Below are 283,574 nucleotides of genomic sequence, written 5' to 3' on the forward strand. Positions count from 1 at the left end.
GCGGCGCCCCTGTGGGTTCCCGGCCGTGTCTGAGAACACAGAGCACCGTGGACAGAGCACAGAGCAGTTATCCAGTGTCCAGGGAGGGCCTCGCTGGTGGCGCAAGGGGTTGAGCACCGCACTGTGTAGGAATCCGTGGCCTCTGCTGCACGAGTTTGATCCCGGCAGCCAGGGAGCAGCCCACATGGCGCAGCAGACTCTCCTGTCTCCCCATGGCTCCCTCAGCAGTGCCTTTCACTCATTCTGCCTGTTCTGCTCCCTACTCTGTGTCTGTTGGATCCTCTCACCCTCCGCATCTCTGGCCTGTGCCCCAGGTCTTGTGTGCATAAATAAATACATCTTTAGAAGAGGAACATGGATCCACAAAGGCCATGAGAAGACAAAACATTCTCGAGAGGCGAGAAGACACTAAAGGCCTCACCCGGGAGAAAAAGAGCTGGACATTCCACACTGAGGCCAGAGGTGGGAGATTTGCTCCTGGACCCGTTGCTGGAAGATTCACAGACTTACTGCGTCCCCATAAAACACACCAGAACCTCACAGACATGGAGCAAAGTTTGAATAAATTTTATCCAAAACAGACAAGACACTGAGCAGCAACAGTCCTGGGAACCCGGGAGACTCTGAAGAGAAGGGTCCACCCGAGAGCTCTCGTGGCGGGTGCCCCCGTCACAGACGCCAGAGGTCAGGCTGGGAGACCCGGGACCCCCAGTGCTGACCAGGGGCCTTTCAGACAGGGAGTCGGGTCCGGCCAGGACAGAGACACACGCAGAGTCCTCAGACCCCCGTCCCGGCCACCTGTCAGAGTCTCTCCAAACACGGGGTCAGGGTCAGCTCCCGGGGCCTGGATCCAGGACTCTCAGGCAGGAGTCAACACCGGCCTTCCTGGGGGCACCTCGGACCCTGTGACAGGGGTGTCGACACCATGGTGATCTGATCCAGAGCAGAACAGACAATCAGCTGTTCTGACACAATTTCAAGGTCACAGATGTTATCAACAGATGGCACTGGGGGTGTGACCCCAGGCTAGACCCAGGACAGTGGGGATGGACACACACTAGGAGAGGGCAGAGGTCAGACTGGACAGCAGGTCAATCCTGGAGGTCACTCCCTGTCCATGTCCTCCCACAGCCATGAGCTGACCCAGGGCTGTGAGCTCGGAGCGCCCCCTGGTGGCGGGCCTGGGTGCTGCCCTGTCCCCCTTTTGCTCATCATGTCTTATGACTCTAAAGTCCCAGGACCCTCCCCAGACTCTCTGTCCCCAGACCAGCCAGAGCTGCTAAATAGCAGGTCACAGGCCAATAGGGCCGTACCCTGGGTTTTCTTGTTGGACAAAAAGCACTAGAATCTGTGGGGCCCATGTCAGCAACTGGACAGACCATGTCAGTGACACATCTGCTTCTCAGGAGACCTCAGGAATTCACCCCTGAGATCCTGTCACCTGCAGACTGATGGAGCATCCCCTGGGTGAGAACAGGTGAGGGGTCTAAACTCTGGGGAGGTCTCATCTGTGCACAGACAGAGTCACCTCCTCCTTGGGGCTCCCCAGGAGTGTGGGGAGCGGGAGCCTCTCAGAGGAGAGCAATGGTGCCCTGGGGAGCTGGGGTCTTGCAGAGGGAGCCTCAGACAGGAAGCCCCTGCCCCCCACCCCTGCACCTGCTCCCGGGCTGTGCTCTGAGCTCTGAGCCTCCTGGGCCTCCCGGTGTCCCTGGGCCCCTGGGGTCCTGACTCGCCCCAGTGGACCCCCATCCCCGCCCCCCGTCCTGCAGGGTTTGTGTCTGGGCTCACACCTGCTCCCCTCACTGTGTCTCTCGCACAGAAATACACGGCCGTGTCCTCGGGCCTCAGGCTGCTCATTTGCAGATGCAGCGAGTTCTTGGCGTTGTCTCTGGAGACGGTGAATCGGCCCTTCACGGAGTCTGCGTAGTTTGCTCCACCATTAGGATAAATCACTCCAACCCATTGCAGCCCCTTCCCCGGAGCCTGGCAGACCCAGTGCATCCAGTAGTCGCTAGAGGTGAATCCGGAGGCTGCACAGGAGAGTCTGAGGGACCCCCCCAGGCGGCACCAAGTCTCCCCCAGACTCCACCAGCTGCGCCTCACCCTGGACACCTGCAAACACAGACACAGCCCGTCAGGACATGGCTCTCGCCCACTGCGTCCCCCTCCTGCCCCCCCCCTCAGGGATCCCGCCCCAGGAATCACCCCCTAGAAGAGCCACGAGCAGCAGCCAGCTCAGCCCACGCTCCATGGCGAGTGTCCGCGTCCGTGCTGACCCGAGTGGACCCTGGGTGCGGGCTGGGCTCCTGTGCGGGCTGCAGGGCGGGCCGGGCTGGTTTTCAGCAGCAGGGGACGCCCTATTTGCATGTGTCCTGCTATATAGCAGCTCTGGCTGGGTCTGGGCAGAGGAGCCGGGGAGGGTCCTGGGACGTGGGGTCATGACACACGATGAGCAGGTCCCTTATTAGGGGCCAGAGCTGGTGACCCTGAGCCCCTGTTACTTGCTGTGACACAGGCCCAGATGTTGGTGCTCACGTGCTCTGTGGGGTCTTCTGTGGAAACGGGACCCGTTGTACTGTGCGGTGCGTGGGTGATGCTCAGCCAGTGCTGAGAACAGCATGAGGTCCCTGAACACAAGAGGATGGAAGTCTGTGTGGTCAGCATCTCACCCGTGGGCAGGTGTGCACAGGGAACAGCGACAGGACGGGTGACAGCAGGGAGGTGTGTGGTTAATGCCTATTTCATTCCCTCTGCCCAGTGTGGCTGCCCTGAGGGGGTGTGGTCCAGCATTCCGGCCTCTGAGGTGGTATGGCCCAGGGTGTTTGGACTCCCCTGTCCATCACAACGGGGTGTCCTCCACCCCCTACCTTTCGGCTCTTTCATTACCCATGACCTTTAAGGTCCCCCCGTATCTCCATGATGGAAGCTCATGTCCTGGCAGCTCAGGTGTGCAGGGCCTGGTGCACAGGGCACCGTGAGTGGACATTGAGGAAATAGTGTCATAGATGGACACAGAGAAGTTACTGTCCCGACAGCCTCTGAGCATCTGCGTGGTGACAGCTGTGAGGCCTCAGCCCTCGTGGGGGACGGAGACTCAGGTGTGTGTGGGGGAGGGACCCTCACCTGGGCCCATCTTCCTGGGGGTCACTCAGATGTGAACTAAGGAGAAGGAGAACAGAGAATAAGGGGTTTATACTGAGAGGAGGGAGTGGGGTTCGTGCATCTTTTGTCATGGACTTTAAAATAGGGAGAAAACTGTGCTCAGAGTCGCGCCTGCTGCGGCCTGTGGGGACGTGGGTGTCGGGACGCCTGAGGGTGCCCAGGGCAGGATGCAGACGGGGCTGCCCAGACCCAGCCCTGGCGCTGATCGTGTCCTTCACTCCTGGGCTTTCGGGCTGGCTGGGCCGGGAGAGGCGGAGGAGGAGAGAGACCCAATCTCCGCTCTGTGGCGGGAGGGCTGCGCCTCACGACGCCTGTTTCCTGGCCGGTCCGTGTGAAGGTGAACGTCAGAGAGAGGGTCGGACCCAACCTGGGGTGTCCAGGCCCCGCACGTCCTCCCCCCGGGGGGGAGTCTGCGGGGGACGCGGGAGAAGAGAAAGGAGTCTCAGGGGAAACAGGCACTAAGAACTAGAGAGTGAGGGGCCTCCCCGGTGGCGCAGCGGTTGAGCGCTGGGTTGCGAAGCTGCCCGCGGCCTCTGCGGCGCCGGTTCGATCCCCGGCTGCTCCCCGGCCACGGGAGGAGGGTCCCACATGGCGCGCAGACCTCTCCTGCCACCCGCTGCTCCCCTCAGCAGTGTCCTTCGGGCCTTCTGCCTGCTCTGCTCCCCGCTCTGGCTCTGGGGGATCCTCGCGCCCTCCCGCGCTTCTGACTGTACCCAGTGCTTGTATAAACAAAAACAACAAACAAACAAACAAATAAATAAAAACATGCCTCTAAAAAAAAAAAAAAAAAAGAACTAGAGAGTGAAAAGGAGGAGGAGAGGCCGCAGCAGACACCTGGAAAGAGGCTCCCCTGGGCCGCTCCCCTGGTCTGGGCAGCACGTGGGAGAAGCTGGAATAAACGGAGCCCGTGTGAGAAGCATAAATCCTGCCCAGACGGAATCAGGAGAAACAGGACCAGGACAGACCAATGACAAGGGGGAGAATTGAACAGTCATCCAAGTCCCCCCAAAAATAAAGGCACAGGGCCTGCTGGTTCCCCGGTGAGTCCACCAAGCCCTCAAGGGGAACCAGTGTCCGTCCTGCGCTGGCCGTTCCCGAAACTCAGGCGGAGGCTGCGCTGCCAAGTGCCCAGCGTGAGGCCCCGGGATCCCGACACGAGAGCAGACGAGGACGTCAGCACAGAAGAGACACTGCAGACCCGCGTCCTGAGAGGCACAGAGGAAAAAGCCTCAGCAGTGGAGTGAACAGCAGGTGCCGAGGAGCCTTCACAGCACCCAGGGGTGTTCACTCCAGGACACGGGAGGGATGGACGTGGACGGTCCGTCCAGGTCATTCTCCATCTCAGCAGATAGAGATAAAAATCACGGCCCAGATCAGCCGCTGCAGAGAAGGCAGCTGACGAGACTCACCCCGTTCATGGTCACGTCTCCCAGGGAGACGCGCGGAGGTGACGCACCCACAGGAGGGAGACCGTGTGCCCAGCCCACCCGGCAGCACCTCAGTTCCTACCTGAGCTGTGGAGTTTCTGTTGCGCCACCCCAGGGTCCTGTCCACGCTCCATGTCATGAATGTTTCCTCCTGTGTTAACTGTCAGGGCTTAACCTTTTACACTTTATGTCTGTGATTAATTTTTTTCACTTTCTTTAAATTTTATTTTTATATTCCCCATACAGTTGCAACCCCCTCATTTTGACCCCAATTCCTCCTTTCCCCGCAACCCCCCCTGCCGGGGACCAGCCTCCAGCAAAATGTCGTGTCAGGGGTTCCTGAAAGGATGAGACGGCGTCGGCGAAAACGAAAGGGCTGAGGGGAAGGGGCTGAGGTGGAATGAGGAGACACGACACTTGGTGAGGTGCTGGTATCTCCTGCCGAGAGACTCAGCAGGTCTTTATTCATTCATTTTTAGTAAGCAGAGAAAAAATACACTGTCACGTGTAAAGCAGAAACAATGAGTGTATTTTATTCCCAGGGACTCCCGGCTCCTGCGGGTCCCAGCTAGACGGTAGCCTTCAAGGTTAATAGATGAAACACCAGACCTAACACTCAAGCTTGTTATTTCCGCTAGACAATGACCTGAGACCGTGGGGAGCCCCAGTGCATCCCCATCAGCTGAAGCCTCAGCATCAAGAGACTCTTCTACTCACATGGCCTCAGCCGGGGACCAGCTGCTGCTCGGCTCTCAGAACTTTTTCTACCTACAAACTTAACACAGTTAACTTCATTTAAATACTTTCCTAAGAAACTTCTAAATAAAAAGAAAACTTCTAAAAAATAAAACAAAAATATACTATAATTGTTATGCTAAATTACTTGTCAAATATATACAATAAATTGTCTCCCATTGTTAATTGGGCCAAATTGTGTAGTAACTAATTTCTAAACAGGTAATTTTCCGTGCCAAATGCTTGCAGCCTGCTCATACATATAATTTGTACCCTAATGTACTTTTTGGAAAATTTTATTTCTCTTTATGACCAAAAACAAAAAATAAAAAAATATTAAGTCTTCAGCCCCATGGTGTGAGGCACAAGGAATCTTCAGCCCCGCAGTATGAGGCCCTTTACCTTCGGCCCCATGGTGTGACGCCCTTTGAGCTTCCCTGCTTGCCAGTGTCTTATCTGGCTGGGGCATCAAGGACTCCTGCAACGCCCGGCGCCTCCCCGAGTCTCCCCAGTAATAGTAAGAAACAGACACCTGGACAGGTGAGGGTCTCGTCTTTGGGGAAGTCTCCTCCTTGGCGCTCCCCAGATATGTCGGGGATGGGAGCCTCTCAGTGGAGAGCAGTGGTGCCCTGGGGAGCTGGATATTGTAGAGGGAGCCCCAGACAGGAAGCCCCTGCCCCCCCCCAGCACCTGCTCCCGGGCTGTGCTCTGAGCTCTGAGCCTCCTGGGCCTCCCGGTGTCCCTGGGCCCCTGGGGTCCTGACACGCCCCAGTGGACCCCTAGCCCCGCCCCCCGTCCTGCAGGGTTTGTGTCTGGGCTCACACCCGCTCCCCTCACTGTGTCTCTCGTACAGTAATACACGGCCGTGTCCTCGGGCCTCAGGCTGCTCATTTGCAGATACAGCGAGTTCTTGGCGTTGTCTCTGGAGATGGTGAATCGGCCCTTCACGGAGTCTGCGTAGTATTGCTTACTCCCATCATACCATATAGCTGCAACCCACTCAAGCCCCTTCCCTGGAGCCTGGCGGACCCAGTCCATTCCATAACCACTGAAGGTGAATCCGGAGGCTGCACAGGAGAGTCTGAGGGACCCCCAGGGGGCACCAAGTCTCCTCCAGACTCCACCAGCTGCTCCTCACCCTGGACACATGCAAACACAGACTCAGCCCGTCAGGACATGGCTCGCGCCCACTGCTTCCCCTCCTGCCCCCTCCTCAGGGATCCTGCCCCAGGAATCACCCCCTAGAAGCGCCACGAGCAGCAGCCAGCTCAGCCCACGCTCCATGGCGAGTGTCCGCGTCCGTGCTGACCCGAGGGGACCCTGGGAGCGGGCTGGGCTCCTGTGCGGGCTGCAGGGCGGGCCGGGCTGGTTTTCAGCAGCAGGGGACGCCCTATTTGCATGTGTCCTGCTATATAGCAGCTCTGGCTGGGTCTGGGCAGAGGAGCCGGGGAGGGTCCTGGGACGTGGGGTCATGACACACGATGAGCAGGTCCCTTATTAGGGGCCAGAGCTGGTGACACTGACCCCTTGTTACTTGCTGTGACGCAGGCCCAGGTGTTGGTGCCCCCACATGCATGTGTGTGATCAGTTGATGTCTTTCTGCTTCTTGAATTTCAGAGCAGTGATGATTATTGAGGATTAAATTTTCCAATATATCCTGTATTCTTTTATCCTCTCTAATTGTTGCTTGTGTTCTTATTTTTATGACATTTTGTTTTGGCAGTTTTCATTGAAAGAGTCTACAAAATATTTCTTGATCTGTGCTTTTTGTTGCACACATTCAGGACATGTCTGCGCTCAGGGAAAACATGTTCTGTTCTCGGTCACCTCCCTGCGTTGCATCTTCTGTGTTTACATTTGTGTCTATGGCCATTGTATGTACCTGGAGAGGCTGTCGTCCTGCCAGGATGAGCTTCTCCGCAGGGGCAAATCCAGGTGTCCTGTCCCCTTTCTGTCCAATCTCAGCCCATGGTCCATTGTGTTGTGTTTGCTCCTGAGAAGCACAAGCTGGTGGCCGCGGACGGGACGGCCCATGGAGTTCCCTGCCATGAGCGGGGACTCGGGGTGTAAGTGAATTTGCAGTGGGGGCGGCTGGGGAGCGCATCGAGAGCAGCTCTGCCCCACACTCTCCCAGCCCAGGCTTTTATGGAGGACAGGACCAAAGGGAAGAACATGGCGCACGATTGTGTCTTTGCTGACACAGATGAACACGTGTCTGCTGAGGACAAGTTGCCCTGCTGAGCGGGGACATGCGCAGGAGCAGCACGTCCTCAGGGAGCAGGAGTCGGTTCTGGGAAGAAGTTCTGTTTGCAGAACCTCTGCTGTCCTGGACTCCCTGTCCAGAGTCAACAGGGGCTCCAACCACTCCAGCTCCCTGCAGGGCAGCAGCTCCCGACAGCTGATGGCGTGTCCGTGGGTCTGTCCTGGGCTTGTCTCTGTCCCTGGTCCTCGCGGCCTGCTCTGTCCTCGGCCCCTGGGGTCCTCCTCCCGGAGCTGTGCAGAGGCTGAGCGGGGCAGGGCCAGGCTCCAGCCTCGTCCCTCAGGGTGTGCTGACCTGGGCCTGGTCTGTCCACGGGGCTCTGGAGTGAGTCTGTCTCCACCCCAGAGGAGAAGCTGCGGGTGTGGTTGTCTGAGCATTAAATCATCCCCCGGGGAGCATCCCAGGGTCACATCCTTCAGTCCTTGCACCCTTGCGTGTGGGCATCACTCCACATAGTCAGTTTTATTCCATCTGTTACTGTCACTTGCGCTGCTGCTGTCAGAGGCGGTTGCTGGCATCTCTCAGGCGCTGAGGTTCATCCTAGAAACAGCTTGTGACCCTGGGGACCCCGAGTCTGCACCTGAATGACCGAGTCAGTGACCGGCAGCTCTAGGGAGACCTCAGGGTGCTCACCCTGAGACCTGGTCATCGGCAGCTGATGCGCGTCCCTGTCATGGGGACGCCTGTTGGTTGCTTCACCCCTAATTTCCTGGGCAGGTCCCCGGTTCCCTGTGGGTGACATGGAGCCAGCCCCTCGCTGCCCTCAGGTCACAGGACGGGATGGTGCTTTCTCCTGCGACGAGGCCAGGACTGGACACGCCCAGGTGCCCTGACTCCAGGGAGGGGACGTCCTTCTGCTCGGAGGTGCTGAGTGTCTTCACCGTGAAATGCACTGACCCCACCCCATGCTGTTTGCCCAGTGACAGGAGGTGCCCGTCCTGCCCCTGCCCCTGCCTGGGGTCTCCCATGGCTGGAGGAGCTGCCCCTCGTGGCCTCCAAGCGAGGTCGCTCTTGAGTGCAGAGCTGCCGGGAGCTGCTGTGCAGGCGGCTGGGTCAGGACACTGTGCTGCTGCGGGAGGCGGGTCAGAGGGGCGACCAGGATGCTGACTGGAGGAGGAAGGTCTCGGGGGCTCAGGCTGCCATCCAGGAGCATGAGGCTCAGGAAGGACTGGGGAGCAGGAAGGACAGAGCCGCATGCAGTGGGGATCCCATGGTCAGCTGTGATGTGGGCGGGTAAAGAAGGGGGAGGGGTCAGGGACTGTCGGGGGCAGAGGTGCTTCCCCTGGACATGGGGTGATGCCTCCTTTGGCCTTGTTGGGGCATCTCTGGAGGAGCCTGGGGTTGGGAGATTAGGATTATGATGAGCACATCTGGGGTCTCTCAGGCGAGGCTCCTCCTTCCTCTCTGGGTTGGGGCTGGTTTTCGTGCATCACAGTGACATCCTCGTGGGCAGGTGAAGGAGGAACACACAGAACACGGGGGAATTCTGCTTGCTGGCACCTGTCAGGAGACAGGGAAGGCGGAGAACACCCCACCTGCCGTCACCCCAGAACAAGGAGACCCCCATGGTGACATGGAGGAGCAGGACCCCCACCAGGAAACGATGAGACTTCTGTCGTGCGGACGTAAGAGACGAGGCCTGGGGAGTCCTGGGCCCTGCGACGAGCACTGACCGCGTGGACAGGGCCCCGGCCCCCGTGCGCTCCGGGGACCACTGCAGTCTCTGTGAGGGCACAGTGGCCCCTTGGCAGGACACAGAAAGACAATTGTCACCTCACAGGGGCAGAGGAGGCTTGGAAGAGGCCAAACCCTCTTGAGAGAAAGAGAAAATAAAGGCCTCCCCGGGAGACACAGAGCTGGGAACATCCTGAGTCAGCATGGAAGAGGGAACAGCGTCCGTGGGCACAGGACCCCAAAGTCTGCACTGTCCCCCGTTCCTGAAACACAGTGTCCTTCTTCACGGGACAGGAGCAAAGTTTCGTGAGGTTCAGCGAGAAACACACAAGACACTGAGCAGCAACAGTCCTGGGAACCCGGGAGACTCTGCAGAGAAGGGTCCACCCGAGAGCTCTCGTGGCGGGTGCCCCCGTCACAGACACCAGAGGCCAGGCCGGGAGACCCGGGACCCCAGAGCTGACCAGGGCCCTTCAGACAAGGAGTGGGGTCCGCCCAGGACAGAGACACATGCAGAGTCCTCAGACTCCCAGTCCTCACCAGCTGCCAGGGGACCATCCCCACATGCGGTCAGGGCTCAGCTCTCGGGGCCATGATCCAGGACCCTTGTTCAGGAGTGCCTACTGGACTTCCTGTGGCCCCTTCGTCCTGGTGACAGGGGTGTGGACACCAGGGTGATCTGATGCCACTGGGTCTTGGGACCAGAACAGGCAATCAGTTGTTCTGACACATTTCAAAGGCACAGATGTTATCAACACATTGCTCTGGGGGAGTGAGCCCAGGAAAGACCAGAGGTGGACAGAGGGATGGACACCCACTAGGAGAGGGCAGGGTCTGCCTGGACGGCAGGTAAATGGTAAAGGTCACATCCCTGCCCATGTCCCCCCACAGCCATGAGCTGAGTCCAGGCTGTGAGCTCGGAGCGCCCCCTGGTGGTGGGCCTGGGTGCTGCCCCCTCCTGTCCTGCAGGGTCTGTGTCTGGGCCACACCCGCCCCCTCCCCGGGTCCCCCCAGTAATAGTAAGTAACAGACACCTGAACAGGTGAGGTTCATCCCTGGGGAGGTCTCACCTGTGCACAGACAGAGTCACCTCCTCCTTGGGGCTCCCCAGGAATGTGGGGAGCGGGAGCCTCTCAGAGGACAGCAATGGTGCCCTGGGGAGCTGGGGTCTTGCAGAGGGAGCCCCAGACAGGAAGCCCCTGCCCCCCAAACTGCACCTGCTCCCGGGCTGTGCTCTGAGCTCTGAGCCTCCTGGGCCTCCCGGTGTCCCTGGGCCCCTGGAGTCCTGACACGCCCCAGTGGACCCCCAGCCCCGCCCCCCGTCCTGCAGGGTTTGTGTCTGGGCTCACACCCGCTCCCCTCACTGTGTCTCTCGCACAGAAATACACGGCCGTGTCCTCGGGCCTCAGGCTGCTCATTTGCAGATACAGCGAGTTCTTGGCGTTGTCGCTGGAGACGGTGAATCGGCCCTTCACGGAGTCTGCGTAGTATGTGCTGCCACCTTTAGGATAAATGTTTGCAACCCACTCAAGCCCCTTCCCTGGAGCCTGGCGGACCCAGTTGATCCAGTAGTCACTGAAGGTGAATCCGGAGGCTACACAGGACAGTCTGAGAGACCCCCCAGGCGGCACCAAGTCTCCCCCAGACTCCACCAGCTGCGCCTCACCCTGGACACCTGCAAACACAGACACAGCCCGTCAGGACATGGCTCTCGCCCACTGCTTCCCCCTCCTGCCCCCCTCCTCAGGGATCCTGCCCCAGGAATCACCCCCTAGAAGCGCCACGAGCAGCAGCCAGCTCAGCCCACGCTCCATGGCGAGTGTCCGCGTCTGTGCTGACCCGAGGGGACCCTGGGTGCGGGCTGGGCTCCTGTGCGGGCTGCAGGGCGGGCCGGGCTGGTTTTCAGCAGCAGGGGACGCCCTATTTGCATGTGTCCTGCTATATAGCAGCTCTGGCTGGGTCTGGGCAGAGGAGCCGGGGAGGGTCCTGGGACGTGGGGTCATGACACGATGAGCAGGTCCCTTATTAGGGCCAGAGCTGGTGACCCTGAGCCCCTGTTACTTGCTGGGACGCAGGCCCAGGGGCTGGTGCCCACACGTGCTCTGTGGGGTCTTCTCTCCTGAGATGTCTGTATGTTTGGATCAGCCCTTTGAGACGCTATGTGCTAATATTTTATCCCTTTCCTTGTGGAGTCCTGTTGTTTTGGTCATACTTTCTCTCAGTGTGTTGGAGCCTTTCAGTGCAGGGAACCCCATTTATGATATTTGTTTTACTTTTCTGCCCAGCGGAGCCTGGTCCACCAAGGTCGCGGGAGCAATGCCGGGTGTTGTCTATTTTCTCCCCTTTGCTGATTGGACCCGCGTTTACATCTTGTCTGGGAAACCACCTGCGTGTCCCTCCCAGGGTCAGAGAGCCATTCCGGATAATGGGGTGTCTTCCCCCCACGCAGACTGCTCGGCAGGAAGGCGTGACCTCTGCCGTTCCCAGCACGGGGGTCGGGGCGGGTCAGGGTCAGGCTGAGTGAGGTGAGTCAGGAGGAGCAAGACAAATGCTGGACGGTCTCGCTCATGTGTGAATACGCAGAAACAGCAAAGGGTCGGGTGGAGCCGGGAATGAACTCCCACCCACGCCTGCAGAGCTGGGGTAACATGAGGGGGAGGGAGGGCGCCCTGGAGTGGGGTGGGGGCCCTGGGGCCCTGGGGTCCTGGTCGTGCGCAGGGTGCGAGCGTCACATTGTGGCATCTGATCCCGTCACCTGCCCCAGAGCCCAGGGGCGCACACGTGTCCCCCTCACGCGCAGTGAGCACCCGCGTGTCAGCTCAGTCACGTTATGACCTTGTCGGTCCAGAATCGCCTCAAACGGAAATTCACTGTGGACGGAAAGCCTGAGAAATCTTCGCTCTGTCGGCCGCACAAACAACACTTCCAGGCCTCCCTGGCGGCCCGAGGGCTCCGCACAGCGCCGGGCAGCGTCCGCAGCCTCTGCAGCCCGAGCCCGACCCCCGGCCAGGGAGCTGCCCACGGGGCCCGGCAGACCCTCCCGTCCCCCTGCGGCTCCCCTCAGCCGTGGGCTTCCGTCCGTCTGCCTGTCCCGGTCCCGCTCGGTCTCTGGGGGATCCTCTCACCTCCGCGCGTCTGGCCTGTGTCCTGGTCCTGTCAGGGGGAAAAGGCTGTCCTCAAGCTGATTCCATGCAGGCTTCGTGGACGCCACCCCCACCCCAGGCCAAAGCCAAAGACACTGGGAACCCCAAATCCCATCCCCACCCAAGGGCAGGTGGCTGGGACCTGAGGGTGGGGTTCAGCAGCCAGGTTGGTATAAAGCCAGACACATGGGCTTGGGGGGGTCCCCCATTTTGGCTCCCTACCAGCGCGCAGCGTCCGGCCAGCTCGGAGAGGGCCTTTGGGGTTCCGGGTTGGCGGATCGGGTAGGACGCATGAAAGACTTTATTTCCCTATTTTCTCCCTGAGTTGTCCATTTTCCTTATTTCCTTTTCCCTTGTGAATAAACCTTTTATGAACCTGTTGTGTGTCCTGCAGTGGAGTATTCATAAGTCCCTTGTAAGCGCGCGGGGGAGGACCCACAGCCAGGAACCCGCTCAATATCGGGGCTGCCCTATAACAGTTCTTGTGTGTGTGAATAAATTAAAAACTTTAAAAAAAAGCTCAAAACAAAAAGAAAACCATGGAACCCGCTGGTCTTCTCACCCCAACAAAGGGAAGGTGGCTGGGACCTGAGGGTGGGGTTCAGCAGCCAGGTTGGGATAAAGCCAGACACGTGGGCTTTGGGGGGGTCCCCCATGTTGGCTCCCCACCAGCTCGCAGCGTCCGGCCAGCTCGGAGAGGGCCTTTGGGGTTCCGGGTTGGCGGATCGGGTAGGACGCATTAAAGACTTTATTTCCCTATTTTCTCCCTGAGTTGTCCATTTTCCTTCTTTTCTTTTCCCTTGTCAATAAACCTTTTATGAACCTGTTGTGTGTCCTGCAGTGGAGTATTCATAAGTCCCTTGTAGCGCGCGGGGGAGGACCCACAGCCAGGAACCCGCTCAATATCGGGGCTGCCCTACAACAGTTCTTGTGTGTGTGAATAAATAAAAAACTTTAAAAAAAAAGCTCAAAACAAAAAGGAAACCACGGAACCCGCTGGTCTTCCCAGTAAGTCCACCGAACCTCCCAGGACAACTCATCCCCGGGCATCTCTGTCTCTCCAGAAGCCACGGAAGGGATCGTGCCGCCAAGTACATGTATGACGCCAACACGGTTCTGACACTGAGCGCAGACGAGGTCGTCACACCCAGAAGAGACACTGCAGACCCGCGTCCTGAGAAGCACAGAGGAAAAAGCCTCAGCAGTGGAGTGAACAGCAGGTGCCGAGGAGCCTCCACAGCACCCAGGGGTGTTCACTCCAGGCCACGGGAGGGATGGACGTGGACGGTCCGTCCAGGTCATTCTCCATCTCAGCAGATAGAGATGAAATCACGGCCCAGATCAGCCGCTGCAGAGAAGGCAGCTGACGAGACTCACCCCGTTCATGGTCACGTCTCCCAGGGAGACGCGCGGAGGTGACGCCCCCACAGGAGGGAGACCGTGTGCCCAGCCCACACAGCAGCACCTCAAGGGGGGAGACTGAGGCTTCTCCCCAAGGCCAGGCCCCGGCAGGGACATCAGCGGACCCCACATGGCTCAGCGTCCTGCGGGGAGACGGGAAGTATTCTCGTGTGAGAAGCGAGGGTGACGCTGCCCCTGTGGGCAGCAGACGTGGGGAGGGACACGGAGACCCCGACAGGCCCACGGAGACGGGGAGAAGCCGCGTCAGGGCCGTGACGTGCAGGCTCCAGACCCCGCGTGTCTGTGGGGGGAGAGGGTTGAGGCACTTGGGGCATTTTCAGTCCCAATGGCTGCTTTTTTGTTGTGAGTGTTCGTTTGCTTCGTGCTTCATGACGGACATGGCTCACCTGCATCCCACGCGGGCATCACCCCTGCATCTGTGCCTAGTGTTCTCGTTTCATGCCTCTGCTTTTGCAGCATTCGCGGTTTCCATCTAACTCGTCCGGAAAACAAGCACCTTGAACTGGGCCTTTGTGTTGCCCACACCAAGGTCCTGTCCACACCAAGGAGATCAGTTTTCTTCCCCTTTCGCTGTCCGTGTTCCTTCCTCTACGCTTTACATTCGTGTCCGTGATCCATTGTGATTGAGTGTGACAGACGCTGGTCAGCCCTAGGAGCTTGGCTGCGGGCACAAACCCAGTGACCCTATCACCTTTCCGTGAGGTGACCGTGACGCATCCTCTTGTGTCACACATTAAAAACATAAGTGGAGGCGTGTGCGTGGGTCTGTCCTGGACTTCCTCTGTGTCCCTTGGTCCTCGTGGCCTGCTCTGTCCGCAGCCCCTGGGGTCCTCCTCCCGGAGCTGTGCAGAGGCTGAGCGGGGCAGGGCCAGGTCCAGCCCGGTCCCTCAGTGTGTGCTGACAAGGGGCGTCTCCTCAGGCCCTGCGGTTCCGAGTGTGGAGAGTCTCCGGGGGGACCCGTTTCGAGCACGAGGCGCAGAGATGGGCCCAGAGACGAGCATCTTGATCAGGGAACACACGATGAAGTATTAGGGCGGGAGATCCCACAAAATGCAGACAAATGCAATGTAGGGAAACACGATGGACACCGCGTGTCCACCCATCAGCCCACAGGACACTCGGGTGAGACGCTGACACGATCCCACCATGGCCCGGAGCAGGAAGGAGCCACGGCCCCCAATGTTGCTCGTCCCCGCCCGACGTCCAGCCGAGGCGGTCAGGGAGGGAGAAGCCCAGCACGACCCAGAGGAAGAGGACACGTGCCTCTCCCCGTCTGAAGAGGACCCGAGGACACTGAGGGACACCAGAGACTCCAGGAACGTAACTGTCTCAAGATAACAAATGGGCCCGTCGGGGCAGCAGAGGATCCAACAAACTCTCAGGGGTGACTCTGGCGTCACCACGGCAGGAGAAGGGCCTGGGGCCAGTCCCGGTCACGCCCTCACAGACGGGTCCTGGATGACGTCAGAGGGAGGAGGACGGTCCGGGGACGATGTGGGGCTCGGTCCGTGGACATGAAAGAGGCCCCGGAAGAGGGAGGACCCTGCGCGCCTGGGGGAGGGTGCCGTCCACCAGGGCCTGTCCCCAGAGCCACGCGTGGACGTGAGGCAAGACCCACAAATGCAGATGAGCGGGTGCGGGAAAGAGAAACACAGTTATCACGTTTACACGGATCCCCAAGGCCTTGGAGAGAGAAACAGCCTTGAGAGAAAGGCGGAGACGTGACGCGTCACGCAGAGGAGACGAGAGCTGGACACCTCCTGACTCCCACCGGGAGCGAGCTCTGGGCGGAGGCCACGGCCCCGAACAGCCACAGACCCGCCGCGTCCCTGGAAACACACGGCCTGTGTCACAGAAAGGCCCCATTTCAATGAGGTTCAGCGAGAAACACACAAGACACTGAGCAGCAACAGTCCTGGGAACCCGGGAGACTCAGCAGAGAAGGGTCCGCCCGAGAGCTCTCGTGGCGGGTGCCCCCGTCACAGACACCAGAGGTCAGGCCAGGAGACCCGGGACCCCAGTGCTGACCAGGGGCCTTTCAGACAGGCAGTCGGGTCCGGCCAGGACAGAGACACATGCAGAGTCCTCAGACCCCCGTCTCCCCAGCTGCCAGGGCACGTCCCCACATGTGGCCACAGCTCAGCTCCCAGGGTCTGGATCAGGACCATCAGTCAGGAGTCCCCACCGGCCTTCCTGGGGGACCCTGGCTTCTGTGACAGGGGTGTGGACTGCATGGTGATCCGATCCAACTGGGTGTCGGAACCAGAACAGCAAATCAGTTGTTCTGACACATTTCAAAGGCACAGACGTTATTCAAGAGATTACACTGGGGGGAGTGACCCCAGGCTGGACCCGAGGAGGACACAGGGATGGACACACACTAGGAGAGGGCAGGGGTCGGCCTGGAGGGCAGGTCCAGGCTGGAGGTCCCGTCCCTGTCCATGTCCCCCCCCATAGCTATGAGCTGAGTCCAGGGCTGTGAGCTCGGAGCGCCCCCTGGTGGTGGGCCTGGGTGCTGCCCCCTCCTGTCCTGGGGTGTCTGTGTCTGGGCCACACCCGCGCTCCCCGCCTCCCCCCAGTAATAGTAAGTAACAGACACCTGGACAGGTGAGGGTCTCGTCCCTGGGGGGTCTCATCTGTGCACAGACAGAGTCACCTCCTCCTCTGGTGACAGTAGCAGCTACTGGAAATTAACTATGAAGGTAAAGTCCAAAATCCTGTAACATGTGGGACCATCCCAGCTCCACTGACCGGCTACTGGGTTAGTGACAAGAAGAGTAAATTATATTCTACCCAGAGACTGAGGACCTGGAGTCATGATCAGAGGATCCTGTGGACCCACCAGCACCGAGCACAGGGGAATTTGACAGGGTCAGAACCTCGCATGAACATGAAAGAGCCAAATAAATAATCGGACATTATTCCTGGGAGCGGGGCTGCAGGAGGGGAAGCAGTGGGCGAGAGCCATGTCCTGACGGGCTGTGTCTGTGTTTGCAGGTGTCCAGGGTGAGGCGCAGCTGGTGGAGTCTGGGGGAGACTTGGTGCCACCTGGGGGTTCCCTCAGACTCTCCTGTGCAGCCTCCGGATTCACCATCAACAGCTATTCATGAACTGGGTCCGCCAGGCTCCAGGGAAGGGGTTTGAGTGGGTTGCAGAAATGTATCCTTATAGTGGTGGCACATACTACGCAGACTCCGTGAAGGGCCGATTCACCGTCTCCAGAGACAACGCCAAGAACTCGCTGTATCTGCAAATGAGCAGCCTGAGGCCCGAGGACACGGCCGTGTATTTCTGTGCGAGACACACAGTGAGGGGAGCGGGTGTGAGCCCAGACACAAACCCTGCAGGACGGGGGGCGGGGCTGGGGGCCCCCTGGGGCGTGTCAGGACCCCAGGGGCCCAGGGACACCAGGAGGCTCAGAGCTAAGAGCACAGCCTGGGAGCAGGTGCAGGGGTAGGGGGCAGGGGCTTCCTGTCTGGGGCTCCCTCTGCAAGACCTCAGCTCCCCAGGGCACCATTGCTCTCCTCTGAGAGGCTCCTGTTCCCCACAATCCTGGTGAGCCCCAAGGAGGAGGTGACTCTGTGCACAGGTGAGACCCCCCAGGGATGAAACCCTCACCTGTTCTCACACAGGGGATGCTCCAGAGTCTGCAGATGGCGGGGTCTCAGGGGTGAACCCCGGGTCCCTGAGAAGCTGCTGTGTCACTGACACAGTCTGTCCCTTGCAGACATGGACCCCACAGGCTCGAGTGCTGTGCGTCCAACAAGACAACCCAACAGCCAGGGAAGAAATAATCAAAACTTAGCCGACATAATGAGGCAGAAAGAAAAGCAGCTGTGAATACTCCACACACCCCAACGCTGGCTCTTTGAAAACAAACACGATGAACAAACTCCACCCGGCTCCCCCCGAGAGGGAGAAAACGCTGACACGCGGACCCTCAGGGAGGAGGAGAAGCTCGACCAGGCGCAGCCGCCGGCAGAGGACCCCGGGACTCCCTCGACGGTCCTGAGCAGATGGCGTGGCCCGAGGGCGGACTCGCTCTCAGCCCCTCACGAGCAGCCGCGGCCGACAAAGAGGCGCAGAGACGCGCACACGGCAGCCGCGGGCGGGACCCGAAGCGCTGTCGGGACACCCTGGCCCAGAGCCGGGCCGGAGGCTTCCAGCGACTCCACCAGGCCCCAGGGAGCTCCCGCCGTCTCGGGAAACTCTTCCAGTCAAGAGTGAAGGAGCCCCCCGAATTCGTGGGTGAGTCCCCGTCACACTCACCCCCAACCCAGACACACAGCCCAGAGAAGAGGCCGCAGACCAGATCGCGGGGAGCGCGGTGGGAACCCCTGGAGTCGCAGATGCCCGAACCCCACACGGATGTGGGGGTCACGCCCCACCCAGAGCCTTTGTGCAGGGACCCTGGCGGCTCCGAGTCCGGGAACCAGCCCCGCCCGTCACCATGGCAACCGAGAACATCAGAAGCCGGGACCCTGGCCATGGATGCCAAGCGGAGGGCAAAGTTGTCGCCGCCGGGAGGAGCCCTGAGCTCGTGCGCAGGAGCAGCGTCTGGGACGACCCCGACACGCCAGCCCAGGTCCCGTGGGGGCAGCTGGGCCCATCCATCTGCGTGGACACCCCCGGGCGCACCTCCCACTCTCGTGCGGTACTGGATGCCTGGCCGGGCAGAGGCGAGGACATGGGGGACAGTGGACAGCAGTGAGCGCGTCGCCCTCTGCGATGACACGAGGACGGGCGGCAAGAAGCTGTGGCTCCTGGGACGGAGGCCCACGTGCCCGTTTGGACACGGGGGGCCAAAGCCCAGCACAGCGCCTGCTCCGTGCGGACCATGCGAGGGCCCAGGAGCAGACCCTGACCCTGCACCTCGCTGCCCGGGGGCTGGTGCTGTGGCGGGGGACAGGGCCCTGCAGGGTGCTCGGGAGCCTGTGTGCATGGGGGTCACTTTACACCCGGAGCTGACCCTGAGCAGAGAGGCCCGCGTGGCTCCAGCCCCTTCCCGTCCTGGCGATGGGCCGAGCGGCCGGGACAGTCCGTCTAGGGGGACACTCGCAGGCAGGGGCTAGCGACATGCGGGGAGCTGGCCACAGGGTTCACGTCCGACTCTCCCAGGGCGGGTGGACGGCGGAGACTAGGTGACCAGGTTCCCGTCGCCTCTTAGCTCGCCCTCCAGGACACCCACCTGTGCCGTCCCGGGCTCTGTCTCCTCCGGGGATGGTGGTCTGGATCCCGTGACCTGTCAGGGTTACCCCTTTGCCTTTGGCCTTTGTGTCTCTGATGCATTTGGATGGAGTCAGTGGCCCTTGCTGGTGCCCACACGATCTTCTGTAACGCGTGCAAATCCAGGGTCCATGGAGGGCCTGGAATCAGGTGGGCCACATCCCCCGGGAGAGGCCTGTATGTATTCTTGGCTATGCATTAAATCTCTGGCCCGGCTCTGGGCCAGGGTGTCACGACAGCGCTTCGGGTCCCGCCCACGGCTGCCTTGTGCAAGTCTCTGCGCCTCTTTGTCACCACTGCTGCTCCTGAGGGGCTGAGAGCGAGTCTGCCCTCGGGCCGCGCCGTCTGCTCAGGTCTTCGAGGGAGTCCCGGGGTCCTCTGCCCACGGCTGCGCCTGGTCGAGCTTCTCCTCCTCCCTGAGGGTCCGCGTGTCAGCGTTTTCTTCCTCTTGGGGGGAGCCGGGTGGAGTTTGTTCATCGTGTTTGTTTGTTCAAAGAGCCAGCGTTGGGGTGTGTGGAGTATTCATAGCTGTTTTTGTTTGTGCTTCATTACGTCGGCTAAGTTTTGACTATTTCTTCCCCTGGCTTTTGGGTTGTCTTTTGGACGCACAGCACTCGAGCCTGTGAGGTCCATGTCTGCAAGGGACAGACCGTGTCAGTGACGCAGCAGCTTCTCAGGGACCCGGGGTTCACCCCTGAGACCCCGCCATCTGCAGACTCTGGAGCATCCCCTGTGTGAGAACAGGTGAGGGTCTCGTCCCTGGGGAGGTCTCACCTGTGCACAGACAGAGTCACCTCCTCCTTGGGGCTCCCCAGGAATGTGGGGAGCGGGAGCCTCTCAGAGGAGAGCAGTGGTGCCCTGGGGAGCTGGGGTCTTGCAGAGGGAGCCCCAGACAGGAAGCCCCTGCCCCCCACCCCTGCACCTGCTCCAGGGTGTGCTCTGAGCTCTGAGCCTCCTGGGTCTGCCGGTGTCCCTGGGCCCCTGGGGTCCTGACACGCCCCAGTGGACCCCCAGCCCCGCCCCCCGTCCTGCAGGGTTTGTGTCTGGGCTCACACCCGCTCCCCTCACTGTGTCTCCTGCACAGAAATACACGGCCGTGTCCTCGGGCCTCAGGCTGCTCATTTGCAGATACAGCGAGTTCTTGGCGTTGTCTCTGGAGACGGTGAATCGGCCCTTCACGGAGTCTGCGTACCATGTGCTACCACCATTACTATTAATGGTTGCAACCCACTGTAGCCCCTTCCCCGGAGCCTGGCGGACCCAGTGCATGCCATAACTACTGAAGGTGAATCCGGAGGCTGCACAGGAGAGTCTGAGAGACCCCCCAGGCGGCACCAAGTCTCCCCCAGACTCCACCAGCTGCGCCTCACCCTGGACACCTGCAAACACAGACACAGCCCGTCAGGACATGGCTCTCGCCCACTGCTTCCCCTCCTGCCCCCCCCTCAGGGATCCTGCCCCCAGGAATCACCCCCTAGAAGCCCCACGAGCAGCAGCCAGCTCAGCCCACGCTCCATGGCGAGTGTCCGCGTCCGTGCTGACCCGAGTGGACCCTGGGTGCGGGCTGGGCTCCTGTGCGGGCTGCAGGGCGGGCCGGGCTGGTTTTCAGCAGCAGGGGACGCCCTATTTGCATGTGTCCTGCTATATAGCAGCTCTGGCTGGGTCTGGGCAGAGGAGCCGGGGAGGGTCCTGGGACGTGGGGTCATGACGCACGATGAGCAGGTCCCTTGTTAGGGGCCAGAGCTGGTGACCCTGAGCCCCTGTTACTTGCTGGGACGCAGGCCCATGGGCTGGTGCTCACACGTGCTCTGTGGGGTCTTTATATGTCTTAGTATCACTCACTCCTTTTTCAGTTGTGTCATTTGCCAACATTTTCTCCCGCCTGTGAGCAGCCTCTTAGTTTTACTGATATTTTCTTCATTGAGAAGAATCTTTTATTGGACGGAAGCCATTTGTGTACATTTATTTTCTTCTCTTCCCATTGGATCTGGGCCCACCCATATCACAGCAGCCGATGTCAGGGTGTGGGGTGACTTTTCTTTCTCCTGCACTGACCGCGGCGTGTCTACACAGGCTCCTTGTGGAAACCGTCTTCCTGTGGGGACAGAGGATGGTTCAGAAAACGAGAGATTTACACAGTGGCTTGTGCTCAGTTGTGGAATGCATGAAATTTCACTTGGAATCACACGGAAGGAACAGGACAGGACGGCGCTGAGTGAAGAAAGTCAGAAGGAGCAAGACACGCTCAGGATGGTCTGACTCTCGTGTGGACACAGGAAACACAACACAGAGTCTGAACCCACCGACAACAAACTCTTGACCTCTGAGAGCAGAACTGAGGCCAGGGCTGGGGTGGGGAGAGGCGTCCCGGGGCCCGAGGTGGGGGTTGCTTGGCCCTCGGGCCCGGCAGGGTGTAAAGGACACGTTTGTAGAGATTTATTCCTACAAGCACTGAGCAGACTCAGAGACATAAACATAATTTTCTGTCTTAGTTACTATAAAACCAGAGTATGAAGTCATGAGGATCAAAATTATATCAATTTGCCTCCTCTGGTGACAGTAGCACCTACTGGATATTAACTATGAAGGTAAAGTCCAAAAATCGTGTAACATGTGGGACCATCCCATTGTATGTACCTGGAGAGGCTGTCGTCCTGCCAGGATGAGCTTCTCCTCAGGGGCAAATCCAGGTGTCCCGTCCCCTTTCTGTCCAATCTCAGCCCGTGGTCCATTGTGTTGTGGTTGTTCCTGAGAAGCATAAGCTGGAGGCCGCGGACGGGACGGCCCATGGAGTTCCCTGCCATGAGCGGAGACTCGGGGTGTAAGTGAATCTGCAGTGGGGGGCGGCTGGGGGGCGCATCGAGAGCAGCTCTGCCCCGCACTCTCCCAGCCCAGGCTTTTATGGAGGACAGGACCAAAGGGAAGAACATGGCGCACGATTGTGTCTTTGCTGACACAGATGAGCACGTTTCTGCTGAGGACAAGTTGCCCTGCTGAGCGGGGACATGCGCAGGAGCAGCACGTCCTCAGGGGGCAGGAGTCGGTTCTGGGAAGAAGTTCTGTTTGCAGAACCTCTGCTGTCCTGGACTCCCTGTGCAGAGTCAACAGGGGCTCCAACCACTCCAGCTCCCTGCAGGGCAGCAGCTCCCGACAGCTGACGGCGTGTCCGTGGGTCTGTCCTGGGCTTGTCTCTGTCCCTGGTCCTCGTGGCCTGCTCTGTCCTCAGCCCCTGGGGTCCTCCTCCCGGAGCTGTGCAGAGGCTGAGCGGGGCAGGGCCAGGCTCCCACCTCGTCCATCAGGGTGTGCTGACCTGGGCCTGGTCTATCCACGGGGCTCTGGAGTGAGTCTGTCTCCATCCCAGAGGAGAAGCTGCGGGTGTCCTTCTCTGAGCATTAAATCATTCCCCCGGGAATGCATCCCGTGGTCACATCCTTCAGTCCTTCCACCCTTGAGTGTGGCATCACTCCACATGGTCAGTTTTATTCCATCTGTTACTATCACTTGTGCTGCTGCTGTCAGAGGCGGTTGCTGGCGTCTCTCAGGCGCTGAGGTTGGTCATAGAAAACAATCCCATGTGCTCCGGGGACCACTGCAGTCTCTGTGAGGGCACAGTGGCCCCTTGACAGGACACAGAAAGACAATTGTCACTTCACAGGGGCAGAGGAGGCTTGGAAGAGGCCAAACCCTCCTGAGAGAAAGAGAAAATAAAGGCCTCCCCGGGAGACACAGAGCTGGGAACACCCAGAGTCAGCATGGAAGAGGGAACAGCGTCCGTGGGCACAGGACCCCAAAGTCTGCACTGTCCCCCGTTCCTGAAACACAGTGTCCTTCTTCACGGGACAGGAGCAAAGTTTCGTGAGGTTCAGCGAGAAACACACAAGACACTGAGCAGCAACAGTCCTGGGAACCCGGGAGACTCTGCAGAGAAGGGTCCACCCGAGAGCTCTCGTGGCGGGTGCCCCCGTCACAGACACCAGAGGTCAGGCCAGGAGACCCGGGACCCCCAGTGTTGACCGGGGGCCTTTCAGACAAGGAGTCAGGTCCGGCCAAGACAGAGACACATGCAGAGTCCTCAGACCCCCGTCCCAGCCAGCTGCCACTAGACGTCACCACACGCGGTCAGGGTCAGCACCCAGGGCCTGGATCCAGGGCACTTGGTCAGGAGTCCCCACCAGCCTTCCTGGAGGCCCTGGGACCTGGTGACAGGGGTGTGGACACCACAGTGATCTGATCCCACTGGGTCTCGGGACCAGAACAGCGAATCAGTTGTTCTGACACATTTCAGAGGCACAGACGTTATTCAGGAGAGGCACAGGGGGAGTGACCCAGGGCTGGACCCGAGGAGGACAGAGGGATGGACACCCACCAGGAGAGGGCAGGGGTTGGCCTGGAGGGCAGGTCCAGGCTGGAGGTCCCGTCCCTGTCCATGTCCCCCCACAGCCATGAGCTGAGTCCAGGGCTGTGAGCTCGGAGCGCCCCCTGGTGGTGGGCCTGGGTGCTGCCCCCTCCTGTCCTGCAGGGTCTGTGTCTGGGCCACACCCGCCCCTCCCCGTGTCTCCCCAGTCATAGTAAGTAACAGACACCTGGACAGGTGAGGGTCTCGTCCCTGGGGGGTCTCACCTGTGCACAGACAGAGTCACCTCCCCCTTGGGGCTCCCCAGGTATATGGGGAGCGGGAACCTCTCAGAGGAGAGCAATGGTGCCCTGGGGAGCTGGAGTCTTGCAGGGGAGCCCCAGACAGGAAGCCCCTGCCCCCAACCCCTGCACCTGCTCCCAGGCTGTGCTCTTAGCTCTGAGCCTCCTGGTGTCCCTGGGCCCCTGGGGTCCTGACACGCCCCAGTGGAGCTCCAGCCCCGTCCTCCCATCCTTCAGAGTTTGTGTCTGGGCTCACACCCGCTCCCCTCACTGTGTGTCTCGCACAGAAATACACGGCCGTGTCCTCGGGCCTCAGGCTGCTCATTTGCAGATACAGCGAGTTCTTGGCGTTGTCTCTGGAGACGGTGAATCGGCCCTTCACGGAGTCTGCGTAGTTTGTGCTGCCACCAGTATAAATGATTCCAACCCACTCCAGCCCCTTCCCTGGAGCCTGGCGGACCCAGTGCATGTGCTAGCTGCTGAAGGTGAATCCTGAGGCTGCACAGGAGAGTCTTGAGGGACCCCCCAGGCGGCACCAAGTCTCCCCAAGACTCCATCAGCTTCTCCTCAGCCTGGACACCTGCAAACACAGACACAGCCCGTCAGGACATGGCTCTCACCCACTGCTTCCCCCTCTTGTGCCCCCTCCTCAGGGATCCTGCCCCCAGCAATCACCCCCTAGAAGAGCCACGAGGAGCAGCCTGCTCAGCCCACGCTCCATGGTGAGTGTCCGCGTCTGTGGTGACCCGAGTGGACCCTGGGTGTGGGCTGGGCTCCTGTGCGGGCTGCAGGGTGGGCCGGGCTGGTTTTCAGCAGCAGGGGACGCCCTATTGCATGTGTCCTGCTATATAGCAGCTCTGGCTGGGTCTGGGCAGAGGAGCCGGGGTGGGTCCTGGGACGTGGGGTCATGACACACGATGAGCAGGTCCCTTATTAGGGCCAGAGCTGGTGACCCTGAGCCCCTGTTACTTGCTGGGATGCAGGCCCAGGTGCTGGTGCTCACACGTGGTCTGTGGTGTCTTCTCTCCTGAAATCTTTATATGTTTAGGGTCAACCCTTTGTTATTTATATTTTTGCAACAATTTTCTCCCATCAGTAGGCATCTGTTATGTTCCTGATAGTGTCTTTCCTGTTCAGATGTGTTCATATTTGTTGTAGGCCAGATGATTGCAGTAATTTGTTTTCTTGTCACTGGAGCCCGGTCATTGAAGATGTCAGCGATGCCAGTGCTGGGGTGTTCACAGCACAGGCATGGAGACAGCTCCGTGCTCAGGACAGAGCAGTGGTTCAGGACGATGAGGTGTATTGAGTCAAGTGCTTTTCACTCAGCCAGAAGCAAGGATGCTCCTGCCTCAGCAGAGCCCAGAGAGACACAGAGAGGAGGCTGCCACGAGAGCAGGGGGAGGAGGAAGACAAACGCTGGGGGACCTGACGCTGTGCGGGTGCAGGGAACTTAGCACAGGGTCAGTCAGAACAACCAACAATACACTGTTGACATCTGGCTGCAGACCTGGGGCCAGCAGAGGGAGGTAGGTGGGGTGCAGAGGGAGATGGAGCATAGATTGGGGTGGGTGTTGCTGGTGTCTGGAGGTGGACAGGGTTGAGAGGACACGGAGTAGAGATTTGAACATATGACCTGGGACAGGTGCAAATATGGGAACAAGTTGTCCTCCTGAGCAGGGACATGCGCAGAAACAGCACCTCCTCAGGGAGCAGGAGTCAGTTCTGGGAAGAAGTTCTGTTTGCAGAACCTCTGCTGTCCTGGAGCTCCCTGTGCAGAGTAATCCGGGGCTCCAACAACTCCAGCTCCCTGCAGGGCAGCAGCTCCCAACATATCCCGCTTTTTGTTTTTAAAGCAAAGTATAATTCGTTTTGGCAAAACCTATAGGAATCTTTGGGTGCGGTGTTTTACGTAATGCAGCGACTCCTGCAGGATGCAATGAAGGTGTCTCTTGCCATGGATCCTGGAGTTCAACTGGAACCCGAGTGGCGACCAGTCCTTTTGGTGTTAAGAATGTGCTATTTGGATAGATTCCCAATATGTCCAGTCACTACATCTTTGCCGGTAATAGTCACTACAGGTGACATGATACATGGAATAGGATGCGCTACAACTAGCATGAACATTTCATGACAACAAAACATGTGGATTAAGTACACAGGCAGAATCAAAAATGTTCTTTTAGAAGGTAATGGTCATAGAGTGACTTTCTTTCCCCAAGTGTGACATAAGCCATCCCACACATGCAGCAGACCCAGCTTTAGAGGGAGTTTTGCTACGGCCTGTGGTTCAGCTTTATGGTTCCCCAAGTCCAGTTTCAGATTTTCTCAGTCCCCCCAGAAAGAGCAATACACTGAATGCTGCAGGGGGCGTTACTGCCCCAGCCAGGCAAGGCACTGGCAAGCAGCTAAGAAAAGGGCCTCATGCTGTGGGGCCGAATTTTGAAGAGCCTCAATCGTGGGGCTGAAGATTAAACATCCCTTTGTTTTTTGTTCCTGGTCATAATAGAAATAATTTCTCGGAATATACATTGGGCAATAAACTATACATATAAGACTATGGTACGGACATGGCATGAAAATTACGTGCTCAAAAGTTAAACACTGAATAATGTGGCCCACGTGACAGTGGGAAATGATTGTTGTGCAAGGGCGTGTCTGATAAGCCCCCCAGAGCTGGTCATAACAACATCCCTCGTGTGGAAGTTCCGTAGAGAAGCCTGGCGGTGAACCATGCGGTGATCACGCGAGGAGTTTCTAGTGAAAAAAGTTCTAATGACTGATCCTGGGGAACACCTGGTCTCTGGCTGCGGGCCCTGTAGACAGAGGAGTCTCCTGGCGGTGTAGCCTTGGTAACAGGGCGGCGCCAAGGACTGTTGGCTGCCCCAGGGTGTTGTTTAGGCTGAAACAATGAGTCTAAATTTTAATTATCTGTTAACTTTTCAGGTCGTTTCTTTTCTCAGAATCATGTAGGCACCAAAATGTCTATGGGAAAGGAAAGGGCTGATTGTTGGGTTTTGCTTCTGTGCAGAGGATGATGTCATCCCATCGCGTGCCTTAAGGTGTAAATAAAGATCCCTGAGACCCTCAGCAGGAGGCGCTTGCACCCATGTGAGAGTGTTTTGTGTCGGCCTCACCGCCCCTTCCTTCAGCCCTTAGGAAAGTTTCCCCGAGGCCGCCTCATCCTTTCAGGGACATGTGACCCCACATTTTGCCAAAAGCTGGTCTTGGACAACCGAGCAGCCGCGAGGGTAGGGGGCGTCAGGTCTCTCTGGCTACTCCTGCTGGCAGGGGCCGCAGTCCTGCAGGGCAGCCGCGTCTGAGCGGGTCTGTCCAGGGGGCCCGGTGCACAGTCAGGGGCTGGAGACACCTGCAAGCTGAAGGCTCGGAGCTTTGAACCCGCGGGAGACAAAACCAACCCAGGGGTGTGGCGTGCACAGACCAGGAGACGGCGGCAGGACGGTGGCAGGCCCGGCAGGCTGGGAGGGAGTTTGGAGAGTCCTCACAGGCGAAAAGAAACCGAGGATCTGGACGGAGGGAAAACACAGTGAACCGCGGTTTCCAGGTCCAAGACGGAGAAGAACTTTAATCTCCTGGCGCCTGGGACGGCAACGTGACTGGGTGTTAGTGGGGTGCTGGAGACTGTCCCCCCCGCCTGCGGCCCGTCAGACCAGGCTGCGGGGTCAGTGTTCACCAGCACAGGCACAGTGAGGGCGCACAGGGGGCAGCTCGCTGTTCTGGGGGCGAACATGAAGTGCCGCGCCCGCCTTGGCCAAGGGATGTTGCCCAGATGAGGGGTTGGCGCTCCGGGCCGCCAGGGAGGCGGGCGAAGAACCAAGGAGTCCTCGAGGCTCCTTGTCACCCCAAAGGGGGATCAAATATCTAGTCATGGTTTACTTGGCGACCCCTAACTGCCACCCCATTCGATGTTAACGGTCAGGGACAGATGGGAGGACAGAGCGCCTGGCCCCCGTGTCCAGCAGCACATCCACTGGACGGCCCTTCACCTCCAGGAGGACCCCAGGCGCCGGTGACGACATCCATAGGGCAGGGGAGATCGGCGCCTCTGGCCCCGTCCGAGTGCGGAGCGGACGGCCCGGAGTCGGCAGCTGAGGACAGGCCCTTCCCCCGCGGCTGCCCCGACACGCGCGGCCGGGCCCAGAGGCTGCCGCCGGCTGCCTGGAGGCCGATCCCTGGGCGGGGCACGCTCTGTGTTCACGCCCTGAGGCCCCGCGGGCTCCTCGCGGGAGGCCACCCCTGAGGCTCCGAGCGCGGCCACCAGAGCCTCCGCCTTGGCCCGGCCTTCGGGGCCTTCCCTTTGCCGCCTCCTCTGACCCGTTGTGAGGACGTGGGTGGCCACAGTCAGGCTCTCGGGCGGCCACAGCGACCCGGGGCTGCGCCTGTGGTCAGCTCGCCCTCCCTGTCCTTCGTGTTTCACACCGGAGACGTCGTCGGCCAGAGGCCGTGTCTGGGTCCTCCGCAAACACTGTCTTTGGTTCTGTCACCGCTTTGGCTGAGGGCGTCACCCCAGCCACTGGCTCCTTCTGCAGAGGATGATTCTGGGACACTCGTCTCTCGGGCTTCGCTGTCAGAGCCACTCTCCCCGCGCTGAGCGGCACGGAAGGAATCGGAGGCCGAGAAGAGCCGGGAACCTCCTGGTTATGGTTCATTTCCGTTTTTCAACTTTCCTGAGAAGGTCCCAGAGCCGCTCGTGCCAAAGCCCGACTGAGGAAACCCCGGCAGGGACCTTCACGCCTTGTGCAGGATGCCTTTCCCCAGTCGCCCCGACTCGCCCCCGTGTCTGCACCCAAACACCGTCATCCGGGCACCGCGGCGAGGCCTGAAGGGCCCAATGGAGCAGCTCCTGTAAGCTGTGGTGGAGACGGGGCTCCGCTCTACTCTCACGGGCATTTTCAAAGGGTCATAAACGCTGACGAGCCGCATTCCGCCCCTGCTGTCCCCAACCTTGGATCATCCGTCCAGTCAGCCGCGGCCCAGGACCATCGAGTGAGCCAGAGAACGCACTCGCCACCCGCTCCTTCCCTGAGGTTCCAGGGTCCCTGAACCCGATCGGACGCCACTGCCGCGACGGGACGGCCCATGGAGTTCCCTGCCATGAGCGGAGACTCGGGGTGTCAATGAATCTGCAGTGGGGGCGGCTGGGGGCGCATCGAGAGCAGCTCTGCCCCGCACTCTCCCAGCCCAGGCTTTTATGGAGGACAGGACCAAAGGGAAGAACATGGCGCACGGTTGTGTCTTTGCTGACACAGATGGACACGTGTCTGCTGAGGACAAGTTGCCCTGCTGAGCGGGGACATGCGCAGAAGCAGCACGTCCTCAGGGAGCAGGAGTCGGTTCTGGGAAGAAGTTCTGCTGTCCTGGACTCCCTGTGCAGAGTAAACAGGGGCTCCAACCACTCCAGCTCCCTGCAGGGCAGCAGCTCCCGACAGCTGACGGCGTGTCCGTGGTCTGTCCTGGGCTTGTCTCTGTCCCTGGTCCTTGTGGCCTGCTCTGTCCGCAGCCCCTGGGGTCCTCCTCCCGGAGCTGTGCAGAGGCTGAGCGGGGCAGGGCCAGGTTCCAGCCTCGTCCCTCAGGGTGTGCTGACCCGGCCCTGGTCTGTCCATGGGGCTCTGGAGTGAGTCTGTCTCCACCCCAGAGGAGAAACTGCGGGTGTCGTTGTCTGAGCATTACATCATCTCCAGGGGAAGCATCCTGGGGTACATCATTCAGTCCTTCCACCCTTGCGTGTGGACATCACTCCACATGGTCAGTTTTGTTCTATCTGTTACTGTCACTTGTGCTGCTGCTGTCAGAGGCGGTTGCTGGCGTCTCTCAGGTGCTGAGGTTCATCCTAGAAACAGCTCTTGACCTCGGGGACACCGAGTCTGCACCTGATTGACCGAGTCAGTGACCAGCAGCTACAGGGAGACCTCGGGGTGCTCACCCCGAGAGCTGGTCATCGGCAGCTGATGCGTGTCCCTGTCTTGGGGACGCCTGTTGCTCCTTTTCACCCCTAATTTCCTGGGCAGGTCCCCGGTTCCCTGTGGGTGACATGGAGCCAGCCCCTTGCTGCCCTGAGGTCACAGGACAGGACGGCGCTTTCTCCTGAGACGAGGCCAGGACTGGACCCGCCCAGGTGCCCTGACTCCAGGGAGGGGACGTCCTTCTGCTCGGAGGTGCTGAGTGTCTTCACCGTGAAATGCGCTGACCCCACCCCATGCTGTTTGCCCAGTGACAGGAGGTGCCCGTCCTGACCCTGCCCCTGCCCTGGGGTCTCGCATCGCTGGGGGAGCTGCCCCTCCTGGCCTCCAGGGGAGGTCGCTCCTGGATACAGACCTGCCGGGAGCTAATGTGCAGAGAGCTGGGTCAGGACGCTGTGCTGCTGCGGGAGGCGGGTCAGAGGGGTCCAGGCTGCTGACAGGACAGGGAAGGTCTTTGAGGTTCAGGTTGCCGTCCAGGGGGATGAGACTCAGGACGGGCTGGGGAGCAGGACGGACAGAACCGCATGCAGTGGGGATCCCATGGTCAGCTGTGATGTGGAGGGGAAAAAAAGGGGGAGGGGTCAGGGACTGTCAGGCGGCAGAGGTTCATTCCCGGATTTGGGGTGCTGCTCCCCTGGGTCTTGTTGGGGAGTCTCTGGAGGAGTCTGGGGTTGGGTGATTAGGATTATGATGAGCACATCTGGGGTCTCTCAGGTGAGGCTCCTCCTTCCTCTCTGGGTTTGGGGCTGGTTTCCTCAGGGCTAACTTCTATGTGGGGTGCGGTTGGAGAATTCTCTGCTGTGCTGCAGTGCCCTGATCACACCTCACCTGCGGCAGGTCACAGGGACGTGGCCCCGACCATGTGAAGAAACTGCACAAACACCTGGGACAGGTGAGGGTCTCGTCCCTGGCGGGTCTCACCTGTGCACAGAGTTACCTCCTCCTTGGGGCTCCCCAGGAATGTGGGGAGCGGGGGCCTCTCAGAGGAGAGCAATGGTGCCCTGGGGAGCTGGGGTCTTGCAGAGGGAGCCCCAGACAGGAAGCCCCTGCCCCCCACCCCTGCACCTGCTCCCGGGCTGTGCTCTGAGCTCTGAGCCTCCTGGGCCTCCCGGTGTCCCTGGGCCCCTGGGGTCCTGACACTGCCCAGTGGACCCCCAGCCCCGCCCTCCGTCCTGCAGGGTTTGTGTCTGGGCTCACACCCGCTCCCCTCACTGTGTGTTTCGCACAGAAATACACGGCCGTGTCCTCGGGCCTCAGGCTGCTCATTTGCAGATACAGCGAGTTCTTGGCGTTGTCTCTGGAGATGGTGAATCGGCCCTTCACGGAGTCTGCATAAGCTGTGCTACCACCAGTATCACTGATGGCTGCGACCCACTGTAGCCCCTTCCCTGGAGCCTGGCGTACCCAGTGCATTGCATAACTACTGAAGGTGAATCCGGAGGCTGCACAGGAGAGTCTGAGGGACCCCCCAGGCGGCACCAAGTCTCCCCCAGACTCCACCAGCTGCGCCTCACCCTGGACACCTGCAAACACAGACACAGCCCGTCAGGACATGGCTCTCGCCCACTGCTTCCCCCTCCTGCCCCCTCCTCAGGGATCCTGCCCCCAGCAATCACCCCCTAGAAGAGCCACGAGCAGCAGCCAGCTCAGCCCACGCTCCATGGCGAGTGTCCGCGTCCGTGCTGACCCGAGGGGACCCTGGGTGCGGGCTGGGCTCCTGTGCGGGCTGCAGGGCGGGCCGGGCTGGTTTTCAGCAGCAGGGGACGCCCTATTTGCATGTGTCCTGCTATATAGCAGCTCTGGCTGGGTCTGGGCAGAGTTCCCGGGAGGGTCCTGGGACGTTGGGGTCATGACACACGATGAGCAGGTCTCTTATTAAGGATCAGAGCTGGTGACACTGATCTCCCGTTAGTTGCTGTGACACAGGCCCAGGTGCTAGTGCTCACATGTGCTCTGTGGGGTCTTCTAAGGCAATCAGGACCCATGTGCACTGTGGGGTGAATGGGAGTTGCTCAGCCAGTGCTGAGAATAGTGTGATGTCACCAAACACAAGAGGATGCCTTGTGAGTGGACATTGAGGAAATAGTGTCATACATGGTCACAGAGATGTTTAATGTCACAACAGCTTCTGAGCATCTCTGTGATGACAGCTGTGAGGCCTCAGCCCTCCTGGGAGCCAGAGACTCAGGTGTGCATATGGGGGAGGGACCCTCCCCTGGGCCCATCTTCCTAGGGGATCATTTAGACGTAAACTAAGTAGAATTGAGGACACACAATATGGGGATATGTAATGTTTTAGGCACTTGACAAGGGTAACTTGCATGTATGGTATTTATTTGTTGCCCCGACTTTTCACATGTGGATGAATACACGAGTCACAACTCACTTCCTGCTGAGGCCTCTGTTCAGGGCCTGGGAGGGACTCGGTGAGGCTGAGAAGGATTTAGAGGGTGTGACCGGGGATGAGCTCTGCTTGGGGTCCTGTCCCTGGGTGTCCGGTCAGGCTGGCCTTGGGGCGAGGGAGAGAGATGAAGGGAATGAACGGCTCTGCACGTGGCGGGGGGGGCTGTGCTCCTGGAACCTGGTCTCCCCGTCAGGGTCGTCTGAGTGGGGATCCGGGAGGGATTAGACACCCCTGAGCCTCTCGTCCCTGCACGTGTCTCTCCAGCAGGAGAGCGAGTGTGGGCTGCGTGTGGACAGAGAAACCTCGTCCCCGGAGGAACGGGACCTGGTGACACCATCCGTGTGTCCTGACCCGGAAGCCGCGTCTCCACCGTCCTCCTGATTCCAGCTCCCCAGACCCTCCCGGGGCAGGTTCAAGCGCGAGGGCAGAGACGAAGCTCAGAGACAACCAGAAAGTCTCGGTGATGGTCACAAAGATCAGAGCATTTTCCTCCAAAGTGGGAATGAATGACGTGCAGAGGTGGAGTGAGCTCCGCACCCGCCACCCCACAGCCACCGTCACAGCAAGAGGGAAAAGCTGAGACAGTCACGCGAAGCTCAGGAATAAGACATGGAGGTCACAGTCACGGGGGTCACTCAGCTCCGTCCCGGACGCCCCACCTGAAGATACTCGGAAAGAAAAGGCCATGGGGGTCGACACTGGACAAAGACAACACAAAAGAGAACATCACAGGCCCAGAGCCCTCGTGATCACTGATGGGAACATCCTCCCAACGTCCTCGCCAGCAGGACCCGACCTGCGTCCCAGGGACCGTCCCCAGGATCACGGGGACTCCTCCTGGGCACGGGGCTGGTTCCACAGCCGAGAGAGCATCAGTGTATCCAACACGGCCACAAAGAGGAACACGGAACCCCAGGATCACATCAACAGACGCTGGAAAGCGCTCGACACAGTCCAACCCCCATGGGTGGTGCAGGCCCTGGACGCCCTCGGGGGAGGAACAGACCTTCACATGGTGAGAGCATCCGTGACCAGCCACCGCCTGTGGGATGCTCAGGGCGACACGCCGAGGCCCTTCCTGGGAGGTCGGGAGCGAGACAGGGACGTCCTCTCTCCCCTGCCCTTCAGGAAACTGGGCAGAAGACCTGGGTCTGTGGGCGTCCAGTGGACACGATCCTCTGCGCAGGGAGAACAAAAGCTCCCCGAGGGGCGATGGTCAGATCCTGAAGGGCCCCGCGGGGGCGGGATGCAGGGTGAGCGCAGCCCCCAGAGGCGCCACCCCGGGGCGCGCGTGAGTGGGAGGGGAGGGTCCAGCTCCGGTCACGGTCTCGCCCGAGGAGGAGATTCCCGGGAGCCAGCGGGGCGGGCGGGGAGGACAGTGGCGTGACCACGTCAGCCTGTCACGCACAGACACGCACAGGACAGAGAGACATGGACGCGCTCGTGGGCTGGTGCGGGGGCAGATTCGTGTTATTGTTATGGCCACGCGGCGCCCCCGTGGGTTCCCGGCCGTGTCTGAGAACACAGAGCACCGTGGACAGGGGACAGAGCAGTTATCCAGTGTCCAGGGAGGGCCGCGCTGGTGGCGCAAGGGCCTGAGCACAGCACTATGAAGCTGGCACAGCCTCTGCCGCATGAGTTGTGTTCCCGGCCATCCAGGGAGTTACCCACATGGTGCAGCAGACCTCTCCTGTCTCCCCACGGCTCCCCTCAGCAGTGTCTTTAATTCAGGTTGCCTGTTCTGCTCCCCACTCTGTCTCTGGTGGATCCTCTCACCCCCCGCATCTCTGGCCTGTGCCCCAGATCTTGTGTGCATAAATACATAAATCTTTAAAAGAAAAGTACAAGGATCCATAAAGGCCGTGAGGAGACAAAACAATCTCGAGAGGAGAGAAGACACTAAAGGCCTCACCCGGGGGAGAAAAAGAGCTGGACATTCCACACTTAAGCCAGAGGTGGGAGCTTTGCTCCTGGACCCGTTGCTGGAAGATCCACAGACTTACTGCGTCCCCATAAAACACACCAGAACCTCACAGAAATGGAGCAAAGTTTGAATAAATTTTATCCAAAACAGACAAGACACTGAGCAGCAACAGTCCTGGGAACCCGGGAGACTCTGCAGAGAAGGGTCCACCCGAGAGCTCTCGTGGCGGGTGCCCCCGTCACAGACACCAGAGGTCAGGCCAGGAGACCCGGGACCCCAGTGCTGACCAGGGCCCTTCAGACCAGGAGTACAGGTCTGGCCAGGAAAGACACATGCAGGGTCTTCAGATCCACCATCTGCCAAGGGACTGTCCCCACATGGGGTCCAGGCCTCAGCTCCCAGGGCCTGCATCCAGGATTCTCGGTCAGGAGTCAACACCGCCCTTGCTGGGGGCGCCTCAGACCCTGTGACGGGGGTGTGGACACCGTGGTCATCTAATCCAGAGCAGAACAGACAATCAGCTGTTCTGACACAATTTCAAAGGCACAGATGTTATCAAGAGATTGCACTGGGGTTGTGACCCCCAGGCTGGACCCAGTACAGTAGGGATGGACACCCACTAGGAGAGGGCAGAGGTCAGACTGGACAGCAGGTCAAACCTGGAGGTCACTCCCTGTCCATGTCCTCCCACAGCCATGAGCTGAGCCCAGGGCTGTGAGCTCGGAGCGCCCCTTGGTGGTGGGCCTGGGTGCTGCCCTGCCCCCCTTTTGCTCATCATGTGTTATGACCCCAAAGTCCCCAGGACCCTCCCAGTCTCTCTGTCCCCAGACTCCAGCGAGAGCTGCTAAATAGCAGGACAGAGCTAAATAGGGCCGTCCCCTGGGTTTTCTTGTTGGACACAAAGCACTAGAATCTGTGGGGTCCATGTCAGCAACTGGACAGACCATGTCAGTGACGCAACAGCTTCTCAGGAGACATCAGGGATTCACCCCTGAGACCCCCGTCACCTGTAGACTGATGGAGCATCCCCTGTGTGAGAACAGGTGAGGGGTCTAAACTCTGGGGAGGTCTCACCTGTGCACAGAGTCACCTCCTCCTTGGGGCTCCTAGGAATGTGGTGAGTGGGAGCCTCTCAGAGAAGAGCAATGGTGCCCTGGTGTCTTGCAGAGGGATCCCCACAGGAAACCCCTGTCCCCCCACCCCCGCACCTGCTCCCGGGCTGTGCTCTGAGCTCTGAGCCTCCAGGGCCTCCCGGTGTCCCTGGGCCCCTGGGGTCCTGACACGCCCCAGTGGACCCCCAGCCCCGCCCCCCGTCCTGCAGGGTTTGTGTCTGGGCTCACACCCGCTCCCCTCACTGTGTCTCTCGCACAGAAATACACGGCCGTGTCCTCGGGCCTCAGGCTGCTCATTTGCAGATACAGCGAGTTCTTGGCGTCGTCTCTGGAGATGGTGAATCGGCCCTTCACGGAGTCTGCGCAGTATGCGCTGCCACCACCATAAATTCCTGCGACCCACTCAAGCCCCTTCCCTGGAGCCTGGCGGACCCAGCTCATGTAGTAGCTGCTGAAGGTGAATCCGGAGGCTGCACAGGAGAGTCTGAGGGTCCCCCCAGGCGGCACCAAGTCTCCCCCAGACTCCACCAGCTGCGCCTCACCCTGGACACCTGCAAACACAGACACAGCCCGTCAGGACATGGCTCTCGCCCACTGCTTCCCCCTCCTGCCCCCCTCCTCAGGTATCCTGCCCCAGGAATCACCCCCTAGAATAGCCACGAGCAGGAGCCAGCTCAGCCCACGCTCCATGGCGAGTGTCCGCGTCCGTGCTGACCCGAGGGGACCCTGGGTGTGGGCTGGGCTCCTGTGCGGGCTGCAGGGCGGGCCGGGCTGGTTTTCAGCAGCAGGGGACGCCCTATTTGCATGTGTCCTGCTATATAGCAGCTCTGGCTGGGTCTGGGCAGAGGAGCCGGGAGGGTCCTGGGACGTGGGGTCATGACACACGATGAGCAGGTCCCTTATTAGGGCCAGAGCTGGTGACCCTGAGCCCCTGTTACTTGCTGGGACGCAAGCCCAGGTGGTGGTGCCCCCACGTGCTCTGTGGTGTCTTCTCATTGAGATCTTTATGTTTTGTTTCTGCCCTTTGCCTGAAGTGTCATTTTAGTTGCAATGGTTGCTTTTTTGTTGTGACTTTTCGTTTGTGTTCATGCTTCACAATGGACATGTCTCACGTGCATCCCACGCGAGCATCACCCCTGAGTCTGTGGCTAGTATTCGCATTTTCGTGCCTCTGCTTTTGCAGAATTCATGGTTTCCATCTAACTAGTCTGGAAAACAAGTATCTTGAAGTGTGCCTTTGTGTCTCATTAATTGGTGTCTTCTGTGTATTTGTAAAGATTCATTTATTGATGCATTCAAGACCTGGGGTGCAGGGCAAAGGTCCAGGGGCGCGAGAACTCCCCAGAGACAGAGCGGGTAGCAGAACAGTCAGCTCTACTGAAATCCACTGCTGAGGGGAGCAGCGGGGAGACAGGAGGGGTCTGCGGCCCCTGCGGGTAGCTCCCTGTGTGGGGATCGCACTGGGACTGCAGTGTCTGTGGAGAGCTGCATCGTGCAGAGACTGAGCCACTCGAGCCAGGACCCCCCGGTGTCTTTGTGTTTCTGATCGTTTCTTTCCTTCCCGGAACCATTTTAATTCGTTGTCGCCCCATGTGTTGACATCGTTTGGCTTCCCCGGTCTCGGGCGCCCAGGCCACGCGGACGTCCCCTGGGCCGTGCCGAGGGCGCTGGCCTGGCCTTCCCCTGTGCTGACGCGGCCCTGCGGGCACAGCCGGGGGGAACCGCCTGTGAGGAGGACACGGACGGCTCTGCAGCACGAGGCGCTTCTTCACGGCGCAGCCCGCGGCTGTAGCGCAGGACGGACGCCCGCGTTGGCAGCAGCGTGGGGGACCCGCGAGGCGGCGCTGAGAGCAGCGAGTGCAGGAGAAAGACACACGCTGTCGGCACCTCCGTGTGCAGACAGAGAAACAGGCGAAGGTGCCGCAGGAACCAAAGCGGAAATACACCTGGACGTCTGAGTGCAGAACTGGGGCCACCGAGGGGAGGGGGGGGACGGGTGTGGGGCAGGAGCAGCCCATGGAATGTGTGGGGGCCCTGGGGAGCCCAGGGCATGGAGGGTGTGAGGGCGCCTGTGTGAGTGTGGACCCGGGACCCGAGGAGCAGACGCGAGGATGTGAACCCGCTTTTCCCCAGAGGACAGTGAACAGCAGGTGCCACACGTTGTGACCGTGGGGATCGTGTCTGTGTCGTCCCCGGGCCCAGGGGCCCCAAACTGGGACTTGTCCGCACGGGGAGAGCCTGAGAAACGTTCCTGGGGGAGACCGTGACGACCCCGCGGCCCGACGGTGGCTCGTGGGGGATGGAATGAGACACGTCCCCGCAGAGACAGAGCAGGTGGAGTCACGACCCGTGGCCAGAGCCTGTGACTCGGCCAACACCCCCCAGGGAGGGACAGAGCAGGCCTGACCCACGGGGACACCGGGGAGGCTCGGTGATTAGACGGACATTGTCCCTGACGCAATTATCCAGAAACTGCTGGAAACTGTTGCAGAAATTGGTTTCAAATACTCAAAGAATCCATAATTCTAAACCAGAATTCAATGCCAGTAGAAGGAGGAAATACTGTTTAGAGCAGAAGAAAATGGAAAAAGAATTGAAGAGACAGCTCAGTGACACAGTGATGAGCAAGGGTGGTGCTTGCAAAATAAACAGTGTAGACCAATTCTGAGCCCCGATTAGAAAAATGAGACAAAACACCAATGACAAGAAGGGGAAATGGAGGAGGAGACGCTGCCAGACCCTGCAAAGGGAGGATCCTGCAAACTGGGTTCACACCCTGCGGAGAGACCCCGCGTCACACATCGGGGAGACGGGAAGGATCCTCGTGTGAGAAGCGAGGGTGACGCTGCCCCTGTGGGCAGCAGACGTGGGGAGGGACACGGAGACCCCGACAGGCCCACGGAGACGGGGAGAAGCCGCGTCAGGGCCGTGACGTGCAGGTCCAGACCCCGCGTGTCTGTGGGGGGTGACGACCCGGGCCCAGTTCTCACGGGGTTGGCTGCTCTCGGCTGATCTCAGACTGTGTGTGTGTTTGTGGTCACGGCCTCACTCACGTGCCCCCACTGGCTCCTCATCTCTGCGTCTCTGTGTTGGGTTCTCCGTTTTACGACATTTGCTTGAGCAGAATCACTGTTTCCTCTCGGGAGCGGGACAGCAAGTATTTCCTGGACGGGCCTCTCGGCCGCACCCCCAGGTCAGGTCCCCACGCACGGAAATGGACGTTCTCTCCCGGGCGGCCTGTCAGGGGGACTCCTCTGCCTTGGGCGTTTGTGTCTCTGAGGCATTTGGATGGAGTCGGTGGCCCTGGCTGGTGCCCACACGACCTTTTGTCACGCGTGCAAATCCAGGGTCCACGGGGGGCCTGGATCAGGTGGCCACGTCCCCCGCAGAGGCCTGTCGGGTTTCCTGGCTGTGCATTAAATCTCCAGGTCTCTCGGGGTGACCCCCACGTGCGCAACATGCAGGCTCCTCCCCGCGCGTGGGGGCCCCTCCCCGGGACTTAGGGTCACGTTTTCTGTCTCCAGTTCCCCAGTTTTCTCTTGAAGATCCTACGAATGCCGCGAGACGTGCCCTGAGCGTGTGGTTTCGAGCTGGTGTGTCAGCAACATTATTTCACTCTATGTCCTGTCAGCCTCGTGTGACCTTCTCCACAGAACGAGGACGAGACGAGCAGCTGCGTCGTGACGGTGGACCCTGCAGACGAGCCTGCGCGTCAGCCGTGCTCCCCGCTGCTGCTGACCGCGAGGCGCCGGGGGACCGTCCTGCATGTCCCACGGAGACTTCGTGTCCGCTGTGGACGGACGGTTTTGTGTCGCGTCCCCTCTGTCTGCTTTCCTGTCTGCTTCACTGCCTGGGCTCCGACCTCAGCACCATTTGACGGGGAGGGACAAAGCGGACCAGGCTCCTTCCCGCCCTGGGGAAGAGGCCTCTAGTGGGTCCCATCCCGGGAGGTCCTGCTCGTTGGGGTCTGGAGGTTCATCCACAAGGTGAAGACTCACCTGTGTTCTCCGTGTCCGGGGAGGATTTCATGAGAGCAGGTGCTGGGTCTCCTCGAACTATCCCGCCTCTGCTGACGTGGTCCCTGCGCTGCTGCTTGGGCTGTTTCTGTGGAAACCACAGTTCAGACTCACACAGTCATTGACCCCTCAGATCCGCTCGCACACGCGTGTTCCCTTCTCATATAGTAACTGGTAAAGTTTCAACACAGAAATCCCGGCTCCCTGGAGTCTCCTGAGCCCCTGGAGTCCTGATCTCACCCCGGGGTCCCTGCGCCCCGCCGGTCCCGGCGCCCCCAGCCGCCCTCCTGTCCTGGAGGGGGTGTGTCTGGGCCACCCCGGCTCCCCACTGTGTGTCCCCACAGTCACACGCGGCGTGTCCTCAGTCTCGAGTGCTCGCTGCTGAGTGAACTCGCTCCTGGAGTTGTCCAGGGTGAGCGTGAGCCGCGAGCTCAGAGCTGGTTGTAGCTCGTGCCTCGTCACCCCTGTCACCCCCGCCCACGGCAGCCCCTTTCCCTGCGCCTGGGGGGCTGCTCACCCCACAGCTGACAGAGCCCTGGAGCCAGCACAGGGAGGTGCCGCCCGCAGCTCCCAGGGGCCGCCCGCCCAGGCGTGTCTGGACTCGCGTCTCCGGACGCGCCCCTCGGCCCTGGTGTCTGCTGCCCCCCTTTCCCGGGGAGATCTCACCGCCCACCTGGGACAGCGTCTCCCGCCCAGGCTTCTGGCCCCGCCATTGCCCAACTCCTGTGCCAGTGCGTGACTGTCCACCATGGGCCGTCAGCAGGAGCCGGGCTGCCAAGGCTCCCCTGGTTCTGACGGACAGTGGATCCGAGTCCTGCATTTCCCGGCGTGTGAGCAACATGACTAAAGACCACATCCCTGCAGCCCAGCAACCCGAGCCCCACCGACCCGTGGCGCCCCGGAGCAGGGTCAGCCTGCTGCCCCCGGAGGACAGGTATAGAGACTCGAAAGCCGGTCATGTCCCTGGACCTCCAGTGCTGACCAGGGGCCTTTCAGACAAGGAGTCGGGTCCAGCCAGGACAGGGACACATGCAGAGACCTCAGACCACCCCGTGCCTGCCAGCTGCCAGGGGACGTCCCCACACGGGGTCAGGGTCACCTCCCGGGGTTGGATCCAGGATCCTCACTCTGGAGTCAACACCGTCCTTCCTGGGGCCCTGGGACCTGGTGACAGGGGTGTGGACGCCACGGTGATCTGATACCACTGGGTCTCGGCACCAGAACAGACAATCAGTTGTTCTGACACATTTCAAAGGCACAGACGATGTCAGCAGATGGCACTGGGGGAGTGACCCCAGGCTGGACCCGAGGAGGACAGAGGGATGGACACCCATCAGGAGAGGGCAGGGGTCGGCCTTGAGGGCAGGTCCACTCTGGAAGTCACGTCCCTGTCCATGTCCTCCCACAGCCATGAGCTGAGTCCAGGGCTGTGAGCTCGGAGCGCCCCCTGGTGGTGGGCCTGGGTGCTGCCCCCTCCTGTCCTGCAGGGCCTGTGTCTGGCCACACCCGCCCCTCCCAGTATCACCCCAATAATAGTAAGTAACAGACACCTGGACAGGTGAGTGTCTCGACCCTGGGGAGGTCTCATCTGTGCACAGACAGAGTCACTTCTTCCTTGGGGCTCCCCAGGAATGTGGGGAGCAGGAGCCTCTCAGAGGAGAGCAATGGTTTCCTGGGGAGCTGGGGTCTTGCAGAGGGAGCCCCACACAGGAAGCCCCTGCCCCCCACCCCTGCACCTGCTCCCAGGCTGTGCTCTGAGCTCTGAGCCTCCTGGGCCTCCCGGTGTCCCTGGGGCCCTGGGGTCCTGACACGTCCCAGTGGACCCCCAGCCCCGCCCCCTGTCCTGCAGGGTTTGTGTCTGGGCTCACACCCGCTCCCCTCACTGTGTCTCTCGCACAGAAATACACGGCCGTGTCCTCGGGCCTCAGGCTGCTCATTTGCAGATACAGCGAGTTCTTGGCGTTGTCTCTGGAGATGGTGAATCGGCCCTTCACGGAGTCTGCGTAGTATGTGCTACCACCACCATCACTGATACGTGCAACCCACTCAAGCCCCTTCCCTGGAGCCTGGCGGACCCAGTTCATGTAGTAGCTGCTGAAGGTGAATCCGGAGGCTGCACAGGAGAGTCTGAGGGTCCCCCCAGGTGGCACCAAGTCTCCCCCAGACTCCACCAGCTGCGCCTCACCCTGGACACCTGCAAACACAGACACAGCCCGTCAGGACATGGCTCTCACCCACTGCTTCCCCTCCTGCCCCCTCCTCAGGGATCCTGCCCCCAGGAATCACCCCCTAGAAGAGCCACGAGCAGCAGCCAGCTCAGCCCACGCTCCATGGCGAGTGTCCGCGTCCGTGCTGACCCGAGGGGACCCTGGGTGCGGGCTGGGCTCCTGTGCGGGCTGAGGGCGGGCCGGGCTGGTTTTCAGCAGCAGGGGACGCCCTATTTGCATGTGTCCTGCTATATAGCAGCTCTGGCTGGGTCTGGGCAGAGGAGCCGGGGAGGGTCCTGGGACGTGGGGTCATGACACACGATGAGCAGGTCCCTTATTAGGGCCAGAGCTGGTGACCCTGAGCCCCTGTTACTTGCTGTGATGCAGGCCCAGGTGCTGGTGCTCACACGTGCCCTGTGGGGTCATCTGTGGAAATGGGACCCCTGTGCCTGGGGTGAGTGGAGGTTGTTCAGCCAGTCCTGATGACAGTGTGAGGACCTTGAACATCAGAGGACGGATGTCTGTGTGGTCAGTGTCTCACCTGTGAGCAGGTGTGCGCAGGGAACAGAGTCAGGACACGTGACAGCAGGGATGTGCATGGTTCATTCTCACTTCATTCCTTCTGCCCTTTGTGGATGCCCCGAGGGGGTGGAATCCAAGTTTGGGTCTCTGAGGCAGGACGGCCATTGAATAGATGGACCCTCACTCTCCATCAACCCACGGTGTCCTCTGCCTCCTACAAGCCAATCATGTCTGTTCTCTCATTGCCCATCAATTTTAAGTTTCCCCTGCATCTCTCCATGACAGAAGCGCATGTCCTGGTAGCTCAGGTGTGCAGGGCCTGGTACACAGGGCACCGTGAGTGGACATTGAGGAAATAGTGTCATAGACGGATACAGAGAAGTTACTGTCCCGACAGCCTCTGAGCATCTGCGTGGTGACAGCTGTGAGGCCTCAGCCCTCCTGGGAGCCAGAGAATCAGGTGTGCATGTGGGGAGGGACCCTCACCTGGGCCCATCTTCCTGGGGGGTCACTCAGGGTAAAGTAAGGAGAACTGAGGACACACAACATGGGGAAATGAAATGTTTTAGGCACTTGACAAGGGTAAATTGCATTTATGGTATTTATTTGTTGCCCCGACTTTTCACATGTGGAGGAAAACACGAGTCACAACTCACTTCCTGCTGAGGCCTCTGTTCAGGGCCTGGGAGGGACTCGGTGAGGGTGAGAAGGATTTGGAGGGTGTGACCGGGGATGAGCTCTGCTTGGGGTCCTGTCCCTGGTGTCCAGTCAGGCTGGCCTTGGGGCGAGGGAGAGAGATGAAGGGAATGAACTGCTCTGCACGTGGCGGGGGGGGCTGTGCTCCTGGAACCTGGTCTCCCCGTCAGGGTCGTCTGAGTGGGGATCCGGGAGGGATGAGACACCCCTGAGCCTCTCGTCCCTGCACGTGTCTCTCCAGCAGGAGAGCGAGTCTGGGCTGCGTCGTGGAGAGAGAAACCTCGTCCCCGGAGGAACGGGACCTGGTGACACCATCCGTGTGTCCTGACCCGGAAGCCGCGTCTCCACCGTCCTCCTGATTCCAGCTCCCCAGACCCTCCCGGGGCAGGTTCAAGCGCGAGGGCAGAGACGAGGCTCAGAGACAACCAGAAAGTCTCGGTGATGGTCACAAAGATCAGAGCATTTTCCTCCAAAGTGGGAATGAATGACGTGCAGAGGTGGAGTGAGCTCCGCACCTGCCCCCCCACAGCCCCCGTCACAGCAAGAGGGAAAAGCTGAGACAGTCACGCGAAGCTCAGGAATAAGACACAGACGTCACGGTCACGGGGGTCACTCAGCTCGCCCTGGACGCCCCCCAACCCGAAGCTATTTGGAAAGAAAAGGCTGCGGGGGTCGACACTGGACACAGACAACACAAAAAAGGGAATCACAGGCCCAGAGCCCTCGTGATCACTGATGGGAACATCCTCCCAACGTCCTCGCCAGCAGGGCCTGAGCTGCATCCCAGGGACCGTCCCCAGGATCACGGGGACTCCTCCTGGGCACCGGGCTGGTTCCACATCCGACAGAGCATCAGTGTATCCAACACGGCCACAAAGAGGAACACGGAACCCCAGGATCACATCAACAGACGCTGGAAAGCGCTCGACACAGTCCAAGCCCCATGGGTGGTGCAGGCCCTGGACGCCCTCGGGGGAGGAACAGACCTTCACATGGTGAGAGCATCCGTGACCAGCCACCGCCTGTGGGATGCTCAGGGCGACACGCCGAGGCCCTTCCTGGGAGGTCGGGAGCGAGACAGGGACGTCCTCTCTCCCCTGCCCTTCAGGAAACTGGGCAGAAGACACGGGTCTGTGGGCGTCCAGCGGACATGATCCTCCGCGCAGGGAGAGCAAAAGCTCCCCGAGAGGCGATGGTCAGATCCTGAATCGCCCCATGGAGGCGGGATGCAGGGTGAGCACAGCCCCCAGAGGCGCCACCCCGGGGCGCGCGTGAGTGGGAGGGGAGGGTCCAGCTCCGGTCACGGTCTCGCCCGAGGAGGAGATTCCCGGGAGCCAGCGGGGCCAGGCGGGGAGGACAGGGCCGTGACCACATCAGCCCGTCATGCACGGACACGCACAGGACAGAGAGACATGGACACGATCCTGTGGTCATGCGGGGGAAGATTCGTATTACTACAATGGCCATGGCGGCGTGTCTGTGCGTGGACTGCCCATCTGAGAACACAATCACCTTTCACAGAGAACAGATCCACAAAGGCTGTGAGGAGACAATCCATGCTCGAGAAGAAAAGAAGACACTGAAGGCCTCACCCAAGGGAGAAGGAGCTGGACATTCCACATTCACGCCGGAGGAGGGAGCTTGTCCCTGGACACATAACTGAAAATCCACAGACTCATGCGTCCCCGTGAAATACACCAGAACCTCACAGAAATGCAGCAAAGTTTGAATAAAGTTTATCCAAAACAAACAAGACACTGAGCAGCAACAGTCCTGGGAACCCGGGAGACTCTGAAGAGAAGGGTCCACCCGAGAGCTCTCGTGGCGGGTGCCCCCGTCACAGACACCAGAGGTCAGGCCAGGAGACCCGGGACCCCAGTGCTGACCAGGGGCCTTCAGACAAGGAGTTCAGGTCTGGCCTCCCACAGCCATGAGCTGAGTCCAGGCTGTGAGCTCGGAGCGCCCCCTGCTGGTGGGCCTGGGTGCCGCCCCCTCCTGTCCTGCAGGGTCTGTGTCTGGGACACACCCGCCCCTCCCCGGGTCCCCCCAGTAATAGGAAGTAACAGACACCTGGACAGGTGAGGGTCTCGTCCCTGGGGTGTCTCACCTGTGCACAGACAGAGTCACCGCCTCCTTAGGGCTCCCCAGGAATGTGGGGAGCGGGAGCCTCTCAGAGGAGAGCAATGGTGCCCTGGGGAGCTGGGGTCTTGCAGAGGGAACCCCAGACAGGAAGCCCCTGCCCCCCACCCCTGCACCTGCTCCCGGGCTGTGCTCTGAGCTCTGAGCCTTCTGGGCCTCCAGGTGTCCCTGGGCCCCTGGGGTCCTGACACGCCCCTGTGGACCCCCAGCCCCGCCCCCCGTCCTGCAGGGTTTGTGTCTGGGCTCACACCCGCTCCCCTCACTGTGTCTCTCGCACAGAAATACACGGCCGTGTCCTCGGGCCTCAGGCTGCTCATTTGCAGATACAGCGAGTTCTTGGCGTTGTCTCTGGAGATGGTGAATCGGCCCTTCACGGAGTCTGCGTACCATGTGTTACCACCACCATTACTGATTTGTGCAACCCACTCAAGCCCCTTCCCTGGAGCCTGGCGGACCCAGTTCATGTAGTAGTCGCTGAAGGTGAATCCGGAGGCTGCACAGGAGAGTCTGAGGGACCCCCCAGGCGGCACCAAGTCTCCCCCAGACTCCACCAGCTGCGCCTCACCCTGGACACCTGCAAACACAGACACAGCCCGTCAGGACATGGCTCTCGCCCACTGCTTCCCCTCCTGCCCCCCCCCTCAGGGATCCTGCCCCAGGAATCACCCCCTAGAAGCGCCACGAGCAGCAGCCAGCTCAGCCCACGCTCCATGGCAAGTGTCCGCGTCCGTGCTGACCCGATTGGACCCTGGGTGCGGGCTGGGCTCCTGTGCGGGCTGCAGGGCGGGCCGGGCTGGTTTTCAGCAGCAGGGGACGCCCTATTTGCATGTGTCCTGCTATATAGCAGCTCTGGCTGGGTCTGGGCAGAGGAGCCGGGGAGGGTCCTGGGACGTGGGGTCACGACACATGATGAGCAGTTCCCTTATTAGGGGCCAGAGCTGGTGACCCTGAGCCCCTGTTACTTGTGGGACACAGGCCCAGGTGCTGGTGCCCACACGTGCTCTGTGGGGTCCTTTTCTTACTTAAAATCTTTGTAAGTTGTGGATCAGCCCTGTGTTTGATATATTTTTCGCCACACTTTCTCCCCTCCATCGAGAGTCTGTTTCTTTTCCATATAGTGTCTTTCTGTTTAGATGTATTGGTATTTGAGTATTCCCAGTTGATGCTTTTATTTTTCTTCTCTTGTCCCTGGAACCAGGTCCTCAAAGATATCAGCGATGCCCCTGCTGGCGTGTCCCTAGCACAGTCACTGAAACCACCTCCATGCTCAGGACAGTGCAGGTTTCGGTAAAATGTGTTGTATTGAGACAAGTGCCTGTAACTGCGCTATGACTAAGGAAGCCCCTGCAGGCAGCAGAGCACAGACAGAGCCTGGATGGCGCCAAGGGAAGTGAGTCAGAAGGAAAAAGACAAATGCTGGATGGTCTGACTTACATGTGGGTACAGGGAACGTGTCCCAGGGTCAGTCAGACCAACCTAGTCGTCAACTCTTGACATCTGGCTGCAGAGCTGGGGCCAGCAGAGGGAGGATGGTGGTGGGTGGGGGCGGGAGGCAGCCCACGAAATGGGGTGGGGGTTTTGGGTCCCTGACTGGACGGTGTGAGAGGACACATTAGTAGAGACTTGAGCATATGACCTGGGACAGGTACAAATATGGAAACATGCACGTTCTCCATAAACACAATAAAAACAGGTTCAGCAGGTCAAGAGGTTTGAAATCCTGTCAATTATCTTCTCTGGTCACAATGGAAATTCACCAGGAATGGAAAACATGTGACTCTGGAGACTGAATGAAATGCAACAGACCCACTAGAGGGTGTGTGAGAAGGTGGAACAAGGAATTATCTTGTCTCCAGAGAGTGGATTGTGGAGTCAGGACCCCCAGAGCCTGTGGACACCCCAACACCAATCAGGGGGTCTGGATCCCCAGTGTCAGGACCTCATCACCAGCAAGAAGGGGCTCCATTAAATAACCTGTCATTGTAGCTGCAGCAATGACCAAGGCGGAGCACGTGACTCCGTGTGGCAGGAGCAGGAAGGAGACAAGGACACTTGGAGCCACGTCCGTGAGACACACGTGAAGGGACAGTTCACACGCGCCATCGTGGCAGAGGGGGGTGCTGAGAAAGCAAACATGGTTGACAACATCTGGGCCCCGCTGGAAAAACAGAAGGAAGCCCCAATAACTAGAGGGAGACAAGGAGGAGGAGAGGCCGCAGCAGATACCTGGAAAGAGGCTCCCCTGGGCCGCTCCCCTGGTCTGGGCAGCACGTTGGAGAAGCTGGAATAAACGGAGCCCGTGTGAGAAGCATAAATCCTGCCCAGACGGAATCAGGAGAAACAGGACCAGGACAGACCAATGACAAGGGAGACAATTGAACAGTCATCCAAGTCCCCCCAAAATAAAGGCACAGGGCCTGCTGGTTCCCCGGTGAGTCCACCAAGCCCTCAAGGGGAACCAGTGTCCGTCCTGCTCTGGCCGTTCCCGAAACTCAGGCGGAGGCTGCGCTGCCAAGTGCCCAGCGTGAGGCCCCGGGATCCCGACACGAGAGCAGACGAGGACGTCAGCACAGAAGAGACACTGCAGACCCGCGTCCTGAGAAGCACAGAGGGAAAAGCCTCAGCAGTGGAGTGAACAGCAGGTGCCGAGGAGCCTCCACAGCACCCAGGGGTGTTCACTCCAGGACACGGGAGGGATGGACGTGGACGGTCCGTCCAGGTCATTCTCCATCTCAGCAGATAGAGATGAAATCACGGCCCAGATCAGCCGCTGCAGAGAAGGCAGCTGACGAGACTCACCCCGTTCATGGTCACGTCTCCCAGGGAGACGCGCGGAGGTGACGCGCCCCACAGGAGGGAGACCGTGTGCCCAGCCCACCCAGCAGCACCTCAGTTCCTACGTGAGCTGTGGAGTTTCTGTTGCGCCACCCCAGGGTCCTGAATGTTTCCTCCTGTGTTACCTGTCAGGGTTTAACCTTTTACACTTCATGTCTGTGATTAATTTTTTTTCACTTTTTTAAATGTTATTTTCATATTCCCCATACAGTTGCAACCCCCTCATTTTGACCCCAAGCCCTGCTTTCCCCGCAGCCCCCCATAGTGTGTCTCTGGTTCACAGTTGTGTGTTGATTTTGGTTTTTTCTCTCTCATTGCTCTTCTTTTTCCTGGTCCCTTATTTAGGTTTTCTAGATTCCTCTATGAGTGAGCCCCTGAGTCCTGATCTCACCCCGGGGTCCCTGCGCCCCGCCAGTCCCGGCGCCCCCAGCCGCCCTCCTGTCCTGGAGGGGGTGTGTCTGGGCCACCCCGGCTCCCCACTGTGTGTCCCCCACAGTCCCACGCGGCGTGTCCTCAGTCTCGAGTGCTCGCTGCTGAGAAACTCGCTCCTGGAGTTGTCCAGGGTGATCGTGAGCCGCGAGCTCAGAGCTGGTTGTAGCTCGTGCCTCGTCACCCCTGTCACCCCCTCCCACGGCAGCCCCTTTCCCTGCGCCTGGGGGGCTGCTCACCCCACAGCTGGACAGAGCCCCGGAGCCAGCACAGGGAGGCGCCGCCCGCCAGCTCCCAGGGGCCGCCCGCCCAGGCATGTGTGGACTCGCGTCTCCGGACGCGTCCCTCGGCCCTGGCGTCTGCTGCCCCCCATCCCTGGGGAGATCTCGCCGCCCACCCGGGACAGCGTCTCCTGCCCAGGCCTCCGGCCCCGCCGCCGCCCACCCCCTGTGCCAGCGAGTGACCGTTCTCCATGGACCGTCAGCAGGAGCCGGGCCACCAAGTCTCCCCTGGTTCTGACGGACAGTGGACCCGAGTCCAGCAGTTCCTGGCACGTGAGCAACACGACGGAAGGCCACGTCCCTGCAGCCCAGCAGCCCGAGCCCCACCAACCTAAGGCGTCCCGGAGCAGGGTCAGCCTGCGGCCCCCGCAGGACAGTTATAGAGACTTGAAGGCCGGTCATGTCCCTGGACCTCCAGTGCTGACCAGGGGCCTTTCAGACAAGGAGTCGGGTCCATCCAGGACAGAGACACACGCAAAGTCCTCAGACCCCCCCATGCCCGCCAGCTGCCAGGGGACGTCCCCACACGGGGTCAGGGTCAGCTCCCGGGCCTGGATCCAGGATCGTCACTCAGGAGTCAACACTGGCTTTCCTGGGGGCCCTGGGACCTGGTGACAGGGGGGTGGACACCACGGTGAGCTGATCCCACTGGGTCTCGGGACCAGAACAAATAATCAGTTGTTCTGACACATTTCAAAGGCACAGACGTTATTCAGCAGATTGCAGTAGGGAGTTACCCGAGGGAGAGAGAGGGATGGACACCCACCAGGAGAGGGCAGGGGTCGGCCTTGAGGGCAGGTCCAGGCAGGAGGTCACGTCCCTGTCCATGTCCCCCCACAGCCATGAGCTGAGTCCAGGGCTGTGACTCGGAGCGCCCCCTGGTGGTGGGCCTGGGTGCTGCCCCCTCCTGTCCTGCAGGGTCTGGGTGTGGGCCACACCCGCCCCTCCCGGGTCCCCCCAGTAATAGTAAGTAACAGACACCTGGACAGGTGAGGGTCTCGTCCCTGGGGAGGTCTCATCTGTGCACAGAAAGTGTCACCTCCTCCTTGGGGCTCCCCAGGAATGTGGGGAGCGGGAGCCTCTCAGAGGAGAGCAATGGTGCCCTGGGGAGCTGGGGTCTTGCAGAGGGAGCCCCAGACAGGAAGCCCCTGCCCCCCACCCCTGCACCTGCTCCCGGGCTGTGCTCTGAGCTCTGAGCCTCCTGGGCCTCCCGGTGTCCCTGGGCCCCTGGGGTCCTGACACGCCCCAGTGGACCCCCAGCCCCGTCCCCCGTCCTGCAGGGTTTGTGTCTGGGCTCACACCCGCTCCCCTCACTGTGTCTCTCGCACAGAAATACACGGCCGTGTCCTCGGGCCTCAGGCTGCTCATTTGCAGATACAGCGAGTTCTTGGCGTTGTCTCTGGAGACGGTGAATCGGCCCTTCACGGAGTCTATGTAGTTTGTGTCACCACCACCATCACTGATAACTTCAACCCACTCAAGCCCCTTCCCCGGAGCCTGGTGGACCCAGCTCATGCCATATTGCTGAAGGTGAATCCGGAGGCTGCCCAGGAGAGTGTGAGGGACCCCCCAGGCGGCACCAAGTCTCCCCCAGACTCCACCAGCTGCGCCTCACCCTGGACACCTGCAAACACAGACACAGCCCATCAGGACAGGGCTCTCGCCCACTGCTTCCCCCTCCTGCCCCCCTCCTCAGGGATCCTGCCCCCAGGAATCACCCCCTAAAAGAGCCACGAGCAGCAGCCAGCTCAGCCCACGCTCCATGGCGAGTGTCCGCGTCCGTGCTGACCCGAGTGGACCCTGGGTGCGGGCTGGGCTCCTGTGCGGGCTGCAGGGCGGGCCGGGCTGGTTTTCAGCAGCAGGGGACGCCCTATTTGCATGTGTCCTGCTATATAGCAGCTCTGGCTGGGTCTGGGCAGAGGAGCCGGGGAGGGTCCTGGACGTGGGGTCATGACACACGATGAGCAGGTCCCTTATTAGGGGCCAGAGCTGGTGACATTGAACCCCTGTTACTTGTGTGATGCAGGCCCTGGTGCTGGTGCTCACACGTGCTTTGTGGGGTCCTTTCCTTACCTAAAATCTTTGTAAGTTGTGGATCAGCCCTTTGTTTCATATATTTTTCGCCCCCATTTTCTCCCCTCCGCAGGGAGTCTGTCTGTTTTCCATCTTTCTGTTTAGATGTGTTCGTCTTGAGTAGTCCCAGTTGATACTTTTATTTTTCTTCTCTTGTCCCTGGCACCCAGTCCTCAAAGATATCAGTAATGTCCATTGCTGGGGTGTCCCTAGCACAGTCATTGAAACCACCTCCATGCTCAGGACAGTGCAGGTTGTTGTGAAATGTGTTGTATTATAGACAAGTGCCTATAACTGCTCTATGACTAAGGAAGCCCCTGCAGCCAGCAGAGCACAGACAGAGCCTGGTGCTGGTGCTCACACGTGCCCTGTGGGGTCTTCCTGAGTGAGTTTCGTGTATTTAGGTCCGTCCTTTGTCAGATGTGTTACCTGCAAATACTTTCTCCCATTCAGTAGGGAGACTTTTATTGTGCTGATAGTGTTTTTAATTGTATGGAAGCTTATTCATTGAATGGAACCCCTTTTGTTTTCATTTATTTTTCTTCTCCTGCCACTGGAGACCAGTCAACAATATATCACGGAAGCCCATGGCTGGTTGTTGGTAAATTCACTTGTTCTATTTCGCTGGCAGCCCGTGCACACGCTTAGCCAGGACAAACACCCACGTGCCCAAGGGCAGGAGTGGATCAGGCAAATGAGCCGCACGGATGCCTTAGCGCAGTGCCCAGCTATGAGGTGGGGCGATGCTCAGTGACCAGGTCTGACGAGAGGGACAAAGGCTGGACGGTCTCACTGACCTGTGGGTGAAGGTCCTACAGAACAGGGTCAGGCAAAGCCCAGCGACAGTCAGCTCTGCCCTCTGACTGCGGCACTGAGGAGCAGAGGGGGGTGGTGGGAGTGGGGAGGGGGGCCCCATGGACGTGCTGGGGCGGCCGGGCCGGGGCCGGGCTGGTGTGAAAGGCGCGTCTGTGTAGACTTGACCTGTGGCCTGAGCAGATTCTCAGGTGCAAACTTGCCCTGAGGCAGGACAGGTTACTCTTTGCCAGATGCCAATGGGGGGCTTGAATGGACACGGGCGCCCTGTGGGGTTGCAGGGTCCCCTTCAGCACGCGGACCCCTGAATGGGAGCCGCTCTGTCCCCTCATGCCGGCAGGCTCCTCAGAGGACGGCACACTGTTTGCCTCTGTCTTCCTCTCCCGCCGCCCTACATGGGCAGAGGCACCGTCCATGCGGCAAACTCTGCTGACTCTCGATGAGCAGAGAGTGGTTTTCAGGAAAGCCAGGGCGGAGGCTGACGGTCTCCACCACCAGGATGGAGACTCCCCGGGGCCTGAGATGGTTGTCCCTGGGGCAGATCCCGAGTGGGACCCCAGCAATGGGGGATGGTGATGTTAGAGCTGCGTGAAATATGTTTATTGGGTGGATGCAGCAAGGAAAAATTTAACAAAATGTGACAACTCGAACAGGGAGCTCATGAGGATCCATCAGCGTACTTGAGAGAATCATCCAGGCGTGTACCTGCCACACGGACACCACCCAGGTGCCCCAGAAGTGCTCGTCTGACCACTGTGGCGCTCATCACACACAGGGCCCCGACACGAGGAGAAACCGCCAAGGTGGACGGCGTCACAGATGAGTCTGTTCCAGGGGGTGGACCTGGCATCCGGGTTTATGATAACAGAGAGGACAGGAGACCGACACCTGCTACAGTTTCCATACACAGGGAGCCCAGGAGAGGGGTTCAGGGAGAGAGTAAGGGACCGAGACATGAACCCGACGTGAACCCAGGAGAAGGGAACCCCTGGGGAGAACCCGTCGCCTCCTGCAGGGAAGAGGGACATTGGAAGTGCAGCTGTCCCAGATCACAGGCGAGCAGCAGACACAGGATGACAGAAGACAGGACAGAAGACAGAGGACGCCAGGACGGGACGGTCCCCGCAGGGGTCACGACAGATGTGAACGGGGGACAGGGACCCGGGACAAGGAGCGAGGACAGGAGACGCGCGGTAGCCCCGAGCAGAGGCTCAGACCGAGTCAGGAGGGAAGACGGACCCAATAGGAGGAACCAGGAGCCCAGGACAGAGGAAGGGAGACAGATGATGCCACAGAGAAGGTTCAGGTGAACAGTGGGAGGCCAGGGGCTCCCCTAGATCCAAGTAAGCCCCGAAGGAAGCGACCCAGAGACGAGATCCCACTGGTCTTGTGGGCCCACTGAGGACGTGAGATATTTATCTGAGAAAAAGACCAAAACTGAGTGTCACTGACTTCTGGCTGCTGTCGCAGGAGGCCCAAGAATTCCCTTTTCTGAAGGACGCTGAGGTGACGGACCCGCTCTGACCCACCTTCCCCTCAGCGCAGGACGCGGGAAGCGACGCCTGGAGTCGCACACGCCGGCAGGACTGTTCGCAGAAAGGCTTTCCATCCTGGCTCTGGTCTTTCCTTCAAGCTGCATTTTGGCCTGGAGTGAAGCTGCAGCTGTGCAAGCCCCACGCGTGACCCGTGGCGACCGAAGGGCTCTTGGTGTCTGGATGCTGCGTGTCTGTGTGTCCTGGTGTCCCTGTCTTGGCCTCCAGTGGCTGACAAATTGGCCTACGTGGTGCCCGGAGACGTGAAAATGAAGTGAGATGAAAGGTTCTGTTTTCGTGTCAACATGGTGCTTCTGGACGAAGCCGCTGCCGCCACAGAGACTGAACATTGATGATTCTGCTGTTTTCTGGTCTTTGTGGCAAAGCTTCCCAGAAATCTAAATTTAAGAAAAAATGGGGTGGCCTGTCATTGGCGTGAGGGAAGGAAATGTTGGGAACCTCAGCGAGCTCCTGAGACTCTCCCCAGAGTCGCTCCCTCTGCTCCCGGGACGGGCAGTGAATGTGTCCTACTCGGCTTCCCCAGTGCAGGGAAACTAGACGGGAGGCGTCGTCCCTTGGGAAAAGGGGGACCCTTGGACACGACCGGAAATGTCCGCGCTGGCTTCCCAACACGTGCGTAAAACCTCTCAGCCCTGACACGCAGGTGAATTGTCAGTGGGGATCGTCCCCTTGCAATACCGTGGGCGTCCGTGGCCTGATATCTGCAGAGATTGTTTCTGGAGAAAACAGGGGCAAGAGGCCTCGACTGATTCCTGTGGCTGGAATGGCTGAGAGTAAAAATTCCCTACAAAGGACTGACTAGACCTGGACATTCACCTCATTTTTCCACTGAGTTTTGTTGGACATAATCCTGGTAAGTTTTTTTTTTTTTTTTTTTTTTTGTATTTTGTTCTGAATCCACAAAGTTTTCTTGTTTCGGTGACCGGGATCTGCAGCAAGGTTGCAGTTTTTCCCAGCAAAGCTAACTTGTGTTTGCGTTTTCTCTCCCCTGGATGCCAACACAGCGTGAAAATAGTGGTGGTGATCTTTCACGACTCACCTCAGAGTCTGCTTTTGCTTAACCTGCATAGGGATTTCATCTGCTTAAACTAGAAAAATGGGACATGAGTTTCGTTGTGTGGCTTGGCGTGGCGTCTTCCAGGAAGCCGAGACAGCGGAACCGAGAGGCGGAGAGCCTGTGGCTTTGTTCGTAGTGTCCAGAGACCTGCAGGGGAGGTGAGGAAGCCGCCTCCACGGGCAGGACTGGGCAGCCCGGCCAACGGAAAGCCCTGGTGCCCTCGAGAAGAGCAAGCCCAGGTGGCGTCTGAGGAGACCCACTTTGTCCTCGAGCCCATGTGGCCTGTGTCAGGAGTGTCAAGAGTTCGCTCTGCTCCTGCATGGAGTGTCCCACGAAGCCACTGAAACTGCTGCTGCGTCACTCTGCCCTGGGATTTTATGCAAAAAATAGGAGAAAGGGTTCACCAGCAGATCTTGCTGTGCTGTTGAAACGGGTTGGGATCAAGGTGGAGAGAACTTGTTTTTACCTAAGTTGAGCCACTTTTAAGGGATTTTTCCCTGTGATTTGCTGTCTTTGCTGTTTTGTTCCGGCTAATGCCTCCGGATTTTGTTTTTTTTCTTGTCTGATAAACTGTTTTCCAGGAATGGAGACTTTTGCCTTCCACGATGAACAACACCTGCAGAGACGGGTTTGCTTTCCAGTGGGGACCCTGAGAAAACTTTTCTTCGGAGGCCGCACCCCAGCATCGCACATTTGCTCTTCATCTCCACGGAAATGGCAGCAGAAGTGGAAGGGGGTGGTTAGGGGCAAAGGATGTCTGAGCGAATCCACGCGGGCTTTGCGGATGCCGCCCCTACTCCGTCAAGACAGTGGGAACCCCCAGCCCCAGGATCCCCAAAGGGAAGCTGAGCGGACCTGAGGGCGGAGTGAAGCAGCCGTTTTCTCTGTTTGTAAATGAAACCGGCCACGTGGGTGGGGTCCGGGGCACTTGGCTCCTGCTCCCGTCCAGGCAGGTTGGGTCTCAGCGGGTCCCTTGGGATTCCGGCTTGGCGGGGCGGGTGGGATGCATGAAAGAATTTACCTCCCTCTTGTCTCCCTGAGTTACACGTTCCCTCATCCCTTCCCTTGTCAATAAACCTGTGTGAACTTTGATGTGAGCCCGCAGGGTGCGCCCCTTTAAGCCCGGTGAGGACCCCCAGTCAGGCACCCGTTTTAGAGCGGGGTTGCCTGTAACAGTAACACACCCCCCAGGAGGGAGACCGTGGGCCCAGCCCACCCAGCAGCACCTCAAGGGGGGAGACGGAGGCTTCTCCCCAAGGCCAGGCCCCGGCAGGGACGTCCGCGGGCCCCACACGGCTCAGCGTCCTGCGGGGAGACGGGAAGGATCCTCGTGTGAGAAGCGAACGTGACGCTGCCCCTGTGGGCAGCAGACGTGGGGAGGGACACGGAGACCCCGACAGGCCCACGGAGACGGGGAGAAGCCGCGTCAGGGCCGTGACGTGCAGGCTCCAGACCCCGCGTGTCTGTGGGGGGAGAGGGTTGAGGGTTTGGCGTGTGTGTGATCAGGTGATGTCTTTCTAGCTCTTGAGTTTTCAGAGCAGTGATGATTATTGAGGATTAAATTTTGCAGCACGTCCTGCTCAGCTGATGCTGCTTTTGTCCTTATTTTTATGACATTTGCTTTTGTAGAACTGACAGTTTTCATTCAAAGACTCTACGAAACGATATTTTTTTGAACTGTGCTTTTTGGTGGCCCCGCGTCGCGGGCATGTCCGGCTCAAGGAAGAATGTTTCGTCCTCGTCACCTCTCTGCGTTTACATCATTTACATTTTACATTTATGTCTATGATGCATTTTTATTTACTGAGGGAGAATTGTGGGTCTGCCAGGATTAAGTTTCCTGCAGATGCAAATCCAGGTGTCCCGTCACCTTTTTTTCAAAATTCAGTTTGTGGCCCATCGTGCTGTGTTTACTCTGATAGCCTCAGTCCACTGCAGTTCCTGGGTCTGTCCTGAGCTTGTCTCTGTCCCTGGTCCTCGTGGCCTGCTCTGTCCTCGGCCCCTGGGGTCCTCCTCCCGGAGCTGTGCAGAGGCTGAGCGGGGCAGGGCCAGGCTCCAGCCTCGTCCCTCAGGGTGTGCTGACCTGGGCCTGGTCTCTCCACGGGGCTCTGGAGTGAGTCTGTCTCCACCCCAGAGGAGAAGCTGCGGGTGTCGTTGTCTGAGCATGAAATCATCCCCCGGGGGAACATCCTGGGGTCACAATCTTCATCTTCCATCCCTGACTGCAGGATGTTGCTCCACACGTGTGGTTTGATTCCGTGACCATCACGCCTGCTGCGGCTGAGAGAGGGTGTGTTTTGTGCGTTACTTTCAGGCGCTGAGGTTGGTCCTAGAAACAGCTCTTGACCCCGGGGACCCTCAGTCTGCACCTGAGTGACCAAGTCAGTGACCAGCAGCTCCAGGGACACGTCGGGGTGCTCACCCCGAGAACTTGTCATCGGCAGCTGATGCGCGTCCCTGTCATGGGGACGCCTGTTGCTCCTCTTCACCCCTAATTTCCTGGGCAGGTCCCCGGTTCCCTGTGGGTGACATGGAGCCAGCCCCTCGCTGCCCTGAGGTCACAGGACGGGACGGCGCTTTCTCCTGAGACGAGGCCAGGACTGGACCCGCCCAGGTGCCCTGACTCCAGGGAGGGGACGTCCTTCTGCTCGGAGGTGCTGAGTGTCTTCACCGTGAAATGCGCTCACCCCACCCCGTGCTGTTCGCCCAGTGACAGGAGATGCCCGTCCTGCCCCAGCCCCTGCCCCTGCCCTGGGGTCTCCCATCGCAGGGGGTGCTGCCCCTCCTGGCCCCCAGGGGAGGTCGCTCCTGGCCTGCGACCTGCCGGGAGCTGCTGTGCAGAGAGCTGGGTCAGGACGCTGTGCTGCTGCGGGAGGCGGGTCAGAGGGGTCCAGGCTGGTGACAGGACAGGGAAAGTCTTGGGGTCTCAGGCTGCCATCCAGGGGGATGAGGCTCAGGAAGGGCTGGGGAGCAGGAAGGACAGAGCCGCATGCAGTGGGGATCCCATGGTCAGCTGTGATGTGGGTAGGTAATGAAGGGGGAGGGGTCAGGGACTGTCAGGGGGCAGAGCTGCTTCCCCTGGACTCAGGGTGCTGATCCCCTGGGCCTTGTTTGGGCATCTCTGGAGGAGCCTGGGGTTGGGTGATTAGGATTATGATGAGCACATCTGGGGTCTCTCAGGTGAGGCTCCTCCTTCCTCTCTGGGTTGGGACTGGTTTCCTCAGGGTTAACTGATCCATGGGGTGTGGTTAGAGAATTCTCAGCTGTGCCGCGGCGCCCTGATCACACCTCACCTGCAGCAGGTCACAGGGACTTGGCCCCGACCATGGGAAGACGAGCTCCAGGGGGATCTGGGTGTGAAGAAACTGCACAGTCACCTAGGACAGGTGAGGGTCTCGTCCCTGGGGAGGTCTCACCTGTGCACAGATAGATTCACCTCCTCATTGGGGCTCCCCAGGAATGTTGGGAGCAGCAGCCTCTCAGAGGAAAGCAATGGTGCCCTGGGGAGCTGGGGTCTTGCAGAGGGAGCCCCAGACAGGAAGCCCCGCCCCCCACCCCTGCACCTGCTCCCGGGCTGTGCTCTGAGCTCTGAGCCTCCTGGGCCTCCCGGTGTCCCTGGGCCCCTGGGGTCCTGACATGCCCCAGTGGACCCCCAGCCCCGCCCCCCGTCCTGCAGGGTTTGTGTCTGGGCTCACACCCGCTCCCCTCACTGTGTCTCTCGCACAGAAATACACGGCCGTGTCCTCGGGCCTCAGGCTGCTCATTTGCAGATACAGCGAGTTCTTGGCGTTGTCTCTGGAGATGGTGAATCGGCCCTTCACGGAGTCTGCGTAGTTTATGCTACCACTATTAGCATTAATTTCTCCAACCCACTCAAGCCCCTTCCCCGGAGCCTGGCGGACCCAGCTCATCCAGGAGTTGCTGAAGGTGAATCCGGAGGCTGCACAGGAGAGTCTGAGGGACCCCCCAGGCGGCACCAAGTCTCCCCCAGACTCCACCAGCTGCGCCTCACCCTGGACACCTGCAAACACAGACACAGCCCATCAGGACACGGCTCTCGCCCACTGCTTCCCCCTTCTGCCCCCCCTCCAGGGATCCTGCCCCAGGAATCACCCCCTAGAAGCGCCACGAGCAGCAGCCAGCTCAGCCCACGCTCCATGGCGAGTGTCCGCGTCCGTGCTGACCCGAGGGGACCCTGGGTGCGGGCTGGGCTCCTGTGCGGGCTGCAGGGCGGGCCGGGCTGGTTTTCAGCAGCAGGGGACGCCCTATTTGCATGTGTCCTGCTATATAGCAGCTCTGGCTGGGTCTGGGCAGAGGAGCCAGGGAGGGTCCTGGGACGTGGGGTCATGACACACGATGAGCAGGTCCCTTATTAGGGGCCAGAGCTGGTGACCCTGAGCCCCTGTTACTTGCTGGGGCGCAGGCCCAGGTGCTGGTGCTCACACGTGCTCTGTTGGGTCCTTTCCTTACCTAAAATTTTGTAAGTTGTGGATAACCATTTGTTTGATATATTTATCGCCACCAATTTCTCCCCTCCATCGAGAGTCTGTTTGTTTTCCATATAGTGTCTTTCTGTTTAGATGTGTTGGTATTTGATTAGTCCCAGTTGATGCTTTTATTTTTCTTCTCTTGTTACCTGCACCTGGTCCTCAAATATATCAGTGATGCCCCTGCTGGGGTGTCCCTAGCACAGTCACTGAAACCACCTCCATGCTCAGGACAGTGCAGGTTGTTGTGAAATGTGTTGTGTTGAGACAAGTGCCTGTAACTGCGCTATGACTAAGGAAGCCCCTGCAGGCAGCAGAGCACAGACAGAGCCTGGATGGCGCCAAGGGAAGTGAGTCAGAAGGAAAAAGACAAATGCTGGATGGTCTGACTTACGTGTGGGTACAGGGAACGTGTCCCAGGGTCAGTCAGATCAACCTAGTCGTCAACTCTTGACATCTGGCTGCAGACCTGGGGCCAGCAAGGGAGGATGGTGGTGGGTGGGGGCGGGAGGCGGCCCACGAAATGGGGTGGGGGGTTTGGGTCCCTGACTGGACGGTGTGAGAGGACACATTAGTAGAGACTTGAACAAATAACCTGTGACGGGTGCAAATGTGGAAACATACACGTTCTCCATAAACACAATAAAAACAGGTTCAGCAGGTCATGAGGATTGAAATCCTGTCAATTATCTTCTCTGGTCACAATGGAAATTCACCAGGAATGGAAAACCTGTGACTGTGGAGACTGCACGAAACACGACGGACCCACCACAGGGTGAGTGAGAAGGTGGAACAAGTAATTATCTTGTCTCCAGAGAGTGGATTATGGAGTCAAGACGCCCAGAGCCCGTGGACACCCCAACACCACACAGGGGGTCTGGATCCCCAGGGCCAGGACCACATCACCAGCAAGAAGGGGCTCCATTAAATAACCTGTCATTGTAGCTGCAGCAATGACCAAGGCGGAGCACGTGACAATGACACTTGGAGCCACGTCAGTGAGACACACGTGAAGGGACAGTTCACACACGCCATCGTGGCAGAGGGTGGGACTGAGAAAGCAAACATGGTTGACAACATCTGGGCCCCAGCTGGAAAAACAGAAGGAAACCCCATTAACTAGAAGGAGACTAAGAGGAGGATAGGCCGCAGCAGACACCTGGAAAGAGGCTTCCCTGGGCCGCTCACCTGGTCTGGGCAGCACGTTGGAGAAGCTGGAATAAACGGAGCCCGTGTGAGAAGCATAAATCCTGCCCAGACGGAATCAGCAGAAACAGGACCAGGAACAGACCAATGACAAGGCAGAGAATTGAACAGTCGTCCAAGTTCCCCCAAAATAAAGGCACAGGGCCTGCTGGTTCCCCAGTGAGTCCACCAAGCCTCAAGGGGAACCAGTGTCCGTCCTGCTCTGGCCGTTCCCGAAACTCAGGCGGAGGCTGCGCTGCCAAGTGCCCACCGTGAGGCCCCTGGGATCCCGACACGAGAGCAGACGAGGTCGTCAGCACAGAAGAGACACTGCAGACCCGCGTCCTGAGAGGCACAGAGGAAAAAGCCTCAGCGTGGAGTGAACAGCAGGTACAGAGGAGCCTTCAGAGCACCCAGGGGTGTTCACTCCAGGACACGGGAGGGATGGACGTGGACGGTCCGTCCAGGTCATTCTCCATCTCAGCAGATAGAGATGAAATCACGGCCCAGATCAGCCGCTGCAGAGAAGGCAGCTGACGAGACTCACCCCGTTCATGGTCACGTCTCCCAGGGAGACGCGCGGAGGTGACGCTCCCCACAGGAGGGAGACCGTGTGCCCAGCCCACCCAGCAGCACCTCAAGGGGAGAGACAGAGGCTTCTCCCCAAGGCCAGGCCCGGCAGGGACGTCCGCGGGCCCCACACGGCTCAGCGTCCTGCGGGGAGACGGGAAGGATCCTCGTGTGAGAAGCGAGAGGGACGCTGCCCCAGTGGGCAGCAGACGTGGGGAGGGACACGGAGACCCCGACAGGCCCACGGAGACGGGGAGAAGCCGTGTCAGGGCAGTGACGTGCAGGTCCAGACCTTGCGTGTCTGTGGGGAGGAGAGTGTTGAGGTGTTTGGCACATTTTTAATTTGGTTGTTTGCTGTCTTGTAATTTTTCTCCTTGTGGCCTTTTCTGGAATGGACACATCTCCCACGATCACACCCCGTCATCACCCCAGGTCTGCTGCTCGCATCCTCTTGTTAAGTCATTTGCTTCTGCAGAGTTTACAGTTTTGATGTGACGCGTCTAGAAAACAATTCCTGCTGGAACTGGGTCATTTCTGTGGTGCCACCCCAGGGCCCCGTCCACACCCCACGACATAAAAGTCTTCTCCTTGTTCACCGTCAGGGTTTGATTCTTTCACATTTTACATCATGTCCGTGACTAATTTTGATTTGATGGTTGTATTTGCTCGTCTCCTGTGCTGACTCTCCAGGGTGTGCAAATCCACCGTCCACGCAGGGTTTGGCGTCTGCAGCCACCAAGGAACTACCTGAAAGTCTCAGGATCGTCGCATGGAGTCCACCGTGACTGGGGAAGCTCTGACATGACCCCGTGTTTAGTGTCTCCTCCTGGCGTCGGGGCTCCCGTCCTCAGCACAGTTCCCTGCATCTCAGTGTCAGGGTTTCCTGCGTCTCCCCAGAGATCTCACACGGTGTCGTCAGGGGGATGTGACGTCGTTCCTCATGCGCCGGCGAACGTGATTGTGTCACTTCACTTTATTCACACAAACCTCGTGTCAGCTCGTCACTGAGTGTGTAAAGACAGGGGCCTGCCCTTGAGTCACCCCCTCGTGAACTGCCCTTGCTCGAGGAGCTTGTCATGACCGTGAGGCGTGTTGGGATCTTCTGGCCTTTTCTGTGGAGACGCTCGTGTCCGCGGGATGAGAGTGAGTTTGTTTTTACTGTGGTTTCCAGCAGTTATTTTCTCATGAGGGGGTGTGGAACATCCCTGATGTTTTCCCATATCCACTGATATTCTCACTGTACTGTTGTTTCAGCATATTCCTTTGAAAACCAGATTTCAGACTATCACTAGTCATTGTCTGCCCCACTCAGATCTGCTCAGACACCCCTTTCCATCTTCCTACTAACAGGAAGCCCCTGCCCCCCACCCCTGCACCTGCTCCCGGGCTGTGCTCTGAGCTCTGAGCCTCCTGGGCCTCCCGGTGTCCCTGGGCCCCTGGGGTCCTGACACGCCCCAGTGGACCCGCAGCCCCGCCCCCCGTCCTGCAGGGTTTGTGTCTGGGCTCACACCCGCTCCCCTCACTGTGTCTCTCGCACAGTAATACACGGCCGTGTCCTCGGGCCTCAGGCTGCTCATTTGCAGATACAGCGAGTTCTTGGCGTTGTCGCTGGAGATGGTGAATCGGCCCTTCACGGAGTCTGCGTAGTCTGTGCTACCACTACCAGGATAAATTCGTGCAACCCACTCAAGCCCCTTCCCCGGAGCCTGGCGGACCCAGTGCATCCAGTAGCTGCTGAAGGTGAATCCGGAGGCTGCACAGGAGAGTCTGAGGGACCCCCCAGGCGGCACCAAGTCTCCCCCAGACTCCTCCAGCTGCGCCTCACCCTGGACACCTGCAAACACAGACACAGCCCGTCAGGACATGGCTCTCGCCCACTGCTTCCCCTCCTGCCCCCTCCTCAGGGATCCTGCCCCCAGGAATCACCCCCTAGAAGAGCCACGAGCAGCAGCCAGCTCAGCCCACGCTCCATGGCGAGTGTCCGCGTCCGTGCTGACCCGAGTGGACCCTGGGTGCGGGCTGGGCTCCTGTGCGGGCTGCAGGGCGGGCCGGGCTGGTTTTCAGCAGCAGGGGACGCCCTATTTGCATGTGTCCTGCTATATAGCAGCTCTGGCTGGGTCTGGGCAGAGGAGCCGGGAGGGTCCTGGGACGTGGGGTCATGACACACGATGAGCAGCTCCATATTAGGGGCCAAAGCTGGTGACCCTGAGCCCCTGTTTCTTGCTGTGACGCAGGCCCAGGTGCTGGTGCTCACATGTGCTCTGTGGGGTCTCCTGTGGGAATGAGACCCGTGTGCACTGTGGGGTGAGTGGGGGATCCTCAGCCAGTGCTGAGAACAGTGTGAGGTCCCATTAAACGTGAGGACAGTTGTGTGGTCAGCATCTCAGCTGTGGGCAGGTGTGCACAGGGAGCGTGTCAGGACCTGTGACAGCAGGGATGTGTGTGGTTAAATCCCATTTCAGTCCCTCTGCCCTGTGTGTCTGCCCAGAGTTGTCCAGAGTTAGGGCCCCTGAGGCAGGACGGCCACTGGGTGGATGGACCCTTCTGTCCGTCACCCTGGGGTGTCCTCTGCCTCTACCTGGCCGTCTAGGTCATTGTTTCAGTTGCCCATTGTCGTGGCAGGAGGGCACAGGGCAGTTTCTCTGATCCGGGCAGACGAGGAAGGAGAGTCCTGAGCCCTCGGGGCCTTGGTCAGGCCTTATTGAGCTTGTTCCCATCGCGTGTGGGGTGGCCCCAGGTGCGAGCACAGGAGAGCCGGGCCCGGGAGGCTGCAGGGTAGATACTTGTCCGGCTGTCCTGCCCTCCCGCCATGAGGAGGGATGTGGGTCCTGGGGTCCTGGATCACGCCTGATGGCGGCACCTGCAGCGGGGCGGGCACAGGTCGAGGAGGCTCCTGGGCCGGAATCGGGCTTCCAAGGGCGGCCCCAAGAAAGAGCCGCGTGAAGGAGAGACCCCAGGGAGCAGAACAGACGAGAGACCCAGCAGAGCGAGCTGCGTTCCCGGCTCCGCCGTCACCCCGGGAGGAGCCGAGTCTGTGCTGAGACGCGGAGAAGCGGGTTCGGGGCCGCAGCTCGCGGCCCTGCAGCGGGTGTCCCGGGACGAGGGCGTCTACTCGGGCCCTGCGGTTCAGAGTGTAGAGAGTCTCGGGGGGACCCGTTTCGAGCACGAGGGGCAGAGATGGGCCCGGAGACGAGCAGCTTGATCAGGGACCACACGGTGAAGAGTTAGGGCGGGTGATCCCACAAAATGCGGACAAATGCAACAGAGGGAAACACGATGGACACCGCGTGTCCACCCCTCAGCCCACAGGACACTCGGGTGAGACGCTGACACGATCCCGCCACGGCCCGGAGCAGGGAGGAGCCACGACCCCCTCTGTGGCTCGTCCCCGCCCGACGTCCAGCCCAGGCGGTCAGGGAGGGAGAAGCCCAGCAGGACCCGGAGGAAGAGGACACGTGAATCTCCCCGTCTGAAGAGGACCCGAGGACACTGAGGGACACCAGAGACTCCAGGAACGAAACTGTCTCAAGATAACAACTGGGCCCGTCGGGGCAGGAGAGGATCCAACACACACTCTCAGGGGTGACTCTGGCGTCACCACGGCAGGAGAAGGGCCTGGGGCCAGTCCCGGTCACGCCCTCACAGACGGGTCCTGGATGACGTCAGAGGGAGCAGGACGGTCCGGGACGATGTGGGGCTCGGTCCGTGGGCATGAAAGAGGCCCCGGAAGAGGGAGGACCCGGCCCGCCTGGGGGAGGGTGCCGTCCACCAGGGCCTGTCCCCAGAGCCACGCGTGGACGTGAGGCAAGACCCACAAATGCAGATGAGGGGGTGCAGGAAAGAGAAACCACAGTTACCATGTTTACACGGATCCCCAAGGCCTTGGAGAGGGAAACAGCCTTGAGAGAAAGGAGGAGACGTGACGCGTCACGCAGAGGAGACGAGAGCTGGACACCTCCTGACTCCCGCCGGGAGCGAGCTCTGGGCAGTGGCCACGGCCCCGAACAGCCACAGACCCGCCGCGTCCCTGGAAACACACGGCCTGTGTCACAGTAAGGCCCCAATTTCAATGAGGCTCAGCGAGAAACACACAAGACACTGAGCAGCAATAGTCCTGGGAACCCGGGAGACTCTGCAGAGAAGGGTCCACCCGAGAGCTCTCGTGGCGGGTGCCCCCGTCACAGACACCAGAGGCCAGGCCAGGAGACCCGGGACCCCCAGTGCTGACCAGGGGCCTTTCAGACAGGGAGTCGGGTCCGGCCAGGACAGAGACACACGCAGAGTCCTCAGACCCCCGTCCCCGCCAGCTGCCAGGTTCCATCCAAATACGGTTCAGGGCTCAGCTCCTAGGGCCTAGATCCAGGAGCCTTGATCAGGAGTCCCCAGTGGCCGTCTTAGGGGCCGTGGGACTGGTGACAGGGGTGTGGACATCACGGTGATCTGATCCCACTGGGTCTTGGAATAGAACAATCAGTGGTTCTGACTCAATACAAAGGCACAGACGTTATCAACAAATTGCACTGGGGGAGTGACCCCAGGCTGGACCCGAGGAGGACAGAGGGATGGACACCCACTAGGAGAGGGCAGGGGTTGGCCTGGAGGGCAGGTCCAGGCTGGAGGTCCCGTCCCTGTCCATGTCCCCCCACAGCCATGAGCTGAGTCCAGGCTGTGAGCTCGGAGCGTCCCCTGGTGGTGGGCCTGGGTGCTGCCCCCTCCTGTCCTGCAGGGTCTGTGTCTGGGCCACACCCGCCCCCTCCCCGGGTCCCCCAGTAATAGTAAGTACCAGACACCTGGACAGGTGAGGGTCTCGTCCCTGGGGAGGTCTCACCTGTGCACAGACAGTCACCTCCTCTTTGGGGCTCCCCAGGAATGTGGGGAGCAGGAGCCTCTCAGAGGAGAGCAATGGTGCCCTGGGGAGCTGGGGTCTTGCAGAGGGAGCCCCAGACAGGAAGCCCCTGCCCCCCACCCCTGCACCTGCTCCCGGGCTGTGGTCTGAGCTCTGAGCCTCCTGGGCCTCCCGGAGTCCCTGGGCCCCTGGGGTCCTGACATGACCCACTGGACCCCCAGCCCTGCCCCCGTCCTGCAGGGTTTGTGTCTGGGCTCACACCCGCTCCCCTCACTGTGTCTCTCGCACAGAAATACACGGCCGTGTCCTCGGGCCTCAGGCTGCTCTTTTGCAGATACAGCGAGTTCTTGGCGTTGTCTCTGGAGACGGTGAATCGGCCCTTCACGGAGTCTGCGTAGTTTGTGCTACCACCAGTATAAATTATTCCAACCCACTCAAGCCCCTTCCCTGGAGCCTGGCGGACCCAGTGCATGTGGTAGTCGCTGAAGGTGAATCCAGATGCTGCACAGGAGAGTCTGAGGGCCCCCCCAGGAGGCACCAAATCTCCCCCAGACTCCACCAGCTTCTCCTCACACTGGACACCTGCAAACACAGACACAGCCCGTCAGGACACTGGCATCTGCCACTACTTCCCCCTCCTGCCTCCCCCTCTGGGATCCTGCCCCAGGAATCACCCCCTAGAAGAGCCACGAGCAGCAGCCAGCTCAGCCCACGCTCCATGGCGAGTGTCCGCGTCCGAGCTGACCCGAGGGGACCCTGGGTGAGGGCTGGACTCCTGTGCGGGCTGCAGGGCGGGCCGGGCTGGTTTTCAGCAGCAGGGGACGCCCTATTTGCATGTGTCCTGCTATATAGCAGCTCTGGCTGGGTCTGGGCAGAGGAGCCGGGAGGGTCCTGGGACGTGGGGTCATGACACAAGATGAGCAGGTCCCTTATTAAGGGACAGAGCTGGTGACCCTGAGCCTCTGTTACCTTCTGGGACACAGGCCCAGGTGCTGGTGCTCACACATGTTCTGTGGGGTCTTCTCACCTGGGATCTTTGTATGTTCAGGATCTGCCCTTTGTCAAACTTGTCCTGTCACATAATTTCTCCCATTCAGTTCCCGTCTCTTGTTTTTCTGACAGTTTCTTTCATTTTCAGAAGCATATTAGTTTGATGTAGCCCGTCTGTTAATGTTCATTTTCCTTCTCTTGTCCTGGGAGCCTCAATATATCCACTAGGGCAATACCATGTGTTGTTGCCTTTTCCCTCCTGTGCTGATGCTGCCCTGTTGGCACAGCTGGGATGTGGAACCGAGGGCAGGGGATGGATCTGGACTGAGGTGTGTGTGGACAAGTGCTGACAGCTCAGGTGTAGCCAAGGACGGATCCTGCACGTGCAGCAACATGGAGGACCCTGTGGGGGATGTCACGGAAATGAAGAGACAGACGTCGTCGGTCTCAGTTCACGCGGGTGCAGAGAAGCGGAGCAGAGATTTTTCAGAACCGGGGACAGGACACCTGGGACAAGGGGCATCACCTGTCAGGCCCCTGCTTCACTCCCAACCCCGGGTCAGCCCTGACCCTCCCCGGGGAGCCCCGTGGGCAGAGGCCCAGACCCACCAGCTCCTCCTCTCTGGACGCGGCTCCGCCCGAGACCTGACCTGAGTGACCAGAGCCCAGGCCCAGCCCAGGGAGTGACCAGGGAGGGTTCGCAGCGGGCGCCCGTCCCTGCGTGTGGGGAGTCTGCGGGCCCCTTGGCCTCGGTCTGGCCCTCACGGCCCTTCTCAGGGACAGGCCCCGCCTGGTATGGGGACGGGGTGGGCGGTGGCCCTGCCCTCTGTCCTCCGGGCCAGCACGGACGGACAGCCTGTGGTCACCCCTCCGGCCCCGCCTGTTCCTGTGACTTCGCCCACAGTTGTCCAGAGCGTGATTCACTTTCAAAAACCCGAGGATCCGTCAGCTCTTCTCCTGTTGATACTCACAGTTCACGCAGCCCGTGCCCAGGCCCTGCGGCTGGAGGGGAGCCCCCAACACAGAACAGCCCCCTGGCCCGTGTCCTCGCGGGGCGCCCATGACCTCACTGCGGCCAGGAGACCCCGCCGCGCAGGGGACGAGCGTGTCTGCAGCTGTGGCCCCGGGTGCGGCCCTGGCTCTCCTGCTCTCTGATGGACACTCTCAGCCGTGTTTAAGGACGAGCCCGGGTGTGGACTTCTAGTGAGTCCGAACCTGAACTGCAACAGTGAGGGAAATCAGACATGGGGGACTGTCATGTCCCGCCTGCAGCAAATCTTTATTGTCTTAGTGCTCATTATATACTATTTTAATTGCAGCAGGTGTAACATCAAAGCATACCACATAATGAGAACATGCATGAGTGATGAGTCTGTTTTCTTAGTAGTATCTATTCACTTCAGACAGCAGGGTACCGGGCGGTTCGTTCTCACACACATGATCTCATCGCCTCCTAGCCTGAGCCTGGGAAGTTCGCTCATTACTTTGTTGTTGTCAGTCTGTGGAGATGTACGCAGGTCACTTCCAGGCTCTCAACACCAAGTCCTGTCACTCAGAGGTTTTCCTCCGAGACGCATGTGTTTTCACATGCCTTAGAGACTCGGGTCAAGGCCCTTCTGCTCACTACGCAGGGTGGCCGCCTCCAACATCTCCCCCTTTTGTCTTTAATAATTCAAGCATCATTTTAGCTGAGTCGAACCGGAGGCTTGTCGGTCGTCGGAGGCAGTAGTACCCTATTCCAAACAACAAAGCCCATATTAGTCTCGCTATAATTCCACTGCCAATACTATGAGTCAGACTTTGAGCCAATGAACGAGGGTCCATGCCCTGTAGAGCATTGGCAATACCCTCAGCCAATCCATCAATAGAATTTGTAGGCAATTCTTTAGAAAAGTATTGAAGTACTTGATTTTGCAAAGACTTTACATCCAAAGACAAATTACCATGAACACAGTTAAGGTGATGCTGAATCTGAGACCATGAAGTAGAAACATTATTAAATTGCACAGGAGTTACCCAATAAGTACTAACATTCCAATCACAATGTAAGATAATTTGTTGTTGCACAGCTACAAATTGATCACCCAGCCATTGAACAGTCTGTTGTAACTCCCCACCCGCGCTTGTAAATCTTCATCAATGCGGACTTGTTGTCGCCAGAGGAGTGGAGAGTCATGGGACCAGGTAGCAACAAAGTCATGAGCCTGTACTGCAGTGTGAAGTGCGGCTCCTGCAGCCGCTGCCGTGGCTGTGACCGCAGTCAGTCCAAGTGTGGCAGGCACAAGCCATCCCACAAAACGTCCAGCGCGGCGGAGGAGTTTCCCAATCACCCTAAGTAATGTCCCAGTCACTGGAGACTCCTCCCAGGGCCGGGTCGGGTTCACAGGCAGCCACAAATGTGTTCTAGCCTTTAACACAAGGAGAGAGTGTCGGCTAATATTAAACTTAGCCGATGAGTTAACACAGGAGTATAAAGAGCAGTCATTACATGTTACAGCTTTAACCTTTTCATCAAAGGAAACAGTGCCAATGGCTATTACATAGGGGAATCGAACACAGGCTCGTATATAGAAACTGGTGTTATGTACAAAGTGATAATGAGACCCAGAACGTGATGTTCCCGAGAAGCTGCCTTTCCAAAATTGCATAGGGGTGGTGGCGACTATTAGCTTCCAAAAGTCCCATTGTTCAGGTCCCCACCGTCCGGAAGCAAGCGACAAGCGAGGTCTCGGGGGTGCCATGCCTCCATCATGCCAAGCCATGAGTCCATATTGGTTCCTATCTTTCACAGTCCCATTCTTTGACACGTTCCAAACTGCATTTGTAACATAATCACAGACTGCAGGACTGTAGTCCTCAGAACAGTTAGTCAAAAACTTCCCATGTGGTCCCCAATCAACAAAAACATACTTTCCTGATCTTAACACTATTCCTTTTAATCCACGGCACTGACTCCAAAAAGTAGGGGAATGTGTGTAATTCTTATATGAAATTTGCTGACAAACTGGCTTATTGCTGCGTGCCTTAGACGTTGTATTTATTTCAGTAAAATTAAAAGAAAGAGCAACATACATATCCATAAGTGTACGAATTTGTGAGCCAAATTGATTATTGATTTTAATGGGAGGAGCACTATTAACCCAGGTCTGAGGGACAATGGGTATACAAGGTGTCATACCAGAACACAAGGGAAGATATTCATATCCTCAGGTAAAATTAAAACTCTGTCCTTCCTCATCAGGATGAGAAGATCCCTCTTTTGACCATGGACCAGGCATGTGTTGAGTGTCACTGGTGAAGACGACAGGCCCAATGTGTCCCCATTCCACCACCTGTAGCAATGGGGGGTGTGGAATGTATGCCCAATATACATATGTATAGTTGGCACCTACCGCAGAGGCGCACGTGATAACTGCCACCATAGCAAGGAACATATTTTCCGGGTTAATTGGAGCTCCCTGGTTGCGGAGAACTTGTTCACCGTGATTGCTCAGTGCCTTGACACTACCCCATGTAATGGGTGCAACGGGACTATTGGTGGCCTTCCTTTTTCTTTTCATTGACAGACGGGCCATGCCTTGGATCAATGGCTTCTGTGTCTCCCATTGTAGTGGCTGAGAAGTGGCCGGAGGGTCCCTCATGGTATTGTCGTCCAGAGTCTGAGGTGGTCTCTTGAATGGCCGGGATCCGGGGCCGGACAAGCTGAAGAGGTGTCCAACTTGTTTCACAGGATCCATCTAAAATGACAGAAGCATAGCCTTTTCCTTTTAAAATCATCACCCCCGCCTCCCACTCATTTATTCCTGGGGTTTTCACCCATACTGGTTCTTGCGCACTGCGTGCTGATTGAGTAGCAAAATGCTTACTGCTGCGTGTTACGGGGTCCCCCTGTGGTCTGTTCTGAGTTCCGTGGGAAGGCCCATAACAGCAAAGCAAGAAAATAAATGAGTTTGAACATGAACAAAGACTTCCCCTGACTGGGCTGTTGCCCACAAAAACCCTGAAAAGGTATCAATAGTAACATGTAAATACGATAAAGGGCGAAAAGCAGGGAAATGGGTGACATCCATCTGCCAGATCTGATTAGGGCAAGAACCGCGTGGGTTACTGCCAGCTGGAGAGGTCCGGCATAGATATGGTGCGCAGGCAGAACATCTCTGGAGGATACAACGAGCTTGATGTAAAGGAATATGATAGGCAGAATGTAACTGAAAAGCACTGGAGTGTAGAACAGCATGCTCTTCTTCTGGGGAAGAAAACACCGGAAAAATTTGTGTGGTTAATGCATTAGCTGTTTCGTTGCCTCGAGACAGAGGTCCAGGGAGGCCAGAATGTGCACGAATATGTGCAATATGGAGAGGATAATCATAAGATTGCAGCGCTGATCGAAGCTGCTGTAACAAGGAGGCAAGAACAGGGTGTTTAGAATGTAAAGTACCTGTAACAAGACGAGGAACCAATTGGGCAACATATAAAGAGTCAGTAATAATGTTAGCTGGGCCAGGAGGCAGTTGCTGCAAAAGATGAAATATAGCAATTAATTCAACTTGTTGAGCCGATGAATAAGGGGTGTGGACTGAAAATTGAATTTGTGGTCCCACAGCAGCTGCAATACCGGAAGAAGAGCCATCTACAAAATAAACAGGAGCTCCAGGTATAGGCTCAAGAACAACAGTATCAGAAATTATCCATTTTGTAGACTTGAGAAAATCCCATAACTTTCCAGCAGGGTAGTGACATCCAATGTCATTAGGATAATCGGCCAAGGCAAGCTGCAGTGTATCTGACAAGGGAAAAATGTGTTGAAACCAAGAGGAAGAAAATGGCAAAATAATAACAGAGGGGTCAAAGCCCCATATAGATTTAACACGGAGCCTTCCTTTAACAATAATTTCAGCAATGAGTTCATATATGGAGTTACAGTTTGAGAATTTGAATTTTTAATATATATCCATTCTAGTGGCTTGTCCTGTTGTGCAATTATTGCTGTAGGACTTTGAGGAGTGCCAAAGATCAGTAAATTAAGTGGCAAATCAGGCTGGTATCGATAAACAAACTGTTTTTTAATTTGTTGCTCCACAAAAGAGAGTTGTGCTTGGGCCTCAGGGGTTAAATGCCTAGGGCTTTGTAAATCCGAATCACCCTCTAGCGCTTGAAAAAGATGGGTTAAAGCATAATTAGGAATGCCCAATGTAGGGCGTAACCAGTTAATGTCTCCAAGTAACTTTTGAAAATCATTTAAGGTCTTTAAATGCTTTTGTTGCAGTTTCATGCATTGAGGTCGCACGGTGTGCCGGCCAACAAGGCTACTGAGATATTTGAAAGGTGATAAGGTTTGAATTTTCTCGGGAGCTATTAAAAGACCAAACTTTGGAAGTTCCATTAATAAAAACTGTACAACTTGAGAAAGGACAGAGTTGCTGTCAGCAGCTATTAAAATATCATCCATATAATGTAAAATGTGAGCATCTGGAAATCGCTGCCGTGAACTAAGTAGAGCCTTGTCAGCATAAAACTGACACATAGTAGGAGAATTTGCCTTGCCCTGAGGCAGCACCTTCCATTGATATCGCTGGGCAGGCTGTTCATTATTTAAAGAGGGCACCTTAAAGGCACATCGAACAGTGTCCTGTAGAAAAATACAAGCATAGCCTCTTCCACAAGTTAAATGAATTAAAAATTTTTTGAAGGCAAAGGAGGTGTAAGCAGGTGCATTATTTGTCTTAATAGTTTAGGCTTTTCTGCACAAGCAAAGCAAAACATAAAATGTTGAGACACATTTTTAAAGGCTTTTCCGGTTCTAGCTATAGCCATAACCAAATGAGAAAAGGTGTCTGCAGAGACATGTACATAACTTAATTTTTTAAAGCTGGGAACATAAGGTTTTAGGAGGAGCTGCAGCATTAGAATTAGTTTCTCTAGAAGCAATTTCTAATTTCCGAGGGGAATTTACTGAAATGGCCTGTGTGGCCACATGAAAGCAGGCTTCAGTAATACTTAGTCTTTTTTCCATCCAATGAATACATTGATCAAATAATGCAATACAGTTAAATTTTCAACACATATCATTGTTTCTCTTCAACCCATTATTTGGGTTTTATAAACCAAGGCAAATAAAATTCACTTCCCCTCAAACCTTCTACCACTCACTACATACCCTCAATTTTAGCTTTTTCTGTTTTTCCACATTCAACAAATTATGATGGTGGTTTCTTTTCAGTAGTTCAGAACACAAGAAGGTGCTTTGTGTGTTCCTGACCCCAAAATGCTGCTTTAAACATTGCAGATTTTTAAAATTGGCTTAAAAACAGTATAGCTGAGTTTCACTTGGCAAAGTTAATATGACAAAAAAATTATAAGTATATATATATATATATTTAGTCAAGAAAAGAAAAATACTTTAAAGATACATTTAAAAAGAGTAGATTATTATTAATATTTAACATTATAACTTTAAGGCATATATGACTTGTATTATATTATAAAATTTGAACTAATTTTGTACATTAAAAATTTGGATCATGATTTTCAAATTTGTTTTTATGAGAACTTATATAGGCGCCGTTTATGATTAGTCCTCCGGAGGTAAAGAACAAAACAAAACAAAAACACGAAGACAGACACAAACAGACACAGAGATCTCTTGATATGCATATAAAATTTTGGCCATATGTATATATTTTAAAACATAGTTATTTTACCAATATGTGTGAAGATATTGAGGTTTTTAATGAGTTAAAAGCTAAAATTTGCACACAGAATAAATGTCTAATCTTAATTATTACCAAAGACCTTGGGCTCGAGACCACAGCAGTCATGGCAGTTTTTACTAACTTTTTTGATAAGAAAATATTTTGGGAGTTCATATTTTTAAGAAATGATTTTTTTGGCTTTAGGTTGTTAACACATTATCTCACTGGGAACGGGCATATTTTAAAACATGAAAGAACACTGTTATCTTGAGAACAGGAGAAGAGGTAAATTTTTAGAGTCTGCCTGTTTGTAGGCTTTTATCAAAATTTGAGGTTTAGAATTTAGCTCAAAAATGTCTGTATTAATACTGTATATTTTACCAGGTTAATTAGTTTTAACAAGAAACTTAACCTTTTATAGGTCTAACAAGTAAATTTAAAAGCTTTTATTTCACCAGTAAACATTTTGTATAGTTTGTTTGCAAGTCCAAAGTTACTCCACAGTTTTTACCTTAAACAATGTAGACTTTGAAATGAGAAACACCCAGGGAAATAGAACTTTTTTCCTAGAATGAACCAAAATAGTTTGTTAAGGTGGACAAAAGGAGAGTCCAGTCCCCCACAACGGGAAGGCAGTAGAGACCTGCCAGTGATCCCAACCCTGGAAAAAAAAAAATCCAGGCAGCTGCTTGCTGAGCAGGGGCCGCCCCCACCTGTCCCCTGCAGTGGGTTTGTACTATTTTAACAAAAACCTTTTAGTCATAGTATAGTCATATAGTCTCATATAGTCAAATTTAACCATTTTCTTTCCCTTTAACAATTGTGAATGGACTTTGAATACTGTTATTTAGAAATACCTTTTTTCTTTTTATTTTTTCTTAAAAGGAACAAATGGCAAAACTCTAGTGGGGGGAACCTAGCCTCCTCCCCAGTGTCAGGTAAAGACACATCCTCAGGCCGAATTTCATGAGATCTTGTTGTTTTCATTTCCTTCTCCTCATGAAGAGGGACGGGAGACCTGATTTGAAGTCCATGAGAAGTTGAACCCCCTAAAGTAAACTCTCCTAACTTCTCTGCAGCTGGTTTAAGTCTTGAGCTCTGTCTACGCCCCTGTTTAAAGGGAGACTGCAACATGGCACAGCGCTCCTCTGGCGTCACATTCGAGAAAGGTTTGGCAAAATTATTAACACGAGCCACAACAAAAGGCTGAGCCCCTTGGTCACCCTTATTGGAGTCTTGCAAAGGAACATCGTCATCACAGTCTTCTAGAGATTGCTGAACAGCTTGAGCTGCCTTAGCCAGTGTCATCATCCAGTTCATGCTTGTGTAAAGATTGCTGCGCCGTTTGAACCAAAACGGCTGCGTCAGGACGGATGTTTCCGTCGACAGCTAACATAGCTACTCTAAGTATAGCCCCCGTGGACCGAAACTTTACAGGGATCTGCTCCCCCTGCTTATGTTTCCGGACCATTGTCTCTTGGACCTGGTCCCTTGTTTCAATATCAAAAGTACCAGTATCAGGAAACCAAAGATTAAATTCAGTCACAACATTCAAACATTCAAGAATTTGAGAGAGCGGGACTTTTGCCCATGTTCAGGCAATAGATGTTTCAACAGAGAAGCAAAAGTAGGAAGACGAGAAGAAGAATACCCCATTCTGTTAGTTTCCCCTTGTTTACGCACCACCTTCTGCAAACTGTCACCCGCCGCTGCCGTCACCTCGTCCCTCTGGGTGGGAGGTATCAGCTTCAGGTCCGTGTATTCGGGCGCCGCTTGTGGACTTCTAGTGAGTCCAACCTGGAACGCGACGGTGAGGGAAATCAGACATGGGGGACTGTCATGTCCCGCCTGCAGCAAATCTTTATTGTCTTAGTGCTCGTTATATACTATTTTAATTGCAGCAGGTGTAACATCAAAGCATACCACATAATGAGAACATGCACGAGTGATGAGTCTGTTCTCTTACTAGTATCTATTCACTTCAGACAGCAGGGTACCGGGCGGTTCGTTCTCACACACATGATCTTATCGCCTCCTAGCCTGAGCCTGGGAAGTTCGCTCATTACTTTGTTGTTGTCAGTCTGTGGAGATGTACGCAGGTCCCTTCCAGGCTCTCAACAGCAAGTCCTGTCACCCAGAGGTTTTCCTCCGAGACGCATGTGTTTTCACATGCCTTAGGGACTCAGATCAAGGCCCTTCTGCTCACTGCGCAGCATCTCTCCATTTTGTTATTCTCAGACTGTGGAGATGTAGAAGCCCGACTCCACGCAGGTCACTTTCCAGGCTCTCAACACCAAGTCCTGTCACCCAGAGGTTTCCTCCGAGACGCATGTGTTTCACATGCCTTAGGGACTCGGGTCAAGACCCTTCTGCTCACTGCGCAGGGTGGCCGTCCCCAACAGGCCGCCCCAAGAAAGAGCCGCGGGAAGGAGGGACCCAGGGAGGAGACAGACGAGAGACCCAGCAGGGCGCCGAGGCCAGGACAACACGGGGAGCCCAGAGAGCGTGAAGACGCCCGGGGCTGGGGCCCTGTCAGCCCCCCGGCCCCGCACCCTCCTCCCTGAACCCCGTAAATGGCAAGAAAGGGGTGAAGAGGCCCCGAGGGCCCAAGACGTGCCTTCACCCCGAGCCCGGGCCCGGAGGTGCTGCCTGCGCCCTCCTGGCTCTCCTCAGCGTGAGGACCCCGCGCGGCAGGCAGGCCGGGACCCCGGGGCGCTGCGGGCACCAGCTCTGCCGCTGACCCCGTCCCCCGGCGTCGTGGGGTCCGCTCGGGCTGGTCTCGGAGACGGCAGAGGAGGAAGCAAACTCTCTGCGGGCGGGAGAGGCCGAGCCTGGCGGACGCCGGGTCCCCCGTTCGTCCTTATGCACCGTGAGGCCTCGGGGGGCGGGGGGGACACGAGCTGCGTTCCCGGCTCTGCCGTCACCCCGGGAGGAGCCGAGTCTGTGCTGAGACGCGGAGAAGCGGGTTCGGGGCCGCAGCTCGCGGCCCCGCAGCGGGTGTCCCGGGACGGGGGCGTCTCCTCGGGCCCTGCGGTTCCAAGTGTGGAGAGTCTCGGGGGGACCCGTTTCGAGCACGAGGGGCAGAGATGGGCCCGGAGACGAGCAGCTCGATCAGGGACCACACGATGAAGAGTTGGGGCGGGTGATCCCACAAAATGCGGACAAATGCAACGTAGGGAAACACGATGGACACCGCGTGTCCACCCCTCAGCCCACAGGACACTCGGGTGAGACGCTGACACGGTCCCGCCACGGCCCGGAGCAGGAAGGAGCCACGACCCCCTCTGTGGCTCGTCCCCGCCCGACGTCCAGCCCAGGCGGTCAGGGAGGGAGAAGCCCAGCAGGACCCGGAGGAAGAGGACACGTGCCTCTCCCCGTCTGAAGAGGACACGAGGACACTGAGGGACACCAGAGACTCCAGGAACGAAACTGTCTCAAGATAACAACTGGGCCCGTCGGGGCAGCAGAGGATCCAACACACACTCTCAGGGGTGACTCTGGCGTCACCACGGCAGGAGAAGGGCCTGGGGCCAGTCCCGGTCACGCCCTCACAGACGGGTCCTGGATGACGTCAGAGGGAGGAGGACGGTCCGGGGACCATGTGGGGCTCGGTCCGTGGACATGAAAGAGGCCCCGGAAGAGGGAGGACCCTGCGCGCCTGGGGGAGGGTGCCGTCCAGCAGGGCCTGTCCCAAAGCCACGCGTGGACGTGAGGCAAGACCCACAAATGCAGATGAGGGGGTGCAGGAAAGAGAAACCACAGTTACCATGTTTACACGGATCCCCAAGGCCTTGGAGAGGGAAACAGCCTTGAGAGAAAGGAGGAGACGTGACGCGTCACGCAGAGGAGACGATAGCTGGACACCTCCTGACTTCCGCCGGGAGCGAGCTCTGGGCGGTGGCCACGGCCCCGAACAGCCACAGACCCGCCGCGTCCCTGGAAACACACGGCCTGTGTCACAGAAAGGCCCCAATTTCAATGAGGTTCAGCGAGAAACACACAAGACACTGAGCAGCAACAGTCCTGGAACCCGGGAGACTCTGCAGAGAAGGGTCCACCCGAGAGCCTTCGTGGCGGGTGCCCCCGTCACAGACACCAGAGGTCAGTCCAGGAGACCCGGGACCCCCAGAGCTGACCAGGGGCCTTTCAGACAAGGAGTCGGGTCCGGCAAGGACAGAGACACACGCAGAGTCCTTAGCACCCTGTCCCGGCCCGCTGCCAGGTTCCATCCAAACACGGTTCAGGGCTCAGCTCCTAGGGCCTGGATCCAGGAGCCTTGATCAGGAGTCCCCAATGGCCGTCTTAGGGGCCGTGGGACTGGTGACAGGGGTGTGGACATCACGGTGATCTGATCCTACTGGGTCTTGGATCAGAACAATCAGTGGTTCTGACTCAATACAAAGGCACAGAGGTTATCAACAAATTGCACTGGGGGAGTGACCCCAGGCTGGACCCGAAGAGGACAGAGGGATGGACACCCACTAGGAGAGGGCAGGGGTTGGCCTGGAGGGCAGGTCCAGGATGGAGGTCACGTCCCTGTCCATGTCCCCCCACAGCCATGAGCTGAGTCCAGGGCTGTGAGCTCGGAGCGCCCCCTGGTGGTGGGCCTGGGTGCTGCCCCCTCCTGTCCTGCAGGGTCTGTGTCTGGGCAACACCCGCCCTCCCCGGGTCCCCCCAGTAATAGTAAGTAACAGACACCTGCACAGGTGAGGGTCTCGTCCCTGGGGAGGTCTCACCTGTGCACAGACAGAGTCACCTCCTCCTTGGGGCTCCCCAGGAATATTGGGTTCGGGAGCCACTCAGAGGAGAGCAATGGTGCCCTGGGGAGCTGGGGTCTCGCAGAGGGAGCCCCAGACAGGAAGCCCCTGCCCCCACCCCTGCACCTGCTCCCGGGCTGTGCTCTGAGCTCTGAGCCTCCTGGGCCTTCCGGTGTCCCTGGGCCCCTGGGGTCCTGACACGCCCCAGTGGACCCCCAGCCCGCCCCCCGTCCTGCAGGGTTTGTGTCTGGGCTCACACCCGCTCCCCTCACTGTGTCTCTTGCACAGAAATACACGGCCGTGTCCTCGGGCCTCAGGCTGCTCATTTGCAGATACAGCGAGTTCTTGGCGTTGTCGCTGGAGACGGTGAATCGGCCCTTCACGGAGTCAGCGTAGTCTGTGCTACCAGTAGGAATAATTGCTGCAACCCATTCAAGCCCCTTCCTGGAGCCTGGCAGACCCAGTCCATTGCATAACTATTTAAGGTGAATCCGGAGGCTGCACAGGAGAGTCTGAGGGACCCCCCTGGTGGCACCAAGTCTCCCCCAGACTCCACCAGCTGCGCCTCACCCTGGACACCTGCAAACACAGACACAGCCCGTCAGGACATGGCTCTCGCCCACTGCTTCCCCCTCCTGCAGCCCCCTCAGGGATCCTGCCCCCAGGAATCACCCCCTAGAAGCGCCACGAGCAGCAGCCAGCTCAGCCCACGCTCCATGGCGAGTGTCCGCGTCCGTGCTGACCCGCGTGGACCCTGGGTGCAGGCTGGGCTCCTGTGTGGCTGCAGGGCCAGCCGGGCTGGTTTTCAGCAGCAGGGGACGCCCTATTTGCATGTGTCCTGCTATATAGCAGCTCTGGCTGGGTCTGGGCAGAGGAGCCGGGAGGGTCCTGGGACGTGGGGTCATGACACACGAGGAGCAGGTCCCTTATTAGGGGACAGAGCGGGTCACACTGAGCCTCTGTTACTTGCTGGGACCCAGGCCCAGGTGCTGAGTAATGAGGAAAGCCAGGGAGGAGGTTGACCGTCTCCGCCAACAGGACAGCCAATCCCCAGAGCCAGAGATGGCTGTCCCTGAGGAAGATCCTGGATGGGACCCCAACAATGGAGGAATGGCGCAGTTGAAGCTGTATAAAAAATGTTTATTGGTAGGACTGGAGCAGGGAATCCCCAAACAAAAAAATTTTAACAAAATATTGGAACTTACACAAGGGGCTGATGAGGATCCATCAGAGTTCCTTGAGAGGATTATTCAGACGTATACAGACCACACGGATATAAATCCAGATGCCCCAGAAAATGCTCGTCTGATCACTATGGCGTTCATCACAAATAGTGCTCCAGACAGAAGGAGAAAGTTAGCAAAGGTAGACGGCGTCACAGAGATGAGTCCGTCCCAGGTAGTGGACTTAGCATTTAAGGTTTATAATAATAGAGAGGACAGGAGAGAGGACAGGAGACCGAAACCTGCGACTGTTTTTGTACACAGAGAGCACAGAACAGGGTTTCAGGACAACAGTAATGGACAGAGACGTGAACCCCTAGGAAGAGACCAGTGTGCTTTCTGTAGGGAAGAGGGACATGGGAAGGACAGTTGTCCCAGGTTACAGGGCAGCGGCAGATGCAGTAATTACAGAAGGCAGCAGAGAAGACAGAGGACTCCACGACGGGATGATTCACACAGGGGTTACAGGAGGGGATACAGGAGGAGCACACGGGACCAGGAGCCAAGGAGATAGGAAGGAAGACAGATGTTAGCACAGAGTGGAGGCTCAGATGACGACAGGGAATATGGACGGAGAAGGAATCGAGAGCCCAGCACAGAGGACAGGAGACCAGTGATAGCACAGAGTAGGGTCTCAGGTGAAGATAGGAGGGAATATAGACAGAGTAGAAGGAATCTGGAGCCAAGTGTGGAGGGAAGGAGACAAATGATAGTTCATGGAGAAGGTTCAGATGCAGAATAGGGGTGCCCGGGGGCTCCACTAGATCTAGACAGCCCATTAGAATAACCCCCTCAGAGCCCCGGGTAACCCTCGCTGTGGGGGATCGTCTCATTGATTTCTTGGTGGACACTGGAGCGACATACTCAGGTTTGAATTCAAAATTAAGTAAAATGAGCAAAGAGACGGCAGCAGTCACTGGGATTACGGGGAGGCCACAACAGACACCCTTCCTGCAACCTCTGGAGTGCCGGCCGGGCACCACACAGCTCCAGCACAGCTTCCTGTACATGGAAGAGTGTCCAATCCCTCTCCTTGGTCGCGACCTTTTAAGTAAGCTCAACGCACGAATTATGTTCTCACCAAAACATCAGAGGCTTCACCAACAGGTGCCTCCAGAGCATGCTCTGCGGTTCCAGATGTTTCTTACTCAAGATGTTCCACCAAAAGGTGAAATTTTACCTCCTGAAATTGTTGAAAGAGTAAGTAGATGGGTATGGGCTGTTGGAACCCCAGGACGTGCGAAAATGCAGAGCCTGTAAAGACAGAAGTGATAGAGGGGAGCAGAACCCCGAGGAGGAAGCAATACCCCTTAAAGGAGGAGGCCTTGAGGGGAATGGAGCCAGTATTGAAAAGGTTCCTTCAATCTGGACTCACTCGGCCCTGCCGCTCACCGTACAACACTCCGATGCTGCCAGTGAGGAAACCCCATACAGGCGAGGACCGTTTTGTCCAAGATTTAAGGGCCATGAATGACATTGTTCAGGATTTACATCCCACTGTGCCTAATCCCTACACCCTATTAACCGCCATACCTGGTGACTTTGGGTGGTTTTCGGTATTAGACCTGAAGGATGCCTTTTTCTGTATCCCAATAGATGTCCAGGATCAACCGTATTTTGCCTTCAAGTGGCAAGACCCTAAGTCCAGAGCACTCTCCAGTGTTGCTGGACTGTGCTTCCACAGGGGTGTAAGAACTCCCCAGCTATTTTTGGGGAAATACTGGCCAGGGATCTCAGGAAGGTTCAACTAAACCGGGGTGTCTTATTGCAATATGTCGATGATTTATTGATTGCAAGTCCAGACTACGAACCTTGTCTAGAAAATACCGTAGTGGTACTGAACCACCTGGCAGAATGTGGCTACAAGGTGTCACCTAACAAGGCACAGATACGCCAACAAACTGCGACATATTTGGGGTTTGAAATCAAGAAAGGCAGACGGAGCCTGATGACGGAAAGAAAACAGGTAATTTCAGCCCTTAGAATCCCCAGTAACCAGCGACAGTTGCGCGGATGTTTGGGCATGGCTGGGTTTTGCAGGATTTGGATTCCTAATTTTGGACTCATAGCAAAACCCTTATATGATGCTCTCAAAGGCCTGGACTCTGCACCTTTGTCTTGGACTCCGGAATGTCAAAAGGACTTTGATGAAATAAAAGTAAAGTTGATCTCAGCACCAGCATTGGGGCTTCCGGATCTTAGGAAGCCATTCACACTTTATGTATATGAGAGACAGGGGGTTGGCCTAGGAGTGCTCATCCAATTTTTGGGGCCAGAGATGCAGCCCGTTGCGTATCTATCCAAACAATTGGACGACACATCCAAGGGTTGGCCTCCATGCTTGCGTGCTGTGGCTGCCACTTGTGACCTCCTACACGAGGCAGAGAAGTTTACCTTGGGTCAGCCCATCACTGTGTGTGTGCCACATCAGGGCTTGACATTGCTGGAGCAGAAGGGTGGACTTTGGTTGACCGCCGGGCGAAGGGGAAAATATCAAGCAGCTCTGTTGGACAATCCTCATGTGAAGCTGCAGGTTTCTAACTCCCTGAATCCCGCCACACTGCTTCCAAGCAATGCAGACGGACCTGAGGACGACACTTTAATCCACAACTGTTTAGAAACCACAGACACAGTGTATGCCAGCCGACCAGATCTGACTGACCAGCCTCTGCCGGATCCAGAGTGGGAGCTATTTGCAGATGGCAGCAGCTTCATGGACCAAGGCCGTCGATGTGCCGGATATGCAGTGGTGACGCTCAGAACACCGTGGAGGCCAAGGCTCTTCCGGCAGGTACATCAGCACAGAAAGCCGAATTAATAGCCCTGACCCGTGCCTTGGAGCTCTCAAAAGGTAAAAGAGTCAATATATTTACTGACCCAAAGTACTCTTTTATGATTCTCCACATGCCTGGGGCCATCTGGAAGGAGCGGGGACTTCTTACCGCTAGTAACAAGGATGTCAAACACCCATTGGAAATCCTGGCCTTGTTAAAGGCAGTAGCTTTACCATCAGCTGTGGCCGTGATGCACTGTCCTGACCACCAAAAGGGTGGGTCTGACATGGCAAAGGGCAACAGGGCAGCTGATCGGGTGGCCAAGGCCGCTGCCCGCTCTGCCCTCCAAGGTGCACTCATCCCTCTTATGGACCTGACCCAGTATGCCCTGAGTACACTGAGCGGGATGAGAGAGCTCGTGCGTGGGGATTTACTGAGTTTGACCCCAGCTCTACCTGGAGAGTAAACTCCCATGGGGTGATCCTCCTCCCGGAGGCCCTGGTGTATCCGGTGCTAAAACATCTTCACGAAGGATCCCACTATGGGAGAGATGCCTTGTTAGAAACGGTGCGCCCATATTTGAAGGGACCATATTTGCGTAGAATAGCACAACGGATCACCCGAGGTTGTCAACTATGTGCCAGGAATAACCCCGAGACTGACTCCCACCCTAAAGCCATTGGGTGCAATATCAAGGCAAGTGCCCTTTTGAGGACCGGCAGGTGGACTTTACACAAATGCCTAGAACAACAGGCAACTTCAAATACCTCTTGGTTTTTGTGGACACGTTCTCAGGGTGGGTGGAAGCATTTCCCACAAAGACAGAAAAAGCTTCCGAGGTTGCAAAACAGCTGCTGAAGGAGATAATCCCTCGCTTTGGGCTGCCGGACTCCATCCAGAGTGATAATGGGCCGGCATGTGTCTCTGACGTCACTCACGCAGTGAGCAGGGCGTTACAGATCAGCTGGAAATTGCATGCTGCGTGGAGACCGCAGTCTTCTGGGCAAACGGAGAAAATGAACCACACCTTGAAGAAAACCTGGCAAAACTGTGCCAAGAAACACAACTTCGTTGGGACCAGGTACTATCCCTTGCCCTCCTCCGCATAAGAGTGGCACCTAGAAGTGGGCTACAAGGAAGCCCCTTTGAGATTGTGTTCGGAAGACCCTTCCAGGCCTCCGTTCCGAAAGCCAGTCCGGACATAGCACAAGATTGCCGGATCCCACCATATGTGAAACACATCCAGGAGGTTCTGGCAGTAATTCACAACTCTGCAGCCTCGAGGATCTCTGTGCCTCCTGATCAGCCATTGCATCCCTCAGACCTGGAGATCTGGTCTTACTGAAGACCTGGCAGAGCGGGGACGCCCAAAACCAGCTGTCAGAAAAATGGACTGGTCCCTAGGACGTTCTGCTGAGCACACATACTCCTCTGAAACTTGCAGGCATAAAACCCTGGGCACATCATTCCAGAGTTAAGAAAGCCCCAGGAGGAACTGACCCAGAGACGAAGTCCCACTGGTCTTGTGAACCCATTGAGGACTAGAGATATTTGTTTAAGAAACAGACAAAAACTTGAATGTTACTGACTTCTTTTCCAGTTATTGTTGCAGGATGGCCAAGGACTCATTTTTTCTGAAGAAACCCTGAGGGGGGAAAAAAAAAAAAAACCAACATGCTCTCACCAATCTTCTTGCTTTCAAAATCTAGGAGACGTGAAATAACATCTAGGATCATGCAGGTGCTGCAGCTTGGACAGGGCCGGGCCTCACGGGGCCTGTCTCTGGGGCACAGTCGGCGTTTCCCTGAGAGTCCGCAGGGGGATGGACACAAGCTGAGGGACCCGTCGCTGAGCATCCTTCCCCGGACGACAGGAGTTTGTTCGGAAAAGTGGAGAAAGACGAACCCCTCCCAGGAGGCAGCTTGTCCCGACGCACCTCGTGACCCGTGTGAGGAATGATGCGTCTCCCTCCCGCAGCCCCGGTCTCTGCACTCCCCGGGGCCAGAGTCAAGCCTGGGGGCAGAGAGGATCCCAGAGACAACCAGGAGGTTCTGGAGACGATGTTGGTCACAGTCCAGGGTGGTTATTCTGCAAAACTGGAATTAGAGGAACTAGATGAATATTTTGAAAGTTGAGGTTGAGAAACCCTCGGCCACCGCCACATTCAAGGTGAAAAGCTGAAATGTCCCCACTAAGACCAGGGACAAGACGGGTGTCCACGTCACCTCGGTCACTCACCGTCGTCCTGCACGTCCACAGGGAAGCATCTGGGCAGGAAAAGACCCAAAGGATCTGACCTGGGAGAGGAAGTCAAGGGTCACCACTCCCAGCTGAGAGGCTCGTGTGCTCAGAGAATCCAGAAGATTCTACACAGAGAACGTCTGGAATCATCAGTGGGCACAGCCGGGGACAGGGTCCAGAGTGGACACACAGAACCCCACGGCGTTCCTGCCTGGGAGCAGCACGTCAGGGGAAGTGAGCGTCCGGGTCCAGTGACACTCTCGCCCTCAGGAAGGAACCCCGGGGAGTGACCTGAGCAGGGGGGACGGAGGTGCAGTGCAGACTCGACACTGTGCAGTGGACACGAAAGACCACACAGGACATGCTGAGGCGTCCCGGCTCTGGGGGGAGGTGACATCATTGAAATGACGCATCACCCAAAGCCATTCACAGATTTAATGCATCACCTAGGACAGCACATGTGACCTTGGAAAGGAAACAAGAAGCAGTTGTGGACCCTAAAGGGTCTTGAAGAGCAGAAACAACCTTGAGAGAAAAGGAGGAAAATGAGGGAATCACACGGGGAGACAAGTGGCTGGACACTTTCCTGTCCCCCCGCTCGGAAGAGTGAGCACTGACCCCACAGTCCACAGACCCACTGCACCCCGATGCCACAGCGTCATTCACAGCAGGTCACAGTTTCGTGAGGTTCAGCGAGAAACACACAAGACACTGAGCAGCAACAGTCCTGGGAACCCGGGAGACTCTGCAGAGAAGGGTCCACCCGAGAGCTCTCGTGGCGGTGCCCCCGTCACAGACACCAGAGGTCAGGCCAGGAGACCCGGGACCCCCAGACTGACCAGGGGCCTTTCAGACAAGGAGTCCAGATCTGTCCTCCCACAGCCATGAGCTGAGTCCAGGGCTGTGAGCTCGGAGCGCCCCCTGGTGGTGGGCCTGGGTGCTGCCCCCTCGTGTCCTGTAGGGTCTGTGTCTGGGCCACACCAGCCCCTCCCCGGGTCCCCCCAGTAATAGTAAGTGACAGACACCTGGACAGGTGAGGGTCTCGTCCCTGGGGGGTCTCACTTGTGCACAGACTGAGTCACCTCCTCCTTGGGGTTCCCTAAGATTTTGGGGAACATGAGCCTCTCAGAGGAGAGCAATGGTGCCCTGGGGAGCTGGGGTCTTGCAGAGGGAGCCCCAGACAGGAAGCCCCTGCCCCCCACCCCTGCACCTGCTCCCGGGCTGTGCTCTGAGCTCTGAGCCTCCTGGGCCTCCCGGTGTCCCTGGGCCCCTGGGGTCTTGGTACACCCCAGTGGACCCCAGCCCCGACCCCCCGTCCTGCAGGGTTTGTGTCTGGGCTCACACCCGCTCCCCTCACTGTGCATCTCACACAGAAATACGCAGCCGAGTCCTCAGGCCTCAGGCTGCTCATTTGCAGATACAGCGAGTTCTTGGCGTTGTCTCTGGAGACGGTGAATCGGCCCTTCACGGAGTCTGTGTAGTTTGTGTCACCATCATTAGGATTAATTCGTGCAACCCACTGAAGTCCCTTCCCTGGAGCCTGGCGGAACCAGTACATCCAGTAGTTGCTGAAGGTGAATCCGGAGGCTGCACAGGAGAGTCTGAGGGACCCCCCAGGCGGCACCAAGTCTCCCCCAGACTCCACCAGCTGCGCCTCACCCTGGACACCTGCAAACACAGACACAGCCCGTCAGGACATGGCTCTCGCCCACTGCTCCCCCCTCCTGCCCCCCCCTCAGGGATCCTGCCCCCAGGAATCACCCCCGAGAAGCGCCACGAGCAGCAGCCAGCTCAGCCCACGCTCCATGGCGAGTGTCCGCGTCCGTGCTGACCCGAGGGGACCCTGGGAGCGGGCTGGGCTCCTGTGAGGGCTGCAGGGCGGGCCGGGCTGGTTTTCAGCAGCAGGGGACGCCCTATTTGCATGTGTCCTGCTATATAGCAGCTCTGGCTGGGTCTGGGCAGAGGAGCCGGGGAGGGTCCTGGGACGTGGGGTCATGACACACGATGAGCAGGTCCCTTATTAGGGCCCAGAGCTGGTGACACTGAGCCCCTGTTACTTGCTATGACGCAGGCCCAGGTGCTGGTGCTCACACGTGCTCTGTGGGGTCTCCTGTGGAAATGAGACCCGTGTACACGGTGGGGTGAGTGGGGGTTGCTCAGCCAGTGCTGAGAACAGTGTGAGGTCCCATTAAACGAGAGGACAGTTGTGTGGTCAGCATCTCACCTGTGGGCAGGTGTGCACAGGGAGCGTGTCAGGACCCGTAACAGCAGGAGGTTGTGGTTAAGGACCATTTCAGTTCCTCTGCCCTGTGTGGCTGCCCTGAGGGGTGTTGTCCAGAGTTAGGGCCCTTGAGGCAGGACGGCCACTGGGTGGATGGACCCTCCTGTCTGTCACCCTGGGGTGTCTCTGCCTCTACCTGGCGGTCTAAGTCATTGTTTCGGTTGCCCATTGTCGCGGCAGGAGGGCACAGGGCAGTTTCTCTGAGGAAGGGAGCGTCCTGAGCCCTCGGGGGCTTGGTCAGGCCTCATTGAGCTTGTTCCCATCGCGTGTGGGGTGGCCCCAGGTGCGAGCACAGGAGAGCCGGGCCTGGGAGGCTGCAGGGTAGATACTTGTCCTTCTGTCCTGCCCTCCCGCCATGAGGAGGGATGTGGGTCCTTCGCTCCTGGATCACGCCTGATGGTGGCACCTGCAGCGGGGCGGGCACAGGTCGAGGAGGCTCCTGGGCCGGGATGGGGCTTCCAAGGGCGGCCCCAAGAAAGAACAGCGTGAAGGAGAGACCCGGAGAGGAGAACAGACGAGAGACCCAGCAGAGCGCCGAGGCTGTGAGACAACACAGGAGCCCAGAGAGCGGGAAGACGCCCGGGGCTGGGGCCCTGCCAGCCCCCCGGCCCCGCACCCTCCCTCCGTGAACCCGTAAATGGCAAGAAAGGGGCGAAGAGGCCACGAGGGCCCAGGACGTGCCTTTCCCCTGAGCCCGGGCCCGGGAGGTGCTGCCTGCGCCCTCCTGGCTCTCCTCAGGCATCAGGACCCCGCGCGGCAGGAAGGCCGGGACCCCGGGGCGCTGCGGGCACCAGCTCTGCCGCTGACCCCGTCCCCCGGCGTCGGGGTTTCCGCTCCGGCTGGTCTCGGGGGACGGCAGAGGAGGAAGCAAACTCTCTGCGGGCGGGGAGAGGCCGAGCCTGGCGGACGCCAGGTCCCCCGTTCGTCCTATTCGCCGTGAAGGCCTCGGGGGGCGCGGGAGACAGGAGCTGCGTTCCCGGCTCCGCCGTCCTCCCGGGAGGAGCCGAGTCTGTGCTGAGACGCGGAGAAGAGGGTTCGGGAGACGCAGCTCGCGGCCCCGCAGCGGGTGTCCCGGGACGGGGGCGTCTCCTCGGGCCCTGCGGTTCCGAGTGTGGAGAGTCTCGGGGGGACCCGTTTCGAGCACGAGGGGCAGAGATGGGCCCGGAGACGAGCAGCTCGATCAGGGACCACACGGTGAAGAGTTGGGGCGGGTGATCCCACAAAATGCGGACAAATGCAACGTAGGGAAACACGATGGACACCGCGTGTCCACCCCTCAGCCCACAGGACACTCGGGTGAGACGCTGACACGCTCCCGCCACGGCCTGGAGCAGGAAGGAGCCACGACCCCTCTGTGGCTCGTCCCCGCCCGACGTCCAGCCGAGGCGGTCAGGGAGGGAGAAGCCCAGCAGGACCCGGAGGAAGAGGACACGTGACCCTCCCCGTCTGAAGAGGACCCGAGGACACGAGGACACTGAGGGGCACCAGAGACTCCAGGAACGAAACTGTCTCAAGATAACAACTGGGCCCGTCGGGGCAGCAGAGGATCCAACACACACTCTCAGGGGTGACTCTGGCGTCACCACGGCAGGAGAAGGGCCTGGGGCCAGTCCCGGTCACGCCCTCACAGACGGGTCCTGGATGACGTCAGAGGGAGGAGGACGGTCCGGGGACGATGTGGGGCTCGGTCCGTGGGCATGAAAGAGGCCCCGGAAGAGGGAGGACCCTGCGCGCCTGGGGGAGGGTGCCGTCCACCAGGGCCTGTCCCCAGAGCCACGCGTGGACGTGAGGCAAGACCCACAAATGCAAATGAGGGGGTGCAGGAAAGAGAAACCACAGTTATCACGTTTACACAGATCCCCAAGGCCTTGGAGAGGGAAACAGCCTTGAGAGAAAGGAGGAGACGTGACGCGTCACGCAGAGGAGACGAGAGCTGGACACCTCCTGACTCCCGCCGGGGGGCGAGCTCTGGGCGGTGGCCACGGCCCCGAACAGCCACAGACCCGCCACGTCCCTGGAAACACACGGCCTGTGTCACAGAAAGGCCCCATTTCAATGAGGTTCAGCGAGAAACACACAAGACACTGAGCAGCAACAGCCCTGGGAACCCGGGAGACTCTGCAGAGAAGGGTCCACCCGAGAGCTCTCGTGGCGGGTGCCCCCGTCACAGACACCAGAGGTCAGGCCAGGAGACCCGGGACCCCCAGAGCTGACCAGGGGCCTTTCATACAGGGAGTCGGGTCTGGCCTCCCACAGCCATGAGCTGAGTCCAGGGCTGAGAGCTCGGAGCGCCCCCTGGTGGTGGGCCTGGGTGCTGCCCTGCCCCCCTTTTGCTCATCATGTGTTATGACCCCAAAGTCCCCAGGAACCCCCAGGCCTTTTGTCCCCAGTCTCCAGCCAGAGCTGCTAAATAGCAGGACACATGCAAATAGGGCCGTCCCCTGGGTTTTCTTGTAGGACACTAAGCACTCGAATCTGTGGGGTCCATGTCTGCAACTGGACAGACCTTGTCAGTGACCCAACAGCTTCTCAGGAGACATCAGGGATTCACCCCTGAGACCCCCGTCACCTGTAGACTGATGGAGCATCCCCTGTGTGAGAACAGGTGAGGGGTCTAAACTCTGGGGAGGTCTCATCTGTACACAGACATAGTCACCTCCTCCTTGGGGCTCCCCAAGAATGTGGGGAGCAGGAGCATCTCAGAGGAGAGCAATGGGGCCCTGGGGAGCTGGGTCAGCAGAGGCACCCCAGACAGAGAGCCCCTGCCCCCCACCCCTGCACCTGCTCCTGCTCTGTGCTCTGAGCTCTGAGCCTCCTGGGCCTCCCCGGCCCCTGGGGTCCTGACATGCCCCTGGAACACCCCAGTTTCCCCTCCCCTCTGCAGGGTTTGTGTCTGGGCTCACACCCGCTGCCCTCACTGTGTGTCTCTCACACAGAAATACACGGCCGTGTCCTCGGGCCTCAGGCTGCTCATTTGCAGATACAGCGAGTTCTTGGCGTTGTCTCTGGAGATGGTGAATCGGCCCTTCACGGAGTCTGCGTACCTTGAGCTACCACCACTACTAGTAATTACTGCAACCCACTCCAGCCCCTTCCCTGGAGCCTGGCGGACCCAGTGCATGGGATAACTACTGAAGGTGAATCCGGAGGCTGCACAGGAGAGTCTGAGGGACCCCCCAGGCGGCACCAAGTCTCCCCCAGACTCCACCAGCTGCTCCTCACCCTGGACACCTGCAAACACAGACACAGCCCGTCAGGACATGGCTCTCGCCCACTGCTTCCCCTCCTGCCCCCCCCCTCAGGGATCCTGCCCCAGGAATCACCCCCTAGAAGCGCCACGAGCAGCAGCCAGCTCAGCCCACGCTCCATGGCGAGTGTCCGCGTCCGTGCTGACCCGAGTGGACCCTGGGTGCGGGCTGGGCTCCTGTGCGGGCTGCAGGGCGGGCCGGGCTGGTTTTCAGCAGCAGGGGACGCCCTATTTGCATGTGTCCTGCTATATAGCAGCTCTGGCTGGGTCTGGGCAGAGGAGCCGGGAGGGTCCTGGGACGTGGGGTCATGACACACGATGAGCAGGTCCCTTATGAGGGGCCAGAGCTGGTGACCCTGAGCCCCTGTTACTTGCTGGGACGCAGGCCCAGGTGCTGTTGGTCCAAGTGCTCTGTGGGGTCTTCCTGCCTGAGACCTTTGTATTTTAGGATCTGCCCTTTGTCAGACGTGTCCTGTCATGTAATTTCTCCCATTCAGTTCCTGTCTCTTGTTTTTCCGACAGTTTCTTACATTTTCAGAAGCATTTTAATTTGATGTAGCCTGTCTGTTAATGTACATTTTCTTGTCGTGGGAGCCCCGTCCTCAATATATCCACTCGGGCAAAACCAAGTGTTTGTGCCTTTTCCCTCCTGTGCTGATGCCGCCCTGTTGGCACAGCCGGGATGTGGAACCGAGGGCAGGGGATGGATCTGGACTGAGGTGTGTGTGGACAAGTGCTGACAGCTCAGCTGTAGCAAAGGACGGATCCTGCACGTGCAGCAACATGGAGGACCCTGAGGGGGGATGTCAGGGAAATGAAGAGACAGACGTCGTCGGTCTCAGTTCACGCGGGTGCAGAGAAGCGGAGCAGAGCGTTTTCAGAACCGGGGACAGGACACCTGGGACAAGGGGTGTCCCCTTCAGTCCCCTGCACTCACCCCCACCCCTGGGTCAGCCCTGACCCTCCCCAGGAGCCCCGCGGGCAGAGGCCCAGACCCACCAGCTCCTCCTCTCTGGACGCGGCTCCGCCCAGACCTGACCTGAGTGACCAGAGCCCGGGCCCAGCCCAGGGAGTGACCAGGGAGGGTTCGCAGCGGGCGCCCGTCCCTGCGCGTGGGGAGGCCGCGGGTCCCTCGGCCTCGGTCTGGCCCTCACGGCCCGGCTCAGGGACAGGCCCCGCCTGGGACGCAGACGGGGTGGGCGGTGGCCCTGCCCTCTGTCCTCCAGGCCAGCGCATCGGGCCTGTGGTCCCCCCTCCGGCCCCGCCTGCTCCTGTGACTTCGCCCACAGTTGTCCAGAGCGTGATTCACCTTCAAAAGCCCGAGGATCCGTCAGCTGTTCTCCTGTTGATACTCACAGTTCACGCAGCCCGTGCCCAGGCCCTGCGGCTGGAGGGGAGCCCCCAACACAGAACAGCCCCTGGCCCGTGTCCTCGCGGGGCGCCCATGACCTCACTGCGGCCAGGAGACCCCGCCGCGCAGGGGACGAGCGTGTCTGCAGCTGTGGTCCCGGGTGCGGCCCTGGCTCTCCCGCTCTCTAATGGACACTCTCAGCCGTTTTTAAGGACGAGCCCGGGCCCTTCAGCAGGATCGGGCGGACTTGGGGGGCTGATGCCGATGGAATCAACGTCGTCGGGGGGCGCGTTTGCCGGATGGTTCTGTCCAGCTGTGGATGAGCTGACCCAGGAGACGGGGAGCAGGTGCTGGGGGTCGGGAGGCTCCGGCAGAGCAGGGAGGGGGAGGGGGAGGCGTGGGACGGGCAGCAGCTCGGGGCCTGGGGAGAGGAGCAGGGCCCGTCCGGGGAGCCGCACCTGCCCAGGAGGGAGCCGGCAAACGCGGGGTCCACGCGCCCGGGGACACCGTGAGTGTCCAGGGACGGACAGCGAGTGGCCACACGACCTCAGCTCAAGGACAGACGGGACAGGCTGTCACCCCCCGGGACCGCCACGGCCCCTGCAGAGAGTGACCGACCACGACAGATGCCCCCGGAGCTCACGGAGACACAGACCCGGGCTCCCGCCTGGTGTGCACGAGGGGGGGAGGGGTCCCCCCAATGATGGTTGCGCACGTGACCGCCAGCCAGTATGTTTTGAGAGAAACAAATGAAGCTTGAACCTGAGTCCTGCACTGCGGGAAACGGCAAAGCGCGGGCGCGGGGGACATGGCCAGGCCAGGGGAGACGGGAGGTTCACGCAGAGCATCGAGGCAGAACGTCCCTCAGGGGCTCCAGGTCAGATACCACAGTCGTGGGCCCGGGAGGCGAGAGAGCAGAAGCTGAGGGAACACAGACGCCCGCGCTCACGCTCACATCACATCACATCACACTCACGCCGCTGGGGGCGGGTGAGGAAGGTGCACAGACACCTGGACAGGTGGGGGACCAGCGCCTGGGGAGGGCGTGGGCCGGGCTGCTCGCGTGTCTGACAAAGGCCCGGGCGCGGGGCGCATCCCTGAGTCAGGCGTCTCGTGGCCGAGTCCGGCGGGTTCTGCCCACGAGCTCACGGCGGCTGCCGCTGACCGTGGCCGTGGCTGAAACCCGCGTTGGAGGTAAAGCTGCCAGTGCCCTGTGGCCACACACCCCACCACTCTCTGGCTGGCCCCGGCGCTGCGTGAGGCCAACGGCACATTTGGAGACGATGAGTGTTTCTCTGCTTGGAGGCGGTGATTCCATTTGGGTCTTCCAGTGACAAGTGCAGGAGACCCCTGGAAACTTCTGGACCTTGAGGCCGTGGAACATTCCCGCCAAGCCTCTGAGGTAGATCTGTGGTCTCTTGAGACAGACGGTCTGGGGAGGAGCTTTAACTTCAGGCGGGCAGCGAGTGCTAGGGCGGCAGGTGGAGCGCAGGTGCCGGTGGTGGAAGGTGAGAGGCAGCGGACGCTGGAAAGGAGTTGGCTGACGAGACAAGGGAAGAAGCAACAGGTCCCAGCATCGCCTGGGAAAGTGAAGGGAGTTTCCTTGAGAAGCTTGGGGTTAGAGGAAAAGGTCAGTGCACCTTACGCGGCCTGAGACCTTGGGGTGTTTTCATTCCTTTCATTAATTGACTACTTTTATTAAATCAGAATAGACGAGGCGCAGGAATGAGAAGTTTCCTGATGTTAGCAGTGATTGCATCCGATTTCCAGCGTATAAGGGGATGATGCTTTTTCATGTTTAAGTTTAGGAATTTTATAAATTTGGATTCCTTAGCAATTTAGCAGTTATCAAGGAGTTAAGTGTTGGTCATAGAAGTTTTTTGTCGTTTTGTTGCTTTTTAGCGTGAACAGAATGATCACTGGTCAGGGGAAGATAAATGCCTGTGACGGGACCTGCTGTGTGGTCACTGCATTCACCTGAGCACACAGTGGACAGCTGTGATCCCTCAGCAAGGGGTCAGAGGACCCCAGGCCTGTTTTGGGAAAAAATGCCAGGGTTGTTAGTCGTTTTTACTACTTGAAAGCACTCGCTTATGTGCTCCCAGATGTGTAAATAAAGAACTGCTGAGCACCCCCCCCCCTCCCCCCCCCCCCCCCGGGCCTCCCTGTGTCCCTGGGCCCCTGGGGTCCTGACATGCCCCAGTGGACCCCCAGCCCCGCCCCCCGTCCTGCAGGGTTTGTGTCTGGGCTCACACCTGCTCCCCTCACTGTGTCTCCTGCACAGAAATACACGGCCGTGTCCTCGGGCCTCAGGCTGCTCATTTGCAGATACAGCGAGTTCTTGGCGTTGTCTCTGGAGACGGTGAATCGGCCCTTCACGGAGTCTGCGTAGTATGTGCTGCCACCATCATAGCTAATGTATGCAACCCACTCTAGCCCCTTCCCTGGAGCCTGGCGGACCCAGTACATGTAGTAGTTGCTGAAGGTGAATCCAGAGGCTGCACAGGAGATTCTGAGGGACCCCCCAGGCGGCACCAAGTCTCCCCCAGACTCCACCAGCTGCGCCTCACCCTGGACACCTGCAAACACAGACACAGCCCGTCAGGACATGGCTCTCGCCCACTGCGTCCCCCTCCTGCCCCCCTCCTCAGGGATCCTGCCCCAGGAATCACCCCCTAGAAGAGCCACGAGCAGCAGCCAGCTCAGCCCACGCTCCATGGCGAGTGTCCTTGTCCGTGCTGACCCGAGTGGACCCTGGGTGCGGGCTGGGCTCCTGTGCGGGCTGCAGGGCGGGCCGGGCTGGTTTTCAGCAGCAGGGGACGCCCTATTTGCATGTGTCCTGCTATATAGCAGCTCTGGCTGGGTCTGGGCAGAGGAGCCGGGGAGGGTCCTGGGACGTGGGGTCATGACACACGATGAGCAGGTCCCTTATTAGGGCCAGAGCTGGTGACCCTGAGCCCCTGTTACTTGCTGGGACCAGGCCCAGGTGCTGGTGCTCACACGTGCTCTGTGGGGTCTTCTGTGGAAACAACACCCGTGTCGTTTGAGTGCGGTTTGGTCAGCCAGTGCTGAGAACAGTGTGAGGTCCCTGAACAAGACAGGACAGACATGTGTGTGGTCAGCGTCTTACCTGTGGGCTGGTGTGCAGAGAGAGCAGTGTCAGGACACCTGACAGCAGGGAGGTTTGTGGTTAATGCCCATTTCAGTCCCTCTGTCCTTTGTAGCTGCCCTGTGGGGCGGCATCCATATTTCGGGGCTCTGAGGCAGGACGGCCATTGGGTGGAAGGACCCTGCCCCTACCTGGCAACCATGTGGCTCTCTCAGTTTCCCATGAACTTTAAGGTCCCTCCGTGTCCCAGCATGATGGAAGCTCATGTCCTGGTAGCTCAGGTGTGCAGGGCCTGGTGCACAGGGCGCCGTGAGTGGACATTGAGGAAATAGTGTCATAGACGGACACAGAGAAGTTACTGTCCCGACAGCCTCTGAGCATCTGCGTGGTGACAGCTGTGAGGCCTCAGCCCTCGTGGGGGACGGAGACTCAGGTGTGTGTGGGGGAGGGACCCTCACCTGGGCCCATCTTCCTGGGGGTCACTCAGATGTGAACTAAGGAGAAGGAGGACAGAGAATAAGGGGTTTATATTGAGAGGAGGGGTGGGGTTCGTGCATCTTTTGTCATGGACTTTAAAATAGGGAGAAAACTGTGCTCAGAGTCGCGCCTGCTGCGGCCTGTGGGGACGTGGGTGTCGGGACGCCTGAGGGGGCCCAGGGCAGGATGCAGACGGGGCTGCCCAGACCCAGCCCTGGCGCTGATCGTGTCCTTCACTCCTTGGCTTTCGGGCTGGCTGGGCCGGGAGAGGCGGAGGAGGAGAGAGACCCAATCTCCGCTCTGTGGCGGGAGGGCTGCGCCTCATGACGCCTGTTTCCTGGCCGGTCCGTGTGAAGGTGAACGTCAGAGAGAGGGTCGGACCCAACCTGGGGTGTCCAGGCCCCGCACGTCCTCTCCCCGGGGGGGCGTCTGCGGGGGACGCGGGAGAAGAGAAAGGAGTCTCAGGGGAAACAGGCTCCTGCTCCCCGCGGGCGTGTCTGTGAGTCAGGAGAGTCTCCGCGTCCCCGGAGTTGGGTTCTCTGGACTCTCGGGGAGACAGTTCCAAGCGTGGGGGGGAGGAGGATCCCAGGGACGCTCAGAGCACTTTAGCGACGACATAGTCAAGAATTAGAGTAGAAATTCCCTCAATAGGGGAATGAAAGCAACTTGCACAGATGTTCTGAGAACTGCAGGGGACACCCCCACACCAGCCCCACGTCCACGGGAGAAGCTGAGTCTCCCTCTCAGACCAGACGGGACGGGACGGCACGTCCACGGTCTCATGTCCCTCAGCCTCGTCCTGGGCGTCCCCACGGGAGCGTCTGGGTGAGAAAAGACTCCAAGGAACCAGACTGGCCCCACACACTGCGGCCGTCACCCCACAGAGGACACGCTCACCCCCAGGGAGACCAGGGGATTCCACCAGAGGAAACTGTCGAGCATCACAGTGACATCCTCGTGGGGCAGGAGAAGGAGGAACACACAGAACATGGGGAATTCTGCTTGCGGGCACCTGTCAGGAGACAGGGAGGGCGAAGAACACCCCACCTGCCGTCACCCCAGAACAAGGAGACCCCGGGTGACATGGGGGGGCAGGACCCACACAAGGAGATGGTGAGACTCTGTCGTGAGGACGTAAGAGACAAGGCCAGGGGAGTCCTGGGCCCTGCGACGAGCACTGACCGCGTGGAAAGGGCCCCGGCCCCCGTGCGCCCCCGGGGACCCCTGCAGTCTCTGTGAGGGCACAGTGGCCCCTTGACAGGACACAGAAAGACAATTGTCACTTCACAGGGGCAGAAGAGGCTTGGAAGAGGCCAAGCCCTCCTGAGAGAAAGAGAAAATAAAGGCCTCCCCAGGAGACACAAAGCTGGGAACACCCTGAGTCAGCATGGAAGAGGGAACAGCGTCCGTGGGCACAGGACCCCAAAGTCTGCACTGTCCCCCGTTCCTGAAACACAGTGTCCTTCTTCACGGGACAGGAGCAAAGTTTCGTGAGGTTGAGCGAGAAACACACAAGACGCTGAGCAGCAACAGTCCTGGGAACCCGGGAGACTCTGCAGAGAAGGGTCCACCCGAGAGCCCTCGTGGCGGGTGCCCCCGTCACAGACACCAGAGGTCAGGCCAGGAGACCCGGGACCCCAGTGCTGACCAGGGGCCTTTCAGACAAGTAGTCGCGTCTGGCCAGGACAGAGACACACGCAGAGTCCTTTGAACACCGTCCCGGCCAGCTGCCAGGTTCCATCCAAACACGGTTCAGGGCTCAGCTCCTAGGGCCTGGATCCAGGAGCCTGATCAGGAGTCCCCAATGGCCGTCTTAGGGGCCGTGGGACTGGTGACAGGGGTGTGGACATCACGGTGATCTGATCCCACTGGGTCTTGGAGCAGAACAATCAGTGGTTCTGACTCAATACAAAGGCACAGACATTATCAACAAATTGCACTGGGGGAGGGACCCCAGGCTGGACCCGAGGAAGACAGAGGGATGGACACCCACCAGGAGAGGGCAAGGTTGGCCTGGAGGGCAGGTCCAGGCTGGAGGTCACCTCCCTGTCCATGTCCCCCGCAGCCATGAGCTGAGTCCAGGGCTGTGAGCTCGGAGCGCCCCCTGGTGGTGAGCCTGGGTGCTGCCCTGCCCCCCATTTGCTCATCATGTGTTATGACCCCAAAGTCCCCAGGACTCTCCAGGCCTTCTGTCCCCAGACTCCAGCCAGAGCTGCTATATAGCAGGACACATGCAAATAGGGCCGTCCCCTGGGTTTTCTTGTTGGACACAAAGCACTCAAATATGTGGGGTCCATGTCTGCAACTGGACAGACCATATCAGTGACCCAACAGCTTCTCAAGAGACCTCAGGAATTCACCCCTGAGACCCCATCACCTATAGACTGATGCAGCATCCCCTGTGTGAGGACAGGTGAGGGGTCTAAACTCTGGGTAGGTCTCACTTGTGTACAGACAGTCACCACCTCCTTGGGGCTCCTTGGAATGTGGGGAGCAGCAGCATGTCAGAGGAGAGCAATGGTGCCCTGTGGAGCTGGGGTCTTGCAGAGGGAGCCCCTGACAGGAACCCCCTGTCCCCCACCCCTGCACCTGCTCCCGGGCTGTGCTCTGAGCTCTGAGCCTCCTGGGTCTCCCAGTGACCTTGGGCCCCTGGGGTCCTGACACGCCCGAGTGGACCCCCAACCCCGCCCCCCGGCCTGCAGGGTTTGTGTCTGGGCTCACACCCGCTCCCCTCACTGTGTCTCTCGCACAGAAATACACGGCCGTGTCCTCGGGCCTCAGGCTGCTCATTTGCAGGTACAGCGAGTTCTTGGCGTTGTCTCTGGAGAAGGTGAATCGGCCCTTCACGGAGTCTGCGTAGTTTGTGTAACCACCATATGTAATGTATGCAACCCACTCCAGCCCCTTCCCTGGAGCCTGGCGGACCCAGTGCATGTTGTAGTTGCTGAAGGTGAATCCGGAGGCTGCACAGGAGAGTCTGAGGGACCCCCCAGGCGGCACCAAGTCTCCCCCAGACTCCACCAGCTGCGCCTCACCCTGGACACCTGCAAACACAGACACAGCCCGTCAGGACATGGCTCTCGGCCTCTGCCTCCCCCTCCTGCCCCTCCTCAGGGATCCTGCCCCCAGGAATCACCCCCAGAAGAGCCACGAGCGGCAGCCAGCTCAGCCCACGCTCCATGGCGAGTGTCCGCGTCCGTGCTGACCCGAGGGGACCCTGGGTGCGGGCTGGGCTCCTGTGCGGGCTGCAGGGCGGGCCGGGCTGGTTTTCAGCAGCAGGGGACGCCCTATTTGCATGTGTCCTGCTATATAGCAGCTCTGGCTGGGTCTGGGCAGAGGAGCCGGGAGGGTCCTGGGACGTGGGGTCATGACACACGATGAGCAGGTCCCTTGTTAGGGGCCAGAGCTGGTGACCCTGAGCCCCTGTTACTTGCTGGGACGCAGGCCCAGGTGCTGGTGCCCACACGTGCCCTGTGGGGTCTTTATATGTCTTAGTATCACTCACTCCTTTGTCAGTCCTGTCATTTGCCAACATTCTCTCCCATCTGTGAGCAGCCTCTTGGTTTTACTGATACATTCTTCATTGAGAAGAATCTTGTATTTGGTTTAACCCATTTGTGTGCATTTATTTTCTTCTCTTCCCATTGGAGCTCGTCCACCCATATCACCGCAGCCGATGTCAGGGTGTGGGGTGACTTTTCTTTCTCCTGCACTGACCGCGGCGTCTACACAGGCTCCTTGTGGAAACCGTCTTCCTTGGGGACAGAGGATGGTTCAGAAAACGAGAGGTTCATACAGTGGCTTGTGCTCAGTTGTGGAATGTATGAAATTTCCACTTGGAATCACACGGCAGGAACAGGACAGGACGGCGCTGAGTGAAGAAAGTCAGAAGGAGCAAGACACGCTCAGGATGGTCTGACTCTCGTGTGGACACAGGAAACACAACACAGAGTCTGAACCCACCGACAATCAAGTCTTGACCTCTGAGAGCAGAATTGAGGCCAGGGCTGGGGTGGGGAGAGGCATCCCGGGGCGCGAGGTGGGGGTTGCTCGGCCCTCGAGCCTGGCAGGGCGTGAAAGGACACGTTTGTAGAGATTTATTCCTACAAGCACTGAGCAGACACAGAGACATAAACATAATTTTCCATCTTAGTTACTATAAAAACCAGTGTCTATGAAGTCATGAGACTAGAAATTACAAAAATTTGCCTCCTCTGGTGACAGTAGCACCTACTGGAAATTAACTATGAAGGTAAAGTGCAAAAATCCTGTAACATGTGGGGCCATCCCAGCTCCACTGACCGGCCACTGGGTTAGTGACAAGGATAGTAAATTATTTTATACCCAGAGACTGAACAGGTGGAGTCACGACCACAGGATCCTGTGGACCCTCCAGCACCGAGCACAGGGGACGTCCATAGGGGTCCGGACCCCGGCATGAGCCAGAAAGAGCCAAATAAACAATCGGACATTATCCCCGAGCAGCATGACTCGAAACACAAGTGGCCAAGAAGCTCACTGAGCAACGATAACTTTTCACGCTGGTACTCGAAAAAAATAATCAGAACAGACATCTATTCCCTCCCTGAGAAAAACGGGAGAAGATTCTGAGAAACAGAGGAGAGAGGAGCGAGGAGAGGTTGAACAGACACCTGGGGACACCGAGGACGCCGCCGCGGGCTGCGATGTGTTGCGCCAACAGCCAGAGCAGCAGGAGGACGTGGAGAAGATGCTGGAAACACACACCCTGACCGTGGAGAGGAACCAGCCGTCCTGCATCATCCACACGCGGGAGAGGCTCCAGCAGACAGTGGCCCCAAAGAGATGAAGGCTGCGTGGGAGGAACGCGTGTGACCTGACGGGACAAGCTGGAGAAATGGACAAAACCTGAGAAGCAAAGACATTCCGGGATGAGTCCGGAAGAGACAGAGAAGCTGGACAGACCCTCCCAGGCCCGGAACTGAAGAGAATCAGGAGCATCCAAAAGAGAGAAGCACAGGCCGGCGGGTCTCCAGGGAGTCACCACCCTTCCATGGCCACTAGGGCCCGACCTTCTCTGTCACCCGGACACCCGGGGGGAGGGGGCCGCAGTGTCCACTGTACGAGGCCAGCATGACGCTGCCCCTCGGAGCAGACAAGGACGTCACCCCAGGAGATAAACTGCAGAACAACGTCCCGATCAACACAGACGCAGGAGCCTCAACAACGTCTGAGCAAAGTTGGTTCACACCCCGCGGAGACCCCACGTCACACATCGGGGAGACGGGAAGGATCCTCGTGTGAGAAGCGAGGGTGACGCTGCCCCTGTGGGCAGCAGACGTGGGGAGGGACACGGAGACCCCGACAGGCCCACGGAGACGGGGAGAAGCCGCGTCAGGGCCGTGACGTGCAGGCTCCAGACCCCGTGTCCGTGGGGTGAGGTGTGTGTGAGGCATTTGGGGCATTTTTAATTGGGCAGTTGATTTGTTTTTATGTGAATTTGTTGTGGTGGTTACCGGGAAGTATTTCGCGTTTTCTGTGGACAGGGTCGCATCATCTGTGAACAAAGACAGTTTATTTCTCTGTCCGGCGTCGGGCTCTCCCCCGAGTTGTCTCTTTGCCTCAGCCCAGACCTCCACAGAGGTGGAACCCGGGAGCCCGAGAGGGACAGGCCCCCTGCCCGCGGTGGAGCGGCGTCTGGCTCCCAGGCTTCAGGGGAGTCTGGGTGTCGGTGTCTGCGGGTTTGTCCCCAGGTGAGGAGTGCGGGTTTGCAGACGTCGTCTGGCCGCAGAGCTCCCACTGGCCACGCTGAAAGGTAGGGTCAGGCGGGCGGGGTCTCTCCTGGACAAAAGGCCGGTCTGAGGAAGGAGCTGGAAACCGCGTCTGCTGGGACAGCGGGTGGACGTGCCGGCAGATGAGCACCACCCGCGACCACCCGCCAGACAGCGAGCGTGAGCAGGACCAGGGCCAGGACGTCGGATCTGCAGCAACCCCGGAGCCCAGGCCAGGCCCTTCACACCCCCTGGCTCGAGCAGACTGTCCTGCACCCCAACGCGCATCCCCAGCAACCCTCCACACAGCCCAGGGACCGCCCACCTTCCCTGGTCTGACCCCAGGGACCGAGACGGCCCGGAAGAGGCGCTGCACCCTGAGGGGCGACCCCGCGGGTGCCTCTTCCCTCCATGCTGCTGCCGCGGTGGCGCCGGCCGGGCCAGAGAATGTCATGCTCGTCTCGTTTGTGGAGTTGTTTCCCCACAGTGGGGCCGGGGCTGTGTGGAGCATGTTCACCTCTTTGGTGTCATCATCGTCGTTCTGCTGCCTCGTGTGGAGAGGAGACCCGCGCGGGACTCTCGAGCTTCCTGCCCCGACGTGCTCGCTAGTCAGTGTCTCCAACACTGCAGAAAAGACCCTAAAAGTGTAATTAAGGAAATCCTGGCCCCCTGGTGTCCCCTGAGCCCCTGGAGTCCTGATCACACTGGGGTGCCCGCGCCCCAGCTGGTCCTGGTCCCCCAGCCGCCCTCCCATCCTGCAGCGCCTGTGTCTGAGCCACACCCGCCCTCCCGGGTCCCCCCAGCACACACGGCCGTGTCCTCGGGTCATGGAGCTCAGCTGCAGGGAGAGCGGGTTCGGGCCGGGGCAGCAGAGATGGACAGGGGCCCGGAGAGGGGCTGTCGTCTGTGCTCAGGGTGACCCAAGGCAGTGACCACGTCCAGCCACCCTGCCCTGCCCGGGACCCTGGGGATCCAGACCACCATCCCCGGAGGAGACAGAGCCCGGGATGGCACAGGCGGGGGCAGGTCTGGGGGTCACTAGCCCGGCCCTACTCCTGCAGCTGCCCCTGGGACAGGACACCTGGGGACAAGGGGCATCACCTGTCATTCCGGGTGCTCGCCCCAGGCCCCGGGTCAGCCCTGACCCTCCGGGGAGCCCCGCAGGCAGAGGCCCAGACCCACCAGCTCCTCCTCTCTGGACGCGGCTCCGCCCGAGACCTGACCTGAGTGACCAGAGCCCGGGCCCAGCCCAGGGAGTGACCGGGAGGGTTCGCAGCGGGCGCCCGTCCCTGCGCGTGGGGAGGCCGCGGGTCCCTCGGCCTCGGTCTGGCCCTCACAGCCCGGCTCAGGGATGGCCCCGCCTGGGACGCAGACGGGGTGGGCGGTGGCCCTGCCCTCTGTCCTCCGGGCCAGCAGGACGGGCCTTGGTCTCCCCACCATGAGCTCCTGCGGGGATAAACGTGATGAAAGTTTGTCTGGAAACTCTTTCAGCCTCGGGAAACCCCCAACCACACGAGACGGCGCCTGTTTGGGTTCAGGAAAGTCTGACTCGGTGCCGTCGGCTGTGGGGGACCCGCGGGGGACGGAGCTCAGCCCCGGCTCCCGCGCGAGGCGGACGCTGCTGCCCCGTCAGGCCGTTCCCTGCCCGTGGGCGGGAGGCCCCGACTCTGCGGGTCACGGTTTTCTAGCCGAGGCTTCTCCTCCTTCCTCTTTCTCGTCACGTGTGTCGTCACGCGTGTCTCTCTACGGACACGATTCATTCACCCGCACTCGGCTCCGCAGGTTCGTGGACGGATCTTCCCACGTCAGGCTCCCCTGGGTGGAGTCAGGACGCGGCTCGGCTCACAACGTGCCCCCTGCGCCCGCTGACCCTCCAGGCGTGTCCGGGCCACGCTTGTCTCCTCCAGCGGCGTGTCCAGCCCTGCCCCATGCAAACGCCCTGGGGTGGAGCTGAGGCCCCAGCACAGGGCGCCCTGGGGGACCCCAGCCCTGCCCGGGACTGGAAGGGACGGGGGTCAGGAGCAGGGGCTGTGGGGTAGGGGCGGGGAGGGGCCGTGAGTCCCTGGGAAGCACCTGCCCCCCTGGGGTTCATGGAGGAGGAAGGATCTATCCCAGGGGACCGTCCCCCACTGGCACCCTCACCCGCCCACAGCCTGAGCCCAGTGTGTAGAGGGACGCAGGGGCCTGAACAGCCCCCGAACCTGATAGGAGGCAGGACACTGGGGAGGGTCTGCATCATCTGTGGGCTTAGCGGCTCTTCCTGCTCCCCAATTTCCCCTGTGTTGATACATCCAGTTTTTATCGCTCCTGAGTCTCTAGGGGCTTGTTGTGAAGAAACTGCACAGACACCTGGACAGGTGAGGGTCTCCTCCCTGGGGAAGTCTCACCTGTGCACAGAGTCACCTCCTCCTAAGGTTCCCCAGGAATGTGGGGAGCGGGAGCATCTCAGAGGAGAGCAATGGTGCCCTGGGGAGCTGGGGTCTTGCAGAGGGAGCCCCAGACAGGAAGCCCCTGCCCCCCACCCCTGCACCTGCTCCCGGGCTGTGCTCTCAGCTCTGAGCCTCCTGGGCCTCCCGGTGTCCCTGGGCCCCTGGGGTCCTGACACGCCCCAGTGGACACCCAGCCCCGCCCCCCGTCCTGCAGGGTTTGTGTCTGGGCTCACACCCGCTCCCCTCACTGTGTCTACCGCACAGAAATACACGGCCGTGTCCTCGGGCCTCAGGCTGCTCATTTGCAGATACAGCGAGTTCTTGGCGTTGTCGCTGGAGACGGTGAATCGGCCCTTCACGGTGTCTGCGTAGTTTGTGTCACCACCATTAGGATAAATGTTTGCAACCCACTCAAGCCCCTTCCCTGGAGCCTGGCGGACCCAGTGCATGTAGATGTTGCTGACGGTGAATCCGGAGGCTGCACAGGAGAGTCTGAGGGTCCCCCCAGGTGGCACCAAGTCTCCCCCAGACTCCACCAGCTGCGCCTCACCCTGGACACCTGCAAACACAGACACAGCCCGTCAGGACATGGCTCTCGCCCACTGCTTCCCCCTCCTGCCCCCCTCCTCAGGGATCCTGCCCCCAGGAATCACCCCCTAGAAGCGCCACGAGCAGCAGCCAGCTCAGCCCACGCTCCATGGCGAGTGTCCGCGTCCGTGCTGACCCGAGGGGACCCTGGGTGCGGGCTGGGCTCCTGTGCGGGCTGCAGGGCGGGCCGGGCTGGTTTTCAGCAGCAGGGGACGCCCTATTTGCATGTGTCCTGCTATATAGCAGCTCTGGCTGGGTCTGGGCAGAGGAGCCGGGGAGGGTCCTGGGACGTGGGGTCATGACACACGATGAGCAGGTCCCTTATTAGGGCCAGAGCTGGTGACCCTGAGCTCCTGTTACTTGCTGTGACGCAGGCCCAGGTGCTGGTGCCCACACGTGCTCTGTGGGGTCTTCTGTGGAAACGGGACCCATGTGCACTGTGGGGTGCCGGAAGCCAGCTCCAGCAAACTGTTGTGTCAGGGTCCCTGCAGGAAATGATGGCGCCCGCGACTTGAGCTAGAAGGGATGGGGCAATGAGGAGACACTGACACAGATCAAGGGGCAAGTGTCATCTGCGAGGGTCTCAGCTGTTCTTTATTATCCATCTGGAGTGGGCAGCCCTGGGAGTCATAACAGGTGCTTCCAAGTAAATGAAAAGGACTCACCAGGGAGGCATTTTTTTTCAAAATGGGCCAACCTGGCCTGGGGACTGTGAGCCCTTGCTGAGGTGATAATGGCCATTTCACTTCGTTCTGAAGGTGAACACAGTGACCCCAAAAATGTCCACTAAAGTCATTCATCTTCCACTGCCCAGTGATCCTTCTGTTCATGCTAAGAAACAGCAAAACCACAAAAAACTTATATGATTAAAACTAATTCCTTTGTAACCGCTAAATTACTAATGAATCAAAATTTATGAAATTCCTAAATCTTACACGTTAAAAACATCATCTCCTTATATATTGGTCATCAAGTCCAATGACTGCTGAAATCAAAAAACTTCTTATTCCTGTAACTACTCTATTCTGATTTAATAAAAGTAGTAAAAAAGTTAAAACCCCAAAGAATCCCAGGGCCGCGTGAGTTCCACGAAGCCTCCGCTAACCCCAAGCTTCAAAGAGCAAAAAGCAAAGGGAAACGCCTTCTCCTTTCTCAAGGCTGTGTTTTCACCTGTTACCCCGGATTCTCTCGTCGATGAACGGCTGAGTCTCACTCTAGCTGCCGTCTCTCTCTCTGGACGCCTGTCCCGATGGCCTCTGTCTTACAAGACCGCGATCGCGCATCCAGGACTTGGCCGGGAGGGTCACGGCCTTCAGCTCCCAGGAGATGTCAGGTGTGGCCTCTCCCCTGTCACCACGAAACCCAACTCCGAGTCCCTGCCTGCAGGCAGAGTCTATTAACCGTTTAAACACGTGCTGTTTGCATCACGCAGCGCCGCGGTTGTCCAGTTACTTGTTCAGTATTTGGTCTCACGCTATTTGCAGTTTTACGTGTAAACGCGTATTTCAGCAATGGCCACCTGCGTGGACGCCAGCCATGAGCACATGAGAAGAATCTACCAGGGTCAGCCAATGAGATTCCTGACTTCAGGTTCACCCCATGCCCAGACCTTTGGCAGACACATGAGTAGCCTGGCCCTCGCCGCGGGGGTGTGTGGGTTGCTCAGCCAGTGCTGTGGACAGTGGGAGGGCCCCGAACACAAGAGGATGGAGCTCTGCGTGGTCAGCGTCTGACCTGTGGGCAGGTGTGCGCGGGGAGTGGCTTCCGACTCGTAAGAGCAGGGAGGTGTGTGGTGAATGCCCGTTTCAGTCCCTCTGCCCCGTGTGGCTGCCCTGAGGGGTGGCGTCCAGATTTCGGGGCCCTGAGCCAGGACGGCACTGGGTGGATGGACCCTGCCCATCCGTCTACACTTGGTGTCCTCTGCCCCCTACTTGCCAACCATGTCGCCTCTCTCAGTGCCCTTGACCTTTAAGGTCCCCCCTTCTCACTCCATGATGGAAGCTCATGTCCTGGTAGCTCAGGTGTGCAGGGCCTGGTGCACAGGGCACTGTGAGTGGACATTGAGGAAATAGTGTCATAGACGGACACAGAGAAGTTACTGTCCCGACAGCCTCTGAGCATCTGCGTGGTGACAGCTGTGAGGCCTCAGCCCTCGTGGGGGACGGAGACTCAGGTGTGTGTGGGGAGGGACCCTCACCTGGGCCCATCTTCCTGGGGGTCACTCAGATGTGAACTAAGGAGGAGGAGAACAGAGAATCAGGGGGTTTATACTGAGAGGAGGGAGTGGGGTTCGTGCATCTTTTGTCATGGACTTTAAAATAGGGAGAAAACTGTGCTCAGAGTCGCGCCTGCTGCGGCCTGTGGGGACGTGGGTGTCGGGACGCCTGAGGGTGCCCAGGGCAGGATGCAGACGGGGCTGCCCAGACCCAGCCCTGGCGCTGATCGTGTCCTTCACTCTTTGGCTTTCGGGCTGGCTGGGCCGGGAGAGGCGGAGGAGGAGAGAGACCCAATCTCCGCTCTGTGGCGGGAGGGCTGCGCCTCATGACGCCTGTTTCCTGGCCGGTCCGTGTGAAGGTGAACGTCAGAGAGAGGGTCGGACCCAACCTGGGGTGTCCAGGCCCTGCACGTCCTCTCCCCGGGGGGGAGTCTGCGGGGGACGCGGGAGAAGAGAAAGGAGTCTCAGGGGAAACAGGCTCCTGCTCCCCACGGGCGTGTCTGTGAGTCAGGAGCGTCTCCGCGTCCCCGGAGTTGGGTTCTCTGGACTCTCGGGGAGACAGTTCCAAGCGTGGGTGCTGCACCTCCCCCTGCAGTGACCTTTAGGGCTAATGGCTTTCCACATGGTCCCTAGGTCCGGCTGGGCAAGGAACCAGCGCGCAGGGGAGTACAGCAAAGTTCCCTGAAGACGTAGAGTAGACAGACGCCTGTCAGAAGGTAACGACCCCCAGGAGCCACCACCAGAATGCTGACCAAAAGGAGCCTTATCTCGTCTCCTCAGACCCACAAACGTTACCCCTTCACTCTCTTTCTAAAACTTCTTCCTTCTCTTCTGTAAAGGGCATTGATTGCTAAATTAAGGAAACACATGAAATCTAGTAACAAGGATGACTCAAATGAAACGCCACGAAACCTTGTGGAACAACAAAATTGTTAGTTCAATAATTGCTCTGTTCTATGTTAAAATTCCTTAGCTTTGATCCTTCATGAAAAAATGTTATTACATAAAAAATAATAAATCCACCTTCATAATTAATAATGATTAGGGAATTTAGTGGTTAGCTAGGAGAAAATGTAATTATATAAAACAAAAGACAAAACTAATGGTCTGACTGCTTCGGAATGTGCCCAGATCCAAATGTAACTCTGGACATAAATCACTGCCTTGTCAATGGTAAGTTAAACCTGTGAGCCAACTGCTTTAGTTCACTGAGAACCCATCCTCGGCATTTAGAGAACATATGTATACTGGTCACCAACTCCAAGAGAATTACACTCAGATTTTCACTCTCTTGAAGTGTGTCTGTTTGTCATTTCTTTCACTGAATCCCTGACCACCCTGCGCAGCCTCTCAACCCTGAGACGGCCTCATCGTTCACTGCTGTGCTGGTCCGCGGCATGTGGGGGGGCAGGAGGAACCCCAGGGACGTGCAGAGCACTTTAGCGACGACATTGCAAAGAATTACAGCAGAAATTCCCTCAATAGGGGAATGGAAACAACTTGCACAGATGTTCTGAGAACGGCAGGGGACACCCCCACACCAGCCCCACGTCCACGGGAGAAGCTGAGTCTCCCTCTCAGACCAGACGGGACGGACGGCACGTCCACGGTCTCCTGTCACTCAGCCTCGTCCTGGGCGTCCCCACGGGAGCGTCTGGGTGGGAAAAGACTCCAAGGAACCAGACTGGCCCCCACACACTGCGGCCGTCACCCCACAGAGGACATGCTCACCCCCAGGGAGACCAGGGGATTCCACCAGAGGAAACTGTCGAGCATCACAGTGACATCCTCGTGGGGCAGGAGAAGGAGGAACACACAGAACACGGGGAATTCTGCTTGCGGGCACCTGTCAGGAGACAGGGAGGGCGGAGAACACCCCACCTGCCGTCACCCCAGAACAAGGAGACCCCGGGTGACATGGGGGGGCAGGACCCGCACAAGGAGACGGTGAGACTCTGTCGTGAGGACGTAAGAGACGAGGCCTGGGTAGTCCTGGGCCCTGCGACGAGCACTGACCGCGTGGACAGGGCCCCGGCCCCCGTGCGCTCCGGGGACCACTGCAGTCTCTGGGAGGGCACAGTGGCCCCTTGACAGGACACAGAAGGACAATTGTCACTTCACAGGGGCAGAGGAGGCTTGGAAGAGGCCAAACCCTCCTGAGAGAAAGAGAAAATAAAGGCCTCCCCGGGAGACACGGAGCTGGGAACATCCTGAGTCAGCATGGAAGAGGGAACAGCGTCCGTGGGCACGGGACCCCAAAGTCTGCACTGTCCCCCGTTCCTGAAACACAGTGTCCTTCTTCACGGGACAGGAGCAAAGTTTCGTGAGGTTCAGCGAGAAACACACCAGACACTGAGCAGCCACAGTCCTGGGACCCGGGAGACTCTGCAGAGAAGGGTCCACCCGAGAGCTCTCGTGGCGGGTGCCCCCCTCACAGACACCAGAGGTCAGGCCAGGAGACCCGGGACCCCAGTGCTGACCAGGGCCCTTCAGACAAGGAGTCGGGTTGGCCAGGACAGAGACACACGCAGGGTCTTCTGATCCCCGTCCCAGCCAGCTGCCCAGGGGACTGTCCCCAGTGAGGACTCAGCTCCTGGGCCTGGATCCAGGAACCCTGGCCAGGAGTCCCCACTGGCTTCCTGGGGCCCCTGGGACCTGATGACGGGGTTGCGGACTCCAGGGTGATCTGATCTCAGTGGGTCTCGGTACAGAACAGTGAATCAGTTGTTTTGACACAATTCAAAGGCAGAGACATTATTAAGCAGTCGGCATTGGGGGGTGACCCCGGACTGGACACGAGGAGGACAGAGGGATGGACACCCACCAGGAGAGGGCAGGGGTTGGCCTGGAGAGCAGGTCAAGGCTGAGTTTATGTCCCTGTCCATGTCCCCCCACAGCCATGAGCTGAGTCCAGGGCTGTGAGCTCGGAGCGCCCCCTGGTGGTGGGCCTGGGTGCTGCCCCCTCCTGTCCTGCAGGGCCTGTGTCTGGGCCACACCCGCCCCTCCCCGGGTCCCCCCAGTAATAGTAAGTAACAGACACCTGCACAGGTGAGGGTCTCGTCCCTGGGGAGGTCTCACCTGTGCACAGACAGAGTCACCTCCTCCTTGGGGCTCCCCAGGAACGTGAGGAGCGGGAGCCTCTCAGAAGAGAGCAATGGCGCCCTGGGGAGCTGGGGTCTTGCAGAGGGAGCCCCAGACAGGAAGCCCCTGCCCCCCACCCCTGCACCTGCTCCGGGGCTGTGCTCTGAGCTCTGAGCCTCCTGGGCCTCCCGGTGTCCCTGGGCCCCTGGGGTCCTACACGCCCCAGTGGACCCCCAGCTCCGCCCCCCGTCCTGCAGGGTTTGTGTCTGGGCTCACACCCGCTCCCCTCACTGTGTCTCTCACACAGAAATACACGGCCGTGTCCTCGGGCCTCAGGCTGCTCATTTGCAGATACAGCGAGTTCTTGGCGTTGTCTCTGGAGATGGTGAATCGGCCCTTCACGGAGTCTGTGTAGTTTGTGTCACCATCATTAGGATTAATTCGTGCAACCCACTCAAGCCCCTTCCCCGGAGCCTGGCGGACCCAGTTCATGCCATAATTGCTGAAGGTGAATCCGGAGGCTGCACAGGAGAGTCTGAGGGCCCCCCAGGAGGCACCAAGTCTCCCCCAGACTCCACCAGCTGCGCCTCACCCTGGACACCTGCAAACACAGACACAGCCCATCAGGACAGGGCTCTCGCCCACTGCTTCCCCCTCCTGCCCCCCTCCTCAGGGATCCTGCCTCCAGGAATCACCCCCTAGAAGAGCCACGAGCAGCAGCCAGCTCAGCCCACGCTCCATGGCGAGTGTCCGCGTCCGTGCTGACCCGAGTGGACCCTGGGTGCGGGCTGGGCTCCTGTGCGGGCTGCAGGGCGGGCCGGGCTGGTTTTCAGCAGCAGGGGACGCCCTATTTGCATGTGTCCTGCTATATAGCAGCTCTGGCTGGGTCTGGGCAGAGGAGCCGGGAGGGTCCTGGGACGTGGGGTCATGACACACGATGAGCAGGTCCCTTATTAGGGGCCCGAGCTGGTGACACTGAGCCCCTGTTACTTGCTGGGACGCAGGCCCAGGGGCTGGTGCCCACACGTGCTCTGTGGGGTCTTTTTCTCACCTGAGATCTTTGTAAGTTGTGGATCAGCCCTTTGTTTGATGTACTTTTTGCCACCACTTTCTCCCCTCTGTAGAGAGTCTGTTTGTTTTCCATCTTTCTGTTTAGATGTGTTCGTATTTGATTAGTCCCAGTTGATTGCTTTTATTTTTCTTCCTTTGTCACTGGTGCCCGATCCTCTAAGATTTCAGCGATGCACGTGCTGGCGTGTCCCTAGCACAGTCACTGAAACCACCTCCATGCTCAGGACAGTGCAGGTTTCTGTAAAATGTGTTGTGTTGAGACAAGTGCCTGTAACTGCGCTATGACTAAGGAAGCCCCTGCAGGCAGCAGAGCACAGACAGAGCCTGGATGGCGCCAAGGGAAGTGAGTCAGAAGGAAAAAGACAAATGCTGGATGGTCTGACTTACGTGTGGGTACAGGGAACGTATCCCAGGGTCAGTCAGATCAACCTAGTCGTCAACTCTTGACATCTGGCTGCAGACCTGGGGCCAGCAAGGGAGGATGGTGGTGGGTGGGGGCGGGAGGCGGCCCACGAAATGGGGTGGGGGTTTTGGGTCCCTGACTGGACGGTGTGAGAGGACACATTAGTAGAGACTTGAACACATAACCTGTGATGGGAACAAATGTGGAAACATACATTTTCTCCTTAAACACAATAAAAACAGGCTCAGCAGGTCATGAGGATTGAAATCCTGTCAATTATCTTCTCTGGTCACAATGGAAATTCACCAGGAATGGAAAACCTGTGACTGTGGAGACGCACGAAACACGACGGACCCACCACAGGGTGAGTGAGAAGGTGGAACAAGGAATTATCTTGTCTCCAGAGAGTGGGATTGTGGAGTCAGGACCCCCAGAGCCTGTGGACACCCCAACACCACACAGGGGGTCTGGATCCCCAGGGCCAGGACCTCATCACCAGCAAGAAGGGGCTCCATTAAATAACCTGTCATTGTAGCTGCAGCGATGACCAAGGCGGAGCACGTGACTCCGAGTGGCAGGAGCAGGAAGGAGACAAGGACACCTGGAGCCACGTCAGTGAGACACACGTGAAGGGACAGTTCACACGCTCCATCGTGGCAGAGGGGGGTACTGAGAAAGCAAACATGGTTGACAACCTCTGGGCCCCCGCTGGAAAAACAGAAGGAAACCCCAATAACTAGAGGGAGACAAGGAGGAGGAGAGGCCGCAGCAGACACCTGGAAAGAGGCTCCCCTGGGCCGCTCCCCTGGTCTGGGCAGCACGTGGGAGAAGCTGGAATAAACGGAGCCCGTGTGAGAAGCATAAATCCTGCCCAGACGGAATCAGGAGAAACAGGTCCAGGAACAGACCAATGACAAGGCAGAGAATTGAACAGTCGTCCAAGTCCCCCCAAAATAAAGTTTCAGGGCCTGCTGGTTCCCCGGTGAGTCCACCAAGCCCTCAAGGGGAACCAGTGTCCGTCCTGCTCTGGCCGTTCCCGAAACTCAGGCGGAGGCTGCGCTGCCAAGTGCCCAGCCTGAGGCCCCGGGATCCCGACACGAGAGCAGACGAGGACGTCAGCACAGAAGAGACACTGCAGACCCGCGTCCTGAGAAGCACAGAGGAAAAAGCCTCAGCAGTGGAGTGAACAGCAGGTGCCGAGGAGCCTCCACAGCACCCAGGGGTGTTCACTCCAGGACACGGGGGGGATGGACGTGGACGGTCCGTCCAGGTCATTCTCCATCTCAGCAGATAGAGATGAAATCACGGCCCAGATCAGCCGCTGCAGAGAAGGCAGCTGACGAGACTCACCCCGTTCATGGTCACGTCTCCCAGGGAGACGCGCGGAGGTGACGCCCCCACAGGAGGGAGACCGTGTGCCCAGCCCACCCAGCAGCACCTCAGTTCCTACGTGAGCTGTGGAGTTTCTGTTGCGCCACCCCAGGGTCCTGTCCACGCTCCATGTCATGAATGTTTCCTCCTGTGTTAACTGTCAGGGCTTAACCTTTTACACTTTATGTCTGTGATTAATTTTTTTTCACTTTTTTAAATGTTATTTTTATATTCCACACACAGTTGCAACCCCCTTATTTTGACCCCAAGCCCTGCTTTCCCCGCAGCCCCCCATAGTGTGTCTCGGGTTCACAGTTGTGTGTTGATTTTGGTTTTTTCTCTCTCATTGCTGTTCTTTTTCCTGGTCCCTTATTTAGGTTTTCTAGATTCCTCTATGAGTGAGGCCCTGAGTCCTGATCTCACCCCTGGGTCCCTGCGCCCCGCCGGTACCAGCTCCCCCAGCCGCCCTCCAGTCCTGGAGGGGGTGTGTCTGGGCCACCCCGGCTCCCCACTGTGTGTCCCCACAGTCCCACGCGGCGTGTCCTCAGTCTCGAGTGCTCGCTGCTGAGTGAACTCGCTCCTGGAGTTGTCCAGGGTGATCGTGAGCCGCAAGCTCAGAGCTGGTTGTAGCTCGTGCCTCGTCACCCCTGTCACCCCCGCCCACGGCAGCCCCTTTCCCTGCGCCTGGGGGGCTGCTCACCCCACAGCTGACAGAGACCCCAGAGCCAGCACAGGGAGGCGCTGCCCGCCAGCTCCCAGGGGCCGCCCACCCTGGCGTGTCTGGACTCGCGTCTCCGGACGCGCCCCTCGGCCCTGGCGTCTGCTGCCCCCGGTCCCCGGGGAGATCTCTACACCCACCCGGGACAGCGGCTCCTGCCCAGGCCTCCGGCCCTGTCGCCACCCACCCCCTGTGCCGGCGAGTGACCGTCCACCATGCGCCGACAGCGGGAGAGGCTCCCCTGGTTCTGACGGACAGTGGACACGAGTCCAGCAGTTCCTGGCGCGTGAGCAACACAAGTGAAGGCCATGTTCCTGCCGCCCAGCAGCCCAAGCCGACTGTTCCGTGGTACCCTGCAGCAGGGTCAGCCTGCTGCACTCAGAGGACAGGTATATAGACCCGAAGGCCGGTCATGTCCCTGGACCTCCAGTGCTGACCAGGGGCCTTTCAGACAAGGAGTCGGGTCCATCCAGGACAGGGACACACGCAGAGTCCTCAGACCCCCCATGCCCACCAGCTGCCAGGGGACGTCCCAACACGGGTTCAGGACTCAGCTTCCGGAATCTGGATCCGGGACCCTCATCAGTAGTCCCCACCAGCCATCCTGGGGGACACTGGGACCTGGTGACAGGGGTGTGGACACCACGGTGATCTGATCCCACTGGGTCTCAGAGCTGAACAGACAATCAGTTGTTCTGACACATTTTAAAGGAACAGACGTTATTCAACAGATTGTAATGGGGGAGTGACCCCAGGCTGGACCCAAGGACAGTGGGGATGGACACCCACCAGGAGAGGCAGAGGGTAGACTGGACAGCAGCTCGAGGCTGGAGGTCCCGTCCCTGTCCATGTCCCCCCACAGCCATGAGCTGAGTCCAGGGCTGTGAGCTCGGAGCGCCCCCTGGTGGTGGGCCTGGGTGCTGCCCCCTCCTGTCCTGCAGGGTCTGTGTCTGGGCCACACCCGCCCCTCCCGGGGTCCCCCCAGTAATAGTAAGTACCAGACACCTGGACAGGTGAGGGTCTCGTCCCTGGGGGGTCTCACCTGTGCACAGACAGTCACCTCCTCCTTGGGGCTCCCCAGGATTGTGGGGAGCGGGAGCCTCTCAGAGGAGAGAAATGGTGCCCTGGGGAGCTGGGGTCTTGCAGAGGGAGCTCCAGACAGGAAGCCCCTGCCCCCCACCCCTGCACCTGCTCCCGGACTGTGCTCTGAGCTCTGAGCCTCCTGGGCCTCCCGGTGTCCCTGGGCCCCTGGGGTCCTGACACGCCCCAGTGGACCCCCAGCCCCGCCCCCCGTCCTGCAGGGTTTGTGTCTGGGCTCACACCCGCTCCCCTCACTGTGTCTCTTGCACAGAAATACACGGCCGTGTCCTCGGGCCTCAGGCTGCTCATTTGCAGATACAGCGAGTTCTTGGCGTTGTCTCTGGAGACGGTGAATCGGCCCTTCACGGAGTCTGCGTAGTTTGTGTAACCACCATCATATCTAATTACTGCAACCCACTCAAGCCCCTTCCCTGGAGCCTGGCAGACCCAGCTCATGCCATAATTGCTGAAGGTGATTCCGGAGGCTGCACAGGAGAGTCTGAGGGACACCCCAGGCGGCACCAAGTCTCCCCCAGACTCCACCAGCTTCTCCTCACCCTGGACACCTGCAAACACAGACACAGCCCGTCAGGACATGGCTCTCGCCCACTGCTTCCCCCTCCTGCCCCCATCCTCAGGGATCCTGCCCCAGGAATCACCCCCTAGAAGAGCCACGAGCAGCAGCCAGCTCAGCCCACGCTCCATGGCGAGTGTCCGCGTCCGTGCTGACCCGAGGGACCCTGGGTGCGGGCTGGGCTCCTGTGCGGGCTGCAGGGCGGGCCGGGCTGGTTTTCAGCAGCAGGGGACGCCCTATTTGCATGTGTCCTGCTATATAGCAGCTCTGGCTGGGTCTGGGCAGAGGAGCCGGGGAGGGTCCTGGGACGTGGGGTCATGACACACGATGAGCAGGTCCCTTGTTAGGGCCAGAGCTGGTGACCCTGAGCCCCTGTTACGTGCTGTGAAGCAGGCCCAGGTGCTGGTGCTCACACGTGCTCTGTGGAGTCATCTATGGAAATGGGACCCATGTGCCTGGGTGGGTGGAGGTTGCACAGCAATGCTGATGACAGTGTGAGGTCCGCAAACATCAGAGGACGGATGTCTGTGTGGTCGGTGTCTCACCTGTGTGCAGGTGTGCGCAGGGAACAGAGTCAGGACACTTGACAGCAGGGATGTGCGTGGTTAATTCTCACTTCATTCCTTCTGCCCTTCGTGGCTGCCCTGAGGGGGTGGCATCCAAGTTTGGGTCTCTGAGGCAGGACGGCCATTGAATAGATGGACCCTCACTCTCCATCAACCCACGGTGTCCTCTGCCCCCTACAAGCCAACCATGTCTGCTCTCTCATTGCACATCAACTTTGTTTCCTCTGTGTCCACAGTCCAACCCCCATGGGTGGTGCAGGCCCTGGACGCCCTCGGGGGAGGAACAGACCTTCACATGGTGAGAGCATCCGTGACCAGCCACCGCCTGTGGGATGCTCAGGGCGACACGCTGAGGCCCTTCCTGGGAGGTCGGGAGCGAGACAGGGACGTCCTCTCTCCCCGGCCCTTCGGGAAACTGGGCAGAAAGCACGGGTCTGTGGGCGTCCAGCGGACACGATCCTCCGCGCAGGGAGAGCAAAAGCTCCCGAGAGGCGATGGTCACATCCTGAATGGCCCCGCGGGGGCGGGATGCAGGGTGAGCACAGCCCCCAGAGGCCCACCCCAGGGCGCGCGTGAGTGGGAGGGGAGGGTCCAGCTCCGGTCGCGGTCTCGCCCGAGGAGGAGATTCCCGGGAGCCAGCGGGGCAGGCGGGGAGGACAGTGCCGTGACCACGTCAGCCCGTCACGCACAGACACGCACAGGACAGAGAGACATGGACGCGCTCGTGGGCTCGTGCGGGGGCAGATTCGTGTTATTATTATGGCCACGCGGCACCCCCGGGGGTTTCCGGCCGCGTCTGAGAACACAGAGCACCGTGGACAGGCACAGAGCAGTTATCCAGTGTCCAGGGAGGGCCTCGCTGGTGTTGCAAGGGGTTGAGCACAGCACTGGTCAGCAATCCAAAGCCTCGGCAGCACGAGTTTGATCCCAGCCGCCAGGGAGCAACCCACATGGTGCTGCAAACTTCTCCCATCTCCCCACGGCTCCCCGCAGTAGTGTCTTTCACTGAGTAGTCCTGTTCTGTTCCCCATTCTGTCTCTGGTGGATCCTCTCACCCCCCACATCTCTGGCCGGTACCCCAGATCTTATATGCATAAATAAATAAATCTTTATAAAAATGCACATGGATCGGGCCTCCCCGGTGGCGCAGCAGTGAAGCGCTGGGTTGCGAAGCTGCCCGCATCCTCTGCAGCGCCAGTCCAATCCCCGGCCGCCGGGTGAGGTTCCCACTTGGTGCGCAGACCTCTCCTGCCGCCCGCTGCTCCCCTCAGCAGTGTACTTCCTCAGTCTGCCTGCTCTGCTCCCCGCTCTTGCTCTGGTGAATTCTCTCACCCTCCCGCACTTCTGACTGTGCCCAGTGCTTGTATAAACAAATAAATAAATCTTTAAAAAAAATGCACATGGATCTACAAAGGCCGTGAGAAGAGAAAACAATCTTGAGAGGAGAGAAGACACTAAAGGCCTCACCCGAGGGAGAAAGAGCTGGACATTCCACACTCAGCAGGAGGAGTGAGATTTGTTTTTTAAACATTTTTTAAAATTTATTTATTTTTATACAAGAACTGGGGTACAGGCCAGAGGCACCGGAGGGTGAGAGGATTCACCAGACAGAGAGCGGGAGCAGAACAGGCAGAGGGACCGAAAGCACAGCAGAGGGGAGGAGCGGGCGGGACAGCAGAGTCCGCCACCCCATGTGGGGATCTCCCAGGCCGGCAGGGAATCGAACTCCCCCTGCAGAGGCTGCGGACAGCTCCACCGCCCGGTGTTCAAACCACTGCACCACCCGGGAGGCCCTGGAGGAGGGAGCTTGTTCCTGGAAGTGACCAGAAGATCCAGAGACTCATGGGTCCCCATGAAATACACCAGAACCTCACAGAAATGGAGCAAAGTTTCAAAAAAGTTTACCTAAAACACACAAGACACTGAGCAGCAACAGTCCTGGGAACCCGGGAGACTCTGCAGAGAAGGGTCCACCCGAGAGCTCTCCTGGCGGGTGTCCCCGTCACAGACACCAGAGGTCAGGCCAGGAGACCCGGGACCCCAGAGCTGACCAGGGGCCTTTCAGACAGGGAGTCGGGTCCGGCCAGGACAGAGAACAGGCAGAGTCAAATCCCCGTCCCCGCCAGCTGCCAGGGGACCGTCCCCACATGGGGTAAGGGATCAGGTACCGGGGCCTGGATCCAGTACACTTGGTCAGGAGTCCCCACCGGACTTCCTGAGGGCCCCTCGGATCCTGTAACAGGGGTGTGGACACCACGGTGATGTGATCCCACTGGGTCTCAAAGCAGAACAGACAATCAGTTGTTCTGACACAATTTCAGAGGCACAGACGTTATTCAACAGATTGCACTGGGGGAGTGACCCCAGGCTGGACCCGAGGACAGTGGGATGGACACCACAAGGAGAGGGCAGAGGTCAGACTGGACGGCGGCTCGAGGCTGGCGGTCACGTCCCTGTCCATGTCCCCCCACAGCCATGAGCTGAGTCCAGGCTGTGAGCTCGGAGCGCCCCCTGGTGGTGGGCCTGGGTGCTTACCCGCCCTCCTGTTTTAGTTTGTTATGACCCCAAAGTCCTCAGGACCCTACTTGGGTTCCTCTATCCCCAGACTCCAACCAGAGCTGCTATATAGCTGGACACATGCAAATATGGCCGTCACCGGGGTTTTCTTCTTGGACACACCTCACTTGAACCTGTGGAGCCCATGTCTGCAACTGGACACCATGTCAGTGACGCAAAAGCTACTCAGGGACACGGGGCTACACACCTGAGACCCCATCACCTAAAGACTGATGGAGCATCCCCTGTGTGAGAACAGGCGAGGGGTCTAGACCCTAGGGAGCTCTCACCTGTGCACAGACAGAGTCACCTCCTCCTTAGGGCTCCCCAGGAATATGGGGAGCAGGAGCCTCTCAGAGGAGAGCAATGGTGCCCTGGGGAGCTGGGGTCTTGCAGAGGGAGCCCCAGACAGGAAGCCCCTGCCCCCCACCCCTGCACCTGCTCCCGGGCTGTGCTCTGAGTTCTGAGCCTCCTGGGCCTCCCGCTTTCCCTGGGCCCCTGATATGACACAGTGGACCCCCAGCCCTGAACCCCGTCCTGCAGGGTTTGTGTCTGGGCTCACACCCGCTCCCCTCACTGTGTCTCTCGCACAGAAATACACGGCCGTGTCCTCTGGCCTCAGGCTGCTCATTTGCAGATACAGCGAGTTCTTGGCGTTGTCTCTGGAGACGGTGAATCGGCCCTTCACGGAGTCTGCGTAGTATGTGCTACCAGGATTACCAATGGCTGCGACCCACTCAAGCCCCTTCCCTGGAGCCTGGCGGACCCAGTGCATGTAGTAGTCGCTGAAACTGAATCCAGAGGCTGCACAGGAGAGTCTGAGGGACCCCCCAGGCGGCACCAAGTCTCCCCCAGACTCCACCAGCTGCGCCTCACCCTGGGCACCTGCAAACACAGACACAGCCCGTCAGGACATGGCTCTTGCCCACTGCTTCCCCTCCTGTCCCCCCCCCCTTAGGTATCCTGCCCCCAGGAATCAACCCCTAGAAGAGCCACGAGCAGCAGCCAGCTCAGCCCACACTCCATGGCGAGTGTCCGCGTCCGTGCTGACCCGAGTGGACCCTGGGTGCGGGCTGGGCTCCTGTGCGGGCTGCAGGGCGGGCCGGGCTGGTTTTCAGCAGCAGGGGACGCCCTATTTGCATGTGTCCTGCTATATAGCAGCTCTGGCTGGGTCTGGGCAGAGGAGCCGGGGAGGGTCCTGGGACGTGGGGTCATGACGCACGATGAGCAGGTCCCTTGTTAGGGGCCAGAGCTGGTGACCCTGAGCCCCTGTTACTTGCTGTGACCAGGCCCTGGTGCTGGTGCCCCTACATGCTTGGGGTCTTCTTCTTACCTGAGATATTTGATGTCTTGTGTCAGCTATTTGTCAGATGTGATTTTGGCTGCTCTTTTCTCCCATTCTGTTGTGTGTCCATTTGTTATCGTCAACATACAGAGCTTTTATTTTGATGTGTCCCCAATTTTTGTATTTAGTTTTCTGCTCTTGCCTTTGGAGGACAGTCCTCAACTCATCATGAAGCCGATGCTGAGTGTTCACCCTTCCCTTGCCCCATGGTCATCCCAGCCCTGGCTACCTGCTGAGACAGCGAAATGATCTCGGGCCCACGGACAGGGACGTTGTTCAGAAGTCGAGGTTTACTTTGACAGGAGAGATTATACCCTTAAGGAGAATGGATGCTGCCATTTGCAACATCTGGGGAGACCGAGGGGTGAGGCTAAGAGAAAGGACACACAGGGAGGACACACGTGCCGGGGCCTGATTTCCATCTGGGATAGAGAGGACATGACAAAGTGTCCTCGAGCCCGAGCCCAGACATCTGGCTGCACAACGGAGACCAACAGAGCGGGAGGGGCCGGGGGTGAGGAGGGAGGGCCCAGGGCAGGGGTGAGGGGGGCTGGCCCGGCGCTGGGCAGGGTGTGACAGGACACATGGGCAGAGGTTGGACCTATACCCTGTGGAGCAGATGCCGTGATATACGCCTGGTCTCCGCCATGGACATGAAAGCAAACCAGGGTCAGGCCGTGATCGCCCACGCACCGCAGCGGGAGTCGCCCCACACCGCGAGTCTGAGCAGCTTTAAGACGTGGGCATCGTACGGAACTCTGGACCCAGTGCTGGGTGAGAGAGAAGAGGAAGGAAGAAAATATATTATACCCAGAGGCTGAGCTCAGGGACCCACGACCCGCCAGAGCCCGCAGACGCATCAGAACCCCACGCGGGGCCGGCAGCGCCGTCGGGACGCTCCACAGGCGAGAGACCCAAACAGCTGCTCTCACCAGAGCGGAGCATCCCTGGATGTGACAAAGGACACGAAACCCTGTGGAGGAGGAAAGAGTAAATCTGGAACAGAAATAAAGCTCGGGGGGAGGAGACATGTCCTGAGCAACAGAGGAAACGCCGGGAACTGACAACATAAACGACGTGGAGGAAACCCGTCCTCTCACCGCGACAAGCCGGAGAGAACCGCCGCGGACAGAGACGACGGCGGGACGTGACCTGACACACCCGCGTGCAGAGGACCCCGCAGAGCACGGGGCTGTGTGTGCAAAACGGAAAAGCCGGTGGAAACGGGCAGATCTGAGACTCTTCCCAGGAGAACCAGGAGACACAGACCCCAAACAGGCCAGACACACGCGAGAAAACTGACAACAGCCAAAGAGCACCGGGGAGCAGCCCAGGGCCTGGCAGGAGGAGTCACCCACGAGGGGACTCGGCCGCCCTCTCTGTCCCCAGACACTGTGGACGGGGGCGGCCCCCAGCGCACGTCATGAGGCCCACGAGGTCCCGACCGTGAGGCGACGAGGACGTCACACTCACGAGAGACACAACAGACCAGACTCCTGACGACACAGACGCGGATTCCGCTACACCGTCTTGGCGAATTGAGTTGGCAGGACTCAGAGGCCCCTGTGCCAGCACCCAGGGGTGTTCACTCCAGGACACGGGAGGGATGGACGTGGACGGTCAGTCAGGTCATTCTCCATCTCAGCAGATAGAGATGAAATCACGGCCCAGATCAGCCGCTGCAGAGAAGGCAGCTGACGAGACTCACCCCGTTCATGGTCACGTCTCCCAGGGAGACGCGCGGAGGTGACGCTCCCCACAGGAGGGAGACCGTGTGCCCAGCCCACACAGCAGCACCTCAAGGGGAGAGACGGAGGCTTCTCCCCAAGGCCAGGCCCCGGCAGGGACGTCCGGGGGCCCCACACGGCTCAGCGTCCTGTGGGGAGACGGGAAGGATCCTCGTGTGAGAAGCTAGCGTGATGCTGCCCCTGTGGGCAGCAGACGTGGGGAGGGACACGGAGACCCCGACAGGCCCACGGAGACGGGGAGAAGCCGCGTCAGGGCCGTGACGTGCAGGCTCCAGACCCCGCGTGTCTGTGGGGAGAGGAGGGTTGAGATCCTTGGCACAATTTTAATTTGGGTGTTTGCTTTCTTGTACGTTTTCTCCTTGTGGCCTTTTCTGGAATGGACGCATCTCACACGATCACACCCCGTTATCACCCCAGGTCTGCTGCTCGCATCCTCTTGTTAAGTCATTTGCTTTTGCAGAGTTTACAGTTTTGATGTGACGCGTCTAGAAAACAATTCCTGCTGGAACTGGGTCATTTCTGTGGTGCCACCCCAGGGTCCCGTCCACACCCCATGACATAAAAGTCTTCTCCTTGTTCACCGTCAGGGTTTGATTCTTTCACATTTTACATCATGTCCGTGACTAATTTTGATTTGATTGTTGTATTTGCTCGTCTCCTGTGCTGATGCTCCAGGGTGTGCAAATCCACCGTCCACGCAGGGTTTGGCATCTGCAGCCACCAAGGAACAACCTGAAAGTCTCAGGATCGTCGCGTTGAGTCCACCGTGACTTGGGAACTGCCCTTGCTCGAGGAGCTTGTGGTGACCGTGAGGCGTGTTGGGATCTTCCGGCCTTTTCTGTGGAGACGCTCGTGTCCGCGGGATCAGACTGAGTTTGTTTTTACTGTGGTTTCCAGCAGTTATTTTCTCATGAGGGGTGTGGAACATCCCTGATGTTTTCCCATATCCACTGATATTCTCACTGTACTGTTGTTTCAGCATATTCCTTTGAAAACCAGATTTCAGACTATCAATAGTCGTCGTCTCCCCCACTCAGATCTGCTCAGACACCCCTTTCAATCTTTGTATTAACAGGAAGCCCTGCCCCCCACCCCTGCACCTGCTCCCGGGCTGTGCTCTGAGCTCTGAGCCTCCTGGGCCTCCCGGTGTCCCTGGGTCCCTGGGGTCCTGACACGCCCCAGTGGACCCCCAGCCCCGCCCCCCGTCCTGCAGGGTTTGTGTCTGGGCTCACACCCGCTCCCCTCACTGTGTCTCTCGCACAGAAATACACGGCCGTGTCCTCGGGCCTCAGGCTGCTCATTTGCAGATACAGCGAGTTCTTGGCATTGTCTCTGGAGATGGTGAATCGGCCCTTCACGGAGTCTGCATAGTATATGTAACCACTACCATCACTGATACTCGCAACCCACTCGAGCCCCTTCCCTGGAGCCTGGCGGAACCAGTACATCCAGTAGCTGCTGAAGGTGAATCCGGAGGCTGCACAGGAGAGTCTGAGGGACCCCCCAGGCGGCACCAAGTCTCCCCCAGACTCCACCAGCTGCGCCTCACCCTGGACACCTGCAAACACAGACACAGCCCGTCAGGACATGGCTCTCGCCCACTGCTTCCCCTCCTGCCCCCCTCCTCAGGGATCCTGCCCCAGGAATCACCCCCTAGAAGCGCCACGAGCAGCAGCCAGCTCAGCCCACGCTCCATGGCGAGTGTCCGCGTCCGTGCTGACCCGAGTGGACCCTGGGTGCGGGCTGGGCTCCTGTGCGGGCTGCAGGGCGGGCCGGGCTGGTTTTCAGCAGCAGGGGACGCCCTATTTGCATGTGTCCTGCTATATAGCAGCTCTGGCTGGGTCTGGGCAGAGGAGCCGGGGAGGGTCCTGGGACGTGGGGTCATGACACACGATGAGCAGGTCCCTTATTAGGGGCCAGAGCTGGTGACACTGAGCCCCTGTTACTTGTGTGACGCAGGCCCAGGTGCTGGTGCTCACACGTGCTCTGTGGGGTCGTCTGTGGAAACGCGACCTGGGTGTGATGTGGTGTGAGTGGGGGTTGCTCAACCAGTGCTGAGAATAGTGTGAGGTCCCTGAACACAACAGGATGGACGTCTGTGTGGTCAACATCTCACCTGTGGGCAGGTGTGCACAGGGAGCTGCCTTAGAACACGTGACAGCAGGGAGGTGTGTGGTTCATGCCCATTTCAGTCCCTCTGCCCAGTGTGGCTCTCCTGAGGGGGTGGCGTCCAGAGTTTGGGGCCCTGAGGCAGTTCGGCCACTGTTGGATGGACTGTCCCTATCCGTCAACATGAGGTGTCCTCTGCCCCCTCCCTGCCAACGATGTCGACTCTATCAGTTACCCATGACCTTTAAGGTCCCCCATGTCTCTCCATGACGGAAGCTCATGTCCTGGTAGCTCAGGGGTGCAGGGCCTGGTGCACAGGGCACCGTGAGTGGACATGGAGGAAATAGTGTCATAGACGGACACAGAGAAGTTACTGTCCCGACAGCCTCTGAGCATCTGCGTGGTGACAGCTGTGAGGCCTCAGCCCTCGTGGGGGACGGAGACTCAGGTGTGCGTGTGGGGGAGGGACCCTCACCTGGGCCCATCTTCCTGGGGGGTCCTCAGATGCAAACTAAGGAGAAGAGAGGACAGAGAAATTATAGAAATGAAGTATTTTAGGTTTGTACAAGGGGAAATGACATTGGTGGTATATTTCAATGTCTTCGATTTTCTAAGTGGGAGAAAAGCATGTATCTCACCAGCCAAGTCCTGCCGAGGCCTTTCTTAGGGGATCGGTCAGGACGCCGGGAGGGTCAGAGGGCAGGGTCTGGAAGGTGCTGACCCGGAGCCACCACTGCTGAGGTTCTGTCCCTGCGTCCCTTGGCGTCCAGCCAGGCCGGTCTTGCAGTTCCGGAGAGAGAAGGAAACACAGATTCTCTGCAGCTTGGACAGGGCCGGGCCTCACGGGGCCTGTCTCTGGGGCACAGTCGGCGTTTCCCTGAGAGTCCGCGGGGGGATGGACACAAGCTGAGGGACCCATCGCTGAGCATCCTTCCCGGGACAACAGGAGTTTGTTTCGGGAAAGTGGAGAAAGACGAACCCCTCCCAGGAGGCAGCTTGTCCCGACGCACCTCGTGACCTGTGTGAGGAATGATGCGTCTCCCTCCCGCAGCCCCCGGTCTCTGCACTCCCCAGGGCCAGAGTCAAGCCTGGGGGCAGAGAGGATCCCAGAGACAACCAGGAGGTTCTGGAGACGATGTTGGTACAATCCAGGGTGGTTATTCTGCAAATCTGGAATTAGAGGAACTGGATGAATATTTTGAAAGTTGAGGGTGAGAAACCCTCAGCCACCGCCACATTCACGGTGAAAAGCTGAAATGTCCCCACTAAGACGGGCGTCCACATCACCTCGGGAGAATGCGGGTGGAGAAGGAGCTGGTTAAGGGTGGTAAGAGACATTTCCCGACTGCGAGCCGGTATGAATTTTAGGAGGCGAGGAGCGAAAAGAAAAAGTAAGGTTCTCATTAGTATTGGCCCAAGAGTGGGAGGAGCCATGACACTATAGGGTTTTGAAACCATGTCAGGGGAGAACTGGAGTCCCGGTTTCACTAGTAATCACATTCTTCCCTGAGGAGCAGGCAGGTACCCCCTTTATTAGCTGTTCACAAGTCCCGGGCCCGCTGGTTTTGGAGAGTGACCTGTGCCAGGCAGGGGGGCTGTCTTTGTAATGACGCTGAAGACACACAGGTCTTTTCTAAGGAGGTATCTATTCTTTCATGAAATTCCTGGGCAGAAACCAGGCTGTGTCCCAGGGCCCCACCCGCCGTACTTGCAGCTGCTGTCGATGATGCCAGGCTGATTCCAACCGTGACTGGAAGAAAGGCCGCCCGCTTATCCGATGTGGTGGATTAACCATCCCAGCTCAGACCGTCCGTGCAGAGTTAACTGTGGGACCACGAGGACTTGCACACATGGGCCTGGAGTGGCAGAATTAACACACCGAGAGAGAGAGCCGTTGCACCAGGAAAAGTTTCCCTTTGCTGTTGTTCGGAGCACAGAAGTAACCGAAAAGCTAGAAGCACAGGAATGGAGGCCGACAAGGGCATCCGTTTGATAGCAGGGGTAGCTGCGATTGGAGTCCCATAGGGGGACTGAGAGTTGGGGGGTCTGGCAAGCAGCGTCCGTTATTTCGGTGGTCGTGGTATTGAGATTCATTGGAACTGCCACCAGTCGAGGCCTCTGAAGGGAAGCGCAAAGGAAACAAGCAAAACCCAGAGAGACGGCTGTGGGAACTGAGAGCCGGGCTCTGGAGGGGGAGCCGCGGTATCCTTGGGAGCACAGGAAGGCGAGGAGCTGCGCCGTGTGTTGCTGAGACAGTGGCAGAGGAGGAGTCGGCACATCCGGGAGGAGAGTGCGGGGTGGAGCGTGACGTGCCGAGAGATCACCGGCTCATGCCTGACCAGGCAGATGAGGGCTGTCCCGGCCACCGGAGGCAGGACATTCCAGGCCAGTTGCTGGGAGGTGTGTCCAGATTTTCCCAAGTGAAAGCAAATAGGAAGTAACATTGAGGATCCAGAGGGATGGTAAAAAAATACCTTTGAGGTGAAGTACAGAGAAGCGTGTGGTGGAAGACGGTAGATGAGACAGAGGGGTGTAGGGGTTGGCACTACGGGGTGGATAGGCACCACCGCTTTGTTGATGAGGCGAAGGTCTGGAACTAGGCGATAAGAACCATCAGGCTTTTTTAACAGGGAGAATAGAGAATTACAGGGCGAGGTGACAGGAGTAAGGAGTCCCTTTCCCAGGAGTCGTTGGCTGATGGGTTTGAGACCCTGACGGTGAGTGAGGGAAACTGGAAACTGGGGGTGAGAGGGAAAAGAAGAGGGATCCTTAAGGTGAATGAGGACTGGGGTACGATGGGTGGCGACAATCAGGATAGAGATATTCCAGAACAGGGGGTTGACAGTGGAAGGAGACGGCGGGACAGCGCGAGTCCTGAGGAGGATGAGGAGATGTTTGCAGCCGTGGGAGGGTGAGAGCAGCACTAGGGTCTTGGAACCATGAGAGAGTAGCCCTGTGTTTGGTCAGGAGGTCGCGACCCAGGAGCGGTGTGGGGCAAGGAGGCATGACTAGGAAAGAGCCGACCGGTGGTCCTGGGCTGAGAGGAAAGGCCGCCAGCACCCGTAACCGAGGCCTGAGAAGGATACACTTGACTGGAATAGGAGGGGCGGACAGAGAAGGCAGCCCCCGTGTCCACCAGAAAGGAGATGGACTTACCTGCTACCCTGACCGTCACCCTGGGCTCTTCAAAGGTTATTGGAGTCTGAGTCTGGGCCTCTTCTGTCCTCAGCCGCCAAACCCAAGACCGCTGGTGGCAAGAGTTGCAGGGGCTGGAAGGACTGGCCCACCACAGCCAGGCGTGCAGGGACAGTCACTTTTCCAGTGACCCTGGCCGTTGCAGATGAGGCACGGTCCTGGAGGGCGGGGGGTGGGGCAGTGTCTGGACCAGTGGCCTTCTCCGCCACATTTGAAGCAGGCTCCCGGTGGGGGTCGGTTGGGGCCCATGGGGCCATGGTCGTCTCTGTCGGGCTGCGGTCGTGGGAGGAGCAGGGCCTGGCGGTCTCAAGGCAGCTACTGGGGCCTGGGCTTGAAGCTCAGCCTTCTGGCGACTGCGGAGTTCCCTCTCTGCCCTGTCCCGTTCCTCCCGGTTGTTAAATACTGTAAAGGCCACGTTCAGCGGATCCCGGATAGGGGTTTGAGGACTGTCCTCAGCCTTTGGAAGTCAGGAGGGTTCTTTGAGGAAGACGGGGTAATCTCTCTGAGCTTATGAAAGTCTGTAGGTTTAGGCGCTGCCGGTTGGAGACCAGCTAGGGGACAGGTCAGAGGTCAGGGTGGAGAGAAGAGAACATGTAATTATGACATGTATGGTCATAGGCTTGGGTAAGATAATGAAATTTTTAGGTATAGGTAGTGGGATCGTTTGTGAAAGAGCCAAGACGCTTTTCAAGTTGGGAGAGATCAGACAGAGAAAGGAACATGGACTCTACCTCCTCCTTCAGTCCCACCCACTACCCCGCGGGGAGGGAGAAGAGGGTCAGCAGGGAGAGGGTTGGCGGCTGGGAGGTGAAGAGAAAGGGGGGAGGGGCTGGATTGGGGTGCTGGAGGAGGTGAAGACTGAGAATCTAGAGGATCAGAGAATGCAGAAGAGGGGTCCTGAGAGGGCGAAGAGAGAGAGGAGTCTCGAGACTTAGAAAGTCTGGCAGGTTTTCAGGCGGGAGGGACGGGGCGGGGCGCAAGAGAAAGCCAGCCTGGCCCTACGGATCTCTGACCATGTTCCATTGCGGGGACAGAATTGTGCAGGTCTGTGAGGACCGAGAAGTCAAAAGTGCCATGTTCGGGCCAGTGGGAGCCATTGTCCAACTGATACTGAGGCCATGAGTGTTGCAGTAAAGGACGAGACGCTTAGGGCGTTCTGTGGCCTTAGTCCCAACGGACCGAGGTTTGAGAGAAGGCATCCCGGTGGGGTGGCCGGGCTCGGCTTGGAATTTGCGGACCCCATGACTAAGTCGGCTCCTTTCCCAACTAACGGGGGCACAGAGTCAGGACGCAGCGTCCCAAGAACCTGATCTGGCCATCAGGCGCGCAGGCCCCGTATCGCAGCGTCCCCCAATTTGGTCCTGGCCTTCGGAACGGAGGCAGACAAGCGAGGGGGACGTCTCCACCGCTCAGTTGTGCCTAGGATCCGGGCACCGAGTCTGGACAGGCGTCCCCAGACCCAGGGTGTAGGTGTAACGGGAGTCGGCTGACGTGGGCCCACGGCTTACGGAACAGCCAACCAAGGTGGGGGTCAGGAGAGGAGCCGGATAGCCAGAGGCGAGGGCCTCCCAGCAAGGAGGGTCAGGCAGTGACTTACCCCAAGGATCAAGCTGGTGGTGGGTGTGAGGCGTCTGCAACGGAGAGGAGAGCCCCAGGGACGAGAAGGCGGCCCCGGCGCCAGGGGACACGGCCTTCCCGGTTTTGGCACCAAGATGAAAGGTTCGGCGCGGTAAAGAGGAGAGCCAGGCTAAGTTTCTCAAGGGGAGGGAAAGTTTATTTGCCCCGGGCGGACCTCACGCACCCAAGGTGGGGGTCAGTGAAGCCGCACACGTTGTTAGGGGGAAGCAGGGTTTTATAGGGTAAGGAGGGGTCAGGTGGGAAGTTGGGTTCAAAATTTGTTGGGCAGGGGGAGTTTCGTGGGGCAGGTAGAGGTTCTTTGTCTGAGAAGAGACTCATAGGGGGAGGGGGGAGGTTCACTGCCTGAATCCTCCAGGCAGGTATCCACATTCCTGCCCCCAGGTGGGCTTCCTAGTTGGCTTCTGCATCCCGGCCTCCTGCATGGACCTTTCACCCACCAGCTGCCAGGGTCTCGTCCAAACACGGGTTCAGGGCTCAGCTCCGGGGGCCTGGATCCAGGACCCTCATCAGTAGTCCCCACCAGCCATCCTGGGGGACACTAGGACCTGGTGTGGACACCACAGAGACCCATCCCACTGGGTCTCAGGACCAGAACAGACAATCAGTTGTCCTGACACATTTCAAAGGCACAGAGTTATCAGCAGATGCACTAGGGGAGTGACCCCAGGCTGCACCCGAGGAGGACAGAGGGATGGACACCCACTAGGAAAGGGCAGGTCCAGGCTGGAGGTCACGTCCCTGTCCGTGTCCTCATGGGACATGAGCTGAGTCCAGGGCTGTGAGCTCCGAGCGCCCCTGGTGGTGGGCCTGGGTGCTGCCCCCTCCTGTCCTGCAGGGCCTGTGTCTGGCCACACCCGCCCCTCCCAGTATCACCCCAATAATAGTAAGTAACAGACACCTGGACAGGTGAGGGTCTCGTCCCTGGGGAGGTCGCACCTGTGCACAGACAGAGTCACCGCCTCCTTGGGGTTCCCCAGGAATGTGGGGAGCAGGAGCCTCTTAAATGAGAGCAATGGTGCCCTGGGGAGCTGGGGTCTTGCAGAGGGAGCCCCAGACAGGAAGCCCCTGCCCTCGCCCCCCGCACCTGCTCCCGGGCTGTGCTCTGAGCTCCGAGCCTCCTGGGCCTCCGGGTGTCCCTGGGACCCTGGGGTCCTGACACGCCCCAGTGGACCCCCCAACCCGAGCTCCATCCCGCATGGTTTGTTTCTGGGCTCAGACCTGCTCCCCTCACTGTGTTTCTCGCACAGTAATACACGGCCGTGTCCTCGGGCCTCAGGCTGCTCATTTGCAGATACAGCAAGTTCTGGCGTTGTCTCTGGAGATGGTGAATCGGCCCTTCACGGAGTCTGCGTAGTATGTGCTGCCACCAGTATAAATGTATGCAACCCACTCTAGACCCTTCCCTGGAGCCTGGCAAAACCAGCTCATGCCATAACTACTGAAGGTGAATCCTGAGGCTGTAGAGGAGAGTCTGAGAGACCCCCAGGCGGCACCAAGACTCCTCCAGACTCCACCAGCTGCTCCTCACCCTGGACACCTGCAAACACAAAGCACGTCAGGACACTGGCTTCAGCCACAGCTTCTCCCTCCTGCCCCCCCTCCTCAGGGATCCTGCTCCAGGAATCACTCCCTACAAGAGCCATGAGCAGCAGCCAGCTCAGCCCACGCTCCATGGCGAGTGTCCGCGTCCGTGCTGACCCGAGGGGACCCTGGGTGCGGGCTGGGCTCCTGTGCGGGCTGCAGGGCGGGCCGGGCTGGTTTTCAGCAGCAGGGGACGCCCTATTTGCATGTGTCCTGCTATATAGCAGCTCTGGCTGGGTCTGGGCAGAGGAGCCGGGAGGGTCCTGGGACGTGGGGTCATGACCCACGATGAGCAGGTCCCTTATTAGGGCCAGAGCTGGTGACCCTGAGCCCCTGTTACTTGCTGGGACGCAGGCCCAGGTGCTGGTGCTCACACGTGCTCTGTGGGGTCTTCTAAGGCAATCTGGACCCATGAGCACTGTGGGGAGACTGGGAGTTGCTCAGCCAGTGCTGAGAGTAGTGTGATGTCACCAAACACAAGAGGATGCCTTGTGAGTGGACATTGAGGAAATAGTGTCATACATGGTCACAGAGATGTTTAATGTCACAACAGCTTCTGAGCATCTCTGTGATGACAGCTGTGAGGCCTCAGCCCTCCTGGGAGCCAAAGACTCAGGTGTGCATATGGGGGAGGGACCCTCACCTGGGCCCATCTTCCTAGGGCATCATTTAGATGTAAACTAAGTAGAATTGAGGACACACAATATGGGGAAATGAAATGTTTTAGGCACTTGACAAGGGTAACTTGCATTTATGGTATTTATTTGTTGTCCCGACTTTTCACATGTGGAGGAAAACACGAGTCACAACTCACTTCCTGCTGAGGCCTCTGTTCAGGGCTTGGGAGGGACTCGGTGAGGGTGAGAAGGATTTGGAGGGTGTGACCGGGGATGAGCTCTGCTTGGGGTCCTGTCCCTGGTGTCCAGTCAGGCTGGCCTTGGGGCGAGGGAGAGAGATGAAGGGAATGAACTGCTCTGCACGTGGCGCGGAGGGCTGTGCTCCTGGAACCTGGTCTCCCCGTCAGGGTCGTCTGAGTGGGGATCCGGGAGGGATTAGACACCCCTGAGCCTCTCGTCCCTGCACGTGTCTCTCCAGCAGGAGAGCGAGTCTGGGCTGCGTCGTGGAGAGAGAAACCTCGTCCCCGGAGGAACGGGACCTGGTGACACCATCCATGTGTCCTGACCCGGAAGCCGCGTCTCCACCGTCCTCCTGATTCCAGCTCCCCAGACCCTCCCGGGGCAGGTTCAAGCGCGAGGGCAGAGACGAGGCTCAGAGACAACCAGAAAGTCTCGGTGATGGTCACAAAGATCAGAGCATTTTCCTCCAAAGTGGGAATGAATGACGTGCAGAGGTGGAGTGAGCTCCGCACCTGCCCCCCACAGCCCCCGTCACAGCAAGAGGGAAAAGCTGAGACAGTCACGCGAAGCTCAGGAATAAGACATGGACGTCAGGGTCACGGATGTCACTCAGCTCCGTCCCCGACGCCCCACCCGAAGTTACTCGGAAAGAAAAGGCCACGGGGGTCGACACTGGACACAGACAACACAAAAAAGAACATCACAGGCCCAGAGCCCTCGTGATCACTGAGGGGAACATCCTCCCAACGTCCTCGCCAGCAGGACCCGACCTGCGTCCCAGGGACCGTCCCCAGGATCACGGGGACTCCTCCTGGGCACGGGGCTGGTTCCACAGCCGAGAGAGCATCAGTGTATCCAACACGGCAACAAAGAGGAACACGGAACCCCAGGATCACATCAACAGACGCTGGAAAGCGCTCGACACAGTCCAAGCCCCATGGGTGGTGCAGGCCCTGGACGCCCTCGGGGGAGGAACAGACCTTCACATGGTGAGAGTGTCTGTGACCAGCCACCGCCTGTGGGATGCTCAGGGCGACACGCTGAGGCCCTTCCTGGGAGGTCGGGAGCGAGACAGGGACGTCCTCTCTCCCCTGCCCTTCTGGAAACTGGGGCAGAAGACACGGGTCTGTCGGCGTCCAGCGGACACGATCCTCCGTGCAGGGAGAGCAAAAGCTCCCCGAGAGGCGATGGTCAGATCCTGAAGGGCCCCGCGGGGGCGGGATGCAGGGTGAGCACAGCCCCCAGAGGAGCCACCCCGGGGCGCGCGTGAGTGGGAGCCGAGGGTCCAGTTCCGGTCACATTCTCGCCCGAGGAGGAGATTCCCGGGAGCCAGCGGGGCAGGCGGGGAGGACAGTGCCGTGACCACGTCAGCCCGTCACGCACAGACACGCACAGGACAGAGAGACATGGACGCGCTCGTGGGCTCGTGCGGGGGCAGATTCGTGTTATTATTATGGCCACACGGCGCCCCTGTGGGTTCCCGGCCGTGTCCGAGAACACAGAGCACCGTGGACAGGGCACAGAGCAGTTATCCAGTGTCCAGGGAGGGCCATGCTTGTGGTGCAAGGGGCTGAGCACAGCACTATGAAGCTGGCACAGCCTCTGCCGCATGAGTTGTGTTCCCGGCCATCCAGGGAGTTACCCACATGGTGCAGACGACCTCTCGTGTCTCCCCACGGCTCCCTCAGCAGTGTCTCTCACTCAGGCTGCCTGTTCTGCTCCCCACTCTGTCTCTGGTGGATCCTCTCACCCCCGCATCTCTGGCCTGTGCCCCAGATCTTGTGTGCATAAATAAATACATCTTTAAAAGAAAAGTACAAGGATCCATAAAGGCCGTGAGGAGACAAAACATTCTCGAGAGGCAAGAAGACACTAAAGGCCTCACCCGGGGGAGAAAAAGAGCTGGACATTCCACACTCACGCCAGAGGTGGGAGCTTTGCTCCTGGACCCGTTGCTGGAAGATCCACAGACTAACTGCATCCCCATAAAACACACCAGAACCTCACAGACATGGAGCAAAGTTTGATTAAAGTTTATCCAAAACACACAAGACACTGAGCAGCAACAGTCCTGGGAACCCGGGAGACTCTGCAGAGAAGGGTCCACCCGAGAGCTCTCGTGGCGGGTGCCCCCGTCACAGACACCAGAGGTCAGGCCAGGAGACCCGGGACCCCAGTGCTGACCAGGGCCCTTCAGACCAGGAGTCCAGGTCTGGCCAGGAAAGACACATGCAGGCTCTTCAGATCCACCATCTGCCAAGGGACTGTCCCCACATGGGGTCCAGGCCTCAGCTCCCAGGGCCTGCATCCAGGATTCTCGGTCAGGAGTCAACACCGCCCTTGCTGGGGGCGCCTCAGACCCTGTGACGGGGGTGTGGACACCGTGGTCATCTGATCCAGAGCAGAACAGACAATCAGCTGTTCTGACACAATTTCAAAGTCACAGATGTTATCAACAGATTGCACTGGGGTTGTGACCCCAGGCTAGACCCAGTACAGTGGGGATGGACACCCACTAGGAGAGGGCAGAGGTCAGACTGGACAGCAGGTCAAACCTGGAGGTCACTCCCTGTCCATGTCCTCCCACAGCCATGAGCTGAGTCCAGGGCTGTGAGCTCGGAGCGCCCCCTGGTGGTGGGCCTGGGTGCTGCCCTGCCCCCTTTTGCTCATCATGTGTTATGACCCAAAGTCCCCAGGACCCTCCCCAGTCTCTCTGTCCCCAGACTCCAGCCAGAGCTGCTAAATAGCAGGACAGAGGTAAATAGGGCCGTCCCCTGGGTTTTCTTGTTGGACACAAAGCACTAGAATCTGTGGGGCCCATGTCAGCAACTGGACAGACCTTGTCAGTGACCCAACAGCTTCTCAGGATATCTAAGGGATTCACCCCTGAGACCCTGTCACCTGCAGACTGATGGAGCATCCCCTGTGTGAGAACAGGTGAGGGGTCTAAACTCTGGGGAGGTCTCACCTGTGCACAGACAGAGTCACCTCCTCCTTGGGGCTCCTAGGAATGTGGTGAGTGGGAGCCTCTCAGAGGAGAGCAATGGTGCCCTGGGGAGCTGGGGTCTTGCAGAGGGAGCCCCAGACAGGAAGCCCCTGCCCCCCACCCCTGCACCTGCTCCCGGGCTGTGCTCTGAGCTCTGAGCCTCCTGGGCCTCCCGGTGACCCTGGGCCCCTGGGTCCTGACACACCCCAGTGGAGCCCCAGCCCCGCCCCCCGTCCTGCAGGGTTTGTGTCTGGGCTCACACCCGCTCCCCTCACTGTGTCTCTCGCACAGAAATACACGGCCGTGTCCTCGGGCCTCAGGCTGCTCATTTGCAGATACAGCGAGTTCTTGGCGTTGTCTCTGGAGACGGTGAATCGGCCCTTCACGGAGTCTGCGTAGGTTGTGCTACCACCATTACCACTAATGGCTGCGACCCACTACAGCCCCTTCCCTGGAGCCTGGCTGACCCAGTGCATGGTATAATCACTGAAGGTGAATCCGGAGGCTGCACAGGAGAGTCTGAGGGACCCCCCAGGCTGCACCAAGTCTCCCCCAGACTCCACCAGCTGCGCCTCACCCTGGGCACCTGCAAACACAGACACAGCCCGTCAGGACATGGCTCTCGCCCACTGCTTCCCCCTCCTGCCCCCTCCTCAGGGATCCTGCCCCCAGGAATCACCCCCTAGAAGAGCCATGAGCAGCAGCCAGCTCAGCCCACGCTCCATGGCGAGTGTCCGCGTCCGTGCTGACCCGAGGGGACCCTGGGTGCGGGCTGGGCTCCTGTGCGGGCTGCAGGGCGGGCCGGGCTGGTTTTCAGCAGCAGGGGACGCCCTATTTGCATGTGTCCTGCTATATAGCAGCTCTGGCTGGGTCTGGGCAGAGGAGCGGGAGGGTCCTGGGATGTGGGGTCATGACACACGATGAGCAGGTCCCTTATTAGGGCCAGAGCTGGTGACCCTGAGCCCCTGTTACTTGCTTGGATGCAGGCCCAGGTGCTGGTGCTCGCACGTGCTCTGTGGGGTCTTCTCACCTGGGATCATTGTATGTTCAGGATCTGCCCTTTGTCAAACATGTCCTGTCACATAATTTCTCCTTTCAGTTCCCGTCTCTTCTGTTTCTGACAGTTTCTTTCATTTTCACAAGCATTTTAATTGATGTGGCCCATCTGTTAATGTTCATTTTTCTTCTCTTGTAGTGGGAGCCCCGTCCTCAATATATCCACTAAGGCAATACCAAGTGTTGGTGCCTTTTCCCTCCCGTGCTGATGCCGCCCTGTTGGCACAGCTGGGTTGTGGAACCGAGGGCAGGGGATGGATCTGGACTGAGGTGTGTGTGGACAAGTGCTGACAGCTCAGCTGTAGCAAAGGACGGATCCTGCACGTGCAGCAACATGGAGGACCCTGCGGGGGGATGTCAGGGAAATGAAGAGACAGACGTCGTCTGTCTCAGTTCACGCGGGCGCAGAGAAGCGGAGCAGAGCGTTTTCAGAACCGGCGACAGGACACCTGGGACAAGGGGCATCACCTGTCAGTCCCTGTGCTCACCCCAGACCCCGGGTCGGCCCTGACCCTTCCGGGGAGCTCCGCGGGCAGAGGCCCAGACCCATCAGCTCCTACTCTCCATATGCGGCTCTGCCCGAGACCTGACCTGAGTGACCAGAGCCGGGGCCCAGCCCAGGGAGTGACCAGGGAGGGTTCGCAGTGGGCGCCCGTCCCTGCGCATGGGGAGGCCGCGGGTCCCTCGGCCTTGGTCTGGCCCTCACGGCCCGGCTCAGGGACAGGCCCCGCCTGGGACGTGGACGGGGTGGGCGGTGGCCCTGCCCTCTGTCCTCCAGGCCAGCGCATCGGGCCTGTGGTCCCCCCTCCGGCCCCGCCTGCTCCTGTGACTTCGCCCACAGCTGTCCAGAGCGTGATTCACTTTCAAAAACCCGAGGATCCGTCAGCTCTTCTCCTGTTGATACTCACAGTTCACGCAGCCCGTGCCCAGGCCCTGCGGCTGGAGGGGAGCCCCCAACACAGAACAGCCCCCTGGCCCGTGTCCTCTCGGGGCGCCCATGACCTCACTGCGGCCAGGAGACCCCGCCGCGCAGGGGACGAGCGTGTCTGCAGCTGTGGCCCCGGGTGCGGCCCTGGCTCTCCCGCTCTCTAATGGACACTCTCAGCTGTTTTTAAGGACGAGCCCGGGCCCTTCAGGAGAATCGGGTGGACTTGGGGGGCTGATGCTGATGGAATCAACGGCGTCAGGGGGCGCGTTTTCCGGATGGTTCCGTCCAGCTGTGGATGAGCTGACCCAGGAGACGGGGAGCAGGTGCTGGGGGCCGGGAGGCTCCGGCAGAGCAGGGAGGGGAGGGGGAGGCGTGGGACGGGCAGCAGCTCGGGGCCTGGGGAGAGGAGCAGGGCCCGTCCCGGGGAGCCGCACCTGCCCAGGAGGGAGCCGGCAAACGCGGGGCCCACGCGCCCGGGGACACCGTGAGTGTCCGGGGACGGACAGCGAGTGGCCACACGAGCTCAGCTCAAGGACAGACGGGACAGGCTGTCACCCCCCGGGACCGCCACGGCCCCTGCAGAGCGTGACCGACCACGACAGATGCCCCTGGAGCTCACGGAGACACAGACCCGGGCTCCTCCTGGTGTGCATGAGGGGGGGAGGGGTCCCCCCAATGATGGTTGCGCACGTGACCGCCAGCCAGTATGTTTTGAGAGAAACAAATGAAGCTTGAAGCCGAGTCCTGAACTGCGGGAAACGGCAAAGCGCGGGGGTGGGGGACACGGCCAGGCCAGGGGAGACGGGAGGTTCACGCAGAGCATCGGGTCAGAACGTCCCTCAGGGGCTCCAGGTCAGAGACCACAGTCGTGGGCCCGGGAGGCGAGAGAGCAGAAGCTGAGGGAACACAGACGCCCGCGCTCACATCACATCACATCACATCACATCACACTCACGCCGCTGGGGGCGGGTGAGGAAGGTGCACAGACACCTGGACAGGTGGGGACCAGCGCCTGGGGAGGGCGCGGGCCGGGCTGCTCGCGTGTCTGACAAAGGCCCCGGGCGCGGGGCGCATCCCTGAGTCAGGCGTCTCTTGGCCGAGTCCGGCGGGTTCTGCCCACGAGCTCACGGCGGCTGCCGCTGACCGTGGCCGTGGCTGAAACCCGCGGTGGAGGTCAAGCTGCCAGGGCCGCGTGGCCACACACCCCACCACTCACTGGCCGGCCCCGGCGCTGCGTGAGGCCAACGGCACATTTGGAGACGATGAGTGTTTCCCTGCTCGGAGGCGGTGATTCCATTTGGGTCTTCCAGTGACAAGTGCAGGAGACCCCTGGAAACTTCTGGACCTTGAGGCCGTGGAACATTCCCGCCAAGCCTCTGAGGTAGATCTGTGGTGTCTTGAGACAGACGGTCTGGGGAGGAGCTTTAACTTCAGGCGGGCAGCGAGTGCTAGGGCGGCAGGTGGAGCACGCAGGTGCCGGTGGTGGAAGGTGAGAGGCAGCGGACGCTGGAAAGGAGTTGGCTGACGAGACAAGGGAAGAAGCAACAGGTCCCAGCATCGCCTGGGAAAGTGAAGGGAGTTTCCTTGAGAAGCTTGGGGTTAGAGGAAAAGGTCAGTGCACCTTACGCGGCCTGAGACCTTGGGGTGTTTTCATTCCTTTCATTAATTGACTACTTTTATTAAATCAGAATAGATGAGGCGCAGGAATGAGAAGTTTCCTGATGTTAGCAGTGATTGCATCCGATTTCCAGCGTATAAGGGGATGATGCTTTTTCATGTTTAAGACTAAGGACTTTTATAAATTTGGATTCATTAGCGATTTAGCAGTTATAAAGGAGTTAAGTTTTGGTCATATAAGATTTTTGCTGTTTTGCTGTTTTTTAGAGTGAACAGAATGATCACTGGGCAGGGTAGATAAATGCCTGTGAGGGGACCTGCTGTGTGGTCACTGCAGTCACCTGAGCACACAGTGGGGTGGCTGTGATCCCTCAGCAAGGGTCAGAGGTCCCCAGGCCTGTTTTGGAAAAAAATGCCAGGGTTGTTAGTCGTTTTTACTACTTGAAAGCACTCGCTTATGTGAGCCCAGGGCTTGCTCCAGATGTGTAAATAAAGACCTGCTGAGAACCTCCACAGGATGATAGCTGCACCCAGATCAAGTCCAAGTGTCTCCTCAATCCCCCATTTCATATTCCCTCAAGTCACCAACACCATGTTTTCCTGAAGGGACCCTGACAGGACAGTTTGCTGGGGCTGGCTTCCTGCAGGGAGGCCTCACCTGTGTACAGACAGAGCCACCTCCTCCTTGGGGCTCTGCAGGAATGTGGGTAGCGGGAGCCTTTCAGAGGAGAGCAATGGTGCCCTGGGGAGCTGGGGTCTTGCAGAGGGAGCCCCAGACAGGAAGCCCCTGCCCCCCACCCCTGCACCTGCTCCCGGGCTGTGCTCTGAGCTCTGAGCCTCCTGGGCCTCCCGGTGTCCCTGGGCCCCTGGGGTCCTGACACGCCCCAGTGGACCCCCCAGCCACACACTCCCGTCCTGCAGGGTTTGTGTCTGGGCTCACACCCGCTCCCCTCACTGTGTCTCTCGTACAGTAATACACGGCCGTGTCCTCGGGCCTCAGGCTGCTCATTTGCAGATACAGCGAGTTCTTGGCGTTGTCTCTGGAGATGGTGAATCGGCCCTTCACGGAGTCTGCGTAGTTTATGCTACCACTATTAGCATTAATTTCTCCAACCCACTCAAGCCCCTTCCCCGGAGCCTGGCGGACCCAGCTCATGTAGTTGCTGCTGAAGGTGAATCCGGAGGCTGCACAGGAGAGTCTGAGGGACCCCCCAGGCGGCACCAAGTCTCCCCCAGACTCCACCAGCTGCGCCTCACCCTGGACACCTGCAAACACAGACACAGCCCGTCAGGACATGGCTCTCGCCCACTGCTTCCCCCTCCTGCCCCTCCTCAGGGATCCTGCCCCAGGAATCACCCCCGAGAAGAGCCACGAGCAGCAGCCAGCTCAGCCCACGCTCCATGGCGAGTGTCCGCGTCCGTGCTGACCCGAGTGACCCTGGGTGCGGGCTGGGCTCCTGTGCGGGCGGCAGGGCGGGCCGGGCTGGTTTTCAGCAGCAGGGGACGCCCTATTTGCATGTGTCCTGCTATATAGCAGCTCTGGCTGGGTCTGGGCAGAGGAGCCGGGGAGGGTCCTGGAACTTTGGGGTCATGACTCACGATGAGCAGGTCCCTTATTAGGGGCCAGAGCTGGTGACCCTGAGCCCCTGTTACTTGCTGTGACGCAGGCCCAGGTGCTGGTGCCCCTACATACTTGGGGTCTTCTTCTTACCTAAGATATTTGATGTCTTGGGTCAGCTGTTTGTCAGATGTGATTTTGGCAACTCTTTTCTCCCATTCTGTTGTGTGTCCATTTGTTATAGTCAACATACAGAGCTTTTATTTTGATGTGTCCCCAATTTTTGTATTTAGTTTTCTGCTCTTGCCTTTGGAGGACAGTCCTCAACTCATCATGAAGCCGATGCTGAGTGTTCAGCCTGTCTGTGTCCCATGGTCATCCCAGCCCTGGCTACCTGCTGAGACAGTGAAATGATCTCGGGCCCATGGACAGGGGCATTGTTCAGAAATCGAGGTTTACTTTGACAGGAGATGCTGCACCTCCCCCTGCAGTGACCCTTAGGGCTAATGGCTTGCGCCACGGTCCCTAGGTCCAGCTGGGCAACCAGTGCGCAGGCGGAGAACAGCAAAACCCCCTGAAGATATACTTGCTGCACCTCCTCCTGCAGTGACCTCTAGGAATCCCTAGGTCCGGCTGGGCAACCAGCGCGCAGGAGGAGAACAGCAAAAAACCGCCTGAAGACATAGATAAGACGGAAGTCTGTTGAAAGATAACGACCACCAGGAGCCACTACAGGAACGCTGTCCGCACGGAAACTTATCTCACCTTCTCTAGACCCACAAACTTTATTCTAATACAACTGTCTCTCTAAAATCTTTTCTCTTTCTCTGTTTAAAAGGTCATTGGTTTGCCAATTAAAAAAGAACATACGAAATCTAATAACTAGGCTGATTCAAATGAAACGTTACTAAACTCTGTGTATTAATAGAACTGCTAGCTTAATAATTTCTCTGTTGTATACTTAGCCTAGTTTGTATTAATCTAAATGATAAAAATATTACATTGTGAAAAGTAAAATTCACCTGTGTTAATTATTAGTAATAGTGAGTAGTTAAAACAAAAAGTAATCATATAAAACAAAAAGAAAAATTAATCGCCCGACTACTTAGGACTGCGCTGGGCCCAGATGTAGATCACCGCCCTGTCGATGATAAGCTAAACCTATAAGCAAGCGGATTTCTTCACTGATGCTCGCCGTTCCTATGCTTTTAGAGAACATATATATACTGGTCAGCAACTCAAATAAAAACACACTCAGATTTTCACTCTTGAAGTGTGTCTGTTTGTCATTTCTTTAACCGAATCCCTGACCACCCTGCGCAGTCTCTCAACCCTGAGACGGCCTCATCGTCTACTGCTGTGCTGGTCCGCGGCAAGGAGAGATTATACGCTTAAGGAGAATGGATGCTGCCATTTGCAACATCTGGGGAGGCTGAAGGTTGAGGCTAAGAGAAAGGACACACAGGGAGGACACACGTGCTGGGGCCTGATTCCCATCTGGGATAGAGAGGACATGACAAAGCATCCTCGAACCCGAGCCCAGACATCTGGCTGCACAACGGAGGCCAACAGAGCGGGAGGGGCCCGGGGTGAGGAGGGAGGGCCCAGGGCAGGGGTGAGGGGGGCTGGCCCGGCGCTGGGCAGGGTGTGACAGGACACATGGGCAGAGGTTGGGCCTATACCCTGTGGAGCAGATGCCGTGATATAAGCCTGGTCTCCGCCACGGACATGAAAGCAAACCAGGGTCAGGCCGTGATCGCCCACGCACCGCAGCGGGAGTCGCCCCACACGGCGAGTCTGAGCAGCTTTAAGACGTGGGCATCGTACGGAACTCTGGACCCAGTGCTGGGTGAGAGAGAAGAGGAAGGAAGAAAATATATTATACCCAGAGGCGGAGCACACGGACCCATGACCCGCCAGAGCCCGCGGACGCATCAGAACCCCACGCGGGGCCGGCAGCGCCGTCGGGACGCTCCACAGGCGAGAGACCCAAACAGCTGCTCTCCCCAGAGCGGAGCATCCCTGGATGTGACAAAGGACACGAAACCCTGTGGAGGAGGAAATAGTAAACCTGGAGGAGAAATAAAGCTCGAGGGGAGGAGACATGTCATGAGCAACAGAGGAAACGCCGGGAACTGACAACATAAATGACGTGGAGGAAACCCGTCCTCTCACCGCGACAAGCCGGAGAGAACCGCCGCGGACAGAGACGACGGCGGGACGTGACGTGACACACCCGCGTGCAGAGGACCCCGCGGTGCCCGGGGCTGTGTGTGCAAAACGGAAAAGCTGGTGGAAACGGGCAGATCCGAGACTCTTCCCAGGAGAACCAGGAGACACAGACCCCAAACAGGCCAGACACACGCGAGAAAACCGACAATAGCCAAAGAGCACCGGGGAGCAGCCCAGGGCCTGGCAGGGAGGAGACAACCCGCGAGGGGACTCGGCCGCCCTCTCTGTCCCCCAGACACTGTGGATGGGGGCGGCCCCCAGCGCAAGTCATGAGGCCCACGAGGTCCCGACCGTGAGGCAACGAGGACGTCACACACACGAGAGACACAACAGACCAGTCTCCTGACCACACAGACACGGATTCCGCGACACCGTCTTGGCGAATTGAGTTGGCAGGACTCAGAGGCCCCTGGGTCAGCACCCAGGGGTGTTCACTCCAGGACCCGGGAGGGATGGACGTGGACGGTCCGGCCAGGTCATTCTCCATCTCAGCAGATAGAGATGAAATCACGGCCCAGATCAGCCGCTGCAGAGAAGGCAGCTGACGAGACTCACCCCGTTCATGGTCACGTCTCCCAGGGAGACACGCGGAGGTGACGCTCCCCGCAGGAGGGAGACCGTGTGCCCAGCCCACCCAGCAGCACCTCAAGGGGAGAGACGGAGGCTTCTCCTCTGCCGCAGTCCAGCTCCCACCGGGCCGGGTTCCGCAAGGACGAGACGGCGCCAGGCGACGGGAGGGGACGGGAGGGGAATGAGGAGACACAGACCCTGGACGGGGCGCGAGTGTCTCCTACTGAGGGTCTCCGCGGGCCCTTATTGATGCATCAGAAACTCCTGATGTGATCGTCACATCCGCCATCCTGTGATTTCCCTTTTCCGTCGTGTCAGACCTTGTGTTTGATCATCAGCCAGGGCCCAGCCCTTTCTGAGTTCTCCCGTCTGTGTGGACGTGGCTGCTCGGCACATGAACACGGCCGCGTGTTTCCCGAGGGACGCGTCATTCAGAAAACAGACACAGGTGCTGCCCACGCCGAGACTCAGGAGGTCACGCCCGGCGACGACACCAGGCTCCGCGGGCACCGGGAGGTCGAGGGCGGCCTCCTAGTTCCTATACAGAACCCGGGGCCCCGGGGCCACGGGAACAGCATGGGGGGAGCTTCTCTCGGACCATTTCGCCTCGGGGCGCCTCAGGCCTGCTCTAGTGGGGACGTGTGCCGGGCTCCGTTCCCTCAGGTCTCTCAAGGGTGGCTGGTTACACATTGGAGGACGTGGAGAATATTGGAAACCGGTTCATAATCAGTCGTGCTGGAAGGCACGTGTTTCAAACCCCTGAGGCGTGTGTTCCCGAGACGGGCCCTGGAGCCAACACTCACTGCCTGATGCTGAAGCTCATCAGAAAATGGTGGCCTTTTCTGGAATGGACACATCTCACACGATCACACCCCGTCATCACCCCAGGGCTGTTGCTCGCATCCTCTTGTTAAGTCACTTGCTTTTGCAGAGTTTACAGTTTTGATGTGACGCGTCTAGAAAACAATTCCTGCTGGAACTGGGTCATTTCTGTGGTGCCACCCCAGGGTCCTGTCCACACCCCATGACATAAAAGTCTTCTCCTTGTTCACCGTCAGGGTTTGATTCTTTCACATTTTACATCATGTCCGAGACTAATTTTGATTTGATGGTTGTATTTGCTCGTCTCCTGTGCTGATGCTCCAGGGTGTGCAAATCCACCGTCCACGCAGGGTTTGGCATCCGCTGCCACCAAGGAAAAACCTGAAAGTCTCAGGATCGTCGCGTTGAGTCCACCGTGACTGGGGAAGCTCTGACATGACCCCGTGTTTAGTGTCTCCTCCTGGCGTCGGGGCTCCCGTCCTCAGCACATTCCCTGCATCACAGTGTCAGGGTTTCCAGCGTCTCCCCAGAGATCTCACACGGTGTCGTCAGGGGGACGTGAAGTTGTTCCTCACGCGCTGGCAAACGTGATTGTGTCACTTCACTTCATTCACACAAACCTCGTTATCAGCTCATCACTGAGTGTGTAAAGACAGGGACCTGCCCTTGAGTCATCCCCTCGTGAACTGCCCTTGCACGAGGAGCTTGTTATGACCGTGAGGCGTGTTGGGATCTTCTGGCCTTTTCTGTGGAGACGCTCGTGTCCGCGGGATGAGAGTGAGTGTTATTTCCAGGCCCCGTCTGTGTCTCTCTCCTCTGGTTGTTTCGTTGCCTCAACTCAGATTTCAGCCGAGTTTTGAAAACGCAATTGGAAATGGGCAAAGCTCCGTCCTGCCCTGGCTGGGGAGGTTCTGGGGGGTCACGATTCAGTGAGTTTGTCGCTGTTGCTGTTGTGCAGGTTGTCGTTGTCCGGATGGAGACGTTTGTTTTTGTGGTTGGTTTCCTGGCAGTGATTTCCTCACGGCGGGTGTGGACCATCCTGACGTGGTTCCGGGTCTACTGACCCGTCACTGTGCTGCTGTGTTGGGTGTTTCTGTGAGAACCAGATTCAGACTCTCAACACCATTGTCTCCCCCCGTGGATCTGCTCAGACTCCCTGATTCAGTCTTTGCAAACTGACGACTAAAATATTAGTAAGAATCCAGGTTCCCTGGTGTCTCCTGAACCCCCTGGAGTCCTGATCCACACTGTGGCCCCAGCACCCCCTGCTGGTCCCGGGCACCCCAGCCCCGCCCCCCGTCCTGCAGGGTTTGTGTCTGGGCTCACACCCGCTCCCCTCACTGTGTCTCCCGCACAGAAATACACGGCCGTGTCCTCGGGCCTCAGGCTGCTCATTTGCAGATACAGCGAGTTCTTGGCGTTGTCGCTGGAGATGGTGAATTGGCCCTTCACGGAGTCTGCGTCGTTTGTTTCACCATCACTAGGATCAATTTGTGCAACCCACTTAAGCCCCTTCCCTGGAGCCTGGCGGACCCAGTGCATGTAGTAGTAGTTGCTGATGGTGAATCCGGAGGCTGGCAGGAGAGTCTGAGGGTCCCCCCAGGCGGCACCAAGTCTCCCCCAGACTCCACCAGCTGCGCCTCACCCTGGACACCTGCAAACACAGACACAGCCCGTCAGGACACGGCTCTCGCCCACTGCTTCCCCCTCCTACCCCCCCCCCCAGGGATCCTGCCCCAGGAATCACCCCCTAGAAGCGCCACGAGGAGCAGCCAGCTCAGCCCACGCTCCATGGCGAGTGTCCGCGTCCGAGCTGACCCGAGTGGACCCTGGGTGCGGGCTGGGCTCCTGTGCGGGCTGCAGGGCGGGCCGGGCTGGTTTTCAGCAGCAGGGGACGCCCTATTTGCATGTGTCCTGCTATATAGCAGCTCTGGCTGGGTCTGGGCAGAGGAGCCGGGAGGGTCCTGGGACGTGGGGTCATGACACACGATGAGCAGGTCCCTTATTAGGGCCAGAGCTGGTGACCCTGAGCCCCTGTTACTTGCTGGGACGCAGGCCCAGGTGCTGGTGCTCACACGTGCTCTGTGGGGTCATTTGTGGAAATGGGACCCGTGTGCCTGGGGTGAGTGGAGGTTGCTCAGCCAGTGCTGATGACACTGTGAGGTCCCTGAACATCAGAGGATGGATGTCTGTGTGGTCAGTGTCTCACCTGTGAGCAGGTGTGCGCAGGGAACAGAGTTAGGACATGTGACAACAGGGATGTGCATGGTTCATTCTCACTTCATTCCTTCTGCCCTTAGTGGGCTGCCCTGAGGGGGTGGCATCCAAGTTTGGGTCTCTGAGGCAGGACGGCCATTGAATAGATGGACCCTCACTCTCCATCAACCCACGGTGTCCTCTGCCCCCTACAAGCCAACCGTGTCTGCTCTCTCATTGCCCATCAACTCTAAGTTTCCCCTGCATCTCTCCATGACGGAAGCTCATGTCCTGGTAGCTCAGGTGTGCAGGGCCTGGTGCACAGGGCACCGTGAGTGGACATGGAGGAAATAGTGTCATAGACGGACACAGAGAAGTTACTGTCCCGACAGCCTCTGAGCATCTGCGTGGTGACAGCTGTGAGGCCTCAGCTCTTGTGGGGGACGGAGACTCAGGTGTGTGTTGGGGAGGGACCCTCACCTGGGCGCATCTTCCTGGGGTCACTCAGATGTAACTAAGGAGAATTGAGGACACAAAATACGGGGAAATGAAATGTTTTAGGCACTTGACAAGGGTAACTTGCATTTATGGTATTTACTTGTTGTCCCGACTTTTCACATGTGGAGGAAAACACGTGTCACAACTCACGTCCTGCTGAGGCCTCTGTTCAGGGCCTGGGAGGGACTCGGTGAGGGTGAGAAGGATTTGGAGGGTGTGACCGGGGATGAGCTCTGCTTGGGGTCCTGTCCCTGGTGTCCAGTCAGGCTGGCCTTGGGGCGAGGGAGAGAGATGAAGGGAATGAACTGCTCTGCACGTGGCGGGGGGGCTGTGCTCCTGGAACCTGGTCTCCCCGTCAGGGTCGTCTGAGTGGGGATCCGGGAGGGATTAGACACCCCTGAGCCTCTCGTCCCTGCACGTGTCTCTCCAGCAGGAGAGCGAGTCTGGGCTGCGTCGTGGAGAGAGAAACCTCGTCCCCGGAGGAACGGGACCTGGTGACACCATCCGTGTGTCCTGACCCGGAAGCCGCGTCTCCACCGTCCCCTGATTCCAGCTCCCCAGACCCTCCCGGGGCAGGTTCAAGCGCGAGGGCAGAGACGAGGCTCAGAGACAACCAGAAAGTCTCGGTGATGGTCACGAAGATCAGAGCATTTTCCTCCAAAGTGGGAATGAATGACGTGCAGAGGTGGAGTGAGCTCCGCACCTGCCCCCCCACAGCCCCCGTCACAGCAAGAGGGAAAAGCTGAGACAGTCACGCAAAGCTCAGGAATAAGACACGGACGTCACGGTCACGGGTGTCACTCAGCTCCGTCCCGGACGCCCCACCACCCCCGAAGCTACTCAGAAAGAAAAAGTCCACGGGGGTCGACACTGGACACAGACAACACAAAAAAGAGAATCTCAGGCCCAGAGCCCTCGTGATCACTGATGGGAACATCCTCCCAACGTCCTCGCCAGCAGGACCCGACCTGCGTCCCAGGGACCGTCCCCAGGATCACGGGGACTCCTCCTGGGCACGGGGCTGGTTCCACAGCCGAGAGAGCATCAGTGTATCCAACACGGCCACAAAGAGGAACACGGAACCCCAGGATCACATCAACAGACGCTGGAAAGCGCTCGACACAGTCCAAGCCCCATGGGTGGTGCAGGCCCTGGACGCCCCGGGGGAGGAACAGACCTTCACATGGTGAGAGTGTCTGTGACCAGCCACCTCCTGTGGGATGCTCAGGGCGACACGCTGAGGCCCTTCCTGGGAGGTCGGGAGCGAGACAGGGACGTCCTCTCTCCCCTGCCCTTCAGGAAACTGGGGCAGAAGACACGGGTCTGTCGGCGTCCAGCGGACATGATCCTCCGCGCAGGGAGAGCAAAAGCTCCCCGAGAGGCGATGGTCAGATCCTGAAGGGCCCGCGGAGGCGGGATGCAGGGTGAGCGCAGCCCCCAGTGGCGCCACCCCGGGGCCTGCGTGAGTGGGAGGGGAGGGTCCAGCTCCGGTCACGGTCTCGCCCGAGGAGGAGATTCCCGGGAGCCAGCGGGGCAGGCGGGGAGGACAGTGCCGTGACCCCGTCAGCCCGTCACGCACAGACACGCACAGGACAGAGAGACATGGACGCGCTCGTGGGCTCGTGCGGGGGCAGATTCGTGTTATTATTATGGCCACGCGGCGCCCCTGTGGGTTCCCGGCCGTGTCCGAGAACACAGAGCACAGTGGACAGAGCACAGAGCAGTTATCCAGTGTCCAGGGAGGGCCGCGCTGGTGGCGCAAAGGGATAAGCCCCGCATTGTGCAGGAATCCGTAGCCTCTGCAGCACGAGTTTGATCCGGCCAGCCGGGGAGCAGCCCACATGGCGCAGCAGACCTCTCCTGTCTCCCCACTGCTCCCCTCAGCAGTGTCTTTCACTGGTTAGGCCTGTTCTGTTCCCCAATCTGTCTCTGGTGGATCCTCTCAACCCCCACATCTCTGGCCGGTGCCCCAGATCATGTATGCATACATAAATACATCTTTATAAAAATGCACATGGATCGGGCCTCCCCAGTGGCACAGCTGTGAAGCGCTGGGTTGCGAAGCTGCCCGCAGCCTCTGCAGCACCGGTTCGATCCCCGGCCACCGGGTGAGGGTCCCACATGGCGCGCAGACCCCTCCTGCCGCCCGCCGCTCCCCTCAGCAGTGTCCTTCGGTCCTTCTGCCTGCTCTGCTCCCCGCTCTGGCTCTGGTGAATTCTCTCACCCTCCCGCGCTTCTGACTGTGCCCAGTGCTTGTATAAATAAATAAATAAATCTTTAAAAAAAAATGCACATGGATCTACAAAGGCCGTGAGGAGAGAAAACAATCTTGAGAGGAGAGAAGACACTAAAGGCCTCACCCGAGGGAGAAAGAGCTGGACATTCCACACTCAGCTGGAGGAGTGAGATTTGTTTTTGAAACATTTTTTTTTAATTTATTTATTTTTATACAAGAACTGGGGTACAGGCCAGAGGCAATGAGGGTAAGAGGATTCACCAGAGAGAGAGCGGGAGCAGAACAGGCAGAGGGACCGAAAGCACAGCAGAGGGGAGGAGCGGGCGGGACAGCAGAGTCCGCCACCCCATGTGGGGATCTCCCAGGCCAGCAGGGATTCGAACTCCCCCTGCAGAGGCTGCGGACAGCTCCACCGCCCGGTGTTCAAACCACTGCACCACCCGGGAGGCCCTGGAGGAGGGAGCTTGTTCCTGGAAGTGACCAGAAGATCCAGAGACTCATGGGTCCCCATGAAATACACCAGAACCTCACAGAAATGCAGCAAAGTTTTAATAAAGTTTATCCAAAACAGACAAGACACTGAGCAGCCACAGTCCTGGGAACCCGGGAGACGCTGCAGAGAAGGGTCCACCCGAGAGCTCTCGTGGCGGGTGCCCCCGTCACAGACACCAGAGGTCAGGCCAGGAGACCCGGGACCCCCTGAGCTGACCAGGGGCCTTCAGACAAGGAGTCGGGTCTGGCCAGGACAGAGACACAGGCAGAGTCAGACCCCCGTCCCTGCCAGCTGCCAGGGGACCGTCCCCACACGGGGTCAGGGATCAGGTCCCGGGGCCGGATCCAGTCCACTTGGTCAGGAGTCCCCATCGGCCTCCTGGGGGCCCCTCAGATCCTGTGGCAGGGGTGTGGACACCACGGTGATGTGATCCCACTGGGTCTCAGTGCAGAACAGACAATAGTTGTTCTGACACAATTTCAGAGGCACAGACGTTATTCAACAGATTGCACTGGGGGAGTGACCCCAGGCTGGACCCGAGGACAGTGGGATGGACGCCCGCCAGGAGAGGGCAGAGGGCAGACTGGACGGCGGCTCGAGGCTGGAGGCCCCGTCCCTGTCCATGTCCCCCCACAGCCATGAGCTGAGTCCAGGGCTGTGAGCTCGGGGCGCCCCCTGGTGGTGGGCCTGGGTGCTGCCCCTCCTGTCCTGCAGGGTCTGTGTCTGGCCACACCCGCCCTCCCCGGGTCCCCCCAGTAATAGTAAGTAACAGACACCTGGACAGGTGAGGGTCTCGTCCCTGGGGAGGTCTCACCTGTGCACAGAAAGTGTCACCTCCTCCTTGGGGCTCCCCAGGAATGTGGGGAACAGGAGCCTCTCAGAGGAGAGCAATGGTGCCCTGGGGAGCTGGGGTCTTGCAGAGGGAGCCCCAGACAGGAAGCCCCTGCCCCCCACCCCTGCACCTGCTCCCGGGCTGTGCTCTGAGCTCTGAGCCCCTGGTCCTCTTGGAGTCCCTGGACCCCTGGGGTCCTGACACGCCCCAGTGGACCCCCCAGCCCCACCCTCCCATCCTGCAGGGTTTGTGTCTGGGCTCACACCTGCTCCCCTCACTGTGTCTCTCGCACAGAAATACACGGCCGTGTCCTCGGGCCTCAGGCTGCTCATTTGCAGATACAGCGAGTTCTTGGCGTTGTCTCTGGAGATGGTGAATCAGCCCTTCACGGAGTCTGCGTAGTTTGTGCTACCACCGCTACCACTAATGTATGCAACCCACTCAAGCCCCTTCCCCGGAGCCTGGCGGACCCAGTGCATGTAGTAGTCACTGAAGGTGAATCCGGAGGCTGCACAGGAGAGTCTGAGGGACCCCCCAGGCGGCACCAAGTCTCCCCCAGACTCCACCAGCTGCGCCTCACCCTGGACACCTGCAAACACAGACACAGCCCGTCAGGACATGGCTCTCGCCCACTGCTTCCCCTCCTGCCCTCCCTCAGGGATCCTGCCCCAGGAATCACCCCCTAGAAGCGCCACGAGCAGCAGCCAGCTCAGCCCACGCTCCATGGCGAGTGTCGCGTCCGTGCTGACCCGAGTGGACCCTGGGTGTGGGCTGGGCTCCTGTGTGGGCTGCAGGGCGGGCCGGGCTGGTTTTCAGCAGCAGGGGACGCCCTATTTGCATGTGTCCTGCTATATAGCAGCTCTGGCTGGGTCTGGGCAGAGGAGCCAGGGAGTGTCCTGGGACGTGGGGTCATGACACACGATGAGCAGGTCCCTTATTAGGGGCAGAGCTGGTGACCCTGAGCCCCTGTTACTTGCTGGGACGCAGGCCCAGGAGCTGGTGCCCACACGTGCTCTGTGGGGTCATCTGTGGAAATGCGACCCATGTGACTGTGGGGTGAGTGGAGGTTGCACAGAAATGCTGATGACATTGTCAGGTGTCCGAACTTCAGAGGACGGATGTCTGTGTGGTCAGTGTCTCACCTGTGTGCAGGTGTGCGCAGGGAACAGAGTCAGGACAGGTGACAGCAGGGATGTGCATGGTTAATTCTCACTTCATTCCTTCTGCCCTTTATGGCTGCCCTGAGGGGGTGGCATGCAGGTTTGGGTCTCTGAGGCAGGACGGCCATTGAATAGATGGACCCTCACTCTCTGTCAACCCACGGTGTCCTCTGTCCCCTACAAGCCAACCATGTGTGCTTTCTCATTGCACATCAACTTTTTTCCCCCATTTCCACAGTCCATCCCCCATGGGTGGTGCAGGCCCTGGACGCCCTCAGGGGAGGAACAGACCTTCACATGGTGAGAGCATCCGTGACCAGCCACCGCCTGTGGGATGCTCAGGGCGACACGCGGAGGCCCTTCCTGGGAGGTCGGGAGCGAGACAGGGACGTCCTCTCTCCCCTGCCCTTCAGGAAACTGGGCAGAAGACCCGGGTCTGTCGGCGTCCAGCGGACACGATCCTCCGCGCAGGGAGAGCAAAAGCTCCCCGAGAGGCGACGGTCAGATCCTGAAGGGCCCCGCGGGGGCGGGATGCAGGGTGAGCGCAGCCCCCAGAGGCGCCACCCCGGGGCGTGCGTGAGTGGGAGGGGAGGGTCTAGCTCCGGTCACGGTCTCGCCCGAGGAGGAGATTCCCGGGAACCAGCGGGGCCAGGCGGGGAGGACAGTGCCGTGACCACGTCAGCCCGTCACGCACAGACACGCACAGGACAGAGAGACATGGACGCGCTCGTGGGCTCGTGCGGGGGCAGATTCGTGTTATTATTATGGCCACGCGGCGCCCCTGTGGGTTCCCGGCTGTGTCCGAGAACACAGAGCACCGTGGACAGGGCACAGAGCAGTTATCCAGTGTCCAGGGAGGGCCTCGCTGGTGGCGCAAGGGGCTGAGCACAGCACTATGAAGCTGGCACAGCCTCTGCTGCATGAGTTCGATTCCCGGCCATCCAGGGAGCTTCCCACATGGCGCAGCCGACCTCTCCCATATTCCCACGGCTCCCTCAGCAGTGTCTCTCACTGGGTAGGCCTATTCTGCTCCCCACTCTGTCTCTGGTGGATCCTCTCACCCCCCGCAACTCTGGCCGGTACCCCAGATCTTATATGCATAAATAAATAAATTTTTATAATAATGCACATGGATTGGGCTCCCCGGTGGCGCAGCAGTGAAGCGCTGGGTTGCAAAGCTGCCCGCAGCCTCTGCAGTGCCAGTTCAATCCCCGGCCACCGGAGGAGGGTCCCGCATGGCACGCAGACCTCTCCTGCCGCCCGCTGCTCCCCTCAGCAGTGTCCTTCGGTCCCTCTGCCTGCTCTGCTCCCCGCTCTGGCTCTGGTGAATCCTCTCACCCTCCCGCGCTTCTGACTGTGCCCAGTGCTCATATAAATAAATAAATAAATCTTTAAAAAAAATGCACATGGATCTACAAAGGCCCTGAGGAGAGAAAACAATCTTGAGAGGAGAGAAGACACTAAAGGCCTCACCCGAGGGAGAAAGAGCTGGACATTCCACACTCAGCTGGAGGAGTGGGATTTGTTTTTGAAACATTTTTTTAAAATTTATTTATTTTTATACAAGAACTGGGGTACAGGCCAGAGGCACCGGAGGGTGAGAGGATTCACCAGACAGAGAGCGGGAGCAGAACAGGCAGAGGGACCGAAAGCACAGCAGAGGGGAGGAGCGGGCGGGACAGGAGAGCCGCCACCCCATGTGGGGATCTCCCAGGCCAGCAGGGATTCGAACTCCCCCTGCAGAGGCTGCGGACAGCTCCACCGCCCGGTGTTCAATCCACTGCGCCACCCGGGAGGCCCTGGAGGAGGGAGCTTTGTCCTAGACGTGACCAGAAGATCCACAGACTCATGCATCCCCGTGAAATACACCAGATTCTCACAGAAATAAAACAAAGTTTGAAAAATGTTTATCTAAAACACACAAGACGCTGAACAGCAACAGTCCTGGGAACCCGGGAGACTCTGCAGAGAAGGGTCCACCCGAGAGCTCTCGTGGCGGGTGCCCCCGTCACAGACACCAGAGGTCAGGCCGGGAGACCCGGGACCCCAGTGCTGACCAGGGGCCCTTCAGAAAAGGAGTCGGGACTGGCCAGGACAGAGACACACGCAGAGTTCTCAGACCCCCGTCCCTGCCAGCTGCCAGGGGACCGTCCCCACAAGGGGTCAGGGATCAGGTCCCAGGGCCTGGATCCAGTACACTTGGTCAGGAGTCCCCACCAGATTTCTTGCGGGCCCCTCGGATCCTGTGACAGGGGTGTGGACACCACGGTGATGTGATCCCACTGGGTCTCAGAGCAGAACAGACAATCTGTTCTGACACAATTTCAGAGGCACAGACGTTATTCAACAGATTGCACTGGGGGAGTGACCCCAGGCTGGACCCGAGGACAGTGGGATGGACGCCCACCAGGAGAGGGCAGAGGGCAGACTGGACGGCAGCTCGAGGCTGGAGGCCCCGTCCCTGTCCATGTCCCCCCACAGCCATGAGCTGAGTCCAGGGCTGTGAGCTCGGGGCGCCCCCTGGTGGTGGGCCTGGGTGCTGCCCCCTCCTGTCCTGCAGGGTCTGTGTCTGGGCCACACCCGCCCTCCCCGGGTCCCCTCAGTAATAGTAAGTAACAGACACCTGGACAGGTGAGGGTCTCGTCATTGGGAAGACCTCATCTGTGCACAGAGTCATCTCTTTGGGGCTCCCCAGGAATGTGGGGAGCGGGAGCCTCTCAGAGGAGAGCAATGGTGCCATGTGGAGCTGGGGTCTTGCAGAGGGAGCCCCAGACAGGAAGCCCCTGCCCCCCACCCCTGCACCTGCTCCCGGGCTGTGCTCTGAGCTCTGAGCCTCCTGGGCCTCCTGATGTCCCTGGGCCCCTGGGGTCCTGACACGCCCCAGTGGACCCCCAGCCCCGGCCCCCGTCCTGCAGGGTTTGTGTCTGGGCTCACACCCACTCCCCTCACTGTGCCTCTCGCACAGAAATACACGGCTGTGTCCTCGGGCCTCAGGCTGCTCATTTGCAGATACAGCGAGTTCTTGGCGTTGTCTCTGGAGACGGTGAATCGGCCCTTCACGGAGTCTGCGTAGTTTGTGCTACCACCATCATATCTAATGTATGCAACCCACTGCAGCCCCTTTCCCGGAGCCTGGCGGACCCAGCTTATGCTACAGTCACTGAAGGTGAATCCGGAGGCTGCACAGGAGAGTCTGAGGGACCCCCCAGGCGGCACCAAGTCTCCCCCAGACTCCACCAGCTGCGCCTCACCCTGGACTCCTGCAAACACAGACACAGCCCGTCAGGACATGGCTCTCGCCCACTGCTTCCCCCTCCTGCCCCACCTCCTCAGGGATCCTGCCCCAGGAATCACCCCCTAGAAGAGCCACGAGCAGCAGCCAGCTCAGCCCACGCTCCATGGCGAGTGTCCGCGTCCGTGCTGACCCGAGTGGACCCTGGGTGCGGGCTGGGCTCCTGTGCGGGCTGCAGGGCGGGCCGGGCTGGTTTTCAGCAGCAGGGGACGCCCTATTTGCATGTGTCCTGCTATATAGCAGCTCTGGCTGGGTCTGGGCAGAGGAGCCGGGGAGGGTCCTGGGACGTGGGGTCATGACACACGATGAGCAGGTCCCTTATGAGGGGCCAGAGCTGGTGACCCAGAGCCTCTGTTACTTGCTGTGACACAGGCCCAGGTGCTGGTGCTCACACGTGCTCTGTGGGGTCTTTTGTGGAAACAGGACCCGTGTGGGGTGTTTGGGGGTTGATCAGCCAGTGCTGAGAACAGTGTGAGTTTCCTGAACATGAGGGGATGGAGGTCTGTGTGGTCAAGTGCTGCAGGAGGCCTTGACGCCCCAGCCAGATACACTGGCAAGCAGCGAAGCTAAAGGGCCTCACACCGTGGGGCTGAAGATCTAACATTCCTTCACTTTTTGTTCTTGGTCATAAAAAGAAAAAAATTTCCCAAAAAGTACATTACATGCACCACATTATAGGCATCAGTGTACTGCAAATAAACGGCACGGAAAATTATCTGTTAGAAACTAATTATTAAACAATTGGGCCCACTTTCAATGGAGACAACTTCCTGAGCCTGCCTGACAAGCATCGCAACACAACACTTGCAGCAGGTCCTTCTTTTTGTTTTCTCTAGAAGTTTCTTGGGAACGTTTTTAAATGAAGCTATTTGAGTTAAGAAGTTTGTAGGTAGAAAAGTTCTGAGAGCCGAGCAGCAGCTGGTCTCCGGCTGAGGCCATGTGAGTAGAAGAGTCTCTTGATGCTGAGGCTTCAGCTGATGGGGGTGCACTGGGGCTCCCCACGGTCTCAGGTCATTGTCTAGCTGAAAAAGTAAGTTTTAGCGTTAGGTCTGGTTTTTCATCTATTAACCTTGAAGGCTACCGTCTAGCTGGGACCCGCAGGAGCCGGGAGTCCCTGGGAATAAAATACACTCATTGTTTCTGCTTCACACATGACAGTGTATTTTTTTCTGCTTACTAATAATGAATGAATAAAGACCTGCTGAGTCTCTCGGCAGAAGATACCAGCACCTCACCAAGTGTCGGTGTCTCCTCATTCCACCTCAGCCCCTTCCCCTCAGCCCTTTCGTTTTTGCCGACGCCGTCTCATCCTTTCAGGAACCCCTGACATGACATTTTGCCTGAGGCTGGTCCCCGGCAGTCACGTCTCACCTGTGGGCAGGTGTGCACAGGGAACAGTGTCAGGACACGTGACAGCAGGGAGGTGTGTGGTTAATGCCCATTTCATTTCCCTGCTTGCAGTGGGGATCCCATGGTCAGCTGTGATGTGGCGGGTAATGAAGGGGGAGGGGTCAGGGACTGTCGGGGGCAGAGCTGCTTTCCCTGGCCATGGGGTGATGCTTCCTTTGGCCTTGTTGGGCATCTCTGGAGGAGCCTGGGGTTGGGTGATTAGGATTATGATGAGCACATCTGGGGTCTCTCAGGCGAGGCTCCTCCTTCCTCTCTGGGTTGGGGCTGGTTTTGTCGAGCATCACAGTGACATCCCTCGTGGGGCAGGAGGAGGAGGAACACACAGAACACGGGGAATTCTGCTTGCGGGCACCTGTCAGGAGACAGGGAGGGCGGAGAACACCCCACCTGCCGTCACCCCAGAACAAGGAGACCCCCGAGTGACATGGGGGGGCAGGACTCGCAAAAGGAAACGGTGAAACTCTGTCGTGAGGACGGAAGAGACGAGGCCTGGGGAGTCCTGGGCCCTGTGACGAGCACTGACCGCGTGGAAAAGGCCACGAACCCCAGATTACAGTGGGGGGAGGGACCCAGGCTGGACCCGAGTAGGACAGAGGGATGGACACCCACTAGGAGAGGGCAGGGGTCAGCCTGGACAGCATGTCAAGGCTGAGGGCACATCCATGTCCCCCCACAGCCATGAGCTGAGTCCAGGGCTGTGAGCTCGGAGCGCCCCCTCGTGGTGGGCCTGGGTGCTGCCCCCTCCTGTCCTGCAGGGTCTGTGTCTGGGTCACACCCGCCCCTCCCCAGGTCCCCCCAGTAATAGTAAGTAACAGACACCTGGACAGGTGAGGGTCTCGTCCCTGGGGGGTCTCACCTGTGCACAGACAGAGTCACCTCTTCCTCTGGTGACAGTAGCCCCTACTGGAAATTAACTATGAAGGTAAAGTCCATAATCCTGTAACATGTGGGACCATCCCAGCTCCACTGACCGGCCACTGGGTTAGTGACAAGAATAGTAAATTTTATTCTACCCAGAGACTGAGAACCTGGAGTCATGACCAGAGGATCCTGTGGACCCACCAGCACCGAGCACGGGGGAATTTGACTGGGTCAGGACCTCGCATGAACATGAAAGAGCCAAAAAAATAATCGGACATTATCCCTGGGAGGGTGCGGCAGGAGGGGAAGCAGTGGGCGAGAGCCATGTCCTGACGGGCTGTGTCTGTGTTTGCAGGTGTCCAGGGTGAGGCGCAGCTGGTGGAGTCTGGGGGAGACTTGGTGCCGCCTGGGGGTCCCTCAGACTCTCCTGTGCAGCCTCCGGATTCACCTTCAGCAGCTACTACATGTACTGGGTCCGCCAGGCTCCAGGGAAGGGGCTTGAGTGGGTTGCAGAAATTTATCATTATAGTGCTGGCACATACTACGCAGACTCCGTGAAGGGCCGATTCACCGTCTCCAGAGACAACGCCAAGAACTCGCTGTCTCTGCAAATGAGCAGCCTGAGGCCCGAGGACACGGCCGTGTATTTCTGTGCGGGAGTCACAGTGAGGGGAGCGGGTGTGAGCCCAGACACAAACCCTGCAGGACGGGGGGCGGGACTGGGGGTCCACTGGGGCATGTCAGGACCCCAGGGGCCCAGGGACACCGGGAGACCCAGGAGGCTCAGAGCTCAGAGCACAGACCGGGAGCAGGTGCAGGGGTGGGGGGCAGGGATTCCTGTCTGGGGCTCCCTCTGCAAGACCCCAGCTCCCCAGGGCACCATTGCTCTCCTCTGAAAGGCTCCCGCTCCCCACAATCCTGGGGAGCCCCAAGGAGGAGGTGACTCTGTCTGTGCACAGGTGAGACCCACCCAGGGACGAGACCCTCACCTGCTCTCACACAGGGATGCTCCAGAGTCTGCAGATGGCGGGGTCTCAGGGGTGAACCCCGGGTCCCTGAGAAGCTGCTGCATCACTGACACAGTCTGTCCCTTGCAGACATGGACCCCACAGGCTCGAGTGCTGTGCGTCCAACAAGACAACCCAACAGCCAGAGAAATAATCAAAACTTAGCCGACATAATGAAGCAGAAAGAAAAGCAGCTGTGAATACTCCACACACCCCAACGCTGGCTCTTTGAAAACACAAACACGATGAACAAACTCCACCCGGCTCCCCCCGAGAGGGAGAAAACGCTGACACGCGGACCCTCAGGGAGGAGGAGGCAGAGGACCCCGGGGCTCCCTTGACAGTCCTGAGCAGAGGGCGTGGCCCGAGGGCGGACTCGCTCTCAGCCCCTCTCCAGCAGCCGTGGCCGAGAAAGAGGCGCAGAGATGCGCACACAGCAGCCGCGGGCGGGACCCGAAGCGCCGTCGGGACACCCTGGCCCAGAGCCGGGCCGGACGCTTCCAGCGACTCCACCAGGCCCCGGGGAGCTCCTGCCGATCCGGGAAACTCTTCCAGTCAAGAGAGAAGGAGCCCCCCGAATTCGGGGGTGAGTCCCCGTCACACTCACCCCCGACCCAGACACACAGCCCGGAGAAGAGGCCGCAGACCAGTTCGCGGGGAGCACGGCGGGACGCCCCGGAGTCACAGACGCCCGAACCCCACACTGACCTAAGGGTCACACCCCACCCAGGGCTGTCGTCCAGGGACCCGGGCGGCTCCGAGTCCGGGAACCAGCCCCGCCCGTCACCACAGCAACCGAGAACATCAGAAGCCGGGACCCTGGCCATGGACGCCAAGCGGGGGGCAAAGTCATCGCCCCGGGAGGAGCCCTGAGCTCGTGCGCAGGAGCAGCGTCCCCGGGACGACCCCGACACGCCAGCCCAGGTCCCGTGGGGGCAGCCGGGCCCGTCCATCTGCGTGGACACCCCTGGGCGCCCCTCCCACTCTCACGCAGCACTGGACGCCTGGCCGGGCAGAGGCGAGGACACGGGGGGACAGTGGACAGCAGTGAGCGCGTCGCCCTCTGCGATGACACGAGGACGGGTGGGAAGAAGCTGCGGCTCCTGGGACGGAGGCCCACGTGCCCATTTGGTCACGGGGGGCCAAAGCCCAGCACAGCGCCTGCTCCGTGCGGACCATGCGAGGGCCCAGGAGCAGACCCTGACCCTGCACCTCGATGCCCGGGGGCTGGTGCTGTGGCGGGGGACAGGGCCCTGCAGGGTGCTCGGGAGCCTGTGTGCATGGGGGTCACTTTACACCTGGAGCTGACCCTGAGCAGGGAGGCCCGCGTGGCTCCAGCCCCTTCCCGTCCTGGCGACGGGCAGAGCGGCCGGGACAGTCCGTCTAGGGGGACACTCGCAGGCAGGGGCTAGTGACATGCGGGGAGCTGGCCACAGGGTTCACGTCCGACTCTCCCGGGGCGGGTGGACGGCGGAGACTAGGTGACCAGGTTCCCTCACCTCTTAGCTCGCCCTCCAGGACACCCACCTGTGCCGGCCGGGCTCTGTCTCCTCCGGGGATGGTGGTCTGGATCCCGTGACCTGTCAGGGTTACCCCTTTTCTTTTGGCATTTGTGTCTCTGATGGATTTGGATTGAATTGGTGGCACTTGCGGGTGCCCACACGATCTTCTGTCACGCGTGCAAATCCAGGTGTCCATGGCGGGCCTGGAATCAGGTGGGCCACATCCCCTGATAGAGGCCTGTAGGGTTTCTTGGCTGTGCATTAAATCTCTGGCCCGGCTCTGGGCCAGGGTGTCACGATGGCACTTCAGGTCCCACCTGCGGCTGCCGTGTGCGCGTCTCTGCGCCTCTTTGTCGGCCGCAGCTGCTCATGAGGGGCTGAGAGCGAGTCCGCCCTCGGGCCGCGCCGTCTGCTCAGGACCATCGAGGGGAGCCCCAGGGTCCTCTGCCCACAGCTGCGTCTGGTCCAGCGTCTCCTCCTCCCTGAAGGTCAGCGTGTCAGCGTTTTCTTCCTCTCGGGGGGAGCCGGGTGGAGTTTGTTCATCGTGTTTGTTTTCAAAGAGCCAGCGTTGGGGTGTGTGGAGTATTCACAGCTGTTTTTCTTTCTACTTCATTACGTCGGCTAAGTTTTGATTATTTCTTCCCCTGGCTGTTGGGTTGTCTTGTTGGACGCACAGCACTCGAGCCTGTGGGGTCCATGTCTGCAAGGGACAGACCGTGTCAGTGACACAGCAGCTTTTCAGGGACCCGGGGTTCACCCCTGAGACCCCGCCATCTGCAGACTCTGGAGCATCCCTGTGTGAGAGCAGGTGAGGGTCTCGTCCCTGGCGGGTCTCACCTGTGCACAGACAGGGTCACCACCTCCGTGGGGCTCCCCAGGAATGTGGGGAGCGGGAGCATCTCAGAGGAGAGCAATGGTGCCCTGGGGAGCTGGGGTCTTGCAGAGGGAGCCCCAGACAGGAATCCCTGCCCCCCACCCCTGCACCTGCTCCAGGCTGTGCTCTGAGCTCTGAGCCTCCTGGGCCTATAGTGTCCCTGGGTCCATGGGGTCGTGACACGCCCCAGGGGACCCCCAGCCCCGCCCCCCCGTCCTGCAGGGTTTGTGTCTGGGCTCACACCCGCTCCCTTACACTGTGTCTCCTGCACAGAAATACACGGCCGTGTCCTCGGGCCTCAGGCTGCTCATTTGCAGAGACAGCGAGTTCTTGGCGTTGTCTCTGGAGACGGTGAATCGGCCCTTCACGGAGTCTGCGTACCATGTGCTACCACCATTAGGATTAATGTATGCAACCCACTCAAGCCCCTTCCCTGGAGCCTGGAGGACCCAGCTCATGTCATAACTACTGAAGGTGAATCCGGAGGCTGCACAGGAGAGTCTGAGAGACCCCCCAGGCGGCACCAAGTCTCCCCCAGACTCCACCAGCTGCGCCTCACGAGGCGGCACCAAGTCTCCCCCAGACTCCACCAGCTGCGCCTCACCCTGGACACCTGCAAACACAGACACAGCCCGTCAGGACATGGCTCTCGCCCACTGCTTCCCCCTCATGCCCCGCCCCCCCGGGATCCTGCCCCCAGGAATCACCCCCCAGAAGAGCCACGAGCAGCAGCCAGCTCAGCCCACGCTCCATGGCGAGTGTCCGCGTCCGTGCTGACCCGAGTGGACCCTGGGTGTGGGCTGGGCTCCTGTGTGGGCTGCAGGGCGGGCCGGGCTGGTTTTCAGCAGCAGGGGACGCCCTATTTGCATGTGTCCTGCTATATAGCAGCTCTGGCTGGGGCTGGGCAGAGGAGCCGGGAGGGTCCTGGGACGGGGTCATGACACACGATGAGCAGGTCCCTTATTAGGGCCAGAGCTGGTGACACTGAGCCCCTGTTACTTGCTGGGACCCAGGCCCAGGTGCTGGTGCCCACACGTGCTCTGTGGGATCTTTATATGTCTTAATATCAATCCTTTGTCAGTCGTCATCTTTGCCAATATTTTCTCCCATCTGTGAGCAGCCTCTTGGCTCTACTGATATTTTCTTCATTGAGAAGAATCTTTTATTTGGTTTAACCCATTTGTGTACATATTTTCTTCTTCCCATTGGAGCTCGTCCACCCATTATCAAGCAGCCGATGTCAGGGTGTGGGGTGACTTTTCTTTCTCCTGCACTGACCGCGGCATCTACACAGGCTCCTTGTGGAAACCGTCTTCCTGTGGGGACAGAGGATGGTTCAGAAAACGAGAGGTTTATACAGTGGCTTGTGCTCAGTTGTGGAATGTATGAAATTTCCACTTGGAATCACACGGCAGGAACAGGACAGGACGGCGCTGAGTGAAGAAAGTCAGAAGGAGCAAGACACGCTCAGGATGGTCTGACTCTCGTGTGGACACAGGAAACACAACACAGAGTCTGAACCCACCGACAACAAACTCTTGACCTCTGAGAGCAGCACTGAGGCCAGGGCTGGGGTGGGGAGAGGAGTCCCGGGGCCCGAGGTGGGGGTTGCTCGGCCCTTGGGCCCGGCAGGGTGTAAAGGACACGTTTGTAGAGATTTATAATATCTACAAGCACTGAGCAGACTCAGAGACATGAACATAATTTTCTGTCTTAATTACTATAAAAACCAGTGTCCATGACGTCATGAGTGTAGAAATTATATCAATTGCCTACTCTGGTGACAGTAGCACCTACTGGAAATTAACTATGAAGGTAAAGTGCAAAAATCCTGTAACATGTGGGACCATCCCAGCTCCACTGACCGGCCACTGGGTTAGTGACAAGGATAGTAAATTATTTTATACCCAGAGACTGAACAGGTGGAGTCACGACCACAGGATCCTGTGGACCCTCCAGCCCCGAGCACAGGGGGCATCCATAGGGGTCCGGACCCCGGCATGAGCCAGAAAGAGCCAAATAAACAATCGGACATTATCCCCGAGCAGCTTGAATCGAAATACAAGTGGCCAAGAAGCTCACTGAGCAACGATAACTTTTCACGCTGGTACTCGAAACAAATAATCCAAAGAGACGACATCTATTCCCTCCCTGAGAAAAACGGGAGAAGATTCTGAGAAACAGATGAGAGAGGAGCGAGGAGAGGTGGAACAGACACCTGGGGACACCGAGGACGCCGCCGCGGGCTGCGATGTGTTGCGCCAACAGCCAGAGCAGCAGGAGGACGTGGAGAAGATGCTGGAAACACACACCCTGACCGTGGAGAGGAACCAGCCGTCCCGCATCATCCACACGCGGGAGAGGCTCCAGCAGACAGTGGCCCAAAGAGATGAAGGCTGCGTGGGAGGAACGCGTGTGACCTGACGGGACAAGCTGGAGACATGGACAAAACCTGAGAAGCAAAGACATTCCGGGATGAGTCCGGAAGAGACAGAGAAGCTGGACAGACCCTCCCAGGCCCGGAACTGAAGAGAATCAGAAGCATCCAAAAGAGAGAAGCACAGGCCGGCGGGTCTCCAGGGAGTCTCCACCCTTCCATGGCCACTAGGGCCCGACCTTCTCTGTCACCCGGACACCCAGGGGAGGGGCCTGCAGTGTCCACTGTACGAGGCCAGCATGACGCTGCCCCTCGGAGCAGACAAGGACGTCACCCCAGGAGATAAACTGCAGAACAACGTCCCGATCACACAGACGCAGGAGCCTCAACAACGTCTGAGCAAAGTTGTTTCACACCCCGCGGAGACCCCACGTCACACATCGGGGAGACGGGAAGGATCCTCGTGTGAGAAGCGAGGGTGACGCTGCCCCTGTGGGCCGCATACGTGGGGAGGGACACGGAGACCCCGACAGGCCCACGGAGACGGCGAGAAGCCGCGTCAGGGCCGTGACGTGCAGGCTCCAGACCCCACGTGTCTGTGGGAGGGTGACGACCCGGGCACCAGAGCAAACTGTCGAGCATCACAGTGACATCCTCGTGGGGCAGGAGAAGGAGGAACACACAGAACACGGGGAATTCTGCTTGCGGGCACCTGTCAGGAGACAGGGAGGGCGGAGAACACCCCACCTGCTGTCACCCCAGAACAAGGAGACCCCCGGGTGACATGGGGGGGGCAGGACCCTCACAAGGAAACGGTGAGACTCTGTCCTGAGGACGTAAGAGACGAGGCCTGGGGAGTCCTGGGCCCTGCGACGAGCACTGACCGCGTGGACAGGGCCCCGGCCCCCGTGCGCTCCGGGGACCACTGCAGTCTCTGTGAGGGCACAGTGTCCCCTGGACAGGACACAGAAAGACAATTGTCCCTTCACAGGGCCAGAGAAGGCTTGGAAGAGGCCAAACCCTCCTGAGAGAAAGAGAAAATAAAGGCCTCCCCGGGAGACACAGAGCTGGGAACATCCTGAGTCAGCATGGAAGAGGGAACAGCGTCCGTGGGCACAGGACCCCAAAGTCTGCACTGTCCCCCGTTCCTGAAACACAGTGTCCTTCTTCACGGGACAGGAGCAAAGTTTCGTGAGGTTCAGCGAGAAACACACAAGACACTGAGCAGCAACAGTCCTGGGAACCCGGGAGACTCGGCAGAGAAGGGTCCACCCGAGAGCTCTCGTGGCGGGTGCCCCCGTCACAGCCACCAGAGGTCAGGCCAGGAGACCCGGGACCCCAGAGCTGACCAGGGGCCTTTCAGGGAGTCCGGTCTGGCCAGGACAGAGACTCATGCAGAGTCCTCAGACCCCCGACCCGGCCAGCTCCCAGCGGACTGTCCACACACCGAGTCAGTGCTCAGCTCCTGGTACCTGGATACAGGACCCTTGGTCAGGAGTCCCCACTGGCCTTCCTGAGGGCCCTGAGACCTGGTGACAGGGGTGTGGCCTCATGTGATCTGATCCAACGGGGTCTCGGAACCAAAACAGTAAATCAGTTGTTCTGAACATTTCAAAGGGTCCGACGGTATTCAACAGATTACACTGGGGGGAGTGACCCCCAGGCTGACCCGAGGAGGACAGAGGGATGGACACCCACCAGGAGAGGGCAGGGGTCGGCCTCGAGGGCAGGTCAAGGCTGGAGGTCCCATCCCTGTCCATGTCCCCCCACAGCCATGAGCTGAGTCCAGGCTGTGAGCTCGGAGCGCCCCCTGGTGGTGGGCCTGGGTGCTGCCCCCTCCTATCCTGCAGGGTCTGTGTCTGGGCCACACCCGCCCCTCCCCATGTCCCCCCAATAATAGTAAATAACAGACGCCTGGACAGGTGAGGTTATTGTCCCTGGGGAGGTCTCACCTGTGCACAGACAGAGTCACCTCCTCCTTGGGGCTCCCCAGGAATGTGGGTAGCGGGAGCCTCTCAGAGGAGAGCAATGGTGCCCTGGGGGGCTGGGGTCTTGCAGAGGGAGCCCCAGACAGGAAGCCCCTGCCCCCCACCCCTGCACCTGCTTCCGAGCTGTGCTCTGAGCTCTGAGCCTCCTGGGCCTCCCTGTGTCCCTGGGCCCCTGGGGTCCTGACACTGCCCAGTGGACCCCCAGCCCCGCCCTCCGTCCTGCAGGGTTTGTGTCTGGGCTCACACCCGCTCCCCTCACTGTGTCTCCCGCACAGAAATACACGGCCGAGTCCTCGGGCCTCAGGCTGCTCATTTGCAGATACAGCGAGTTCTTGGCGTTGTCTCTGGAGATGGTGAATCGGCCCTTCACGGAGTCTGCGTATTATGTGCCAGCACCATTACTATAAATGTATGCAACCCACTGAAGCCCCTTTCCTGGAGCCTGGCGGACCCAGTGCATTGCATAATTACTGAAGGTGAATCCGGAGGCTGCACAGGAGAGTCTGAGGGACCCCCCAGGCGGCACCAAGTCTCCCCCAGACTCCACCAGCTGCGCCTCACCCTGGACACCTGCAAACACAGACACAGCCTGTCAGGACATGGCTCTCGCCCACTGCTTCCCCCTCCTGGCCCCCCCTCAGGGATCCTGCCCCCAGGAATCACCCCCTAGAAGCGCCACGAGCAGCAGCCAGCTCAGCCCACGCTCCATGGCGAGTGTCCGCGTCCGTGCTGACCCGAGGGGACCCTGGGTGCGGGCTGGGCTCCTGTGCGGGCTGCAGGGCGGGCCGGGCTGGTTTTCAGCAGCAGGGGACGCCCTATTTGCATGTGTCCTGCTATATAGCAGCTCTGGCTGGGTCTGGGCAGAGGAGCCGGGGAGGGTCCTGGGACGTGGGGTCATGACACACGATGAGCAGGTCCCTTATTAGGGCCAGAGCTGGTGACCCTGAGCCCCTGTTACTTGCAGTGATGCAGGCCCAGGGGCTGGTGCTCACACGTGCTCTGATGATCCTCTTGCCTGACATCTTTGTGTGTTCTGGATTTGCGCTTTGTTAGATGTGTTTTCTGCAACAATTTTCTTCCATCAGTAGGGAGTCTGTTTTTTTTTTACTAATGGTGTCTTTCCTTTTTAGATGTGTTTGAATTTAATGCCGGCCCAGTTCATTACATTTATTTTTCTTCTCTGGTGCCGGTCTCAAAGACATCAGCAATTCCAGTGCTGGTGTGTTCCAAGCTCAGTCATGGAGACAGCTCCATGCTCAGGACAGAGCAGTGGTTCAGGACAACGAGGTGTATTGAGTTAAGTGCTCATCACTCAGCCCGAGCAAGGATGCTCCTGCCTCAGCAGAGCCCAGAGAGACACAGAGAGGAGGCTGCACGTGAGCAGGGGGAGGAGGAAGACAAATGCTGGGGGGCCTGACGCCCGTGCGGGTGCAGGGAACTTAGCACAGGGTCAGTCAGAACAACCCACAATACACTCTTGACATCTGGCTGCGGACCTGGGGCCAGGGAGGGGAGGAAGGTGGGGTGCGGAGGGAGATGGAGCCTGGACTGGGGTGGGTGTTGCTGGTGTCTGGAGGTGGACAGGGTTGAGAGGACACGGAGTAGAGATTTGAACATATGACCTGGGACAGGCACAAACATGGGAACATACATTTTCTCCATAAACACAATAAAAACAGGCTCAGCAGGTCATGAGGATTGAAATCCTGTCAATTATCTTCTCTGGTCACAATGGAAATTCACCAGGAATGGAAAACCTGTGACTGTGGAGACTGCACGAAACACGACGGACCCACCACAGGGTGAGTGAGAAGGTGGAACAAGGAATTATCTTGTCTCCAGAGAGTGGATTGTGGAGTCAGGACCCCCAGAGCCTGTGGACACCCCAACACCACACAGGGGGTCTGGATCCCCAGGGCCAGGACCTCATCACCAGCAAGAAGGGGCTCCATTAAATAACCTGTCATTGTAGCTGCAGCGATGACCAAGGCAGAGCACGTGACTCCGAGTGGCAGGAGCAGGAAGGAGACAAGGACACCTGGAGCCACGTCAGTGAGACACACGTGAAGGGACAGTTCACACGCGCCATCGTGGCAGAGGGGGGTGCTGAGAAAGCAAACATGGTTGACAACATCTGGGCCCCGCTGGAAAAACAGAAGGAACCCAATAACTAGAGGGAGACAAGGAGGAGGAGAGGCCGCAGCAGACACCTGGAAAGAGGCTCCCCTGGGCCGCTCCCCTGGTCTGGGCAGCACGTGGGAGAAGCTGGAATAAACGGAGCCCGTGTGAGAAGCATAAATCCTGCCCAGACGGAATCAGGAGAAACAGGACCAGGAACAGACCAATGACAAGGCAGAGAATTGAACAGTCGTCCAAGTCCCCCCAAAATGAAGGCACAGGGCCTGCTGGTTCCCGGTGAGTCCACCAAGCCTCAAGGGGAACCAGTGTCCGTCCTGCTCTGGCCGTTCCCGAAACTCAGGCGGAGGCTGCGCTGCCAAGTGCCCAGCGTGAGGCCCCGGGATCCCGACACGAGAGCAGACGAGGACGTCAGCACAGAAGAGACACTGCAGACCCGCGTCCTGAGAAGCACAGAGGAAAAAGCCTCAGCAGTGGAGTGAACAGCAGGTGCCGAGGAGCCTCCACAGCACCCAGGGGTGTTCACTCCAGGCCACGGGATGGATGGACGTGGACGGTCCGTCCAGGTCATTCTCCATCTCAGCAGATAGAGATGAAATCACGGCCCAGATCAGCCGCTGCAGAGAAGGCAGCTGACGAGACTCACCCCGTTCATGGTCACGTCTCCCAGGGAGACGCGCGGAGGTGACGCGCCCCACAGGAGGGAGACCGTGTGCCCAGCCCACCCGGCAGCACCTCAGTTCCTACGTGAGCTGTGGAGTTTCTGTTGTGCCACCCCAGGGTCCTGTCCACGCTCCATGTCATGTATGTTTTCTCCTGTGTTAACTGTCAGGGTTTAACCTTTTACGCTTTATGTCTGTGATTAATTTTTTTCACTTTCTTTAAATTTTATTTTTATGTTCCCCATACAGTTGCAACCCCCTCATTTTGACCCTAATTCCTCCTTTTCCCGCAACCCCCCTGCCGGGGACCAGCCTCCAGCAAAATGTCGTGTCAGGGGTTCCTGAAAGGGTGAGACGGCGTCGGCGAAAACGGAAGGGCCGAGGGGAAGGGGCTGAGGTGGAATGAGGAGACACGACACTGGTGAGGTGCTGGTATCTTCTGCCGAGAGACTCAGCAGGTCTTTATTTATTCATTTTTAGTAAGCAGAAAAAAATACACTGTCATGTGTGAAGCAGAAACAATGAGTGTATTTTATTCCCAGGGACTCCCGGCTCCTGCGGGTCCCAGCTAGACGGTGGCCTTCAAGGTTAATAGATGAAACACCAGACCTAACACTCAAACTTGTTATTTCCGCTAGACAATGACCTGAGACCGTGGGGAGCCCCAGTGCACCCCCATCAGCTAAAGCCTCAGCATCGAGAGACTCTTCTACTCACATGGCCTCAGCCGGAGACCAGCTGCTGCTCGGCTCTCAGAACTTTTTCTACCTACAAACTTAACACAGTTAACTTCATTTAAAAACTTTCCTAAGAAACTTCTAAATAAAAAGGAAACTTCTGAAAAAGCCAAAGAAGGACTTACTGTAACAGTTGTGCTGGTTTGCTTGTCAGATATGCACAATAAATCATCTCCCATTGTCAAGTGGGCCCAATTGTTTAATAACTAATATCTAAACAGGTCATTTTCCATGCCAATTGCTTGCAGCCAACTGATACATATACTTTATTGCCTAATGTACTTTTCTGATAAATTTTTCTCTTTTTATGACCAAGAACAAAAAATGAAGGAATGTTCGATCTTCAGGCCCACGGTGTGAGGCCCTTTAGCTTCCAGTGTCTTATCTGGCTGGGGCATCAAGGCCTCCTGCAGCCCCCCCATAGTGTGTCTCTGGTTCACAGTTGTGTGTTGATTTTGGTTTTTTCTCTCTCGTTGCTGTTCTTTTTCCTGGTCCCTTATTTAGGTTTTCTAGATTCCTCTATGAGTGAGCCCCTGAGTCCTGACCTCACCCCGGGGTCCCTGCGCCCCGCCGGTCCCGGCGCCCACAGCCGCCCTCCTGTCCTGGAGGGGGTGTGTCTGGGCCACCCGGCTCCCCACTGTGTGTCCCCCACAGTCCCACGCGGCGTGTCCTCAGTCTTGAGTGCTCGCTGCTGAGTGAACTCGCTCCTGGAGTTGTCCAGGGTGAACTCACTCCTGGAGTTGTCCCGACGGTGGCTCGTGGGGGATGGAATGAGACACGTCCCCGCAGAGACAGAGCAGGTGGAGTCACGACCCGTGGCCAGAGCCTGTGACTCGGCCAACACCCCCCAGGGAGGGACAGAGCAGGCCTGACCCACGGGGACACGGGGGAGGCTCGGTGATTAGACGGACCTTGTCCCTGAAGCAATTATCCAGAAACTGCTGGAAACCATTCAAATATTGTTTTTGAAACACTCAAAACAGTCAATACATCAGAAGCAGAATTCAATGCCAGTAGAAGGAGGAAATACTGTTTAGAGCAAGAAAAAAGGAACAACGAGTGAAGAGACAGCTCAGTAACACAGTGATGAGCAAGGGTGGTGCTTGCAAAATAAACAGTGTAGACAAATTCTGAGCCCCGATTGGAAAAATGCGACAAAACACCAATGACGAGAAGGGAAATGGAGGAGGAGATGCGGCCACAGACCCTGGAGCGGGAGGGTCCTGCGGGGCTCCGGGGTCGTGTCTGGCCGGCCACTGGGAGGAGCAAGAAACAGACGCACAGAACCTCAGGCGCAAACATCCCCTCAGGCCAGAGTCAGGAGGACAGAAACCCACGGACCAGCTGCCAGCAGGACAGTGGACACAGGATCCCGAGTCTCCCCTCACAGCCCCACGGGGCCTGCGGGTCTTGTTAGTGAGCCCCGACCCCCGGGGAACCCCGGCCCGAGCTTCTCCCTCCGCAGGGACCCGGGGGGGCCGAGCTGCAGGAGCAGGTCAAGAGACCCCGGGGTCCCGACCCTGAGACAGACAAGGACGTCGCCCCGGCAGAGACGCCGCAGACCCGCGTCCCGACCCCACAGACGCCGGAGCCTCCACAACGTCTGAGCAAACAGGGCTCTCACCCTGCGGAGACACCCCGCGTCTCACATCGGGGAGACGGGAAGGACCCTCGTGTGAGAAGCGAGAGTGACGCTGCCCCTGTGGGCAGCAGACGTGGGGAGGGACACGGAGACCCCGACAGGCCCACGGAGACGGGGAGAAGCCGCGTCAGGGCCGTGACGTGCAGGTCCAGACCCCGCGTGTCTGTGGGGGGTGACGACCCGGCCCAGTTCTCACGGGGTTGGCTGCTCTCGGCTGATCTCAGACTGTGTGTGTGTTTGTGGTCACGGCCTCCGTCACGTGCCCCCACTGGCTCCTCATCTCTGTGTCTCTGTGTTGGGTTCTTCGTTTCATGACATTTGCTTGAACAGAATCACTGTTTCCTCTCGGGAGCGGGACAGCAAGTATTTCTTGAACGGGCCTCTCGGCCGCACCCCAGGTCAGGTCCCCACGCACGGAAATGGACGTTCTCTCCCGGGCGGCCTGTCAGGGGGACTCCTCTGCCTTTGGCGTTTGCGTCTCTGAGGCATTTGGATGGAGTCGGTGGCCCTGGCTGGTGCCCACACGACCTTCTGTCACGCGTGCAAATCCAGGGTCCACGGGGGGCCTGGATCAGGTGGCCACGTCCCCCGCAGAGGCCTGTCGGGTTTCCTGGCTGTGCATTAAATCTCCAGGTCTCTCGGGGTGACCCCCACGTGCACAACATGCAGTCTCCTCCCCGCGCGTGGGGGCCCCTCCCCGGGGACTGAGGGTCACGTTTTCCGTCTCCAGTTCCCCAGTTTTCTCTTGAAGATCCTACGAATGCCGCGAGACGTGCCCTGAGCGTGTGGTTTCGAGCTGGTGTGTCAGCAACATTATTTCACTCTATGTCCTGGCAGCCTCGTGTGACCTTCTCCACAGAACGAGGACGAGAGGAGCAGCTGCGTCGTGACGGTGGACCCTGCAGACGAGCCTGCGCGTCAGCCGTGCTCCCCGCTGCTGCTGACCGCGAGGCGCCGGGGGACCGTCCTGCATGTCCCACGGAGACTTCGTGTCCGCTGTGGACGGACGGTTTTGTGTCGCGTCCCCTCTGTCTGCTTTCCTGTCTGCTTCACTGCCTGGGCTCCGACCTCAGCACCATTTGACGGGGAGGGACAAAGCAGACCAGGCTCCTTCCCGCCCTGGGGAAGAGGCCTCTAGTGGGTCCCATCCCGGGAGGTGCTGCTCGTTGGGGTCTGGAGGTTCATCCACAAGGTGAAGACTCACCTGTGTTCTCCGTGTCTGGGGAGGATTTCATGAGAGCAGGTGCTGGGTCTCCTCGAACTCTCCCGCCTCTGCTGACGTGGTCCCTGCGCTGCTGCTTGGGCTGTTTCTGTGGAAACCACAGTTCAGACTCACACAGTCATTGACCCCCTCAGATCCGCTCGCACACGCGTGTTCCCCTCTCATATAGTAACTGATAAAATTTCAACGTGGAAATCCCGGCTCCCTGGAGTTTCCTGAGCCCCTGGAGTCCTGATCTCACCCCGGGGGCCCTGCGCCCCGCCGGTCCCGGCGCCCCCAGCCGCCCTCCTGTCCTGGAGGGGGTGTGTCTGGGCCACCCCGGCTCCCCATTGTGGGTCCCCCACAGTCCCACGCGGCGTGTCCTCAGTCTCGAGTGCTCGCTGCTGAGTGAACTCGCTCCTGGAGTTGTCCAGGGTGAGCGTGAGCCGCGAGCTCAGAGCTGGTTGTAGCTCGTGCCTCGTCACCCCTGTCACCCCCGCCCACGGCAGCCCCTTTCCCTGAGCCTGGGGTCTGCTCACCCCACAGCTGGACAGAGGCCCCGGAGCCAGCACAGGGAAGCGCCGCCTGCAGCTCCCAGGGGCCGCCCGCCCAGGCGTGTCTGGACTCGCGTCTCTGGACACGCCCCTCGGCCCTGGCGTCTGCTGCCCCCCATCCCCAGGGAGATCTCGCTGCCCACCCAGAACAACGGCTCTTGCCGGGGACCAGCTGCAGTTCAGCTATCAGAACTTTTTTTACCTAGAAATTCCTTAACTCAAGTAGATTCATATTAAAAACTTTTCCAAGAAACTTCAAGAGAAAACAAAATAGAAGGACCTACTATGATTATTGTATTGTAATGTTTGTCAGGCATGTTCAATAACTTGTCTCCCATTGTCAAGTGAGCCAAACAGCCCAACAACTAATTTCTAAACAAACAATTTTCCGTGTTATTTACTTACAGTATGCTGATACATATAATTTATTGCCTAATATACTTTTTGATAAATTTTTTTCTATGTCCATGAACAAAAAGCAAAGGGATGTCAGATCTTCAGCCCACGGTGTGAGGCCCTTTTTCTTAGCTGCTTGTCAGTATCCTATCTGGCTGGAGCAACAAGGCCTCCTGCAGCAGTGATCTTTATGACTCACCTCAGAGTCTGCTTTTGCACAACTTGCATAGGGATTTTATCTGCTTAAATCAAAAAAAATTGGACATGAGTTTCACTGTGTGGCTTGGCGTGGCGTCTTCCAGGAAGCTGAGACAGCGGAGCCGAGAGGCGGAGAGCCTGTGGCTTTGTTCGTACTGTCCAGAGACCTGCAGGGGCGGTGAGGAAGCCGCCTCCACGGGCAGGACGGGGCAGCCCGGCCAACGGAAAGCCCTGGTGCCCTCGAGAAGAGCAAGCCCAGGTGGAGTCTGAGGAGACCCCTTTGTCCTCGAGCCCATGTGGCCTGTGTCAGGAGTGTCAAGAGTTCGCTCTGCTCCTGCATGGAGTGTCCCACGAAGCCACTGAAACTGCTGCTTCGTCACTCTGCCCTGGGATTTTATGCAAAAAATAGGAGAAATGGTTCACCAGCAGATCTCGTTTGCAAACTTGCTGTGCTGTTGAACGGTTTGGGATCAAGGTGGAGAGAACTTGATTTTGCATAAGTTGAGCCACTTTTAAGGGATTTTTCCTGTGATTTGCTGTCTTTGCTGTGTTGTTTCGGCTAATGCCTCCGGATTTTTTTTTTTTTTTTGTCTTGACTGATAAACTATTTTCCAGGAATGGAGACTTTTGCCTTCCACGATGAACAACACCTGCAGAGACGGGTTTGTTTCCAGTGGGGACCCTGAGAAAACTTTTCTTCGGAGGCCGCACCCCAGCATCGCACATTTGCTCTTCATCTCCACGGAAATGGCAGCAGAAGTGGAAGGGGGTGGTTAGGGGCAAAGGATGTCTGAGCGAATCCACGCGGGCTTTGCGGATGCCGCCCCTACTGCGTCAAGACAGTGGGAACCCCCAGTCCCGGGATCCCCAAAGGGAAGCTGAGCGGACCTGAGGGCGGAGTGAAGCAGCCGTTTTCTCTGTTTGTAAATGAACCCGGCCACGTGGGTGGGGTCCGGGGCACTTGGCTCCTGCTCCCGGCCAGGCAGGTTGGGTCTCAGCGGGTCCCTTGGGATTCCGGCTTGGCGGGGCGGGTGGGATGCATGAAAGAATTTACCTCCCTCTTGTCTCCCTGAGTTACACGTTCCCTCATTCCCTTCCCGTGTAAATAAACCTGAGTGAACTTTGATGTGTGCCCGCAGGGTGCGCCCCTTTAAGCCTGGTGAGTTCCCCCAGTCAGGCACCCGTTCTAGAGCGGGGTTGCCTGTAACAGTAACACACCCCCCAGGAGGGAGACCGTGGGCCCAGCCCACCCAGCAGCACCTCAAGGGGAGAGACGGAGGCTTCTCCCCAAGGCCAGGCCCCGGCAGGGACGTCCGCGGGCCCGACACGGCTCAGCGTCCTGCGGGGAGACGGGAAGGATCCTCGTGTGAGAAGCGAGGGTGACGCTGCCCCTGTGGGCAGCAGACGTGGGGAGGGACACGGAGACCCCGACAGGCCCACGGAGACGGGGAGAAGCCGCGTCAGGGCCGTGACGTGCAGGCTCCAGACCCCGCGTGTCTGTGGGGAGGAGAGGGTTGAGGTCCTTGGCACATTTTTAATTTGGTTGTTTGCTTTCTTGTACGTTATCCCTTGTGGCCTTTTCTGGAATGGACACATCTCACACAATCACACCCGTCATCACCCCAGGGCTGTTGCTCGCATCCTCTTGTTAAGTCATTCGCTTCTGCAGAGTTTACAGTTTTGATGTGACGCGTCTAGAAAACAATTCCTGCTGGAACTGGGTCATTTCTGTGGTGCCACCCCAGGGCCCCGTCCACACCCCATGACATAAAAGTCTTCTCCTTGTTCACCGTCAGGGTTTGATTCTTTTCCATTTTACATCATGTCCGTGATTAATTTTGATTTGATTGTTGTATTTGCTCGTCTCCTGTGCTGATGCTCCAGGGTGTGCAAATCCACCGTCCACGCAGGGTTTGGCATCTGCAGCCACCAAGGAACAACCTGAAAGTCTCAGGATCGTCGTATTGACTCCACCATGACTGGGGAACTGCCATTGCTTGAGGAGCTTGTCATGACCGTGAGGCGTGTTGGGATCTTCTGGCCTTTTCTGTGGAGACGCTCGTGTCTGCAGGATGAGAGTGAGTTTGTTTTTACTGTGGTTTCCAGCAGTTATTTTCTCATGAGGGGTGTGGAACATCCCTGATGTTTTCCCATATCCACTGATATTCTCACTGTACTGTTGTTTCAGCATATTCCTTTGAAAACCAGATTTCAGAAGATCACTAGTCATTGTCTCCCCCACTCAGATCTGCTCAGACACCCGATTCAATCTTTGTATTAACAGGAAGGCCTGCCCCCCAGCCCTGCACCTGCTCCCGGGCTGTGCTCTGAGCTCTGAGCCTCCTGGGCCTCCTGGGCCTCCTGGTGTCCCTGGGGCCCTGGGGTCCTGACACGCCCCAGTGGACCCCAGCCCCGCCCCCCGTCCTGCAGGGTTTGTGTCTGGGCTCACACCCGCTCCCCTCACTGTGTCTCTCGCACAGAAATACACGGCCGTGTCCTCGGGCCTCAGGCTGCTCATTTGCAGATACAGCGAGTTCTTGGCGTTGTCTCTGGAGATGGTGAATCGGCCCTTCATGGAGTCTGCGTAGTTTGTGCTACCACCATTAGGATTAATTTCTCCAACCCACTCTAGCCCCTTCCCTGGAGCCTGGCGGACCCAGTACATGTAGTAGTTGCTGAAGGTGAATCCGGAGGCTGCACAGGAGATTCTGAGGGACCCGCCAGGCGGCACCAAGTCTCCCCCAGACTCCACCAGCTGCGCCTCACCCTGGACACCTGCAAACACAGACACAGCCCGTCAGGACATGGCTCTCGCCCACTGCGTCCCCCTCCTGCCCCCCTCCTCAGGGATCCTGCCCCAGGAATCACCCCCTAGAAGCGCCACGAGCAGCAGCCAGCTCAGCCCACGCTCCATGGCGAGTGTCCGCGTCCGTGCTGACCCGAGTGGACCCTGGGTGTGGGCTGGGCTCCTGTGCGGGCTGCAGGGCGGGCCGGGCTGGTTTTCAGCAGCAGGGGACGCCCTATTTGCATGTGTCCTGCTATATAGCAGCTCTGGCTGGGTCTGGGCAGAGGAGCCGGGAGGGTCCTGGGACGTGGGGTCATGACACACGATGAGCAGGTCCCTTATTAGGGGCCAGAGCTGGTGACCCTGAGCCCCTGTTACTTGCTGGGACGCAGGCCCAGGTGCTGGTGCCCCTACATACTTGGGGTCTTCTTCTTACCTAAGATATTTGATGTCTTGTGTCAGCTGTTTGTCACATGTGATTTTGGCAACTCTTTTCTCCCATTCTGTTGTGTGTCCATTTGTTATAGTCAACATACAGAGCTTTTATTTTGATGTGTCCCCAATTTTTGTATTTAGTTTTCTGCTCTTGCCTTTGGAGGACAGTCCTCACCTCATCATGAAGCCGATGCTGAGTGTTCAGCCTGTCTGTGTCCCATGGTCATCCCAGCCCTGGCTACCTGCTGAGACAGTGAAATGATCTCGGGCCCATGGACAGGGGCATTGTTCAGAAATCGAGGTTTACTTTGACAGGAGAGATTATACGCTTAAGGAGAATGGATGCTGCCATTTGCAACATCTGGGGAGACCGAGGGGTGAGGCTAAGAGAAAGGACACACAGGGAGGACACACGTGCCGGGGCCTGATTTCCATCTGGGTAGAGAGGACATGACAAAGCGTCCTCGAGCCCGAGCCCAGACATCTGGCTGCACAACGGAGGCCAACAGAGCGGGAGGGGCCGGGGGTGAGGAGGGAGGGCCCAGGGCAGGGGTGAGGGCGGCTGGCCCGGCGCTGGGCAGGGTGTGACAGGACACATGGGCAGAGGTTGGACCTATACCTTGTGGAGCAGATGCCGTGATATACGCCTGGTCTCCGCCACGGACATGAAAGCAAACCAGGGTCAGGCCGTGATCGCCCACGCACCGCAGCGGGAGTCGCCCCACACGGCGAGTCTGAGCAGCTTGAAGACGTGGGCAGCGTACGGAACTCTGGACCCAGTGCTGGGTGAGAGAGAAGAGGAAGGAAGAAAATATATTATACCCAGAGGCTGAGCACACGGACCCACGACCCGCCAGAACCCATGGCCGCATCAGACACCCCACGTGGGGCCGGCAGCGCCGTCGGGACGCTCCACAGGCGAGAGACCCAAACAGCTGCTCTCACCAGAGCGGAGCATCCCTGGATGTGACAAAGGACACGAAACCCTGTGGAGGAGGAAATAGTAAACCTGGAGGAGAAATAAAGCTCGGGCGGAGGAGACATGTCATGAGCAACAGAGGAAACGCCGGGAACTGACAACATAAACGACGTGGAGGAAACCCGTCCTCTCACCGCGACAAGCCGGAGAGAACCGATGCGGACAGACACGACGGCGGGACGTGACGTGACACACCCGCGTGCAGAGGACCCTGCAGAGCACGGGCTGTGTGTGCAAAACGGAAAAGCTGGTGGAAACGGGCAGATCCGAGACTCTTCCCAGGAGAACCAGGAGACACAGACCCCAAACAGGCCAGACACACGCGAGAAAACCGACAATAGCCAAAGAGCACCGGGGAGCAGCCCAGGGTCCTGGCAGCCCACCCAGCAGCACCTCAAGGGGAGAGACGGAGGCTTCTCCCCAAGGCCAGGCCCGGCAGGGATGTCCGCGGGCCCCACACAGCTAAGTGTCCTGCGGGGAGACGGGAAGGATCCTCGTGTGAGAAGCGAGGGTGACGCTGCCCCTGTGGGCAGCAGACGTGGGGAGGGACACGGAGACCCCGACAGGCCCACGGAGACGGGGAGAAGCCGCGTCAGGGCCGTGACGTGCAGGTCCAGACCCCGCGTGTCTGCGTGGAGGAGAGGGTTGAGGCACTTGGGGCATTTTCAGTCCCAATGGCTGCTTTTTTGTTGTGAGTGTTCGTTTGCTTCGTGCTTCATGACGGACATGTCTCACCTGCATCCCACGCGAGCATCGCCCCTGCATCTGTGGCTAGTGCTCTCGTTTCATGCCTCTGCTTTTGCAGCATTCACGGTTTCCATCTAACTCGTCCGGAAAACAAGTACCTTGAACTGGGCCTTTGTGTTGCCCACACCAAGGTCCTGTCCACACCGAGGACATCAGTTTTCTTCCCCGTTCGCTGTCCGTGTTCCTTCCTCTACGGTTTGCACTCGTGTCCGTGATCCATTGTGATTGAGTGTGATGGACGCTGCTCAGCCCAGAGGAGCTTGGCTGCGGCCACAAACCCAGGGACTCCATCACCTTTCTGTGAGGTGACCGTGACGCATCCTCTTGTGTCACGCATCAAAAACATAAGTGCAGGCATGTCCGTGGGTCTGTCCTGGGCTTCCTCCATGTCCCTTGGTCCTCATGGCCTGCTCTGTCCGCGCTCCTGGGGTCCTCCTCATGGAGCTGTGCAGAGGCTGAGCGGAGCAGGGCCGGGTGCAGCCTCGTCCCCCAGGGTGCGCTGACCCGGCCCTGGTCTGTCCACGGGGCTCCGGAGTGACTTTGTCTCCATCCGCCGCAGGAGCGGCTGGGGCTGGATGAGCTGCATGAGCTGCGCGTGGCATCTACACTTCCCTGGGGCAGCGCCTCCCGTCAGGGGTGTCTGCTCCTCCGTCCCCGAGGGCCCCTGTCCGCGTGGGGGGTGGGCTGACGTCGCTGTCGGGGTCTCTGTGCTGTCGTCACACGGCTGGACAGGACGGGAGACTCAAGCCGAGGTATTTTCCCTGGAGCGTGTTCAATGGGAAAAGCATCTTTGACGTTGATTGTCACGTTAACGGGTCTACTGGGTGTTGGCGAGAAAATTTAATCAGAAAATGAACCTGGAACTCAGGGGGCCGCCGTGGCTTCTTCCCACAGAGCAGCGTTTGCCTTTTCTCTGGGGACGTCCGCGTCGTCTGCAGGAAAGAGAATCCGTCTCTGTCCGCCTGTGTCCTCCTCCCCGTCGTCGCCTCACGGCCTCGGCGCAGGGGTCAGCTCGGTGTTGAGTGAGAGGCGAAGGGACCAGGCTCCTCCCGCCCTGAGCAGGGATGTCTCTGGCGGGTCCCGATGCAGTGACCGTCCGGATGCTGGTGTTCGGCAGGTTTCATAGACCGAGGTGAAGAGGGCTGCACCTCCCCCTGCAGTGACCTTTAGGGCTAATGGCTTGCGCCACGGTCCCTAGGTCCGGCTGGGCAAGGAACCAGCGTGCAGGGGGAGAACAGCAAACCCTCCGAAGACATAGATAAGATGGAAGCCTGTGGATAGATAACGACCCCCAGGAGCCACTACAGGAATCTGACCGCACAGAACCTTATCTCGCCTTCTCAAGGCCCACAAACTTTATTCTACTACAACTGTCTCTCTAAAATCTTTCCTCTTTCTAAAATCTTTTCTCTCTCTCTGTCTAAAAAGGTCATTGGTCGCTGATTAAAAAAGAACATACGAAATCTAATAACGAGGCTAATTCAAATGAAACGTTACTAAACTCTGTGTGATAATAGAACTGTTAGCTTAATAACTTCTCTGTTGTGTGCTTAGCCTTGTCAGCATTAATCTTTTTTTTTTTTTTTTATAGAGGCATGCTTTATTTATTTGTTTGCTGGTTTGTTTGTTTGTTTTGTTTATACATGCACTGGGTACAGTCAGAAGCGCGGGAGGGTGAGAGAATTCACCAGAGCCAGAGCGGGGAGCAGAGCAGGCAGAAGGACCGAAGTACACTGCTGAGGGGAGCAGCGGGCTGCAGGAGGGGTCTGCGCGCCATGTGGGACCCTCCTCCAGTGGCCGGGGAGCAGCCAGGGATCGAACCGGCGCAGCAGAGGCCGCGGGCAGCTTCGCAACCCAGCGCTCAACCGCTGCGCCACCGGGGAGGCCCGTCAGCATTAATCTTAATGATAAAAATATTACATTGTGAAAAGTAAAACTCACCCGTGCTAATTAATAGTGATTTAGTGGTAGTGAGTAGTTAAAAAAGTAATCACACAGAACAAAAGAAAAATTAATCGCCCGACTACTTAGGACTGCGCTGGGCCCAGATGTAGATCACCGCCCTGTCAATGATAAGCTAAACCTACACGCAAGCTGATTTCTTCACTGATGCTCGCCTTTCCTATGCCTTTAGAGAACATATATATACTGGTCACCCACTCAAAGAGAATTACACTCAGATTTTCGCTCTTGAAGTGTGTCTGTGTGTCATTTCTTTCGCCGAATCCCTGACCACCCTGCACAGTCTCTCAACCCTGAGATGGCCTCACGGTTCACTGCTGTGCTGGTCCGCGGCAGAAGAGGGAAAATTTCTTTTCCGTTTACGGGGAGGAATTTCATCAAGAATGGGTGCTGGCGTCTCTCTCATACTGCGTGAGCCTGTTGCTTTTTTTTTGGAAAATCGTGTTCACCCTGACAACACATATTGTCCCCAACCCACTCTCAGCGGCTCACACACTCCATGTCCTGCATTTTGCAGAAAATATCTCTAAAAATAACAACAAGGAAATCCCAGCTCCCTGCTGTCTCCAGAGCCCCCTGGAGCCCTGATCTCACACTGTGGCCGCAGCGCCCCTGCTGGTCCTGGGCACCCACAGCCCCACCCCCATCCTGTAGGGTTTGCTGCCACCATTAGGATTGATTTGTTGCTCTTGAGCCTCTAGGGCCTTGTTGTGTAGAAACTGCACAGACACTGGACAGGAAAGGGTCTTGTCCCTGGGGAGGTCTCACTTGTGCACAGGCTGAGTCACCTCCTCCTTGGGGCTCCCTGGGATTTTGGGGAACATGAGCCTCTCAGAAGAGAGCAATGGTGCCCTGGGGAGCTGGGGTCTTGCAGAGGGAGCCCCAGACAGGAAGCCCCTGCCCCCCACGCCTGCACCTGCTCCCAGGCTGTGCTCTGAGCTCTGAGCCTCCTGGGCCTCCCAGAGTCCCTGGGCCCCTGGGGTCCTGACACGCCCCAGTGGACCCCCAGCCCCACCCCCCGGCCTGCAGGGTTTGTGTCTGGGCTCACACCCGCTCCCCTCACTGTGTCTCTCACACAGAAATACACGGCCGTGTCCTCGGGCCTCAGGCTGTTCATTTGCAGATACAGAAAGTTCTTGGCATGGTCTCTGGAGATGGTGAATCGGCCCTTCACGGAGTCTGCGTAGTATGTGCTGCCACCGTTACTATTAATGTATGCAACCCACTCAAGCCCCTTCCCTGGAGCCTGGCGGACCCAGCTCATGTGGTAGCTGCTGAAGGTGAATCCGGAGGCTGCACAGGAGAGTCTGAGGGACCCCCCAGGCGGCACCAAGTCTCCCCCAGACTCCACCAGCCGCGGCTCACCCTGGACACCTGCAAACACAGACACAGCCCGTCAGGACATGGCTCTCGCCCACTGCTTCCCCTCCTGCCCCCCTCCTCAGGGATCCAGCCCCAGGAATCACCCCCTAGAAGCGCCACGAGCAGCAGCCAGCTCAGCCCACGCTCCATGGCGAGTGTCCGCGTCCGTGCTGACCCGAGTGGACCCTGGGTGCGGGCTGGGCTCCTGTGCGGGCTGCAGGGCAGGCCGGGCTGGTTTTCAGCAGCAGGGGACGCCCTATTTGCATGTGTCCTGCTATATAGCAGCTCTGGCTGGGTCTGGGCAGAGGAGCCGGGGAGGGTCCTGGGACATGGGGTCATGACACACGATGAGCAGGTCCCTTATTAGGGCCAGAGCTGGTGACCCTGAGCCCCTGTTACTTGCTGTGACCCAGGCCCCGGTGTTGGTGCCCACACGTGCTCTGTGGGGTCTTCCTGCCTGAGTTGTTCATATATTTAGGTCAGTCCTTTGCCAAATGTTTTACCTGCAAACATTTTCTCCTATTCAGGAGGGAGACTTTTATTGTCCTGATAGTGCTTTTAATTGTATGGAAGCTTATTCATTGACTGGAACCCCTTTTGTTTTCATTTATTTTTCTTCTCTTGCCACTGGAGACCAGTAAACAAATATATCACGGAAGCCAATGGCTGGTTGTTTGGTAAATTCACTTGTTGTATTTCGCTGGCAGCCCGTGCACACGCTTAGCCAGGACAAACACCCACGTGCCCAAGGGCAGGAGTGGATCAGGCAAAGGAGCCGCACGGATGCATTAGCGCAGTGCCCAGCTATGAGGTGGGGCGATGCTCAGGGACCAGGTCTGAGGAGAGGGACAAAGGCTGGACAGTCTCACTGACCTGTGGGTGAAGGTCCTACAGAACAGGGTCAGGCAAAGCCCAGCGACAGTCAGCTCTGCCCTCTGACTGCGGCACTGAGGAGCAGAGGGGGTGGTGTGAGTGGGGAGGGGGGCCCCATGGACGTGCTGGCGGGCCGGGCCGGGGCTGGGCTGGTGTGAAAGGCGCGTCTGTGTAGGCTTGACCTGTAGCCTGAGCAGATCCTCAGATGCAAACTTGCCCTGAGGCAGGACAGTTTACTCTTTGCCAGACGCCGATGGGGGGCTTGAATGGACATGGGCGCCCTGTGGGGTTGCAGCGTCCCTTCAGCACGCGGACCCCTGAATGGGAGCCGCTCTGTCCCCTCGTGCCGGCAGGCTCCTAAGAGGACGGCACACTGTTTGCCTCTGTCTTCCTCTCCCGCCGCCCTACATGGGCAGAGGCACCGTCCATGCTGCAAACTCTGCTGACTCTCGATGAGCAGAGAGTGGTTTTCAGGAAAGCCAGGGCGGAGGCTGACGGGCTCCACCACCAGGACGGAGACTCCCCGGGGCCTGAGATGGTTGTCCCTGGGGCAGATCCCGAGTGGGACCCCAGCAATGGGGGATGGTGATGTTAGAGCTGCGTGAAATATGTTTATTGGGTGGATGCAGCAAGGAAAAATTGAACAAAATGTTACAACTCGAACAGGGAGCTCATGAGGATCCATCAGCGTCCTTGAGAGAATCATCCAGACGTGTCCCTGCCACACGGACACCACCCAGATACCCCAGAAATGCTCGTCTGACCACTGTGGCGCTCATCACACACAGGGCCCCGACACGAGGAGAAACCGCCAAGGTGGACGGCGTCACGATGAGTCTGTTTCAGGGCGTGGACCTGGCATCGGGTTTATGATAACAGAGAGGACAGGAGACCGACACCTGCTACAGTTTCCATACACAGGGAGCCCAGGAGAGGGGTTCAGGGAAAGAGTAAGGGACCGAGACATGAACCCAGACGTGAACCCGGGAGAAGCGAACCCCTGGGGAGGACCCGACGCTTCCTGCAGGGAAGAGGGACCTTGGAAGTGCAGCTGTCCCGGATCACAGGCGAGCAGCAGACACAGGATGACAGAAGACAGGACAGAAGACAGAGGACGCCAGGACGGGACGGTCCCCGCAGGGGTCACGACAGATGTGAACGGGGGACAGGGACCCGGGACAAGGAGCGAGGACAGGAGACGCGCGGTAGCCCCGAGCAGAGGCTCAGACCGAGTCAGGAGGGAAGACGGACCCAATAGGAGGAACCAGGAGCCCAGGACAGAGGAAGGGAGACAGATGATGCCACAGAGAAGGTTCAGGTGAACAGTGGGAGGCCAGGGGCTCCCCTAGATCCAAGTAAGCCCCGAAGGAAGCGACCCAGAGACGAGATCCCACTGGTCTTGTGGGCCCACTGAGGACGTGAGATATTTATCTGAGAAAAAGACCAAAACTGAGTGTCTCTGACTTCTGGCTGCTGTCGCAGGAGGCCCAAGAATTCCCTTTTCTGAAGGACGCTGAGGTGACGGACCCGCTCTGACCCACCTTCCCCTCAGCGCAGGACGCGGGAAGCGACGCCTGGAGTCGCACACGCGGCAGGACTGTTCGCAGAAAGGCTTTCCACCTTGGCGCTCGTCTTTCCTTCAAGCTTCGTTTTGGCCTGGAGTGAAGCTGCAGCTGTGCAAGCCCCACGCGTGACCCGTGGTGACCGAAGGGCTCTTTGAGTCTCGATGTTGCGTGTCTGTATGTCCTGGTGTCCCTGTCTTGGCCTCCCGTGGCTGACAAATTGGCCTACATGGTGCCCGGAGATGTGAAAATAAAGTGAGATGAAAGGTTCTGTTTTCGTTGTCAACCCTGGAGTGTCCCACGAAGCCACTGAAACTGCTGCTGCGTCACTCTGCCCTGGGATTTTATGCAAAAAATAGGAGAAATGGTTCACCAGCAGATCTCGTTTGCAAACTTGCTGTGCTGTTGAACGGTTTGGGATCAAGGTGGAGAGAACTTGATTTTGCATAAGTTGAGCCACTTTGAAGGGATTTTTCCCTGTGATTTGCTGTCTTTGCTGTGTTGTTTCGGCTAATGCCTCCGGATTTTTTTTTTTTTTTTGTCTTGACTGATAAACTATTTTCCAGGAATGGAGACTTTCGCCTTCCACGATGAACAACACCTGCAGAGACGGGTTTGCTTTCCAGTGGGGACCCTGAGAAAACTTTTCTTCGGAGGCCGCACCCCAGCATCGCACATTTGCTCTTCATCTCCACGGAAATGGCAGCAGAAGTGGAAGGGGGTGGTTAGGGGCAAAGGATGTCTGAGCGAATCCACGCGGGCTTTGCGGATGCCGCCCCTACTCCGTCAAGACAGTGGGAACCCCCAGCCCCAGGATCCCCAAAGGGAAGCTGAGCGGACCTGAGGGCGGAGTGAAGCAGCCGTTTTCTCTGTTTGTAAATGAACCCGGCCACGTGGGTGGGGTCCGGGGCACTTGGCTCCTGCTCCTGGCCAGGCAGGTTGGGTCTCAGCGGGTCCCTTGGGATTCCGGCTTGGCGGGGCGGGTAGGATGCATGAAAGAACTTACCTCCCTCTTGTCTCCCTGAGTTACATGTTCCCTCCTTCCCTTCCCTTGTCAATAAACCTGTGTGAACTTTGATGTGAGCCCGCAGGGTGCGCCCCTTTAAGCCCGGTGAGGACCCCCAGTCAGGCACCCGTTCTAGAGCGGGGTTGCCTGTAACAGTAACACACCCCCCAGGAGGGAGACCGTGTGCCCAGCCCACCCAGCAGCACCTCAAGGGGGGAGACGGAGGCTTCTCCCCAAGGCCAGGCCCCGCAGGGACGTCCGCGGGCCCCACACGGCTCAGCGTCCTGCGGGGAGACGGGAAGGATCCTCGTGTGAGAAGCGAGAGTGACGCTGCCCCTGTGGGCAGCAGCCGTGGGGAGGGACACGGAGACCCCGACAGGCCCACGGAGACGGGGAGAAACCGCGTCAGGGCCGTGACGTGCAGGCTCCAGACCCCGCGTGTCTGTGGGGGGAGAGGGTTGAGGGTTTGGCGTGTGTGTGATCAGGTGATGTCTTTCTAGCTCTCGAGTTTTCAGGCAGTGATGATGATTGAGGATTAAATCTGCAGCACGTCCTGTCAGTTGTGCTGCTGGTGCTGCTTGTGTCCTGATTTTCGTATTTGCTTTTGTGGAACTGACAGTTTCCATTGGAAGAGTCTACAGTGTAGTCGTTTCCTGAACTGTGCTTTTTGGGGGCCCCACCTCAAGCTTGGTCCACACTGAGGGAAATTGAAGTTTGGCCAGGTCGCCTCTCCGTGTTCCCATCTTTTGCCTTTTACATTTGTCTACGAGGCATTTTGATTCCACTCGGGAGAGTGTTGCTCCGCCAGGGCTGACTTTTCTCAGGGCAAATCCAGGTGTCCCTTCGCCTTTTCCTCAAAACTCAGCGTGTGACCCACGGTGTGGCGTTTTCTTCTTTCTGTTTTGAAGATTTATTTACTTGTGCACACAAGAGCTGGGGTGCAGGCCAGAGACGCGGGGTGAGAGGATTCACAGAGGCTCAGTGGGGACAACAGGCGGATCCACTGAGACCCACGGCCGAGGGAGCCGCGGGGGGACGGGAGGGTCCGCCGCGCCCTGCGGGCAGCTCCCTGGCCAGGGATGGGCTCGGGCTGCAGAGGCTGCGGATGCTGCCCGGGGCTGAGCCAACCCCTGGGACTCCGGGGAGGCCCCGTGCACTTCTTGAAACCATAAGTTGACGGCGTGTCCGTGGGTCTGTCCTGGGCTTCCTCCGTGTCCCTTGGTCCTCGTGGCCTGCTCTGTCCGCACCCCTGGGGTCCTCCTCACGGAGCTGTGCAGAGGCTGAGCGGGGCAGGGCCAGGTCCAGCCTCGTCCCTCAGGGTGTGCTGACCCGGCCCTGGTCTGTCCACGGGGCTCCAGAGTGACCTTGTCTCCACCCCCCAGGAGCGGCTGGGGCTGGATGAGCTGCGCGTGGCGTCTACACTTCCCTGGGGCAGCGCCTCCCGTCAGGGGTGTCTGCTCCTCCGTCCCCGAGGGCCCCTGTCCGCGTGGGGGGTGGGGCTGACGTCGCTGTCGGGGTCTCTGTGCTGTCGTCACACGGCGGGACAGGACGGGAGACTCAAGCCGAGGTATTTTCCCTGGAGCGTGTTCAATGGGAAAAGCATCTTTGACGTTGATTGTCACGTTACCGGGTCTACTGGGTGTTGGCGAGAAAATTTAATTAGAAAATGAACCTGGAACTCAGGGGGCCGCAGTGGCTTCTTCCCACAGAGCAGCGTTTCCTTTTCTCTGGGGACGTCCGCGTCGTCTGCAGGAAAGAGAATCCGTCTCTGTCAGCCTGTGTCCTCCTCCCCGTCCTCGTCTCACGGCCTCGGCGCAGGGGTCAGCTCGGTGTTGAGTGAGAGGCGAAGGGACCAGGCTCCTCCCGCCCTGAGCAGGGATGTCTCTGGCGGGTCCCGATGCAGTGACCGTCCGGCTGCTGGTGTTCGGCAGGTTTCATAGACCGAGGTGAAGAGGGCAAATTTCTTTCCCCTTTTCGGGGAGGAATTTCATCGAGTGGGTGCTGGCGTCTCTCTCATACTGCGTGAGTCTGTTTCTTCCTTTTCTGAAAATCGTTTTCACGCTGACAACACATATTGTCCCCAACCCACTCTCAGCTGCTCACACACTCCATGTCCTGCATTTTGCAGAAAATATCTCTTAAAATAACAACAAGGAAATCCCAGCTCCCTGCTGTCTCCAGAGCCCCCTGGAGTCCTGATCTCACACTGTGGCCCCAGCGCCCCTGTTGGTCCTGCGCACCCCCAGACCCGCCCCCCAACCTGCAGGGTTTGCTGCCACATTTAGGATTAATTTGTTGCTCTTGAGCCTCTAGGGCCTTGTTGTGAAGAATCTGCACAGACACCAGACAGGTGAGGGTCTCGTCCCTGGGGAGGTCTCACCTGTGCACAGACAGAGTCACCGCCTCCTTGGGGCTCCCCAGGAATGTGGGGGAGCAGGAGCCTCTCAGAGGAGAGCAATGGTGCCCTCTGGAACTGGGGTCCAGCTGAAGGAGCCCCAGACAGGAAACCCCTGCCCCCCACCCCTGCACCTGCTCCCGGGCTGGGCTCTGAGCTCTGAGCCTCCTGGGCCTACCAGAGTCCCTGGGGCCCTGGGGTCCTGACACGCCCCAGTGCACCCCCAGCCCCGCCCCCGTCCTGCAGGGTTTGTGTCTGGGCTCACACCCGCTCCCCTCACTGTGTCTCTCGCACAGAAATACACGGCCGTGTCCTCGGGCCTCAGGCTGCTCATTTGCAGATACAGCGAGTTCTTGGCGTTGTCTCTGGAGACGGTGAATCGGCCCTTCACGGGGGTTGGCCTTGGAGTGCTCATCCAATCGTTGGGGCCAGAAATGCAGCCCGTTGCATATCTGTCCAAACAATTGGACCACACCACTAAGGGATGGCCTCCATGCTTGCGTGCTGTGGCTGCCACTTGTGACCTCCTACACGAGGCGGAGAAGTTTACATTGGGTCAGCCCATCACTGTGTGGGTGTCACATCAGGGCTTGACATTGCTGGAGCGGAAGGGTGGACTTTGGTTGACCGCCGGGCGAATGGGAAAATATCAAGCAGCTCTGTTGGACAATCCTCATGTGAAGCTGCAGGTTTCTAACTCCCTGAATCCCGCCACACTGCTTCCCAGCAATGCAGACGGACCTGAGGATGACACTTTAATCCACAACTGTTTAGAAACCACAGACACAGTGTATGCCAGCCAGCCAGATCTGACTGACCAGCCTCTGCCAGACCCAGAGTGGGAGCTATTTGCAGATGGCAGCAGCTTCATGGACCAAGGCCGTTGATGTGCTGGATATGCAGTGACGCTCAGAACACCGTGGAGGCCAAGGCTCTTCCGGCAGGTACATCAGCGCAGAAAGCCGAATTAATAGCCCTGACCCGTGCCTTGGAACTCTCCAAAGGTAAAAGACTCAATATATTTACTGACCCCAACTACTCTTTTATGATTCTCCACATGCCTGGGGCCATTTGGAAGGAGCGGGGACTTCTCACCGCTAGTAACAAGGATGTCAAACACCCATTGGAAATCCTGGCCTTGTTAAAGGCAGTAGCTTTACCATCAGCTGTGGCCGTGATGCACTGTCCTGGCCGCTAAAAGGGTGGGTCTGACTTGGCAAAGGGCAACAGGGCAGCTGATCGGGCAGCTAAGGCCGCTGCCCGCACTGCCCTCCAGGGTGCACTCATCCCTCTTGTGGACCTGACTCAGTATGCCCTGAGTACACCGAGCGGGAGGAGGAGAGAGCTCGTGCGTGGGGATTTACTGAGTTTGACCCCAGCTCTACCTGGAGAGTAAACTCCCATGGGGTGATCCTCCTCCCGGAGGCCCTGGTGTATCCGGTGCTAAAACATCTTCACGAAGGATCTCACTGTGGGAGAGATGCCTTGTTAGAAACGGTGCGCCCATATTTGAAGGGACCATATTTGCATAGAACAGCACAACGGATCACCCGAGGTTGTCAACTATGTGCCAGGAATAACCCCGAGACTGACTCCCACCCTAAAGCCATTGGGGTTCAATATCGAGGCAAGTGTCCTTTTGAGGACTGGCAGGTGGACTTTACACAAATGCCTAGAACAACAGGCAACTGCAAATACCTCTTGGTTTTTGCGGACACGTTCTCGGGGTGGGTGGAAGCATTTCCCACAAAGACGGAAAAAGCTTCCGAGGTTGCAAAACAGCTGCTGAAGGAGATAATCCCTCGCTTTGGGCTGCCGGACTCCATCCAGAGTGATAATGGGCCGGCATGTGTCTCTGACGTCACTCACGCAGTGAGCAGTGCGTTGCAGATCAGCTGGAAATTGCATGCTGCGTGGAGACCGCAGTCTTCCGGGCAAACGGAGAAAATGAACCACACCTTAAAGAAAACCTTGGCGAAACTGTGCCAAGAAACACAGCTTCGTTGGGACCAGGTACTATCCCTTGCCCTCCTCCGCATAAGAGTGGCACCTAGAAGTGGGCTACAAGGAAGCCCCTTTGAGATTGTGTTTGGAAGACCCTTCCAGGCCTCCGTTCTGAAAGCCAGTCCGGACATAGCACAAGATTGCCGGATCACACCATATGTGAAACACATCCAGGAGGTTCTGGCAGTAATTCATAACTCTGCAGCCTCGAGGATCTCTATGCCTCCTGATCAGCCATTGCATCCCTCAGACCTGGAGATCTGGTCTTACTCAAGACCTGGCAGAGCGGGGATGCCCAAAACCAGCTGGCAGAAAAATGGACTGGTCCCTAGGATGTCTTGTTGAGCACACATACTCCTCTGACACTTGCAGGCATAAAACCCTGGGCACATCATTCCAGAGTTAAGAAAGCCCCAGGAGGAAGTGACCCAGAGACGAAGTCCCACTGGCCTTGTGAACCCATTGAGGACTTGAGATATTTGTTTAAGAACAGACAAAAACTTGAATGTTACTGACTTCTTTTCCAGTTATTGTTGCAGGATGGCCAAGGACTCATTTTTTCTGAAGAAACCCTGAGGAAAAAAAAAAAAAAACCAACACGCTCTCACCAATCTTCTTCCTTACAAAATCTAGGAGACGTGAAATAACATCTAGGATCATGCAGGTGCTGCCAGTATTTTTTTTCCATAGAAAGGTTTTCAATCTTGATTTTGTTATTTCCTTTTAACTTTTTGTTTTTTTTTTTACTTTGAGGTTTTTTTCTCTGCTTGTTTTTTTTGTTGCTTTGGCCTATCAGTGAAACTGCAGTTGTGTGAGACACCCCACGCGTGATGAATGGTAACTACAGAGCTCTGTGTGTCTATATGTTGTCTGTCTGTATGTCCTTGTGTCTGACTGTCTTGGCCTCCAGTGATTGACAAATTGGTACACGTGGTGCCCAGAGACGTTGGAGGAAAAAAAAAAAAGAGTCTCCAGTTATGAGAAGAACTAGAGGTTATGGTTTGATTGTCAACATTGTGCTCCTGAACTAAGCCGGTGCCTTCACAGAGATTGAACATTGTTGTTTCTGTTAATTTTCTGATATTTATGGCAAAGCTTCCCAGAAATCTAAATTCAAGTGCAAATTTGGTGGCCTGTCATTTGGCTGATGCAAGGAAATTTTGTGGAACCTCAGTAGAGCTCCTGGGACACGCCACGAAGTTTCTCCCTTTCCTCCTGGGAAGGCACTAGATGAATTTGTTCTGCTTGGCTTTTACCTAATGGAGTAAACCTGGAAGGGAAGCTTTGTCACTTGGGGAAATGGTGAAACTTTGGCAGGTACAGAATGTTAACAGCGGTTTTCTAAAATGTGTATAAAAACCTCTCAGTGTCTGGTATGTATGTAAACTGTCAGTGGTGAGTGTCACCTTGTCATATTGTGTAATTCAATTGTTTCACATCTACAGAAATGGTATCTGGAAATACAGGGAGAAAAGGTCTCAACAGATTCCTGTTGACGGAGCTGTTGAGGGTAAAAACTTTCCTACAAAGGACTGAATAGACCTGGAAATACACCTGACATTTACTAAATTTTTCTTTGACATAATACTGGTAATTTTTTATGCATTTTGTCCTGAATCCACAAAGTTTGTTTTGTTTTGTTTTGTTTTGAGTAACCAGCATCTGCAGCAAGGTTGCAATTTTTTTTCCAGCAAAGCTAACTTGCCACATTTTCTCTCCCCTTGATACCAACCCAGCATACACATCGTGGTAGTAATTTTTGCTACGTATCTCAGATTCTGTTTTTGCATAACTTCCATAGGATTTTGTCTGCTTAGACAAAAAATTGGACGTGAGTTTGATTGGGTGGCTTTGCATGGAGTTCTTCCAGAAAGTTGAAACAGAGCTGAACCAAGAAGAGGAGAGCCTGTTGCTTTGTCTGCAGGGTTCCAGAGACCTCCAAAGAAGGCGAGGAAGCCGCCTCCATGGGCAGGACTGGACAGCCCGGCCAACGGAAAGCCCTGGTGCCCTCGCGAAGAGGAAGCCCAGGTGGAGTCTGAGGAGACCCACTTTGTTCCTGAAGCCTACACGAACCGGATGCCACCGGTTCGCTCTGATCCTGCATGGAGTATTTCAACAAAGCCAGCTAAAAATTGCTGTTAGTTATATCTGCCCTGGGATTTTTTTTTTTTTTTTTTTTTTTAAAGATTTATTTATTTATTTTATACAAGCACTGGGTACAGTCAGAAGCGCGGGAGGGTGAGAGAATTCACCAGAGTCAGAGCGGAGAATAGAGCAGGCAGACTGACGAAGTACACTGCTGAGGGGAGCAGCGGGCGGCAGGAGAGGTCTGCGCATCATGTGGGACCCTCCTCCGGTGGCCGGGGAGCAGTCGGGGATCGAACCGGCGCTGCAGATGCTGCAGGCAGCTTCGCAACCCAGCGCTCAACCGCTGAGCCACCAGGGAGGCCCTGCCCTGGGATTTTATGCAAAAATAGGAAAAATGGTTTAAAAGTAGATTTAGTTTGCAAACTTTTGATATTCTGTTGAGAAAATATGGGTTTTACATCAGTTGAACCATTTTAAGATTTTTTTTTTTTCCCTGTGATTTTGACGTATCTGCTGTCTTGTTTGGGCTAATGCCTCCAGACGGTTTTTTTTTTTTTTTTTTTTTGGACTGTTGAACTGTTTTTCCAGGAATGGAGGACTTTTGCTTTCCACACTGGACAATACCTGGAGGGACTGGTTTTCCTTCACACTGGAACCTGATAAAAATGTTCATCTGAGGCTGCATCCCAGCGTCCATATATTCGATCTTCATCACCATGGAAATGTCAGCAAAAAGTGAAAGGGGGGAATTGTTAGGGGAAAAGGCTGTCCTAAAGCTGATTCCACACAGGCTTTGTGGACTCCACCCCCACCCCAGGCCAAAGCCAAAGACACTGGGAACTCCACATCCCATCCCCACCCAAGGGAAGGTGGCTGGGACCTGAGGGTGGGGTTCAGCAGCCAGGTTGGTATAAAGCCAGACACGTGGGCTTTGGAGGGGTCCCCCATTTGGGCTCTCCGCCAGCTCGCAGCGTCCGGCCAGCTCGGAGAGTGCCTTTGGGTTTCCAGGTCGGCGGATCGGGAAGGACGCATGAAAGACTTTATTTCCCTGTTTTCTCCCTGAGTTGTATATTTTCCTTATTTCCTTTTCCCTTGTCAATAAACCTTTTACGATTCTGTTGTGTGTCCTGCAGTGGAGTATTCATAAGTCCCTTCTAAGCACGCGGGGGAGGACCCACAGCCAGGAACCCGTTCAATATCGGGGCTGCCCTATAACAGAGCCACCACTGCTTGAGGTTCTGTCCCTGCGTCCCTTGGCGTCCAGCCAGGCCGGTCTTGCAGTTCCGGAGAGAGAAGGAAACACAGATTCTCTGCAGCTTGGACAGGGCCGGGCCTCACGGGACCTGGCTCTGGGGCACAGTCGGTGTTTCCCTGAGAGTCCGCGGGAGGATGGACACAAGCTGAGGGACCCGTCGCTGAGCATCCTTCCCCGGACAACAGGAGTTTGTTTCGGGAAAGTGGAGAAAGACGAACCCCTCCCAGGAGGCAGCTTGTCCCGACGCACCTCGTGACCCGTGTGAGGAATGATGCGTCTCCCTCCCGCAGCCCCCGGTCTCTGCACTCCCCGGGGCCAGAGTCAAGCCTGGGGGCAGAGAGGATCCCAGAGACAACCAGGAGGTTCTGGAGACGATGTTGGTCCCAGTCCAGGGTGGTTATTCTACAAAACTGGAATTAGAGGAACTAGATGAATATTTTGAAAGTTGAGGGTGAGAAACCCTCGGCCACCGCCACATTCAAGGTGAAAAGCTGAAATGTCCCCACTAAGACCAGGGACAAGATGGGCGTCCACGTCACCTCGGTCATTCACCGTCATCCTGCACGTCCACAGGAAGCATCTGGGCAGGAAAAGACCCAAAGGATCTGACCTGGGGAGAGGAAGTCAAGGGTCACCACTCCCAGCTGAGAGGCTCGTGTGCTCAGAGAGTCCAGAAGATTCTACACAGAGAATGTCTGGAATCACCAGTGGGCACAGCCAGGGGACAGGGTCCAGAGTGGACACACAGAACCCCACGGCGTTCCTGCCTGGGAGCAGCACGTCAGGGGAAGTGAGCGTCCAGGTCCAGTGACACTCTCGCCCTCAGGAAGGAACCCCGGGGAGTGACCTGAGCAGGAGGGGACGGAGGTGCAGTGCAGACGCTGACACTGTGCAGTGGACACGAAAGACCACACAGGACATGCTGAGGCGTCCCGGCTCTGGGGGGAGGTGACATCATTGAAATGCCGGATCACCCAAAGCCATTCACAGATTTAATGCATCACCTAGGACAGCACGTGTGACCTTGGAAAGGAAACAAGAAGCAGTTGTGGACCCTAAAGGGTCTTGAAGAGCAGAAACAACCTTGAGAGAAAAGGAGGAAAATGAGGGAATCACACGGGGAGACAAGTGGCTGGACACGTTCCTGTCCCCCCGCTCGGAAGAGTGAGCACTGAGTGGCCAGATGGCCCAACAGTCCATCGACACATGGCACCCCGATGCCACAGCTTCATTCCCAGCAGGTCACAGTTTCGTGAGGTTCAGCGAGAAACACACAAGACACTGAGCAGCAACAGTCCTGGGAACCCGGGAGACTCTGCAGAGAAGGGTCCACCCGAGAGCTCTCGTGGCGGGTGCCCCCGTCCCAGACACCAGAGGTCAGGCCAGGAGACCCGGGACCCCCAGTGCTGACCAAGGACCTTCAGACAGGGAGTCGAGTCCGACCAGGACAGAGACACACGCAGAGTCCTCAGACCCCCCTCCCCGCCAGCTGCCAGGGTCTCTCCAAACATGGGTTCAGGGCTCAGCTCCCGGGGCCTGGATCCAGGACCCTTGGTCAGGAGTCCCTATCTGGATTCCTGGGGGCCCCTGAGACCTGGTGACAAGGGTGTGGACACCACAGTGTTCTGATCCCACTGGGTCTCGGAAACAGAACAGCGAATCAGTTGTTCTGACACAATTCAAAGGCACAGAGGTCATCAGCAAATGGCACTGGGGGAGTGACCCCAGGCAGGACTGAGGAGGACAGAGGGATGGACATCCACCAGGAAAGGGCTGGGGTTGGCCTGGAGGGCAGGTCCAGGCTGGAGGTCCCGTCCCTGTCCATGTCCTCCCAAAGCCATGAGCTGAGTCCAGGGCTGTGAGCTCGGAGCGCCCCCTGGTCGTGGGCCTGGGTGCTGCCCCCTCCTGTCCTGCAGGGTCTGTGTCTGGGTCACACCTGTTCCTCCATGTGTCCCCCAGTAATAGTAAGTAACAGACACCTGGACATGTGAGGGTCTCGTCCCTGGGGAGGTCTCACCTGTGCACAGAGTCACCTCCTCCTTGGGGCTCCCCAGGAATGTGGGAAGCAGGAGCCTCTCAGAGGAGAGCAATGGTGCCCTGGGGAGCTGGGGTCTTGCAGAGGGAGCCCCAGACAGGAAGCCCCTGCCCCCCACCCCTGCACCTGCTCCCGGGTTGTGCTCTGAGCTCTGAGCCTCCTGGGCCTCCCGGTGTCCCTGGGCCCCTGGAGTCCTGACACTCCCCAGTGGACCCCCAGCCCCGCCCCCCCGTCCTGCAGGGTTTGTGTCTGGGCTCACACCCGCTCCCCTCACTGTGTCTCTTGCACAGAAATACACGGCCGTGTCCTCGGGCCTCAGGCTGCTCATTTGCAGATACAGCGAGTTCTTGGCGTTGTCGCTGGAGACGGTGAATCGGCCCTTCACGGAGTCTGCATAGCTTGTGTCACCATCATTAGGATAAATTCGTGCAACCCACTCAAGGCCCTTCCCCGGAGCCTGGCGGAACCAGTACATCCAGTAGTAGCTGAAGGTGAATCCGGAGGCTGCACAGGAGAGTCTGAGGGTCCCCCCAGGAGGCACCAAGTCTCCCCCAGACTCCACGAGCTGCGCCTCACCCTGGACACCTGCAAACACAGACACAGCCCGTCAGGACATGGCTCTCGCCCAACTTTTCCCCTTGCTGCCCCCCCCCCAGGGATCCTGCCCCCAGGAATCACCCCCTAGAAGCGCCACGAGCAGCAGCCAGCTCAGCCCACGCTCCATGGCGAGTGTCCGCGTCCGTGCTGACCCGAGTGGACCCTGGGTGCGGGCTGGGCTCCTGTGCGGGCTGCAGGGCGGGCCGGGCTGGTTTTCAGCAGCAGGGGACGCCCTATTTGCATGTGTCCTGCTATATAGCAGCTCTGGCTGGGGCTGGGCAGAGGAGCCGGGGAGGGTCCTGGGACGTGGGGTCATGACACACGATGAGCAGGTCCCTTATTAGGGCCAGAGCTGGTGACCCTGAGCCCCTGTTACTTGCTGGGACGCAGGCCCAGGTGCTGGTGCTCACACGTGCTCTGTGGGGTCTTTTGTCAAAGTAGGACCCGTGTGGGCTGTTTGGGGGTTGTGCAGCCAGTGCTGAGAACAGTGTGAGTTTCCTGAACATGAGGGGACGGAGGTCTGTGTGGTCAAGTCTCACCTGTTGGCAGGTGTGCACAGGGAGCAGTCTCAGGACATATGACAGAAGGAGGTGTGTGGTTATTGCCCAGTTCAGTCCCCTGCATGCGCTGGGTATCCCATGGTCAGCTGTGATGTGAGCGGATAATGTGGGCGAGCCGTCATGCACTGTTATGGCAGAGCTGCCTCCCCTAGACACTGGGTGATGCTTCCTTTGGCCTTGTTGGTCTTCTCAGCAGGAGCCTGAGGTTGGGAGATTAGGATTATGATGAGCACATCTGGGGTCTCTCAGGCGAGGCTCCTCCTTCCTCTCTGGGTTGGGGCTGGTTTTTCGAGCATCACAGTGACATCCTCGTGGGGCAGGAGAAGGAGGAACACACAGAACACGGGGAATTCTGCTTGCGGGCACCTGTCAGGAGACAGGGAGGGCGGAGAACACCCCACCTGCCGTCACCCCAGAACCCGGAGACCCCCAGGTGACATGGGGGGGACAGGACTCGCACAAGGAGATGGTGAAACTCTGTCGTGAGGACTTAAGAGAAGCGGCCTGGGGCATCCTGGGCCCTGCGACGAGCGCTGACCGCGTGGAAAGGGCCCGGCCCCCGTGAGCTCCGGGGACCACTGCCGTCTCTGTGAGGGCACAGTGGCCCCTTGACAGGACACAGAAAGACAATGGTCACTTCACAGGGGCAGAGGAGGCTTGGAAGAGGCCAAACCTCCTGAGAGAAAGAGAAAATAAAGGCCTCCCCGGGAGACACAGAGCTGGGAACACCCTGAGTCAGCATGGAAGAGGGAACCGCATCGTTGGGCACCGGACCCCAAAGTCTGCACGGTCCCCCGTTCCTGAAACACAGTGTCCTTCTCCACGGGACAGGAGCAAAGTTTCGTGAGGTTCAGCGAGAAACACACAAGACACTGAGCAGCAACAGTCCTGGGAACCCGGGAGACTCTGCAGAGAAGGGTCCACCCGAGAGCTCTCGTGGCGGGTGCCCCCGTCACAGACACCAGAGGTCAGGCCAGGAGACCCGGGACCCCCAGAACTGAACAGGGGCCTTTCAGGGAGTCCGGTCTGGACAGGACAGAGACACAGAAAGAGTCCCCAGACCCCCGTCCTCGCCAGCTCCCAGGATCCAGGACCCTTGGTGAGGAGTCCCCACCAGACTTCCTGGGGGCCCTGGAACCTGGTGACAGGGGTGTGGACACACAGTGATCTGATCCTACTGGGAATCCGGACGAGAGCAGAAAATCAGTTGTTCTGACACATTTCAAAGGCACAGATGTTATCAACACATTACACTGGGGGACTGTCCCCAGGATGGACCTGAGGACAGAAGGATGGACACCCACTAGGAGAGGGCAGGGGTCAGCCTGCAGGGCAGGTCCAGGCTAGAGGTCATGTCCCCGTCCATGTCCCCCCACAGCCATGAGCTGAGTCCAGGGCTGTGAGCTCGGAGCGCCCCCTGGTGGTGGGCCTGGGTGCTGCCCCCTCCTGTCCTGCAGGGTCTGTGTCTGGGCCACACCCACCCCCTCCCTTTGTTCCCCCAGGAATAGCAAGTAACAGACACATGGACAGGTGAGGGTTTCGTCCCTGGGGAGGTCTCACCTGTGCACAGACAGAGTCACCTCCTCCTTGGGGCTGCTCATTTGCAGATACAGCGAGCTCTTGGTGTTGTCTCTGGAGACGGTGAATCGGCCCTTCACGGAGTCTGCGTAGTTTGCTCCACCATTAGGATAAATCACTCCAACCCATTGCAGCCCCTTCCCCGGAGCCTGGCGGACCCAGTGCATCCAGTAGTTGCTGAAGGTGAATCCGGAGGCTGCACAGGAGAGTCTGAGGGTCCCCCCAGGCGGCACCAAGTCTCCCCCAGACTCCACCAGCTGCGCCTCACCCTGGACACCTGCAAACACAGACACACCCCCGTGCTCTGTGGGGTCTTCTCCCCAGAGATCTCTGCATGTTTGGATCAGCCCTTTGAGACGCTATGTGCAAATATTTTATCCCTTTCGTTGTGGACCTGTTGTTTTGGTCATACTTTCTTTCAGTGTATTGGAGCCTTTCATTGAATGTAACCTCATTTATGATATTTATTTTACTTTTCTTTTTTTTAAATTTATTTTTATTTTTTTTTAAGAGGCATGTATTTTATTCATTTGTTTGTTTGTTTGTTTGTTTGTACAAGCACTGGGTACAGTCAGAAGCGCAGGAGGGTGAGGGGATTCACCAGAGCCAGAGCGGGGAGCAGAGCAGGCAGAAGGACCGAAGGACACTGCTGAGGGGAGCAGCGGGCGGCAGGAGCGGCCTGCGCGCCATTTGGGACCCTCACTGATGGCCCGGGAACCAACCGGCACTGCAGAGGCTGCAGGCAGCTTTGCAGCCCAGCGCTCAACCTCTGCGCCACTGGGGAGACCCTTATTTTACTTTCCTGGCCAGCGGAGCCTGGTCCACCACAGGTCGCGGGAGCCAATGCCGGGTGTTGTCTATTTTCTCCCTTTGCTGATTGGACCCGCGTTTACATCTTAGTCAGGGAAACCACCTGCGTGTCCCTCCCAGGTCAGGAGCCATTCCGGATAATGGGGTGTGTTCCCCCCACGCAGACTGCTGGGCAGGAAAGGCGTGACCTCTGCCGTTCCCAGCACAGGGGTCGGGGCGGGTCAGGGTTAGGCTGCGTTGAGTCCACCGTGACTGGGGAAGCTCTGACATGACCCCGTGTTTAGTGTCTCCTCCTGGCGTCGGGGCTCCCGTCCTCAGCACAGTTCCCTGCACCTCAGTGTCAGGGTTTCCTGCGTCTCCCCAGAGATCTCACACGGTGTCGTCAGGGGGATGTGACGTCGTTCCTCACGCGCTGGCGAACGTGATTGTGTCACTTCACTTCATTCACACAAACCTCGTGTCAGCTCATCACTGAGTGTGTAAAGACAGGGACCTGCCCTTGGGTCATCCCCTCGTGAACTGCCCTTGCTCGAGGAGCTTGTTATGACCGTGAGGCGTGTTGGGATCTTCTGGCCTTTTCTGTGGAGACGCTCGTGTCCGCGGGATGAGAGTGAGTGTTATTTCCAGGCCCCGTCTGTGTCTCTCTCCTCTGGTTGTTTCGTTGCCTCAACTCAGATCTCAGCAGAGTTTTGAAAACGCAATTGGAAATGGGCAAAGCTCCGTCCTGCCCTGGCTGGGGAGGTTCTGGGGGGTCGCGATTCAGGGAGTTTGTCGCTGTTGCTGTTGTGCAGGTTGTCGTTGTCCGGATGGAGACGTTTGTTTTTGTCGTTGGTTTCCTGGCAGTGATTTCCTCACGGCGGGTGTGGACCATCCTGACGTGGTTCCGGGTCTACTGACCCGTCACTGTGCTGCTGTGTTGGGTGTTTCTGTGAGAACCAGATTCAGACTCTCAACACCATTGTCTCCCCCCGCGGATCTGCTCAGACTCCCTGATTCAGTCTTTGTAAACTAACGGCTAAAATATTAGTAAGAAAGTCCAGGCTCCCTGGTGTCTCCTGAACCCCTGGAGTCCTGATCCACACTGTGGCCCCAGTGCCCCCTGCTGGACCCGGGCACCCCAGCCCTGCCCCCCGTCCTGCAGGGTTTGTGTCTGGGCTCACACCTGCTCCCCTCACTGTGTCTCTCGCACAGAAATACACGGCCGTGTCCTCGGGCCTCAGGCTGCTCATTTGCAGATACAGCGAGTTCTTGGCGTTGTCGCTGGAGACGGTGAATCGGCCCTTCACAGAATCTGCGTCGTTTGTTTCACCATCACTAGGATCAATTTGTGCAACCCACTCAAGCCCCTTCCCTGGAGCCTGGCGGACCCAGTGCATGTAGTAGTAGTTGCTGATGGTGAATCCGGAGGCTGCACAGGAGAGTCTGAGGGTCCCCCAGGTGGCACCAAGTCTCCCCCAGACTCCACCAGCTGCGCCTCGCCCTGGACACCTGCAAACACAGACACAGCCCGTCAGGACATGGCTCTCGCCCACTGCTCCCCTCCTGCCCCCTCCTCAGGGATCCTGCCCCAGGAATCACCCCCTAGAAGCCCCACGAGCAGCAGCCAGCTCAGCCCACGCTCCATGGCGAGTGTCCGCGTCCGTGCTGACCCGAGGGGACCCTGGGTGCGGGCTGGGCTCCTGTGCGGGCTGCAGGGCGGGCCGGGCTGGTTTTCAGCAGCAGGGGACGCCCTATTTGCATGTGTCCTGCTATATAGCAGCTCTGGCTGGGTCTGGGCAGAGGAGCCGGGGAGGGTCCTGGGACGTGGGGTCATGACACACGATGAGCAGGTCCCTTATTAGGGCCAGAGCTGGTGACCCTGAGCCCCTGTTACTTGCTGGGACGCAGGCCCAGGTGCTGGTGCTCACACGTGCCCCGTGGGGTATTTTGTGGAAACAGGACCCATGTGCACTGTGGGGTGAGTGGAGGTTGTGCAGCCAGTGCTGAGAACAGTGTGAGTTTCCTGAACATGAGGGGATGGAGGTCTGTGTGGTCAGGTCTCACCTGTGGGCAGGAGTGCACAGGGAGCTGTGTCAGGACACGTGACAGCAGGCAGGTGTGTGGTTAATGCCCATTTCAGTCCCCCTGCATGCAGTGGGGATCCCATGGTCAGCTGTGATGTGGGCGGGTAATGAAGGGCGAGGGTCATGGACTGTCAGGGGGCAGAGCTGCTTCCCCTGGACATGGGGCGATGCTTCCTTTGGCCTTGTTCGTTATCTCAGCAGGAGCCTGGGGTTGGATGATTAGGATTATGATGCGCACATCTGGGGTCTCACAGGTGAGGCTCCTTGCTCTCTGGGTTGGGGCTGGTTTTTTGAGCATCACAGTGACATCCTCGTGGGGCAGGAGAAGGAGGAACACACAGAACACGGGGAATTCTGCTTGCGGGCACCTGTCAGGAGACAGGGAGGGCGGAGAACACCCCACCTGCCGTCACCCCAGAACAAGGAGACCCCGGGTGACATGGGGGGGGCAGGACCCGCACAAGGAGACGGTGAGACTCTGTTGTGAGGACGTAAGAGACGAGGCCTGGGGAGTCCTGGGCCCTGCGACGAGCACTGACCGCGTGGAAAGGGCCCCGGCCCCCGTGCGCCCGGGGACCACTGCAGTCTCTGTGAGGGCACAGTGGCCCCTTGACAGGACACAGAAAGACAATTGTCACTTCACAGGGGCCAGAGGAGGCCCTGAAGAGGCCAAACCCTCCTGAGAGAAAGAGAAAATAAAGGCCTCCCCGGGAGACACAGAGCTGGGAACACCCTGAGTCAGCATGGAAGAGGGAACAGCGTCCGTGGGCACAGGACCCCAACGTCTGCACTGTCCCCCGTTTCTGAAACACAGTGTCCTTCTTCACGGGACAGGAGCAAAGTTTCGTGAGGTTCAGCGAGAAACACACAAGACACTGAGCAGCAACAGTCCTGGGAACCCGGGAGACTCTGCAGAGAAGGGTCCACCCGAGAGCTCTCGTGGCGGGTGCCCCCGTCACAGACACCAGAGGTCAGGCCAGGAGACCCGGGACCCCCAGTGCTGACCAGGGGCCTTTCAGACAGGGAGTCGGGTCCGGCCAGGACAGAGACACACACAGTGTCTCAGAGGCCCTGTCCCCACCAGCTGCCTGGGGATGGTCCCCTAATGGGGTAGGACTCATCTTCCGGAGCCTGGATCGAGGAATCAGTCAGGAGTCCCCACTGGTCATCCTGAGGGCCCCTGGGAACTGGTGACAGGGGTGAGGACAGCAGAGTGATCTGATCCCACTGGGTCTCAGGACCAGAACAGACAATCAGTTGTTCTGACACATTTCAAAGTCACAGACATAAACAGATTTCACTGGGGGTGTGACCCCAGACTGACGTGAGGAGGACAGAGGATCGAATACCCACTAGGAGAGGGCAGGGGTCAGTCTGGAGGACACTTCAAGGCTGAGGTCACATCCCTGTCCATGTCCCCCACAGCCGTGAGTTGAGTCCAGGGCTGTGAGCTCGGAGCGCCCCCTGGTGGTGGGCCTGGGTGCTGCCCCCTCCTGTCCTGCAGGGCCTGGGTCTGGGCCACACCCGCCCTCCCTGTGTCCCCCCAGTAATAGTAAGTAACAGACACCTGGACAGGTGAGGGTCTCGTCCCTGGGGGGTCTCACCTGTGCACAGACACAGTCACCTCCTCCTTGGGGCTCCCCAGGAATGTGGGGAGCGGGAGCCTCTCAGAGGAGAGCAATGGTGCCCTGGGGAGCTGGGGTCTTGCAGAGGGAGCCCCAGACAGGAAGACTTGGCCCCCACCCCTGCACCAGATCTGGTGACCCTGAGCCCCTGTTACTTGCTGTGACACAGGCCCAGGTGCTTGTGTTCACAAGTTCTCTGTGGTTTCTTCTAAGGCAATCTGGACCCATGTGCACTGTCGGGTATGTGGGAGTTGCTCAGGCAGTGCTGAGATTAGTGTGATGTCCCCAAATACAAGAGGATGCCTTGTGAGTGGACACTGAGGAAATAGTGTCATAGATGGACACAGAGAAGTTACTGTCACGACAGCCTCTGAGCATCTACGTGGTGACAGCTGTGAGGGCCTCCCTGGTGGCGCAAGGGGTTGAGCACAGCACTATGAAGCTGGCACAGCCTCTGCTGCATGAGTTCGATTCCCAGCCATCCAGGGAGCTACCCACATGGCGCAGCAGACCTCTCCTGTCTCCCCGCTGCTCCCCTCAGCAGTGTCTCTCACTCAGGCTGCCTGTTCTGATCCCTACTCTGTCTCTGGTGGGTCCTCTCACCCCCCGCATCTCTGGCCTGTGCCCCAGATCTTGTGTGCATAAATAAATACATCTTTTTAAAAAAAGTACATGGATATATAAAGGTCGTGAGGAGACAAAACAATCTCCAGAGGAGAGACAACACTAAAGGCCTCTCCCAGGAGAAAAAGAGCTGGACATTCCACACTCACACCAGAGGAGGGAGCTTTGTTCCTGGACCCGTTGCTGGAAGATCCACAGACTTACTGCGTCCCCATGAAACACACCAGAACCTCACAGACATGGAGCAAAGTTTGAATAAAGTTTATCCAAAACGCACAAGACACTGAGCAGCAACAGTCCTGGGAACCCGGGAGACTCTGCAGAGAAGGGTCCACCCGAGAGCCCTCGTGGCGGGTGCCCCCGTCACAGACACCAGAGGTCAGGCCAGGAGACCCGGGACCCCAGTGCTGACCAGGGGCCTTTCAGACAGGGAGTCGGGTCCCGCCAGGACAGAGACACACGCAGAGTCCTCAGACCCCCGTCCACTCCGGTTGCCAAGAGACCTTCCACACAAGGGCTCATGGCTCAGTTTTGGGTCCTGGATCCTAGAGCCTCATCATCAGACACACCGGTCGTCCTGGGGGTCCCTGGGACCTGGTGACAGGGGTGTGGACACCACGGTGATCTGATCCCACTGGGTCTCGGGACCAGAACAGACAATCAGTTGTTCTGACTCATTTCAAAGGCACAGAGGTTATCAGCAGATGGCACTGGGGGAGAGACCCCAGGCTGGGCCTGAGGAGGACAGAGGGATGGACACCCACCTGCAGAGGGCAGAGGTCGGTCTGGACGGCAGGTCCAGGCTGGAGGTCACTCCCTGACCATGTCCCCCCGCAGCCAGGAGCTGAGTCCAGGGCTGTGAGCTCGGAGCGCCCCCTGGTGGTGGGCATGGGTGCTGCCCTGCCTCCTTTTTGCTCATCATGTCTTATGACCCCAAAGTCCCCAGGAACCCCCAGGCCTTTTGTCCCCAGACTCCAGCCAGAGCTGCTAAATAGCAGGAGACATGCAAATAGGACCGTCCCCTGGGTTTTCTTGTTGGACACAAAGCACTAGACTCTGTGGGACCATGTCTCCCTCTGGAAAGACCATGTCAGTGACGCAACAGCTTCTCAGGAGACCTCAGGGATTCACCCCTGAGACCCCGTCACCTGCAGACTGATGGAGCATCCCCTGTGTGAGAACAGGTGAGGGGTCTAAACTCTGGGGAGGTCTCATCTGTACACAGACAGAGTCACCTCCTCCTTGGGGCTCCCCAGGAATGTGGGGAACGGGAGCCTCTCAGAGGAGAGCAATGGTGCCCTGGGGAGCTGGGGTCTTGCAGAGGGAGCCCCAGACAGGAAGCCCCTGCCCCCCACCCCTGCACCTGCTCCCGGGCTGTGCTCTGAGCTCTGAGCCTCCTGGGCCTCCCGGTGTCCCTGGGCCCCTGGGGTCCTGACACACCCCAGTGGAGCCCCAGCCCCGCCCCCCGTCCTGCAGGGTTTGTGTCTGGGCTCACACCCGCTCCCCTCACTGTGTCTCCTGCACAGAAATACACGGCCGTGTCCTCGGGCCTCAGGCTGCTCATTTGCAGATACACCGAGTTCTTGGCGTTGTCTCTGGAGATGGTGAATCGGCCCTTCACGGAGTCTGCGTAGTTTGTGTAACCACCATCAGGATAAATGTATGCAACCCACTCAAGCCCCTTCCCTGGAGCCTGGCGGACCCAGCTCATGTAGTTGCTGCTGACGGTGAATCCGGAGGCTGCACAGGAGAGTCTGAGGGACCCCCCAGGCGGCACCAAGTCTCCCCCAGACTCCACCAGCTGCGCCTCACCCTGGACACCTGCAAACACAGACACAGCCCGTCAGGACATGGCTCTCGCCCACTGCTTCCCCCTCCTGCCCCCTCCTCAGGGATCCTGCCCCCAGGAATCACCCCCTAGAAGAGCCACGAGCAGCAGCCAGCTCAGCCCACGCTCCATGGCGAGTGTCCGCGTCCGAGCTGACCCGAGTGGACCCTGGGTGTGGGCTGGGCTCCTGTGCGGGCTGCAGGGCGGGCCGGGCTGGTTTTCAGCAGCAGGGGACGCCCTATTTGCATGTGTCCTGCTATATAGCAGCTCTGGCTGGGTCTGGGCAGAGGAGCCGGGGAGGGTCCTGGGATGTGGGGTCATGACACACGATGAGCAGGTCCCTTATTAGGGGCCAGAGCTGGTGACCCTGAGCCCCTGTTACTTGCTGTGACGCAGGCCCAGGTGCTGGTGCTCACACGTGCTCTGTGGGGTCTTCTGTGGAAACGGGACCCGTGTGCACTGTGGGTGAGTAGGGGTTGCTCAGCCAGTGCTGAGAACAGTGTGAAGTCCTCAAACATCAGCAGAGGATATTGTGTGGTCAGCGTCTCACCTGTGGGCAGGTGTGCACAGGGCGCGGCATCAGGACACGTGACAGCAGGGAGGTGTGTGGTTAATGCCCATTTTATTCCCTCTGCCCAGTGTGGCTTCCCTGAGGTGTGGTTCCGGATTTCGGGGCCCTGAGGCAAGACAGCCACTAGGTGGATTGACCCTCCCTGTCCGTCAGCACGTGATGTCTCTGCTCCCAACCTGTCCCATCTTTCAGTTGCCCATGACCTTTAAGTCCCGCCGTGTCTCTCCATGACGGAAGCTCATGTCCTGGTAGCTCAGGTGTGCAGGGCCCTGGGGCACAGGGCACCGTGAGTGGACATTCAGGAAATAGTGTCACAGACGGACACAGAGAAGTTACTGTCCCGACAGCCTCTGAGCATCTGCGTGGTGACAGCTGTGAGGCCTCAGCCCTCGTGGGGGACGGAGACTCAGGTGTGTGTGAGCGAGGGACGCTCTCCTGGGCCCATCTTCCTGGGGGATCATTGGAATGTAAACTAAGGAGGAGGTGAGGACACAGAAACCTGGGAAATGAAATATTTTAGGAACTTGACAAGGGTAACTAGCATTTTTTGTATTTAATTGCTGCCTCAGCTTTTCACATGTGGAGGAAAACACGTGTCACCGCAACTCACTTCCTGCTGAGGCCTCTGTTCAGGGCCTGGGAGGACTCAGTGTCGTCTTAGTGGGAATCCGGGAGCAACAGTCCTGGGAACCCGGGAGACTCTGCAGAGAAGGGTCCACCCGAGAGCTCTCGTGGCGGGTGCCCCCGTCACAGACACCAGAGGCCAGGCCTGGAGACCCGGGACCCCAGAGCTGACCAGGGGCCTTTCAGAGAAGGAGTTGGTTCTGGCCAGGACAGAGACAAACGCAGAAACCTCAGAACCCCGGTTCTTGCCAGCTGCCACTGGACGTCCCCACACGTGGTCAGGGTCAGCACCCAAGGCCTGGATCCAGAGCACTTGGTCAGGAGTTCCCACCAGCCTTCCTGGAGGACATGGGACCTGGCGACAGGGGTGTGGACACCACAGTGATCTGATCCCTCTGGGTCTCGGGACCAGAACACACAATCAGTTGTCCTGACAATTTCAAAGGCACAGAGGTATCAGCAGATGGCACTAGGGGAGTGACCCCAGGCAGGACCGGAGGTGGACGGAGGGATGGACAACCACCAGGAGAGGGCAGAGGTCAGACTGGAGAGAGGTCCAGGCTGCAGGTCACGTCCCTGCCCATGTCCCCCCACAGCCACGAGCTGAGTCCAGGGCTGTGAGCTCGGAGCGCCCCCTGGTGGTGGGCCTGGGTGCTGCCCCCTCCTGTCCTGCAGGGTCTGTGTCTGGCCACACCCGCCCCCTCCCTGGGTCCCCCAGTAATAGCAAGTAACAGACACCTGGACAGGTGAGGGTCTCGTCCCTGGGGAGGTCTCACTGTGTACAGACAGAGTCACCTCCTTCTTGGATCTAGGACCTTCAGTCAGGAGTCAGCACTGGCCTTCCTGGGGGCCCTGGCACCTGTGACAGGGGTGTGCACTGCATGGTGATCTGATCCCACTGGGTCTCGGATCCAAAACATAGAATCAGATTTTCTAACACATTTCAAAGGCACAGAAGTGACCAGCAGATTGCACTGGGGGAGTGACCCCAGGCTGGACCCGAGGAGGACAGAGGGATGGACACCCACTAGGAGAGGGCAGGGGTCAGCCTGGAGGCAGGTCCAGGCTGGAGGTCCCGTCCCTGTCCATGTCCCCCCACAGCCATGAGCTGAGTCCAGGCTGTGAGCTCGGAGCGCCCCCTGGTGGTGGGCCTGGGTGCTGCCCCCTCCTGTCCTCAGGGTCTGTGTCTGGGCCACACCCGCCCCTCCCCGGGTCCCCCCAGTAATAGTAAGTAACAGACACCTGGACAGGTGAGGGTCCCGTCCCTGGGGGGGTCTCACCTGTGCACAGACAGAGTCACCTCCTCCTTGGGGCTCCCCAGGAATGTGGGGAGCGGGAGCCTCTCAGAGGAGAGCAATGGTGCCCTGGGGAGCTGGGGTCTTGCAGAGGGAGCCCCAGACAGGAAGCCCCTGCCCCCCACCCCTGCACCTGCTCCAGGGTGTGCTCTGAGCTCTGAGCCTCCTGGGTCTGCCGGTGTCCCTGGGCCCCTGGGGTCCTGACACGCCCCAGTGGACCCCCAGCCCCGCCCCCCGTCCTGCAGGGTTTGTGTCTGGGCTCACACCCGCTCCCCTCACTGTGTCTCTCGCACAGAAATACACGGCCGTGTCCTCGGGCCTCAGGCTGCTCATTTGCAGATACAGCGAGTTCTTGGCGTTGTCTCTGGAGATGGTGAATCGGCCCTTCACGGAGTCTGCGTAGTTTGCTCCACCATTAGGATAAATCACTCCAACCCATTGCAGCCCCTTCCCCGGAGCCTGGCAGACCCAGTGCATCCAGTAGTCGCTACAGGTGAATCCGGAGGCTGCACAGGAGAGTCTGAGGGACCCCCCAGGCGGCACCAAGTCTCCCCCAGACTCCACCAGCTGCGCCTCACCCTGGACACCTGGACACAGCCCGTCAGGACATGGCTCTCGCCCACTGCTTCCCTCTCCTGGCCCCCTCCTCAGGGATCCCGCCCCAGGAATCACCCCCGAGAAGCGCCACGAGCAGCAGCCAGCTCAGCCCACGCTCCATGGCGAGTGTCCGCGTCCGTGCTGACCCGAGTGGACCCTGGGTGCGGGCTGGGCTCCTGTGCGGGCTGCAGGGCGGGCCGGGCTGGTTTTCAGCAGCAGGGGACGCCCTATTTGCATGTGTCCTGCTATATAGCAGCTCTGGCTGGGTCTGGGCAGAGGAGCCGGGGAGGGTCCTGGGACGTGGGGTCATGACACACGATGAGCAGGTCCCTTATTAGGGCCAGAGCTGGTGACCCTGAGCCCCTGTTACTTGCTGTGACGCAGGCCCAGGTGCAGGTGCCCACACGTGCTCTGTGGGGTCTTTATATGTCGTAATATCAATCCTTTGTTAGTCGTGTTATTTGCCAAAATTTTTCCCATCCATGAGAAGCCTTTGGGTTTACTGGTATTTTCTTCATTGTGAAGAATCTTTTATTGAATGGAACCCATTTGTGTGCATTTATTTTACTTCTCTTCCCATTGGAGCTGGGGCCACCCATTATCACAGCAGCCGATGTCAGGGTGTGTGGTGACTTTTCTTTCTTCTGCACTGACCGCGGCGTGTCTACACAGGCTCCTTGTGGAAACCCTCTTCCTGTGAGGACAGAGGATGGTTTAGAAAACGAGAGGTTTATACTAGAAAAACCAGTTTCTATGAAGTCATGAGACTAGAAATTATATCAATTGCCTCCTCTGGTGACAGTAGCACCTACCGGAAATTAACTATGCAGGTAAAGTGCAAAAATCCTGTAACATGTGGGACCATCCCAGCTCCACTGACCGGCCACTGGGTTAGTGACAAGGATAGTAAATTATTTTATACCCAGAGACTGAACAGGTGGAGTCACGACCACAGGATCCTGTGGACCCTCCAGCACCGAGCACAGGGGGCGTCAATAGGGTCCGGACCCCAGCATGAGCCAGAAAGAGCCAAATAAACAATCGGACATTATCCCCGAGCAGCATGAATCAAAATACAAGTGGCCAAGAAGCTCACTGAGCAATGATAATTTTTCAAGCTGGTTCTTGAAAAAAATAAACAACGGAGACAACATCTATTCCCTCCCTGAGAAAATCGGAGAAAATTCTAGAAACAGATGAGAGAGGAGCGAGGAGAGGTTGAACAGACACCTGGGGACACCGAGGACGCCGCCGCGGGCTGCGATGTGTTGCGCCAACAGCCAGAGCAGCAGGAGGACGTGGAGAAGGTGCTGGAAACACACGCCCTGACCGTGGAGAGGAACCAGCCGTCCCGGATCATCCACACGCGGGAGAGGCTCCAGCAGACAGTGGCCCCAAAGAGATGAAGGCTGCGTGGGAGGAACGCGTGTGACCTGACGGGACAAGCTGGAGACATGGACAAAACCCGAGAAGCAAAGACATTCCGGGATGAGTCCGGAAGAGACAGAGAAGCTGGACAGACCCTCCCAGGCCCGGAACTGAAGAGAATCAGCAGCATCCAAAAGAGAGAAGCACAGGCCGGTGGGTCTCCAGGGAGTCTCCACCCTTCCATGGCCACTAGGGCCCGACCTTCTCTGTCACCCGGACACCCAGGGGGAGGGGGCTGCAGTGTCCACTGTACGAGGCCAGCATGACGCTGACCCTCGGAGCAGACAAGGACGTCACCCCAGGAGATAAACTGCAGAACAACGTCCCGATCAACACAGATGCGGAAACCCTCAGCACAATGTTAGCACTGAGTGAACAACACACTGTGAGCACCATCCGTGGGGACCCAGGGGTGTTTACTCCAGGACACGGGAGGGATGGACGTGGACGGTCCGTCCAGGTCATTCTCCATCTCAGCAGATAGAGATAAATCACAGCCCAGATCAGCCGCTGCAGAGAAGGCAGCTGACAAGACTCACCCCGTTCATGGTCACGTCTCCCAGGGAGACGCGCGGAGGTGACGCCCCCACAGGAGGGAGACCGTGTGCCCAGCCCACCCAGCAGCACCTCAAGGGGAGAGGCTGAGCTTCTCCTCTGCCGCAGTCCAGCTCCCACCGGGCCGGGTTCTGCAAGGACGAGACGGCGCCAGGCGACGGGAGGGGACGGGAGGGGAATGAGGAGACACAGACCCTGGACGGGGCGCGAGTGTCTCCTACTGAGGGTCTCCGCGGGCCCTTATTGATGCATCAGAAATTCCTGATGTGATCGTCACATCCGCCATCCTGTGATTTCCCTTTTCCGTCGTTTCAGACCTTGTGTTTGATCATCAGCCAGGGCCCAGCCCTTTCTGAGTTCTCCCGTCTGTGTGGACGTGGCTGCTCGGCACATGAACACGGCCGCGTGTTTCCCGAGGGACGCGTCATTCAGAAAACAGACACAGGTGCTGCCCACGCCGAGACTCAGGAGGTCACGCCCGGCGACGACACCAGGCTCCGCGGGCACCGGGAGGTCGAGGGCGGCCTCCTAGTTCCTATACAGAACCCAGGGCCCGGGGTCCCGGGAACAGCATGTGGGGAGCTTCTCTCGGACCATTTCGCCTCGGGGCGCCTCAGGCCTGCTCTAGTGGGGACGTGTGCCGGGCTCCGTTCCCTCAGGTCTCTCAAGGGTGGCTGGTTACACATTGGAGGACGTGGAGAATATTGGAAACCGGTTCATAATCAGTCGTGCTGGAAGGCACGTGTTTCAAACCCCTGAGGTGTGTGTTCCCGAGACGGGCCCTGGCGCCAACACTCACTGTGTGATTCTGAAGCTCATCGGAAAATGGTGGCCTTTTCTGGAATGGACACATCTCCCACGATCACACCCCGTCATCACCCCAGGGCTGCTGCTCGCATCCTCTTGTTAAGTCATTTGCTTCTGCAGAGTTTACAGTTTTGATGTGACGCGTCTAGAAAACAATTCCTGCTGGAACTGGGTCATTTCTGTGGTGCCACCCAGGGCCCCGTCCACACCCCACGACATAAAAGTCTTCTCCTTGTTCACCGTCAGGGTTTGATTCTTTCACATTTTACCTCATGTCCGTGATTAATTTTGATTTGATTGTTGTATTTGCTCGTCTCCTGTGCTGATGCTCCAGGGTGTGCAAATCCACCGTCCACGCAGGGTTTGGCATCTGCAGCCACCAAGGAACAACCTGAAAGTCTCAGGATCGTCGCGTTGAGTCCACCGTGACTGGGGAAGCTCTGACATGACCCCGTGTTTAGTGTCTCCTCCTGGCGTCGGGGCTCCCGTCCTCAGCACAGTTCCCTGCATCTCAGTGTCAGGGTTTCCTGCGTCTCCCCAGAGATCTCACACGGTGTCGTCAGGGGGATGTGACGTCGTTCCTCACGCGCTGGCGAACGTGATTGTGTCACTTCACTTCATTCACACAAATCTCGTGTCAGCTCGTCACTGAGTGTGTAAAGACAGGGACCTGCCCTTGAGTCATCCCCTCGTGAACTGCCCTTGCTCGAGGCGCTTGTTATGACCGTGAGGCGTGTTGGGATCTTCCGGCCTTTTCTGTGCAGACGCTCGTGTCCGCGGGATGAGAGTGAGTGTTATTTCCAGGCCCCGTCTGTGTCTCTCTCCTCTGGTTGTTTCGTTGCCTCAACTCAGATTCCAGCAGAGTTTTGAAAACGCAATTGGAAATGGGCAAAGCTCCGTCCTGCCCTGGCTGGGGAGGTTCTGGGGGGTCGCGATTCAGGGAGTTTGTCGCTGTTGCTGTTGTGCAGGTTGTCGTTGTCCAGATGGAGACGTTTGTTTTTGTGGTTGGTTTCCTGGCAGTGATTTCCTCACGGCGGGTGTGGACCATCCTGACGTGGTTCCGGGTCTACTGACCCGTCACTGTGCTGCTGTGTTGGGTGTTTCTGTGAGAACCAGATTCAGACTCTCAACACCATTGTCTCCCCCCGTGGATCTGCTCAGACTCCCTGTTTCACTCTTTGTAAACTAACGGCTAACATATTAGTAAGAAAAACTTCGCTCTCTGAGGTCCCTGAGGCCCTGGAGTCCTGATCCACACTGTGGCCCCAGCGCCCCCTGCTGGTCCCGGGCACCCCAGCCCCGCCCCCCGTCCTGCAGGGTATATGTCTGGGCTCACACCTGCTCCCCTCACTGTGTCTCCCGCACAGAAATACACGGCCGTGTCCTCGGGCCTCAGGCTGCTCATTTGCAGATACAGCGAGTTTTTGGCGTTGTCTCTGGAGACGGTGAATCGGCCCTTCACGGAGTCTGCGAGGTATGTGCTACCACTACTAGGATTAATTCGTGCAATGCACTGCAGCCCCTTCCCCGGAGTCTGGCGGACCCACTTCATGTGGTAGTTGCTGAAGGTGAATCCGGAGGCTGCACAGGAGAGTCTGAGGGACCCCCCAGTCGGCACCAAGTCTCCCCAAGACTCCACCAGCTTCTCCTCACCCTGGACACCTGCAAACACAGACACAGCCCGTCAGGACATGGCTCTCGCCCACTGCTTCCCCCTCCTGCCCCCTCCTCAGGGATCCTGCCCCAGGAATCACCCCCTAGAAGCGCCACGAGCAGCAGCCAGCTCAGCCCACGCTCCATGGCGAGTGTCCGCGTCCGTGCTGACCCGAGGGGACCCTGGGTGCGGGCTGGGCTCCTGTGCGGGCTGCAGGGCGGGCCGGGCTGGTTTTCAGCAGCAGGGGACGCCCTATTTGCATGTGTCCTGCTATATAGCAGCTCTGGCTGGGTCTGGGCAGAGGAGCCGGGGAGGGTCCTGGGACGTGGGGTCATGACACACGATGAGCAGGTCCCTTATTAGGGGCCAGAGCTGGTGACCCTGAGCCCCTGTTACTTGCCATGACGCAGGCCCAGGTGCTGGTGCCCCCACGTGCTCTGTGGGGTCTTCTCATTGAGATCTTTATGTTTTGGGTCTGCCCTTTCCCTGAAGTGTCATTTTAGTTCCATGGTTGCTTCTTTGTTGTGACTTTTCATTTGTGTTCATGCTTCATAACGGACATGTCTCACGTGCATCCCACGCGAGCATCACCCCTGAGTCTGTGGCTAGTATTCGCATTTTCATGCCTCTGCTTTTGCAGAATTCATGGTTTCCATCTAACTAGTCTGGAAAACAAGTATCTTGAACTGTGCCTTTGTGTCTCATTAATTGGTGTCTTCTGTTTATTTTTAAAGTTTTATTTATTGATGCATACAAGACCTGGGGTGCAGGGCAAAGGTCCAGGGGCGCGAAAACTCCCCAGAGACAGAGTGGGGAGCAGAACAGTCAGCTCTACTGAAATCCACTGCTGAGGGGAGCAGCGGGGAGACAGGAGGGGTCTGTGGCCCCTGCGGGCAGCTCCCTGTGTGGGGATCGCACTGGGACTGCAGTGGCTGTGGAGAGCTGCATCGTGCAGAGACTGAACCCCTGGAGCCACAGGACCCCCCGGTGTCTTTGTGTGTCTGATCGTTTCTTTCATTCCCGGAACCATTTTAATTCGGTGTCGCCCCATGTGTTAACATCGTTTGGCTTCCCCGGTCTCGGGCGCCCAGGCCATGCGGACGTCCCCTGGGCCGTGCCGAGGGGCTGGCCTGGCCTTCCCCTGTGCTGACGCGGCCCTGCGGGCACAGCCGGGGGGAACCGCCTGTGAGGAGGACACGGACGGCTCTGCAGCACGAGGCGCTTCTTCACGGCGCAGCCCGCGGCTGTCGCGCAGGACGGACGCCCGCGTTGGCAGCCGCGTGGGGGACCTGCGAGGCGGCGCTGAGAGCAGCGAGTGCAGGAGAAAGACACACGCTGTCGGCACCTCCGTGTGCAGACAGAGAAACAGGCGAAGGTGCTGCAGGAACCAAAGCGGAAATACACCTGGACGTGTGAGAGCAGAGCTGGGGCCACCGAGGGGAGGGGGGGACTGGTGTGGGGCAGGAGCAGCCCATGGAATGTGTGGGGGCCCTGGGGAGCCCAGGGCATGGAGGGTGTGAGGGCGCCTGTGTGAGTGTGGACCCGGGACCCGAGGAGCAGACGCAAGGATGTGAACCCGCTTTTCCCCAGAGGACAGTGAACAGCAGGTGCCACACGTCGTGACCGTGGGGATCGTGTCTGTGTCGTCCCCGGGCACAGGGGCCCCAAACTGGGACTTGTCCGCACGGGGAGAGCCTGAGAGACGTTCCCAGGGGAGACCGTGACGACCCCGCGGCCCGACGGTGGCTCGTGGGGGATGGAATGAGACACGTCCCCGCAGAGACAGAGCAGGTGGAGTCACGACCCGTGGCCAGAGCCTGTGACTCGGCCAACACCCCCCAGGGTGGGACAGAGCAGGCCTGACCCACGGGACACAGGGGAGGCTCGGTGATTAGACGGACCTTGTCCCTGAAGCAATTATCCAGAAACTGCTGGAAACTGCTTCAGAAATTGTTTTTGAAATACTCAAGAGAGTCAATCCATCAGAAGCAGAATCCAATGCCAGTAGAAGGAGGAAATACAATTTAGAGCAAGAAAAAAGGAACAACGAGTGAAGAGACAGCTCAGTGACACAGTGATAAGCAAGGGTGGTGCTTGCAGAATAAACAGTGTAGACCAATTCTGAGCCCCGATTGGAAAAATGCGACAAAACACCCATGACAAGAAGGGAAACGGAGGAGGAGACGCGGCCACAGACCCTGGAGAGGGAGGGTCCTGCGGGGCTCCGGGGTCGTGTCTGGGCCGGCCACTGGGAGGAGCAAGAAACAGACGCACAGAACCTCAGGCGCAAACATCCCCTCAGGACAGAGTCAGGAGGACAGAAACCCACAGACCAGCTGCCAGCAGGACAGTGGACACAGGATCCCGAGTCTCCCCTCACAGCACCACGGGGCCTGTGGGTCTTATTCGTGAGCCCCCGACCCCCGGGGGGAACCCCGGCCCGAGCTTCTCCTCCGCAGGGACCCGGGGGGCCGCGCTGCAGGAGCAGGTCAAGAGGCCCCGGGGTCCCGACCCTGAGACAGACAAGGACGTCGCCCCGGCAGAGACGCCGCAGACCCGCGTCCCGACCCCACAGACGCCGGAGCCTCCACAACGTCTGAGCAAACGGGGCTCTCACCCCGCGGAGACACCCTCTGTCTCACATCAGGGACACGGGACGGGCCCTCGTGTGAGAGGCAAGAGTCACGCAAACCCTCTGGCAGCAGACGTGGGGAGGGACACGGAGACCCCGACAGGCCCACGGAGACGGGGAGAAGCAGCGTCAGGGCAGGGACGTGCAGGTCCAGACCCCGCGTGTCTGTTGGGAGGAGAGGTTTGAGGCACTTGGGGCATTATTTTTTTTTTTAAGTTGCTTCCAATTTATTTATTTTCAAAAATTTATTTATTTATTTACACAAGCACTGGGTACAGTCAGAAGCGCGGGAGGGTGAGAGAATTCACCAGAGCCAGAGCGGGGAGCAGAGCAGGCAGAAGGACCGAAGGACACTGCTGAGGGGAGCAGCGGGCGGCAGGAGAGGTCTGCGCGCCATGTGGGACCCTCGCCCTGAGGCCGGGGATCAAACTGGTGCTGCAGAGGCTACGGGCAGCTTTGCAACCCAGCGCTCAACCGCTGCGCCACCGGGGAGGCCCACTTGGGGCATTTTTATGTGGGGATATTTTGTTGGTTTTTCTTATTTGTTCCTTTTATTAAGTGGAATGTTTTGGGAATGTTCGGGCCGGGGCAGCAGAGATGGACAGGGGCCCAGAGCGGGGCTGTCGTCTGTGCCGCGGACCAGCACAGCAGTAGACGATGAGGCCACCTCAGGGTTGAGAGAAACGTGCAGGGTGGTCAGAGCGTCGGCGAAAGAAATGACAAACAGACACAATTCAAGAGTGAAAATCTGAGTGTAATTCTCTTTGAGCTGGTGACCAGTATATATATGTTCTCTAAAGGCAGAGGAACGGCGAGCATCAGTGAAGAAATCCGCTTGCTTATAGGTTTAGCTTATCATTGACAGGGCGGTGATCTACATCTGGGCCCAGCGCAGTCCTAAGTAGTCGGGCGATTAATTTTTCTTTTTGTTTTATGTGATTTCTTTTTGTTTAAACTACTCACTACCACTAAATCACTATTAATTAGCACGGGTGAGTTTTACTTTTCACAATGTAATATTTTTATCATTAAGATTAATGCTGACAAGGCTAAGCACACAACAGAGAAGTTATTAAGCTAACAGTTCTATTAACTCACAGAGTTTAGTGACGTTTCATTTGAATTAGCCTCGTTATTAGATTTCGTATGTTCTTTTTTAATCAGCGACCAATGACCTTTTTAGACAGAGAGAGAGAAAAGATTTTAGAAAGAGGAAAGATTTTAGAGAGACAGTTGTAGTAGAATAAAGTCTGTGGGCCTTGAGAAGGCGAGATAAGGTTCCCTGCGGTCAGATTCCTGTAGTGGCTCCTGGGGGTCGTTATCTTTCCACAGGCTTCCGTCTCATCTATGTCTTCGGGGGGTTTTGCTGTTCTCCCCCTGCGCGCTGGTTCCTTGCCCAGCCGGACCTAGGGACCGTGGCGCAAGCCATTAGCCCTAAGGGTCACTGCAGGGGGAGGTGCAGCAGTCTGTGCTCAGGGTGACCCACTGCAGTGACCACGTCCAGCCACCCTGCCCTTCCGGGGACACTGGGGATCCAGACCACCATCCCTGGAGGAGACAGAGCCCGGGACGGCACAGGCGGGGGCAGGTCTGGGGTCACCAGCCCGGACCGACTCCTGCAGCTGCCCCTGGACAGGACACCTGGGACAAGGGGTGTCCCCCTCAGTCCCCTGCTTCACCCCCACCCCTGGGAGGCCCTGACCCTCCCAGGGAGCCCCGCGGGCAGAGGCCCAGACCCACCAGCTCCTCCTCTCTGGACGCGGCTCCGCCCGAGACCTGACCTGAGTGACCAGAGCCCGGGCCCTGCCCAGGGAGTGACCAGGGAGGGTTCGCAGAGGGCGCCTGTCCCTGCGCGTGGGGAGGCCGCGGGTCCCTCGGCCTCGGTCTGGCCCTCACGGCCCGTCTCAGGGACAGGCCCCGCCTGGGACGCGGACGGGGTGGGCGGTGGCCCTGCCCTCTGTCCTCCGGGCCAGCAGGACGGGCCTTGGTCTCCCCACCATGAGCTCCTGCGGGGATAAACGTGATGAAAGTTTGTCTGGAAACTCTTTCAGCCTCGGGAAACCCACAACCACACGAGACGGCGCCTGTTTGGGTTCAGGAAAGTCTGACTCGGCGCCGTCGGCTGTTGGGGACCCGCGGGGGACGGAGCTCAGCCCCGGCTCCCGCGCGAGGCGGACGCTGCTGCCCCGTCAGGCCGTTCCCTGCCCGTGGGCGGGAGGCCCCGACTCTGCGGGTCACGGTTTTCTAGCCGAGGCTTCTCCTCCTTCCTCTTTCTCGTCACGTGTGTCGTCACGCGTGTCTCTCCACGGACACGATTCATTCACCCGCACTCGGCTCCGCAGATTTGTGGACGGATCTTCCCGCTTCAGGCTCCCCTGGCTGGAGTCAGGACGCGGCTCTGCTCACAACGTGCCCCCTGCGCCCACTGACCCTCCAGGCATGTCCAGGTCACACGTGTCTCCTCCAGGGGCGTGTCCAGCCCTGCCCGGTGCAGACGCACTGGGGTGGAGCTGAGCCCCCAGCACAGGGTGCCCTGGGGGACCCCAGCCCTGCCTGGGACAGGAGGGGGGGGTCAGGAGCAGGGTCTGTGGGGTGTGGGCGGGGAGGGGCTGTGAGTCCCTGGGAAGCACCTGCCCCCCTGGGGTTCATGGAGGAGGAAGGATCTATCCCAGGGGACCGACCCCCACTGACACCCTCCCCCGCCCACAGCCTGAGCCCAGTGTGCAGAGGGACAAAGGTGCCCCCGCTGCCCCAGAACCTGACAGGAGGCATGACACTGGGGAGGGTCTGCATCATCTGTGGGCTTAGGGGCTCTTCCCGCTCCCCAATTTCCCCTGTGTTGATGCACTCTCTTTTTATTGCTCCTGAGCCTCTAGGGGCTTGTTGTGAAGAAATTAAATAGACACCAGGACAGGTGAGGGTCTCCTCCCTGGGGAGGTCTCACCTGTGCGCAGACTGAGTCACCTCCTCCTTGGGGCTCCCCAGGAATGTGGGGAGTCTTTCAGAGGAGAGCAATGGTGCCCTGGTGAGCTGGGGTCTTGCAGAGGGAGCCCCAGACAGGAAGCCCCTGCCCCCCACCCCAGCACCTGCTCCCGGCTGTGCTCTGAGCTCTGAGCCTCCTGGGCCTACCGGTGTCCCTGGGCCCCTGGGGTCCTGACACGCCCCAGTGGATCCCCAGCCCCGCCCCCCGTCCTGCAGGGTTTGTGTCTGGGCTCACACCCGCTCCCCTCACTGTGTCTCCCGCACAGAAATACACGGCCGTGTCCTCGGGCCTCAGGCTGCTCATTTGCAGATACAGCGAGTTTTTGGCGTTGTCTCTGGAGACGGTGAATCGGCCCTTCACGGAGTCTGCGTAGTATGTGCTACCACCATAACTAATTTCTGCAACCCACTCAAGTCCCTTCCCTGGAGCCTGGCGGACCCAGCTCATGTCATAACTACTGAAGGAGAATCCGGAGGCTGCACAGGAGAGTCTGAGAGACCCCCCAGGTGGCACCAAGTCTCCCCCAGACTCCACCAGCTGCGCCTCACCCTGGACACCTGCAAACACAGACACAGCCCGTCAGGACATGGCTCTCGCCCACTGCTTCCCCCTCCTGCCCCCTCCTCAGGGATCCTGCCCCCAGGAATCACCCCCGAGAAGCGCCACGAGCAGCAGCCAGCTCAGCCCACGCTCCATGGCGAGTGTCCGCGTCCGTGCTGACCCGAGTGGACCCTGGGTGCGGGCTGGGCTCCTGTGCGGGCTGCAGGGCGGGCCGGGCTGGTTTTCAGCAGCAGGGGACGCCCTATTTGCATGTGTCCTGCTATATAGCAGCTCTGGCTGGGTCTGGGCAGAGGAGCCGGAAGGGTCCTGGGACGTGGGGTCATGACACACGATGAGCAGGTCCCTTGTTAGGGCCAGAGCTGGTGACTCTGAGCCCCTGTTACTTGCTGTGACCAGGCCCAGGTGCTGGTGCTCACATGTGCTCTGTGGGGTCTTCTCATTGAGATCTTTATGTTTTGGGTCTGCCCTTTGCCTAAAGTGTCATTTCAGTTGCATGGTTGCTTTTTTGTTGTGCCTTTTCGTTTGTGTTCATGCTTCACAATGGACATGTCTCACATGCATGCCACGCGAGCGTCACCCCTGAGTCTGTGGCTAGTATTCTCATTTCCGTGCGTCTGCTTTTGCAGAATTCATGGTTTCCATCTAATTAGTCTGGAAAACAAGTATCTTGAACTGTGCCTTTGTGTCTCATTAATTGGTGTCTTCTGTTTATTTTTAAGAATTTATTTATTGATGCATACAAGACCTGGGGTGCAGGGTAAAGGTCCAGGGGCCGTGGACTCCCCAGAGACAGAGTGGGGAACAGAACAGTCAGCTCTACTGAAATCCACTGCTGAGGGGAGCAGCGGGGAGACAGGGGAGGTCTGCGGCCCCTGCGGGTAGCTCCCTGTGTGGGGATCGCACTGGGACTGCAGTGGCTGTGGAGAGCTGCTGACCCGAGGGGACCCTGGGTGCGGGCTGGGCTCCTGTGCGGGCTGCAGGACACCCGGGACCCCAGTGCTGACCAGGGGCCTTTCAGACAAAGAGTCGGGTCCGGCCAGGACAGAGACACACGCAGAGTCCTCAGACCCCGTCCCGGCCAGCTGCCAGGGTCCGTCCAAACACGGTTCAGGGCTCAGCTCCCGGGGCCGGGATCCAGGAGCTTTGATCAGGAGTCCCCAATGGCTGTCTTAGGGGCCGTGGGACTGGTGACAGGGTGTGGACATCACGGTGATCTGATCCCACTGGGTCTTGGAGCAGAACAATTAGTTGTTCTGACTCAATACAAAGGCAGAGACGTTATCAACAAATTGCACAGGGGGAGTGACCCCAGGCTGGACCCGAGGAGGACAGAGGGATGGACACCCACTAGGAGAGGGCAGGGGTTGGCCTGGAGGGCAGGTCAAAGCTGGAGGTCACCTCCCTGTCCATGTCCCCCCACAGCCATGAGCTGAGTCCAGGGCTGTGAGCTCGGAGCGTGCCCTGGTGGCGGGCCTAGGTGCTGCCCTGCCCCGCAATTGCTCATCATGTGTTATGACCCCAAAGTCCCCAGGACACTCCAGGCCTTCTGTCTCCAGACTCCAGCCAGAGCTGCTATATAGCAGGACACATGCAAATAGGGCCGTCCCCCGGGTTTTCTTGTTGGACACAAAGAACTCAAATATGTGGGGTCCATGTCTGCAACTGGACAGACCATGTCAGTGACCTAACAGGTTCTCAAGAGACCTCAGGAATTCATCCCTGAGACCCCGTCACCTGCAGACTGATGGAGCATCCCCTGTGTGAGGACAGGTGAGGGGTCTAAACTCTGGGGTGGTCTCACATGTGCACAGACAGTCACCTCCTCCTTGGGGCTCCTTGGAATGTGGGGAGCAGGAGCCTCTCAGAGGAGAGCAATGGTGCCCTGGGGAGCTGGGGTCTTGCAGAGGAAGCCCCAGACAGGAAGCCCCTGCCCCCACCCCTGCACCTGCTCCCGGGCTGTGCTCTGAGCTCTGAGCCTCCTGGACCTCAATGTGTCCCTGGGCCCCTGGGGTCCTGACACGCCTCAGTGGAACCCCAGCACTGCTCCCCGTCCTGCAGGGTTTGTGTCTGGGCTCACACCCGCTCCCCTCACTGTGTCTCTCGCACAGAAATACATGGCCGTGTCCTCGGGCCTCAGGCTGCTCATTTGCAGATACACCGAGTTCTTGGCGTTGTCGCTGGAAATGGTGAATCGGCCCTTCACGGAGTCTGTGTAGTTTATGCTACCACTGCTATCACTAATGTATGCGACCCACTCCAGCCCCTTCCCCGGAGCCTGCCGGACCCAGCTCATGTAGTTTCTGCTAAAGGTGAATCCGCAGGCTAGACAGGAGAGTCTGAGGGACCCCCCAGGCGGCACCAAGTCTCCCCCAGACTCCACCAGCTTCTCCTCACCCTGGACACCTGCAAACACAGACACGACCCGTCAGGACATGGCTCTGGCCCACTGCTTCCCCCTCCTGCCCCCTCCTCAGGGATCCTGCCCCCAGGAATCACCCCCTAGAAGAGCCACGAGCAGCAGCCAGCTCAGCCCACGCTCCATGGCGAGTGTCCGCGTCCGTGCTGACCCGAAGGGACCCTGGGTGCGGGCTGGGCTCCTGTGCGGGCTGCAGGGCGGGCCGGGCTGGTTTTCAGCAGCAGGGGACGCCCTATTTGCATGTGTCCTGCTATATAGCAGCTCTGGCTGGGTCTGGGCAGAGGAGCCGGGGAGGGTCCTGGGACGTGGGGTCATGACACACGATGAGCAGGTCCCTTATTAGGGCCAGAGCTGGTGACCCTGAGCCCCTGTTACTTGCTGGGACGCAGGCCCAGGGGCTGGTGCTCACACGTGCTCTGATGATCCTCTTGCCTGACATCTTTGTGTGTTCTAGATTTGTGCTTTGTTAGATGTGTTTTCTGCAACAATTTTCTTCCATCAGTAGGGAGTCTGTTTTTTTTTTTTCCTAATGGTGTCTTTCCTGTTTAGATGTGTTTGAATTTAATGTCGGCCCAGTTCATTACATTTATTTTTCTTCTCTGGTGCCGGTCTCAAAGACATCAGCAATTCCAGTGCTGGTGTGTTCCAAGCTCAGGCATGGAGACAGCTCCGTGCTCAGGACAGAGCAGTGGTTCAGGACAACGAGGTGTATTGAGTCAAGTGCTCATCACTCAGCCAGAAGCAAGGATGCTCCTGCCGTCAGCAGAGCCCAGAGAGACACAGAGAGGAGGCTGCACGTGAGCAGGGGGAGGAGGAAGACAAATGCTGGGGGGCCTGACGCCCGTGCGGGTGCAGGGAACTTAGCACAGGGTCAGTCAGAACAACCCACAATACACTCTTGACATCTGGCTGCGGACCTGGGGCCAGGGAGGGGAGGAAGGTGGGGTGGGGAGGGAGATGGAGCCTGGACTGGGGTGGGTGTTGCTGGTGTCTGGAGGTGGACAGGGTTGAGAGGACACGGAGTAGAGATTTGAACATATGACCTGGGACAGGCACAAACATGGGAACATACATTTTCTCCATAAACACAATAAAAACAGGTTCAGCAGGTCATGAGGATTGAAATCCTGTCAATTATCTTCTCTGGTCACAATGGAAATTCACCAGGAATGGAAACCTGTGACTGTGGAGACTGCACGAAACACGACGGACCCACCACAGGGTGAGTGAGAAGGTGGAACAAGGAATTGTCTTGTCTCCAGAGAGTGGATTGTGGAGTCAGGACCCCCAGAGCCTGTGGACACCCCAACACCACACAGAGGGTCTGGATCCCCAGGGCCAGGACCACATCACCAGCAAGAAGGGGCTCCATTAAATAACCTGTCATTGTAGCTGCAGCGATGACCAAGGCAGAGCACGTGACTCTGAGTGGCAGGAGCTGGAAGGAGACAAGGACACCTGGAGCCACGTCAGTGAGACACACGTGAAGGGACAGTTCACACGCGCCATCGTGGCAGAGGGTGGCATGGAAAAGCAAACATCCTGTTTCACTGTTTGTAAACTAACAGCTGAATATAAATAAGAAAATTCAGGCTCCCTGTTGTCTCCTGAGTCCCCTGAGTCTGACCTCACACTGTGGTCCCAGCGCCCCCTGCTGGTCCGGGGCACCCCAGCCCCGACCTCCTGTCCTGCAGGGTCTGTGTCTGGGCCAAATGAGCTCCCCGCCTAATGTCCCCCCAGTAAGTGTAAGTAACAGACACCTGGACAGGTGAGGGTCTCGTCCCTCAACTATGGGAGGTCTCACCAGTGCACAGAGAGAGTCACCTCCTCCTTGGGGTCCCCAGGAATGTGGGGAACAGGAGCCTCTCAGGGAGATCAATGGGGCCATGGGGAGCTGGGGTCTTGCAGAGGGAGCCCCAGACAGGAAGCCCCTGCCCCCCACCCCTGCACCTGCTCCCGGGCTGTGCTCTGAGCGCTGAGCCTCCTGGGCCTCAATGTGTCCCTGGGCCCCTGGGGTCCTGACACGCCTCAGTGGACCCCCAGCCCTGCCCTCCCGTCCTGCAGGGTTTGTGTCTGGGCTCACACCCGCTCCCCTCACTGTGTCTCTCGCACAGAAATACACGGCCGTGTCCTCGGCCTCAGGCTGCTCATTTGCAGATACAGCGAGTTCTTGGCGTCGTCTCTGGAGATGGTGAATCGGCCCTTCACGGAGTCTGCGTAGTATGTGCTGCCACCAGCATAACTACTATAAATCGTTGCAACCCACTGCAGCCCCTTTCCTGGAGCCTGGCGGACCCAGTTCATGTAGTAGCTGCTGAAGGTGAATCCGGAGGCTGCACAGGAGAGTCTGAGGGACCCCCCAGGCAGCACCAAGTCTCCCCCAGACTCCAACAGCTGCGCCTCACCCTGGACACCTGCAAACACAGACACAGCCCATCAGGACATGGCTCTCGCCCACTGCATCCCCCTCCTGCCCCCCTCCTCAGGGATCCTGCCCCAGGAGTCACCCCCTAGAAGCGCCACGAGCAGCAGCCAGCTCAGCCCACGCTCCATGGCGAGTGTCCGCGTCCGTGCTGACCCGAGGGGACCCTGGGAGCGGGCTGGGCTCCTGTGAGGGCTGCAGGGCGGGCCGGGCTGGTTTTCAGCAGCAGGGGACGCCCTATTTGCATGTGTCCTGCTATATAGCAGCTCTGGCTGGGTCTGGGCAGAGGAGCCGGGGAGGGTCCTGGGACGTGGGGTCATGACACACGATGAGCAGGTCCTTATTAGGGCCAGAGCTGGTGACACTGAGCCCCTGTTACTTGTGTGACGCAGGCCCAGGTGCTGGTGTCCCCACGTGCTCTGTGGGGTCTTCTCATTGAGATCTTTGTTTTGGGTCTGCCCTTTGCCTGAAGTGTCATTTTAGTTCCATGGTTGCTTCTTTGTTGTGCCTTTTCATTTGTGTTCATGCTTCATAACGGACATGTCTCACATGCATCCCACGCGAGCATCACCCCTGAGTCTGTGGCTAGTATTGGCATTTTCGTGCCTCTGCTACTGCCGAATTCATGGTTTCCAGCTAACTAGTCTGGAAAACAAGTATCTTGAACTGTGCCTTTATGTCTCATTAATTGGTGTCTTCTGTTTATTTTTAAGGATTGATTTATTGATGCATACAAGAGCTGGGGTGCAGGGCAAAGGTCCAGGGGCGGTGGACTCCCCAAGACAGAGCGGGGAGCAGAACAGTCAGCTCTACTGAAATCCACTGCTGAGGGGAGCAGCGGGGAGACAGGAGGGGTCTGCGGCCCCTGCGGGTAGCTCCTGTGTGGGGATCGCACTGGGACTGCAGTGGCTGTGGGGAGCTGCATCGTGCAGAGACTGAACCACTCGAGCCAGGACCCCCCGGTGTCTTTGTGTTTCTGATCTATTCTTTCATTCCCGGAACCATTTTAATTCGTTGTCGCCCCATGTGTTAACATCGTTTGGCTTCCCCGGTCTCGGGCGCCCAGGCCACGTGGACGTCCCCTGGGCCGTGCCGAGGGCGCTGGCCTGGCCTTGCCCTGTGCTGACGCGGCCCTGCGGGCACAGCCGGGGGAACCGCCTGTGAGGAGGACACGGACAGCTCTGCAGCACGAGGTGCTTCTTCACGGCGCAGCCCGCGGCTGTAGCGCAGGACGGACGCCCGCGTTGGCAGCAGCGTGGGGGACCCGCGAGGCGGCGCTGAGAGCAGCGAGTGCAGGAGAAAGACACACGCTGTCGGCACCTCCGTGTGCAGACAGAGAAACAGGCAAAGGGGCAGCAGGAACCAAAGCGGAAATACACCTGGACGTCTGAGTGCAGAACTGGGGCCACCGAGGGGAGGGGGGGGACGGGTGTGGGGCAGGAGCAGCCCATGGAATGTGTGGGGGCCCTGGGGAGCCCAGGGCATGGAGGGTGTGAGGGCGCCTGTGTGAGTGTGGACCCGGGACCCGAGGAGCAGACGCGAGGATGTGAACCCGCTTTTCCCCAGAGGACAGTGAACAGCAGGTGCCACACGTCGTGACCGTGGGGATCGTGTCTGTGTCGTCCCCGGGCACAGGGCCCCAAACTGGGACTTGTCCGCACGGGGAGAGCCTGAGAAACGTTCCCGGGGAGACCGTGACGACCCCGCCGCCCGACGGTGGCTCGTGGGGGATGGAATGAGACACGTCCCCGCAGAGACAGAGCAGGTGGAGTCACGACCCGTGGCCAGAGCCTGTGACTCGGACAACACCCCCCAGGGAGGGACAGAGCAGGCCTGACCCACGGGGACACAGGGGAGGCTCGGTGATTAGACGGACATTGTCCCTGAAGCAATTATCCAGAAACTGCTGGAAACCATTGAAAAATTATTTTTGAAATACTCAAGAGAGTCAATACATCAGAAGCAGAATTCAATGCATGTAGAAGGAAGAAATACTGTTTAGAGCAGAAGAAAAAGGAAAAACGAGTGAAGAGACAGCTCAGTAACACAGTGATAAGCAAGGGTGGTGCTTGCAAAATAAACAGTGTAGACCAATTCTGTGCCCTGATGAGAAAAATGGGAGAAAACACCCATGACAAGAAGGGAAATGGAGGAGGAGACGCGGCCACAGACCCTGGAAAGGGAGGATCCTGCAAATGGGTTCACACCCTGCGGAGACCCCACGTCACACATCGGGGAGACGGGAAGGATCCTCGTGTGAGAAGCGAGAGGGACGCTGCCCCTGTGGGCAGCAGACGTGGGGAGGGACACGGAGACCCCGACAGGCCCACGGAGACGGGGAGAAGACGCCGTCAGGTCAGTGACGTGCAGGCTCCAGACCCCGTGTCCGTGGGGTGAGGTGTGTGAAGGCAGTTGGGGCATTTTTAATTGGGCTGTTGTTTTGTTTTAATGTGAAATTTGTTGTTGTCATTACCGGGAAGTATTTCCGTTTTCTGTGGACAGGGTCGCATCATCTGCGAGCAAAGACAGTTTATTTCTCTGTCCAGCGTCGGGCTCTCTCCTGAGTTGTCTCTTTGCCCCAGCCTAGACCTTCACAGAGGTGGAACCCGGGAGCCCGAGAGGGACAGGCCCCTGCTGCCCGCGGTGGGGCGGCGTCTGGCTCCCAGGCTTCAGGGGAGTCTGGGTGTTGGTGTCTGTGGGTTTGTCCCCAGGTGGGGAGTGCGGGTTTGCAGACGTCGTCTGGCCGCAGAGCTCCCACTGGCCACGCTGAAAGGTAGGGTCAGGCGGGCGGGGTCTCTCCTGGACAAAAGGCCGGTCTGGGGAACGTGCTGGAAACTGTGTCTGCTGGGACAGCGGGTGGACGTGCCGGCAAATGAGCACCACCCGCCGACCACCCGCCAGACAGCGAGCGTGAGCAGGACCAGGGCCAGGACGTCGGATCTGCAGCAACCCCGGATCCCAGGGCAGACCCTTCACACCCCCTGGCTCGAGCAGACTGTCCTGCACCCCAACGCGCATCCCCCAGCAACCCTCCACACAGCCCAGGGACCTCCCACCTTCCCTGGTCTGACCCCAGGGACCGAGACAGCCCGGAAGAGGTGCTGCACCCTGAGGGGCGACCCCGCGGGTCCCTCTTCCCTCCGCGCTGGTGTCGCTGTGGCGCCGGCCGGGCCAGAGAACGTCGTGTTGGTCTCAGTTTGTGGAGATCTTTCCCCACACGGGGGCCGGGGCTGTGTGGAGCATGTTCACCTCTTGGTGTCATCATCGTCGTTCTGCTGCCTCGTGTGGAGAGGAGACCCACGCGGGACTCTAGAGCTTCCTGCCCCAACGTGCTCGCTCGTCAGTGTCTCCAACACTGCAGAAAAGACCAAAAAGTGTAATTAAGGAAATCCTGGCCCCCTGGTGTCCCCTGAGCCCCTGGAGTCCTGATCACACTGGGGTACCCGCGCCCCAGCTGGTCCTGGGCCCCCAGCCGCCCTCCCGGCCTGCAGGAGAGAATGAACTTCTCTCTGTATTTCTCCTCAGATTTTCTCCTCAGAGGCCTGTCTTCCCTTCAGAATGTGCTTCCCAATGTGTCATTTCTCCTCAGATATTCCTCCTCAACAGTCCTTATTGCAGTATTACTCCTCACTTTTTTTCTCCGCAGAGGCCTGTCTTCTTCTCAGAATCTGCTTCCCAGGATTCATTTCTCCTCAGATATTTCTCCTAACAGTCCTTACTGGAGTATTTTTCCTCACTTTTTCTCTTCAGAGGCCTGTCTTCTCCTCAGAATCTGCTTCCCAACGTGTCATTTCTCCTCAGATATTCCTCCTCTACAAGAATTACAACACTATTTCTCCCTTTTTTCTCCTCAGAGCCTGTCTTCTCCTCAGAATCTCTTCCCAGGGGGTCATTTCTCCTCAGATATTTCTCCTCAACAGTCCTTACTGCAGTATTTTTCCTTACCTTTTCCTCCTCAGAGGCCTGTCTTCTCCTCAGAATGTGCTTCCCAACGTGTCATTTCTCCTCAGATATTTCTCCTCGACAAGAATTACTGTAGTATTTCTCCTCAAATTTTTCTCCTCAGAGGCCTGTCTTCTCCTCAGTTTGTGCTTCCCAATATGTCATTCTCCAGCAGGAGAGCGAGTCTGGGTGCGTCGTGGAGAGAGAAACCTCGTCCCCGGAGGAACGGGACCCTGGTGACACCATCAGTGTGTCCTGACACAGAAGCCGCGTCTCCACGGTCCTCCTGATTTCAGTTCCCCAGACCCTCCCGGGGCAGGTTTAAGCGCGAGGGCAGAGACGAAGCTCAGAGACAACCAGAAAGTCTCGGTGATGGTCATAAAGATCAGAGCATTTTCCTCCAAAGTGGGAATGAATGACGTGCAGAGGTGGAGTGAGCTCCGCACCTGCCACCCCACAGCCCCCGGCACAGCAAGAGGGAAAAGCTGTGACAGTCACGCGAAGCTCAGGAATAAGACATGGATGTCCCGGTCACGGGTGTCACTCAGCACTGTCCCGGTAATCAGAAAGAAAAAGGCCACAGGGGGCAACACCTGACAAAGACAACACAAAAAAGAGAATCGCAGGCCAAGAGCCCTCGTGATCACTGATGGGAACATCCTCCCAACGTCCTCACCAGCAGGACCCGATTGCATCCCAGGGACCGTCCCCAGGATCACGGGGACTCATCCTGGGCACGGGGCTGGTTCCACATCCGAGAGAGCATCAGTGTATCCAACACGGCCACAAAGAGGAACACGGAACCCCAGGATCACATCAACAGACGCTGGAAAGCGCTCGACACAGTCCAACCCCCATGGGTGGTGCAGGCCCTGGACGCCTCGGGGGAGGCACAGACCTTCACATGGTGAGAGCATCCGTGACCAGCCACCGCCTGTGGGATGCTCCGGGCGACACGCTGAAGCCCTTCCTGGGAGGTCGGAGCGAGACAGGGACGTCCTCGCTCCCCTGCCCTTCAGGAAACTGGGCAGAAGACACGGGTCTGTCGGCGTCCAGAGGACACGATCCTCCGCGCAGGGAGAGCAAAAGCTCCCGAGAGGCGATGGTCAGATCCTGAAGGGCCCGCGGAGGCGGGATGCAGGGTGAGCACAGCCCCCAGAGGCGCCACCCGGGGCGCGAGTGAGTGGGAGGGGAGGGTCCAGTTCCGGTCACGGTCTCGCCCGAGGGGGAGATCCCAGGAGCCAGCGGGCCAGGCGGGGAGGACAGTGCCGTGACCACGTCAGCCCGTCACGCACAGACACGCACAGGACAGAGAGACATGGACGCGCTCGTGGCTCGTGCGGGGGCAGATTCGTGTTATTATTATGGCCACGCGGCGCCCCTGTGGGTTCCCGGCCATGTCCGAGAACACAGAGCACCGTGGACAGGGCACAGAGCAGTTATCCAGTGTCCAGGGAGGGACGCGCTGGTGGCGCAAGGGGTTGAGCACAGCACTATGAAGCTGGCACAGCCTCTGCCGCATGAGTTGTGTTCCCGGCCATCCAGGGAGCTACCCACATGGCGCAGCAGACCTCTCCTGTCTCCCCACGGCTCCCTCAGCAGTGTCTTTCACTCAATCTGCCTAAGGTATGACTAGTCAATATTGACAACAAAGTCTATCTATATATATATATATATATATATATATGCATATATACATATACATACATGCATACATACATACATACATATATATATATATACGCATATACATATATATACACACACATACATCAGTTTAAGAAGAAACATCTCATTTGGCCAAACATCTAATTTGCCTGATTCATTGGCGTGAAGGACCAATTTACTCACAATAGCCAATTCATAATTTGATATAAAAAACTACATTAATAAGCAATAGACACAAACTGGTGAGATCCAGACCCTGTGCTGGAGAGCGTGCCAGAGTGGACATGGGCATCTAACCTTCTGCAAGATCCTTGCAGTGCACGCCTGGAATGGCAGAGGCCACACAACTTTCTGTGAGTCCCCGCCAGTGTCTGTCCAAACCCATGAGACCCTGGGACCCCATTGGGGACAGTGCCAGGGCATCCAAAGTCCTTGTGACCTCCACGAGACCATGCCAGAACCTGACTAGATCTACACAGAGCTTGTGACCTCCCAAGATATTCCTCCCAACACACCTACTGACTGTTAAGACCCTGAATGGCCTCAGGTAGTCAGATAGTGGCCAGAGCATAACAACCTCCTGTGAGATGACACCAGCTGCTCACCTAGATAGCATGGACCACACTGCCCTACAGACTCAGACCTGAATTGGAGGTGGGGCCCTGCTGGAAATCCCAACCCCCAGCCACAGCTGCTCAGCAAGGACCACCACCATACCACATGCCTGTACTCCACAAGGGAGCCCCTCTGGGGATCCCGTCCTTCAGGTCCAGTCATCCAGGCCAGGTCTGCCACTCTGCTACAACCTGCACCTGTATCAGGGGAGGCCCACCTGAAGTCCTGACCTCCCATCCCAGCAGCCCCAGTCAATACTGATAGCACTGCATGCCCATATCTACTTCAAGGTATGTTCCAGCTATTGTATCCACCACCTGGTAAACACCCAAAACAGGAGAGGAAGACACACACCCTGTGAAAGCCAAAGCTACACAGAGCAAACCCAAAAACAACAATGGGGAGAATGAAAAAAACAAAGGACCAAACAAGTGCTCAGGGGAACAATAAACCACAGAGAGAAAACCAATCTCCAGAACCCAACAACAAAGATATGGAAACTCTGGTGATCAGGAGCACGCCAGCATGCTTCCGGGGACACGTCTGAGAGACGAGTTGTAGAGCAGGTTTGCAAGGCAAGACTCTGCTGCTCTGTGAACAGCTCTCTTGCTATTTACTAATAGTGAACGAGCATGGTGGTCAATTGTGTGACAAGGCAGGAAAAACAGGGTCTAGGGAAACAAAGGATATTCATCTTTACTGGGAACAGAATTTCAAAGGGATCAAGGGTAATCAATTTTATGGGACAGGGGAGGCCACGTGTACAGGGAAATGAGCGTCCGGGTCCAGTGACACTCTCGCCCTCAGGAAGGATCCCCGGGGAGTGACCTGAGCAGGGGGACGGAGGTGCAGTGCAGACGCTGACACTGTGCAGTGGACACGAAAGACCACACAGGACATGCTGAGGCGTCCCGGCTCTGGGGAGGTGACATCATTGAAATGCCGCGTCACCCAAAGCCATTCACAGATTTAATGCATCACCCAGGACAGCACATGTGACCTTGGAAAGGAAACAAGAAGCAGTTGTGGACCCTGAAGGGTCTTGAAGAACAGAAACAACCTTGAGAGAAAAGGAGAAAAATGAGGGAATCACACGGGGAGACAAGTGGCTGGACACGTTCCTGTCCCCCCGCTCGGAAGAGTGAGCACTGACCCCACAGTCCGCAGACCCACTGCACCCCGATGCCACAGCGTCATTCCCAGCAGTCACAGTTTCGTGAGGTTCAGCGAGAAACACACAAGACACTGAGCAGCAACAGTCCTGGGAACCCGGGAGGCTCTGCAGAGAAGGGTCCACCGAGAGCTCTCGTGGTGGGTGCCCGGTCACAGACACCAGAGGTCAGGCCAGGAGACCTGGGACCCCCAGTGCTGACCAGGGGCCTTTCAGACAAGGAGTCGGGTCCGATCAGGACAGAGAAACACTCAGAGTCCACAGATCCCCGTCCCTGCCAGCTGCCAGAGGACCATCCCACATGGGGTCAGGGTCAGCTCACGGGCCTGGATCCATGACACTTGGTGAACAGTCCCCACCGGACTCCTGGGGGCCCCTCGGACCCTGTGACAGAGGTGTGGACACCACAGTGATCTGATCCCACTGGGTCTCAGAACAGAACAGACAATCAGTTATTCTGACACATTTCAAAGGAACAGATGTTATTTGACAGATTGCACTGGGGGAGTGACCCCAGGATGGACCCAAGAACAGTGGGGATGGACACCCACTAGGAGAGGGCAAAGGGCAGACTGGATGGCATCTCAAGGCTGAGGTCCCGTCCCTGTCCATGTCCTCCCACAGCCATGAGCTGAGTCCAGGGCTGTGAGCTCGGAGCGCCGCCTGGTGGTGGGCCTGGGTGCTGCCCCCTCCTGTCCTGCAGGGTCTGTGTCTGGGCCACACCCACCCCTCCCTGGGTCCCCCCAGATATAGTAAGTAACAGACACATGGACAGGTGAGGGTCTCGTCCCTGGGGTGTCTCACTGTGCAGAGACAGAGTCACTTTCTCTTTGGGACTCCCCAGGAATGTGGGGAGCGGGAGCCTCTCAGAGGAGAGCAATGGTGCCCTGGGAGCTGGGGTCTTGCAGAGGGAGCCCCAGACAGGAAGCCCCTGCCCCCACCCCTGCACCTGCTCCCGGGCTGTGCTCTGGGCTCTGAGCCTCCTGGACCTCCCGGTGTCCCTGGGCCCCTGGGGTCCTGACACGCCTCAGTGGACCCCCAGCCCCGCCCCCCGTCCTGCAGGGTTTGTGTCTGGGCTCACACCCGCTCCCCTCACTGTGTCTCTCGCACAGAAATACACGGCCGTGTCCTCGGGCCTCAGGCTGCTCATTTGCAGATACAGCGAGTTCTTGGCGTTGTCTCTGGAGATGGTGAATCGGCCCTTCACGGAGTCTGCGTAGTTTGTGCTACCATCAGTTAAAATTATTCCAACCCACTCAAGCCCCTTCCCTGGAGCCTGGCGGACCCAGTGCATATAGTCGTTGCTGAAGGTGAATCCGGAGGCTGCACAGGAGAGTCTGAGGGACCCCCAGGAGGCACCAAGTCTCCCCCAGACTCCACCAGCTGTGCCTCACCCTGGACACCTGCAAACACAGACACAGCCCGTCAGGACATGGCTCTCGCCCACTGCTTCCCCCTCCTGCCCCCCTAGGGATCCTGCCCCAGGAGTCACCCCCTAGAAGAGCCACGAGCAGCAGCCAGCTCAGCCCACGCTCCATGGCGAGTGTCCGCGTCCGTGCTGACCCGAGTGGACCCTGGGTGCGGGCTGGGCTCCTGTGCGGGCTGCAGGGCGGGCCGGGCTGGTTTTCAGCAGCAGGGGACGCCCTATTTGCATGTGTCCTGCTATATAGCAGCTCTGGCTGGGTCTGGGCAGAGGAGCCGGGGAGGGTCCTGGGACGTGGGTCATGACACACGATGAGCAGGTCCCTTATTAGGGCCAGAGCTGGTGACCCTGAGCCCCTGTTAGTTGCTGGGACGCAGGCCCAGGGCTGGTGCCCACACGTGCTCTGTGGGGTCTTTTTCTCACCTGAGATCTTTGTAAGTTGTGGATCAGCCCTTTTTTGATGTAGTTTTTGCCACCACTTTCTCCCCTCCACAGAGAGTCTGTCTGTTTTCCATTTTTCTGTTTAGATGTGTTGGTATTTGATTAGTCCCTGTTGATGCTTTTATTTTTCTTCTCTTGTCACCTGCACCTGGTCCTCAAAGATATCAGCGATGCACGTGCTGGGGTGTCCCTCACACAGTCACTGAAACCACCTCCATGCTCAGGACAGTGCAGGTTGTTGTAAAATGTGTTGTGTTGAGACAAGTGCCTGTAACTGCGCTATGACTAAGGAAGCCCCTGCAGGCAGCAGAGCACAGACAGAGCCTGGATGGCGCCAAGGGAAGTGAGTCAGAAGGAAAAGACAAATGCTGGATGGTCTGACTTACGTGTGGGTACAGGGAACGTGTCCCAGGGCCAGTCAGATCAACCTAGTCGTAAACTCTTGACATCTGGCTGCAGACCTGGGGCCAGCAAGGGAGGATGGTGGTGGGTGGGGCGGGAGGCAGCCCAGGAAATGGGGTGGGGTTTTGGGTCCCTGACTGGACGGTGTGAGAGGACACATTAGTAGAGACCTGAACAAATAATATGTTTGGATCAGCCCTTTGAGATGCTTTGTGCAATAATTTTATCCCTTTCGCTGTGGAGTCCTGTTGTTTTGGTCATACTTTCTCTGTGTGTTGGAGCCTTTCATTGCATGGAACCCCATTTATGATATTTATTTTACTTTTTTTAAATTTTTTTTAAAGAGGCATGTATTTTATTCATTTATTTATTTGTTTGTTTGTTTGTTTGTTCATACAAGCACTGGGCCTTATTTTACTTTCCTGGCCAGCGGAGCCTGGTCCACCGCAGGTCGCGGGAGCCAATGCCGGGTGTTGTCTGTTTTCTCCCTTTGCTCATTGGACCCGCGTTTACATCTTCGTCAGGGAAACCACCTGCGTGTCCCTCCCAGGGTCAGAGAGCCATTCCGGATAATGGGGTGTCTTCCCCCCACGCAGACTGCTGGGCAGGAAAGGCGTGACCTCTGCCGTTCCCAGCACGGGGGTTGGGGCGGGTCAGGGTCAGGCTGAGTGAGGTGAGTCAGGAGGAGCAAGACAAATGCTGGACGGTCTCGCTCATGTGTGAATACGCAGAAACGGCAAAGGGTCGGGTGGAGCGGGAATGAACTCCCACCCACGCCTGCAGAGCTGGGGTAACATGAGGGGGAGGAGGGCGCCCTGGAGTGGGGTGGGGCCCTGGGGCCCTGGGGTCCTGGTCGTGCGCAGGGTGCGAGCGTCACATTGTGGCACCTGATCCCGTCACCTGCCCCAGAGCCCAGGGGCGCACACGTGTCCCCCTCACGCGCAGTGAGCACCGCGTGTCCGCTCAGTCACGAGTATGGCCTTGTCGGCCCAGAATCGCCTCAAATGGAAATTCACTGTGGACGGAAAGCCTGAGAAATCTTCGCTCTGTCGGCCGCACAAACAACACTTCCAGGCCTCCTGGTGGCCGAGGGTTCCGCACGGCGCCGGGCAGCGTCCGCAGCCTCTGCAGCCCGAGCCCGACCCCCGGCCAGGGAGCTGCCCACAGGGCGCAACAGACCCTCCCGCCCCCGCGGCTCCCCTCAGCCGTGGGCTTCCGTCCGTCTGCCTGTCCCGGTCCCGCTCGGTCTCTGGGGGATCCTCTCACCTCCGCGCGTCTGGCCTGTGTCCTGGTTCTTGTGTGTGTGAATCAATAAAAATTTTAAAAAAAGCTAAAAAAAAAAAAAAAGGAAACCACGGAACCCGCTGGTCTTCCCAGTAAGTCCACCGAAGCTCCCAGGACAACTCATCTCCGGGCATCTCTGTCTCTCCAGAAGCCACGGGAGGGATCGTGCCGCCAAGTACATGTATGAAGCCAACACGGTTCTGACACTGAGCGCAGACGAGGTCGTCACACCCAGAAGAGACACTGCAGACCCACGTCCTGAGAAGCACAGAGGAAAAAGCCTCAGCAGTGGAGTGAACAGCAGGTGCCGAGGAGCCTCCACAGCACCCAGGGGTGTTCACTCCAGGACACGGGAGGGATGGACGTGGACGGTCCGTCCAGGTCATTCTCCATCTCAGCAGATAGAGATGAAATCACGGCCCAGATCAGCCGCTGCAGAGAAGGCAGCTGACGAGACTCACCCCGTTCATGGTCACGTCTCCCAGGGAGACGCGCGGAGGTGACGCTCCCCACAGGAGGGAGACCGTGTGCCCAGCCCACACGGCAGCACCTCAAGGTGGGAGACGGAGGCTTCTCCTCAAGGCCAGGCCCCGGCAGGGACGTCTGTGGCCCCACACGGCTCAGCGTCCTGCGGGAAGGATCCTCGTGTGAGAAGCGAGGGTGACGCTGCCCCTGTGGGCAGCAGACGTGGGGAGGGACACGGAGACCCCGACAGGCCCACGGAGACGGGGAGAAGCCGCGTCAGGGCCGTGACGTGCAGGTCCAGACCCCGCGTGTCTGTGGGGGAGAGGGTTGAGGGTTTGGCGTGTGTGTGATCAGGTGATGTCTTTCTAGCTCTTGAGTTTTCAGAGCAGTGATGATTATTGAGGATTAAATCTGCAGCCGACCTGTCAGTTGTGCTGCTGATGCTGCTTGTGTCCTGATTTTCGTATTTGCTTTTGTGGAACTGACAGTTTTCATTGGAAGAGTCTACAGTGTAGTCGTTTCCTGAACTGTGCTTTTGGGGCCCCACCTCAAGCTTTGTCCACACTGAGGGAAATTGAAGTTTGGCCAGGTCGCCTCTCCGTGTTCCCATCTTTTGCCTTTTACGTTTGTCCACGAGGCATTTTGATTCCACTCGGGAGAGTGTTGCTCCGCCAGGGCTGACTTTTCTCAGGGCAAATCCAGGTGTCCCTTCGCCTTTTCCTCAAAACTCAGCGTGTGACCCACGGTGTGGCGTTTTCTTCTTTCTGTTTTAAAGATTCATTGATTTGTGCCCACAAGAGCTGGGGTGCAGGCCAGAGACGCGGGGGTGAGAGGATTCACAGAGGCTCAGTGGGGACCACAGGCGGATCCACCGAGACCCACGGCTGAGGAGCCGCGGGGGGATGGGAGGGTCTGCCGCGCCCTGTGGGCAGCTCCCTGGCCGGGATGGGCTCGGGCTGCAGAGGCTGCAGACGGCTGCCACGGCCCCCGTGCGCTCCGGAGACCACTGCAGTCTCTGTGAGGGCACAGTGGCCCCTTGACAGGACACAGAAAGACAATTGTCACTTCACAGGGGCCAGAGGAGGCTTGGAAGAGGCCAAACCCTCCTGAGAGAAAGAGAAAATAAAGGCCTCCCCGGGAGACACAGAGCTGGGAACACCCTGAGTCAGCATGGAAGAGGGAACAGCGTCCGTGGGCACCGGACCCCAAAGTCTGCACTGTCCCCCGTTCCTGAAACACAGTGTCCTTCTTCACGGGACAGGAGCAAAGTTTCGTGAGGCTCAGCGAGAAACACACAAGACACTGAGCAGCAACAGTCCTGGGAACCCGGGAGACTCTGCAGAGAAGGGTCCACCCGAGAGCTCTCGTGGCAGGTGCCCCTGTCACAGACTCCAGAGGTCAGGCCAGGAGACCCGGGACCCCAGTGCTGACCAGGGCCCTTCGGACAAGGAGTCCAGGTCTGCCCAGGACAGAGACACACGCAGAGTCCTCATTCCCCGTCCCGGCCAGCTGTCAGGAGACCGTCCACACACTGGGTCAGTGCTCAGCTCCTGGTTTTTGGATCCCGGACCCTGGTCAGGAGTCTCCACCAGCCTTTCTGGGGCCCCTGGGACCGAGTGACAGTGGTGTGGACACCATATGATCTGATCCAACTGGGTCTCAGAACCAGAACAGCAAATCAGTTGTTCTGAGCATTTCAAAGGTCCAACTGATTTCAACAGATTACACTGGGGGGAGTGACCCCCAGGCTGACCCGAGGAGGACAGAGGGATGGACACCCACTAGGAGAGTGTAGGGGTTGGCCTGGAGGGGAGGTCCAGGCTGGAGGTCCTGTCCCTGTCCATGTCCCCCCACAGCCATGAGCTGAGTCCAGGGCTGTGAGCCAGGAGCGCCCCTTGGTAGTGGGCCTGGGTGCGGCCCCTTCCCCTACTGCAGGGTCTTGTCTGGGCCACATCTGCCCCTCCCTGTGTCCCCCCAGTAATACTAAGTAACAGACACCTGGACAGGTGAGGGTCTCGTCCCTGGGGAGGTCTCAACCGTGCACAGACAGAGTCACCTCCTCCTTGGGGCTCCCCAGGAAGGTGGGGAGCATGAGCCTCTCAGAGGAGAACAATGGTGCCCTGGGGAGCTGGGGTCTTGCAGAGGGAGCCCCAGACAGGACGCCCCTGCCCCCACCCCTGCACCTGCTCCCGGGCTGTGCTCTGAGCTCTGAGCCTCCTGGGCCTCCTGGTGTCCCTGGGGCCCTGGTGTCCTGACACGCCCCAGTGGACCCCAGCCCCGCCCCCCGTCCTGCAGGGTTTGTGTCTGGGCTCACACCCGCTCCCCTCACTGTGTCTCTCGCACAGAAATACACGGCCGTGTCCTCGGGCCTCAGGCTGCTCATTTGCAGATACACCGAGTTCTTGGCGTTGTCTCTGGAGATGGTGAATCGGCCCTTCACGGAGTCTGCGTAGTTTGTGTAACCATCACTAGGATAAATTCGTGCAACCCACTCAAGCCCCTTCCCCGGAGCCTGCCGGACCCAGTGCATGTTGTAGTCACTGAAGGTGAATCCGGAGGCTGCACAGGAGAGTCTGAGGGTCCCCCCAGGCGGCACCAAGTCTCCCCCAGACTCCACCAGCTGCGCCTCACCCTGGACACCTGCAAACACAGACACAGCCCGTCAGGACATGGCTCTCGCCCACTGCTTCCCCCTCCTGCCCCCCCTCAGGGATCCTGCCCCCAGGAATCACCCCCTAGAAGAGCCACGAGCAGCAGCCAGCTCAGCCCACGCTCCATGGTGAGTGTCCCGTCCGTGCTGACCCGAGGGGACCCTGGGTGCGGGCTGGGCTCCTGTGCGGGCTGCAGGGCGGGCCGGGCTGGTTTTCAGCAGGAGGGGACGCCCTATTTGCATGTGTCCTGCTATATAGCAGCTCTGGCTGGGTCTGGGCAGAGGAGCCGGGAGGGTCCTGGGACGTGGGGTCATGACACACGATGAGCAGGTTCCTTATTAGGGCCAGAGCTGGTCACACTGAGCTCTTGTTAGTTGCTGTTACACAGGGCCAGGTGCTGGTGCTCACACGTGCTCTGTGGGGTCCTTTTCTTACCTAAAATCTTTGTAAGTTGTGCATCATGCTTTATTTGATATATTTTTCGCCACCATTTTCTCCCCGCCATAGAGAGTCTTTTTGTTTTCCACTTTTCTGTTTAGATGTGTTCGTGTTTGAGTAGTCCCAGTTGATTGCTTTTTTTCTTCCCTTTTCACTGGCACCGGATCCTCAAAGTTATCAGCAATACCCGTGGTGGGGTGTCCCTATCACAGAGACTGAAACCACCTCCATGCTCAGGACAGTGCAGGTTTCTGTAAAATGTGTTGTGTTGAGACAAGTGCCTGTAACTGTGCTATGACTAAGGAAGCCTCTGCAGTCAGCAGAGCACAGACAGGCCTGGATGGCACTAAGGGAAGTAAGTCAGCCGTGGATACCCCAACACCACACAGGGGTCTGGATCCCCAGGGCCAGGACCTCATCACCAGCAAGAAGGGGCTCCATTAAATAACCTGTCATTGTAGCTGCAGCGATGACCAAGGCGGAGCACGTGACTCCGAGTGGCAGGAGCAGGAAGGAGACAAGGACACTTGGAGCCACGTCCGTGAGACACACGTGAAGGGACAGTTCACACGCGCCATCGTGGCAGAGGGGGGTGCTGAGAAAGCAAACATGGTTGACAACATCTGGGCCCCCGCTGGAAAAACAGAAGGAAACCCCAATAACTAGAGGGAGACAAGGAGGAGGAGAGGCCGCAGCAGACACCTGGAAAGAGGCTCCCCTGGGCCGCTCCCCTGGTCTGGGCAGCACGTTGGAGAAGCTGGAATAAACGGAGACCGTGTGAGAAGCATAAATCCTGCCCAGACTGAATCAGGAGAAACAGGACCAGGACAGACCAATGACAAGGGAGAGAATTGAACAGTCATCCGAGTCCCCCCAAAATAAAGGCACAGGGCCTGCTGGTTCCCCGGTGAGTCCACCAAGCCCTCAAGGGAACCAGTGTCCGTCCTGCTCTGGCCGTTCCCGAAACTCAGGCGGAGGCTGCGCTGCCAAGTGCCCAGCGTGAGGCCCCGGGATCCCGACACGAGAGCAGACGAGGACGTCAGCACAGAAGAGACACTGCAGACCCGCGTCCTGAGAAGCACAGAGGGAAAAGCCTCAGCAGTGGAGTGAACAGCAGGTGCCGAGGAGCCTCCACAGCACCCAGGGGTGTTCACTCCAGGACACGGGAGGGATGGACGTGGACGGTCCGTCCAGGTCATTCTCCATCTCAGCAGATAGAGATGAAATCACGGCCCAGATCAGCCGCTGCAGAGAAGGCAGCTGACAAGACTCACCCCGTTCATGGTCACGTCTCCCAGGGAGACGCGCGGAGGTGACGCACCCACAGGAGGGAGACCATGTGCCCAGCCCACCCAGCAGCACCTCAGTTCCTACGTGAGCTGTGGAGTTTCTGTTGCGCCACCCCAGGGTCCTGTCCACGCTCCATGTCATGAATGTTTCCTCCTGTGTTACCCGTCAGGGTTTAACCTTTTACACTTCATGTCTGTGATTAATATTTTTCACTTTTTTAAATGTTATTTTTATATTCCCCACACAGTTGCAACCCCCTTATTTTGACCCCAAGCCCTGCTTTCCCCGCAGCCCCCCATAGTGTGTCTCGGGTTCACAGTTGTGTGTTGATTTTGGCTTTTTCTCTGTCATTGCTGTTCTTTTTCCTGGTCCCTTATTTAGGTTTTCTAGATTCCTCTATGAGTGAGGCCCTGAGTCCTGAACTCACCCCGGGGTCCCTGCGCCCCGCCAGTCCCGACACCCCCAGCCGCCCTCCTGTCCTGGAGGGGGTGTGTCTGGGCCACCCGGCTCCCCATTGTGTGTCCCCCACAGTCCCACGCGGCGTGTCCTCAGTCTCGAGTGCTCGCTGCTGAGTGAACTCGCTCCTGGAGTTGTCCAGGGTGATCGTGAGCCGCGAGCTCAGAGCTGGTTGTAGCTCGTGCCTCGTCACCCCTGTCACCCCCGCCCACGGCAGCCCCTTTCCCTGCACCTGGGGGTCTGCTCACCCCACAGCTGACAGAGACCCCAGAGCCAGCACAGGGAGGCGCTGCCCGCCAGCTCCCAGGGGCCGCCCGCCCAGGAGTGTCTGGACTCGCGTCTCCGGACACGCCCCTCGGCCCTGGCATCTGCTGCCCCCCATCCCCGGGGAGATCTCGCCGCCCACCTGGGGCACCGGCTCCTGCCCAGGCCTCCAGCCCCGCTGCAGCCCACCCCTTGTGCCGGCGAGTGACCGTCCACCATGGGCCGTCAGCAGGAGCTGGGCCGCCAAGGCTCCCCTGGTTATGACGGACAGTGGACCCGAGTCCAGCAGGTCCTGGCGCGTGAGCAACATGACTAAAGGCCACATCCCTGCAGCCCAGCAGGCTGACCCCAACCGACCCGTGGCCCCCGGAGCAGGGTCAGCCTGCTGCCCCTGGAGGACAGGTATAGACACCCAAGGCCGGTCATGTCCCTGGACCTCCAGTGCTGACCAGGGGCCGTTCAGACAAGGAGTCGGGTCCAGCCAGGACAGGGACACACGCAGAGTCCTCAGACCCCCCCATGCCCACCAGCTGCCAGGGGACGTCCCCACACGGGGTCAGGGTCAGCTCCCGGGGCCTGGATCCAGGATCCTCACTCAGGACTCAACACCAGCCTTCCTGTGGCCCTGGATCCTGGTGACACGGTGTGGACGCCACGGTGATCTGATCCCACTGGGTCTCGGGACCAGAACAGACAATCAGTTGTTCTGACTCATTTCAAAGGCACAGACGTTGTTCAGCAGATTGCACTGGGGAGTTACCCGAGGGGGACAGAGGGATGGACACCCACTAGGAGAGGGCAAGGTTGACCTGGAGGCAGGTCCAGGCTGGAGGTCCCGTCCCTGTCCATGTCCTCCCACAGCCATGAGCTGAGTCCAGGCTGTGAGCTCGGAGCGCCCCCTGGTGGTGGGCCTGGGTGCTGCCCCCTCCCGGCCTGCAGGGCCTGTGTCTGGGCCACACCCGCCCTCCCCGGGTCCCCCCAGCACACAAGGCCGTGTCCTCGGGTCACGGAGCTCAGCTGCAGGGAGAGCAGGTTCTGGCCGGGGCAGCAGAGATGGACAGGGGCCCGGAGCGGGGCTGTCGTCTGTGCTCAGGGTGACCCACTGCAGTGACCACGTCCAGCCACCCTGCCCTGCCCGGGACACTGGGGATCCAGACCACCATCCCTGGAAGAGACAGAGCCCGGGACGGCACAGGTGGGGGCAGGTCTGGGGGTCACCATCCCGGCCCGACTCCCGCTGCTGCCCCAGGGACAGGACACCTGGGACAAGGGGTGTCCCCCTCCGTCCCCTGCACTCACCCCCACCCCTGGGTCAGCCCTGACCCTCCCCAGGGAGCCCCGCGGGCAGAGGCCCAGACCCACCAGCTCCTCCTCTCTGGACACGGCTCTGCCCAGGTCCTGACCTGTGTGACCAGAGCCCGGGCCCAGCCCAGGGAGTGACCAGGGAGGGGTTCGCAGCGGGCGCCCGTCCCTGCGCGTGGGGAGGCCGCGGGTCCCTCGGCCTCAGTCTGGCCCTCACGGCCCGTCTCAGGGACAGGCCCGCCTGGGACGCGGACGGGGTGGGCGGTGGCCCTGCCCTCTGTCCTCCGGGCCAGCAGGACGGGCCTTGGTCTCCCCACCATGAGCTCCTGCGGGGATAAACGTGATGAAAGTTTGTCTGGAAACTCTTTCAACCTCGGGAAACCCACAACCACACGGGACGGCGCCTGTTTGGGTTCAGGAAAGTCGGACTCGGCGCCGTTGGCTGTTGGGGACCCGCGGGGGACGGAGCTCAGCCCCGGCTCCCGTGCGAGGCCGACGCTGCTGCCCCGTCAGGCCGTTCCCTGGCCGTGGGCGGGAGGACCTTCCCACGTCAGGCTCCCATGGCTGGAGTCAGGACACGGCTCGGCTCACAACGTGCCCCCTGCGCCCGCTGACCTTCCAGGCGTGTTCAGGTCACGTGTGTCTCCTCCAGGGGCGTGTCCAGCCCTGCCCTGCGCAGAGGCCCTGGGGTGGAGCTGAGCCCCCAGCACAGGGTGCCCTGGGGTACCCCAGCCCTGCCCAGGACAGGAGGGGATGGGGTCAGGAGCAGGTGCTGTGGGGTGTGGGCGGGGAGGGGCCGTGAGCCCCTGGGAAGCACCTGCGCCCCTGGGGTTTGGGGAGGAGGAAGGATCTATCCCAGGGGGACCGTCCTCCACTGACCCTCACTGCCCACAGCACCTTCCTGCCCAGTCTCGACCCAAACAGCACATTGTCAGGTGACCCTCAGGACCCTGAGCCCAGTATACAGAGGGGACGCAGGAGCGCCCACAGCCCTGGGACCTGACAGGAGGCAGGACACTGGGGAGGGTCAGCATCCTCCATGGGCTAGGTGTTCATCCCGCTCCCCAATATCCCCTGTGTTGAGCCACCCTAATTTGTTGCTCCTGAGTCTCTAGGGGCTCATTGTGAAGAAAATGCACAGAGACCTGGACAGGTGAGGGTCTCCTCCCTGGGTAGGTCTCACCTGTGCACAGACAGTCACCGCCTCCTTGTGCTCCCCAGGAATGTGGGGAGCGGGAGCCTCTCAGAGGAGAGCAATGGTGCCTTGGGGAGCTGGGGTCTTGCAGAGGGAGCCCCAGACAGGAAGCCCCTGGCCCCACCCCCACACATGCTCCGGGGCTGTGCTCTGAGCTCTGAGCCTCCTGGGCCTCCCAGTGTCCCTGGGCCCCTGGGGTCCTGACATGCCCCAGTGGACCCCCAGCCCCGCCCCCCGTCCTGCAGGGTTTGTGTCTGGGCTCACACCCGCTCCCCTCACTGTGTCTCCCGCACAGAAATACACGGCCGTGTCCTCGGGCCTCAGGCTGCTCATTTGCAGATACAGCGAGTTCTTGGCGTTGTCTCTGGAGATGATGAATCGCCCTTCACCAGCCCAGGTGCTGGTGCTCACACGTGCCTTGTGGGGTCTTCTGTGGATCAGGACCCGTGTGCACTGTGGGGTGTGTGGAATTTGCTCAGCCATTGCTGAGAAGTGTGACGTCCCCAAACATCAGCAGAGGATGTTGTGTGGTCAGCGTCTCACCTGTGGGCAGGTGTGTGTACAGGGAGCAGCGTCAGGACACATGACAGTAGGGAGGTGTGTGGTTCATGCCCGTTTTATTCCCTCTGCCCAGTATGGCTGCCCTGATGGGTAGTGTTCAGTTTCGGGACCCTCAGGCAGACAGACACTGGGTGGATTGTGCTGTGTTTACTCTGATAGCCTCAGTCCACTGCAGTTCCTGGGTCTGTCCTGGGCTTGTCTCTGTCCCTGGTCCTCGTGGCCTGCTCTGTCCTCAGCCCCTGGGCTCCTCCTCCCGGAGCTGTGCAGAGGCTGAGCGGGGCAGGGCCAGGCTCCAGCCTCGTCCCTCAGGGTGTGCTGACCCGGCCCTGGTCTGTCCACGGGGCTCTGGAGTGAGTCTGTCTCCACCCCAGAGGAGAAGCTGCGGGTGTCATTGTCTGAGCATGAAATCATCCCCCGGGGGAGCATCCCGGGGTCACAATCTTCATCTTCCATCCCTGACTGCGGGACGTTGCTCCACACGTGTGGTTTGATCCGTGACCATCACGCCTGCTGCGGCTGAGAGAGGGTGTGTTTTGTGTGTTACTTTCAGGCGCTGAGGTTGGTCCTAGAAACAGCTCGTGACCCTGGGGACCCCGAGTCTGTACCTGAATGACCGAGTTGGTGACCAGCAGCTCCAGGGAGAACTCGGGGTGCTCACCCCGAGAGCTGGTCATCGGCAGCTGATGCGCGTCCCTGTCATGGGGACGCCTGTTGGTTGCTTCACCCCTAATTTCCTGGGCAGGTCCCCGGTTCCCTGTGGGTGACATGGAGCCAGCCCCTCGCTGCCCTGACGTCACAGGACGGGACGGCACTTTCTCCTGAGACGAGGCCAGGACTGGACCCGCCCAGGTGCCCTGACTCCAGGGAGGGGACGTCCTTCTGCTCGGAGGTGCTGAGTGTCTTCACCGTGAAATGCGCTGACCCCACCCCATGCTGTTTGCCCAGTGACAGGAGGTGCCCGTCCTGCCCCTGCCCCTGCCCTGGGTCTCCCATTGCTGGGGGAGCTGCCCCACCTGGCCCCCAGAGGAGGACACTCCTGGCTGCAGACCTGCCGGGAGCTGCTGTGCAGAGAGCTGGGTCAGGACGCTGTGCTGCTGCGGGAGGCGGGTCAGAAGGGTCCAGGATGCTGACAGGACGGGGAAGGGATCAGGCGGCCATCCAGGGGGATGAGGCTCAGGAAGGGCTGGGGTGCAGGAAGGACAGAGCGGCATGCAGTGGGGATCCCATGATCAGCTGTGATGTGGGCGGGTAATGACGGGGGAGGGGTCAGGGACTGTCAGGGGGCAGAGGTGCTTCCCCTGGACTCAGGGTGCCGATCCCCTGGGCCTTGTCTGGGCGTCTCTGGAGGAGCCTGGGTTTGGGAGATTAGGATTATGATGAGCACATCTGGGGTCTCTCAGGCGAGGTTCCTCCTTCCTCTCTGGGTTGGGGCTCGTTTCCTCAGGGTTAACTGCTCCATGGGGTGTGGTTTGAAAACTCTCAGCTGTGCCGTGGTGCCCGGATCACAATCACCTGCAGCAGGTCACAGGGACGTGGCCCCAACCACGAGAAGAAACTGCATAGTCACCTGGGACATGTGAGGGTCTTGTCCCTGGGGAGGTCTCATCTGTGCATAGAGTGACCTCCTCCTCGGGGCTCCCCAGGAATGTGGGGAACAGGAGCCTCTCAGAGGAGAGCAATGTTGCCCTGGGGAGCTGGGGTCTTGCAGAGGGAGCCCCAGACAGGAAGCCCCTGCCCCCCACCCCTGCACCTGCTCCCGGGCTGTGCTCTGAGCTCTGAGCCCCTGGGCCTCTTGGAGTCCCTGGACCCCTGGGGTCCTGACACGCCCCAGTGGACCCCCAGCCCCGCCCCCCGTCCTGCAGGGTTTGTATCTGGGCTCACACCCGCTCCCCTCACTGTGTGTCTCGCAGAGGAATACACGGCCGTGTCCTCGGGCCTCAGGCTGCTCATTTGCAGATACAGCGAGTTCTTGGCGTTGTCTCTGGAGATGGTGAATCGGCCCTTCACGGAGTCTGCGTAGTATTGCTTACTCCCATCATACCATATAACTGCAACCCACTCAAGCCCCTTCCCTGGAGCCTGGCGGACCCAGTTCATGTGGTAGTCACTGAAGGTGAATCCGGAGGCTGCACAGGAGAGCCTGAGGGACCCCCCAGGTGGCACCAAGTCTCCCCCAGACTCCACCAGCTGCGCCTCACCCTGGACACCTGCAAACACAGACACAGCCCGTCAGGACATGGCTCTCGCCCACTGCTTCCCCCTCCTGCCCCCCCCTCAGGGATCCTGCCCCAGGAATCACCCCCTAGAAGAGCCACGAGCAGCAGCCAGCTCAGCCCACGCTCCATGGCGAGTGTCCGCGTCCGTGCTGACCCGAGTGGACCCTGGGTGCGGGCTGGGCTCCTGTGCGGGCTGCAGGGCGGGCCGGGCTGGTTTTCAGCAGCAGGGGACGCCCTATTTGCATGTGTCCTGCTATATAGCAGCTCTGGCTGGGTCTGGGCAGAGGAGCCGGGGAGGGTCCTGGGACGTGGGGTCATGACACACGATGAGCAGGTTCCTTATTAGGGGCCAGAGCTGGTGACCCTGAGCCCCTGTTACTCTCTGGGACGCAGGCTCAGGTGCTGGTGCTCACACGTGCTCTGTGGGGTCTTCTGTGGAAACGGGACCCGTGTGCACTCTGGGGTGCTTGGAAGTTGCTTAGCCAGTGCTGAGAACTTTGGGAGGTTCTGAAACATCAGCAGAGGATGTTGTGTGGTCAGCGTCTCACCTGTGCGCAGGTGTGCACAGGGAGCGGCGTCAGGACATGTGACAGCAGGGAGGTGTGTGGTTAATGCCCAATTTATTCCCGCTGCCCAGTGTGGCTGCCCTGAGGGGTGGTGTCCAGAGTTCGGGGCCCTGAGGCAAGACAGCCACTGGGTGCATTGACCATCCCTGTCCATCAAAACGTAGCATCTCTGCTCCCAACCTGTCCCATCTTCCAGTTGCCCATGAACTTTAAGGTCCCGCATGTCTTCATTAATGGAAGCTCATGTCCTGGTAGCTCAGGGGTGCAGGGCCTGGTGCACAGGGCACCGTGAGTGGACATTGAGGAAATAGTGTCACAGACGGACACAGAGAAGTTACTGTCCCGACAGCCTCTGAGCATCTGCGTGGTGACAGCTGTGAGGCCTCAGCCCTCGTGGGGGACGGAGACTCAGGTGTGTGTGGGGGAGGGACCCTCACCTGGGCCCATCTTCCTGGGGGTCACTCAGATGTGAACTAAGGAGAAGGAGAACAGAGAATAAGGGGGTTTATACTGAGAGGAGGGGGTGGGGTTCGTGCATCTTTTGTCATGGACTTTAAAATAGGGAGAAAACTGTGCTCAGAGTCGCGCCTGCTGCGGCCTGTGGGGACGTGGGTGTCGGGACGCCTGAGGGGGCCCAGGGCAGGATGCAGACGGGGCTGCCCAGACCCAGCCCTGGCGCTGATCGTGTCCTTCACTCCTGGGCTTTCGGGCTGGCTGGGCCGGGAGAGGCGGAGGAGGAGAGAGACCCAATCTCCGCTCTGTGGCGGGAGGGCTGCGCCTCATGACGCCTGTTTCCTGGCCGGTCCGTGTGAAGGTGAACATCAGAGAGAGGGTCGGACCCAACCTGGGTGTCCAGGCCCCGCACGTCCTCTCCCCGGGGGGAGTCTTCGGGGGACGCGGGAGAAGAGAAAGGAGTCTCAGGGGAAACAGGCTCCTGCTCCCCGCGGGCGTGTCTGTGAGTCAGGAGAGTCTCCGCGTCCCCGGAGTTGGGTTCTCTGGACTCTCGGGGAGACAGTTCCAAGCGTGGGGGCAGGAGGAACCCCAGGGACGCGCAGAGCACTTTAGCGACGACATTGCAAAGAATTAGAACAGAAATTCCCTCAATAGGGGAATGAAAGCCACTTGCACAGATGTTCTGAGAACGGCAGGGGACACCCCCACACCAGCCCCACGTCCACGGGAGAAGCTGAGTCTCCCTCTCAGACCAGACGGGACGGGACGGCACGTCCACGGGCTCCTGTCCCTCAGCCTCGTCCTGGGCGTCCCCACGGGAGCGTCTGGGTGAGAAAAGACTCCAAGGAACCAGACTGGCCCCACACACTGCGGCCGTCACCCCCACAGAGGACATGCTCACCCCCAGGGAGACCCGGGGATTCCACCAGAGGAAACTGTCGACATCACAGTGACATCCTCGTGGGGCAGGAGAAGGAGGAACACACAGAACACGGGGAATTCTGCTTGCGGGCACCTGTCAGGAGACAGGGAAGGCGGAGAACACCCCACCTGCAGTCACCCCAGAACAAGGAGACCCCGGGTGACATGGGGGGGCAGGACCCGCACAAGGAAACGGTGAGACTCTGTCGTGAGGATGTAAGAGACGAGGCCTGGGGAGTCCTGGGCCCTGCGACGAGCACTGACCGCGTGGAAAGGGCCCCGGCCCCCGTGCGCTCCGGGGACCACTGCAGTGTCTGTGAGGGCACAGTGGCCCCTTGACAGGACACAGAAAGACAATTGTCACTTCACAGGGCCAGAGGAGGCTTGGAAGAGGCCAAACCCTCCTGAGAGAAAGAGAAAATAAAGGCCTCCCCGGGAGACACAGAGCTGGGAACATCCTGAGTCAGCATGGAAGAGGGAACAGCGTACGTGGGCACCGGACCCCAAAGTCTGCACTGTCCCCCGTTCCTGAAACACAGTGTCCTTCTTCACGGGACAGGAGCAAAGTTTCGTGAGGTTCAGCAAGAAACACACAAGACACTGAGCAGCAACAGTCCTGGGAACCCGGGAGACTCTGCAGAGAAGGGTCCACCCGAGAGCTCTCGTGGCGGGTGCCCCCGTCACAGACACCAGAGGTCAGGCCAGGAGACCCGGGACCCCGGTGCTGACCAGGGGCCTTTCAGGGAGTCCGGTGTGGCCAGGACAGAGACTCATGCAGAGTCCTCAGACCCCCGTCCTGGCCAGATCCCAGCGGACTGTCCACACACCGAGTCAGTGCTCAGCTCCTGGTACCTGGATACAGGACCCTTGGTCAGGAGTCCCCACCGGCCTTCCTGAGGACCCTGAGACCTGGTGACAGTGGTGTGGCCTCATGTGATCTGATCCAACTGGGTCTGGGAACCAAAAGAGTAAATCAGTTTTTCTGAACATTTCAAAGGTGCCGACGATATTCAACAGATTACATTGGGGGGAGTGACCCCCAGGCTGACCCGAGGGGGACAGAGGGATGGACACCCACTAGGAGAGGGCAGGGGTCGGCCTGGACGTCAGTTCAAGACTGGAGGTCAAGTCCCTGTCCATGTCCCCCCACAGCCATGAGCTGAGTCCAGGCTGTGAGCTCGGAGCGCCCCCTGGTGGTGGGCCTGGGTGCTGCCCCCTCCTGTCCTGCAGGGTCTGTGTCTGGCCACACCCGCCCCTGCCCGGGTCGCCCCAGTAATAGTAAGTAACAGACACCTGGACAGGTGAGGGTCTCGTCCCTCGGGAGGTCTCACCTGTGCACAGACACAGTCACCTCCTCCTTGGGCCTCCCCAGGAATGTGGGTAGCGGGAGCCTCTCAGAGGAGGGCAATGATGCCCTGGGGAGCTGGGGTCTTGCAGAGGGAGCCCCAGACAGGAAGCCCCTGCCCCCCACCCCTGCACCTGCTCCCGGGCTGTGCTCTGAGCTCTGAGCCTTCTGGGCCTCCCGGTGTGCCTGGGCCCCTGGGGTCCTGACACGCCCCAGTGGATCCCCAGCCCGGCCCCCCCATCCTGCAGGGTTTGTGTCTGGGCTCACACCCGCTCCCCTCACTGTGTCTCTCGCACAGAAATACACGGCCGTGTCCTCGGGCCTCAGGCTGCTCATTTGCAGATACAGCGAGTTCTTGGCGTTGTCTCTGGAGATGGTGAATCGGCCCTTCACGGAGTCTGCGTAGTATGTGCCAGCACCATTACTATAAATGTATGCAACCCACTGAAGCCCCTTTCCTGGAGCCTGGCGGACCCAGTGCATTGCATAATTACTGAAGGTGAATCCGGAGGCTGCACAGGAGAGTCTGAGGGACCCCCCAGGCAGCACCAAGTCTCCCCCAGACTCCACCAGCTGCGCCTCACCCTGGACACCTGCAAACACAGACACAGCCCGTCAGGACATGGCTCTCGCCCGCTGCTTCCCCCTCCTGCCCCCCCTCAGGGATCCTGCCCCAGGAATCACCCCCGAGAAGAGCCACGAGCAGCAGCCAGCTCAGCCCACGCTCCATGGCGAGTGTCCGCGTCCGTGCTGACCCGAGGGGACCCTGGGTGCGGGCTGGGCTCCTGTGCGGCTGCAGGGCGGGCCGGGCTGGTTTTCAGCAGCAGGGGACGCCCTATTTGCATGTGTCCTGCTATATAGCAGCTCTGGCTGGGTCTGGGCAGAGGAGCCGGGGAGGGTCCTGGGACGTGGGGTCATGACACACGATGAGCAGGTCCCTTATTAGGGCCAGAGCTGGTGAGCCTGAGCCCCTGTTACTTGCTGTGACGCAGGCCCAGGGGCTGGTGCCCACACGTGCTCTGTGGGGTCTCGTGGGAATGGGACCCGTGTGCACTGTGGGGTGTGTGGGAGTTGCTCAGAAGTGCTGAGAACAGTGTGCAGTCCGCAAGCATCAGCAGAGGACGTTCTGTGGTCAGTGTCTTACCTGTGGGCAGGTATGGACAGGGTGCAGGGTCAGGACCGTTGACAGCAGGGAGGTGTGTGTTTAATGCCAATTTAAGTCCCTCTGCCCAGTGTAGCTGCACTGAGGGGTGGCGACTAGAGTTCGCGGCTCTGAGGTAGGACGGCCCAGGGTGAAGGACTCCCATGTCCATCATAACGGGGTGTCCTCCGATCCCTACCTTTTGGCTCTTTCATTCCCCATGAACTTTAAGGTCCCCCCTTCTCACTCCATGACTGAAACTCATGTCCTGGCAGCTCAGGTGTGCAGGGCCTGGTGCACAGGGCACCGTGAGTGGACATGGAGGAAATAGTGTCATAGACGGACACAGAGAAGTTACTGTCCTGACAGCCTCTGAGCATCTGCGTGGTGACAGCTGTGAGGCCTCAGCCCTCGTGGGGGACAGAGACTCAGGTGTGTGTGGGGGAGGGACCCTCACCTGGGCCCATCTTCCTGGGGGTCCCTCAGATGTGAACTAAGGAGGAGGAGAACAGAGAATAAGGGGGTTTATATTGAGAGGAGGGGGTGGGGTTCGTGCATCTTTTGTCATGGACTTTAAAATAGGGAGAAAACTGTGCTCAGAGTCGCGCCTGCTGCGGCCTGTGGGGACGAGGGTGTCGGGACGCCTGAGGGGGCCCAGGGCAGGATGCAGATGGGGCTGCCCAGACCCAGCCCTGGCGCTGATCGTGTCCTTCACTCCTGGGCTTTCGGGCTGGCTGGGCCGGGAGAGGCGGAGGAGGAGAGAGACCCAATCTCCGCTCTGTGGCGGGAGGGCTGCGCCTCACGACGCCTGTTTCCTGGCCGGTCCGTGTGAAGGTGAACGTCAGAGAGAGGGTCGGACCCAACCTGGGGTGTCCAGGCCCCGCACGTCCTCTCCCCGGGGGTGGGTCTGCGGGGGACGCGGGAGAAGAGAAAGGAGTCTCAGGGGAAACAGGCTCCTGCTCCCCGCGGGCGTGTCTGTGAGTCAGGAGAGTCTCCGCGTCCCCGGAGTTGGGTTCTCTGGACTCTCGGGGAGACAGCTCCAAGCGTGGGGGGCAGGAGGAATCCCTCAGACCAGACGGGACGGGACGGCACGTCCACGGTCTCCTGTCACTCAGCCTCGTCCTGGGCGTCCGCACGGGAGCGTCTGGGTGAGAAAAGACTCCAAGGAACCAGACTGGCCCCCGCACACTGCGGCCGTCACCCCCACAGAGGACATGCTCACCCCCAGGGAGACCAGGGGATTCCACCAGAGGAAACTGTCGACATCACAGTGACATCCTCGTGGGGCAGGAGAAGGAGGAACACACAGAACACGGGGAATTCTGCTTGCGGGCACCTGTCAGGAGACAGGGAGGGCGGAGAACACCCCACCTGCCGTCACCCCAGAACAAGGAGACCCCGGGTGACATGGGGGGGCAGGACCCGCACAAGGAGACGGTGAGACTCTGTCGTGAGGACGTAAGAGACGAGGCCTGGGGAGTCCTGGGCCCTGCGACGAGCACTGACCGCGTGGAAAGGGCCCCGGCCCCCGTGCGCTCCGGGGACCACTGCAGTGTCTGTGAGGGCACAGTGGCCCCTTGACAGGACACAGAAAGACAATTGTCACTTCACAGGGGCCAGAGGAGGCTTGGAAGAGGCCAAACCCTCCTGAGAGAAAGAGAAAATAAAGGCCTCCCCGGGAGACACAGAGCTGGGAACATCCTGAGTCAGCATGGAAGAGGGAACAGCGTACGTGGGCACCGGACCCCAAAGTCTGCACTGTCCCCCGTTCCTGAAACACAGTGTCCTTCTTCACGGGACAGGAGCAAAGTTTCGTGAGGTTCAGCAAGAAACACACAAGACACTGAGCAGCAACAGTCCTGGGAACCCGGGAGACTCTGCAGAGAAGGGTCCACCCGAGAGCTCTCGTGGCGGGTGCCCCCGTCACAGACACCAGAGGTCAGGCCAGGAGACCCGGGACCCCCAGTGCTGACCAGGGGCCTTTCAGACAAGGAGTCGGATCCGGGCCGGACCGAGACACACATAGAGTCTAAGACTCCCTGTCATAACCAGCTGCCAGGGGATTGTATGCACACAGTGTCAGGACTAATTCCAGGGGCCTGGATCCAGGACCCTCAGCCAGGAGTGACCACCAGGGTTCCTGGGGGCAACTGGGACCTGGTGACAGGGGTGTGGACAGCACAGTGATCTGATCCCACTGGGTCTCAGAGTAGAACATTCAGTTTTTCTGACACATTTCAAAGGCACAGACGTTACCAACAGATTGCTGTGGGGAAGTGACCCCAGGCTGGACCAAGGAGGACAGAGGGATGGACACCCACCAGCAGAGGGCAGAGGTCAGCCTGCACGGCAGCTCGAGGCTGGAGGTCCCGTCCCTGTCTATGTCCGCCCACAGCCATGAGCTGAGTCCAGGCTGTGAGCTCGGAGCGCCCCCTGGTGGTGGGCCTGGGTGCTGCCCCCTGCTGTCCTGCAGGGTCTGTGTCTGGGCCACACCCGCCCCTCCCCGGGTCCCCCCAGTAATAGTAAGTAACAGACACCTGGACAGGTGAGGGTCTCGTCCCTGGGGAGCTCTCACCTGTGCACAGTAGAGTCACCTCCTCCTTGGGGTTCCCCAGGATTGTGGGAAACGGGAGCCTCTCAGAGGAGAGCAATGGTGCCCTGGGGACCTGGGGTCTTGATCTAATCTATTTATGTTCATTTTTCCTTCTCCTGCCACTGGAGGACAGTCCCACAGACACCGTGAGACGTATGCTGGGGGTGTGGAGCCTTTACTTGGTGCCTTGATGCCTGCAGCCCTACGGACACGCTTGGTCATGGGAGGCACATACGTTCCCAAGGACAGCGGCGTGGTTGGTGCCTGGAACAGGGTAATCACATGATCTGTCTCCCTGGGAAGGGAAGGAATCCTCTGCTTTGCCACACAGGGAGGAACTGCGGCGACCGTCCCGCGGGAAACAGGCTGGAATTTGAAGGGCAAAGGCGGGAGCCCCCCTCACGCGGGGTCCCAGAGAACCTGACAAAGTGTCACCCGAGCCCAGGCCTGGAGCACACACTTGACATCTCCTGCAGGACGAGGCCCCGTGGGGTGTCTGGAGGGGCGGGAGGGACTCCTGGACCGTGAGGGGTGCTGGCCCCGGCGCTGGTGGGCGCGGGAGGACACACGTGTCTAGGTGTGACGCTGTGGCCTCGGGGCAGACACAGAGGTAAACCCGCCTCTGCTCCATCAACATGTAACTCTCCTGCGTCCACACAGTGGTGACAGCCGACGTCATGTCAGTGACTTCTCTGGTCACCACGGCACGAAACTGGGAATTTTCCACACACGGAAAGTCTGAAAACCGTTTAGTCTGTGGGGACTGCGGGAGGCACTCCTGGCCGAGGCCTGGTCCGTGGGGAGAGGAAACAAGGAAACATATTGTGCCACGAGAACAGGAGGATGCACTCGCGCCCTCCAGGCCCGGGGGCCCAGGAGACACCACACACGGGGCCGGACAGACAGGCAGGACACAGCACAGGCCAGAGAGGCTCAAATTAATAATCCGTCACTACAGCGAAGCAGCCACTCAAAAGTGAGCAACTGAAACCTAAAGCCAGGAGACGGAAGGAAATAATGAGAACTGGACTAGAAATAGGTGAAGCTCGGGCCTCCCTGGGGGTGCAAGGGGTGAGCCCGGCACTGGGAAGCTGTCCGCAGCCTCTGCGGCACGAGCTCCATGTCCAGGCGGCCAGGGAGCTCCCCACATGGCGAGCAGACCTCTCCCGTCTCCCCGCGGCTGCCTCAGCAGTGTACATAGGTCCACCTGCCTGTCCTGCTCCCCACTCTGTCTCTGGTGGATCCTGTCACCCCCACATCTCTGGCCTCTACCCCAGCCCTTGTAGCATAAATAAATAAATCTTTTATTAGAAAAGGGAAAACAAAAATAATTGTGGAAATTAAACAAAACATCCTTAATCAGTCCATGAAGGATAAAATTGCAAGGGGCCTCCCTGGTGACGCAGGGGCTAAGGAAAGCGCAGTCAAGCCATGGGCAGCCACTGCTGCAGGAGCTCCACACCCAGCAGGGAGGACCCACAGGGCAAGCAGACCTCCCATCTCACCCTGTCTCCCCTCAGCAGTGTGTTTATGCGGATCCGCCTGTCCTGTTCCCTTTCCCGTTTCTGGGGAGTCCTCTCACCCCTGCTCCTCTGGCCTGCACCCCAGCTCTTGTATATATAAATAAATAAATCTTTTAAAAAAAGAAAAAACGAAGCTCCGGTGAAAGAGGCATCTCCAAGGAGCAGTCTGAGAAAAGCTGGGGATGGAGAAAGTCAGCCAAATGCACGCTCTCCTTTAAATGTGGAGGAGACTCTCGTGAGCAGCGTCAGGGAAGCGTGAGGAGAAGTGACATGAGCACCTGGACCACGGAGGGTCGGGGAGGCTCCGCGTGTGTCTGCACAGATTGGCGAGGCCGGAGGAAATGGACAGAATCCCAGAGTCACACACACGCCCAGGAGGGAGTCGGGAAGGTTAGACCCGAACAGAACAAGCCAGAGCATCGAGAGGGAATCAGCGTCTCCAGAGAACAAACACCAGGACGTGCAGGTCTTCCGAGCCAGCCTGGCAGAGCCTGCGGGGGGCCAAGTGTGCAGCCTCCTGCTCTCCGCACGGACCCGGGGGGCCGCGCTGCAGGAGCAGGTCCAGAGGCCCCCGGGGTCCCGACCCTGAGACAGACAAGGACGTCGCCCCGGCAGAGACACCGCAGACCCGCGTCCCGACCGACACAGACGCAAAAATCCTCAAAATCCTCAAAACAATCCTCAAAAAAGCTTAGGAAACAAAATGAACGACACACTGAGAGGATCCTTCACAGCACCCAGGGGTGTTCACCCCAGGCCACGGGAGGGATGGACGTGGACGGTCCGTCCAGGTCATTCTCCATCTCAGCAGATAGAGATGAAATCACGGCCCAGATCAGCCGCTGCAGAGAAGGCAGCTGACGAGACTCACCCCGTTCATGGTCACGTCTCCCAGGGAGACGCGCGGAGGTGACGCTCCCCGCAGGAGGGAGACCGTGTGCCCAGCCCACCCAGCAGCACCTCAAGGGGAGAGGCTGAGCTTCTCCTCTGCCGCAGTCCAGCTCCCACCGGGCCGGGTTCTGCAAGGACGAGACGGCGCCAGGCGACGGGAGGGGACGGGAGGGGAATGAGGAGACACAGACCCTGACGGGGCGCGAGTGTCTCCTACTGAGGGTCTCGCGGGCCCTTATTGATGCATCAGAAATTCCTGATGTGATCGTCACATCCGCCATCCTGTGATTTCCCTTTTCCTTCGTTTCAGACCTTGTGTTTGATCATCAGCCAGGGCCCAGCCCTTTCTGAGTTCTCCCGTCTGTGTGGACGTGGCTGCTCGGCACATGAACACGGCCGCGTGTTTCCCGAGGGACGCGTCATTCAGAAAACAGACACAGGTGCTGCCCACGCCGAGACTCAGGAGGTCACGCCCGGCGACGACACCAGGCTCCGCGGGCACCGGGAGGTTGAGGGCGGCCTCCTAGTTCCCATACAGAACCCGGGGCCCCGGGGCCACGGGAACAGCATGTGGGGTGCTTCTCTCGGACCATTTCGCCTCGGGGCGCCTCAGGCCTGCTCTAGTGGGGACGTGTGCCGGGCTCCGTTCCCTCAGGTCTCTCAAGGGTGGCTGGTTACACATTGGAGGACGTGGAGAATATTGGAAACCGGTTCATAATCAGTCGTGCTGGAAGACACGTGTTTCAAACCCCTGAGGCGTGTGTTCCCGAGACGGGCCCTGGAGCCAACACTCACTGCGTGATTCTGAAGCTCATCGGAAAACTGTGGCCTTTTCTGGAATGGACACATCTCCCACGATCACACCCCGTCATCACCCCAGGGCTGTTGCTCGCATCCTCTTGTTAAGTCATTTGCTTCTGCAGAGTTTACAGTTTTGATGTGACGCGTCTAGAAAACAATTCCCGCTGGAACTGGGTCATTTCTGTGGTGCCACCCCAGGGTCCCGTCCACACCCCATGACATAAAAGTCTTGTCCTTGTTCACCGTCAGGGTTTGATTCTTCTACATTTTACATCAAGTCCGTGATTAATTTTGATTTGATTTTGTATTTGCTCGTCTCCTGTGCTGACGCTCCAGGGTGTGCAAATCCACCGTCCACGCAGGGTTTGGCATCTGCAGCCACCAAGGAACAACCTGAAAGTCTCAGGATCTTCGCGTTGAGTCCACCGTGACTGGGGAACTGCCCTTGCTCGAGGAGCTTGTGATGACCGTGAGGCGTGTTGGGATCTTCTGGCCTTTTCTGTGGAGACGCTCGTGTCCGCGGGATGAGAGTGAGTGTTATTTCCAGGCCCCGTCTGTGTCTCTCTCCTCTGGTTGTTTCGTTGCCTCAACTCAGATTTCAGCAGAGTTTTGAAAACGCAATTGGAAATGGGCGAAGCTCCGTCCTGCCCTGGCTGGGGAGGTTCTGGGGGGTCGCGATTCAGTGAGTTTGTCGCTGTTGCTGTTGTGCAGGTTGTCGTTGTCCGGATGGAGACGTTTGTTTTTGTGTTTGGTTTCCTGGCAGTTATTTCCTCACGGCGGGTGTGGACCATCCTGACGTGGTTCCGGGTCTACTGACACGTCACTGTGCTGCTGTGTTGGTTGTTTCTGTGAGAACCAGATTCAGACTCTCAACACCATTGTCTCCCCCCGTGGATCTGCTCAGACTCCCTGTTTCAGTCTTTGTAAACTAACGGCTAAAATATTAGTAAGAAAAACTTGGCTCCCTGAGGTCCCTGAGCCCCTGGAGTCCTGATCCACACTGTGTCCCCAGCACCCCCTGCTGGTCCCGGGCACCCCAGCCCCGCCCCCCGTCCTGCAGGGTTTGTGTCTGGGCTCACACCTGCTCCCCTCACTGTGTGTCGTACAGAAATACACGGCCGTGTCCTCGGGCCTCAGGCTGCTCATTTGCAGATACAGCGAGTTCTTGGCGTTGTCGCTGGAGATGGTGAATCGGCCCTTCACGGAGTCTGCGTAGTTTGTTTCACCATCGCTAGGATCAATTCGTGCAACCCACTCAAGCCCCTTCCCTGGAGCCTGGCGAACCCAGTGCATGTAGTAGTCGCTGATGGTGAATCCGGAGGCTGCACAGGAGAGTCTGAGGGTCCCCCCAGGCGGCACCAAGTCTCCCCCAGACTCCACCAGCTTATCCTCACCCTGGACACCTGCAAACACAGACACAGCCCGTCAGGACATGGCTGCCCACTGCTGCCCCCTCCTGCCCCCCCCAGGGATCCTGCCCCAGGAATCACCCCCTAGAAGCGCCACAAGCAGCAGCCAGCTCAGCCCACGCTCCATGGCGAGTGTCCGCGTCCGTGCTGACCCGAGTGGACCCTGGGTGCGGGCTGGACTCCTGTGCGGGCTGCAGGGCGGGCCGGGCTGGTTTTCAGCAGCAGGGGACGCCTTATTTGCATGTGTCCTGCTATATAGCAGCTCTGGCTGGGTCTGGGCAGAGGAGCCGGGAGGGTCCTGGGACGTGGGGTCATGACACACGATGAGCAGGTCCCTTATTAGGGGCAGAGCTGGTGACCCTGAGCCCCTGTTACTTGCTGTGACCAGGCCCAGGTGCTGGTGCTCACACGTGCTCTGTGGGATCTTCCTGCCTGAGTTGTTCGTATATTTATGTTCAGCCCTTTGTCAGATGTGTTACCTGCAAATATTTTGTCCCATTCAGCAGGGAGACTTTTATTGTCCTGATAGTGTTTTTAATTGTATGGAAGCTTATTCATTGAATGGAACCCCGTTTGTTTTCATTTATTTTTCTTTTCTTGCCACTGGAGACCATTCAACAATATATCACCGCAGCCAATGGCTGGTTGTTTGGTAAATTCACTTGTTCTATTTCGCTGGCAGCCCGTGCACACGCTTAGCCAGGACAAACACCCACGTGCCCAAGGGCAGGAGTGGATCAGGCAAATGAGCCGCACGGATGCCTTAGCGCAGTGCCCAGCTATGAGGTGGGGCGATGCTCAGTGACCAGGTCTGACGAGAGGGACAAAGGCTGGACGGTCTCTCTGACATGGGGGTGAAGGTCCTACAGAACAGGGTCAGGCAAAGCCCAGCGACAGTCAGCTCTGCCCTCTGACTGCGGCACTGAGGAGCAGAGGGGGGTGGTGGGAGTGGGGCACGAGGGCCCCATGGACGTGCTGGGGCGGCCGGGCCGGGGCTGGGCTGGTGTGAAAGGCGCGTCTGTGTAGGCTTGACCTGTAGCCTGAGCAGGTTCTCAGACGCAAACCTGCTTCTCCTCCACAGACACAGACGCACCCGGTGTCAGCACCGTCACGGTGATGGTCGTGTCCGTGGTCTCCTCTGACTCCGTCGCTGCGCACTGGAGATGGTCCACGGGGAGAGCCGGGAAAATTGTGCCAGGAGGGGACTGTGTGCAACACTCCTGACCGACCAGTTCTGGACGAGTGAGGACGCGACAGGAAACCACATCACACACGACACAGCGTCACTGGGCCATGACCTTCCGGAACTGCGGATGGCGGGGACCGAGCTCCCCAGGCTGTCCGAGGAGCTCCGGGCATGGGGGACGTTTCTGACAAGTCAGGAAGCGCCACAGCTGGCTCCGGCTGCTTCCTTCCACTTGTCTGAGGCAGTTCTTGCCACGGGGGAATTCTCTGCGGGCTTCAGCACCACACAGTGAGTGCCGGCTCCAGGGCCCGTCTCGGGAGCGCAGCCTCAGGGGTCTGAGAAATGTGCCTTCCAGCTCGACTGACGGGAAACGGTTTCCCACATTCTCCACGTCCTCCGACGCGTGGTTCAGTGACCACGAGTAGCGCCGAGTTCTCTGACAAACCCCATGTGATAGACCTGAGGGGACGGAGCCTGCACGTCCCCACTAGAGCAGGCCTGAGGCGCCCCGGAGGCGAAATGGTCCGAGAGAAGCACCCCCCATGCTGTTCCCGTGGCCCCGGGACCCCGGGTTCTGTATAGGAACTAGGAGGCCGCCCTCGACCTCCCGGTGCCCGCGGAGCCTGGTGTCGTCCCCGGGCGTGACTGTGAACATCACGTGCGTGCAGCGCCTCTTCCTATTCTCTCAATAACACGCATCACCTCGGGAAATGGGTGACCAAGTTGATGCAACCAAGTGACCAAGCTCATCAGAGACGGGGAAAATTAAAAAAAAAGGACTGTGCACTATCAATGATCTTTAATAATTTCTTAAACAATGTAAAAGTAAAATCAAACAATTGCATGATGTGATGATGTGATAACAATCTCTACTGTCTAGACAAAGCCCGGCTGGGAGTGTCAGTGGGAGACACTCGCACCCCATCAAGTGTCTCGGTCTCTTCATTCCCTCCCCTGCTCCCTCCTCTTCGCCAACGCCATCTTGTCCTTGCGGAAACCTGGCCCCGGGCGGGGCTGGACTCTGGCATGTGGACCCGTCAGAAGCCGAGCGAAGGGCGGGAGAGGGCCGTGCAGGCCTCACCGTGAAGGAGAAAACGCAGCAGCCCAGTGTGGAGGGTCCCGCCTCAGGCCGCTCCCCAGGGAGAGCCAGTGACTCCTACGTCAGCGGGGGAGGGAACAGCGTGAGCTGGAGCCGCAGCAATCCAGACACGCGTGGAACGTTCCCGTGAGCAGTGATGCCACAGGAGGTTTTCCATAAAATAACCAAAATGGAGGAAATCGATACTGTCCCTTAGATAAACGGAGTAAAACTCTAATAAACAAAACAGAGGCGGACGAGGGGAGAGACCACGGACACCTCCCTGCCAGGGCCGCGTGTGTGTGCGGCGTGTGAAGCGTCCTGCTTGGGGCAGTCGTGTGTGTCCTGCTGAAAAGCGCGTCTCCTCTGTCCTGTACTCGGGCCTCAGGCCGCCCCTGCGTCCAATTTCCAGCTGAAGGGAAGGGACGGGACTCCGGGACAGGCAGCGTGTTCTCAGGACCCGGAGGAGGCTGTGCTGCCAGAGGAGACCATGAGGCCACCACGGTCCTGACACTCACCCGACAAGGACGTCACTCAGGACAGAAAATTACAGACCAACAACCTGGTAAACACAGATGCAGAAATCCCCCAGAAAATCTTCCCTAACTGAGTGAACAACACACTGTGAGACCATCCGTGGGGCCCAGGGGTGTTCACTCCAGGACACGGGAGGGATGGACGTGGACGGTCCGTCCAGGTCATTCTCCATCTCAGCAGATAGAGATGAAATCACGGCCCAGATCAGCCGCTGCAGAGAAGGCAGCTGACAAGACTCACCCCGTCATGGTCACGTCTCCCAGGGAGACGCGCGGAGGTGACGCCCCCACAGGAGGGAGACCGTGGGCCCAGCCCACCCAGCAGCACCTCAAGGGGGGAGACGGAGGCTTCTTCCCGAGGCCAGGCCCCGGCAGGGACGTCCGCGGGCCCCACACGGCTCAGCGTCCTGCGTGGAGACGGGAAGGATCCTCGTGTGAGAAGCGAGGGTGACGCTGCCCCTCTGGGCAGCAGACGTGGGGAGGGACACGGAGACCCCGACAGGCCCACGGAGACGGGGAGAAGCCGCATCAGGGCCGTGACGTGCAGGCTCCAGACCCGCGTGTCTGTGGGGGGAGAGGGTTGAGGGTTTGGCATGTCAGTCAGTGGTTGATGTCTTTCTTCTTCTTGAGTTTTCAGAGTTGTGATGATTATTGATAATTAAATTTTCCAAAATATCCTGTTCTTTCATCCTCTCTAACTGTTGCTTGTGTTCTCATTTTTATGACATTTGCTTTTGTAGCATGGGCAGTTTTCATTTAAAAGTCTATAAAATAATTATGTCTTGAGCTGTGATTTCTGTTGCACACATCAGGACATGTCCGCGCTCACGGAAAACATGTTCTGTTCTCGGTCACCTCTCCGTGTTTGCATCTTCTGTGTTTACATTTGTGTCCACGGCCCATTGTATGTACCTGGAGAGGCTGTCGTCCTGCCAGGATGAGCTTCTCCGCAGGGGCAAATCCAGGTGTCCCGTCACCTTTCTGTCCAATCTCAGTTCATGTGTCATGTCAGACCAGGAGACCGGGACCCCCCAGTGCTGACCAGGGGACTTTCAGACAAGGAGTCAGGTGTGGTCAGGACAGAGACACACACAGAGTCCTCAGACCCACCAACCCCGCCAGCTGCCAGGGGACCGTCCACACAAGGGGTCAGGGCTCAGCTCCCGGGGTCTGGATCCAGGACCCTCAGGCAGGGGTCATCAGCAGCCTTCCTGGGGGCACCTGGGCCCAGGTGACAGGGGTGTGCACCGCATGGTGATCTGATCCCACTGGGTCTCGTAGAAGAAAAGACAATCAGTGGTTCTAACTCATTTCAAAAGCACAGACGCTATCAACAGATGGCACTGGGGGAGTGACCCCAGGCTGGACCCGAGGAGGACAGAGGGATGGACACCCACTAGGAGAGGGCGGGGGTCGGAATGGACGGCAGGTCCAGCCTGGAGCCTGGACCTGTCCATGTCCTCCCACAACCATGAGCTGAGTCCAGGGCTGTGAGCTCGGCGCGCCCCCTGGTGGTGGGTCTCTGTGCTGCCCTGCCCCCCAATTGCTCATCTTGTGTTATGACCCCAAAGTCCCCAGGACCCCCCAGGCCTTCTGTCCTCAGACTCCAGCCAGAGCTGCTGTATAGCAGGACACATGCAGATAGGGCTGTCCCCTGGTTTTTCTTGTTGGACACAAAGCGCTCGAATCTGTGGGGTCCATGTCTGCAACTGGACACCTGCAAACACAGACACAGCCCGTCAGGACATGGCTCTCGCCCACTGCTTCCCCCTCCTGCCCCCCCCTCAGGGATCCTGCCCCCAGGAATCACCCCCTAGAAGAGCCACGAGCAGAGGCCAGCTCAGCCCACGCTCCATGGCGAGTGTCCGCGTCCGTGCTGACCCGAGTGGACCCTGGGTGGGGGTTGGGCTCCTGTGCGGGCTGCAGGGAGGGCCGGGCTGGTTTTCAGCAGCAGGGGACGCCCTATTTGCATGTGTCCTGCTATATAGCAGCTCTGGCTGGGTCTGGGCAGAGGAGCCGGGGAGGGTCCTGGGACGTGGGGTCATGACACACGATGAGCAGGTCCCTTATTAGGGGCCAGAGCTGGTCACGCTGAGCTCTTGTTAGTTGCTGTTACACAGGCCCAGGTGCTGGTGCTCACACATGCACTGTGGGGTCTTCTGTGGAAACTGGACACGTGTGTGCTGTGGGGAGGGTGGCGGTTGCTCAGCCATTGCTGAGAACAGTGTGAGGTCCCTGAACACGACATGATGGACGTCTTGTGGTCAACATCACACCTGTGGGCAGGTGTGAACCGAGAGTGGCGTCAGGACACGTGGCAGCAGGGAGGTGTGTGGTTAATGCCCATTTCAAATCTTTGTCCAGTGTGGCTGTCCTGAGGGGGTGGCGTCCAGAGTTTGGGGCCCTGAGGCAGTTTGGCCACTGGGTGGATGGACTGTCCCCATCCATCAACACGAGGTGTCATCTGCCTCCTCCCTGCCAACCATGTCGGCTCTATCAGTTGTCCATGACCTTCAAGGCCCCCATGTCTCTCCATGACTGAAGTTCATGTCCTGGTAGCTCAGGTGTGCAGGGCCTGGTGCACAGGGCACCGTGAGTGGACATTGAGGAAATAGTGTCTTAGACGGACACAGAGAAGTTACTCTGTCCATCAACCCTCATAGGGGATGGAGACTCAGGTGTGTGTGGGGGAGGGACCCTCACCTGGGCCCATCTTCCTGGGGGTCACTCAGATGTGAACTAAGGAGAAGGAGGACAGAGAATAAGGGGGTTTATATTGAGAGGAGGGAGTGGGGTTCGTGCATCTTTTGTCATGGACTTTAAAATAGGGAGAAAACTGTGCTCAGAATCGCGCCTGCTGCGGCCTGTGGGGACGTGGGTGTCGGGACGCCTGAGGGGGCCCAGGGCAGGATGCAGACGGGCTGCCCAGACCCAGCCCTGGCGCTGATCGTGTCCTTCACTCCTGGGCTTTCGGGCTGGCTGGGCCGGGAGAGGCGGAGGAGGAGAGAGACCCAATCTCCGCTCTGGGGCGGGAGGGCTGCGCCTCATGACGCCTGTTTCCTGGCCGGTCCGTGTGAAGGTGAACATCAGAGAGAGGGTCGGACACAACCTGGGGTGTCCAGGCCCCGCACGTCCTCTCCCCGGGGGGGAGTCTGCGGGGGACGCGGGAGAAGAGAAAGGAGTCTCAGGGGAAACAGGCTCCTGCTCCCCGCGGGCGTGTCTGTGAGTCAGGAGAGTCTCCGCGTCCCCGGAGTTGGGTTCTCTGGACTCTCGGGGAGACAGTTCCAAGCGTGGGGGCAGGAGGAACCCCAGGGACGCGCAGAGCACTTTAGCGACGACATTGCAAAGAATTAGAGTAGAAATTCCCTCAATAGGGGAATGAAAGCCACTTGCACAGATGTTCTGAGAACGGCAGGGGACACCCCCACACCAGCCCCACGTCCACGGGAGAAGCTGAGTCTCCCTCTCAGACCAGACGGGACGGGACGGCACGTCCACGGGCTCCTGTCACTCAGCCTTGTCCTGGGCATCCCCACGGGAGCGTCTGGGTGAGAAAAGACTCCAAGGAAGCAGACTGGCCCCCACACACTGCGGCCGTCACCCCCCCAGAGGACATGCTCACCCCCAGGGAGACCAGGGGATTCCATCAGAGGAAACTGTCGAGCATCACAGTGACATCCTCGTGGGGCAGGAGAAGGAGGAACACACAGAACACGGGGAATTCTGCTTGCGGGCACCTGTCAGGAGACAGGGAGGGCGGAGAACACCCCACCTGCCGTCACCCCAGAACAAGGAGACCCCCGGATGACATGGGGGGGCAGGACCCGCACAAGGAGACGGTGAGACTCTGTCGTGAGGATGTAAGAGACGAGGCCTGGGGAGTCCTGGGCCCTGCGACGAGCACTGACCGCGTGGAAAGGGCCCCGGCCCCCGTGCGCTCCGGGGACCACTGCAGTCTCTGTGAGGGCACAGTGGCCCCTTGACAGGACACAGAAAGACAATGGTCACTTCACAGGGGCAGAGGAGGCTTGGAAGAGGCCAAACCCTCCTGAGAGTAAGAGACAATAAAGGCCTCCCCGGGAGACACAGAGCTGGGAACATCCTGAGTCAACATGGAAGAGGGAACAGCGTCCATGGGCACCGGACCCCAAAGTCTGCACTGTCCCCCGTTCCTGAAACACAGTGTCCTTCTTCACGGGACAGGAGCAAAGTTTCATGAGGTTCAGCTGGAAACACACAAGTCACTGAGCAGCAACAGTCCTGGGAACCCGGAGACTCTGCAGAGAAGGGTCCACCCGAGAGCTCTCGTGGTGGGTGCCCCCATCACAGACACCAGAGGTCAGGCCAGGAGACCCGGGACCCCAGTGCTGACCAGGGGCCTTTCAGACAGGGAGTCCTGTCTGGGCAGGACAGAGACTCACGCAGAGTCCTCAGACCCCTGTCCACTCTGGTTGCCAGGAGACCTTCCACACATGGTCTCATTGCTCAGTTCCCGGGTCCTGGATCCTAGAGCCTCATCATTAGACCACACCAGTCGTCCTGGGGACCCTGGGACCTGGTGACAGGGTTGTGGACACCACAGTGATCTGATCCCACTGGGTCTCAAACCAGAAAAATCAGTTGTTCTGACATATTTCAGAGGCACAGATGTTATCAGCAGATGCACTGGGGGAGTGACCCCAGATTGACCCGAGGAGGACAGAGGGATGGACACCCACCTGCAGGGGGCAGAGGTCGGTCTGGACAGCAGGTCAAGGCTGGAGGTCCCGTCCCTGTCCATGTCCTGCCACAGCCATGAGCGGAGTCCAGGGCTGTGAGCTCGGAGCGCCCCTTGGTGGTGGGCCTGGGTGCTGCCCCCTCCTGTCCTGCAGGGTCTGGGTCTGGCCACACACACCCCTCCCCGTGTCCCCCAGTAATAGTAAGTAACAGACACCTGGACAGGTGAGGGTCTCGTCCCTGGGGAGGTCTCACCTCTGCACAGACAGAGTCACCTCCTCCTTGGGGCTCCCCAGGAATGTAGGCAGCGGGAGCATCTCAGAGGAGAGCAATATTGTCCTGGGGAGCTGGGGTCTTGCAGTGGGAGCCCCAGACAGGAAGCCCCTGCCCCCTACCCCTGCATCTGCTCCCGGGCTGTGCTCTGAGCTCTGAGCCTTCTGGGCCTCCAGGTGTCCCTGGGCCCCTGGGGTTCTGACACGCCCCAGTGGACCCCCAGCCCCGCCCCCGTCCTGCAGGGTTTGTGTCTGGGCTCACACCCGCTCCCCTCACTGTGTCTCCCGCACAGAAATACACGGCCGTGTCCTCGGGCCTCAGGCTGCTCATTTGCAGATACAGCGAGTTCTTGGCGTTGTCTCTGGAGATGGTGAATCGGCCCTTCACGGATTCTTCATGCCTTGTGATACCACCATGACTACTAATTTCTGCAACCCACTCTAGCCCCTTCCCTGGAGCCTGGCGGATCCAGTGCATGTAGCAGTTGCTGATGATGAATCCAGAGGCTGCACAGGAGAGTCTGAGGGTCCCCCCATGAGGCACCAAGTCTCCCCCAGACTCCACCAGCTGCGCCTCACCCTGGACACCTGCAAACACAGACACAGCCCGTCAGGACATGGCTCTCGCCCACTGCTTCCCCTCCTGCCCCCCCCTCAGGGATCCTGCCCCCAGGAATCACCCCCTAGAAGAGCCACGAGCAGCAGCCAGCTCAGCCCACACTCCATGGCGAGTGTCCGCGTCCGTGCTGACCCGAGTGGACCCTGGGTGTGGGCTGGGCTCCTGTGCGGGCTGCAGGGCGGGCCGGGCTGGTTTTCAGCAGCAGGGGACGCCCTATTTGCATGTGTCCTGCTATATAGCAGCCCTGGCTGGGTCTGGGCAGAGGAGCCGGGGAGGGTCCTGGGACGTGGGGTCATGACACACGATGAGCAGGTCCCTTATTTGGGGCAGAGCTGGTGACCCTGAGCCCCTGTTTCTTGCTGGGACTCAGGCCCAGGTACTGGTGCTCACACGTGCTCTGTAGGGTCATCTGTGGAAATGGGACCTGGGTGTGCTGTGGAGTGAGTGGGGGTTGCTCAGTCAGTGCTGAGAACAGTATGAGGTCCCTGAACACAACAGGGCAGACGTCTGTGTGGTCAGCATCTCACCTGTGGGCATGTGTGCACACCTAGTGGCGTCACGACACGTGACAGCAGGGAGGTGTGCGGTTAATGCCCATTTCAGTCCCTCTGCCCAGTGTGGCTTCCCTGAGGAGTGGCATCCAGAGTTTGGGGCCCTGAGGCAGGACGACCACTGGGTGGATGGACCGTCCCCATCCGTCAACACGAGGTATCCTGTGCCCCCTCCCTGCCAACCTTGTCGCCTCTCTCAGTGCCCATGACCTTTGAGGTCCCCCATGTCTCTCCGTGATGGAAGCTCATGTCCTGGTAGCTCAGGTGTGGAGGGCCCTGGTGCACAGGGCGCCGTGAGTGGACATTGAGGAAATAGTGTCATAGACGGACACAGAGAAATTACTGTCCCGACAGCCTCTGAGCATCTGCGTGGTGACAGCTGTGAGGCCTCAGCCCTCTTGGGGGACGGAGACTCAGGTGCATGTGGGGGCGGGACCCTCACCTGGGCCCATCTTCCTGGGGGATCACTCAGGTGTGAACTAAGGAAAAGAGAGGACAAATAATTATAGAAATGAAATATTTTAGGTCTGTACGAGGGGGAATGACATTCGTGGTATATTTCGATGTCTTAGATTCTCTAAGTGGGAGAAAAGCGTGTATCTCAGCAGCCAAGTCCTGCCGAGGCCTTTCTTAGGGGATCGGTCAGGACGCCGCGAGGGTCAGAGGGCAGGGTCTGGAAGGTGCTGACCCGGAGCCACCACGGCTTGAGGTTCTGTCCCTGCGTCCCTTGGCGTCCAGCCAGGCGGGTCTTGCAGTTCCGGAGAGAGAAGGAAACACAGATTCTCTGCAGCTTGGACAGGGCCGGGCCTCACGGGGCCTGTCTCTGGGGCACAGTCGGCGTTTCCCTGAGAGTCCGCGGGAGGATGGACACGAGCTGAGGGACCCGTCGCTGAGCATCCTTCCCCGGACAACAGGAGTTTGTTTCGGGAAAGTGGAGAAAGACGAACCCCTCCCAGGAGGCAGCTTGTCCCGACGCACCTCGTGACCTGTGTGAGGAATGATGCGTCTCCCTCCCGCAGCCCCGGTCTCTGCACTCCCCGGGGCCAGAGTCAAGCCTGGGGGCAGAGAGGATCCCAGAGACAACCAGGAGGTTCTGGAGACGATGTTGGTACAATCCAGGGTGGTTATTCTGCAAATCTGGAATTAGAGGAACTAGATGAACATTTTGAAAGTTGAGGTTGAGAAACCCTCAGCCACCGCCACATTCACGGTGAAAAGCTGAAATGTTCCCACTAAGACCAGGGACAAGACGGGCGTCCACGTCACCTCGGTCACTCACCCTCGTCCTGCACGTCCACAGGAAGCATCTGGGCAGGAAAAGACCAAAAGGATCTGACCTGGGAGAGGAAGTCAAGGGTCACCACTCCCAGCTGAGAGGCTCGTGTGCTCAGAGAATCCAGAAGATTCTACACAGAGAACGTCTGGAATCACCAGTGGGCACAGCCAGGGGACAGGGTCCAGAGTGGACACACAGAACCCCACGGCGTCCTGCCTGGGAGCAGCACGTCAGGGGAAGTGAGCGTCCGGGTCCAGTGACACTCTCGCCCTCAGGAAGGAACCCCGGGGAGTGACCTGAGCAGGGGGGACGCAGGTGCAGTGCAGACTCGACACTGTGCAGTGGACACGAAAGACCACACAGGACATGCTGAGGCGTCCCGGCTCTGGGATGAGGTGACATCATTGAAATGCCGCGTCACCCAAAGCCATTCACAGATTTAATGCATCACCTAGGACAGCACAAGTGACCTTGGAAAGGAAACAAGAAGCAGTTGTGGAACCTAAAGGGTCTTGAAGAGCAAAAACAACCTTGAGAGAAAAGGAGAAAAATGAAGAAATCACATCCGGGTGACAAGAGCCTGGACACGTTCCTGTCCCCCCGCTCGCAAGAGTGAGCACTGAGTGGCCAGTTGACCCCACAGTCCACAGACCCACTGCACCCCGATGCCACAGCGTCATTCCCAGCAGGTCATAGTTTCGTGAGGTTCAGCGAGAAACACACAAGACACTGAGCAGCAACAGTCCTGGGAACCCGGGAGACTCTGCAGAGAAGGGTCCACCCGAGAGCTCTCGTGGCGGGTGCCCCCGTCACAGACACCAGAGGTCATTGGAGAAGACTCGGGACCTCCAGAGCTGACCAGGGGCCTTTCAGACAAGGACTCCGGTCTGAACAGGACAGAGACACAGAGAGTCTGAGACACCCCGTCCTTGCCAGCTGCCAGGGGACTATCCCCACACGGGGTCAGACTAATTCCGGGGGCCTGGATCCAGGACCCTCAGTCAGGAGTCACCACCAGGGTTCCTGGGGGCACCTGCGACCTGGTGACAGGGGTGTGGACAGCACAGTGATCTGATCCCACTGGGTCTCAGAGCAGAACCATCAGTTTTTCTGACACATTTCAAAGGCACAGACGTTATCAACAGATGGCACTGGGGGAGTGAGCCCAGGCTGGACCCGAGTAGGACAGAAGGATGGACACCCACTACGCGAGGGCACAGGTCGACCTTGGATGGCAGGTCCAGGCTGGAGGTCCCGTCCCTGTCCATGTCCCCCCACAGCCAGGAGCTGAGTCCAGGCTGTGAGCTCCGAGCGCCCCCTGGTGGTGGGCCTGGGTGCTGCCCCCTCCTGTCCTGCAGGGTCTGTGTCTGGCCACACCCGCCCCTCCCGGGTCCCCCCAGTAATAGTAAGTAACAGACACCTGGACAGGTGAGGGTCTCGTCCCTGGGGAGGTCTCACCCGTGCACAGACAGAGTCACCTCCTCCTTGGGGTTCCCCAGGAATGTGGGGAGCGGGAGCCTCTCAGAGGAGAGCAATGGTGCCCTGGGGAGCTGGGGTCTTGATCTAATCCTATTTATGTTCATTTGTCCTTCTCCTGCCACTGGAGGACAGTCCCACAGACACCATGAGATGTACACTGGGGGGTGTCGAGCCTTTACTTGGCTCCTTGATGCCTGCAGCCCTACGGACACGCTTGGTCATGGGAGGCACGTATGTGCCCAAGGACAGCGGCGTGGTTGGTGCCTGGAACAGGGTAATTACATGATCCTGTCTCCCTGGGAAGGGAAGGATCCTCTGCTTTGCCACACAGGGTGGAACTGCGGCGACCGTCCCGCGGGAAACAGGCTGGAATTTGAAGGCAAAGGCGGGAGCCCCCCTCACGCGGGGTCCCAGAGAACCTGACAAAGCGTCACCCGAGCCCAGGCTTGGAGCACACACTTGACATCTCCTGCAGGACGAGACCCCGTGGGGTGTCTGGAGGGGGCGGGAGGGACTCCTGGACCGTGAGGGGTGCTGGCCCCGGCGCTGGCGGGCACGGGAGGACACACGTGTCGAGGTGGGACGCTGTGGCCTCGGGGCAGACACAGAGGTAAACGCGCTTCTGCTCCATCAACATGTAACTCTCCTGCGTCCACACAGTGATGACAGCCGACGTCAGGTCAGTGACTTCTCTGGTCACCACGGCACGAAACTGGGAATTTTCTACACACGGAAAGTCTGAAAACCTTTTCGTCTGTGGGGACCGCGGGAGGCACTCCTGGCCGAGGCCTGGTCCGTGGGGAGAGGAGACAAGGAAACATATTGTGCCACGAGAACAGGAGGATGCACTCGCCACCTGCCAGGCCCGGGGGCCCAGGAGACACCACACACGGGGCCGGACAGACAGGCAGGACACAGCACAGGCCAGAGAGGCTCAAATTAATAATCTGTCATCACAGCGAAGCAGCCACTCAAAAGTGAGCCATTGAAACCTAAAGCCAGGAGAGGGAAGGAAATAATGAAAATTGGACTAGAAATAGGTGAAGCTCGGGCCTCCCTGGGGGTGCAAGGGGTGAGTACAGCACTGAGTAGCTGTCTGCAGCCTCTGCAGCACGAGCTCCATGTCTAGGCGGCCAGGGAGCTCCCCACATGGAGAGCAGACCCCTCCCGTCTCCCCGCGGCTGCCTCAGCAGTGTGTTTCAGGGGATCCGCCTGTTCTGCTCCCTGCTCTGTCTCTGGGGAGCCCTCTCACCCCTGCACCTCTGGCCTGCACCCCAGCTCTTGTATATATATATAAATAAATCTTTTAAAAACAAGAAAAAACGAAGCTCCGGTGAAAGAGGCATCTCCAAGGAGCAGTCTGAGAAAAGCTGGGGATGGAGAAAGTCAGCCAAATGCACGCTCTCCTTGGAAATGTGGAGGAGACTCTCGTGAGCAGCGTCAGGGAAGCGTGAGGAGAAGTGACATGAGCACCTGGACCACGGAGGGCCGGGGAGGCTCCGCGTGTGTCTGCACAGATTGGCGAGGCCGGAGGAAATGGACAGAATCCCAGAGTCACACACACGTCCAGGAGGGAGTCGGGAAGGTGAGACCCGAACAGAACAAGCCAGAGCATCGAGAGGGAATCAGCGTCTCCAGAGAACAAACAACAGGACGTGCAGGTCTTCCGAGCCAGCCTGGCAGAGCCTGCGGGGGCGCGTGTGCAGCCTCCTGCTCTCCGCAGGGACCCGGGGGGCCGCGCTGCAGGAGCAGGTCAAGAGGCCCCCGGGGTCCCGACCTGAGACAGACAAGGACGTCGCCCCGGCAGAGACGCCGCAGACCCGCGTCCCGACCCCACAAACGCAGGAGCCTCCACACTGTCTGAGCAAACGGGGCTCTCAACCCGCGGAGACACCCCGCGTCACACATCGGGGAGACGGGAAGGATCCTCGTGTGAGAAGCGAGGGGGACGCTGCCCCTGTGGGCCGCAGACGTGGGGAGGGACACGGAGACCCCGACAGGCCCACGGAGACAGGGAGAAGCCGCGTCAGGGCCGTGACGTGCCGGCTCCAGACCCCGCGTGTCTGTGGGGGGAGAGGGTTGAGGGTTTGGCGTGTGTGTGATCAGGTGATGTCTTTCTAGCTCTCGAGTTTTCAGGCAGTGATGATGATTGAGGATTAAATCTGCAGCACGTCCTGTCAGTTGTGCTGCTGGTGCTGCTTGTGTCCTGATTTTCGTATTTGCTTTTGTGGAACTGACAGTTTCCATTTGAAGAGTCTACAGTGTAGTCGTTTCCTGAACTGTGCTTTTTGGGGGCCCCACCTCAAGCTTGGTCCACACTGAGGGAAATTGAAGTTTGGCCAGGTCGCCTCTCCGTGTTCCCATCTTTTGCCTTTTACATTTGTCTACGAGGCATTTTGATTCCACTCGGGAGAGTGTTGCTCCGCCAGGGCTGACTTTTCTCAGGGCAAATCCAGGTGTCCCTTCGCCTTTTCCTCAAAACTCAGCGTGTGACCCACGGTGTGGCGTTTTCTTCTTTCTGTTTTAAAGATTTATTGACTTGTGCACACAAGAGCTGGGGTGCAGGCCAGAGACGCGGGGGTGAGAGGATTCACAGAGGCACAGTGGGGACAACAGGTGGATCCACCGAGACCCACAGCTGAGGGAGCCGCGGGGAGACGGGAGGGTCTGCCGCGCCCTGTGGGCAGCTCCCTGGCCGGGATGGGCTCGGGCTGCAGAGGCTGCGGACAGCTGCCACGGCCCCCGTGCGCTCCGGAGACCACTGCAGTCTCTGTGAGGGCACAGTGTCCCCTGGACAGGACACAGAAAGACAATTGTCACTTCACAGGGGCAGAGAAGGCTTGGAAGAGGCCAAACCCTCCTGAGAGAAGGAGAAAATAAAGGCCTCCCCAGGGAGACACAGAGCTGGAAACACCCTGAGTCAGCATGGAAGAGGGAACAGCGTCCCTCTTCAGGGGGGACCCCAAAGTCTGCACTGTCCCCCGTTCCTGAAACACAGTGTCCTTCTTCACGGGAGAGGAGCAAAGTTTCGTGAGGCTCAGCGAGAAACACACACGACACTGAGCAGCAACAGTCCTGGGAACCCGGGAGACTCTGCAGAGAAGGGTCCACCCGAGAGCTCTCATGGCGGGTGTCCCCGTCACAGACACCAGAGGTCAGGCCAGGAGACCCGGGACCCCCAGTGCTGACCAGGGGCCTTTCAGACAACGAGTCCGGGACTGGTCAGGACAGACACACGCAGGGTCTTAACCCCTGTACCCACGAGCTGCCAAGGGACTGTACACACATGGGGTCCAGGCCTCAGCTCCTGGGGCCTGGATCCAGGACTCTCAGTCAGGAGTCAACACTGGCCTTCCTGGGGGCACCTCAGACCCTGTGACAGGGGTGTGGACACCATGGTGATCTGATCCAGAGCAGAACAGACAATCAGTTGTTCTGACAGAATTTCAAAGTCACATATGTTATCAACAGATTGCACTGCGGGTTTGACCCCCAGGCTGTACCCAAGGTCAGTGGTGATGGACACCCACTAGGAGAGGGCAGAGGTCAGACTGGACAGCAGGTCAAGCCTGGAGGTCACTGCCTGTCCATGTCCTCCCACAGCCATGAGCTGAGTCCAGGGCCGTGAGCTTGGAGCGCCCCCTGGTGGTGGGCCTGGGTGCTGCCTTGCCCCCCTTTTGCTCATCATGTCTTATGACCCCAAAGTCCCAGGACCCTCCCCACATCTCTGTCCCCAGACTCCAGCCAGAGCTGCTATATACCAGGACACAGGCAAATAGGGCCGTCCCCTGGGTTTTCTTCTTGGACACAAATCACTAGAATCTGTGGGTCCATGTCTGCAACTGGATAGACCATGTCAGTGACGCAACAGCTTCTCAGGAGACCTCAGGGATTCACCCTGGAGACCCCGTCACCTGCAGACAGATGGAGCATCCCCTGTGTGAGAACAGGTGAGGGGTCTAAACGCTGGGGAGGTCTCTCCTGTGCACAGTCACCTCATCTTTGTGGATTCTAGGAATGTGGGGAGCGGGAGCCTCTCAGAGGAGAGAAATGGTGCCCTGGGGAGCTGGGGTCTTGCAGAGGGAGCCCCAGACAGGAAGCCCCTGCCCCCCACGCCTGCACCTGCTCCCGGGCTGTGCTCTGAGCTCTGAGCCTCCTGGGCCTCCCGGTGTCCCTGGGCCCCTGGGGTCCTGACACGTCCCAGTGGACCCCCAGCCCCGCCCCCCGTCCTGCAGGGTTTGTGTCTGGGCTCACACCCGCTCCCCTCACTGTGTCTCTCGTACAGTAATACACGGCCGTGTCCTCGGGCCTCAGGCTGCTCATTTGCAGATACAGCGAGTTCTTGGCGTTGTCTCTGGAGATGGTGAATCGGCCCTTCACGGAGTCTGCGTAGCTTGTGCTACCACCACCATCACTGATACGCGCAACCCACTCAAGCCCCTTCCCTGGAGCCTGGCGGACCCAGTACATGTAGTAGTTGTTGAAGGTGAATCCAGAGGCTGCACAGGAGAGTCTGAGGGACCCCCCAGGCGGCACCAAGTCTCCCCCAGACTCCACCAGCTGCTCCTCACCCTGGACACCTGCAAACACAGACACAGCCCGTCAGGACATGGCTCTCGCCCACTGCGTCCCCCTCCTGCCCCCCCCTCAGGGATCCTGCCCCCAGGAATCACCCCCTAGAAGAGCCACGAGCAGCAGCCAGCTCAGCCCACGCTCCATGGCGAGTGTCCGCGTCCGTGCTGACCCGAGGGGACCCTGGGTGCGGGCTGGGCTCCTGTGCGGGCTGCAGGGCGGGCCGGGCTGGTTTTCAGCAGCAGGGGACGCCCTATTTGCATGTGTCCTGCTATATAGCAGCTCTGGCTGGGTCTGGGCAGAGGAGCCGGGGAGGGTCCTGGGACGTGGGGTCATGACGCACGATGAGCAGGTCCCTTATTAGGGCCAGAGCTGGTGACCCTGAGCCCCTGTTACTTGCTGGGACGCAGGCCCAGGTGCTGGTGCTCACACGTGATCTGTGGGGTCTTCCTGCCTGAGACCTTTGTATGTTTAGGATCCGCCCTTTGTCAGACGTGTCCTGTCACATAATTTCTCCCATTCAGTTCCCGTCTCTTGTTTGTCCAACATTTTCTTTCATTTTAGAAGCATTTTGATTTGATGTAGCCCGTCTGTTAATGTTCATTTTCCTTCTCTTGTCCTGGGAGCCTCAATATATCCACTAGGGCAATACCAAGTGTTGGTGCCTTTTCCCTCCTGTGCTGATGCTGCCCTGTTGGCACAGCCGGGATGTGAACCGAGGGCAGGGGATGGATCTGGACTGAGGTGTGTGTGGACAAGTGCTGACAGCTCAGGTGTAGCCAAGGACGGATCCTGCACGTGCAGCAACATGGAGGACCCTGAGGGGGGATGTCACGGAAATGAAGAGACAGACGTCGTCGGTCTCAGTTCACGCGGGTGCAGAGAAGCGGAGCAGAGCGTTTTCAGAACCGGGGACAGGACACCTGGGACAAGGGGCATCACCTGTCAGTCCCCTGCTTCACCCCCAACCCCGGGTCAGCCCTGACCCTCCCGGGGAGCCCCGCAGCAGAGGCCCAGACCCACCAGCTCCTCCTCTCTGGACGCGGCTCCGCCTGAGACCTGACCTGAATGACCAGAGCCGGGGCCCAGCCCAGGGAGTGACCAGGGAGGGTTCGCAGCGGGCCCCCCTCCCTGTGTGTGGGGAGGCCGCGGGTCCCTCGGCCTCGGTCTGGCCCTCACGGCCTGGCTCAGGGACAGGCCCCACCTGGGACATGGGCGGGGTGGGTGGTGGCCCTTCCCTCTGTCCTCCAGGCCAGCACGGACGGCCTGTGGTCCCCCCTCCGGCCCCGCCTGCTCCTGTGACTTCGCTCACAGTTGTCCAGAGCGTGATTCACTTTCAAAAGCCCGAGGATCCGTCAGCTATTCTCCTGTTGATACTCACAGTTCACGCAGCCCGTGCCCAGGCCCTGCGGCTGGAGGGGAGCCCCCAACACAGAACAGCCCCTGGCCCGTGTCCTCGCGGGGCGCCCATGACCTCACTGCGGCCAGGAGACCCCGCCGCGCAGGGGACGAGCGTGTCTGCAGCTGTGGTCCCGGGTGCGGCCCTGGCTCTCCCGCTCTCTAATGGACACTCTCAGCCGTTCTTAAGGACGAACCCGGGTGTGGACTTCTAGTGAGTCCGAACCTGAACCGCGACGGTGAGGGAAATCAGACATGGGGGACTGTCATGTCCCGCCTGCAGCAAATCTTTATTGTCTTAGTGCTCATTATATACTATTTTAATTGCAGCAGGTGTAACATCAAAGCATACCACATAATGAGAACATGCATGAGTGATGAGTCTGTTTTCTTACTAGTATCTATTCACTTCAGACAGCAGGGTACCGGGCGGTTCGTTCTCACACACATGATCTTATCTCCTCCTAGCCTGAGCCTGGGAAGTTCGCTCATTATTTTGTTGTTGTCAGTCTGTGGAGATGTACGCAGGTCCCTTCCAGGCTCTCAACAGCAAGTCCTGTCACCCAGAGGTTTTCCTCCGAGACGCATGTGTTTTCACATGCCTTAGGGACTCAGATCAAGGCCCTTCTGCTCACTGCGCAGCATCTCTCCATTTTGTTATTCTCAGACTGTGGAGATGTAGAAGCCCGACTCCACGCAGGTCACTTTCCAGGCTCTCAACACCAAGTCCTGTCACCCAGAGGTTTTCCTCCGAGACGCATGTGTTTTCACATGCCTTAGAGACTCGGGCCAAGGCCCTTCTGCTCACTGCGCAGGGTGGCCGCCTCCAACATCTCCCCCTTTTGTCTTTAATAATTCAAGCATCATTTTAGCTGAGTCGAACCGGAGGCTTGTCGGTCGTCGGAGGCAGTAGTACCCTATTCCAAACAACAAAGCCCATATTAGTCTCGCTATAATTCCACTGCCAATACTATGAGTCAGACTTTGAGCCAATGAACGAGGGTCCATGCCCTGTAGAGCATTGGCAATACCCTCAGCCAATCCATCAATAGAATTTGTAGGCAATTCTTTAGAAAAGTATTGAAGTACTTGATTTTGCAAAGACTTTACATCCAAAGACAAATTACCATGAACACAGTTAAGGTGATGCTGAATCTGAGACCATGAAGTAGAAACATTATTAAATTGCACAGGAGTTACCCAATAAGTACTAACATTCCAATCACAATGTAAGATAATTTGTTGTTGCACAGCTACAAATTGATCACCCAGCCATTGAACAGTCTGTTGTAACTCCCCTACCCGCGCTTGTAAATCTTCATCAATGCGGACTTGCTGTCGCCAGAGGAGTGGAGAGTCATGGGACCAGGTAGCAACAAAGTCATGAGCCTGTACTGCAGTGTGAAGTGCGGCTCCTGCAGCCGCTGCCGTGGCTGTGACCGCAGTCAGTCCAAGTGTGGCAGGCACAAGCCATCCCACAAAACGTCCAGCGCGGCGGAGGAGTTTCCCAATCACCCTAAGTAATGTCCCAGTCACTGGAGACTCCTCCCAGGGCCGGGTCGGGTTCACAGGCAGCCACAAATGTGTTCTAGCCTTTAACACAAGGAGAGAGTGTCGGCTAATATTAAACTTAGCCGATGAGTTAACACAGGAGTATAAAGAGCAGTCATTACATGTTACAGCTTTAACCTTTTCATCAAAGGAAACAGTGCCAATGGCTATTACATAGGGGAATCGAACACAGGCTCGTATATAGAAACTGGTGTTATGTACAAAGTGATAATGAGACCCAGAACGTGATGTTCCCGAGAAGCTGCCTTTCCAAAATTGCATAGGGGTGGTGGCGACTATTAGCTTCCAAAAGTCCCATTGTTCAGGTCCCCACCGTCCGGAAGCAAGCGACAAGCGAGGTCTCGGGGGTGCCATGCCTCCATCATGCCAAGCCATGAGTCCATATTGGTTCCTATCTTTCACAGTCCCGTTCTTTGACACATTCCAAACTGCATTTGTAACATAATCACAGACTGCAGGACTGTAGTCCTCAGAACAGTTAGTCAAAAACTTCCCATGTGGTCCCCAATCAACAAAAACATACTTTCCTGATCTTAACAATATTCCTTTTAATCCACGGCACTGACTCCAAAAAGTAGGGGAATGTGTGTAATTCTTATATGAAATTTGCTGACAAACTGGCTTATTGCTGCGTGCCTTAGACGTTGTATTTATTTCAGTAAAATTAAAAGAAAGAGCAACATACATATCCATAAGTGTACGAATTTGTGAGCCAAATTGATTATTGATTTTAATAGGAGGAGCACTATTAACCCAGGTCTGAGGGGCAATGGGTATACAAGGTGTCATACCAGAACACAAGGGAAGATATTCATATCCTCAGGTAAAATTAAAACTCTGTCCTTCCTCATCAGGATGAGAAGATCCCTCTTTTGACCATGGACCAGGCATGTGTTGAGTGTCACTGGTGAAGACGACAGGCCCAATCTGTCCCCATTCCACCACCTGTAGCAATGGGGGGTGTGGAACGTATGCCCAATATACATATGTGTAGTTGGCACCTACCGCAGAGGCGCACGTGATAACTGCCACCATAGCAAGGAACATATTTTCCGGGTTAATTGGAGCTCCCTGGTTGCGGAGAACTTGTTCACCGTGATTGCTCAGTGCCTTGACGCTACCCCATGTAATGGGTGCAACAGGACTATTGGTGGCCTTCCTTTTTCTTTTCATTGACAGACGGGCCATGCCTTGGATCAATGGCTTCTGTGTCTCCCATTGTAGTGGCTGAGAAGTGGCCGGAGGGTCTCTCATGGTATTGTCGTCCAGAGTCTGAGGTGGTCTCTTGGATGGCCGGGATCCGGGGCTGGACAAGCTGAAGAGGTGTCCAAATTGTTTCACAGGATCCATCTAAAATGACAGAAGCATAGCCTTTTCCTTTTAAAATCATCACCCCTGCCTCCCACTCATTTATTCCTGGGGTTTTCACCCATATTGGTTCTTGTGCACTGCGTGCTGATTGAGTAGCAAAATGCTTACTGCTGCGTGTTACGGGGTCCCCCTGTGGTCTGTTTTGAGTTCCGTGGGAAGGCCCATAACAGCAAAGCAAGAAAATAAATGAGTTTGAACATGAACAAAGGCTTCCCCTGACTGGGCTGTTGCCCACAAAAACCCTGAAAAGGTATCAATAGTAACATGTAAATATGATAAAGGGCGAAAAGCAGGGAAATGGGTGACATCCATCTGCCAGATCTGATTAGGGCAAGAACCGCGTGGGTTACTGCCAGCTGGAGAGGTCCGGCATAGATATGGTGCGCAGGCAGAACATCTCTGGAGGATACAACGAGCTTGATGTAAAGGAATATGATAGGCAGAATGTAACCGATTCACCATCTCCAGAGACAACGCCAAGAACTCGCTGTTTCTGCTGAGGACAAGTTGCCCTGCTGAGCGGGGACATGCGCAGAAGCAGCATGTCCTCAGGGAGCAGGAGTCGGTTCTGGGAAGAAGTTCTGTTTGCAGAACCTCTGCTGTCCTGGACTCCCTGTGCAGAGTCAACAGGGGCCCCAACCACTCCAGCTCCCTGCAGGGCAGCAGCTCCCAAGAGCTGACTTCATGTTTGTGGGTCTGTCACTCACTGCCCTGAGGTCACAGGACAGGACGGAGCTTTTTCCTGAGACGAGGCCAGAACTGGACCCATCCAGGTGCCCTGTCTCCAGGGAGGTGAGGTCCTTCTGCTCTGAGGTGCTGAGTGTCTTCACCATGAAATGCGCTGACCCCACCCTGTGCTGTTTGCCCAGTGACAGGAGGCTGGGGCTGGTTTTGTCCATCATCACAGTGACATCCCTCGTGGGGCAGGAGAAGGAGGAACACACAGAACATGGGGAATTCTGCTTGGGGCAACCTGTCAGGAGACAGGGAGGGCGGAGAACACCCCACCTGCCGTCACCCCAGAACAAGGAGACCCCGGGTGACATGGGGGGCAGGACCCGCACAAGGAGACGGTGAGACTCTGTCGTGAGGACGTAAGAGACGAGGCCTGGGGAGTCCTGGGCCTGCGACGAGCACTGACCGCGTGGAAAGGGCCCCGGCCCCTGTGCGCTCTGGGACCACTGCAGTCTCTGTGAGGGCACAGTGTCCCCTTTGTCCCCTTGACAGGACACAGAAAGACAATTGTCACTTCACAGGGGCAGAGGAGGCTTGGAAGAGGCCAAACCCTCTTGAGAGAAAGAGAAAATAAAGGCCTCCCCGGGAGACACAGAGCTGGAAACACCCTGAGTCAGCATGGAAGAGGGAACAGCGTCCGTGGGCACCGGACCCCACAGTCTGCACTGTCCCCCGTTCCTGAAACACAGTGTCCTCTTCACGGGACAGGAGCAAAGTTTCGTGAGGTTCAGCGAGAAACACACAAGACACTGAGCAGCAACAGTCCTGGGAACCCGGGAGACTCTGCAGAGAAGGGTCCACCCGAGAGCTCTCGTGGCGGGTGCCCCCGTCACAGACACTGAGGTCAGGCTGGGAGACCCGGGACCCCCAGAGCTGACCAGGGGCCTTTCAGACAAGGAGTTCAGGGCTGGCCTCCCACAGCCACAAGCTGAGTCGAGGGCTGTGACTCGGAGCGCCCCCTGGTGGTGGGCCTGGGTGCTGCCCCCTCCTGTCCTGCAGGGTCTGTGTCTGGGCCACACCCGCCCCTCCCCGTGTCCCCCCAGTAATGGTAAGTAACAGACACCTGGACAGGTGAGGGGGACGGAGCTCAGTCCCGGCTCCCGCACGAGGCGGATGCTGCTGCCCCGTCAGGCCGTTCCCTGCCCGTGGGCGGGAGGCCCCGACTCTGCGCGTCACGGTTTTCTAGCCGAGGCTTCTCCTCCTTCCTCTTTCTCGTCACGTGTGTCGTCACGCGTGTCTCTCTACGGACACGATTCATTCACCCGCACTCGGCTCCGCAGGTTCGTGGACGGATCTTCCCACGTCAGGCTCCCACGGCTGGAGTCAGGACGCGGCTCCCCTCACAACGTGCCCCCTGCGCCCGCTGACCCTCCAGGCGGGTCCAGGTCACAAGAGTCTCCTCCAGGGGCGTGTCCAGCCCTGCCCCACGCAGAGGCCCTGGGGTGGAGCTGAGCCCCCAGCACAGGGTGCCCAGGGGGATCCCATCTCTGCCCGGGACAGGAGGGGTTGGGGGTCAGGAGCAGGGGCTGTGGGGTGTGGGCGGGGAGGGCCCGTGAGCCCCTGGGAAGCACCTGACCCCCTGGGGTTCGGGGAGGAGGAAGGATCTATCCCAGGGGGACCGTCCCCCACTGACACCCTCACCCGCCCACAGCACCTTCCTGCCGAGTCTTGACCCAAACTGCACATTGTCAGGTGACCCTCAGGACTATGAGCCCCTTGTGCAGAGGGGATGCAGGAGCCCCCCCAGATCTAGGACCTGACAGGAGGCAGGACACTGGGGAGGGACAGCATCCTCCATGGGCTGAGGAGCTCTTCCCGCTCCCCAATTTCCCCTGTGTTGATACACCCGGATTTTATTTCTCCTGAGCCTCTAGGGGATTGTAGGGAAGAAACTAAATAAACACCTGGAGAGATGAGGGTCTAGACACAGGTGAGGGTCTGATCCCTGGGCAGGTCTCACCTGAGCTCAGACAGTCACCTCCTCCTTAGGGCTCCCCAGAAATGTGGGGAGCAGGAGCATCTCAGAGGAGAGCAATGGTACCCTGGGGAGCTGGGGTCTTGCAGAGGGAGCCCCAGACAGGAAGCCCTTGCCCCCCACCCCTGCACCTGCTCCCGGGCTGTGCTCTGAGCTCTGAGCCTCCTGGGCCTCCCGGTGTCCCTGGGCCCTGGGGTCCTGACACACCCCAGTGGACCCCCAGCCCAGCCCCCTGTCCTGCAGGGTTTGTGTCTGGGCTCACACCCGCTCCCCTCACTGTGCCTCTCACAGAGAAATACACGGCCGTGTCCTCCGGTCTCAGGCTGCTCATTTGCAGATACAGCGAGTTCTTGGCGTTGTCTCTGGAGACGGTGAATCGGCCCTTCACGGAGTCTGCGTAGTTTGTGTAACCACCATATGTAATGTATGCAACCCACTCCAGGCCCTTCCCTGGAGCCTGGCGGACCCAGTGCATGTTGTAGTTGCTGAAGGTGAATCCTGAGACTGTACAGGAAAGTCTGAGGGACCCCCCAGGTGGCACCAAGTCTCCCCCAGACTCCACCAGCTGCGCCTCACCCTGGACACCTGCAAACACAGACACAGCCCGTCAGGACATGGCTCTCGCCCACTGCTTCCCCCTCCTGCCCCCCCCTCAGGGATCCTGCCCCAGGAATCACCCCCTAGAAGCGCCACGAGCAGCAGCCAGCTCAGCCCACGCTCCATGGCGAGTGTCCGCGTCCGTGCTGACCCGAGTGACCCTGGGTGCGGGCTGGGCTCCTGTGCGGGCTGCAGGGCGGGCCGGGCTGGTTTTCAGCAGCAGGGGACGCCCTATTTGCATGTGTCCTGCTATATAGCAGCTCTGGCTGGGGCTGGGCAGAGGAGCCGGGGAGGGTCCTGGACGTGGGGTCATGACACACGATGAGCAGGTCCCTTATTAGGGGCCAGAGCTGGTGACCCTGAGCCCCTGTTACTTGTGTGACGCAAGCCCAGGTGCTGGTGGTCCAAGTGCTCTGTGGGGTCTTCTTGCCTGAGACCTTTGTATTTTTAGGATCTGCCCTTTGTCAGACGTGTCCTGTCACATAATTTCTCCCATTCAGTTCCCGTCTCTTGTTTGTCCGACAGTTTCTTTCATTTTCAGAAGCATTTTATTTTGATGTGGCCCGTCTGTTAATGTTCATTTTCCTTTTCTTGTCGTGGGAGCCCCGTCCTCAATATATCCACTAGGGCAATACCAAGTGTTGGTGCCTTTTCCCTCCTGTGCTGATGCCGCCCTGTTGGCACAGCCGGGATGTGGAACCGAGGGCAGGGGATGGATCTGGACTGAGGTGTGTGTGGACAAGTGCTGACAGCTCAGCTGTAGCAAAGGACGGATCCTGCACGTGCAGCAACATGGAGGACCCTGAGGGGGATGTCAGGGAAATGATGAAGAAGAGACAAACGTCGTCGGTCTCAGTTCCTGCGGGTGCAGATAAGCGGAGCAGAGCGTTTTCAGAACCGGGGACAGGACACCTGGGACAAGGGGCATCACCTGTCAGGCCCCTGTGCTCACCCCCAACCCCCGGGTCAGCCCTGACCCTCCCGGGGAGCCCCGCGGGCAGAGGCCCAGACCCACCAGCTCCTCCTCTCTGGACGCGGCTCCGCCCGAGACCTGACCTGTGTGACCAGAGCCCGGGCCCAGCCCAGGGAGTGACCAAGGAGGGTTCGCAGCGGGCGCCCGTCCCTGCGCGTGGGGAGGCCACGGGTCCCTCGGCCTCGGTCTGGCCCTCACGGCCCGTCTCAGGGACAGGCCCCGCCTGGGACGCAGACGCGGTGGGCGGTGGCCCTGCCCTCTGTCCTCCAGGCCAGCAGGACGGGCCTGTGGTGCCCCCTCTGGCCCCGCCTGTTCCTGAGTGTGATTCACTTTCAAAAGCCCGAGGATGCCGTCAGCTGTTCTCCTGTTGATACTCACAGTTCACGCAGCCCGTGCCCAGGCCCTGCGGCTGGAGGGGAGCCCCCAACACAGAACAGCCCCCTGGCCCGTGTCCTCGCGGGGCGCCCATGACCTCACTGCGGCCAGGAGACCCCGCCGCGCAGGGGGCGAGCGTGTCTGCAGCTGTGGCCCCGGGTGCGGCCCTGGCTCTCCCGCTCTCTAATGGACACTCTCAGCCGTTTTTAAGGACGAGCCCGGGCCCTTCAGGAGAATCGGGCGGACTTGGGGGGCTGATGCCGATGGAATCAACATCGTCAGGGGTGCGTTTGCCGGATGGTTCCGTCCGGCTGTGGATGAGCTGACCCAGGAGACGGGGAGCAGGTGCTGGGGGACGGGAGGCCCCGACAGAGCAAGGAAGGGGAGGGGGAGGCGTGGGACGGGCAGCAGCTCGGGGCCTGGGGAGAGGAGCAGGGCCCGTCCCGGGGAGCCGCACCTGCCCAGGAGGGAGCCGGCAAACGAGGGGCCCACGCGCCCGGGGACACCGTGAGTGTGCGGGCACGGACAGCGAGTGGCCACACGAGCTCAGCTCCAGGACAGACGGGACAGGCTGTCACCCCCCGGGACCGCCACGGCCCCTGCAGAGAGTGACCGACCACGACAGATGCCCCCGGAGCTCACGGAGACACAGACCCGGGCTCCCGCCTGGTGTGCACAAGGGGGGAGGGGTCCCCCCAATGATGGTTGCGCACGTGACCGCCAGCCAGTATGTTTTGAGAGAAACAAATGAAGCTTGAAGCCGAGTCCTGAACTGCGGGAAACGGCAAAGCGCGGGCGCGGGGGACACGGCCAGGCCAGGAGAGACAGGAGGCTCACGCAGAGCATCGAGTCAGAACATCCCTCAGGGGCTCCAGGTCAGAGACCACAGTCGTGGGCCCGGGAGGCGAGAGAACAGAAGCTGAGGGAACACAGACGCCCGCGCTCACGCTCACATCACATCACATCACATCACACTCACGCCGCTGGGGGCGGGTGAGGAAGGTGCACAGACACCTGGACAGGTGGGGGACCAGCGCCTGGGGAGGGCGCGGGCCGGGCTGCTCGCGTGTCTGACAAAGGCCCGGGCGCGGGGCGCATCCCTGAGTCAGGCGTCTCTTGGCCGAGTCCGGCGGGTTCTGCCCACGAGCTCACGGCGGCTGCCGCTGACCGTGGCCGTGGCTGAAACCCGCGGTGGAGGTCAAGCTGCCAGGGCCGCGTGGCCACACACCCCACCACTCACTGGCCGGCCCCGGCGCTGTGTGAGGCCAACGGCACATTTGGAGACGATGAGTGTTTCCCTGCTTGGAGGCGGTGATTCCATTTGGGTCTTCCAGTGACAAGTGCAGGAGACCCCTGGAAACTTCTGGACCTTGAGGCCATGGAACATTCCTGCCAAGCCTCTGAGGTAGATCTGTGCTCTCTTGAGACAGACTGTCTGGAGAGTGTCCGGGCCAGCCGGGCAGATCAACGCGGTACCCGGGGGAGGAAGCAGGGTCTTGGTATGGGACAGGGGTACGCGAGGAGTGGAGACAAAGCCAGGATCATCACCAGTCTCGTTTATTCAGGAATGTGTACAATGTTATATAGGGTTCAGAGGAGGAGGTCTCTCGTTATCTCTAGCAAGGAGAGACCACCAATGCAAACAAGCCACAGTAGCAAGCAGGGGGGAAAGGTTCAGACGTCACAATAGGAAACTTGAAACCTTCACTGGAGCTAACATTCAGTACCTGCTTCAGGCAAGAACCCGGATGTTCAGGTCTGGGCCTCAGGTCTGGGCCCCGACAGAGAGGAGCTTTAACTTCAGGCGGGCAGCGAGTGCTAGGGCGGCAGGTGGAGCGCAGGTGCTGACAGTGGAAGGTGAGAGGCAGCGGACGCTGGAAAGGAGTTGGCTGACGAGACAAGGGAAGAAGCAACAGGTCCCAGCATCGCCCGAGAAAGTAAAGGGAGTTTCTTTGAAAAGCTTGGGGTTAGAGGAAAAGGTCAGTGCACTTTACACGGCCCTGAGACCTTGGGGTGTTTTCATTCCTTTCATTAATTTACTACTTTTGTGAAATCAGAATAGAGGAGGCGCAGGAATGAGAAGTTTCCTGATGTTAGCAGTAATTGCATCCGATTTCCAGCGTATAAGGGGATGATGCTTTTTCATGTTTAAGACTAAGGACTTTTATAAATTTGGATTCATTAGCGATTTAGCAGTTATAAAGGAGTTAAGTTTTGGTCATAGAAGTTTTTTGCTGTTTTCCTGTTTTTTGGCATGAACAGAATGATCACTGGGCAGGGGAAGATAAATGCCTGTGAGGGGACCTGCTGTGTGGTCACTGCATTCACCTGAGCACACAGTGGACAGCTGTGATCCCTCAGCAAGGGGTCAGAGGACCCCAGGCCTGTTTTGGGAAAAAATGCCAGGGTTGTTAGTCGTTTTTACTACTTGAAAGCACTCCCTTATGTGAGCCCAGGGCTTGCTCCAGATGTGTAAATAAAGACCTGCTGAGACAACCCCCCTGCCCCCCCACCCCCCTAACCACCCAAGCCCCCAGGCCTCCACCCTCAACCCCCACCCCCGCCTTCCCTGTGTTTCTGGGCCCCTGGGGCCCTGAAACACCCCAGAGGACCCCCAGCCCCGCCCCCCGTCCTGCAGGGTTTGTGTCTGGGCTCACACCCGCTCCCCTCACTGTGGTCTCGCACAGAAATACACGGCCGTGTCCTCGGGCCTCAGGCTGCTCATCTGCAGATACAGCGAGTTCTTGGCGTTGTCTCTGGAGACGGTGAATCGGCCCTTCACGGAGTCTGCGTAGTTTGTGTAATCACTACTACTACTAATGGCTGCGACCCACTGCAGTCCCTTCCCTGGAGCCTGGCGGACCCAGTGCATGCCATAACTACTGAAGGTGAATCCGGAGGCTGCACAGGAGAGTCTGAGGGTCCCCCCAGGCGGCACCAAGTCTCCCCCAGACTCCACCAGCTTCGCCTCAGCCTTGACTCCTGCAAACACAGACACAGCCCGTCAGGACATGGCTCTCGCCCACTGCTTCCCCCTCCTGCCCCCCACCTCAGGGATCCTGCCCTCAGGAATCACCCCCTAGAAGAGCCACGAGCAGCAGCCAGCTCAGCCCACGCTCCATGGCGAGTGTCCGCGTCTGTGCTGACCCGAGGGGACCCTGGGTGCGGGCTGGGCTCCTGTGCGGGCTGCAGGCCGGGCTGGGCTGGTTTTCAGCAGCAGGGGACGCCCTATTTGCATGTGTCCTGCTATATAGCAGCTCTGGCTGGGTCTGGGCAGAGGAGCCGGGGAGGGTCCTGGGACGTGGGGTCATGACACACGATGAGCAGGTCCCCTATTAGGGGTCAGAGCTGGTGACACTGATTTCCCGTTACTTGCTGTGATGCAGGCCCAGGTGCTGGTGCTCACAAGTACTCTGGGGGTCTTCTAAAGCAATCTGGACCCATGTGCACTGTGGGGTGAGTGGGAGTTGCTCAGCCAGTGCTGAGAATAGTCTGATGTCCCCAAACACAAGAGGATGCCTTGTGAGTGGACTTTGAGGAAATCGTGTCGTACATGTTCACAGAGAAGTTACTGTCACTACAGCTTCTGAGCATCTGCGTGGTGACAGCTGTGAGACCTCAGCCCTCCTGGGAGCCAGAGAATCAGGTGTGCATGTGGGGGAGGAACCCTCATCTGGGCCCATCTTCCTGGGGGGTCACTCAGGGTAAAGTAAGGAGAACTGAGGACACACAACATGGGGAAATGAAATGTTTTAGGCACTTGACAAGCATAAATTGCATTTACGGTATTTATTTGTTGCCTTGAAAATTCACATGTGGAGGAAAACACGAGTCACAACTCACTTCCTGCTGAGGCCTCTGTTCAGGGCCTGGGAGGGACTCGGTGAGGGTGAGAAGGATTTGGAGGGTGTGACCGGGGATGAGCTCTGCTTGGGGTCCTGTCCCTGGTGTCCAGTCAGGCTGGCCTTGGGGCGAGGGAGAGAGATGAAGGGAATGAACTGCTCTGCACGTGGCGGGGGGGGGCTGTGCTCCTGGAACCTGGTCTCCCCGTCAGGGTCGTCTGAGTGGGGATCCGGGAGGGATGAGACACCCCTGAGCCTCTCGTCCCTGCACGTGTCTCTCAGCAGGAGAGCGAGTCTGGGCTGCGTCGTGGAGAGAGAAACCTCGTCCCCAGAGGAACGGGACCTGGTGACACCATCCGTGTGTCCTGACCCGGAAGCCGCGTCTCCACCGTCCTCCTGATTCCAGCTCCCCAGACCCTCCCGGGGCAGGTTCAAGCGCGAGGGCAGAGACGAGGCTCAGAGACAACCAGAAAGTCTCGGTGATGGTCATAAAGATCAGAGCATTTTCCTCCAAAGTGGGAATGAATGACGTGCAGAGGTGGAGTGAGCTCCGCACCCGCCACCCCACAGCCCCCGTCACAGCAAGAGGGAAAAGCTGAGACAGTCACGCGAAGCTCAGGAATAAGACACGGACGTCACGGTCACGGGTGTCACTCAGCTCCGTCCCGGACGCCCCACCCGAAGCTACTCGGAAAGAAAAGGCCACGGGGGTCGACACTGGACAAAGACACCACAAAAAAGCGAATCGCAGGCCCACAGCCCTTGTGATCACTGAGGGGAACATCCTCCCAAATCCTCGCCAGCAGGACCCGACCTGCGTCCCAGGGACCGTCCCCAGGATCACGGGGACTCCTCCTGGGCACGGGGCTGGTTCCACAGCCGAGAGAGCATCAGTGTATCCAACACGGCCACAAAGAGGAACACGGAACCCCAGGATCACATCAACAGACGCTGGAAAGCGCTCGACACAGTCCAACCCCCATGGGTGGTGCAGGCCCTGGACGCCCTCGGGGGAGGAACAGACCTTCACATGGTGAGAGCATCCGTGACCAGCCACCGCCTGTGGGATGCTCAGGGCGACACGCTGAGGCCCTTCCTGGGAGGTCGGGAGCGAGACAGGGACGTCCTCTCTCCCCGGCCCTTCAGGAAACTGGGCAGAAGACACGGGTCTGTGGGCGTCCAGCAGACACGATCCTCCGCGCAGGGAGAGCAAAAGCTCCCCGAGAGGCGACGGTCAGATCCTGAATGGCCCCGCGGAGGCGGGATGCAGGGTGAGCGCAGCCCCCAGAGGCGCCACACCGGGGCGCGCGTGAGTGGGAGGGGAGGGTCCAGCTCCGGTCACGGTCTCGCCTGAGGAGGAGATTCCCGGGAGCCAGCGGGGCCAGGCGGGGAGGACAGGGCTGTGACCACGTCAGCCTGTCACGCACAGACACGCACAGGACAGAGAGACATGGACGCGCTCGTGGGCTCGTGCGGGGGCAGATTCGTGTTATTATTATGGCCACGCGGCGCCCCTGTGGGTTCCCGGCCGTGTCCGAGAACACAGAGCACCGTGGACAGGGACAGAGCAGTTATCCAGTGTCCAGGGATCCAAAAATTCCGTGAGGAGAGAAAACAATCCCGAGAGGAAAGAGACACTGAAGGCCTCACCTGGGGGAGAAGGAGCTGGACATTCCACACTGCGCCGGAGGAGGGAGCTTCGTTCCTGGATTCGTGCCTGGAAGATCCACAGACTCACGCATCCCCGTGAAATACACCAAAATCTCACAGGAATGGAGCAAAGTTTTCATAAAGTTTATTGTGAAAACCGTAACAAGGGCCTCCCCTGGTGGCGCAGGAGGTTGAGCACTGACCTGTGAGTCTGGCTGCGGGCTCTGCAGTGCCGGATCGAGCCGGCCAGCCAGCGAGGGGACCACATGGCGCGGCAGACCTCTCCTGTCACACCCGCTGCTCCCTCAGCAGAGTCTTTCATCTGTCTGCCTGTTCTGTTCCCCGCTCTGTCTCTGGTGAATCCTCTCAACCTACCACACATCTGAACTGTACCCCGGTTCCTGTATAAATAAATAAATAAATCTTTAAGAAAAAAAAAAAAAAGAAACACACAAGACGCTGAACAGCAACAGTCCTGGGAACCCGGGAGACTCTGCAGAGAAGGGTCCACCCGAGAGCTCTCGTGGCGGGTGCCCCCGTCACAGACACCAGAGGTCAGGCCAGGAGCCCCGGACCCCCAGTGCTGACCAGGGGCCTTTCAGACAAGGAATCGGGTCCGGCCAGGACAGAGACACACGGAGAGTCCTCAGACCCCGTCCCGGCCAGCTGCCAGGGTACTGTCCCCACACGGGGTCACGGCTCAGCTCCCGGGGCCTGGATCCAAGCCTCTCGACACGGGTCCCCATGACCTTTTGGGGATGCCTGGGCCCTGGTGACAGGGGTGTGGACACTATGGTGATCTGA

The 283,574-nt window shown here is 58.7% G+C and overlaps 1 protein-coding gene and 1 long non-coding RNA gene across 3 annotated transcripts; one reads left to right on the top strand and one right to left on the bottom strand.

Annotated features, from left to right (window-relative positions):
• The first annotated feature begins 18,355 nt into the window (after nt 1–18,355).
• On the top strand, nt 18,356–151,086 carry LOC129145399 (uncharacterized). Its single transcript, XR_008550933.1, has 3 exons — nt 18,356–18,408; nt 19,661–19,793; nt 150,981–151,086. It is a non-coding gene; the product is annotated as an uncharacterized LOC129145399 (long non-coding RNA).
• LOC119239491 (endogenous retrovirus group K member 18 Env polyprotein) lies at nt 67,040–74,458 on the bottom strand. 2 transcript variants are annotated; one of them, XM_054692843.1, is made up of 2 exons: nt 74,180–74,458; nt 67,040–69,541 (listed from the first exon to the last, which is right to left on the bottom strand). In XM_054692843.1, exon 2 carries the CDS (start codon nt 68,978–68,980, stop codon nt 67,874–67,876), a length of 1,107 nt encoding a protein of 368 aa, XP_054548818.1. In that variant the 5' UTR covers nt 68,981–69,541; nt 74,180–74,458; the 3' UTR covers nt 67,040–67,873. The 2 variants fall into 2 exon arrangements, with proteins under 2 accessions (XP_054548818.1, XP_037360014.1); XM_037504117.2 differs by having other exon boundaries at nt 74,148–74,187.
• Nucleotides 151,087–283,574: the final 132,488 nt, after the last annotated feature.

Source organism: Talpa occidentalis, unplaced genomic scaffold (assembly GCF_014898055.3).
Source record: "Talpa occidentalis isolate TD23 unplaced genomic scaffold, MPIMG_talOcc4v2.1 talOcc4.11, whole genome shotgun sequence".
Classification (NCBI taxonomy): Eukaryota; Metazoa; Chordata; class Mammalia; order Eulipotyphla; family Talpidae; genus Talpa; species Talpa occidentalis.

Excerpts from the sequence above, each read along its gene's own strand:
- LOC119239491 (XM_054692843.1), bottom strand. The coding sequence starts at position 68,980 with ATGACACCTTGTATACCCATTGTCCCTCAGACCTGGGTTAATAGTGCT.